This window comes from Pleurodeles waltl, chromosome 2_2 (assembly GCF_031143425.1).
Source record: "Pleurodeles waltl isolate 20211129_DDA chromosome 2_2, aPleWal1.hap1.20221129, whole genome shotgun sequence".
In the NCBI taxonomy this organism is placed as follows: Eukaryota; Metazoa; Chordata; class Amphibia; order Caudata; family Salamandridae; genus Pleurodeles; species Pleurodeles waltl.
In genome coordinates this window covers 803,957,787-804,246,144 of record NC_090439.1, presented here as the reverse complement: position 1 = coordinate 804,246,144, position 288,358 = coordinate 803,957,787, and the positions used below count along the sequence as shown (strand labels likewise).

General features: G+C 43.9%; 1 protein-coding gene across 1 annotated transcript; it reads right to left on the bottom strand.

Annotated features, from left to right (window-relative positions):
• Nucleotides 1-58,234: 58,234 nt before the first annotated feature.
• On the bottom strand, nucleotides 58,235-277,951 carry CA3 (carbonic anhydrase 3). Its single transcript, XM_069220431.1, has 7 exons — nucleotides 277,836-277,951; nucleotides 224,879-225,076; nucleotides 166,732-166,850; nucleotides 162,226-162,318; nucleotides 113,337-113,399; nucleotides 87,049-87,204; nucleotides 58,235-58,958 (listed from the first exon to the last, which is right to left on the bottom strand). Exons 1-7 carry the CDS (start codon nucleotides 277,873-277,875, stop codon nucleotides 58,839-58,841), a joined length of 789 nt encoding a protein of 262 aa, XP_069076532.1. The 5' UTR covers nucleotides 277,876-277,951; the 3' UTR covers nucleotides 58,235-58,838.
• Between the last annotated feature and the right edge of the window lie 10,407 nt (nucleotides 277,952-288,358).

Below are 288,358 nucleotides of genomic sequence, written 5' to 3'. Positions count from 1 at the left end.
AAAACATAAGTGGAAGAATATGCTGTTTGTCCCGGGAGTCCAGGCTCTTTGTGGATGGTCAAAAGGGCATATTAAGAAGCTTACCATGGCCCAAGTGGGTCAAAGTGGGAGCGTCCATCACAATAAAGTGCTTAGAGGTAGAGGCTGCAGCTTTACTGCTTTCGTAGCCTGTGGTGTTGAAGCAGCATAAATGCAGCAAACTGCATTGTTTTCCATCTTCTACTGAAAAGCAAATATTCTCTCATGTGTTGTTTTATCAGTTCTAATCAGTTTAACTGAAAACCACAACCCTTAATTACAACACACAGTAATAGTTTAAATAACATATTTTTATTTTTTAAACAAAATATGATCATCGTACCTGCAATGCTATAAGCCATAAAATTGTTGACATCACGATATGTAGGACATAATATTTGTGTCACAATATTTTTTACATGATACTTTGTCTGAACAATGTATAATGTCTCTACAATGAGCATTACTGTGCAATTCTTAGTAAAATTCAAAATATTCTTCATGAAATATGCTAACTTTTGTGATATTCTCATCTTTAGTCATCTCTTTTGCTTTGACATTTTCTTGACATGTGTCTTCTAAATGCCTTTTCCATGTTCACAATGTAAAATGTTTACTGTTCCTTTATATTACACCACATTTATTTTATCCCATCCAAAGAGCACCAATTACAAATGCAGTTCTCAGTTGATTATAGGGAGAGGAATCAAACACAATGGAGCACACATGAACAAAGCAGATAGCTCAACATTGCCTCAGCACCAAACATATATTTTAAAACATAGTCAATACTCATGTCAATACTCTCAACTCATCAAGTAGGTTACTGCACAGATGAGGACCTAAACAACATACACGATAGACCAGTATCATTTGATCTCGATTAGACTGGCACCATTTCCTAGAGGCACTTAAAATGATGTTCAGAGCTTTGAGGTTGGCCCTGACTTGCAGCCATAGAAAACTTCTCACACATTTGAAGACCAGTCACAATATCATTATACCGTGAGCATAATACAGCCTGTTGTCTCAGTACACATACAGGTTCTTCCAGATCTTCCTTATAAAACCTTGTGAGAAACTTACTTGGAAGTCAGGGGTGATAATGACCAAAAACCATTGCCTGTGTCTGTCAAAGCCCTACAACAATCTACGTATTTTGGCCTCAAAAAGGCAAATCTAAAAGCTCATCAAACTATCCTTGGCTTACCTACTAGTACTATCATGGTTAAGGCTTACTATTAGTGAGTTACTGGGATAAACAAGGGACAAACAAAAAAAAAGAAAGTGAGGATCTGACAAAAAAACACAAATCTAACATATAATACTTGGAGAAAAGTAATGCAGGATATGGGAAAACATAGGTTTAACCTCTTCAAATTATCCTGATGGTGATAACTGTTAACACAGGCATTTATGGACATTGACAGTTTCTGTTATGTAAGGGGGGAGCTTAAAATGACCACAAAGAGAATATGTCTCTCTATGGGTCTTTCCCTGTGATTGGAGCCAAAGTGTTCTTGCCTGTGAGTGGACACAGTGAGAGAGGGCTTGGAGATTTTCCACAGTCAAAAAATTACATTTGAACTTGTCTCTTTTATAATGTTCAAAGTATTTCATCAAAAAAAATCCCAGGGCATCTCTTGGAAATGGCTTGGTTGGATTGTCTGTTTGGTTTTCCCAGTGAAGAAAAGGAATATGAAAATGTTCATGTCCTACCTCATTGCTATATGTGTAGATGTTAATTACTCTGGTCTTCTTCTTTCTTCAGTGGGGGTGGACAAAAAAATTGAGGTCCAAAGCCTGAGTTAAAGATGGTGGGAATTCAAGGTGGGGAGGTTTGTGAAGATTCAAAATGCTTGGATTAGGCCATGGTATGGGGAAATAAGATGAAGTTTGTCTCTTTTATAGTTCAATGCATGCACCTCACACTCAGCCTTCTAATATATTTAAGTCATTTATTTTTCAGGCGTGCTTATCAGTGTTCACTGGATAGGCACAGTCCACATTTTTGATGACTGATTCTGAAAATCATTCACTGATCTTTAGGTAAAAACTACTGACACTTAAAGTGCACAGCCATGCAAAAGGCAAAGCGACTCAAATTCTAGATGTAGCTACTGTTCGTGCAAGTGTTCTGCATATTTGGAACTTCACCAGCAGGTAGACATAGCAAGAACCAGGTGGATCATTTCCCTAGGTCCACGAGTCTGTAAAGGAGGTACCTTCTCCACACCTTGACAACAAGTTAAGTCTAACAGAGGCTCAAGGGCTCTGGGTCTTGAAGAATGTCTTCAAGATGAAAAACTACGGTTATAGCAGTTGTTCCCAGTTAGACACTATGGGCCAGATGTAGGAAAAATCCAATTTGCGAGTTGCAAATTGCGAGTCATTCCGACTCGCAATTTGCAACTTGCAAATTGGTATGCAGAACGGTGTCTCAGACACCGTCTGCAACTCGCTATGGGGTCGCAATGACCCACCTCATTAATATTAATGAGGTGGGTCGCTAATTGCGGCCCCATAGCGAGTCTAGGCACTCGCAAACATGGAGGCCTGCTGTAGTCAGCAGACCTCCATGTTCGTGACTGCTTTCAATAAAGCAGTTTTTTTTTTTAAGTGTAGCCCGTTTTCCTTAAAGGAAAACGAGCTGCACTTAAAAAAAACACGAAACCTTTAGTTTCGGGTTTTTTTCAGGGCAGGCAGTGGTCCCTTGGACCACTACCCGCCCTGAAACAATTTTTTGGGGTCCATTCACAAACTGGAAGGGGTCCCGTGGGGACCCCTTCCAATTTGCGAGTGGGTTACCATCCACTTGAAGTGGATGGTAACTGCGATACCTTTAGCGGTCGCAAATGGTATTGCATTCCACTCCGAATCGCAAATAGGAAGGGAACACCCCTTCCTATTTTCGATTCTGAAATGCATATTGCGAGTCGGTACCGCAATATGCAATATGCATTTCTGCATAGCAAAGAGGCATTTGCACCTCGCAAACGGCGTTTTTCGCCATTTGCGACGTGCAAATCCTTTGCTACATCTGGCCCTATGTGGAAAAACTGTATTTTTTCAGTGCACATTTTAAGGCTAAATTTACTAAATCATAAATTTTCTCTCACCTCTTCTATACTTTTTACTATAGACAGCCTCACCAAACTCTGCTGAGCTTTAGTGTCAGGTACACAAAATATAATTTCCTATATCCCTTGAATACAAATGTAAAAGAGTTTTTTCCTCAGGTATAGGAGCGCTACTGGTCTTTGTTCACTGCTTGCTTCAACTCTTGGTGGTGAGGCAGAACAAAGAAATGGTAATGAATGTTGATTTTTTAGACAGTGGGGTAGCTCTCATCCAAGAGCAAACGGTTCCTCACTTGGGTAATCAAAGGATAATGGCCTGCTCTAAGCTAGGACAAATTAGAATCTTTGCATGAAGGCCCAATAGCATATGTATGCCACTTATTCAAGTGAAATCTAGGCATGACTGTGTTGCCCGAGCTGACAGAAGGGAAGTCATATATCTGCTTTTGTTAGAGTGTGAAAATTACTAAGAAAATTGCGTGATTAACTGAAAGAAAAATATGCATTTAAAAGTGCAAGACTGAAATGAAAATGAGGCCCACGCTGATAATTGACACAGATATTTCGAAAATGAAAATAAATCACTGTCTAATTAAATGTATTTTATGTTTTTGTAACTGTGAGTAGTGAAAAATAATAATTACATTTGAGTTTAATGAAATGTTTCACACTGCACATTTTACTGTCTTTTTAAACAGGCCTATGTTAACCTAATTCAGATGGAATAATGTGATGTTTAGAAATTCTTGATGTGGATGGAAAGTCACTACCACTGTTCTGTCCCTGAAGCATCCTGGTGATGTGGAGGGAAATGTACTAATATTGAAACACTTGTTTAGTTCCTGCCAGATAGTATTCCACAGAAAACAATGGCTTTCAATAGTTTTATGTAGTTTGAAACATATTTTTTCTGCAACGGAAACTGGTGATGGCAGTGAAAGGAACTGAACCAATGAGGGAGAAAAGAACACAAGAAGTGTAACATGGAAAAACGTGCGTTAGTTTTAATGGGTTCTGTCCAAAAACCACCCTGTAGTCTAAACCAATGGCAGAGTATCAAGTTACTTTTTGGGACTTTAATATTGTGATGTAAGCTCAGACTTTGTAATGATTTAGCTTTTTCCTTTGTTGTGATCAGTCTCATGCAGAATTCATCCCTGCTGATTAGAGTGCATTTCTTCCCTGTTTCCAGCTGTGTTCAGATGTGCTTTTATTTCTGTTAGTGTAATAATGTGCTATGTGCCACTTATACAGTAGTTCAGATGCACTAAGGCCAAATATTACTGAACTGTTCCCATATATGTCACTGTCCACTGAAGCTGACCATGAAGATGCTCAACTGATAAAGACTTTGCTGCCTGCTGAACCTGTTAAGGAGAGATATAACATAGTTTGTGCATTTGTCTTTCTTGCAGGTTTTCATATTTTTCTCTTCTAGAAACCCAACTGCTATTATTGCTAGCGCCATAGATAGATGTTTTCCAAATTAGTTTTTGTCTTCTTTTTCTTTTTGCATGAAGTCCAACATGCTTAATCTAATTAGGGTAATAGTCAGAATGTCATATTCTGAATTTGGCTGTTCAAAATAACTGATTGTGAATAATACATCTGTGTTAACTCAATGTATTCAATCTTAACTGTGCATCTGATATTGCTGTTATTCTGTATGGTGATTCTTGAGTGCCTAATGATTTATATTCTGCCAAAGCTGAAATTCTTTACAAGGTTTGGTCAACCTGCGTTTTTAATGTATCTTTATAACTTGGTTTTGCATTTGATTTACGTGATCATAGCATTGTTAATCTAAAGGGCAATAAATGTTTGAACTTTACTAAACTGGTGTGGTGATTTTTGGCTAAATAGGTAATTACTGACTCTAATGTTGATTAGTGATGGTATTTTTTGGTTTTGTTTATTGTTGACTTTGTTTTGTTCAGAGCCAAACACTCACATCTAACTGAGTCCAAAGGTTCATTCGACCTCCTGAGGGTAGATGGTCGGTTACGCTAACGTGTCCCCTTATAAAACAAATTATCAAAACAAATATAAGGTAGGACGTGCCCACGCTCTCTAGAGTAATAATACAATTTAGAATGATATTTGTCAGAATAAAACCACTTGTATATACCCTTGAACTTTCAGGTAAACTGGGTGAGTCACCAATGGTATCACAAAAATACATATAGTTTTGTACCCAGATGTTACATGGTCATAGGCCTATAAGTATTAAGGTCCCTATTTATAAAAAAAAGATCTCCTGTGTGTTACCAAAGAGTTACAGCATGATAACGCTGTTGGACATTCCAATGCTAAATGCATGTCAAACTTCTCTTACAAGTATAGGAAGAATGGATTGGAAAAGAGGCAGCTCTCGGAAGATCCAACTTGGATTTAGGCGAGGGTAGTCAACAGTGGATGGATGCCTAATAGTGATATTGCTGGCAGAGGATTAGACTATCTAAAGAAATCAGCCTCTCTATGCCTCATTTATAGATTTATTAGTAGTGTTTGATACCATTACTCGGGCCTACCTCTGGCAAAACAATGTGGTGAATTAGAAGATACCTCCAAGCTTATTGAAACTAATAATGCAACTCCACGATTCAGCCTGGACCAGAATTGGCTTGAAGAGTAATTACGCATTATCTAGGAAAGTATACACACCAAATGGTTTAAGGCAAGGGTGTATTTGAGTTCTGCTCCATTTTTCTATATACATAGAAGAAGAAGAAGATGCACCTAAAACTTTTAGGTTGGCCCATTAATTTCCACTGAAAATAGGAAGTGAGCCCATGTCATCATTGCTCTATCGGGATGACACAGTAGTACTAAATCATACCCCTGTTGTCCTTCAGAGGCAATGAAATGCATTTGCAGCCTATTTTGCTGCAAATTATTTGATTTATAATGTTTCTAAAACAAAAATAATTGTATTATCTAATAAAACTATTCAGAAAATTTACCAGAAGTGGTGGTTTAATGGAGTGCAACAGGAAGTAGTAAAAGAGTACAGCTGTCTTATCCTCCTCTGTAAATGCTGTAATAGCTTCATGGATTGTGAATCTCCATTAAATAATTGAAAGGTTGGGCACATCATTAACAAGAAATAAGAAACATAGGCCCTGATTTATACTTATGGTGCAAAACTACACCAACGCAGTTTTACTCCAAAAAGTTTGTCATCGGCTTGCACCATTCATGAGCACCAGTCGGGCACCATATTTATGGAATGCTGCAAGCTGGTTCAAAGGGAAGGCTAGCGTAAAAAAAAAAAAATGTTAGCAGGGTGGGGCAGGCAGTATGGAAGAAGGGGGTTTTGCACCAAAAAATGACGTTAGGCAGGTTAGAGTAAAAAAAAAAAAATCTAACCAGCCTAGCATCATTTTCTGATGCAAAACCATCCATACCACATGACTCCTGTCTTAGAAAAGACAGGAGTCATGCCCACCACCCCAATGGCCAGCATAGGGGACCAGGGTCCCCTGGGTATGGCCATTGGACCCAGTGCCATGTCGGGGGCCCACTTCAGGGCCTCCAATGGCACTTAAAAAGATATGTATATACTTACCTGTAATTACCTATACTTACCTGAGATGGGGTCTCCCATCATCTGCTGTCCCTCTGTTGTGGGTGGGGGTGTACCTAGGGCCTGAGGAGGACACCTATGGCCTTGACAAAGGCGTTAAATATTGGTGCAAAGCATGTGCGTGATTCTAGCACGGGGGATAAATATGGTGCTAAAGCCATAGAGTCTCTCTTTGCACTGGAACACCTACTTTGCATCTCATTGATGCAGAGTAGGTTTCCACGTCCAAAAAATGACTTTAGCTCCATAAATTTGGCCCTAGACCCGTCTAGCGCCAAAGTATAAATATGGAGTTAGTTTTGCACTGCATTTGTGTAAAAAAATGACGCGAATTTGGAGCAAAAAAAACAGAAATATGCCCCATAGTTTGTAACCCAATGTCCCACTGGAAAAATATGATAAAACTCCTGGTTAAAAAAAAATATAAAATGTGATTTAGAAGACGAGAGAAAAAGAAGTCATCTTGTGCATTTACTGCTCACAGAGTGCAGAGATGGTTTACAATCAAATTTAAGTGATATAAAAACCACCCATATTAGAAGGTGGCTACTGAAGGTCAATCTTGGGTAAGTGCTCACTCTCATAAAATGGTAGAAGGATAATTAGGACGGTATTTATACGACCCTTTACCACTTTTGTAGATACTGCTTCTTGACATTGTCTCACCTACTAATTTCCTGCACTGTCTTTGCTATGGAGAGGCAAAAACTTCCACTTCCAGGCTTTAGAGATATAAAGATTTGTTTCTTGCAGGACTTAATGAAATCTATTCAGAACTGTGATAACATGAGACTATATTACAGTGTGAGAATATTTTTTAGCTACCCTGTCGAATAGTTTATAGTATCGACTAGTCTTTAGAGGTCATGTAATATTAAGATTTATATAACCAGCTGCTAAAAGGGCATGTTGCATTTCGTTACTATTTATACTTTTCTTCGTTTCGCCCTAGGGTTCGGTATAGTATTTTAGCTTCTCCTCATTTGACAAGTGTGAAGCTGTTTTTGCCTATATGTTTCTTTCACTGCCGAATGAAATGTAAAAAGCACCATTGTCCTCTGCAGACTATAGAGAATCAGAACCAGTGCTTAATTTGAGCCGGTGGTTTCCGACGCGGAACACTAGCACTTATTTTTGAGGGCCGGCACCTATTTTTCTGCCTCAAGCATTTACTGCGAGCAAAAGACACATATGGGAAAGAGGGAGGAAGAGAAAAGCAAAAAAGCGTCACAAAGGGAGAAAGAGAAAGCTGCGACAGTGAGCTGAAGGGACAGGGAGTGGCTGTAAATGGATTAAAGACGCCCGAGATGCCTTTAGGATTACACTGCCCAAGTATTTTGCACATTTCATTGCAGCAACCGCGTACTTACAAGGAGAGCTTTGGGCACCTGCTGTTTTTATTTACAAATTAAGCACTGATTAGAACCGTGCATTTCGAAGCATTACTTTTTTGAGCAAATACATTTATTTTCGTGATATGCTCTGGTGTATAATTGTCTTCCTGTTTCGCATTTCACTAACAATTGCATATTTATTATGTACTTCCGTGTAGGCAAACAGGCATTAGGATATTTTCCTATTAGTTTCGTTTTTATAAGGAAGCGATTGTTATTCTGCTTTTAAAGGCGTAATCACGTTACATTGAAATGAATTAATGGCTGTCCAATGTGTAAGGCTTTGCCCAAGAGCAGGTGAGAGATCCTTACATAGCATTTGCTATGATATACTTGTAAGTACTGAGGCAGCAAGACAGAGTCAAACCTCTGTGATCAACAGTAGATCCTTCATAATGCGCCCGTTTAGCTTTATTCTGTATTGATTCCTTCTTGATTCCATAGCAGAAAGACACTAAAAAAGGGTAGAGTAATGATCGGAAGTAACGTTTTTGCCATCATTGTATGAACAAACCTACAGCAGCTTCTTGATTGGCCGAACACAGGTGCTAAGTGCCAATGGATCGAAATGTAAGTTGGTTGCTGATATCTGTCTTTATGAACCTCTGCACAAACTGGCCAAGTCTTACAACCTATCTCAAGATCTGTTGTGCCTAAGAATCCCTTAAATCTAACAAAATTACATTCAACAAATATACAGACGTTGCAAAGGCAAATAGGTCATCTTAGACCATTGTAAAAGCTGAGTTGTTTCTATACCAAGGTCTCAAAATAAGCTGGATGGTGGTTCCAACATGTCCGTCTCGTCAATTAAATGCTATTAACTAACAGCTGACAATCTTTCCAGAAACTTGGCGTCTCAAAATAATTCTGCAATGGGGTACATTTAAAAAAACACTAAATAGTATTTCAAAATTCCTGGTTTTGATTTCTTTGCATGATGAAGGTGGAAAGGTGCGAGTCACGACAAATGAGACATGAATTGTCAAGCCTTTCAGTTGACCAGCAATGGTATTTGGCTATTAATGTCACACAGGAGCCCGCAGATAGAATAGGGAGGTCCATATTTAAAGTGCTCCATTGCAAGTACCCTCTGCACCATACTGAAGATTCACCAGCCTCGCTTAGAGTCAGGTGGACCTTCAGTAAGTCACCAGTGTGACTGCTCTGTCTCTCCCACCAACATACAACTCCAACAGCCTGACAGAGTAAGGGCTGTCAGAGGTTTTGCAATTTGTCTACATGCCCTACTTAGAGTGGGTGGACAATTGTAAGTCTTCACTGGCTGTCACCTCCAGGTAAAATCTGTCATTAAGGGGCAGGAAAAATTGAAAAATGACCCCCACACCATCAGAGACAACTCCCATGGTGAACGGATCATTGCTTATTTATTTCTAAAAAGAAAACTCATGCTTTGGGATTTTGTTTTTGAAAATAAAATACATGTTGAAAGTTTGACATACAGCTCCATCATTTTGAAGGAACGAGCTGTCAAACTTTCAATGCATTTACAGAAAACACTTTGACAGCGGTTCCTGGAATTGCAAGAGAAGTTGGCTGGGCTGGTGGACATCTCTAAATTTGGCAGGCAGAATAGTCAGTCATTCAAACACTTTTTTCAGTCAATTTTGACCATAAAAGGACATGAAAATACCGACATGATAAAACATTAAAAACATCTAAATGAAACACAAATAAAAATTAATTTAATTACATATATACAGGTATTTCAAAAAGTATAGTACTGCACAGTCTGGGTTCAAAACACCTCTACGAGGATATGGGCACTGAATGAACTGGGGGACTCCCTCAACATAAATCTACTCTCACCATGGTGGAAGTAAAGTACTCCACGATGGCCACAGTACATATTCCATCTGCCAAAGTCTAAATGAAGCCCTAATTTAGACTTTGGCCTAGGTCTATGCAAGCAGAGTAGCCTCTGTCATCAACACACTGAAGGCCTGCCTGACTTTAAATGAGGTGGACCTTTGACAGAGAGTATCTCTCCACAAAACTCTAAGGGCCAGATTTACAAGAAAGTGGCATAGCGTGGCACTGCACCAAAATTGGCAATGCTGCACTGCATCACTTCAGAAACACAGGGTTGCCCCGTATTTATGAAAATACGATGCACACCTGTTTCCCATAGCTCTGGCGCTAAATGTAGCTGCCTAGTGGCAATGCAGGTGCCTTTGCACCATAGTGCAAGGATGCCTGCATTGCAGGGGATGATTGTTTATGTGCAGGAAGGGACACCTTCTTGCACATAAACAATCATTAATGCAGAATGCAGCAAACAGAGAAAAAACAAAAATGAGGAAAAATAAAAGTATTTCTCCTCGTTGCATCGTTCTAATGCCACCTTTGGGGTGGCATTAGGTTTTGGCGCTGTCTCAGGTTTACGAATCCCTTGTAAATCTGGGGCAGTGCCAAATGCAATCGGTGTTGCAGTGGAACACCCTCAGCTACACCCTTTGCATGCACCTCTGCCACAGAAAACTGCATCGGTGGGCCCCATATTTACAAGGCGACGTTAAGCCAAGCATGACTTCACGCCGCTGTGTAAATACGGAAAATGGCACAGCACCACCAGAGTTTCGCTAAAAGTGATTTTCCAGTAGCAGTAGAGGATTGTAAATAAGCCCCTAAATCAGGCCCTACATTACTTTGATTGAAGAATTCTAACAAGTATGTGAACAGTATGTTTCTAGGGTGGTGCATCACACAGAAGAAGACTTGGTGGATGAAGTTAACTCCATGAAAAAGTCAAATATAGATAATACTTTCATACATGTTTGGAAAAGACAGATGTTCTTTAGAAACTGACCTACTAAGGAGCATGCTGAACTCTCAGTGTTAATGTTTTACTGTTCCTAAGTTTCTATTTTTTCATTTCTGAGTTTTGGCATAAGCACAGAACCCTCTCTGTTAGTCTGATATTTAGTCATTTATCATAACATCATCACTTTTCTAAAGTAAAGGATTTTATGAAACAGATCAGCTGTTGCATTGACCTTTTCCTCAGTGCCTTTATCAGTTGCCTTTGTACAGTGTGCAAACAAGAACACCTGTTTATCCCATCTCCATTCTATACACAAGATTTGAATGACTTTCTTACCAATCATTTTAAAGGGACCACGTGAAAAAGGTGTCAGCCTCTCACCTGCTTGCCATTTCAAGAATAATAGATGTTATCAGGCGAGTTAAAGAAATATGGAGAAAACAAACATTCAAATTTTGCTGCATCATTATTTGCCTAGTAGCATGAAACACATAACCACCCTATTGGGTGCTTCTCATTCCAAGGTGATAACTACAATCCGCAGAGGCATAGTACGTGAGAAAAAAGTGCAGGACAATGTGCCATTTTATTTAAGCTCCATAAAGCAGAAATGCTGCTTGTGAACAACATGTTCAAGATTACAATCGTTTTTTTTTTTAATTTAAAGAAATAATAAACAAACCAGCAACTGGTAGATATTCTAACAATAAACAGGATATATTTTGCCCACATCTAAATCTAATTTTGAACAAGCAACAGTTTGTTTGTTTTACTTTGTTAAAATATAGCAGTTATGTGTTTGTGAAGCAGATAACTTCTGATTGTCTCCAAAGTTCTGAACTCTTGTTTTTCGTTGTTCTCTTATTTCTTCGCAGAGGACACAGTACATGTTTTGTCTTTGGGATTATATGTTGATCTGCAACTTGGTTTTCTAACATTGGTTATTTATGGAGACAATTAAATGCCTATGGTAATGCCTATGTGAGGTACAATTCCTTTGATGTAACCAAGCATCAATAGCATATAGTGACTGAACTACTGAATAACTGAATTTTATACATGAGCCCGTGAGAACCACTGTATCTTGAAAAAAATATTCACTCAGGGTAGCACAGTCATATGGATTACTCATGTTATAAGATATAAAAAAGAGAAGCAAGCATAAAGAAGTTTTTGATTTCATACAAATTCCTAACACTTCTTGAGAGGTTTCTTTGAAAAATGTTATGCAATAAATAAAAAGTATCTTCTGCAACTGCCTATTTGTCGGTTGAGACAAGAGAAGGAAACAGGTAGCTTGGTTGAAGTTCAAGAAATATATTTTATAAGACTTAAGGATATATGGAATTATTGACTGTTTTTTCACCAAGGATTTCTGAGGAACATCAAACTGCGAGAGCAAAGCTCAAATTGCCTTTGATGTCACTCAGAACACTGTGGTGAAAAATATCCGTAATTCACTTTTCAGTCTTCTGACCCTTTCTTTCAACTGCTACACAGGGACGGAGATGTAACTGGGGAGCTATGCATAGGACCTTCCTCCTGTTTGAGATGCAAAAATAAAATACCTGGTCTTCTGTCATCTACCCTTACCATCATCTTTGTCTTCCTTACTGTTTCCCACCGAAAGTTGTACTCTCTACTCTCCATCTGAGCAAAGAGCCAGCAATGCACTGACAGGCTGTCAGAGAGCCCTGTGAAAGAAGCCTGGACTTCATTCATGATGTAGCAAGAGTGAGAAACAATGTCTGTGCCCCACTTTTGTTATGCCACAGCAGTGAATAACCAGATTTAGAATCTGGGACTCATGTCAGTGGAGCTCAGTGTGAGCCGTACATGACAATATGTTTTTGGCAGAATAATGAACTGTTTCAAGTGGTTTCTGTGTTGTCCCGTAGGGTAATCTTTCCCAGGCTCAGCAAGCAATAGAGTGCCATACGTAGTTGCAAGAATGTAGGAGAGATGATATTATGCAGTTCATGGATTGCTAAAACAATGGGGCTCATATTTACTGAGGCTTTGCATTGTCCTTGCATCACATAAGATTATGCAAGGATAACGCAAAGGCTACTGTAAAATTTACAAAGCCACAAAAGGGGAAATTTGTGATGCCTTGTGTGGCTTTGCAGCTTGTGCTGCATTACATTACTTTTGTAACTGGTAGGTGTAATTCATAGGTGCAGTATGGGTGTGTTCCAGTGCAACCATCCACGAATTTGACGCAATTTCAGATTTACAAAGTTTTGTAAACATAGGAAGCTTCAAATTGGTATGTCTCCCAGGCGATGGCGAAACAAAAAGAAAAATCCTTTTTCTTCTCAGTTAGTTTCTTCTTGTATGCATGATGCTTAATGCTTAATGCACCATGTATAGGACAAAATGTGCCTAAGGATTGTTTTTGTGCAAGAAGGTATACTTTCCTGAACAAAAACAATCCTTAAAAGCATTCTGCTTATAACATAGACGCCCTTGCCTGGCACGCAAATAACATGGATGGGAATTTTAGCTCACTATTCACCACAAAAGGTTGCTCCACTTTTGGTTGCATCCTAGTGGTTAGAGGGAAATTACCCTCTTCTCTGCGGTTCTCCATCCAAACAGGGAGACTATAGTTGTCATTAACACACTGCTGTGCAATGATGTGCTGGCTTCGAAGGGTGCTTTCTAGTGACTCTGAACAGATGGTAAATGGCACTGGAAGTAGCGCAGTTGTGAGGTACATTTTACAAGGAGCCAGACCAGAGGACAACTTGGCATTCTTTATTATGACCATTTAAAAAATGCATTTAAGAAATTTTAAAACCATTAATAGATCATGCCACAGAAGCATGTTTGATCTTGGGACTTCAATGAGAACTTTGTGGGTAAGTATTACAAATACGATCAAGAGCTCTACTCACCCAGCTCGAATAGATCCCCACCTTTCACTTGGCAGAGCTTCGTAGGGAAACTAAACCATGGCTATTTATCTCTTAATCTTAGCGATAATCATACAGAGTAAGCTCATAATAGATAGCAGTTTAGTAAATGGCTGTAGGAGATGCATTTCTTTGTTGTCATGTATGGCTCTCATAGAGTGCCTTTATCGTTTTTTTCATGTTCTGAAAAGCATAACTCCTTGCTCTGACATCACAACAGTTGATAACATAACTGGTTAGCAACTGTTGTAATGTCATAAAGGCCTTCCAGACAAGGTGACAAGGATCCCTGAGAGCCTGTTAGTGCAGCAATGCTTGTCTGCATTGACTGAAAGCAGTAAACTGAAAGCACAGCTGCAGGAGAGGGAAGGAAGACTGGGAAGGTAGTGGGTTTTGGTTAAGGATAGCAGGTAAGATATTTATTTTTCACATTTGCGTCAGGGAGTAGAGGGCATTTTATGTATCGCTCTCCCATTATTTTCTGCCCCAGAATAGTAGTTGAAGACAGGCGCAGATGATTTTTGGGGCCATACATAACATAAAATTATAGATGGAAAAAAGTGAATTACGGGATGTTTTTCACCTTGGGGTTCTGAGTGACATCACAGACAACTCAAGCTTCGCTCTTGTTGTTAATATGACATTACTCAGATCTCCCATGTGAAAAACATCCATGTAATTCACTGTTACCCATCTATATTTCTATAGGTACTGCTACAAAAGGGCAGTGGGAAAGTTATTGATTAGAAAATGTTTGCTACAGAGGAGAGTGAAGAGAAGTGTTGTGTTAGTGAGGCAAACTAGATGAACAGTAAATAGTTCTGAATGATATTGAAAGGCAGGGGTTGGAATGGGTACTAGTTAGACTCATGAATAGGAAGATTATGTGATGGTCACCTTAAGTGATGTCTTAAGGTAAGCTATTATGCTACATATTGTGAGTGAAACAAATGTTGCTTGAACTAAGCATTCTATTCTCCAAGAGTACGCCATTAGTGTTTCACTTGGCCTCACTATTTCCACAGACAGTGGCAATACTTGCAAAATAATTTCCTAACTGTCTTTGAGTCACACAGTCCCATAAGAATTGTTGTGATAAATTGTAATTGTTAGTAGTGTTTTGCAGTAGTAGATTTGCAGTTAGTAAGTCAGCAAGGTAGTAAGCATTTTTAAAGTTGAAAAAGTTTTCATCTGAAAAGCAAGCATCATGTCTCCTTGGACCAGCAATATCTGGATTGCACATTGTGCATTAGGGTAAGACTGATTTCTATAAAGGTAGCCCCCATTTGTGATGGCACAGGTGGGATAGAAATTATGGTATTCTTAGTGATTTAAAAGCACAGTATGTCACATTTTCTTTCCATCTTTGATTTGTCTGTTGAGTCTCCATTAGTAACTCTAGAGCAGGGGTTTTCAACCTTTCCTCTTGTGAGAGCTACCGTTGATCAATAAAAACTATCATGGTATACCACCCAAAGAAGGAATACAATAGATGTATACACAGTGCAAAATAACTTAAACACTGCCCCAGGAGTTTTCCAATCCAGATACAGAGAGCATGCAGCATTATTTCCACAGGGCTGTATCACAAAAGGTTTACATTTGGGTTCCATCCAGATCAGTTTTGTTCCCTTGCTCTTTAGACTGCAAAAGAGAAAAAGAGAAAGAAAGGAAGACAGAATATGAGAGAGAAAAGAAGAGATATAGAAAAGACAAAGAGAGAAATAGACAGGGAAAGCAAGCAATGACAACACAAGAGAGGAAGACACAAGAAAAGGAAAGGAAAATTACGAGCAAGGCAAAGAAAGACAGGGCATGAAAGGGAAAAAAGAAAAGAGAGAATGAATGAGAAAAAAATAAAAGAATAAACAGAGAAGAGAGCAGTAGAAAGAAAGCCAGTGATGGAAGAAAGAGAGACATTAAGTAGCAAATGCAAGAGAAAATAAATAGCGAACAGTAAAAGGAGAGCAAGAAATAAAGAATTACAAAGGAAATAGCAGAAAAAAAGATCACAATAAAGAAAGAGGAAGGAAAGTAAGCTGAAGAAAAATGAGAAAAGGATGGAATGTAAGCAAAAGAAAAATGAGAGCAAAAATAAGAAGAAACAGTAAAATGAAGAAGAAAAAATAAAATAAGAAAAAACAATCGAGAGACATGGAGAAAAGAACTATAGTGGAGAAAGAAAGGAGAAAAAGAAAGGAAAAAGTACAATAAGTAAGTTTACAAGAAAACGATCATGACAGAAAGAATAACACAGAAGAGGAAAGATGATCAGAGAAAATAGAGAAGATCAAATGAAAGAAGGAGGAGAAGGGAAGAAGAGAAGAAAAGGCAGACAAAAAACAAGTAGAGAAAGAAAGAAATAGGACTGAAGAAGGGATGTAGATAGGAATTAAGAAAGAGGGCTGGAAGGAAACAAATTAAGAAAAGTGAAAGTCAGGAAGAGAACTTAAAAGAAAGAAGATAAAATAAGTTGACTATGAAAGAAGGAGAGACAAAAGGAAAGACACTGAGAAAAAGAGAAGAAATAAGGAGAATGAAAGGAGAAGAATGAAAAAGGTAAGAAAGAAACAAAGAAAGAGAAAGGGGAGTTAGAGGAGAAGGAAAAGGTAGGAAAGAGAAAAAAAAAGAATAGCAAAAATAGCAGGAATACAATAAAGATGAAGAACAAACTAAAAATGAATGTACAACAGAAGGAGGGAAAGAAAAAGAAGTAGGGAAAAAGTGTGAAAAGATAGGAAGAAAGAAGTAAAAAGAAAGAGAGAAAGCAAGAAAGAAGGGATACATGAAATCAAGATAAGAGAGAACAACATGAAAGCAAGAAAAAAGAAAGAGAAGAAGGAGAGGCAAGAAAAAAATTCATCTTCTTAGAAATAAAATGCATACCATTATCCGTTAAAATTTCCTTTGGTGGGCCATCTATCTGAAACAATTTCTCTAAAAATGTGATGACCGGATGTGTGTCATTTACTCTGATGAAAGCAAAATATAACAAAAAAAAAAAAAATTGTCCACTGTAGCAATTAAATACATGTTTTCAATGCCTATTTTATTCCAAGATCCATTAGGCTATTCGACAGGACACAACGTACTGGTGTTCACCTTCCAATGCTTATCAGAACATAAACATTCAGGACATTTATCAATGTAAGCTCTTACTTGACCATCGATTCCAGGGCACCAATGATTATGTTTAATTTTCTTAGCAGTAGGTGTAATGTCCAAATGTCCTTGGCAAGCTATTGAAATTCTTTTTTCCCACATAACTCCACTGGAAGGACAAATGCTTCCTGTCTCAAAACAAGGTTATTAACCAATGACAATTCTGAAGTGATTTGTGCAAATGGTCACAATTCCAAACTCAGACTCCTATCACAAGGCCAGCCTTTTAAGAGATATATTTTATTCATTTGAAGAAAACATATTTAGCAGAATTCTCTTGCCTCTCAACTTCTGTAATGTTGAAATGTTCCCTAGCATCAGACACAGTCAACACACATTCATATTCTTCAATATATCCTGAATCTCTTTCATCAATTTCCAATGGAATGAGCGAAAGACAATCTGCCTTTACATTTTTCCTCCTGGCACATATTGTGTGCCAAAATTTAATTCGAGCATCCTTGAGAAGAGCCTGACCAACCTGGAAGATGCTTTTTTAGAACAGCTTTCTCCCAACATATAAATTAATGGTTTGTGATCAGTAACCAAATCAAACCTAGTTCCCCACACGTACATTTTGAACTTTTTTGGTAGTCCAAGAGCAAGTCAGTGCTTCTCTTTCTGTTGTACTATATATTTTCTCAGTCATATTCAACTCTCTTGATGCAAAAGCACTAGTGTTTTCTTGCCAATCCACAATCTGACATAAGACGGCACCAAGTCCAATAGAACTTGCATCTACAGTGATCACACGTTAGTCAGCACTTCTGAAATGTTTGATGGATGGAGCATTTACTATCAAGCTTTTAATTTTATCAAATGCTTGTTTTTCTTCATCTGCCCATACAAACATAGCAGTTTTCTTTAACAATGCTCTGCTCTTAGAGTTTGTACTACTAAGGCATACCCCTGGACAATTCTCGAACAGTATTCACTTTGTACACGAAATGCCATGGGCACATCTTTGTCCTTAGGAACATGGGCATCAGATATCGCTTTCACTAAGGAAGCCTTAGGTTTGATACCCTGATTAGAGATGTTATGACTCAAATAATCAACCTGATTGGCAAGAAAGGAACATTTTCCTTTGTTGACAGTAATTCCATGTTTTTTCCAATTTACTCAAAACAAAATTTAGACGTTCAAAATGGTGTTCTAAATTCTCAGTATGATTCAGAATATCATCCTGAAATGCTTAAATATGACTTTCACCACCAAACATTTTGTCCAGTAACCGCTGGAAAATAGTGAATGCAAAACCAGATGGCATCTGCAAATGCATGAATGCTCCAAATGAAGTTATGAAAGTTATTAAAGGTTGAGTATCTTTAGAAAGAGGTACCTGATGATATGTTGACTCTAGACGTAGGGTAGAAAAATATCTACTAGAACCTACCTTAGCCAAGATGTCATGAATCCTCGGTAGAGGATGGCAGTCAATAAGTATATTATAATTCTGTATTCTGAGGTCTGCACACAGGTGTATGTCGCCTGAGTTTTTACAGGAAATAACAGACAACTCTACAGGTGTTATGATGCCTTGATTACACACATAATCTAACCATTTTTTAGGATCTTCCTTAACTAAAAGAGTCACTGACCTGACTTTCTGAATATTAGCAGTGGCACCATCTTTCAATCTGATTTTGTGTTCAAAACCTAAAATTAATCTAACACCATCTTTAAACACTTGATCATATTTGTTAGTCAAAGAATCAATCTTCTCATTGCCACTTTCTACATGGGTATAATCAACTGACAGAATAAGAGCATATGCAACAACAACTGGTTTTTCATGCCCCTTTGCTTCCCTTATGAGCAGTGTGAACGTGAGCAAACCAAGGCTTCTATGGACATATCCCAAGACTCATCTCCTGATGGTGCTGTTGCAAAAGGCAAGTTGTCAAAGACTTTTTGATCTGTCTCTCCTAAATGGTTGAATAATAATGCTGTGCAATGAGCAGTGCTGTATCTTGAAGCATCTATCACAAATAAATAGCTTTCAAAAACTCTGTGCGCCATTTGTTCCATGGCATAGTAGGTCTTCCAGGATTTCGTAAAATTGGAGGAGGATTTACCACATTACTAGACATTGCCATGGGAATGTTTTCGCAACAATATAACTGAAAAATAATAATACGATAAAGAATATACCTATTAAAAGTAGTAATACCAGATTAATGCCACCAAGAATGTTACTGAATGTTCTGACAAAGGATATATCGGTTAGGTGTGCCTATCACCGTAGATAATATAAAAATAGGCAAAATCGCTTACCCTTATTAAGGTGTGCCTGTCACCGTGCAGTTAAATGATGAAAGGACTTTCCGGAAATGTATAATGGCATGCCTGTCACCGAGTAAACAAGCGATTAAATTAATCCTTGCTGGTGTGCCTGTCACCATGTGAACAGGCAATGTTTCAAAGAAGTAACCGCAGTACGGTAAAGTCTATGCCATGCAGATAATACTGTGTAATTGTAAAGATCCCAATATGAACCAACATCAAAAAAGGACCTTTCTAAGGACAGTAGGCCTTCTTCTGAAGATGTGAGGAAGTCAAATAGCGGACTACGTGTTTTCGAAAATGGGTAGGGCTTGACTGTGCTGATACAGAAACTCACGCAGCATGGAAGATCTGATGAGGGAAAGCTCGCTCAGAAAATGTAGGGAAGCACACTTGCTCAAATAATGAATGTTGTTGTAAACTTTTCAACAGTGCACACAGCTGAAGTTCCAATGCAGAAGGAAAGCCGAAAACTAAAAATTTATTGGGGTAATAATTTGACAGAAGTAAGTTAGTCACTCACCAGGGCCCCAAATAAATACGAGAAATAAAGCCAAAAAATAGAAAAAAGGAAATACTCAATGCAATTCCAAAGATGCGAAGATGATAATAAATCACAAAGGGTCTTCAGGCGGTGGGTTCAGAAAAAATTCCACAAGCCATTGTTGCCAAATTGTTGTTGTATATAACGAAGAAAAGAAACTTGAAGCTTGTGAGACGCTCAAATAACTGAACTGCTTATTCTTCAATAAGAACCCACGGCCAGCACTCCATCATCTCAAATTACGCCATCTACATTCTACGTTGTAGAACAACAATATGACATAGTAGCATTCTTAACTTATAACATGAAGTACTCTACCGATATAACAGAAAGGAAGGATAAAAGGAATAAAGAATTTTTCGTAAGACAGTAGGTTGCATCATCCTTCACTTTCAGATTTTGAGCTCTTACAGTCATAGGTTGTAACCAGAATTAAACAAAACTTAGAAATTCACTAAAAAAACAAAGGTTACAGCAATGTTATAGTTAGGTTGCAAACTGTTATACACAAAACCTTAGAAATTCAGCAGTTATAGTTATACTTATCTCAAGAATTTATAACTCATGCCCTGAGGAAACTATAACTTGGGCCATCACATTGCGTTGCTAACTACCCCGCATGCTACATCAGTCGTGACATCTTCTGTGACATAATTGATAATATCACTGCAAATTTGTAATAAAATTATTGAACAGAACACTGTGCATGGCAGGCGCGAGTTATACCTGCTTATGTTAATCTTGTGCTATAAATCTTTAGTTATAGATTTTTATTAATTGTATCCCAAAATAAACTATTTTTAGTTTTTTGATATGTTTAATTCCTTGTACTTGACAACTTCTCTATGTGAAATCTGATTAAAAATAGATTGCATTCTTTTTTTAGTTATTTCAACATTTAGTAATCATTTTGTATTCTACATTTCTGTACAGTTATACTATTAATGTATTAGTTGAATACAGTATTTCTTGTTTTTTTGTAAATCTAATAAGAACATAATTACAGGTAGCCCAGCATAAAAGCACAGTAAAGTTTGCATTGTTTAGACATTAATTACCTTTTAATGTCCATAACTGATTTGATAAAATACTTCCTACTTTACAGTGTAGTGGTATATGGTGTTATTTTATGTGATGTGATGTTAGGTGTTGTGTGGTGCCATGTTATTTTTCCCTTATATATGTGAAAATTGTAAGTCACACCAGACCACTTAAAAGAATGAGGTAGAATGCTGAGTGTCTTTATTAGGTCACTGAATAGTATAATAACATACAATATATATTTTTATATATAGTTGAACGTATTCTTTATTGTACAAGGTCAAACACACAATCCCCCCCCCCAAATCTCTCTTTTAATTTTTGGGCTCTCGATTACCTTATTAAAGACTTTGGGCCTGATTTAGAGTTTGGTGGACAGGTTACTCTGTCACAACAGTGACTGATATCCTATCTGGCATTTTATGATATCCATAGGATATAATGTCATCGTAATACGGCAGACGGGCTATCCATCACGTTTGTGATGGAGTAACCACATCCGCCAAACTCTAAATCAGGCCCTTACATGGTTGTTAATTGGTGAATGTAATGTGGAGTGTTTACTGTGTGAATAAACAGTCTGTTTTAGAAAACTCGTACATTAATCAGTTTAAAATTTGTCACTTCTCAAAACATTTGTCTTTTAGAGCGTGAGGTAGCCTGGAGTCTGGTAATGCACAGACCAACATGACATCCAAGCTAAGAGCTACAATATTCCTGCTCACCTGTAGTTAATTTACAATAATAATGGATACAACTTTGTTATTCCATTATTGGAATTTTGCTATGGCACACTTCCTTTTCTAGCTGCTGTAGATCCTGTTTGTTTGCTGTCCATTTTATGCTATAGTAGTTTTTGGTTGTTTGCTACCAAAGACCCTGGCCTAAGATGATTTCACCATTAAATCCCCCTTGCCACCTCAGGAACTTATGGCTTCCTTCTGTAAAGAACTTATGGCCTCATTACGAGTTTGGCGGTCAGACCACAGGACTGCCATGTTGTCAGTCTTTCAGACTGCCCCATTACGAGTTATGCAGGCAGGACTGCCGACCCCCGCCAACTAAAAAAGGCAGACTGCCAGCAGCGTGGCGGCATGGAAATAGGTGGTCTGACCTCTAGCGCCAACATCACCGCGACAAACTACCAACCTTATTACAAGCACACAGACGCCGTGGCAGTTCTCAATGGCGGTCAGTCAATGGTGGCCCAAACCAAGGCGGCTCGCGGTTAGCAAAGTAATACACAATTGTACATTGGATGAATTTGAAAACAACAAAGCTGACACATATTGCCAAACTGGACACACCTGCAAAGGACACTATAAAACATACCCCTTCACAGACCACAATGCTTTGCATTATCAATGGTAAACACTGAAGTCAGAGCACCTTATTTCTAAAAACTGCATTGCTTAGGCACCCCTTTTTTCACCATCCGATAGAACACCCTGCACACACGTTTGTACATTCACACCCTTTTGCTTTTGCCCTGTTTAGTAATTAACTATCACTCGTAGTTTTTTTCCACCATGTAATGGTTAAAAAATCCCTGTTTTTCAGAAGATGAGTTAAGAGTCATGGTGGATGAAACCATATGAGTAGAGCCACAGTTTTTGGAGCACAAATCCAGCATACTCCACTCAGTAGGAAAATGGGAATGTGGGACATGATAGTTGACAGAGTTAAGGGTGGAGGCACCACCCTGCATACAAAGGAGGACATTAGGAAGAGATAGAATGACCTCAGGGGCAAGGTCCGTTCCCTGGTACCCAGGTACCAGCTGCAGGCCACCAAGACTGGATGTGGCCCTCCCAGTGTCCCATTAGATCTCTTTCCCTGGGAGAAGAAGGTCTTGGCCATCCTGCATCCTGAGGGCTTGACAAGAATACCTGGAGGAGTGGAGTCTGGTAAGTCACAACACAAAAAATGAAAATGCCACCCAAATGCAATATCATGCATGCACACCGCTCACCTTTTGCCTCATTTACAGTTACTCCATGCACCGGCCCAGTGGTCACCTTTCCAAAGACCTCTATTTGGCAACTCTCAAATAAAGTGTAGTCACCTGAGGAGATGACATTTTGTATAGTGTGTGTAGTACAGAGACTGCAACTCCCAGCAGGCACTGTTTCAATAAGTCGAAACACCAGACCAGTGTTCCCTTGTCCAAATAATCCTGTTTGATATCTATCAATTTAAGGGTACACATCAGGGGAGATAACATCTGGCAAGTGTGTGTCAAACATGCACTGACATGACTACAACTCCCAGGAGGCACTATTTCTGTAACTACAAACACTAGCACAGTGGTCACATGCTACAATACATCTGTTAGTGTACTCTCAATTGAAGTGTACTCACCTGGGGGAGAACATTGGTCAAGTGTGTGAAGTAGAAAGAGTGACCTGACTGAAACTCACAGGTGGCTCTGTTTCAGCAGCTCCAAACACCAGCCCAGTGGTCACATGACCCAAGACATCTGTTTCAAAATTATCAGTTGAAGTGGACTCACCTGGGGGTTTAACATTTGTATAGTGTGTGTAGTAGAGAGAGTGATCTGACTTCATCTCACAGGATGCCTTCTTACTGTAACTCCAACCAGACGCAGTGGGCACATACCCCAATGCATCTGTTTCACAATTATAAATTGAAGTGGGCACACCTGGAGGGATATCATTTGTACACTCTATGTAGTAGAGAGAGTGGAATGACTACAGCTCGCAGGGGGTACCTCCAAACACTATCCCAGTGTCCTCTTGTACAAAGAACTCTGTTTCTCAACTCCCAGATGAAGTTTACTCGCCTGATGGGAGAACATTGGTCAAGTGTTGGGAAGTAGATGGAATAACCTGACAGCAACTCACATGAGGCACTGTTTCTCTGCCTCCAAACACCAGAACAGTGGTGGAGGATACTATTTTTCAAATGTGGGAAGAAGAGGTAGTGGCATGACCAATAAGGCCGGAAAGCCCTGTGACTGTAAAACCATCCACCAGTCCAGTGTTCTGTTGTTAAAATGCCATTGTTTAGTAACTCTTAATTGAAGTGTACTCACCTGGGGGATACCATTTGTATAGTGTGTTTAGAAGAGAGAGTGACCGGACTGTAACTCCCAGTAGTCCCTGTATCTGTAACTCCAAACATTAACCCAGTGGTCACTTGGCCATATACCCTTGTTTGTCAACTCCCAAATGAAGTATACTCACCTGAGGGAACACCATTTATATAGTGTATGAGGTACAGGGGGAGAGATGACTGTTAAGGCCAGTATGCGTTGTTACTGTTACTGTATTCACCATTCCAGTTTCCTCTTCTCCAAACACTGCTGGTTGGTAACTCACACATGAAGTGTACTCACCTGGGGGGATAATATTTATATAGTGTGTGTAGTACGGGGAGTTACATGACTGCATCTCCCAGGAGGCTCTGTTACTGTCACTCCACGCACCAGTCCAGTGTTCTCTTCTCCAAATACTCTTGTTTGGGAACTCACAAATGAAGTGTAGTCACCAGGGGGAATAACATTTATCAAGTGTGTGAGGTAGAGGGAGCGGCGTGACTGCTAAGGCCAGGAGGCTCTGTTTCTGTAAATCCAAACACAAGCCTAGTGTTGACCCATGTTTGTTAACTCTCAATTGAAGTTTACTCACCTGAGAGGATAATATTTGTATAGTGATGGGAAGTAGAGGGAGTGACCTGAATGCAAAGCCCATAGGCCCTGTTTGTCTAACTCCAATCACAAGCCCAGTGTTCACTTGCCCAAATCCTTCTATTAGTGAACTCCCAAATGAAGTTTACTCACCTGGGAAGATAACATTGTCAAATGTGTGTAGTATAGAGAGAGACAACTGCAACTCCCATGAGGTACTGTTTCTTTAGCTCCAAACACCAGACCAGTGGTCACTTGTCCCAAGACCCTTGCGTGCTAACTCTCAATTGAAGTTTACACACCTGTAAGTGACCAATATAAAGATCATCATCTGTCTTCGTAGCTCCATATTGACCTCCCAACCCAAGATGAAACTATTGAGAATAGGAACAACACCTTACCCAGTGTGTATAGCAAGTATTCCTAAGGCTTCAAGATGCATCATCAGATTGGTAGCAGGAGCAGACACATTAACACTGCACTATGCACATGATGACTCCAGTCACATATACAACAAAGTCTTGAGTCTGCCTGCATCATGCTCAACTAGGCTTCAAAATGGTCCAAGTCATATCTTGCCAAGCCACTATTATGCCTGCACTGGTGGCAACATTTAAGTCCATCTTCCCAAGTGCTAATGAACTGCACATTTCAGAAGCTGCTTTAGTCAAAAAGATCATGGCATGGTCCACAAATGTCATGTCAATACAACCAATAACATGGGTATTTGCCACAATTGGATTAACTGCAACTTAAATTTGTACAAAGTCCATACTTACTGTAACCCTAAACTGTTGAAGATAGATGTCACAATACAACCAGTAACATTGTATGTTTCACATCAACAGGTTGAGCTACCACTGGGCACACAGAGGCCACAGAAGAGACTGCCACTACCCCACCGGATGAAGCCCTTGGTGAAGAAGTCACTCCTGGACGTGTGAATCCTGAGGTGCAGTGCAACATTTTGGACAATGAGATTCTAGGACCTAGTTGCAGAGGGCACTCTGTGTCAAGGGCATGGGAGGGATGCTGTGGCCCAGAGGGGTGAGGCCACTGGGAATGCTCCTGGCTGGGACACCATTAGCCATGTCTTGTGGGACTATCAACAGTCCCAAGGCATGATGGGCCAGGTCTTGACTGAGCTCAGGGAAATCAAGCAGCTATAGAGGGACTGACAATACCAACATGGCCCCCTAACAGGAATATTGTTGGACATTCACACAGTCCTGAGCAGGGCTTTTCAAAACCAATCTTCCCCTTCCTCTGGCTCATCATCACCAGGCGAATCAACATTGGTGCCAGCCACTAGAGGGAGGCCTTGTAAGAGGAAGAACCCGCCCCAGACACCCCTGCCTCTGTAGCAGCAGATCCGTCAGCCCCACTCGTGTGGGGGTATCCAGCAAAGCATCTAGGAGGCGCAGATGGCAAGACACCCACAACTGGCAGCAAGTGACCTCTTCCTAAAGGACCTACTTTGTGTGCCACACATTCACTCTGTTGACTGCCCTCACCCACCTACGATTTCCAAAGGGAGGAGTACTCTGGACTTTGGACTCCCGAAAATGTGTCATCTACTTCAATGATTTCCCTCACCATGAATGACCCCTTCACTTTCATTTTTGTTTCTTTCTGTCCAAATTTTAATTTCTGCATTAGCATTGGAATAAATTCACCCATCACAAACTCATTGCCTGCTGGCTTAATTTCCACATTTTGCTATGTAGAGATGTAAGACCATGTGAACCATATGGTGAAGACACAAGTTACTTGTGCAAGCAGGGATATGTTACAGGTACACAGTGTCCTGCTCAGGATCACAACCATTACACACATACACATTAGTACAAGTGTCTATTCAAACCATAAATTGTATCCCATGGTACAGCACACAGGTTGCCCATATGTCTGGACTTTTAGAAACAAGAATGTGTGGCTCATACTGAGTCAAAGTACATATTCCAAGGTACAGCCCCCAGACCACAGAAGGAAATGATTTGTCAGACATTGACCTATAGAATAGGCAAACATTAAGTGGATGGTATCACCAGCTTGAGCCTTATCACATACCACACTAAAGTAATGCAATGTCACATAATCTAAAAAACAGACAGATGGCAGTACAACAGTCCCTAATCATAGGTCCATCTTAATCCGAATCCCATTCATCTGGTGGTATGACACAAGCAGATGTCAGTGTTGTGGCACAGGCACTGTGGCCTGCAATGATGTAACACATCTACAGCTATATTCTGGTCATAAAAAAAGTGTGTAGCCAATGTGAAGGTGAAATTAATTGTTTGCAATCTATGACTACATCTCATACCAGCATGATGGCACACATGATGCAATCTGACGACCATAGCACACAAAACAATTCCAATGGGCACTTCTGACCTTCTACCCCAACACTGTGCAAGCTGTCTTGGCACAGGTCGCATACACCCAAACTCTGTGACCTACATTACCTGGAGCAATCCATGTCCACTTTGTATGCCAGAACAGCATCCTTACCTGCCAATGTCACAGCTTTGAAATGCCCACATGAGTATGTCATGGTGATGGGAACTGTAAAAATACAAAACAAGGAGTATAGGCTTGAAAGCATACCTATGACACAACTCACATAGCAAGCAACTGGAAAACAAAGTACATTGAAATCAAACTGACAAACAAAGCGAGTCAAAAGCTATCTCATCAAGCAACCTTTGGCTGAATATTGCAGAGTATCAACTCCCTAGATGTTTCGAAAACAATAAACCCCACACATTCTCACAACTACAGTTCATTGTACAGTCTCAGTCATTATATCACATGACATATTTACACTCATGAAAAGTAGTCGTTGAGATCTTCCCGCAAGTCACCTCCTTCCTCTCAACCACTGTCATCCTCACTTGGCATTTCAGGAGTCTCACCTGGTGGCACTGCAGGCTCCCCTTCCTCTGGGATGTGGGGATATTCCTCCGTAGGGCAATGCTGTGGAGGATGCAGTCGCCACAGGGATATGACACACTTTCTGGATATGCCGAGTCTCCTGTTAAAGAATGGGACATATGTGCAAGAATGAGTCACTCACTTACTGATTGGAGCACCTGACATTGCACACACACAATCAGGACAGATGCGACTTACCAACCAGCCTGGCCCTCTCTGGGTACATTTGTGACATCAGCTGGGGTATGGTGTTGTTCTGCATTATGGAGGAATCATGGACTAAACCCAGATAACAGGCAAAGACATGTGAAATGTAGAGATCCGCCAAACAGGCAACTTGCACGTTGATGGAATGATAGTTCTTTCTGATACGATATACTTGTTCATTGGCCTGCTGTGGGACCAAGCCAACACGTGTGCCATCAATGGCCCCCACTACATGTGGGAGGCAGGCAAAAACATCAAAGTCAGCCTTCACAGTGGCTAAATCCTCACATCGGGGAAACCTGACATACCTGTTAAAGTGCTTCAACATTGATAAGAGGACGTCCTTAAACACCAGACTGAACATAGGTTGGGACATACTAGCAGATAGGGCCACTGTATGTTGGAAGGACCCTGCGGCTAGAAAGTGCAATACTGACATGACTTGTACAAAGTGTGGTACGCTGGTTGGATAACTAATTGCTGGCATCATATGTGGCTCGAACTGATGACATAAGTCCACTATTGTTTGCCTATCCAGGCAGTAATACATGATTATGTAGGATTGCTCCATTGTCTGAAGGTCTTGCAGTGGACGGTAGACAGGCGGTTGCTACATCCTCCCTCTCCCTGCATACCTATGTGTGAAAAGACATGATTTGTAACATTAGTCAGTGTGTTCACAGCAACATACATGATGCATGCCAATGATATCATGTGACAAAGCATTTCTGACTGTATAGACATGGTACCCAGTACACATTATAGGTGGCAACTACACAAGGGTCACATGTGACCCCCATGGTTTTCAACACATGTGTCCACAACATTGATTTTGAACAAAATCAAAGATGCGTAACACAATTGCCCCTCAAAACATCACTGTGTATTCTGGCTACCAAATATGACTGTTAGCGGAGGTGGACTGTACACTGCTGTTAAATACCATCTGTGCCTTGCAACATACTAAAATGGTGTTTGAGTAGAAGGACCTACATGATAAGTATGCTCGTGAGGTAACAAAACATGTTTCATAGGTGTGAAGCAGTTTATAAAGCCCAATACAGCATTTCAGGCTGCCAAAATGGCGGATGCCTGACATACTCCACTGGACATTAGGAACTGCCTGCAACCGCCAGCTGAATTCATCATGATAGTTGGTGGTTGCAAATGTGGCAGGTACAGCCATAGGCTAATGTTTCCAGTGGCAGTGGCTATGTCCACCGGCGGTGACGATCATATACGTGGCAGACATGACCACCATGTTGCGCAGATTTACTCACTTGACTTCTGACACTGCTGCCAGTAACACTTTGATGACCTGAACTGCTGTGTACTGCTTCTGGGAGCAACCATGCCAAATCCAGCAGGTGAGAGGGCCCCTGCCTTGTCTCCAGAGGAGGTGTAGAGGCTTGTTAATGAGGTCCTACCCCTGTATGAACAGCTCTATGGCTCACCAGAAGAGCAGGTAAGTACCTCATGTTCACAATTTTCTCTGTACTTCACCATCCTTTTTCTCTTCACAGACTACAATGTGCCCCGTGTGCCAGTTAGACTTTTGCAATCTGTGTGGCATCAATAGGCATCAAAGGATGTACAATGTGCAGGTATTGGTGGCTAGTACCATATGTTAAGTAAAGTCACTTTGTGTTTTGTGAGGTTTTTGGGGTCCTAGATCCTCATTGTGTTGGATGCACATAACTAGGTAAGGAGACTTTGCTCAGGGATATGGAACAACGGGGGTACATTTCATGGGGTGCCACAGACAGGAGTGTGTCACCATTGAATATTGGCACATAACATCACCCGTCATAGCATGCAACTTGGCATGTTCAACTTCAGTAGCAATGAGGGACATGACGGGTAGGCCTAGAGGTTTTACCCACAATGTGCATTTCCATGCCATTGATGTAGAATCATATAGCAAAGTGCTTAGCACATGTAAAATGGGGAAGGTTTGTAATCTGAGTGTTGGCATGCATCATGGAGTGACTTGCAGTTACGTTGGAATCACATGTGGTTGGGAACAAGCATTCATCCACAAACATCTGGGTTTGCATGACCAAAATGGAGACAATGATGAAGCTTCACACTGGGCAACATTTCAAGGGCCTTCTACAAGTACTTGCAAATCTCTGGGCCACTCCAACATCCTAAGGACTAATAGCATCCACTGATACACTCAGGGTATGTCATTGTAAGGGGTGACAGACATTAGCGGTGATTTCCCTGGGACTTGGTCATTCATTGTGTTTTGGATTTTATAGAGATATCTCTTTGTCATTTTGCATATTATGTACATTTCCATACCAAACGTGTTTGCATATCTGAGCTACATTAGTAGTACCTCCATGACTCCACTGGGTCAAATTTCACTTGGTGAAATGTGCATTGTGGATATGTTTCCAGTGTGACATCAGTATTTCCATGTCACCTTCTCCAGGCTATTGTACTGTTGTCAGCAACATGGCATGTTCTAGGAGTATCATTTCTTATTGTTTTGTTATTGTCTATGTGACAAATAGATGTGTGCATGACCTGGTGTGAGATCTGTTGGAATGGAGTTGCATTGGCCTACTATTGTATGACAAACAGGTAAGTGATGTATGCTCCATGAGCAATGCATTGAAGGTGATATGGTCTCCTGCTTGTTCAATGGCTACTGTGTTTGCACAACTTCAGCCATGCAAACGTAGTAGTCTGAGATCTTGATTTTCCTGTGGGCAACTGTTGACAGTTTAGATGACATGCATGCATATGGTATGGTATATGTAGGGGCCACTTAGGTGGAGTTTGTTGCTAGGGCCTACTTGACATAATGGCAATGTTTGCTAATCACCAATTTTGTTCAAGTGTGATCATGGATATGTGATGACCCTGTTTCTCTTTGTATTTGCAGCATCAGCCCAGGGAAGTGAGGAGACAGAGCACAGCCAAGTGGAAAAGTATCTGACCACGGGACCTCAGGTCAAGACCCCACCAACACAGAGGGACCCAGTGACCCAGAGGATGAGAGGAGTGCTCAGGGGGAGACCGGATCTACATCCTCGTCATCATTGGATTCTTCCTCCATTGCCCACTCCCTAGTGGTGACGGACGCATCGGGACATACTCTTGTACCATCTTTGTCCACAACTCCCAGTTATATTGCCACCTTCCCTGTTGCTCCTCAACCAGTTGGCCATGTTTACTCACTCAACAGGGTGGGCATCTGCTTTGCTGCAGGCACCTCTGCCCTAGCCTCTGTTACTCCTGCTGCCTTGAGTGAAGAGGCTATTGCCTTCCTGAGTAGTATCTCTAGGGGTCAGACTGCCATTGTGAATGCCATCCAGGGGTTGTATGCCCAATTGCAGCAGATGAATACATTCCTGGAAGGCATTCATAGTGCAGTGTCTGGCCTTTTAGACTCTGGCTTCCTCACTGACAGCAGCGAGCCACCCCCCACCTTCCGTCCCTCTGCTCCTCCCTCTTCCCAATCCAAATCTCCCATTCTCCTACCTATCCCTAGCACACAGACAGATCCGCAGACACCCACCTCAACACCCAAGAACAGCACACATAAACACAAACACTACAAAGCACAGCAGCACACACGCACTCAACAGACACCCACACACATATCAGCCACCACTTCCCCAGAGACCCCCACCACCCCCACAGTCCCACATACCACATCAAGCATACCCACCGGCACCACCACAATAGTCAGTGACACAGCCACTACATCCACCATACCGAAAGACACCACCCCAACAGAAGCACAGACATCTACCACATCCACCATACCTGCAGACACCACCTTAACAGACACACACACATCCACAACATCCAGCATACCTGCAGACACAACCGCAACAGACACACACATCCATCCACCACTCCATCACCCAGTACCTCCACCTACCAGTTCCCCAAGACATGCAAACACCCACACTCACACATGCAAGACACCACCCACACATAAGCATACCTCACACAAGAGCACTCCCAAGACATCCACACCACACAGCAGACAACCACTCCCTCGACCTCCAAATCCCCACCCCTTCTGCTGACTGTACACATGCTCCCAAGAAACATTTTGTGTTTGAGCTTGCCCTTTCCCCTGTTCCCTCCACCTGCCATCCCAAACTCAAGATGCCTCGATCTACTTCCAACCTATCACTTCCACCTCCAAGTCCTCCCTGTCACACCTGCCCCCCCTGCAAATACCCATACCTCTCCCCCCAAGAAGAAGCCCACCCCTCCAAAGGAGCAGTTCACCACTCCCAAGCCCACCCAAACCAAGTATGCCCCCCCCCAGGGTGATCCCTGAGGTACCTGCCTGCCTACTTCATGCCCCTTCATATGGAGGTTCCCTGGCAATAATAGGAGTCAATTGTTGGCACAATACTGTGCTATGATAACTATTAAATGGACTGACCAATGGCTTTGAACAGTTTACATTTGGTTTAAAATAAACCCAAACATTTGTCTTTTCTTAAGCACACATTTGTCCCCCAATTCCTTTTCTACCTTTATGTTGTTCATGATTAATTTGTGTTGTCTGTCTACAGTTGCTGATCCATTTGCGTTTGTTATCTAATATAACTATATTATATCTGACTTTGTGTGCATTCCTGGTGTCACCCAAGACAAATGTACTGTTGACTGAATGGATATGTGGCTGTAAATGCAATTGTGCGTATCATAGCATTGTGTTCTGTTTGGTATGGTAAGTATTTCAGTTTCTGTTCTCTAATTTGAGCATGTATGGTGTTAGAGTTGTCCCCCTGATATGGATTGTAGATTTGTCTCATGTGTGGCAGCTTGAGTTTTCTTAGTGCAGACATGGAGAGTGTTAAATTGTGCTACCTATGTTTGCATTTGACTGTGCATGTGTCCATTTAGCTGTGTGTACCTTGCAGCTTCTTCATGTAGATATATATCCCATGAAGTTGGAATTGTATTTCCCTTGTTGACTTGCACTTCAACATTGTTCAGATTGCCATGCTACTTGACTCTAGTATTATTTGTTTCTGAGATACATACAGGGCCAGTTCCTGTGCAAATGTTGTTTTAGGGGTGTGTGTAAAGTGAAATGTGTCCCAGTGGAGCACCCCTGAGTGTGCCTGATGCCCGCATCCCTATTGTTCAAGTATTGTTTGCATAGAGAGATTGGGATATTTGTCCCTATGACAATTGTGCATTCTGTTGTCTTTCCTTTGTGTTGCAATATGGGTGATGTGTGTGTCCATTGCAGGGCTGTTTAATGAGAGTGGTGTTTGTGTTCCAAGAAGCATTCCTGCATATGTGTGTTGAATGTGATGGCAGTCCATGGCATGTGTTCAATGTGAGTGTGTGAGTTGTATTTGTAGATGTGATGTTGCTGTGTTGTTGGTATTGTGTGACACAAGTTGTGTACACTTCACTGTCCCTGTACATGGGATGAGCTTATGCCTGTTTTTCTGTATTGTTGTGGTGCAGTGTGAGTGACCTACCCAAAGGTAGAGTTTTGTGATTGTGATTGTGTCCTTATTTATGAATGATTCAGTACCGCGGCACAATGTTGTGTACTTGATGCCTGCAGTGTGACCCCATCTCATGTGGATGATGGTGCAACAATCTGTTGTTGAGAGTAATGACACAGGTAGGTGTGAGTACTTATGTCTGGTTGCGTCACATTGGTGTGGATTTTGTGCACCTTTGATGATCAGCAGCAACAACAGGACGTGTGTGATGGGCTCCATAGCAGCACAAGACATGTGCAGTTGAGTGTCTCCATTTGTAGTGTCCGTTTCCGCCTGCTGAGATGCGGTGGTTGGACCACCACGGTCATATTGGTGGTAATGAGCCTGGTGAAAACACTGTCTCTGCTAGCCTGTTTGTGCCGGCTCATGATTGTGGCAGTCTGCACTGCCTGGCAGTTCTCCATAGACCCACTTGATTTGTAATATGGTGGTCTGACCGCCAACCCAATGCCAGTCAGACCACCACTGCTCCCATGGCAGTCCACGGACCGCCAAACACGTAATGAGGTCCTTTGTTTTTAATTGAAAATGTAAAAGGTAAAACTAATGTGAGTACAGCATTTTTCTTCAAAGGTGGATTTATACATTAGCTCGGAACCTGAGGAACTGTTTATACATTTTGGGTCATATTAAGAAAAGTGGCGCTGCGTACTTTTCTTGTACCTCTTAGCGCCACAATGTTTGCGCCATATTTAAAATATGGCTCACCATGGCGGTAGTTAGGGGACTAGCTTCATAAGGTTTTACGCTAGTCCAGAGCTTTGCAGGATTAGCATAAAAAATGTTGATGCTAATCCTGCAAAGCCTATTGAGGCCCATTGTAATCAGTGGTGTGCCTCCTATTAATGCCTGCTCTGAGCAGGCGTTAAAAGTGCAGTAAAAAATGACACAAAGAAATTACTTAGATTTTTTTGCACCATTTTCTGGCCCCCCCTAATAGGGGAACGCCCCTTTTGCATACATTATGGTTGGCACAGGCATTATGTAGTGCAAAGGGTTACAAAGTGGCACAATGCATGCATTGCACTTCTTTGTAACTATGGAGCAGGGATTTTAGCCTTGTTGGGCCACATTAACGTAAATAAAAAATGACCGGGGATCATAAAAATACCCTTTCACATCTTTGTTTATACCTCAAGACTGTGCATCTTCATTACATTTCTACTCTGTAAACAATTGAAAAATCAAAAGCTTAGCTACTTTTTATTTAAGCTGACAGGACACTTATCCCTCATTATGACTTTGCCCGCCATTCGATGGCCTTGCGGTCAGCAGACTGCCATATTACGAGTGGTGGCTCCTCACCACCAGTTTTGAGGCGGGGAGCAGCTATCATTCGTTCTGGCGGTCGGTGGTGCAGAGACTTTTCCCTCGCCAGCACCACCACACCAGCAGGACTCCGCCGGCTGTATTACGAGCCATAATACAGCTCGGCGGTGTCCTGCTGGCGTTCTGGTGGTGGAGAGGGAAGACCGCCAGGACCCATACCCTCCTGGACATCCTCCTGATGGAAGAGGTAAGTGGGCATCCGAAAGGGAGGGGGAGGAGGGTCTGTGGTGTGTTTGGGTGCATGTGTGTGTGTGTTTGAGGACGGGGCACGGGGTGCTGAATGCGTGCATGTCTGCAAGTGTATGTCCATGTGTGTGTGCGTGTATGTGCGTGTATATGGGGTGTCTGTATTGATGAATGTGAGTGAGTGTGTGTGTCTGAGTGCATGTATGCTTATGCTGAATGGGTGTGTATGTGAATGCATGTGTGCCTGAAGGGGTGGGGGGTGTCTGTGAGTGTATGGATGGGTGGGGGGATGTGTGCATGTTTGTGTGTGCCGGCGACAGGAATGAAGATTCCTGTTGCTGGGTGCATGACCGCCAGGCTTTTCATGGCGGGGTGACCGCCACAGAAAGCCTGGCAGTGTGCAACCTTATAATCCGGACGGCAGCCTGAGGCCTGCTGCCAGATTGGAGGAGGTCACCGCCGGCCACGGCTTTAGCCAAACCCCACAGCTCGTAATACGGCAGTCTTCACCGGCAGCTCTGCAGCGGTGAAACCGCCAAGGCGAGTCTGTCGGTCTCAAGACCACCAGACTCGTAATGAGGGCCTTTGTTTATAACTGATGTGTTTGATTTTATATATTTCAGATGAAAAGGTGACTTGAAAGTAAAAACAGGCTCCTGGAGTGTAGGAACAGGTCACTGGAGGTTTATGTTAATGTAAATAGCAGCAACACATCAATCTACCTTATTCAGTCTTTTGAGGGATTAACTTTCTAAAGTTTGTTACTTTTTCTCCATGAAGAATCCTGGCAAGGAGCAGTTTATTCGATTATTTCATGTTACCTACTTAGCATTGTTTCTAGAGACTCTTGTTTGTTCTTAGTGCCAGATTGTGTTGTATTAAGATTAGCTATACAATTCAACATATTGACCCTCATTATGACATTGGTGGTAAATCCCACTTACCGCCATGCTGACTGCCGCCAACATATCGCCACCGCCGCGGATATCCGCTTACCATATTATGACACCCACATACCAATCCGTCACTATACAGCCACACATACAAGTCCGCCAGCCCATAGGTCAGTGATAAACTGGCAGTACCAAAACCCACACTGTTACGCCAACAGAACAACGCCCAGAACATTATGACCCACAAATCACCACGGCGGACATCCAATGGCGGTAAACCATTGGCGGTACATACCGCTGTGCTCAAAATACACACACACAAACAAAAAAACACCACATTGGTCAATTTAAACCATACACACCTGACACAAACATACATACCACACCTACACACCCACACCACTATAAAACACACACCCACACTACCCACAACCCCTTACGACTACAAATAATTGCCAGCAGAGAGAGACAGCAAGAGCACTCATACAACCAGAGCCACATACCACCATCACCTACACACCACCCACGCACCTTACATCACACACCCCAACACATCACCCTACACACCCTCACCCACACCACTCACACTATACTCATGGCACCACAACAACACCCCAGAATCTCTGAGGAGGAGTTAAGGGTCATGGTGGAGGAAATCATCCGGGTAGAGCCACAGCTATTTGGATCACAGGTGCAGCAGATATCCATTGCTAGGAAGATGGAGCTATGGCGGAGGATCGTGGACAGGGTCAACACCGTGGGACAGCACCCTAGAACAAGGGATGACATCAGGAAGAGGTAGAACAACTTACCGGGGAAGGTGCGTTCCATTACAGCAAGACACCAACTCGCTGTACAGAGGACTGGCGGTGGATCCCCATCTCCTCCCCCACAACTAACAACATGGGAGGAGCAAGTCTTGGCAATCATGCATCATGAGGGCCTGGCAGGACTTGACTCTGGTAAGTCAACTCTATACTACTATCAACCCCCTACCTGCATGCCATCACATACCCCCACCTTCACCCTCACTCCCATCACTCTACCACCTCCCACATACCCCACTATCACAACTCACTCATCCCAATGCTAAGACCTGCATGCACCACCAATGCATGGTCACCACTCACAGAGCTGCATGAACACCTATCACCACAGCATGCACACTAGAGAGAATCACCTAGCCCACCAAATAACAACTCACACAAGGCAAAGCTGCCAGGGCCATAACAACCATAGAGAGCAGCACACCCATGCACAAGATGTCACATGAAGAAACAATAACACTGCATTTACATCCCCACAGGTAACCCAGCCAATGTCACAGGCAAAGAGGTGGCAGCAACATCCAGTCCCCCACAGAAGAGGCCCACAGTGATGACAGCAGCTCCGGTCGCCTGGATCTGGATGACTAACCCGGCCCATCAGGGACCTCTGGACAGTTGGTTACCCAGGCACACTCTCACACCACCACAGAGACTCCCCCCTCAGGAAACACCACCACAGGACCCACCCAGTGGGCCCATACCTCTGTCCCCATGACACATCAATCAGCAGTGTGTCCACCACTATAGGTACCCAAGAGCACCCCACAAACACAGGACGATCAGGGACCTGGGGTCAGTGGCACTGGGCACACAGTTCAGGGGACAGAGGCACAGGACAACAGGGAAGCTAGGAGGACTGCTGTGCGACGGGGAGGACAGGCCCAGGGAACCGACCCTCCAAGAGGCACTCACCACGATCCTGGGAGCATATCAACATTTCCAGGATACACTGGGCCAGATCATGGACAAGATGCAGGAGAACATGAGGCTGCAGGAGGAACAATACCTGGGGATCAGGGTGGACCTGAAAGTCATTAACACCACCCTGGTCTCCATTGCAGGGGTGCTGGCAGACATGGCCAACAGTATGAGGAAGACAGTGGCACACCACCGGGCCCCTGACACTAGCCAGACTACTGAACAGCCCTCCACCTACGCTGCCGCTAGTGGACAGGAGGCTCCGCCATAGGACCAACAGGCCATAGCACCCCTCCCCCTGCAGAAGGAGAACCACCCCGCAAACGTTCCCTGCGATCCAGGCAGAAGCCAGAGACTATTGCCAAGACCCTGCCAGGAAATAAGACTCTCCTGATTGTCACCCTTCTGTCCCACTCTGTCACCCTGTCCACCTTGAACTGCCATTGCTCCCCTTCCTATGCCTTCTTGGGCACTGCACCTGTGAAACAAATAGACTAGACTCTAACCTGGACTTTTCTCCATCATCACCCCAGTCCATTGCACTACCCCCTCTTCTTCAGAGCACTGCAATAAACACACTGTGATAAAATAAATAAGTATGGTGTTTGTCAAATGATTTCAAAATGTATTAATTTAACCAGGTTCAAACATTGCAATTCAACTTTACAGTAATGTTTACATAGGAAAGACCTGTAGTTGGCTGCACTGTACACACCAGGAACACCAGTGGGGCACCAACATCTGCAAAAAGAGGTGCCAAAGGGTACAGTGAGTGGGCATAGAAGTAGGAATTTACAGCCTGCCAGTGATAATGTCACAAATCAAACTGTCAATTATATGTGAAATAACACTGTCTTATCTGTGTGTCATTGGAAGTATTGACGAATGACTGCACTTCTGTTGTCCTCATCCTCATCCTCTGCCTCCTCATCTTTACTGTCCACAGGGCCCACTGCTGCCACACGGCCATCTCCAGCCTCCTCCTTCTCCTGCAGAAAAAGCACATGGCATCGCAAGGCAAGGTTGTGCAACATACAGCATGCCACGATGATCTGGCAGACCTTCTTAGGTGAGTAGCACAGGGATCCACCTGTGAGATGGAGGCACCGAAACCTGGCCTTCAGGAGGCTGAAGGTCCTTTCTATAATCCTTCTTGTACGCCCATGTGCCTCATTGTAACATTCGCTCTGCCCTTGTCCTGGCATTCCTCACAGGGGTCAGTAGCTATGAGAGGTTGGAGTAACCAGAGTCACCTGCAAATATCGAGGGACAACTGTTAGCAACACACTCACCCTTAGGGCCCACACCATACCCATACACCAACATCCACTGTGTGGGAACCAGGGCTTACCTATTAGCCACACCCTGTGCCTCTGGAGGTGGGTCATCACATTTGGGATGATGCTATTCCTCAGGAGAAAAGCATCATGCACAGACCCAGGATACTTAGCATTGACGTGGGAGATGTACTGGTCCGCCAGGCACCCCATCTGGACATTCATGGAGTGAAAACTCTTTCGAGTTCTGAACACCTGTTCATTTCGCCGGGGGGGACAAATGCAATATGTGTTCCACCTATTGCCCAATGATGTTGGGGATATGTCTCATTGCATAGAAGTTACCTTTCAATGTGGCCAAATCCTCCACCTAAGGGAAAACGATGTAGCTGCACATGTGTTTAATCAGGGCAGCCAACACTCTGGTCAGCACTATTGAGAACATTGGCTGTGACATTCCTGCTGCCAAGCCCACTGTCACTTGGAAAGACCCAGTTGCCAGGAAATGGAGCACAGATAGCACTTGCACAAGAGGGGAGATCTCGGTGTGGTGACGGATAGCAGATATCAGGTCAGGCTCCAATTGGGCACATAGCTCAGTGATTGTGGCACTGTCAAGGCTATAGGTGAGGATAATGTGCCTGTCCTCCATTGTTGCCAAGTCCATCAGGGGTCTGTACACAGGGGGATGTATCCATCTCCCATTCATCTGCAGCGGTTGCACTCTATGGGGCAAAAGAGTGAGCAGACCGTCATTATCTGTACATTCTAACCACTATAGTTCATTACATATTGTGATTGTATCATTAATGTGGTGGGATATGTCCAAAATGTGAATTTGTGTACTGTGATGCAGTTAGGATCCATGGCCTGCACCCCCCTGAAATGGCGTCCGCCTGTCCTGTATGCAGGGATGGGTGTAAATGAGGTAATTCCGCTGACGTTGTGTGCCGTTACAGGAGGTGGTTGAGAACCGCTTTGCAACTCCTCGTTGGTTATTATTGGGCCCTATGGGGTACAGTGGCCAATGGTGATGTACGCCGGCGGTGACGGTAGGCACCGACGTGGATGTAACCTCCATTTTCTATCTGTTCACTCCCTTACTACCTGACCTTCAACAGGAGAGGACTACACTGCATGTGCTGCTGTGACCTGTGTCTGGAACCTACCATAGCTCGTGTTACTAGGGAAAGGGCCTCTGCCTTCACCTCTTCAGAGTTGGAGTGACTGGTGGATGGGGCCCTACCCCAGTGCCGACTGCTGTATGGGCTTCCAGACCAACAGGTGAGTACACTGTGAGTACGATGCATGGGGCGTGAATGCATGGAGTGCTCTGTGTGAAGGCCTTATGTAGGGAGGGTTGATGGATGGTCCCTGGGCAGCGTAAATCATGTGTGCTGGGCCATGTCTGTGCCAATGGGGATGGGAAGGGGCATGGTGGGCCATAAGTGTAACAGGCAGGACGGTCGGACTAATACCTTTCGCTGTGTGTATTTCCCTGCAGGCCAGCGCCCATCAGAAGAAGGGTATATGGCGTGCCATCGCCAAGGATGTGCAGACTCTGGGGGTCTACGGCAGGCGGAGCACCCACTGTCGGAAAAGGTGGGAGGACCTGAGATGCTGGGCATGGAAGACGGCGGAGGCCCAGTCGGGGATGGCCTCCCGACGAGGAAGGAGTGCCCGTCGAACCCTGACCCCCCTGATGGCCCGCATACTGGCAATGGCCTAGATGGGTGCTTGGGGCACCACAGCAGCAACAAGGGGTCGAGTACAGTGCCCATCATTACGACTTACGCCTGGTGGGGTGGTACCGGGGTGGGTGGTGTGGGCCCTGTGGCTGCCCCTAGGCCAGGCCTGGCACTGAAGAGTAGGTCCCATGTTGGGCAGGGTTCTGATGTGAAAGTCCTCCAACCGAGCTAGTAGGCATCCACTACTGGGCAGGGGTCTGTGGGTCTCAGGTATGCTGCAATTTGCCTTAGGTGTCCCTATCCATGGGCTGGTGACTAGCATTGTGACTGGTAGTGCATTGCCTAATGCACTACCAGTCACTACCAGACACTGTATGCCACCAAACCCTCCGTGCACGCCTTTTCAATGTCGGAATTAGCCACAAAGCCCTGGACTGGCTCACCTCCTACCTCGCCGAAAGAACCCAAAGAGTCTGCCTTCCTCCTTTCCGGTCTACAGCCACCAAGATCATATGTGGGGTCCCCCAAGGATCCTCCCTCAGCCTCACCCTCTTCAGCATCTACATGGCTCCTCTCGCCAACCACCTCCGCCCCCACGGCATCACCATCATTTCATAAGCTGACGACACCCAGCTCATCATCTCTGTCACTAGGAACCCAGCTACCGCCAAGAATAACCTGCACGCCGAACTCCTCGACATCGCCAACTGGATGACAGCAAGCCACCTCAAATTGAACTCACACAAAACAGAGATCATCATCTTCAGCCCCAACAAGGCAGCATGGAATGACTCTTGGTGGCCCACCACCCTCGGACCACCCCCAACACCCTCAACCCACGCACGCAAACTTGGCATCATACTGGACTTGTCTCTCTACATGACCCAGCAAATCAACACCATATCATCCTCCTGCTTCAACACCCTTTGCATGCTACGCAAGACTTACAAATGGATTCCTTTAGAAACTAGAACAGTCACCCACGCCCTCATAAGCAGCAGACTGGACTACTGCAACGGCCTCTACGCAGGGACCACAGCCAAGCTTCAAAGAAAACTCCAGCGAATACAGAACATAGCTGCAAGTCTCATACTCAACCTCCCTTGCCACAAACACATATCCACCCACTTCAAATCCCTACACTAGCTGCCCATCAACAAAAGGATCATTTTCAAAATCATTGTCCATGCTCACAAAGCCCTCCACGACACTGGCCCGGCCTACCTCAACTAACAGGTCAACTTCCACATACCAACTCGACAGCTCCGCTCCACCTACCTCATCCTCGCTACAGTCCCCCACATCCAATGCACCACCTCCGGCGGCAGATCCTTCTCCCACCTTGCCGCCAAAACCTGGAACTCCCTCCCCACCAACCTACGCAAGACCCAGGACCTCCTAAGCTTCAGAAAGAACCTAAAAATATGGCTTTTCGTGCAGTAACCGCGCCCCCCCACCCCTCACCAGCACCTTGAGACCTTCCCGGGTGAGTAGTGCGCTTAAGAAATTTATTTGATTGCTTGATTGATTGAGGGCTGTTCCCTGTGTGTGAGTGTGTTTTGTACGCCAATGGTGGTGTTGGTGCCGCCACTGACCAAGTGTATCCTTTGTCTCTTCCCCACCTTTTATTTTTGTCACCCTGTCCTTATGTGCATTAGCATCATCTGGCAGAGGAGCAGGGGCACCGGTGATGGAGGGAGCTGCATCCCGCAGGACCCAATCCACCGACGGTGAGGGCACCAGTGGGACGAAGCGCGAGGGGAGCACCACAGCGGAGACTGGAGGGGATAGTTCAGACATGGATATCTCCTCCGATGGAAGCTCCTTGGTGGTGGCGGACACCTCTGTGCCCACCCCATCTACAGGTACAGCTGCCCACCCCCGTACCAGCACCGCCCTACCAGGAGCCCCTCAGCGAGTTTCCCGTGCCCGCTCACCCAGGATGGTGGGCATCTCCTTTGCCCCAGGCACCTCAGGCCTTGCCCCAGTTAGCCCTGCTGCCCTGAGTGAGGAGGCTATTGACCTCCTGCGAACCATCTCTGTTGAGCAGTCAACCATTGTGAATGCTATCCAGGGGCTGGCAGCCCAAATGCAACAGACCAATGCATTTCTGGAGGGCATTCACACTGGTTTGGCGGCCCAACAGAGATCAATCCATGCTCTGGCCTCCTCTCTGATGGCAGCCATTGTCCCAGTTTCCATCCTCCCCCTCCAACTTACTCTTCCCAATCCCATTCCCCTCAACCCCAACCTACCCCAAGCACACAGTCAGACGAGCAGGCACCCAGGACAACACACAAGAGCGGACATGGCAAACACAAGCACCACACTTCATCCCACAGACACTCACACAAACACCATCCAGAAGCAGACATACCAACATCCACTGCCTCCACTGTGGCCCCCTCCTCTCACACCTGCATGCACTACATCCTCATCCACTGCCACCATCACCAGCACACCTATCAGAGCACACCCCTCACTGGCAGTCACTACCCCCACATCCATGCACATGTCCCCTGTGTCCTATCCCACTGTGTCTGTGTCTGTGCCCCCTCCTCCCAAAGTACACAAATGCTAGCACTCAGACATCCATCTCACAACAGCATCCATCCCATGTATCTGTACCCAGACACAGCAGACTGACACCTCCTACAACCACTCTCTCTTCCTTCACTCCAAAACCATCTCCCTATTCCCACCCCAATGTCCCTAAGAAGCTTTTCCTCTCCACCCTTGAACTCTTCCCTACCCCTCCTTCACGTCAGGCCAGGGTGGTCAAAACCCAGGCAAGCACCTCAGCCACCCAGTCCACAGGCACAGTAGTGTCCCCAGCAACTCCAGATGGGAAAGACTCCCGGACACCAGCCAGCCAGACGGAAAGGGTGCCTGCCCCAGGTGCTTCAAGGAAGGGCAAGGAGCCAGCCCCACCCGCAGGAAGGAAGGGCAAGGGGCTGCAACAGCAGGCTGTAGAGACAAGGGGCCTGGTGCTGGGACTCAGTGGGAGCCACCACCACCAACCATGGTGGTGCAGCTGTCCAAGGGTGCAGGGGATGGGCTGGAGCCTCCCCCCACCACCACCAGCTACACCATCAGCTCCAGCAGCAGCACAACCACCAGCAGCAGCAGTCCCAGTGGGCAGCCGTCCGAGGCCACAGGGGATGGGCTGGAGCCTCCCCTCACCACCACCAGCTCCACCAGCAGCACCGCCACCAGCAGCAGAAGCCCCAGTAGCCAGCCGTCCAAGGCTGCAGGGGATGGGCTGGAGCCTCCCCCACCACTACCAGCAGCAGCACCACCACTGCCACCACTGAACAGCCGTCACCGCTGGTGGACAGTGTGTAGTCCTGCATCCATGGACTGTTGTGCGGCTTGGCGCCACCAAATCCAGTGGGTATGACACCCAGCTGAGAGACTGTGACCTTGCACTCCCCAAGATCTGCATCACAGGGCACGATGCCCCCTCCAGAACCAGTGGAGAAGCCATTCATTCACAGCATCCTCCCCAGGATGAAGATCTCAGGGCACATGCCCCCTCCAGAACCAGTGGAGAAGCAATACACTCACCCCATCCTCCCCAGGATGAAGATCTCAGGGCACAATTCTCACTCCAGAATCAGTGGAGAAGCCATCCACTCACCCCATCCTACCCAGGATGAAGATCTCAGGGCACGATGCCCTCTCCAGAACCAGTGTATAAGCCACCCACTCACCCCATCCTCCCCAGGATGAGGATTTCAGGGCACAATGCACCCTCCAGAACCAGTGGGTAAGTCACCCACTTGAGAGACTGTAGCCTTGCACTCCCCAGGACAGAGCATAGGGCATGTTGCCGCCTCCAGAGCATGTGGGCAAGTCACCCACTTGAGAGACTATGGCCTTGCACTCCCCAGGACAGGGAAATGGGCATGTTGCCCCCTCCAGAACCAGTGGGCAAGTCACCCACTTGAGTGACTGTGGCCTTGCACTCCCCAGGACAGAGCACGGGCATGTTGTCCCTGCCAGGACCAGTGGTGTTGTACCATCTTCTGGCTGAGGTGCCCCCCATTCCCCGTCCCCCTGAGGTGCCTGGCTATTTTCAACCTGATGCCCCTGCAGTGTTCTCTCTGTGTTGTTGCAGGAGTGAGGTGGGGCCTTGTGTGTATGGTGTTGGGGGTGGGGGTTTTGCATGTTGCGTGTGTGTGTCACTCTCTTTTTTCTCCCCCGTCCCCTGTGTGCTAGGTGGCAGTACTCACCATGGTTGTCTTCGCCGTTGTTGGTGTTCGTAGTGGAGCAGCACGTACATGAGCATGGGGAAGACATGCAACTCGGGCACCATGGCGGCGTGGTTGTTTCGTGAATCTCCAATGGTGAGTCGTTTCCCATCTGTGCAGTGTTTCCGCCAGGCTTTTGATATTGTTGGTACTGCCCCGGAAAAGGTGGCTGTTTCCTGCTCATAATACAGTGGGCGGAACATTGTCTTCCACCTGGCTGTAGGTGGTTACCGCCGTGGTGCCTGTTGATTCTGCCCTGGCGGTCGGTGTGTTAAAGTGGCTGTCTGTCTGAGCTGTTTCCGCCATGGTCATAATTTCGCATTTATTACCACGGCCTGTTGGCAGCATTACTGCCACTTTATCACCGACCGCCAGGGTTGCAATGAGGGCCATAATGTGAAATGAGCTCTGGCTATATGCAAGGCTATTTTTCTTTTTTTTTATTTCTTGACATTGCAGCTTACAGTGTCAATTTATTATAAGTACTACAATTGCTGAGCCTTTATTAGTTTTCATTTAATGAAAATATGCCACCTAAATATGGTCACATCGTCTGCTGATAGTAAAGCTATTTCACCAGACCCTACCAAAGAGAACAAATTGGCTCACCCCAACCCACACCCAAACTAAATCCAAGGTGGATGTATCAAAAAGGCTTTTTTTGTTTGCAAAATTCCTGATGAAATACATGCTACTCAAAGCAACACTGACTCCCTAAGTAGTGTTATTAGGAGAGTCCATAGTAAGATAATGTCACTTTTTTTCTAGCTCAATTCACTCCCATGAAAAAACGCATCTTTGCCTATAGAAGACAAATAAACAATATAACGTTGGGATTGTAATGTATCTGAGCAATTCTAGGTGCATAATTGTGGCATATACATTGTATTTTACTACCTAATTTTCTAGGGAAAGTTAAACATTTAGCTCTCCACCATTCACAATTGTCTGAAATTCTGGTGTGGATACATATTGAAGAGCTTTAAAAAATGTTTGGCAATTGGATCTTGAGGAACACGTGATGGATAACTTTTGATCTAAAATGTTGCTTTCGAATTTTACCTTTTCATTTGGTACTAGTGCTACCTATTCACAGCACATAATACTTCTCAGGAAATATTAGACCCCACTGTAAGTATTCCTATTGTTGAAAATCTGCCTTTTCTGCTTGGTCACCCCTGATTTTTCTCCTTTTTCTGGAAACTATTTTTGCTGGCTTTAAAACTTTATGCACTTTACCCTTGCTACCCATACGCAAAGTGCCTTACATCCGCTTTAAATATGGTTACATTGACTTATTCATGATTGGCATTTTTAACGTGCCTTGAAGTCCCCTTATCTGCTGAATAAAAATCTACCCTTAGTCTGGAAATTAAATGCACTTGTGAACGGCAGAACTTATTGTACCATCCATTACAGCAGCAGTGCAAACATGGCTATTGTCCTACCCTGTGTAGTCTGACTGCTGCAGTGTAAAACCTACAGTTCAGCCTGTAAAGATAACCCTTTTGGCAGATAAAGACCTGCCTTTTAAATATTAGTAAGCCATCCCTATTTATGTCTTGTAGCTTACAAGGTGGGGTTCATGGTATTTAAAAGTGGGACACAGAAAATTAATGTTTCCATGTCCCCACAGTGACAGCGCAGAAAAAGATATTTGATGGTGATTTAATAATCAGATTATTTACTTCACTATCAATAAATATTAAGAAAACATAACTTTTGAAAACGTATACTTTAGATAACTGCATTCAGATGAATAATTAGCTTTAGCCTCTGTCTTCAGTCTTGAATGAGGTGTGACCAAGTTGTGAAATTCTTCCTAAGAGTTACAAAATAGGTTGACCTGAATGGGAAGGGATGACTTATTTGAGCTCAGCAGGATATTCAGTGTGGAGGCTTATGAACAGCAAAGTGAGAAAACAGGATGCCAGGACAAATTTAGCGTATCCTTTGTCTGGATGCTGTAGAAGTCTGCCTTTGCCCTACCAGACTTTTGTCTCCTAGTTTGTTGTGAGTATAGGGCCTTCTTCAAACGGAAATTTAGTATTATGCGTGGGAGGACTGTTATGTGGGTACTGTAGTTCAATATTGTAGTTTAAGTATAGAATGTGGGAAACATCCTTAACTACATTTACCACGCAAGCATAACAACACTTGCCAAAACAATGACTGCATTTTTCTGTGCCTTAACCATGCATGTGAAAACTATGTATATGTGTGGTTAATCCACAGAAAAAGACACACAGTTCGGGAGAGGACGTGGTGAGATAAGGGGGGTTCGTTTTTATAGGTTGGTGGATTAAAGGCTTGGAGGTCTTTTGGGCTTTTTTTGTATGGTGTGGGGTTGGAAGGCTTAGGGTAAGTTTAGTTTTTAGGGCTTATCGAGTAGTTTGTTTTTTGGGGGTGGAGGGGTCGGGTAGTTTTTTTAGGGCTTCAGATGGGTTCGTTTTTTAGGGACAGAGGAAGGTTTAAGGAAGGGCTGAGGAGAGAAGGAAGGATCGGGAGAGAATGCAGTGAGATAAGTGGGGTTGGATTTAGTGCTTAGGGCGGGTGGGAGTTTGGGGTAGTTTATTTTTTAGGGGTCGGGTTAGGGTAGTTTTTTTAGGGCTTAGGGTGGGTGGGGGTTGGGCTAGTTTAGTTATTAGGGGCGGGGTGGGCGGGTCAGGGTAGTTTTATTTTTCAGGGCTTAGGGTGGGTGGGGTGCTCAGGATAGTTTACTTATGAGTGGTGAGGGAAGGTTTTAGGGTTCAGGGCAGGTGGGGGTTTTGGGGTGGTTTACTTTTTAGGGACAGGGGTCGGTGGGTCGTCTAGTATTTTCTTTTTTAGGGATTATGGTGGCTGTGATTCAGAGTAGTTTAGTTATTGGGGTGGGGAAGGTTTTAGGGCTCATGGCAGGGGGGGTATCGAGGTAGTTTTGTTTTTAGGGGCAGGAAGGGGGTTGGGGTCGTTTTTTCAGGGCTTAGGGTGGGTGTGGGGTCAGCATAGTTTAGTTATTAGGGGTGGGGAAAGGTTTTAGGGCTCAGGGCAGGTCGGGGGAGTTTAGTTTTTAGGGGCAGGGGTGTTTTTTTTTTTTAGGGCTTAGGGTGGATGGGGGCTAGGGTAGTTTAGTTATTGAAGTGGGAGTAGTTTTGGGCCTCAGGGCAGGTGGGGGAGTTGTATGACAAAACCATGCATGCCGTTTCCACATATGCCTTTACTAGGCATGCTTTTACAACGAAATTTGTTGTAAAGGCATGCTTCGAAATGACGCTGTTGTGGTTCTGACCGCATTGTTAAGGCATGCGTTGTTCCTGCATGCGTGGTTCTGTCATACAATCATAGAATTTAGGTATGTCACATATATGTCATAACTAGCAATCCTAGAATATATTTGTGCACTAGCACAGTTTGGAGTCTTGTGTGCTGGAATGCAGTCGTGGGTCCTGTTTTTGGAATAAAGCAGACTTTTAGAAGTTACAAGAAAATTCCTGTGTCTTTCTTCATGCCTCCTTACAACATAATTTTGCCGACTTGTGAAATTTAAACTCTTGGACCCACCGACTTTGTTTACTCTGTTACCATACGTCGGATCAGTTTATGGAATTAAGAGGATGTTCAACTCTACTATGTGGTGAGCGGTGTTCAACTTTACTATCGAAGGTGAGCGGAAGTGTACGTTTTCCTGATTATTGACTACCATTGGTTTCAAAGCATTATATGAATGCATTGTAATTGCTGACTGCCATTCGCTGATACATGCGCTCTTACTGTATATCCAAGCCATTAAAGTTACTGTCACTTCACATGCTCCATTGTTCTGCTTCGCTCCCTCCACCTACTTCTAAGAGCATTGTTCAAATGTTACCATGTGCCTCACAGGCTCGTTTGTTCCGCTTCACACTCTCCAGTTACTGATACAGCACGCTCCTCTTCGTTATGCATGATGACTCGTTACTCCTCTTGATGACAACACGTCACATACATTTTGAATGCAAGCCCTATCTACTGCAAAAATTGATGTAATCATGCTTCCTGGCAGCCATAATTGAACTTTGGGATCTCCTCCATTCTCACCGGTGTACATCATTTCCTACTCACAGTGATGTGCACAATGTATTTTCTGTTTCCTCAAAGACATGCACATCGTTGTTTGTTCTTCAGCGCCTGCTACCATGGTGACAGGCACACCTATTAGTTTCCAAATCATGGTGATGTGCACACATTTTTTGGTTTCCGCAAAGACATGCTCATCATAGTTTGTGATTCAACGCCTGTTATAACAGTGACAGGCACACCAACTTTTACGATCAGCATTATTCTTAATCTATTTATAAATGTTTTAGTTGTGATGTTATAGCCCATGTTTCTCTTTTGTTTTATACTGATATATTTATATATATATATATATATATATACATATATACATTGTGTAAATGTGAAAAGGTGCCGAGGTGACTAAATCATGCTTTTAAAGCACTTTGAAAGCACTTCCAGAAGCGCTGGAAGTCATGTCACCTGCTAGCACCAGCCAGCGCTTGTGGGAACACGCTAGAGTACACAAAATCAATGAGGACCATGACAAGGAGAATGATGCCATTAATTTACACTTTCTGTTACAGCTTCCAAACTACTTCAAGATCTAGTCTCATCAGCCCTTGTTGTGTGAGTTTCTGCGAGCCCTGAAGAAGTCTGTAAGGACAAAACGCGTTGGCTATGGCTAGTCTGATCACCATTTGAATCTACATATGGACAATTATATAATGGATCAATAAAGGCAGTTCTTTTATGAAGATTTGACTGGTGGAATATTATGATACATGGCATCCCATGAGGATATGTGATACACAATATTTATTTTCCTAATAACACTGGATATATTTGTGTGCTGAGTCTCGTGTTCATATATATATATATATATATATATATATATATATATATATATATTCTTGATATTTATATTTACCTTAGCCATATCTCAAGCTGTTGTGCAACCTCCACTTTTTCTGCTGAAACCAGGAAGACCTTCCATTTCATGAAAAAAATTGTTAAGAATTTTCAAAAAATATTTAGTGAACATTGATGCCTTAAAGTATAATGTTATTTGTCGTGCAGCACTATTATTCACTCACTTAGGGGAGGCTGGTCAAGAGGTATTTGACAATTTGCCACCTATACCAGCACCATCAGGAGATGAATATTGGAATGTATATTTAGATGCAACAACACGTAGGGGAACACAATATCCAGATGAACCGTCTGTTATGCTAGAAAGGCATAATTTCTTTAAAAAAAAACAATTAATGGATGAAACTGTTGAAGATTACCTGGCAGTGTTAAGAGAATGTGCTGCCAAATGTGAATTTGGAGCAAATTTAGATATATATTTACGTGATCAGTTGATTTTCAATTGCTCTAACAAATAAGATTACGGAGCGTATAGTGACTTGTAAAAATCCCTCTTTAGGTGAAGTCATAGAGTGTAGAGTACTGACTTATTTCATCCAAAAGTTTGATAGAGGATCATAACAATGGTGTGCAAGTTGCTGCTGTGAGTGATGTTAATGAAATTGAAATTCATGGTATTTCTAACAAAGATAGAGGAAAGAAAAGTTTGGAAAATAAATCATTAAGTTATTGCTATAGATGTGGATCAAAACGTCATACGGGTAATAGCTTATCATGCCAAGCCCATGGATAAAAATGCAACCATTGTGAGAAAGTAGGCCATTTCAAGATGTTTGCAGATCATTTAAAACAAAACCTAAAGTGTCTCTAATAGAAATACCGGAGGATAACTTGTGCCACAATTTGAATAATGTTCTGTTAATGGTGGACATTGATATGGCAAATATTTCAACAAAAAAAGCACAAAGGCCCTCTATGTGAAGTTAATATTGGTACAGCCAATTTGGCAAATGGCGGGCGCTGGTGCTCCTACTACCATACTATTGGACATCACTTTTGAGAAGTTGTGGTCAAGAAAGTTGTTACAAAAGACAGATTTTTATCCCAAAGCCTTTGGCAATCATTATATCATTATGAAAGGGTATTTTTGGGATGTTTTAGATTTCAAGGGTAGAAGTATATTTACAAAGATTTATGTTGCTGAAAAAGAAAGAGATATCATGAGTTGGCAAGATCAGGAAAAACTTGGTATTATTTTGAAGGCTGGTCACGATAAACCCATAGTTCTAAGAGATGTTCCGAATTTACTATAATGGAATCATGTGAAGAAATGTAGATGGTGTTATAGAAAGTTTGTTAAAAAACTATGGCAAAGTCTTAATAATAGATATTGGTCTAGTGAGGGAGTTTGAGCGCAAGATAAAATTAAAAAACAATGCTAAACCTATTACACAGAAAGCTAGACCTGTACTACTCTCTGTTAGACAAGATTTAAAAAATGTGCTTGACAATTTGTGTAAATATCATTATAGGATATCATTACTCCTGTAGAGTCTTCGTTTCAGTAATTGCTATAAAAAAAAATCATGAGACATACGTTTGTGTGCCGATTTTCGTGCACTTAATCATAACATAGTAGTTGATTGTCATCCTTTGCAGAGGGTTCATGATATGCTGGCAAACTTAGGGGTTAGTAGACATTTCTCTGCCATAGATCTGTGGTCAGCATATCACCAGATTCCTTTAGCTAGAGTCACAACCTTTAGCAACAATCATTTCACCATTTGGGGCATAGATGTAACTGCAGATGCCATTCGGCTTAGCATCTGCAGCCAGTGCCTTCCAAAGGTTTATGGATGCAATGTTTCATGGAGAACACAGTGCCCAAGCTTTCTAGGATGATATTCTTGTTTCTGCTAAGAATTTGGAACAGCATTGCAAACTATTAGAATTAGTACTGGAAATAATTGGACATAACATTTCATGCAATGTATAAAACCAAAGTTATCTCTCATGAAAGCAGTAACAGAAACACCAGTTCCTAAAGACAAAGATTCTCTTATTGTGTTTCTTGGTTTGAGTATTGTTCTAGATTCGTACAGGGATATGGTTGGTGGTGCAGCCATTAAGAGCATTGTTGAAGAAAAATGCCAAATATACATGGGCTGAGGAAGAACAACTAGCCTTTAACAAAGTAAAGGGCGTAATGGTGAGTGCTCCTGCTATTAAGCTGCTCACACATGGAGTAAAAAGTGTAATGATGGTGGATGTCAGTTTTTTGGGTCTTGGCACTGTATTGTGTCAGTTTTTGAATGGTTAAGAATGTACTGTCTCGCTTTTGCATCAAGAAGGTTAAACTCGGTTGAAAAAAAGTATAGCACTATAGAGCGGGAAACCCTTGGTTGTTCATGTGCAGCAGAAGAAACATTTAAAATGTACATTTGGGGTACCAGATTTGACTTATATACAGATCACAAACCGTTGATCTACATGTTGGGTGATAGTTGTTCCAACAAGGCATCTTCCAGGTTGAGTAGAATAATGGCAACATTGCAGGAATTTAATTTTAATATAAAGTACACCCTAGGTGGTTAGAATATTAGAGCAGATTGTTTGTTGTGGTTGCCTGTAGTTGATGATGAAACATCAGGCATAGTATGGATGATGAATGTGTAATGACTGTTTTGGATGCAACTGAATGTTTCAAAATAACAGAGAAGGAGTGAAATTAAAATTGTGCAAATGATGAGTGTTTGAGTAAAGTCAAGGAATATCTTATATTGGGTTGGTCTTGTGACAGAAGTATAAATAATGAATTGGTGTAATTTGATCAAGTCACACCAGAGTTATCAGAAGCTAATGACATAATCATGAGGCAGAATGTTTTTGTGTCACCCGTTCGACTATGTGACAGAGTTATCTCATTGGCACACCGAGGGCATTTACAAATTTCAGCTATGGTGATAAATTTAAAGCAACATTATTGGTGGCCAGGATAGATAGTCAAGTTAAGAAATAGGTTGATAAATTCACAGAGTGTTTATGCTCAAATAAACATTGGAAAGTAAATACATGTCTGTTATGTCCCAGTGAATAGCCTAATAAACCATGGGAGAAAATAGCCATTGATTTCATGGGACCATTCAACATTCTGCGGAATGAATGCAGATATCTCATTGTAGACAGAGATTATTTCTCCAAATTGTTGTATTATGCATTTGTCAAAAGGCTGGCACATGTACTGTGATTATGTCTGGATTGGTTGATTCAGGTGAAGGGTCCTCTAAGGAAATTGTAATGAATAACAGGACACACTTTGTGCCAGATTTACTAGAAAATGACGGTGCACGGCGCTGCGCCAAATTTGGCAGCGTCATGCACCGTCCTTTTCACAATGCAGGGATGCACCATATTTAATAGAATAAGGTGCACCCCTGTGTTTCCCCCTGCGCCAGTGCAAAATTTTCTGCCATGTGACAACGCAGCCACTCTTGCACCGTAGTGCAAGGATGGCTGCTTTAAGTGAGAGATTGTTTTTGTGCAGGAAGGAACACCTTCCTGCACAAAAACTATCTTAATTGGCGATTTGCTCTTTGTGTGTGCTGCAAAATGCAGTACACATAGAAAGAGCAAAAAACGAGGAGAAATGAAAGCATTTCTCCTCGTTGTGCCACTCTAACGCCACCAGATTTTGGAGCTGCCTCAAGTTTCCGAAAACTCATGAAACTGAGGGACCGTCAAAATGGAATGGGTTTTGCTGTGGCACGCCCACAGCAACACCCATTGCACACCCCTTCCACGCAAAGTGCTGTGTGTGAAGGGGCCATGTTTACAAAAAATGTGGTTTGACGGCACAGGGCATAGCGCCACCAGAGTGTCATGAAAAGTGACGATCTGGTGGCGCTAGGGGCTCTAAAATATGCCCCTTTGTAACTGAAGAAATGGCAGAATTTCTTAAAAGGCATTTGGTAAAACAATTTAGAGTGCCACGTTACAGTCCTTCAAATGGTCTCGTTGAGAGAGCTAGGGGATTACTGAAAAGAGTGCGGACAGCTGTCACCAATAATTTAGATGTGTCTAAGTATTTAGAACAGAAAGTGTGGAGTTACAATATCACCCCTCACAGTACTACAGGCATTGCACCTTTTGTTCTTTTGAGGGGTAAACAACCACTTTCTACTATGAATCCTACATGGCTTGAAGGAAAATTTGGAGAGTGTACATGTGAGAAAGAAACAGAACACTAGCAAACACCATTTTAATAAGACTAAGAATGCGAAGGAACTTGTGCTGAAACCTGGTGAATGGGTTTTGGTTGGAAAACCTGTGAGAGTAAACAAGGGTGAATCAAGGTTTACTGTTTCTACCAAAGTTAAGAGAGTGTGTAGTTGAGCTGTCTTGGTTAAGAACTAGGGATAGTGTAATAAGAATGCTATTGTTAAGATTACTAATGAACAAGCCAACATCACCAAAAAACAATTGTGTAATAAGAGCAGTGGTATCGCAGATGCCAATAAAGCAGACTGGTATCATCTTGGTGTGTTATCGGACGTTGGTTTGAGACAAAATTAAATAGAGAGAGCAGCTACTAATGAGGACTATGTTGAAGTTGAAATTACAGGGAGTCATGATACGGCAACCTTTTTAGAAGAATTAGAACTACTCTAGTTAAATGTAAAGATTATGTTAGATTATACATATATATATATATATATATATTTATATATATATATATATATGTATATATAAATATATATATTTATTTTAGTTTTGCTGTTATATGGGTACTGTAGTTCAATATTGCAGTTCAAGTATAGAATTTAAGTATGTCACATATGTGTCATAAATAGCAATTCTAGAATTGTACTCTAGCACAGTTTGGAGTCTTGTGTCCTGGAGTGCAGTCGTGGGTCCTGTTTTTTAAATAAACAAGACTTTTAGAAGTCACACAAAATTCCTGTTTGTTTCTTCATACTACCTTACTGATTATCGTAGTGCACTCCCCTACACACTCATAATCCTCAGAGTCCATGTTCAGTGTGGCTGAAGAATTCTGCAATTTTGAATATGCCCTGACAGGTGGCATTTTGAGCAAAATAGGAACTACTGAATAGATGGGTAGAGTTGACCTGGGAACGTTTACGCTATTAGTGAGGAGGTGGCCAGGAGTTATTTCAAGCACTACCTAGTGGCAGGCATAAGTGCGACATCTCAAACCACCCCATACGAACAGTTTCAGGGCCTGCAGAAGATCAGAAGTGAACTGGGCCTGCTGTCTGTGACCTTAGGGGACTAAACTTGCTCCTGCCTTAACCCATAACAAGGAAATGGACTTCAAACTGCATTTTACTGGCTTCCTGTGTTGCTACAGAGATTCAGCAACCAGAAAGAGGCCTTTCTCTTGTGTGTCCAGCTCACCATTGGCAGCTGGTCTTGGACTGGCCTTTGCTGTTGGCCTCTGTTTGCTACTGCAAGAACCTGTAAGTGCCCTCCTCTGAGGTACTGGGGGCTTTAGAAGTGTACTCCTGTTGTTGTTTGGGACCCAGAAGGCATTTTGGAAACTTTCAAAAACTTGCACTCCAGAGCCAATTCATGAAAAACTGTGAAAAGTATTCTATCAGCAGTCCCACAGTGCTGGGCCACATTTCAGCTTTGTCCGTCGTGGAGATCTCCACACCCCTGAAGAAGCTACAAAAAAACATTATGAGTTACAGGGCTCTCTTGCAGTCAGCATCATATTGTACTGACTTTATCACTGTTTTGGTACTGCATAAATACTTTACAGATTTTCCTAAGTTAAAACAGGCGGTGTTGTGCCATATTTACCAGGGGCACTGAACACAGGTTAATTTACTACATTAAGGGATCACTCTGACAACAGTTGTGATTGTTCCTTGAGGTGGACATTTGCCCAACCCAAGTAGTAATCCAAATTCTTACACCTATTGTGGCTGATTGATAACAACAGGTGAGAAGAAGACATTTAGTTCTAAAATGTGTGATTATAAAGCCACTTAAAAGTCTAAATTCAACTATATGCTCTTCAGGACGCCAATTGTGAATAGACTCTGTCCACTATAGGAATTGCTAATGAATTTCTGTCATTTTAATACAAACTATTTGTAATATCAGGAAGAATTCCAAATAGTATAATTGAGATGTTTTTAGTGTCATTTAATTTGCCTTCTATTTCCGAAGAAGACAAACATTTACTTGACAATGTTGTGCTTGCAATTAACTCTCTCAAATCTGGAATTTTAAAAAGGTTTTTATTTGAAATGTTTTCTCATTGCCATTATTCTTGTTTACTCAATTTCAAAGTAACATTCTTATGTCCCGTTATTTTACTGATGCATTAGTATTCTTTTTATTATGGATAAAGACCATACAATTATAATCCACTCTTTGTATTTTATTAAATAATCAGGATTTCAAGATATACGTAGCTATTGTAGCTCAAACTGGTACAATAGGATCCAATATACATTCCCATCAATTCGATTTTTGAGAGTGAGCTTTTCTTGCATGGCACAAAACGGATGTGTTATGTGTTATCCTTTGCATGTGCCTATACATCACCTTTGGGTCTTTTTGTCCTTTTCCTGAAATAGCATTCAAGAAAGTTTATTGAGATATCTTATTCAAAACTGTGCCATAGTTTGAATTTTGCCATATAACTCATCTGTGGTAACCGCCTACTATTACGCTGCAACAACAGCCACAGACTACTTCGGTGGAATTACTTCTAATTGCTGTAATCTATTCGGAATATCAGATAGATACCTATTATCACAACTAGTTTTTTACTTTCCTTGTAATCTTTATTTCATTTCATCCATAATGGTATTATCTAATGATAATACATGTATTATGGTATGGGAAACTGTATTAAAGGTTTCTGCTTAAGCAGATAATGTTCTATTACTTATAGCAAATCAGGCAGGTGTACACTACCAAAAATGTTGCATTTTGATTGTCTTGTAGCAGGTTGCTATCTCTTTGGGTAATTCATTAGTACTACCTGAGACAAGTCTGACAGTAACAGCCCACATATCACTATGCCGTCTTGCCATTGCAGCTTCCTGTAAACACCACAGTTCTAATATAGAACTAAAATGTTCACAGCACTCACAGATTGTGCTTGCACTGGGAGGAGATTTTAGAATCCTTCACTATACTGCGCCTGGGTAGCATACATAAAAAGGGTTCTAATTTTGGTTACTACAAGTTCCTAAAATGAATGAGTCCCCAAAAATATTCCTTCTACTCATTCCTTTCACTTTGTTTGCATTATAATTATAAAGTGTTCCAATTTTTGTGTAATCGCTGACAGTAACTACATTTTAAAAACGTACTACTAATTCTTACAGTTCTGCCTTAACATAAGTTCAAGTTTAAAGTGTTTTATGATGCTGGTATATTTAACTCACAATAACAATGTTTTTGAAGGCAGTACACAATTATGCAGGGGGCTGCAACTACTGACAGAAGGAAATGGGGAATAAGTAAAGAGAACAATTAAATGCCCAAAAAGCAACTTATTTGAAAGTTCACCCTACCAGTAATAGCACAAATTTATTCAATTTACGAGATCAGTCTGCAAGTAGTTTTCATAGGAAAGGCTTTAAACTAAACATCTCCCATTCAGCAACATGGCATCCAGGTTGCACTGAATATAGAAGGTCAGCACTCTAGTTGTTCATTAGTGAAGCAACAGTAGACCACTATGGAATCATCTTGCAAACTGCTGCTCTCTTGAAAGTACATCTGTCACTCAGTGTACCAGACTTCTTTCTGATAACGATGAGGAAGATATTTGAGAATTTATAGGAAATGTCTCATCTTTGTACTGTTCCACAGTACTAATCATATTTTCCATGAAAAAATGAAGGCCAACAGGCTGAAGTCTCCCCCAAAGAAATAACATCATTCTATGGCTTTTGTTCCTGCAACATAGTGTTCAGTTGTGCAACACACTTTTATCATGCATACAGATTGATTGCGCTTTAGTTGTAGAAATGTGTGGTTTAGCTGATGTAGAACACTGAAAAATACTTTAGCAACACAAAAGGATGATGGAACGAATGCTGAACAATGCAAACATTCACCCCCGGTCACGGATCTAGGTTTAATCCATCGTTCTTTTGCTCACCATGCCACCCCAGTTTGGACCCAGCCAAATGCAAATCAGTCTTGACCCTGTTCCTCACAGGAACAGTCCAGCCCGAACTGCTGGGCCAGGTCCTCCCTTGACTAGAAACAAGCATTCTGGGACCGGTTTCAGGGTATCACCCTTCATCAGCCAGGCTAGCTTGAATTCAGTGGCACAGTGAGCACGGGACCCACATCTGGGCATACCCTTCCCACTTAGGGCAACTTTAGCAACACACAATAATGATGGACAATGGATTAAACCCAGATCTGTGACTGGGGGTGAGTGTTTGAAATGTTTCAACACTCCGTCCATCATCCTTTTGTGTTGCAAACACTGAGGAATAAACTAATAAACTGATAACCAGCTGCACTTATTGGAAGTTTTGAGTTCCTAAGTATAGCAGACATTTTCCTTTCCTTCTTGTTACTTTTAAGTAGTAATGTCTCTTTCAACAAGACCCTAATAGGGAAACTAGAGATAGGTTTTCACAATTATTGAAGACTTCCATAAAATTTAATTGTATCAAATTTAAAGGTACATGCCACCTACAGAATTGCAAAGCACCATCCTTTGATCACACCTCCAGTAATTAAGAGAGATTCTGAGCTGTGGCTTCAAGGCCCAGGCAAAAACACATAAATAAATATCTTCAGCAAGAACCTAGCTTAAAGAAAAATATTTAAAAGGATGTAAATGCCAGCACTGAATGAAACAACAGGAACACTTTTAATATTTTCAAAAACATGGGCTGATTAAATAGTGAAAGATATATATTATGACATCCATGAATGTCTTACATTTTTTTCTATATAGTGACAGCAATATCAATATTCCAGAACAATAATATAAATTGTGTAGCATTCCTTTGCTAGCTGTTGTTTTCAAATGTCTCTAGACATTTATTTCCACTCTAGCACATGCTCTGGATTGCAATTTATTCCATGGTTTAGTGTGACTACATTTCTACCACCTACAATTCAAAACATAATTCTACAGGTTATGAAATACACAGCTTTCCATAAGTTTACATTCCTTTATCTTGAAAGCTCCTTCGTAAATTTACCAGTATGAGCATGAGGCAAGGCAAGCTGTATATAAAATTAAGCATGACATTTTCAATGGGGTATCGTGCCTTTGATTCTATGTCTCCTTTAATCTGAGAATGTTGTAGCCTAGCTCCCTGGATTACATGGAGTCTGTGAGGCCAGACACATGTTACTGAATGTCCAGCAAAGCAAGATTCTCTTGTGATTGACATTGACTACTTCAAAAAGTTTAATACAGGAACAGTGTACTTTAACTGAACTAATCCTAATCAAAGGATGCCCTCACTTCGCGGCCCTTCAAGGGTTGTGTCGGGCGAAAGTTGTCCACCATGTGACATGGTGATTCATCCTCAGCACTGGCATAAAGGCTGCGTAGCTTCTCCATCTGCAGAAACAAAGATAATATCATTGTACAATAGTATGGAAAATAAATATTTCACAAGAACTCTTTTAAAGAAATACAGAGAAAAGAATCATGAATAATACACCTGGGGGCCTAATACAAAAAGGGTACACAGTCTATGCTTGCACTATGACACACCTTTAAAAAGGTGTGCCGGGTGGAACAAGGAGAGTGCACTCTATTACAGATAATGAGCTGCCCCCGCAAATGGACAGCAGTCCTAGGGGCAGTGCATTTGTGAAATTCAGAGCAGATCTTCGAAGCAGCCGGTCAGTCTTTCACAGTTCAGGTGTAATAAAAGACTGCTTTACAAAAGGACAGGAACCCCTGCAGATAAGTGATGTGAGTGATTGCACCCACCTGCAGGGGTAGGTCAAGGGTGTCATGGGTCCCATTTGTCACTATGAGAAACTGGCCTTGGGGGAACTATGATGTGTGGCACCTATTACTGGGCTCTCTGACAGACTCTTTGTCCCTTGTATCCATAATATGGAAAAGGCGAAGAGGCAAAGTGTTTTCCTCATTTGCCTTGGGCCATACTCCCTTGCAAATTAGGGAACACATCCTTAGGATTATGCCTATAGTAAATGTGTGCTGGCACAATATGTGTTACAGAATGGGCTGCACAAGCATATGTTCTCTTCTGAAATACCAGACTGTCCCAGGGGCACACAAGGAGGGCACACACACACCTGTTGCGCTCTTGGAGTACTATGTTTAATACATTCTGCGGTATTCTCTTCCAAAGTCTGCTCACTTAGAACATCAACATGGAGTTAACAACTCTCCAAATACTCTTTTTTAGGGGTGTGGAATTTAATAAAATATCTACTTGTCCATGGGACAGGTTGCTTCTTAAATCTACTTGTCCTGTAAAAAAAATCTACATGTCCCTTTGGTGCAGTGTAGTGCGGCAACACATTATAGCAGGAATCTCATTATGAAAGAGCTCTGATAATAGCCTCTCTGATTATGCCAGGGCTACTATCATAGTATGGCTTGAATACTGCAATAGCAATCCCTTCTATAGCAATTTCCTTATGTTGCCACCTTTTTTCAGATCTACATACTGGGGATGGAGGAAGCAGTAAGCAGGGCTGGAATGCCTTTGAGTGTGCAAACCTACTAACTTGCATGTTTTAAGGATTTTCACCAGCCCTTCTTTAATATTTTCCAATAATGAGAAAGGTTGGAAATTTACTCCTGACATTGGCAGAAGTAGAATATCTTCCAGGGTTGGGAACTAAGTGGTTGGAGGGAAAGTGAACTTGTAAATGCTCAACAGATTTTTACATGAGCAAATCCACACATACATATTTGCTCGTGCTAAAATACAGTTCACAAATATTTTCTAGGAGTATGATTACTTCTGTAAGTTCTTGTGAATTCATGAAAGCCACTATTTCAAAGACATGTACCATGGGCGCACTTTTGTGACTTTGTTTAAGAATTAGGTCACTAATTAGGTCTGACATTAACAAAGACATTTTGGGGGTCATTCTAACTCTGACGGGCGGCGGAGGCCGCCCACCAGAGTTCCCCCCTCCAGAACACCGCTCCGCGGTCAGAAGACCGCCGAGGTGATTCTGGGTTTCCCACTGGGCTGGCGGGCGACCGCCAAAAGGCCGCCCGCCAGCCCAGTGGGAAACACCCCTCCATGAGGATGCCGGCTCCGAATGGAGCCGGCGGAGTGGAGGATGTGCGACGGGGACAGTTGCACCCGTCGCAAATTTCAGTGTCTGCTCAGCAGACACTGAAATTCTTTGTGGGGCCCTCTTACGGGGGCCCCTGCAGTGCCCATGCCATTGGCATGGGCACTGCAGGGGCCCCCAGGGGCCCCACGACACCCCATACCGCCATCCTGTTCCTGGCGGGCGAACCGCCAGGAACAGGATGGCGGTATGGGGTGTCCGAATCCCCATGGCGGCGCAGCAAGCTGCGCTGCCATGGAGGATTCTGCAGGACAGCGGAAAACCGGCGGGAGACCGCCGGTTTTCCTGTTCTGACCGCGGCCATACCGCCGCAGTCAGAATGTCCTGCGGAGCACCGCCAGCCTGTTGGCGGTGCTCCCGCCGACCCTGGCCCCGGCGGTCACGGACCGAATCACCCCCTTTGTTTTTATTAAAGTTCTATTTCTCGCTCTATCTGTCGGTCGGCTTTACTGTGGGTGATCTCATTCTGCTCTTCCACAAGGAGCATATTGGCACACAAAGTAGTTTTGTTCAGTGTCAGGAACTACTGTGGCAATCAGTGGCATAATGAAACTGGAGGGGGCCCGCCTGCAAAGGACATGGCGGGGCCCCTCCTCCAGACTCACTCAGGGCATGTGCTGTGCTTAGGAAGCCCCTTTGGAGGGGGGCTGCGGGCCTTTGTTACGCCACTGGTGGCAATGTGTGCTTTTTGGCATTTTTTTTTCTTTTTTCCAGTGTTTTTTGCAACGGTGAGGGCCTGGCAGCTCCCACAACAATAAGGCGTTACAAAAGCTATGTCAAAACAAGACACGCAAAACCAAAAGACTCTCAAAAAATGTTGGATCGGTTGGCTTTGCCAGTGCTTGTTTATTTTCATGCTTCCCATAATCTTGTTGAAAATGGTTGCATTGATTTTCCATTAGGAATATTTTTTGGAAATATTAGCATGCATCAACACATTTTACTAAAATAGCACCTAAAATTTAATGGCAGCGAAACTTTTTTTAATACTTGTATTTTTTAATGAACATTTTTATTTTTTTTAAAGCAGAGTCAGCACTCTTGCTTACAAGCTTCTGCAAACATTTGCATCTAATCACAGAGCATTCTTGGAGGTTATACTTAGCTTCATATTGTTAAACTTTTCAAACATGTGTTTATACTTTTTTTTTTTTCTGGAACCACTGTCAGAAGTGCAGTGTGACCTTAAAATGTTTATTTACAGCGCCCACCCTAATAATGAAGTCTTTTCATTAATGAACCATAAATACAAGTTCAAACAGCATTAATGAATGGACAAACATATTATCTCAACTACAGACAGTTCCCTTCCTTGTAAACTGACAGCCAAAGGGTTTGTGGTGCAGGGGGTCGGACCTACTTGTCCCAAGAACAAAATAAACATGAAAACTTGTTGCCCTTGAGCCCAAACACTATGTGTCAGATGATAGGACTTCCACATCCCTGTTTTTATATGCAGATGGAGGGCATTGTTGTGAAGACTACAGCCTGCACTCTGTACGAGTGAGATCTACAAATGATTGCTCTTCTGTGGTAGACACAATGAGGGCTCTGAGACTATCTACACAAACTCTAAGGTCATGTCAGGACTGTAACCTAGCAGGTGGGTTAACTAAAGGTACATCCTTCATCCTGACTCTTTTACACACATGCCTGTTTGTTCCCCTACTTACCAATTGTCCCTCACATGACAATTGCTGAACGCTTTATGGAATCAAATGGAAATAATTTGTGTTTTTGATATGGTGTTTGTGCATGTTTTTGTGAGAACAATATTGGGATAAGTACAGTGACACACGTACAGTGGTGCACAATAATGTAAAAGATCAATAGTTGGATTTACATCAAGCACTGCAGTAATACAAATAGGGGAAACTGCTGTATGATCTAGAACCTATACATTTAAACCAGTTATTCAAAATGCACATCCAAACAGAGATCCACGGACGTACCACTTTGCTACTGTGTTAATATGGTGGAAATAAGTGGTGTCATGGCTGGTGGCGTGACCAAAATCACAAGGAACTGATCTAGCTCTTTGCACTAGAACGAGATGGAACCATAAACAAGATGGAAATCCCGAAAAGGGAATTAGTGTAGTTTAACACACTTTCTTCATGCTTCACACAGCTAATAATTACAGCAGAGTGGAAACGGGGGGCCAGATCAGAAAACATATTTCTGCGCTCTCATATCCTTGGCAAAGCAGTGAAAACACTTTTTATTACTGTATTATAAAAGTAGGTTTCTGGAGGTAGTAATGTGCGATAAGAACGTTTGTACTTGTTTGATGTGAGGCTTTTTTTGTGGCATGATATGTTGTACTGTGGCTGTGTTTTTGCATTCTATTTTTATTGTTTTGTGCCCTGTTATGTTTTCATTATGAAGTTATGTTGCTTTGTGTAAGTTACTGTGCTCTGTTCAGTTGTATACTTTAGATAAGTCAGCAAGAAAATGCTCCTACATTTACAGTCAAAAACAACACATGACTTTAAAGTTCTCATGACCAGGGGGGCATGTCCAAGGTGGCATCCGAGTGAAGGTGAATTTGTGGAGCTCTGGTGCCAGCGATCTACATCGGGGTGGATGCTGCGATCCACAGGCCTCGCACAGAGTGGACCCATGCTGGCCATCGCTACTCTTCTGATGGCCTGCGGTGGTGAGGTAGGACAGATGGCCTTGCAGCCAAGATGGCAACTGCCCAGGGCCCAGCACAGAAGGGATGAATGAGCTTCCTGAAGCTGCCTTTACTGCCTAGCTGCAATGTCCTGGGTATTACAGTGTGAGACCCCCTCTGTGGCACAGTGAGGGGTGTGATTTTGACAGACTGGGTGCTTGGAGAGGCCAATTGATTGGCAGCCTTGGGGCAACACCGGACTAGCCCTTGCTCCTTTGGCCATGCTTTGACTGCTTGGGCAAGGCCTTGGGCTCCCTACTGGGGCTGGTGGCCCGCAGTGTAATAGCAACCCAGCACAGGACACTGGACTGTTCCCTCCTGCCTCCTCGTACAGGACTAAGGGCCTGATTTAGAAGGACATTATGGGAATAGATTACAGTGGACGTGCTATTCATCACTGTTGTGATGGAGTAACCTATCCACTCAGATCTAAATAAGGCCTTTAGTTGGAGCCTACACCTTGGTAGCCATCACCAGGCCTTGAAGCCTACAGTTGCCATCGTGGGTGGACCCCGAGGGACACTGGTGAATCGAGGGCCTGAAGTGGCCCCATAGGGGCACATGGCGGTGGAACAGAAGTCAGAGTACGGAGCCATGCATGTTACAGTGAGTACAACTCTCCTCTGGTGCTGGCAGAAACATGCTCTCCAAGATTGGTGAAGCTATATCCCAACCATATTCTGGAAGTGAATGGTGTGACAATGTGTTGGGGCCTGCTGGGACATGGATAGATATGGGATATGGCCTTGAAGATTACTGAGGCTTGATAGAGTATGCAGAGAGTGCTGCACAGCCACAATCTAGCAGTGTATAGCGCATTAAGGGGCCCTCCATCTTGCCTGTGCATTGTCCTCAGGGGCCTCAGCTGTGACTTTTGGGGCCAACTGGGAGCTTGTTTCTTAGACCCACCACTAACTGTTTGGGCTCTCCAGCAAGACACCCTCCAATCTGCACCTGTAGGCAACCTCAGGCATCTTGTGCAACATGCACACAAAGAGGTCTGCAGATTGAACACAGTGATGCAATAGCGATTCTCAAGTTCCCAGTGAGGGTGATACAACTTGAGAGGGGCATCGCTTTGGGCAGGCCTTCCTGCTCCAGAGATGCGGCTCTCAGCGCTTCCACCACCCTTTTGGGGTATCACCTCAGAGGGAAACTAGTAAAGGGATATGTCTTCCTTTCTGGGGTGGTCTGCACATCTGTCTATGGAAACCATACCACAGATACTGCCTTCCTGGAAAAAACCTGCGATTCCCATAAAGAAGATCTGGATGATCATCACTGTGAGCTTATCAAGTTCAAAGACAAGAAAACTGAGCTTTACTACCAACTGGAAGATCTTGCAAATAGATCCCGGCATTTCAATGTCCTCATCCAGGGAAGGGAGTCCATCTGCAGGCAGGCTCTGTGAAGCTGGAAGAATATGTCACCGGCTTGTGGCCCTAGAGCTCGCTGACCAAGACATGTTCTTGACCGTAAACACAGAGCAGGATGCCCAGCATGCTCTCCTGGTCAGCCACAGGACATACTTACCTGCCTCCATTACTATCGACAGAAAGAGGTCTTCATGTCTGTAGTACAAGACAAAAACACTATTGACTTTGAAGGCACAAAGGAATGTCTATACCAGGATCTCTCCCCTATAACATTACAACACCGTAGAACTCTTCGGCCTCTGAATGACTTCTTTTGCAAGAAAGAGATAAAATATAGGTGGGAACATTCCTTTCAGCTTCATTTTGTTTGGAAGTCAGCTCATTCCTCAACATGGGCGCTTTTCAGTCTCAATTGAAATGCCCCACCTGGGCACATCACTTCTCATGACTGGCAAAAGAACAAGTTTGTAAACCCTTCAAGACAGAAAGTTGCAAAGAAAGGGCTACACTGTCAACTACAGCATCAAGACATTGCGTCCGAACTGAACAATGAATAAGGACAGGCTGGACAACTTACCCATGACTATTGAACAGGAATGCCCATAATCTGGCGGCGGGGCTCCCCTGCCACACCTAACTGGAGAAATTAAATGACTTAAATTACTTTTTTTCCGATGACATGGACCCCCAGATTTTGGTTCCTCATGTTCCCAGGAGAGGTTCTCCCCCTCCTTCTCAGCTCGATAACAAATGCATATGCATCCATACGTCAAGCTGTCACATAGGCTCTCATTATCCTAATGTGGCTGCTGGATTCAGGTGGCAGAATCACCTGAATTGTGGGGAACTAAGTCCAATCTCACACCATGTGACATCTGTCAGCCTAATCTGGTTTTCTGGCTAACCAGCAGCACCTCATCTCTGCCCAATAGCAGGAATAACTGTGGCAACCGGGCACATGACAGAAATGACTCCTCAGGGAAATTGTGGTGGATCAGATCTCATTCTTTTCTCTTAGTCACATTAGCCTCACATATGCAAACACAGAGGCAGAGAATGGTTCAATAAGGTTGATTGAATTAGCTGCTTCTTAGACTAAAATGGCATGAATTACAATAACTAGGATGATAAAACACGCTAGAAGCAAACTAGTGAAAAGAAGAGTGAAACACGGAAAGTCCCACCATACTGTCCTAGGAGCAATGTATGTAGTTCCTACCCAAGCTATGTTAGAGCACAGTGTCATAAACCCTAATCTGCCCTTCAGGTTCCCCCCTGGGAAGACATCATCCCCTATACCTGAGCAAGGAAGCCTGTTGTCTCGAAAGACACCATCCCCATGTAGGCCAGGGATCCGGTAGTCTAAGCAAGAAGCTGTAGTAAAGGCAATCAGCATGCAGTCGTGGTCATCTGGCTGGAATTTCCCTCTAGCGTGTATGGGACAGAGAAGTGTTTTTATAATAAAGCAGCTGATATTCTGAGAAAATGTCTCCACGTAAGTAAGTGTATGTTTCTGTGAATGTTGAAGACACAGCGTAACACTTTGCCAGTAACTCTATCTGGCTGCAGCCTTGAGGAAAGAACAAAGTGAAAAGAATGTCTGGTTAGAAACACAATGCTTTCCTAGGCAAAAGAACAACTAGAGAAAGGAAATAAAACAGCATTGCAAATGTGGCCCATGCTAGAAAAGTAAAATGAAGCTGAATAAAATGTAACTGGGCTAAAGTGCACAAAGTTTCTAAAATAACATGTCTAAAAACATGGCTAAAAACAGCTATACTACAAAGCGACACAGCATAGACGAGCCTATGGGAGATGCCTGCTTGAAGCCTGGTCCTCAGTGATCACTGTGGCTCGACAATACCCTACCACACATGGGTAAAATACTTAGCCTGAACGTTCGAGGTCTCAATGCCCCAGCAAAAAGCCTTGCATTTCTCTGCTTCCTTATGGATGCTAAACGCAATATCTGCCTTATAGAAGAAACACACCTTACTCCAGTTGGCTGGAAGCGCCTGTGCTCTTGATGTTTCAGGCACCAGTACTTCTCTTCCGGACAGGGAAAGAGGGCCTGGGTAGCAGTGCTGCTAACTACACATTTTTCAGTGAGGGTATTAGAGACACACACAAAGATATCGGGTAGACTCCTATCCCTACGAATAGACATGAGGGGGTACAACTTTACACTCACAAAGTTTTATGCCCTGAATGACCACCAAAAAACATTCCTCAGGGATGCAAAAGGCCAAGTGCTGGCCACTCCAGAAACAGACATCATCATGAGAGGACTTCAGCATCATCCCAGATGTACACCTGGACTGATCCACCCAGAGGGTGAGGCAAACGGGTGCTCCCAACCCGGCATGCAGACAGTGGTTGGCAGCCATGGGGTTGGCGACATATTGGTAAAACAGCACCTGAACACAAAAGATGACACCTTTTTTCTGCTGCACACCAGACATATGCCAAATTTGTTTTGGTGGTTTCTAACCTCCCCACGCCACACCCCTGCAACTGCAGTGGTAGATATTGAGGTCACTGCTCTCTCTGACTATTCACCTGTAAATCCCATGTGTTCCCTACAAATCTCTACACGCTAAGTTGCACTTGGCACCTTAAACCCCAAGCTCATTGTTTACAAGACCACAGTTGCCAACATGACGGCCACCATCAACTCCTTTTTAGCCACCAATGACACACCAAACACACCCATTGCCTTGCTGTGTGTCACTTTAAAGGCATTTGTATGGGGCCAGTTTATAGCCATAGCAGTCTGACTTAAAAGGACAGAAAAGATACAAGATCTCAGCTGGAGGATAAGATAAGGGAAATGGAGGAGACATACAAACACACAGACTCATTTGCAACATAGCATCAACTTAGGACAGCCTGTAAACAGCTCAAGACCCACGATATGGATAGAGCAGAATATGCACTCTTATGCATGAATCAGATATATTATAAGAGAGGGAATAAGGCGGTTTCTTTTTAGCACTCTACCTCCACTCTCAAGCTGTCCAACAGAGAGAAGCTGAGATTGTGGGGCTGAATGCTATCAAAGTAGCTCAGGATGAACACATCATCCAGGAATTTGAACACATCTACACCGAGTTATACACAGCAGATGCTTTAGATTTGGGGGATACTCAATCATGCCTGGTGCAGATCCCTTTGGCCTGCATCCCTCAAGATGACACTTCAAAACTGGATATGGATAATGCCCACCTTGACGTAATTATGGCTATACAATGCCTGCAACCGGGCAAAGCTCCCGGGCAAGATGGCTATACGTATGACTTCTGTAAGACTTGTATAAAACATTTGTGAATTTATTAGCTCCCAACCTGGCAAGCCTTTATAACTCTTTTAGCAGTATGGGCACTCTAACTGATACAATGTACCTAGCATCCAGCACGGTCATCCCTTAACTGGCAAGGACCCTGTGCACTGCTTATCCTACTTTCCTATTTCATTGTTTAACATGGATGCCACAATATTTACTAGCATTTTGACGCATCACCTCACCCCATACATGCAGGGCCTGGTGGACACTGACCAGACCAGGTTAATACGCAAAAGGGGTTGTAGTGTGGCTTAGTAAACCTATAATAATGCAAGTTCCCGTAAATCACTGCCTTGTGTTACTCTGCATTGGGAAGACATTCCATGGGTGGATCATGGGCATTCCCATGCATCCACCTGTGGATTCTGATGCACTGCTAAATTTCCAAAGACAGGTAAACGTGGGAATGCATCAAAATGCTACACCTTCCCAAGTGAGGTGTAATGAGGAGAAATATTTTAATTTCTCCTTGTTATTTATCTTTCCACCTGTGCTGCATATTTAAAAATAATAAAATGTCTGTAAGGATTGTTATTGTGCTGGAAGGTTGCCCTTTGTGCACTAATCCACCAGTCCTACCTATAACCCAGCCACCCTTGCACCATGGCACAAGGGTGCCTGCGTTGGCTGCTTGCGTTGGCGCTAGGCAACACTCTATGCACCAGAGCAGGGACAGAACAGAAATGCATCCTATCGTAATAGATGTGGCACATTTTTACTCTCTCCCTGCCCCACAGCGTAGCAGCAAGTTGTCTTGCTGTGTTGCAAGAATGCTTAGGAAATATGCCCCTTAGTGTCCAAAACTCTGGAATGATCAACAGCTCTCAGGACTTTGGACCACCTGTGCACGCTTGTTGACAGCTGGCATACAAATACTTTTAATTATCTGCTTAGCATGATGGATAGTTGGTGTTTGAAAAGTAAGGATCTTTCCAGTGCATGACTTTCCTAGTTTCTTCTGCAGGTCAAGATGAAAGAGATCAATTTGAATTAAGGTAATATGACAGCTCTCATAATAAATTAACTCCAAATCAAGCAAGATGCTTAAGCCATGGCCTCTATGCATTGACTCTACTTCTCTCCCTTCTCCAAAAAGGTTTATTTCACAACAGTTCTTACTGCCGGTTGAGAGTTCACTGCTTACACACTGGCATATAATCTGCTTCAGAAGGCTAGTAAGGGAATATTTGAGAATACTTTAAGAAGAGCTTTAAAGATCTAGTTTTTCTAAAAAAATATAATGCAAATGTAAGCATTTTCTGGCACAGCTTAACATCTAATAGGTGGGAAGACGGGGGTGTGCTGGTGGCAAGCCCCCAAGGTTTCCCCGCATTTGAAGATACACTCATGGTATGCCAGACATTTTCTCTGGGGGTCATAACTGGGCACCACCAAGTACTCAAAAAATGATCAGGCTAGACTACCATAGTATCCAAGGCTGCAGGAACTGAGGGGCATATTCATGGGTTTGTGTCACAGAGCTGTGTAGCAGATTACCTTGCTGTGCTGCCCTGCGTCACAGGGAAAAGGCAGGAATGTGCCATATCTATGGCATACAGCGTATTCCTGCCCTTTCCCCTGCCACTGGTGCCATTTTTGCAGCCTAGCGCTGATGCAGGCACCCTGGCACCATGGTGCCAGGGTGCCTGCATCGCATGTAGGATTGTTTTTGTGCAGGAAGGGACATCTTCCTACACAAAAACAATACTGGGAAACAATTTTCCTCTTTCTATGCAGAATGCAGCAGGCATAGAAAGAGGAAAAAACAAGGAGAAATAGCAATATTTCTCCTTGTTGAGCCACTCTTGGGGAGGCGTAAGGTTTTGGTGCATCCCCAGGTTTACAAGGTCTTGTAGATCTGGGGATGCGGCAAAATCCATGGATGTTGTGTGGAAACACCCATCGCAACACTCATGGAATGCCTCCCTTGCTCAGAGTGAGGCCATGCAGCAATTTGCACTGCCTTGCCTTGCTTCCTGTTTATTGGACCATTCAAAACCATGCCAGGCCATGCAAAGTGGCTTTGTGTGGCCTCATAAATAGGATTTAGTGGTTTGCACCACCATTGCATCACAAAAAGTGACACAACAGCTGAGCAAGGGCTTCATGAATATGGCCCTGGGTTGTAATCGAAAGTAAACTAGCCTTGCTGAGCATCTTATTGCTCCAGGTAGGCATGAACTAGCAGTCAAGACTACCTCAAGTGTGTAGGCAATGCATAATTTGTGCCGGTGGTTGCCAGTCGACTACAGCGTCACTTATCTTTGGGAACCAGGACTGTTTTAGTCCCTCTGATGTGCAGTGGTCTGCAGATCCTGTGAAATATTTCCTTTGGTGGCTGTCTGTCTTCTAGGTTTACCAAGGCATTTCTGCCTCAGTACTTACCAATGACTGGTAGCCTAAGGTGGGCCCTCCATGTAATGGCCTCTCTGAGTGCTTAAAGGATGCCTGCACAATGTTGCTTCCTAGCAATGGATGCCCTTCAGGTGAAATTGCTGTAGGATTTCCATAGAAGCTTTAAAATATCCCTAGTCATACAACATGTTAATTTCTTCCCTAGGAATGGTTGAAAGCTGGAGCTCAGGCTCCAAGAACATTGCAGTCTGCCAAGAACTCTGGTATTTAATGTGCAGCCTCACTGCGTCCAAGAGTTCCCTCTATGTCAGTGCAAAGTTGTGCTTAGCATGTCAGAGCCAGCCTCAGTGGAGGTGACTGCCCCCAACGTGTGCACTTCCTGCCTCCCCTCCAAGCATCTGAGGAAAACCAGGCCATCAGTAGTGTTACCAATAAAAGCACCAACAGGATGCTCACCTCCAATGAGATGGGAAGCAATAACTGTAAGAGGAGGGATGGAAAGTCTGCCAGACCCTGTTAAGGAGTCAACCATTTTTGCTTTGGGGAAATGTGATTGAGAGTTTGAGAGCTGGGGTGTGGTGAGGTTTTATGATACAGAGGCAAATATCAATGTGCCATGCAGTAAGAGACTTCGGTAGGTTAATGCACCTTCTTTTAGCTTTTACAGGTGGTTCTCCTGTACTCCAATATTTCCTTCTGCATTACTCTAACAGTACCTTCTTCTCAGACCATCAACTACAACTTCCATTATTGGAACCCTAATCCTACACTTGACCCCATCCCTTACCTAAACCATAACTCTTGATCCATTCTTAAAAGTGTATCTTATTCCATCTCTAACCATAACTCAATTTCAGACACCTTTCCCTAACAACATTCCTAACTGTAACCCTACCATAAGCCCTAAAGATAATACACTATAATTTAAGGGCCACATGTACAAAAATAAGGTTGCACAACTCACAAATTGCAAGATTTAGTGACTCACAATTTGCGAATTTCAAAACCTGATGTACAGCAGTGTCTCAGACACTGTTTGTGATTTGCAAATGGGTCGCAAGGGACCTGCTCATTAATATTCATGAGGCAGGTCACAATTTGTGACCCATTTGGGATTGGCCACAATCACAGGGATGGTGGCTTCTAGGCTTTTAAAATAAAGCATTTTTTTAAATGCAGCCCTCTGAAAAACCGAATGCATTACCCAAAACAAAATAAACATTTACTTTTCATTTTTTTAGAGTAGGCAGTGGTCTGGGAGACCACTACCTGCTCAGAAAAAATAATGGCACCCCCCATTCACAAAGGGGAAGGGATCCCTGCAGGACCCCTTCCCTTTTGCGAGTGGGTTATCACCAATTTGAAATTGGTGGTAACTGCGATTGTTTTGCCACCTCATTCCCGGTCGCAAAGCAATCATACATCCCCCTGCAAGTCGCTATTAGGAAGGGACACCATTGGCACACCCCTTCCTAATAGCGAGTCACAAACCCATTTTGTGATCCGTAATAGATTACCAAATTGCTAAATAGGGCTTTGTACAAAGGAAAATAGTTTTTTTCATTGCAAATGGCCTAATTCTGCGTATCGGGCCATTTGCGACCAAACAAAGGCTACGTACATGGGGTCCTAAATCCTTTGCTCATTACTAACTTTTGCAGCCATTCTAAATCAAACCCTATAACTTTACCCAAACCATAACTCATTCACCTTAGCTTATATCAGCCCTCACACCATATCTGACTCCACTCCAACCCTATTTACCAAACCTAACCCTAAAACTCCCCCAACACCGGGGTCTCTATTAACTAAGAGTGAAAAACAAATGTTTTGGTGGGAGATAGAAACTAAGATAGAAACTATGAAGTCTAATGCTGGCAGCTTTGTTAAAGCAACCGCAGGTATATCACTGCTTTGTCACTGAAGCACATATCATATTTTAAGCTTATACTAGATCAGCATCAAACCATTCAATTTTCTGTCTTCTAGTGCAATTCATGTGGAAGGGCCATTATCAGGAGAAAGAACAGATAAAATGTGTGATCTATCTATGAAAAGAAGATACTGATAAATATTTAAACAAATGGTTGACATTAAACCAAGCTATTAGGTAGACAAATCAGAGAGACCAGAAAGCAAAAATCTACAAATTTGGGAAATAAGAGAGAGAAATGGTAGCTTTTGTGTCAGAGAACTAAAATGAGTTAAACAGTAGAAGCCTTGAAGGATACATTATCCTAATTCCATCATACAGTAAAGTGGGAAAGTGGAGGGGTCACTGTCTACTACATAGTTCTGCACAAATGTGGAAACTGATACTGAGTGTTTTGCCCAACAGATGGCACACAAGCAACCATGATCCCATCCTGAACCCACAGGATAGGTGAGTTCAGGATTAAAACAATGCTTCAAAGTAACTGAAGGCGGCTAGGAGAGAAGGGTGGGAGCAATGGTTGATGTAAACACAAGCGTAGGCAGTAGTCTATTGCCAGATGTAAGAAGGCATAAGTTCCAAGAGACAGAACAGCAACTCCCTCTCCAACCCTGATGTGCTGCTGCAATCCAGTTTTTTCATGAAGCCCTATGTGCCAGGTCTAAACACTATGGGGGTCATTCCGACCTTGGCGGGCGGCTACCGCTGCCCGCCAGGCGGTAACCTCTGTGCGGCCGCCAATGTGGCCGCACTCACGTGGCCCCCATTATGACATTCCCGCTGGGCCGGCGGGAATGAGGCCGCAACATAGGAGCCGGCTCCTAATGGAGCCGGCGGTGCTGCGGCCGTGCGACGCGTACAGTTGCAGCCGTCGCACTTTTCACTGTCTGCTATGCTGGCCGGGGCCCTGTTAGTGGGCCCCTGCACTGCCCATGCCAGTGGCATGGGCAGTGCAGGGGCCCCCAGGGGCCCCAGGACACCCCTTACTGCCAGCCTCTTCCTGGCGGTGCAAACCGCCAGAAACAGGCTGGCGGTAGGGGGGGGGTCGTAATCCCTAGGGCAGCGCTGCAAGCAGTGCTGCCCTGGCGGATTCCATCCGCCGGGGCCATTGTGACCGTAAACCGCCGGCCCCGGCGGTGCGACCACGGCGCTACCGCCACGGTCAAAATACGCCGGGAGGCACCGCCAGCCTGTTGGCGGTGCTCCCGTCGTTTTGGCCCTGCGGTTATAATACCGCCAGGGTCATAATGACCACCTATGTGGCTTGGCAATATGCTTTGAAAATAATTCTGTTTTTTTTAACAATGTACTGATGATCAATCATTTGCCATGTTATATGTAAGTGCTGCATGTGCGACAAAGTAGGGGGAGAGCTCAGAAACTACTAAAAATGATTTCAAATGTATTGATATAAGAACATAACTGAGACTATTCACTAAGGTAATGCACACTTCAAAGAGTAATTTGCATGTGTAAGCTTACTCTTACACCTTTAAGTAACTTTACTACTTCTGGCTATTCACAAAATCCAAGTGTAAAGTCACTTTAAAGTGTAGACACACACATCCTTACTCCTGAAAAAGGGAGTAGAGCAAATAATATATATATATATTTTTTTAAATAGATAAAGTAAATATACGTTTTCAAGAATATTAAAACAATATATATTTATTAATTCTTTACACATTTTTAATAACCTTTTTTTAATTTAAAAATGAATGTAACATGAACTTTTGGAGAAATATTATTAAATCAGTTTTAATTATTTCTATACATCACTTTTAATAATTATTAGTGCATAATAAAAATGTATTGTTTTTCTTGAGGTTGGTATCTATAATTGAATTTATACTTCAGGAAAAGAAAATGATGATGCAATTCAATATATTTTTAGATTTAATTCACAATTAATGGATTTTGCTGTACATTTAAAACAAATATATAAATTGAATTTATAATAATACCTGACATAAAATATTTTTGCTACCTTTGGGCTTAATTGTGTTTAGTTTTCCCCATGCATTACCACTGATCTGAGGAGAAAAGAGGAGCATAAAAATAAAAAATGCTACAGCATTATGAACTTACTTTTGAATTAAGTATTTAATTAGTATGAATACATTACATTGAAAATAATTTTCTAAGTTTAAAAAAGTAAATTACTCATTAAAAAGAATTAAATGTGATATAGAGACAATTAAAAGTAATTTATTTACAATGCATTAATTTTTAATTTCAAAAAGGTTTAATTAAATATTTTATAATTAAATAATAAATATCTAATTTTTAAATTTTGATGTATTTTTATTTATATTTTAACTATGTTAAACAATTTAATTTATTTTCACATCATTTACTGTGGCATTTTATTTTAAGTCCCTAGGTTTTGTTATGTTTTGTTACTGAGATTTCTAAAGCGTACAACACCAAACAGTCTTGTGGCGCTAGGTAACTGCCTCGGCAAAAGTCAGGGTACTAACTAATAAGATCTTCAACTTTTATCTGAACTTTCCATAATTTGAGATGGTCTTAAATTCCAAAGACAAGAAGTTCCAGACACGGGGGCAGTGACTGAGAACCTGACTCCACTAGTACTATTCCAATTAAATTGAGGAACTGCCAAATAATGTAAATAAGTAGATCGAAGATTACTGGTGGAGGAGGTCCTACCTCCATCATCTGCTATGGGAGGATGTGGCAGTGTCAGTGGTTGGCCATGTGTGGTGCTCGACTTACGTCAGCTCTAAGCTGATGTAATTTACTACTGTTTTGGGTCAATTTTTGACTGTAGTAACCTTAGAAGTGAGGTTTGTGAATAGCACTGTGCTTCCTCTTGTGAGTGCACATGCCTACCTAAACCATACTCTTCCCTAAACCCCTCCTTATTCTTCTCTCGTCCACTACACTTGAGTCTTAAATAGTCCCCATTTTTCAATCACTCCCCTATGTCCCGCCCACAGTCACTACTAAATTGTATACTTACATGTGAGAAAACTGCAGTTGGGGTAGCAATGTTCAAGCAGAAGAGGGTAGAAGTGGAGGCATGACCACACACGTTTTGCAGTACTGCACAGTGTACTACAAAGTGCAGTTTTTGAGTAGGCCCCTTAGTATAGAGATCACCATGTTGCCAAGATCACCATAATGCAAGGGGTAGCCACCCTCAGTTCTGGAATAACCATGGTTATGCCAGATATGTGCCCTGTGTGCCAGGGAAGAACTAGATGCACTCAAATGCTAGAGACTGTCAACTAAGAGAAACACTGTCTGTCAGTGAGGGCCCCCAAACAGGCACTTTAAAGCACACAGAAACACACATGCATGTGCAACAGCACACATGCATAAACCTCACATACAGTTTCATACTCAACTCATATCCTTACATTCCAACTTCCTGCAGATACACCCTCAAAGCAGTCCAAATGCTCCTGACATTGTTATTTCCTTGCCCACTCATTCAGTTTATGTTTACCTGTGCTCAGAAATCAAACCTTCTTTCCACTTGTTCTGCTTGAATGTGAGCACTGCTCATTTCTAAGTCTCCACTGCCCTGGGATCCTCACTCAAAAGCAACCTATTAGCAAATCTGAGCTAGTGTCTGCTTACAAGCTATTCAATGGCGACCACTATTTTAATCTACTTTATTGCTTAGACCATTAAAACTCTACAGATACTGAAGCGGAGTGTATATTTGTCAGCCATCATTTTGTTTACTGATCAAAAAATAAATATGGAATAACACCAATATAATAAGAAAAATTTAAAGAAATAACAAAGGTAGAAATACATACCACAGCTCCATATAGCCACATGTCAGACTATACAACATCCTCAAACTCAATCTTCAACAGGCCAAAAATTCAACAAAAATAATGCCCCACCCTAATCCACCATACCTAACACCACATTACCTGTCATAAAGCCTGCTCTATACACTACAGACCACAAACCACCAAACACTATCCCATTCCTTACAACACACTGCCTCACGCCAACCAGTGCATACCACATTGTTCATTAGCATCACATTTTTTAGACCATACCACCATATGCCCTGAGACGTTATACACACATGCTACATCATGCCTCACCACAACAAACTGTTGCACCCTGGCCCACTTCATGTTATGTATGTGACCATCTAAACTAAATACCTCCTATATATCTCACCAACCAACCTAACAGCATCACACTCACTACACTACACTATTCCATATCACTTGCACACTATAATACCATACAGCACCACAAATCTACTATCCCCGTACCACACCTTGAAAGTTCACCAATTATCACACCAATTGAAATTACCATATTACAATGCTTTCTACCCCACCTGACTATTTCAGAAGCACACACCACTTTAAAATACCTTTCAATGAAATTTGAGCAACTTACAAAACCTCAGCACCCCACAACTCACACAAGAGTGTACTTAATTTCATGCAATATTCTACAACACATTTCGCCACCGACTAAGAGAAACAAATTACTTCTCACCAAGCCACACCTCTCTGCTCCTTATCTAAGAATATATTATATCAGAAGTAAACAATTTAAGATAGCACATCGAGCTTCCATTCAGCACAAGTCATGAAAATGTGCAACCCTCACATCACACCCTACTATCATACAGCAGCCACATCAAACTGAGCAAAAACCTTACTGTTACTTCTGATCACTGCTTTACCATGCAAAGTTTCATCTACATGCCCAATATTCCACAACACATTTAAGCACATAGCTCCATAGCACATCACCCACACCTCACAACACCACATAATATACCACAGTACCAAATCCAAATCTCCCTACATCACACATTAGCCTACTATTCTATGCCACTTCATTCATGATCACTCAGTACCATTCAATAGCACAACCTGCCATACTACCATAAGCTTTACGGTGCATCATTGCAATTAGCATCAAAACCACAGTACACAAAACTCCATACCACTAAAGTTCGCAAAATGCTACAATACTTCAGCCAATGGAAGAGAACAACTTCTGAGACCAAATTTCAGTGCACAACACTAACCACAACACTAACCCACCACCAGAAAACACATTTCACAATGTAATATTATAACATAAGATGCTGTACAACTCCATTCCAAACAGCAATATAACCAGTCAGCAGCATCACACCCTATACTCCCAGTACAACATCAAACTGCACCATCACTCACTATTAAACCACACCTCCATGTACTCTCTTACAATGTACCTCAGCACACCTCTATATTTCAACCCATATAATATACCATCTCATCGTACCACTCTGATCCATAAAATTCGAACCCTAAACATACCTTTAGTTTGCCCCTTCTCTACCATCATACAATCCAATACAAACTGCATTACGTGTTACTGTGCCAGCACAATACCCTATGCCTACCATATTGCACAATTCAATCCACACTGTACTCACAAGATCTCTCTAAACCAAACCACAAGTGTTAATTTTAGTTCATACACTAGGACCCCCAACAGCAAAACCATGAGAATGGCTTACACACCTAGTGACACCAACACATACTTCTATTGAGAACACCGGAAATTTACATGAACACTAACAGGCACACACTCCACATCAGGTACTAACACATTGGCAAATCACCCATCCCTCATATACAGACATGAGTATGGAGTGGGAACAAAGGTGTGCAACACTAGCCCACTCCACAAAAAATATATTTCTCTGCAACAATCCACATCCAGGATTTGCAGCCAGGGGGACTGAATCATATTGGAATGAATATGAAAACCAAACAAAAACTATGAAGCACAAATAATGTTCAGTATTTACATACTAAAAATCAAGAGAAATACTCTCGGAATTAAACAACACAATTATAAATGCATTGAGAACCATACAAGAACCACACAGCTCCATGTGATGGATTACCAGAATGTCATCATCAGAATTTTATCTGTCCTAAATACTGTTTACAAAAATATTACCACACTGGAATTGATTAAAGAATCCCTACTCCCTGTGGGATGGTATTTTTGTACACAATATTTAGGACCAAATATTCATGTCCAACAATATTTTTGTAATTTGTAAGCTGGTGGCCACACTGTTGAATGTGGGGGTGATGAGAATCAAGGCTGCATAGTCTTGATTCCACCTCATGCCTGTCTCATCCACCACCAGACACTCCCTGCCCATTTATCTTACTCTTTCAGGTTCTTTTTCATTCCTGCTTTCCTTTTCCATCATTATGTTGCCATCTTTCTCTTCCTCCTTTCCTCCTTTTGTGTTTTTCTATCTCTTGCCCTGGATCAAAGTCATTGAGGGTAAATCAGTGCCAGTCCCCATAAATGAGTGCCAATAGGCCACACCTGCACCCATTAGCTAGAGTTAAGTGCTGGGTAGTTCTGTGACAATTAAGTAGGGCTGCTCAACCACAAACAGCGTTATCTATAATCTAGAGCCACAAACGCATTAGATGAATCAGATCAATCTCACCAATGAGAAAACAGAACAGATAGCCAAATTCAGCACTGGGACTATTGCCATTAGGATGGCTACACAACACCCACAATCTGTACAGCTAATTTACAAACATGCAATAGGATTTATCTAGTGTAAACTCACAAAAAGCTTAGTTGGGGGCAGATCCCTAAAGTGCCAAACTACACTGTCAGAGTTGACAGATTTAGTGGAAAATATTAAGACTTAAACACTCAATGTGATGCACACTGTAAGGACAGCCCATAATTCATATCACTCCTACAAAGGTTTGGCTGGCAAGTCATAAGCCTCTCAACCCTCCTCTCCCTGACACACACTCACACACACACACACACACACACATGCACACACACAACATAACACAGCTATAATTATGAGGACTCGCCTTTGACCACAATGAAGTGTGTATTTGCTATCCTAACCCCATATGCACATAGATAGTAGTTAAAGTTATAAAGCAGACTAAGACAAATATATCTGAACTTTTACTTTTCTGATGCACTCTCTCAAAACTACCTAAACATACTAAAGGGTCTGGTCCTCCTAACACAAGGGTCCTCACAAGGGTAATGTTTGTCTTGGTCCGACAGGGTTTACCCACACTATAAGAACCAATCCGGTCCCAGAGCATGAGTTATACACACACACACAGAGCACCATTCCACTGTAAGCCCTCACCTTCCAAATAATACAAACTGACTGGGGTTGTGAGTTTTAATATCATATCATAGAACATATCAATCATTGACAATGCCAAAAGCTCTTGCTATATTATAAGTGATTGTGATCTTAATTAATTGGCTCATTTTTGTGTGTGACTATGGGGAGAAGTGAGTGGCTGAATGTGGAAATGACTCAATGGTTGGATAGTTTAATGCGTGCATGGATGGATTAATATTTGACTAGGTACTCGGATAAGTTTAGGGTAAGTGAGCTTATAGATAGATGAATGCTTAACTGAGTGCATTAATAGATTGCAATGTGAATTAGTCAATGCATAAATAGATTAACAAGAGCATGGATGGATGGAGACAGGTTACAACAAACTTTACAGGCTACAGCCTCCGACAATGGTAGCCTTTTTGTTAGAACAATGCAAAGAATTGCCAAACCTATGCCAGTGTATGCATTACACCACTGCTCACCACAATGGTGCAGATTCTTTCTATCTAATGTAAATATATAAATACTAATGTCATACCAGCGCAAGCATTATGTGAAATGATTGCACATTGTTTTAAGAGTACCAATAGTTTGTCACAAATTACCACCAATATGCCAGTGCAGATATGTAGGAGTGGGCACCGGCATGGCATAGATGATTATCACATACCAATAATAAAAACAATTATGCGTTTTATGATTTGCCCCGTCATTAATGCATGTTCAGATTTCCATCATTACTTATTAATAGTATTTCCAGGTTTAGATTTTCCCTATTAGTTAGCATTTCTGAGCGCCAGTTCAAAATTGACCCGTTACTTAGCAATCCCTAGAACTTGTTCATTTAGTCACTTTGAATTATTCTTCAGATTTGCACTCATAAATCTTGAGTGCCTAGTCAAATTAGCACCATGACCTATAACACCTGGGAGCCTGGACACAGCAGCACCATCAGTCATTAAACTTTCGCATGCCTTGGAAGAGGTGACGTCGTCCAAGGCAGCGGTTCCCGTGTGCCTTGGACGAGGTGACCTCGTCCAAGGCACGGGAACTGGGGGAGCGCGCTCACCCCATGTGCACCCCACCCAGCCCCCAAGGCGGGGATGGAAGGGGAAGCCCTTCCCCTTCCACCCCTCCACCCCCCTGTGACGTCAGCGTGAGAGCGCGCGCTGATTTGTCACAGGGACCCCCCCATCGCGCTCAGCGCGATCGAAAGAGACTCTTTCGATCACGTGGGGGAGGCCTGGAGAGACTTCAAAGGGAAGGAAATGTATTTCCTTCCCTTTGAAGTCTCTCCAAGCGTTTCAAAAGCCGGATTGCTTGCGATCCGGCTTTTGAAACGCCCACTAGACACCAGGGATGTTTTTTTTTTTTAAATGGACATAAGGGAGCGACCCCTTGGGCAAGGGTCGCTCCCGGGGGGGCATTTTTTGGGAAGGCCTTTTCTGCCCCCCCCTGGGGGCAGATCGGCCTATTATTAAACCTCTAGGCACGAGGGATAATTATTTTTGTTTTTTGTTTACTTTGTTGTTTTAGGTGTGGGGAGCGACCTCTTAGGCAAGGGTCGCTCCCCTAGGGGGCAAAATATATTTAGGCCATTTCTGCCCCCCTTGGTAGCAGATTGGCCTATTTTGATGAGGCCAATCTGCCCCCAAGGGGGACAGAAACCACTAGACAACAGGGATTTTTTTTTTTATGTGAATTTCACGCAAGGGGAGCGACCCCTTAGGCAAGGGTCGCTCCCATGGGGGAGGAATTATTTTAGGCCATTTCTGCCCCCCTGGGGGGTAGATCAGCCTATTGTTATTAGGCCGATCTGCCCCCAGGGGGGGCAGAAACCTCTAGGCGCCAGGGCAAATTTTTGTTTTGTGTTTTTTTTGTTTATTTGTTTTTTTAGAGATGGGGAGCGACCCATTAGGCAAGGGTCGCTCCCCTGGGGGGAAAATTGTATTTAGACCATTTCTGCCCCTTGGGGGCAGATTGGCCAATTTTAGGTCAATCTGCTCCCAAGGGGGCAGAAACCTCTAGACACCGGGGATTTTTTTTTGGCGCCAATGTCACGCAGGGGGAGCGACCCCATAGGCAAGGGTCGCTCCTGGGGGGTGGGGGGGGCGGCAAATGTATTTTAGGCCATTTATGCCCCCCCTGGGGGGCAGAAACCTCTAGGCGGCAGGGCAATTTTTGTTTTGTGTTTTTTTTTGTTTATTTGTTTTTTTAGAGATGGGGAGCGACCCATTAGGCAAGGGTCGCTCCCCTGGGGGGCAAATTGTATTTAGACCATTTCTGCCCCCCTTGGTGGCAGAATTGTCGATTTTAGGTCAATCTGCCCCCAAGGGGGCAGAAACCACTGGGCACTGGGGATTTTTTTTTTGGCGCCAATGTCACGCAGGGGGAGCGACCCCGTAGGCAAGGGTCGCTCCTGGTGGGGGGGGGGGGGGTTGGGGGGCTGAGCTAGAGGGCAAAATCTACAGGTAGGCACTTTACAAAAAACACCTCTGTTTTCTTTAAAAAAAATTGATGTGTCCACGTTGTGTTTTGGGGCATTTCCTGTCACGGGCGCTAGGCCTACCCACACAAGTGAGGTATCATTTTTACCGGGAGACTTCGGGGAACGCTGGGTGGAAGGAAATGTGTGGCTCCTCTCAGATTCCAGAACTTTCTGTCACCGAAATGTGAGGAAAACTTGTTTTTTTAGCCAAATTTTGAGGTTTGCAAAGGATTCTGGGTAACTGAACCTGGTCAGAGCCCCACAAGTCACCCCATCTTGGATTCCCCTAGGTCTCTAGTTTTCAAAAATGCACAGGTTTGGTAGGTTTCCCTAGGTGCTGGCTGAACTAGAAGCCAAAATCTAAAGGTAGGCACTTTGCAAAAAACACCTCTGTTTTCTTTCAAAAAATGTGATGTGTCCACGTTGCGGTTTGGGGCATTTCCTGTCGCGGGCGCTAGGCCTACCCACACAAGTGAGGTATAATTTTTATCGGGAGACTTGGGGGAACGCTGGGTGGAAGGAAATTTGTGGCTCCTCTCTGATTCCAGAACTTTCTGTCACCAAAATGTGAGGAAAATGTGTTTTTTTAGCCAAATTTTGAGGTTTGCGAAGGATTCTGGGTAACAGAACCTGGTCAGAGCCCCACAAGTCACCCCATCTTGGATTCCCATAGGTCTCTAGTTTTCAAACATGCACAGGTTTGGTAGTTTTCCCTAGGTGCCGGCTGAGCTAGAGGCCACAATCTACAGGTAGGCACTTTGCAAAAAACACCTCTGTTTTCTTTAAAAAAATGTGATGTGTTCATGTTGCGTTTTGGGGCATTTCCTGTTGCGGGCGCTAGGCCCACCCACACAAACAAGGTATCATTTTTATCAGGAGACTTGGGGGAACGCTGGGTGGAAGGAAATTTGGGGCTCCTCTCTGATTCCAGAAATTTCTGTCACCAAAATGTGAGGAAAACGTGTTTTTTTAGCCAAATTTTGAGGTTTGCAAAGGATTCTGGGTAACAGAACCTGGTCAGAGCCCCACAAGTCACCCCATCTTGGATTCCCCTAGGTCTCTAGTTTTCAAAAATGCACTGGTTTGGTAGGTTTCCCTAGGTGCCGGCTGAGCTCAAGGCCAAAATCTACAGGTAGGCACTTTCCAAAAAACACCTCTGTTTTCTTTAAAAAAATGTGATGTGTCCACGTTGCGTTTTGGGGCATTTCCTGTCGCGGGCGCTAGGCCTACCCACACAAGTGAGGTATCCTTTTTATCAGGAGACTTGGGGGAACGCTGGGTGGAAGGAAATTTTTGGCTCCTCTCTGATTCCAGAACTTTCTGTCACCAAAATTTGAGGAAAATGTGTTTTTTTGGCCAAAGTTTGAGGTTTGCAAAGGATTCTGGGTAACAGAACCTGGTCAGAGCCCCACAAGTCACCCCATCTTGGATTCCCCTAGGTCTCCAGTTTTACAAAATGCACAGGTTTGGTAGGTTTCCCTAGGTGCCGGCTGAGCTAGAGGCCAAAATCTACAGGTAGGCACTTTGCAAAAAACACCTCTGTTTTCTTTCAAAAAATGTGATGTGTCCACGTTGTATTTTGGGGCGTTTCCTGTCACGGGCGCTAGGCCTACCCACACAAGTGAGGTATCATTTTTATCGGGAGACTTGGGGGAACATAGATTAGCAAAACAAGTGTTATTGCCCCTTGTCTTTCTCTACATTTTTTCTTTCCAAATATAAGAGAGTGTGTAAAAAAGACATCTGTTTGAGAAATGCCCTGTAATTCACATGCTAGTATGGTCACCCCGGAATTCAGAGATGTGCAAATAACCACTGCTCCTCAACACCTTATCTTGTGCCCATTTTGGAAATACAAAGGTTTTCTTGATAGCTATTTTTCACTCTTTATATTTCAGCAAATGAATTGCTGTATACCCGGTATAGAATGAAAACGCAGAGCAGGGTGCAGCTCATTTATTGGCTCTGGGTACCTAGGGTTCTTGATGAACCTACAAGCCCATATATCCCTGCAACCAGAGGAGTCCAGCAGACGTAACGGTATATTGCTTTAGAAAATCTGACATTTCAGGAAAAAGTTACAGAGAAAAACGTAGAGAAAATTTGATGTTTTTTTCACCTCAATTTCAATATTTTTCTTTTTCAGTTGTTATTTTCTGTAGGGAACCCTTGTAGGATCTAAACAAATGACCCCTTTCTGAATTCAGAATTTTGTCTACTTTTTAGAAATGTTTAGGTTTCTGGGATCCAGCATTGGTTTCATGCCCATTTCTGTCACTGACTGGAAGGAGGCTGAAAGCGCAAAAAATAGTAAAAATGGGGTATGTCCCAGTAAAATGCCAAAATTGTGTTGCAAAATTGGGTTTTCTGATTCAAGTCTACCTGTTCCTGAAAGCTAGGTAGATGGTGGTTTTAGCACCGCAAACCCTTTGTTGATGTAATTTTCAGGGAAAAAACCACAAGGCTTCTTCTGCAGCCCTTTTTTCGCATTTATTTTAGGCTAATTTCTTGGTCTCCTTCAGGGGAACCCACAAAGTCTGGGTACCTCTAGAATCCCTAGGATGTTGAAAAAAAAAGGACGCAAATTTGGCTTGGCTAGCTTATGTGGACAAAAAGCTATGAGGGCCTAAGCGCGAACTGCCCCAAATAGCCAAAAAAAGGCCTGGCACAGGAGGGGGAAAAGGCCTGGCAACGAAGGGGTTAATCTTAGCGCATGTTTTGATTTTGATCTTCTTTCAATATTCATCAGTGCAGGTTGAAATTTTCACCAACACTAACTATTCTCAGTACATATTTATACCAACACTCATTGAGACTGCCACATTCCATTTGTAAGTTTATCAACAAATAATCACATTTGGTAACATTACAATAAGCCATTTTCATATGTAAATGACTTGAGATGATTTAGATTCTGGTGGAACAGTACATCCCGCATTAAATGGAAGCTGTACTGTTTCCATAGGTTCGTCTTTCTCCCGCACCCATTAGAGGTCAGGAAAACACAGGATTTTTGGTGGTAGTGCTTCAGCATCTTCTTCCATTGGCAACCTTTCAGCTGATGTCTTGCCAGTCAAAGGACAGTGAGGTGGTAACACAACAGCTTTCCTCATCCAGCAGGGATTTCTCGATCTGCTTCTTCCTCCTTATTTTGCCAACTGCTGAAGGACGTAGTACCAAAAGTAATTACAGGATGTCCCTCTGAGATGAGCAGAAAGGGAGCGGTGCTTCAGATCATGACCAGAGATCCCGCTGGAGTTAGCAGAAAGTTTACAGAGCCTTAGGTCATTTCTAAAGAGGACTTTCAAGTAAAAAGAGAGCATGCCCCACAGGAGCTCAGTGTTAGTGGGCTTTCTGAGTTCAGGGGAATGTAGGTAGTACTGCAGTGATCAATAGATTTCCCTCTGAAGTGATGACAAAGGATGTAGTAACTCAGGCTGAGGTATCATTACTAGGTTCCCTCTGAATTCAACAGAAAGAGTGCAACGCCTCGGGTTGTTCATAGATGTCACTCTACAGGAAGGTGTAGTACCATGATATGGTACAAGTAGTCTTGTGCCCTCAGACGCTCTCTGGATTCTGTGTAAGGTAAAATATAAATGCGCTTTCTTTTTGTCTCTCATATTTTAAAGACAGACCTGAGTTTAGAAGCCAATCTTGCGAGAAAAATAAGTTTTGCATTCTACGTTCAATGTCCAGTTCCGCAATGGCCCTACTTGACGGAATGGATTGTGGAGGTGGCACGGAGAAGGAGCATAATGAGCTCCTGGGACAGATCTACTTAAGAAGTTGGACCTGATTGACCACCAGCTGCTGCCAAGTGTGTCTCGGAACGTGTTTCATGTCATTTGTACAAGCATGTACCTTTGAACCCTCTGGTTTACACGGAGGCGCATGAAAGAACACATGTAGACACACAGATGCTTTATCCTATATAGCATTGGGACAAGCTACTTAACTGTGTCTTATCTTGTGGAAGTCTTGGTGGCACACCCTCGAGCTTATGGCTGTATTGTTGATTTGCATTGTTTTATTTGTATTTATTTATTTATAAAATCAAACAAAATTCTCCTAGAATAAAATAAGAATCTGGGGCTCTTGGAAGGAGTTGTCAGAAATGGAATGATCACTCCTCTATGCTGTTATAATAATGTCTGCATGTGCATAAAAAGCCTGGGGCATTGGTTTATTTACCATACTTCATATATTGAACTTGAAAAGTGAGGGTTCAATGTGATTCACTAACTAATAGTTGTGGACGTACCTGATTATTACATCATGTCGATCAGGAATTACACAAAATAATTAATGTACACAGAGGATGCCAATGAGAGTTATATGTTGTATTATGCTTGTGTGAAGCACTCAATATAAAACAATGTAAAAATAGTCGAATATCACACACAAATGTAGAGGTGACGTCAATGTTTGTGAATAGGACTTTATAATACTACAATTCCAGGGATAGCTAATCAAAATCATTGAAGGGACAAGTACGCCTAAAATGGGGGACATGATGGTAACTTTTAAGAAAAGGCATAGGGGAAGGAATAGATTAGAAAATAGCTGTCAGTGAAAGAATAATGAAGAGACGAGGGCAAGAGGAGGTTAGGTTTAGGATTGTAGAAAAGGACTACAGGGATGTTCCCTGTATTGAGAAGAATAAAAAGTTAAATCGGCTTTCATAAAAAAGGTCGAGATTATTGAAGAATCTAATACAAGTAGACTCAGAAATTAATCACTTTAAAATTAATCTCTAAATGGTGTTTTATCCTGAAAACCACATGGAATCAATATTGTGGCAAATGAAGAGAAAGTGGAGATTGGAAACCATAAAAATTGTCACTTTCTATCCAGCCCCAGAACTCTATCATGGATAGTTGTTTTTAAACACTAAAACCAGCAACAGCAGTATCCCTCCAATACGTACGTGATTAAACATGGAGCCTGATGAAGTATTATTATACTCTACAAACAAGTCATCGTTTAAAAGTGGTGAACAGAAACAAGGGGCACTCCAGAAAGTAAACAGGCGCTTTACCTGCTCAGGGCTGACAGTAATGGGCTCCCGCAGCAGGATCCAGGTCACACATTCTTCACAGGGCGGAGTAGTGAAGGAGCCTTGGTAGGTCCAATAATCCAGAGAGGATGGGAACAGACCGGAAGGTTCAAAGTCAGTGAAGTGAGCTTTCTTGCCCTTCAATATAAATAGCAGACAGTAACCTTTTGGAAAGAGCAGCTGACTATGAATACAATAGCAACATTTAGTTTGAATTGACACACCATGGGTCTCTAAATCATGGGCTTCTCTTTTTTTAACATGTGACAAAAATTAGCAAGAAACTCAAGAGATACAAAATAGCAATTTCTGTGGCACAGGAACAATAGATGTGTGCATCATCGATAATTTTAAACCAGGGTGGGTAAAAATTCAATGGAGTGTCTGCTGAAAAGTGACATCTTGTATAAACATTACCTGTCAGCGCCTGTATATCTGATACAGCTGTAATGTGTGTTTCCCGTTAAGCCCCTTCTCAGCTCATTCTGAAAACCTACTTGACATCGCTAGTATCCTCATTTGCTCAGATTAGCCATCTCCTGATTCTGTAAAACCAACAGTCTATTTTGTGCACCACATCTTAATGTAGAACAAATTACCAGACATTATGTGGAAACGTGATAAGTAAAGAAGAGCAAGCTGGATCACTTAGTGGCAAATGAGTACCATGAGTTTAAGTTTGCCTGCCATTTAAAATCTTTCAGGTGTTTTTCTTTTAGAAGATATTCAATTTGAACATACTAATTATTTTCACACGTATTGTTGGACTTCTTTTTATCGGCTCTCTGATTTCATGATGGTCTAAGGCTGTTGGAAGTAAAGTCTTATGATGTGCTCAGTGAGTTAAAAGGTATTATTATCAGCTCTCATGGGCTTCTCTTTTTTTTAAATCTGTGACAATAATTGGCAAGAAACTCAGGGGATACAAAATAGCAATTTCTGTGGCACAGGAACAATAGATGTGTGCATCATCAATAATTTTAAACTAGGGTGGGTAAAAATTGAATGGAGTGCCTCCTGGAAAAGAGACATCTTGTATGAACATTACCTGACAGCTCCTGTATACATGCTACAGCTGATTCAGATGTAATGTGTGTTTCTGTTAAGGCTCCTTCTCAGCTCATTCTGAAAACCTACTTGACACCTCTAGTACCCCTATTTTCTCAGATGAGCCATCTCCTGAGTCTTTAGAACCAACTATTTTGTGCACCATACCTTAATGTACAACAAATTACCAGGCATTATGTGGAAACGTACTAAGTAAATAAGAGCAAGCTGTATCACTTAGTGGCGAATGAGTACCCTATGCCTAAGTTTGCCTGCCATTTAAAATCTTTCAGGTGTTTTTCTTTTTGAAGATATTCAATTTGAACGTACTAATTATTTTACACGTATTGTGGGACTTCTTTTTATCAATTCTCTGATTTCATGATGGTCTAAGACTGTTGAAAGTAAAGTCCTATGATGTGCTCAGTGGGTTAAAAGGTATTATTACGATGAAATAATGTAAATGGGCAGACTATACCACAGGTGTCTCGGGGGGTGGTAAACCAACACACCTCTTGCTGAGCTGGTCACAGACCAGACTGAATAAAGTTTAGTTGAAAGAGCAGTTGACTTCTCTTCTGCTAGGGCCCCTGTTTTATGCATATCTTATAATAATAAGAAAGAGAAAAACCTCCAAGGTCTACGAGATTCTCCTGCACATTTTCACATATAAGAACTCTTGTTTTAATTTGTCTAGCTCCATTTTTCACTCTACAAATTGAAAAGTACCTCTTGCGACTCTAAGCAGTCATCAACATTTCTCAACAAAAGGTCTGCAATAAGAAATAAAGGATGGTCATTAAAAGATGTTACCCTGAACATCACAGGAAATCTCATGAGGAAATGGATCCAAATCATTGTGGATATAAGGAAAGCACTTATGGCTTCAGTTGTGATACATGAAAAGTTGGATGAATCTTCCAAGAGCTAAACAGAAAGATTCTAAATGCTACACAATTGATCAACTTAACAACAACACAAGTACCAAAATAACGAGGACAAAACCGAACAGGAATATTATGAATGGGCAGGAACTTGGAAGGTAAACAAACCTTAAATCCTAGCTCATAATTAGGAGTTGGTCTTCTAGTTTTATTAATTCTGGCCTCATGATAGTCTTGGAATCTTTAAGGTTCTTAGAAAACAATTGTCGTTCCAATTTTAATCTTTCAAGAAAAGCACTAGAGGTCTGGAAAGAGGCATTGTTAGCAATGAATGTGGATGAGCATTTGGTGCAAGAAGTGTTTTAGGAGAACTCCAATAGTTGAAACTCTGCCCAATTCAGCTATTACTCAAGGCTTAGGTTTACTCTTTGTGCCTGCCTAATGGGCTGTGGATGAAACCCTTAGGTAAGTGCTTATTGAATTCCTAAAGAGGAGCAAGTGAGTCACCAAAATCATGAATTGTATCACAAGCCCTGTCAGAAATGATGGTATTAAGTAGCCCAGTAACTGAAATATATCATGTACGTTAGGAATACTTTTGCCATTATGTTGCCAGACTGAAGACTATTAAATACAGAAAAGTGTGCTATCTAAAAAAAACAAAAAACTGTGGCCATAACTATTTGGGAGCCCACTGAAGGTGGAAAGTCAGCAATAAAATCAATAGAAGTGTTATGCCATGGAAGAAGAGATACAAACAGTGGCTGGAGGTAACCAAAAGGTTTGTCGTTTACTGCTTTAACCTAAACACAAATATGCCGGACATTACATACAGAGCTACATCTTGGCGAACAGCAGGTCACCAGAAAGACTTTGATGCAAGATCAAAAGCTGAACTCAAGCCTCAAAGCCCTGCCACAGTGGAGTCATGGCACAATTTTAAAACTTCTTTCCTTAGCCACTTGGTTGGAATTATTATGGCCTGTTGAACAAAGTAGATTCTGGTGACGGGTGAAGGGAAACTAGATCTCATGGTATCCAGCTCCTTTTGAGAAAGCTGAGCATGGGAATCCCTTACTTGTTATAAAGAAGGTTTATGTTAAACCTATACCTCTACCTGGGAGCAGGATCCAGATCATCAGTTATTACACTTCATCTAGCGAGAACATCTACCAGAATATTCTGGGAATCAGGAGTGTGGGTTATAGAAGAATCACATTAGGATGAAAAATATGTCCAATGGCTTGTCTGTTTTTCCTACACTACATGTTTTGGAGAAATTGTAAATTTCTGTGGTCAATGCGGACTTCAAGGGTTTCCACTGAGCTCATCAAAAGATGCCACTATTTAAGACAAACATGTTTTAGGACCCAAAGTTCTCATTCCAGGACTGAATACTTACACTCACAGGAGTTCAACACATGGGACAAATAAAACAGGAGATGTTCAAGATGATCTTCTTCCTGGAGATGAAGTAAATAAAACAGCCCCCAATAGCTCAATCTGAGGCATCAGTCTTTATTATAAATGTGCATGTAGGGTGTAGATCCTTTAGAACGGGTGCTTGAGTAAACAGTTGTTTGGGAGCCAAAAAACGCTCCAAGTTTTTCGGTAGTCCAGATATTGTTTCTTCATTGTGGTTGAAATATTGCAGGTCTTGGATGCATAGTTCTTTATAATCTGTCTATAGAACTTTGTTAGATCTAGAAAGTTGTGGGTCTCCTTGACAGAAGTTAGAACTTGTCATTCCAGGATTGCTGAGACCTGAAGTGAATCTATAGATGGGTCTTGCTCTGGAAAACAATATACCAAGTACTCAACCTTTTTCCTCTCTGGTTTTCTGGTTTGCAATTGAACATGCTTCCAATACTTACACAAGGTGGAACAGAAAATTAGAATGTAATTTGGGACTGCAACCACATCTTAGTATGTTCTCGATAATGGATATGTGGGCTCCACTTTGGCACAAAAAACAAAGATGTTCATGCAGGAGAGGAAGACTGGACAACCAGTGCATTCTGAAGATTTTCTTCCAAACACTGTTTCAGTACCTCCTTGTCTTGCAGGGACAAGGATTAAATCCTTCCAAAGGGCATCACAGTATTAGGAAAAGTGGGAATATAGCAATACAAATCTTTGTGTCAAGGTTGAGAAACAACAAAAGGGTTCTTGATATGGACTAATGACAAAGGATGTTTGGGCTTTGGCAGAAGCAGACTTAGGCCCTCATTATGACATTGATGGTAAGTCCTGCTTACCACCATGCTGACTGCCGCTAACATACCGCCGGTGCAGCAGATTACCGCTACCCATATTATGACACACACATACCAATCCATCACTATACAGCCACACACACAAGTCCGCCAGCCCAAAGGTCAGTGATAAATTGGCAGTACCAAACCCCACACCATTACGCCAACAGAACAACGCCCCCCACATTATAACCCACGAATCACCGCAGTGGACATTCAGTGGCGCTAAACCATTGACGGTACATACCATTGCGCTCAAAATACACAAACTCAAACAAAACAACACTACATTGGAAAATTCTAACTACACACACCTGAAACACATACACACACCACACCCACACCTCTATAAAAAACACACACACACATACTACCCACAACCCTTTATGACAAAAAAAATGCCAAATGAGAGAGACAGACCAAGAGCACCCACAGAACCAGAGCCACATAACACCATCACCCATACACCATCCACACACCTTACAGCACACACCCCAACACATCACCGCACACACCCTCACACACACCACTCACACTACACCCATGGCACCACAAAGACACCCCAGGTTCTCAGAGGAGGAACTAAGGGTCATGGTGGAGGAAATCATCAAGGTAGAGCCACAGCTATTTGGATCACAGGTGCAGCAGACATCCATTGCTAGGAAGATGGAGTTATGGTGGAAAATCGTGGACAGGGTCAACACCGTGGGACAGCACCCAAGAACAAGGGATGACATCAGGAAGAGGTGGAACGATCTACGGGGGAAGGTGCGTTCCGTGGTAGCAAGACACCAAATAGCAGGACAGAGGACTGGCGGTGGACCCCCACCTCCTCCCCCACAACTAACAACATGGGAGCAGCAAGTCTTGGCAATCATGCATCCTTAGGGCCTGGCAGGAGAAGAAGGAGGACTGAACTCTGGTAAGTCAACTCTTTACTACTTTCACCCCCCCTACCAACATGCCATCACATACCCCCACCCCTACCCTCACCCCATGACTCCACCTCCTCATATACAACCCACCATCACAACCCACCCATCCCAATACCAAGCCCTGCACGTAACACCAATGCACGGACCCCCATCACAGACCTGCATGGACACCCATCACTAAAGCATGCACACTAGAGAAAATCACCTACCCCACAAAATGACTACTCACACAAGTCAAAGCTGCCAGGGCAATCACAACCATAGAGGGCAACACACCCATGCACAAGATGTCACAAGCAGAAACAATAACACTGCATTTATATCCCCACAGGTCCCCCGCCCAACATCATCGGAGAGGAGGTGCCAGAAACACCCAATCTCCCCACAGAAGAGGCCCACAGTGATGACAGCAGCTCTGGACACCTGGATCTGGATGGCCAACCTGGCCCATCAGGGAACTCCGGACAGTCGGTTACCTAGCCACAATCCCATACCACCACAGAGCCTCCCCCTCAGTAAACACCAGCACAGCACCCACTCAGCGGGCCCATACCTCTGTCCCCAGGACTTGTCAGTCAGCAGTGTGTCCACCACTACAGGGTCCCCGAGACACCCCACAAACACAGGACAATCAGGGACCTGGGGTCAGTGGCAGTGGGCACACGGTTCAGGGGACAGAGGCACAGGACAACAGGGAAGCTGGGAGGACTGCTGTGCGACAGGGGGAGGACAGGCCCAGGGAACCGACTCTCCAGGGATCCTGGGAGCATACTACCATTCCCAGGAGACGATGGGCCAGATACTGGACAAGTTGCAGGAGACCCAGCGGCTGAAGAGGGGACAGTACTTGGGGATCAGGGAGGACCTGAAGGACATCAACAGTACCCTGGTCACACTATTGCAGGTGTGCTGGCAGACATGGCCAACACCATGAGGGAGCCAGTGGCACATCACCGGGCCCCGGACAGTAGCCACACTGATGAACAGCCCTCCACCTCCGCTGCCGCGAGTGGACAGCAGGCCCCACCACAGGAACAACAGGCCACCAGTACCCCTCCCCCTGCAGAAGGAGAACCACCCCGCAAACGGTCCCTGCGATCCAGGCAGAAGCCAGAGAACATTGCCAAGACCCCCGCCAGGAAATAGGACTCCCCTGATTGTCACCCTTGTGTCCCACTCTGTCCCCCTGTCCACCTTGAACTGCCATTGCTCCACTTCCTATGCCCTCTTGGACAATGCACCTGTGATACAAATAGACTGGACTCTATCCTGGACTTTCCTCCGCCATCACCCCATCCCATTGCACATACCCCTCTAGTTATTGGCACTTAAATAAGCACTATTCAAAAAATACAAGTATGGAGTCTGGCAAATGATTGAACTATGTATTCGTTTAACAAGTTTTAAACACTGCATTACAACTGTACATGAATGTATACTTAGGAATGAACTGTAGTAAGCTGCAGTCAACACACCAGGAGCCAGAGTGGGGCACAGCTATCTGAAAAGAGAGATGCCGAAGGGTACAGCAAGTGGCCATAGAATTGGGAGAATCTGCCTGTCATGTACAATGTCCAACACAAAACTGTAAATGTAAATTGAAGTTACAGTGTGTTACCTGTGTGTCACTGGAAGTACTGTTGTATTATTTTTGTTCTGTTGTCCTCATCCTCATCGTCTGCCTCCTCTTCACTGTCCACAGGGTCCACTGCTGCCACACACCTATCTCCAGCCTCATCCTCCTGCAGAAAAGGCACCTGGCATCTCAAGGCAAGGTTATGCAACATGCAGCATGACACCATTATCTAGCAGACCTTCTTGGGTAAGTAGCACAGGGATCCACCGGTTAGATGGAGGCAACAAAACCTGGCCTTCAGGAGGCCAAAGGCCCTCTCGATAATCCTTCTTGTCTGCCCATGTGCCTCATTGTAACGTTCCTCTGTCCTTGTCCGGGCATTCCTCACTGGGGTCAGTAGCCATGAGAGGTTGGGGTAACCAGAGTCACCTGCAAATATTGAGGTACAACTGTTAGACACACCCTAACCCTTATGGCCAACGCCATACCCATACACCAACATCCACTGGGTGGAAACCAGGGCTCACCTATTAGCCACACCTGGTGCCTCTGGAGTTGAGCTGCTGCTATTCTGCAGGATAAAGGCATCATGCACAGACCCAGGGTACTTTGCACTGATATGGGAGATGTATTGGTCCGCCAGGCACAACATCTGCACATTCATGGAGTGAAAGCTCTTTCGATTTCTGCACACCTGTTCATTTCTCCCGGGGTGGGGGGGACAAAAGCAATATGTGTACCATCAATAGCCCCAATTATGTTGGGGATATGTCCCATTGCATAGACGTCAGCTTTCACTGTGGCCAAATCCTCCACCTGGGGGAAGAAGATGTAGCTGTGCATGTGTTTCATCAGGGCAGCCAACACTCTGGTCAGCACTATTGAGAACATTGGCTGTGACATTCCTGGTGCCAAGCCCACTGTCACTAGGAAGGAGCCAGTTGCCAAGAAATGGAGCACAGATAGGACTTGTACAAGAGGGGGATCCTGGTGGGGTGACGGATAGCAGATATCAGGCCAGGCTCCAATTGGGCACACAGCTCTGTGATTGTGGCCCTGTCCAGTCTATAGGTGAGGATAATGTGCCTGTCCTCCATTGTTGCAAAGTCCACCAGGGGTCTGTACAGGGGGATGTCTATATCTCCTATTTATCCGCAGCGGTTGTAATCTAGGGGGCAAAACGGGGAGCAGCTGGTCAGTATTCCACATTTGCAAACACTACACTGCATTGCATGTTGTGACAGTAACAAAATACTGTTGGATAGGCCCAAATGGTGCATATGTGTACTGTGACAAAGTTAGGTGCCATGGCCTGCCCTCCCTGAAATGGCATCCGCCTGTCCTGTGTGGATATACATGTGGAAATGAGGTAATTCCATTGACGTTGTGCGCCGTTGCGTGAGGCGGTCGAGTACCGCCGTACAACTCCTCATTGGTTGTCATTAGGCCCTATGGGTTACAGTGGCCAATGGTGATGGAAGCCGGCGGTGACGGTACGTACTGCCGCGGATGTGACTGCCATTTTCTATCTGTTTACTCTCTTGCAACCTGACCTTTAACAGGACAGGATCTACACTGCTGTGACCTGTGTCTGGAACTGACCATGGCTCATGTCACTAGGGAAAGAGCCCCTGCGTTCACCGCTGCTGAGTTGGAGAGACTGGTGGATGGGGTCTTACCCCAGTACCGAATGCTGTATGGTCCTCCAGACCAACAGGTGAGTACACTGTGAGCACAATGCATGGGGCATGAATGCATGGAATACAGTGTGTGAGGGCTTCATGTAAGGGGGGGTTGGTGGAAGGGTCCTGGGCAGCGTTCTGCATGTTTGGTGGGCACTGTCTGTGCATAAGGGGATGTTAGGGCTATGGTGGGACATGAGTGTAACAGGCTGGGTGGTCTGAATGATACCTTTTTCTATGTGTATTTTTCTGCAGGTCAGCACCCATCAGAAAAAGGGTCTATGGTGTGCCATCGCCAAGGACGTGTGGACCCTGGGGCTCTATGGCAGATGGAGCACCCATTGTTGCAAACAGTGGGAGGACCTGAGATGCTGGGCAAGGAAGACGGCGGAGGCCCAGCTGCCAATGAGGAAGGGGTGCCTGTCGAACCCTGCCCCCGATGCCCCGCATACTGGCGGCGGCCTATTCAGAGCTGGATGGGTGCTTGAGGGCATCACAGCAGCCACAAGGGGGTGAGTACACAATATACTACTTGCGCGTGGTGGGGTGGTCTCTGGGTGGGAGATGTGGGCCTGTGAGTGCCCCGAGGCCAGGCCTCGTTGGGCAGGGTATGATGTAGGCTATGATGTAAACCCCCTCCTACCAAGCTAGTAGGCATCCACTACTGGGCAGGGGTCTGTGGGTCTCAGGTATGCTGCTATTGGTGTTAGGTATTCCTGTCCATGGCCTGGTTACTAGCATTGTGACCTGTAGTGTATTGGCTAGTGCGTAGGGCTGTTCCCTGTGTGTGTGTGAAGTGTACGCCAATGGTGGTGTTGGAGCAGCCATTGACCAAGTGTAACCTTTGTCTCTTTCCCACCCTTTTTGTTTTTTCACCCTGTCCTTATGTGATTTAGCATAATCTGGTGGTAGAGCAAAGGCACCGACGGAGGGAGCTGCATCCCACATTGCCCTGGAGGCCAAATCCACAGATGGTGAGGGCACCAGTGGGACGGAGGGTGAGGGGAGCACCACGGTGGAGACAAGGGGGGACAATTCAGACAGTGATACCTCCTCCAATGAAAGCTCTCTGGTGGTGGTCAACAGCCATCTACCTCACAATAGGATCCAGCCCATGCGCCTGCACCCACACACAGCAGACAGACACCGCCAACAACCACTTCCTCTTCCTCCACTCCCAACCTTCAGCCTCTTCCCACCCCAGTGTCCCTAAGAAGCTTTTCCTCTCCACCGTTGACCTCTTCCGTCCCCCCCGTCCTTCACATCGGGCCAGGGTGGTCAGAACCCAGGCGAGCACCTCAGCCACCCAATCCAAAGCCACAGTAGTGTCCAAAGCTACTGCAGGTGGGAGAGGATCCCGGGAACAAGCCAGCAGCACTGAAAGTGTGCCTGCACCAGGTGCATCAAGGTAGGGCAAGGAGGCACCCCCAGCTGCGAAAGGGAAGGGAAAGGAGGCACCACCAGCTGTGAAAAAGAAGGGCAAAGAAGCAACACCAGCTGCAAAAGGTAAGGGCATGGAGGCACCACTAGCTGCGAAAGGGAAGGGCAAGGGGCTTGCACCAGCAGGCAGGAATGATAGGAGGCCTGGTGCTGAGACTTATTCGGAGCCCCCACCACCAACCATCGCGGTTCAGCCGTCCGAGACTGCAGGGGAAGGGCTGGAGCCTCCCCCAACAACTGCCAGCACCGCCACCAGCACCGCCAGCAACCACTGCCAGCAGCAGCAACAGCAGCCCCAGTGGGCAGCCGTCCAAGGCTGCAGGGGAAGTGCTGGAGCCTCCCCCCACCACTGCCAGCACTGCCAGCAGCACCACTGCCAGCAGCAGCAGCCCCAGTGGGCAGCTGTCCGAGGCTGCATGGGATGGCCGGGAGCCTCCCCCCACCACCGCCAGCCCCGACATCAGCCCCCCCACTGCCACCACTGAGCAGCCATCACCACCGGAGAACAGTGTGTAGTCCTGCCTCCATGGGCTGTAGTGCGTCCAGGACCATGCAAATCCTGTAGGTGTGACACCCAGGTGAGTGACTGTGACCTCGCACTCCCCAAGATCTGCATCACAGGGCACAATGCCCCCTCCAGATCCAGTGGAAGAAGCCATCTACTCACCTCACCCCATCCTTCCCAGGATGAAGCACTCTGGGCACATGGCCCCCTCCAGAACCAGTGGAAGAAGCCATCCACTCACCCCATCCTTCCCAGGATGAAGCCACTCACCCCATCCTTCCCAGGATGAAGCACACTGGGCACAATGCCCCCTCCAGAACCAGTGGAAGAAGTAATCCACTCACCCCATCCTTCCCAGGATGAAGCACACTGGGCACAAGCGCCCCTCCAGAACCAGTGAAGAAGCCATCTGTGAAGAAGAGGATTTCCAGATCCGTCAAGATTTATGTAGGTTCTTTATTGAAGCATCCTATCCATCAGCAGCCCTGTACATCCATCTCTCCACTCTCTTCCAGCCAACTCCTACATTCCACATTCTACAATGAGGTCATATGTGACCTCAGCCTGAGACAAAGCATTATCAACACTCCGCTCCTGCTGAGATTACATAAGCCATCTTCCACACACCTTCTCTCTTTAGATTAGACCAAAAATTGAAACTAATAAAGCAATACATAAGGACATGAGAAAATGCAAAAGTACAAAAGAGAATAACTTACATGATTTCACAACATTTGTTTCCTTTTAGATATCACAACTCTTTTAAGATTCCACACTCTTCCATCCTTAATTTTGACAGCATTCCTGAAAAGTTTGATAACTTCAAAAGGTCCTAAAAACTTGCTTCCACTTTTACACATAGTCGGTTTTCTAACTAGAATTTGATCTCCAACTTTCACATCAATGCATAGTGTGCTTTTCTTGTCATCAAAATATTCCTTTCTTTTTTGTATGCGTATCTTTTCATACTCATTCTCATGTCACACCTAGAGGCACTATCACTTTTACCCCAACACACCCACGCAGGTGACAGAAGAATGTTAGCTTTACGACCTCTGAAGAGTTCGAACTGAACCTTCCCCGTAGTAGAATGTGGTGTAACCCTGTAAGCATGGAGGAACCTTTTAAGACCATCTTTCCAGTTCCTATTAGACGCAACTTCTAACTGTATACACTCCTTCACACACCTGTTAAATCTCTCCACTGTACCATTCCCTTCGGGATGATACGGTGAACATCTTTTATGCTTAATGCTTCTGAAGGAATTCTTCCATTTCGCCCAAAACAAACTGTGGTCCATTGTCCATCACAATAGTATTCGGCAAACCCTCACAACCAAAAATATCCTTGAAGAATTCAATTATCCTTTTGGTTTCAATGGAGCTGCAAATTCCTACTTCTGCCCACCTAGAAAACTGATCAATCAAAACTAAAATGTAGTTAGAACCACCTTTTCCATACACAGGTCCTACAATATCCGCAGCCACTATTTCCCAAGGTTTGTGCGGCATGTCCCTAGCACACATAGGCGGCACCCTAGTTTTGTAAACCTTATCACTGTTGCAACAGTCTGGGCACTCCCTTACCATCCTCTCAACCATCAAATCCATTCCTGGCCACCTATAATTAAGACAAATCCTAGCTTTCGTCCTACTCATACCTTGGTGCCCTTCATGACCTAACTCTAAAAAAAAAATCCTCAAAACCACTGGAACTACTAATTTTGAACCACGTAAAAGGATGCCATCTCCACCGACAACTCATCCTTCACTTTCCAGAAACCACACAAATTCTTATCCTGTTTTGCATTACATTTCCATCCAATTCTGAGTTCCTCACACACATGTTGTAATACACTATCCTCAGCTACCAGCTACACTGCACACACTTATACCATTTTTCTCTTGCTTCTCAGAAAATTCTTCTACCTCTGAACTTAATCTGGATAGGCAATCTGCAACTTTATTGTTAGGCCCTGGGACATAATGCACGGTAAAACTGTAATCTTGTAGACTAATAACCCATCTACTAATTCTTCCAGAAATCATATCCAGACCCTTCCTCATAAACACTTCCACCAAAGGTTTGTGATCTGTAAAGATTTTAAACTCTCTTCCCCACACAAAGTTCCTGAGTTTGTAAATCACCCAATAAACACTCAGAGCCTCTTTCTCTGTTGTAGAGTAGTTGACTTCTGGTCCGCGCAGCGTCCTGGAACAATACACTATGGGCTTAAGGTCACCATCACCCATTTCCTGTAACAACACTGCCCCCAGTCCTCTCACACAGGCATCAGTCATAATCACACACTTCTTGTCAGGGTCAAACGATTTTAGAGTCCCAATTGTTGACAACTCCTTCTTGATATTCTCAAACTCTCTCACACACTCATCGTCCCCCAAGAACTCAGCATTTTTCTTCAAGAGTTTACGCATGCAAACAGTCTTGGATGCTAAATTCGGTAAAAAATTTAGCATGGAATTCTATCATCCCAAGAAAAGATAACAACTCATCCTTTTTCTCTGGGACACGCAGGTTCAAAATATTGCTAACCAGTTCCTTTCTAGGGCATAATCCTTCTGCTGTGATTTTGTGTCCAAGATACTCAACTTCAGTTTTCCCAAAAGGACACTTCTTTAACTTGAGAGTCAAACCATGGTCTCTAAGAATACCCAGAACCTTCCAAACTCTCAAATTATGTTCATCCAATGTTCCGCCATGTATCAAGATATCATCTTGGAAGCACTTCACTCCAGGTTCGGAGCCAAACAGATTGTACATTAACCGTTGGAAAACTGCAGCAGTTGATACTAAACCAAAAGGCATCCTTATGAATCTGAAAGTGCCAAACGGTGTAATGAAAGTAGTGTAGTCATGTGAATCCGCATGCAATTTAACCTGATGGTACGCAGAGGTCAGATCAAATTTGCTAAAATATTTAGATCCGGATAGCATCGTGAACATTTCTCAGATGTTTGGCAAAGGAAACTGATCACTGACCACACATCTGTTGAGGTTCCTCAGATCAATGCACAGCCTTAACTCTCCATATTGTTTCCTTGCAACGACAATCAGTTAAACCAATTCAGAGGACTCTACCGGCTCAATAATTCCCTCTTCACATAGCCTTTTTATTTCTCTATCCACATCATCTTTTAATGAAATAGGCACAGGGCGCACCTTAGCAGCCACCGGAACTGAGCCTTCTTTTAACCTTATCTGATGGGTATACTTTTTAAGACAGCTTAATTTCTCTCTAAAAACGTCCTTGTACTCTTCAACAAAATCCAGTAAGGACTCCTCCTTCTGCACAGCAAGTTCACACACACCATGCAAAGTGTTAACATACTCATCCTTGATCATGACAGGGGCAGGAGAGTTTGGATCCAGAATAACTCTCAAACCCTTCTGATGTGGCCAACTCAGAACACTGTCCCCTTTAACAGGAACATACATTTTCCCACAGATAGTCTTGGACTTGAAGGCAATCTCCGCTTCAAAATATCCTCTCAGATCAATGACCTGTCCTCCATAACCCCCCGGAATATCATCCGGGTCTTTCAATTCCACCTTGTGACTCAGTTGTTCATCAAAAACTTCATTGGAGATCAATGTCAACCATGCTCCTGAGTCAAATAACATTTCACTTGTTACACCTAAAATGGTGACATCTTTTGGATGTTTCTTCCTTTCAGTACCCATGGAGACTGACAATATGCAGTCCTCGACTACTTTCACTGACGTCTGGCTCCTTTGCAATTTACAGCACTTGCCCAAATGACCTTTCTTGTTGCATAATCTACAGGTTGAGTTTATCGCTGGACATTTCCTGTAAGATGCATAGTGGCCAATGTTCACACAGCGAAAACACTTTGCATTCCCTGAACCTGTTCCCTTCTCCTTGATCCACTTTATCATCCTCTTTGTCGTTACTATTTCCTTTCACACCAGATTGGTACTTTTTCATAGTGATTTTATTCACTCCTATATTTTTTCCCTTTTCAAGTTCCTCGACACAAGCTAAGGTGTGCTCTACACTCTTGGCTAGGATGATAACCTCATGCAACGATGGATCATCTTTGCTCCATAACTATTGTCTGACCTTGTCACTAGCACACCTTAACATAAATTGATCACGGATCCTTTCATCAATAGTGCTCCCAAACGTACACGTAGCTGCTAGTTTCCTAAGGGCAGTAATGTACTCTTCAATGCTTTCGCCTGGTCTTTGCTCGCTCATACCAAAATGATAGCGTTCTAGGATAGTACTAATCTTGGGTAAATAATGTAAATCAAGTTTTTTTAAGCACATCTCGAATTCATTTAGATCTGTAGCTTCATCTCTCAGGGTCCGGTAGATTCTCAAAAATTTCCTGTCCCTCACAACCCAAACAATGCATAAGAGGAGCTGTTTTCCTCTCATTGGACAAATTTGAACCACAGACCCTGGAATAATGGAGAAATGTTTTTTTCCATTTAGACCATTTTAATGGTGGTTCGCCGGGCATGGTCAAGAAGAAAGGAGGTGGTGGAATATTCTGTATTATTAGAGTTTTTATAAACACTAATATTAGAAGATACTTTCTTAATACTGTTTTTATTCCCCAAATTTTTCACCAAGAATTTCTTCTCATATGTTCAGGCTTCAGACGTTAGAAACAATAAACCTTCTTGAGGGCTGAGATAACAAAAGGATGATGTCCAGAAAACAATATGGCTTAAATACTTGTTTAGAGTATGTGGAACATAATTCCTTATGAGAAGCACTTAGGGGGTCATTCTGACCCTGGCCGTCCAAGACCGCCAGGGCCACGGATGACTGAAGCACCGCCAACAGGCTGGCGGTGCTTCATAGCTCATTCCGACCGCGGCTGTAAAGCCGCGGTCGGAAAACCGGGTCCGGCGGTTTTCCCGCCGGATTTCCCCCGGCTGGGCGAATCCTCCATGGTGGTGCTGCAAGCAGCGCCGCCATGGGGATTCTGACCCCCTTCCCGCCAGCCTGTTTCTGGCGGTTTTTACCGCCAGGAACAGGCTGGCGGGAACCAGTGTCCTGGGGCCCCTGGGGGGCCCTGCACTCCCCATGCCACTGGCATGGGCAGTGCAGGGGCCCCCTAACAGGGCCCCAGCCTGCTTTTCACTGTCTGCCTAGCAGACAGTGAAAAGCGCGACGGGTGCAACTGCACCCGTCGCACACCTGCAACACCGCCGGCTCCATTCGGAGCAGGCTTCTGTGTTGCAGGCCCCTTTCCCGCTGGGCCGGCGGGCGCTACCTTAGGTAGCACCCGCCGGCCCAACGGGAAAGTTAGAATGGCCCCAGCGGTCTTTTGACTGCGGGGCGGCCAAATGGCGGTTCCCTCCAGGCGGGTGGCAACCGCCGCCCGCCGGGGTCAGAATGACCCCCTTAATGTCCTTATAATTCCAAATACAAAAGGGCTGTTTTCTAAAGAAAATACCCTTTGTTTTCTGCTCTAAGATGCAAAGACTGGCTTGCCTTAGTCCTCGCAAACCGCGCGGTGAAGCAGAGAAGCCGCAGGGCAGCGCGGTACAAAACCGAAGCCACAGGGAAACGTGGTGCAACACCGGTGCTGCACCTGTTTTCAACTCGCGCGTTGGTCCAGCGCGAGTCCTGTACCTGTAACTCGCGCGTTGGTGCAGCGCGAGTGCTGGATGAGCGCGAGATGCAGAGAGCCTTCCCTATGGCATGCGGAGCCAGCGGCATAGAGAACGCACTGGGAAGAGAGTGAGGAAGGTGAACGGTTGAGGCAGGTAGGAGAAATTTAAATAGAAACAGCGAGTAAATGTGCCAATATGAAAGTAAAGTACCTTGATAAAAATTACGATCCGATGAGATGAGATGAAGCAGGCACAGAAAAGTTTACGGATGAAGATTCCTTAATAAAGATCCAATGAAAATTTTCAAAAGATCTTGATTGCCAAAGTACTTAGACCCAAACAAGAAACTTCCTGAGATAACAGTCTATGTTAGGATGCTCCAAGGACCCTCGTCGCCAGTGTGAAGAAGAGGATTTCCAGATCCGTCAAGATTTATGTAGGTTCTTTATTGAAGCATCCTATCCATCAGCAGCCCTGTACATCCAGCTCTCCACTCTTTTCCAGCCAACTCCCACATTCCACATTCTACAATGAGGTCATATGTGACCTCAGCCTGAGACAAAGCATTATCAACACTCCGCTCCTGCTGAGATTACATAAGCCATCTAACTCACCATCCACTAGAGAGACTGTGGCCTTGCACCCCCCAGGACCAAGCATGGGGCATGTTGCCCCCTCCAGGACCAGTGGCGGTGTACCATCTTCCAGCTGAGGTGCCTCCCCATTCCCTGTCCCCCGGAGGTGCCTGTGTATTTTCGACCTGATGCACCTGCAGTGTTCACTCCGTGTTGTTGCAGGAGTGAGGTGGGGCCTTGGCCTATGCGTTGTGGCTCTGTGGCCCAAGGACATTGAGGACTGGATAGTGTCCCTTTATTTGTAAATATGTATATACATTTGAATATTGATCACTTATTCATGTTCCTAATTCGTATTACACTCACTTTCTTCAAATAATTTTGTCCTTGCATTATTCCTGAGGGGTACAGCGTGGATATGGAATGTTACTGCATCTGGTTGTGTGTATGGTGTTCGGGCTGGGGGTGTTGCGTGTGTGTCACTCTCTTTTTCCTTCCCCCTCCCTTGTGTGCTAGGCGGCAGCACTCACCATGGTTGTCTTCACCGGAGTTGATGTTCGTAATGCAGGAAAAGGTAGACAAGCATGGGGAAAATGTGCAGCTCGGGCTCCATGGAGTTGTGTTTGTTAACTGAGTCTCCAGAGGTGAGTCCTTTGACTTCTGTGTTCTGTTTCCAGAGTGCTTTTGATGTCGTTGGTACCGCCCCAGAAAAGGTGGCGGATAGGCCTGTCTTAATACAGTGGGTGGTACATTGTCTTCCGCCTGGCTGTTGGGGGTTACCGCTGTGGTGCTTGTGGTTACCGCCATGGCGGTTGGTGTGTTAAAGTGGCTGTCTGTCTGAGTGGTTTCCACCGTGGTCATAATTCTATTTTTGTTACCGCCGGCCTGTTGGCGGTATTACCACCACTTTATCACCGACCACCAGGGTTGTAATGAGGGCCTTAGGTTCTGCTGATTCTTGCTCAATAGTTCAACCGCTTTTATAAAGATAGTTGTGTGTACAAAACTGAGAGGGCAGAGAGAGAGTCCAAGTCTCCCAATTGATGTTCGAGTTAATGGCGCTCCAAACAAGGAAAGCCCAATATTATGGTATAGTTAGGTGAAGCTATTAGATCAAAAGCTGCCAGCTCCTTATGAGTCTTCTCTCCATAACCTTGTGTTAAATTAGTAAAACATGAGCTAAGGGGCTGGAGGAAGAAGTAGCCTCTGGAGTTCTAGCTAGTTCTTCTTCCAGTTCACCCTTCAGCCCTCTCTCAAACAAAGTTATCTAAGTGTGCTCCACCTAAGTGGTTTCGACTGTCAGTTCTCGAAAACAGGTGATAAATGTGAGAACGTCTGAGTTTCTTTGGCATGTTGCACAAGGCTGCCTCTGCAGAGGCTTCGAGGTTTGGCTTTCCGAACACTCTCCACAATTTCTTCAAAATGTTGGAGTCATTATTTAAAATAGAGTCTTCAGTGGAAACCAAAGGAGGGGCCCAGACTAAAGCGGCCCACAAAAAGAGGGATCACTGGAAAACTTTGTGTCTGAAGAACTAATAATAGGAATATCTCCAGCTTTAGACAGGGCTGTTTGACGAACAACAGCATTGTTGGTTCCTAATTGGTCTAGTTGTAAAGTTTGTTGCTGAAAAAGAGTTGCTGAATCCATCAAATCAGCAATTGGTGGTGTTGCAACATGTTCAAAGCCGGATGCTAAGTTAACTATTGGAGCTGGAACTTGTGCCATCCAAAATATGAGCCACTGTTTCCTGAAGTCACAATGTAATTGCTGAAGTGGAACACTTGATAAACTAGGGCACACACGAAGGTGGCACTTTCTCCAGAGGAAAAAGCTATAGTCAATAACAACAACCTTGCAGGCTGAGGAACTCCAGGAGGCAGAATGGAGTAATCCAGGATGCTGGAAAAAATATTGCTCAAGAAGTCACCTCAAAGCTCTAGGAAACAGGGACCAAGTGTCAGGAGCAAAGAACTGCTGATAGAACACACCTGCATTGCATCTCACCATCCAACCAAATTGGATCTCTTCAAGGGCATAGCTTATCAATGATATTCCCGGGTTATAAATCTCAAATTTTTCAACTAAAAAGATGTGGGCCAGAGGATGAATAACTGAGATGACCAATGTTCGGGATGGACGGATGCGTTGAGAGAGTAGGGTCAGTACCGATTTGCATTAGGTGGGCTTCTGGGACTATTTTAGAGTTTGGTGGGCAGGTTACACTATTGTAACAATGAGGGAATATCCTGCCTTGCAAACTCAAGGTCTGTCTGCCTTATTTTGCATCATGCAGGCCACAAGTTTTACACGTACTCTGCCTACGTAAAACTTTCTTCAACTGCCCAACAGAGTAGGTGTCATCAGAGGTAAGCCATCTGCCCATTTGCCCTATTTAGATTGGATGGCTGGGTGGCTTTTTTCACTGTCCCTCGCACCAGGTATGTCTTGGCAGTTAAAGACAATTAAAAAAAAAAAATGGCCACAACACCATAGGAGTAAATTCCGTGGTCTGGGCGGTCATTAGTTTTTTAACTTTCGAAAATCAACTACCAACTTAGGACTTTGTTCATGAAAAATAAAAAAACTTTGGAAAACTTTGATGGCTAGCCATTATGTTTGATGGAGCTGTCTATCAAACTTTTCCTATTTAACGTTGTTTCCTGATAATGTATAGAGATGTTCACGGGCTGGCGGACATCTCCAAATTTGGAGGACAGAGTAAAGGAAGTTTGGTGAAAATAAAATTCTCTGTCACCCTGTCTGCCTTTAGTATGTCTGCTGCACTCAACATCAGGCCCTCTATCTAGAGTGACACAGTAGGTAGGTGACACAATAGGTGAAAACGATGATTTGGAATGCTACCCAATGGATTGACTGTGGCTAACAGGCATTCGTCCAATGAACTTTTGGACATTTTAGTGTCAACAGTATGCCTGGAAACCTTAGAATAAAGCAGCTTTTCAAGCCTACTACTGCCAATGTTTTTTAATTATAAAATGTAGTAAATTTGCATCCATTCAAGGAGTACTTCTATGGGTGCAAATGTTACACTGGTCACTATATATATTTAAGTTCCTGATCCAAAATAAAACAAGTTTAAAATTCTTAGTAAAATCAGGACACCAAGAAAACCCAAAACACATATAGCAGACACAATTCAGGGCCCCAGACCGATCTACCAAGCCAAGAATGCATTTACTTGGGGGTAGTCACAACCCAAAAACCCCACTAGAGCTGTGCCCCTGTGTCCCTCGTGAATGAAGTAAATAGGAAGACAGAAATGATGAAGCGCCACTCATGACAATATTCATGCTGGATTGGGTACCCAACAGAAACAGAATGGAGAAACAGCTAAATTGGAAACAAAGAGAAAAGAAAAGGAAAGAAAAGGAAAAGGAAAGAGAAGAAAAGAACTGGACTGCCTGACAACTCCCTTTAATGCCCACATACAAACCCTCAGACAAGTGATTGCCCTTCCGCAGTCAGGCCCCTAGGGACAAAGCTAGCAGCAACAGTATGGTGATGGAAAGCTCCAGCAAATCTAACCCCAAGTGAGTGTAGGGATAGCATTTCAACCCACTGTTTTCATACTACTACATTACTCAAAACAGAGGCCCAACGAATGCAAATCAGTACAAACTCTGTATATCTTGGGAACAGTCTATCATGAAAATTGATTGTTTCCCACTTCCACAGTGCAGCATTTTTGTAGCTGGGAAATTTGAGATTTCCTTCCCCTCTTCTCCCCCCAAATCTCAATGGCTATGCTTAGCCCCTGCACACCTACATAAGCCTCAAACGCAACATTAACCTAATTATCCAGCTTGAAGCTCCTGCCATGTTTTTCAGTAAATTTACCACACTGCAGGTTACGCCTAGGGTAGTAACCTTTGGATATTTGCAGCAGCCTGATACTAGAAAAGTATTCCTGTTTCTCTGCATCTTTCATCCTCATTGCTGGGATTGTCCAAGGAATGTATGGCATTTTTTACCTAAACAGGTGTCACGTTTAATCTGGGAGTCCTTCCTTTTTTGTCTTTGTAGTTCCTAGAATAGTTTAACAGTGGGGTGTTTTGGTGGGGTCACTGACTAAATGTATCACTTGTTTTTTATGTCACAGGGTAAGGGTTGTGCCTATCAAACGTATGAGCTAAATTAAGAAAAATCAAATACATTTGTCAAGTAAATTTGCAACTTTGGGGCCTCCTTCCACCAAGTTATGATCATGAATTATTAGAGCAAATGGTTTCTATAATATTTGGAAATCTGCAAATGTTGACCTTTTTTTAACTTGATTTCTTCTGGATCCTTCCATCAATTGCATTGCCCGTCCTTGGTCAGTGCATGAGTGCTCAAGGTTTGCAAATGCAGATGGAGTGACTTATGATAGATATTTTATTCGGCGATTCTCGCCATTAAAAGTCATAAAAAACAAACAAATACATACATAAATTAAAAATCATTATGGAAGAGAATAAAAATCCATGACGTACTAAAATGGGATAAAATAGATTAAACGTAGTAAAAGATAAAATTACATTAAAAAATGAGCCAAAAAAGTTTAAACCAAATAAAAGAGTGGCTACCTATAATGTGCATTACAGTGTCTCCGTTGAACTGCTCTTTGCCTAATGCTCCACATTGCCATAACAAATCTTGGCATCACGAAAACAACTTATTGCCTGGAGTCATATTGCAAAATTCGTAAGGCTTGTTTAAATTCTCTTCTCCCAAAAATACGACAGAGGGGGGCAACCCATTTCATCCTAATGCTATGGTAGGGCAGCAGACTAAAACATGTTCAATGGTTTCCTACCATGAGTTGCAAAATAATCACTGTCCATTTGTCTGGTTAGCCACCTGGCAGAATACGATGGAAGGGGAAGGCTCCCATACCTAAAATGGAGATAAAGCTTTCCTGAAATACTAGGCTCTATTTCGTTCATAAAATACTCTAGTGCAAAATCAACTTTGTGCATAAGAAAGGCCTCCGTCTTTGAGCCCAAATTGGGCCAACTATACAGTAAGCCCTTTTGGTATGACCAATATGCCCTCTTGACTTGCTGTTTAGGGATCGTACATGCCTCTTAAAGAGTTGTCCACAAGCGCTAAAGACCAATAGTCATTAGTATGGTCCTCACATACTTAACCCACAGGAGGTTGCACGTCCCTGTCAGGCACAACAGTTCTGACAATCCCTGTTGGTAAGGGCTGAACTCAAGGAATGGCCAAATCTTCCTCCATAACAAAAGGGGTAGTAGCCTTGCTATGTCAGAGATACTTTCAGCTCCAAATCCATCCGCAAGGGAAGCAATGTGTACTTATTGGCAGGCCAACCAGTTGGTCGCAAAAAGCGGTTCTCTCTGGCACTCAAGGTAGGTACCTCGATGGGCCCCCAAAGTTCAACTCCATACAAGATCCCAAAACCTGGTGGTTATCGACATGCAGGGCAGGAGAAATGGGATGATATGGATATGCCCTGAGCGTCTTCAACAGTCCCCCTGAGCTTTTATCCAATTTTAATCCACAGCTAGCTATGTGGGGCTGCCATCTGTGGAGCTCATTCAGAACTATACCCAAATATTCAAAAGTGTTGACTTGTTCTTGAGTGCTTTCCCTAAGTATTGGATTTGGAAAGGTGGAATGGCAAGGGCTAAAGACCATATACTTAGTTTTTGCAAGGATAATATCTAAACTTTTTGCTCTGCAGAAATTATCAATATATATATATTTTGCAAGCCCATGAGAGATTTAGAAAGGAGCAACATATCGTCTGCGAACAGGCGGAGTGAGTCTGACTCACTATGATCTACATACTTTACTAACTCATTTATGAACAAAGAAAATAGCGTGGGTGCAAGGACGCTTCCATACCTGACCACCCGGTTTACCGGGAAACGGTTAGTTAGCTCTCCCATCTGCCCATATCTTACTTGGCGAAGTTGTTATCATAAAGCCTTATGATCATATTCATAAGATAGAGCGGGACCCCCATATCTGCCCAGGTTTGCTACAACTTCAATAGAAGAACAAGGTCAAATGTAGACCTGAGGGCAACAAACACAATATAGAGTCTCCCACCCCCCATCTGTACTGTCTTCAAATATAATAAATAGAGGCAGAAGACCTGGTCCAATGTACTAGTGCGTTCTCTGAAACCTGCTTGTAGTGGGGTCAATATTTATGAGGTGGGCATTAAGTCTTGAAGTTTGCTCATTATGAGCCTAGAGAAGAGTTTCTGGGCGCTATTGATTAAGCTTATCTGCCTGTAGTTAGAAGGGAGATCTCTGGACCCCTCCTTAAAAAACAAATTAGTGACAATCTCAGTTACAGTCCAGGTTGATGGAATAGGGGCCCCTTTCAGTATGGCATTGAAGAGGATGGTAAAATAGGGGGTCCATATTTCAATTTCATCCAAGAAGATGCCCCCAGGAATCTTATCAAGCCGAGGGGCTTTACGTTGCACAGTCTTGTTAATGACTAGTGTTATTTCCTCAAGACCAAAACTAATATTCTCCTGCGGGCAACTTATCAGAGCAGGCAATCTAATAGTTGGCTGAAGTCCATCATGGCTAACCAGAGCCACATCACAGATGTCTAACTCGGGGTGTTTGGGCTGTTCCTATAAGGAGTACAAGTTAGAAAAAAATGCAACCCATTCCGTCATTGTAACTTGATTTTCAACAGGAATACACCCATCATGGGAATCAGTTGCAATGATCCACCAAAATGAGCGTGAATCTTTTCTCTTGGCTGCTGCAAGGAGGCCCTCCCATTTCTTTATTTACCACTCTCTCTTGGCAGCCCGTATAGCAACTTTATATGCCCTTGTGGTTGCTTGAATTGCTAGTCTATCGCTCAATTTGATTGCAGCCATTAACGCCCTCTGAGCCGCACTGCCACTTGCTTAGTACCATGTAGGAGAACTGGGCCTTTTTAGCTGAATGGCTAGCTTCTATTAAAAAATGACACCAATTAGGCATGAATATAGCTGAAGTTAGGCAGGGTCACTCTCTGATCCTTGGGTAGGTTTACTAATAAAGGAGCTCTCTAATCACCTCAGTAACTGCTTTATAGACTTCAGCGATCGATTCCCTGGAATGCAAAAGCGCACATCATCTTACCCTTTGTCTATTTTGGCCCATAGTTAACCTTTTGTCAAAGTGCTCATTAGCATCTGACTGTGCAGTTAAGATTAGGCTCCTTAATTCTAGCGAAAGCACGTTATGGTTGCTATCCTGAGGGGATAAGAATCCATATCAATTATCATAGGCCAGAGCTGAAGGTCAAGTAGGAAATAGTCAATAAGACTTGTGGATTGAGGTCTATTGAAGGTGTGTTTGCCTTTTTTATCTGACCTTGACCTGCTTCCATGCTTTCAATCCTCCATTCAATACTAAGGAATTAAATTGGACGGCCAGTGGGGTCCATTTTTAAGGGGGGGATAGTTAACTTAGGGATGTGTCACAGTTGGTCTTCTTCACTTGAATAAAATTCTCCATGTGCGTCCAAAGGCTCAAACTAACAATTAAAATCTCCCCCTACAATCTTAAGAGTTTCACCCAGAAGATCGGCCAAATAGGCAGATAACATTTGGATTATTCCAGACTCAGGTTTACTTGCAGTTGGCCTACAATAAACATTATAAATGAAACATGTAGCCACACCAGAAGAATTTAAAGTGATACACAACATGTCTGGGGAATCTAGCATAATTTCCATAAAGCTACACATCAAGGTGGTTTCACACTTTTTCCCTAGCAAACACATAAGAAGGTGGCGACCCTGCCCACAAATGGGGGTGCTGGCACTGTCAACAACATAAAGTGCAACAGGCACAGTCCTGTCCAATCCATCATCCGTAGATAGGTCAGGCCCTCCCCCACTCCTGTCTATAAGGGCGTTGGACACAGATCATCTTAGGGAAATAAAAACCCATGTCTGGACAATAGGGGTAAAAAATGATCAAACTCAGGAGGGCAGGTGCACAACCAAGTGAGCTGGCAGTCTTGCAATGATTAATCATCCCACCAGAATCGTCTTCAGCACAAACAACCTCTTTTTCAGAGACTTAATTATCTTCCAGACCAAGGACCTGCGCTTGGTGAGGAGGCAGCCACAAAACTCTGGAATCCTCAGAACAATTATAAAATAGGAGGCGCCCTCCACGGTCCCCTCCTCTGCCCCTCCTCAGGACAACAGAATCTTAAAATGCGTGGCCCCACCCAAGAGGTCAAGAAATTACCTCCAACAGTCCTTACAACTATGAGGGTGCAAAAATGGATGCCAAGGGGGTGCCAAACCCACCTCTGATACAAACTCTAGAACAGCCCTGCTTTTCACCCGACAGTTTGATTAGGCAAGTCTAATTAAGCAGGTGGTACAGGCAGTACATTTGATGCAGTTAATGCAATTAGCGCAAGTAGTGCAGGTAGTGCAAGTAAAACAGGTAGTCAATGCCATAGAAAAAGCCATGGGCAAGGGACCATCGGGCCACACAAATAACAAGCAAACAGGAGTACACTTAACAACAAACAGATGGTAAACAGCAACATACAGCAGCAGCAACATAGGTGGACCACTTACCTTCCCCCCAGACTTGCTTGGGCCACAGGCCTCCACCCACACAGCTAAAGTCAAAAACTTGTCAAAGCAGCATACCATAGCAAGGCACACCAAGGCAAACCGCCAGCTCCTGCTGCTTCTACTGCTGTCCAACCTCCATCCCACTGCCATTCCCCCACCACTTTGCTGCCCTGTCACACACCCCTGCTTGTCCATCTCCATGAGCAGGCTGAAGACAGTGGCAGCTGGCAGACAGGGCAACAGACAGAGTCAGTAGCAGCCGCAATGCATTCTATTGTCACGGTTGTGCCTGCCACGTTCACCGCAGTGCCTCCTGTAGTGGTCCTCAACCCAGGCCAAGCACAATACATCATGGCTGGAGGTGATAAAAGCAGCAGTGGCAAGAAGCTGGGACAGGGTAAAGATGAAGCGGTGTGTGGCCAAACGAAGCAAAATGAAGCTGCCTCAGAGACCCCGTTGTCCATGGCTTTCCAGGCAACACTCCCAGCATGTGAATCGTGCGGGCGGATACAAGCACGGCATCAGGGGGAATGGCAAAAAATTACTAGCCAATAGTATGGAGTGATTTAACTGTCTGGCAACTTACCTAGCTTTTTATTAATGGCGAGCGCACAGTGCTCCGTCCCTCTTCTAATCTCTCTTTAGGGGGATTTTAACCATGCCCATGTTACGTCAGTCACTTTCATTGGTTCATGGGCTTTCCTTTTATAATCCGCTTGTTTCATTTGTAAAAGGCGTGCATACGTTATACCGGTGTTTAGCCTTCCTTGAGAGCACAGTAAACTTCTGGAAACATACGAGACTCCATGCTTTCCGTATAGTTTCTAGACTACTTTTTCTCTTTATTTCGCAGCGCGATCGCACTCGTATTTTTTTTTTTTTCATTTAATATGGCAAGAAAAGTTCGGTTAGGAGTTTACAACGCTAATAGCTCTTACTCGACGTAATGCGATGCCTGTTGCAGTGGAAATGTTTGTTTCCTCTAGCTTCAACCTGTTACTGCACAAGTAATGCATGCAGGGAGGAGGTTTGCATGCGTGATGCGGCTGAAAGCACATTTTATCCTCGAGATTCATTCTCATTTTTCACAAAGGTGAAGTACTCTTTCTAAGTGTAAATCAATTAGGAAGCACCATGTTTTATTGCGGATGTGGTATAAAGGGCTTCTTACCTTTGTCTTCACACAGTCCGTGGCTTCCAGTACTAACTTCATTTGTGGCTTGGCCTTTCCAATCTACAAGGGAGAGCTCAGTTTTAGACACATGAAATGGTATGGTGAAGACAAAGAGCTTGTCCCCGGCATCATTTTTGTTATTAGGAATCGGAAGAAAATCAAACTGAAAAAGCCGCACATTTCAAATTGTGAAGAGCATGCTCTAAATCTGATAGTCATAGATATATATTAAATTAGAAAGTGGGGTAATAAAAGTGTTAGGTGCACATGCAATGTTCCAAAGGACAGCCATTAAGGTTTCATAATAAAACATAAGAGTTACATTTAATTGTCTTTCCTCTTTTGCTTTCATGGATCGCTGATCAGGAAAAAATGTTATATGGAACATGTGTATTCATTTTTTGTTTTCCCTTGTGTACTGATACTTATTGAAAGGTCCTGTCAGCTATTCATCTTGGAGCAATACTCGCGCTGACGGACCTGCGCTGACTTCCAGTGGAATGAATGACATAATTCAACGTTCGGGGCCTGATGTTTGCAAGAAATCCTGGCAGGATTAAATCACTGTTCCGTGAAGACAGCCACCCGGCCAAAGAGTGTTGCCGTTATTAATACCATAACCACTAAATAGTGCTGCCTGAAACAAAACAGAAGAGACATATCTCTTTTCTTCATTGCCAGCATCTGAGCTATACAGCTACCACTTATGGTAAAAAATGCACTGGAGGCCACATTTACAGATGCTTTTCTGTGTGTTGTGCCTAGCTATATACTTTTATTCTAATTCTACTCCACCGCTTTTTTGATCTGTTATATGAATTTGCCTTAATGCTGGCGGTCTACCATCCACAGAACTAAAAGGCTTGTCTGTCTTGCACTGCCGAAGGACATTATTCGAAGGAACTCAACTGCGTCCATTAGGAAGTTATCTGAACATCCCGATAAGCACCTTAATCAGCACTCTTTCAATGGGTGAGACAAACGAATTTCAGTTTACAACAACACCTGGCTTTAGACTAATCTAGCGCAAATCATCATTTATAACATGGTATCACTGCATCTCTGCCCTTCCAACCTATTCTGAACAACTTACATCTAGCTTTAAAAGATATTTTCACGAACATTAACAACCTTAAACCCTCAAAATCATCTGTAGAACCAAGATCATTAAACTGTGCCAGTCACCCATCACTACAATCATCAGAAGTCTGATCATTGACTTTGGCATCTGGGATGACAAGCCCCGGCAACTACAGTAAGTCATCATAAACATACTATTAAAAAAACAAGCAGTGTTCCACCTGTCCTGACAAATTACAGCCCAACCTCAGGCCTACTCGCTGCAGCACAAAAGTTTTGAACCAATGGCTAATTTCAAATTGTCTTCCAACATGGAATCAAAAAACATCCTCTTGGATTTTCAATTAGTTTCAAACTGCACATTAGGACTGAGGAAACATAATTAAACTTTAGAAATCTATTGCATGTGGCACGACAACTGAAACATCACTTTAAATTAATCCTTCTCAAACTCTTTGCAACCTTTGATACAGTAGACTACGATATCCATCCCTCTCGTTTGGAGACTACCTGTACAATCAAGGTTCAGCAATGCACTAGGAGGGTCAAAGGAGAGTTTAGAGGGCAACACACTTGTCTCCTCTTTTGTATCAATATTCTGTCCGCTAGTCTTGAGTTCAGGACTACACCCGATCAACAGGGATTGAGACGATGGTGGACACTTCTCCACCTCCTAGAGCACTAGTGGTACTTTTTTTTAATTCATTTCGTTTTTCATTTTTGATACTTCATATCAGTAGTTGGCAGAGTAACTACAATATGGTCCTGGAGAATGCCTCTACAAACAAGCGAATAGACAGAACCCTGTTGACCCCGTACCAATAATTGGGCTGAAGGTTTCTCTCCCATCTCAGTTTTCAGACTATCACTTATGAACAGAAAAATAAAACATCTATGAATATCCACCAAGAGGTAGTTTTGTTCATAATCACTTCATGACCGTTCTCTGTGCCACCTACCAAAACCAGTAGCACACAAAGGCACCTCTTTGGACCACCCATTTAAGTGCTCCTCTCCACACTGGGCAAGGTCGAGGCCCACACCACGAGCTGCTGCAAATATTCTGAGGAGGAACCCTAGGATGAAGAATACCACCTGACAGTGGGTGAGGGTGTTCGCTCGTAACAAATAAATGCATTGAGAGTTATCAAGGTAGCTAGGCTAAAAATTATTGTGGCACAATTGGCCTATCCCTAAACGATGGGCACTGATGTGTTCTGTTAAACAAGGTTCAGCACACTGTGGGCCTCATTTACAAGAATCTGATGCATTGGCCCCAATGTTTCAGATTTCTTGCGCTGCTCAACGATTCGTTAACTACATGATTGATGCACTGTATTTACTATACAGAACTCCATGGTGCACATTTTCATAAATGCGTCACAAATTTTCACTCATCTGTGGCGCTGAACTGATGCACTGCTGGACTAGCGTAAAAAAATGATGGTACTCCAGCAATGCGAGGATGGCTCCCACAGAGAAAAGCCCAGGATTAGTTTAATGACTTCTCTGAGCAGGTGTTAAAATTCTGGATGTTGAGAGCGTGGTCTGGCCGTGGAGAGAAATAGCTGCCTCAATTGGGAGCTCTGCACGCCGGATTGACCGGGGGGAACAGAGGGGCCACTGATCACCAGGAGTGTTTCCCCTGCCTCGCGTTATCCGCCCTGAACGGGTGGCGGGTGTTTTTGGACCCACTAAACAACCACGTGGAGCAGAGGGGCTGACAGAGCACCGTGGCCCTCTACCACGCGAGGCACAGCGGCCTTGCTAACTCATGCGGGAGGAGCGCGACATAGGTGGGGCCACTGGGGCGGATCACGCCCAGCTGCGGACTGGCAGACCAGCCCACCCACGCATGCCGAACCCCTGGGGCACCACTTATGCTCCCCCAAGCTCCAGCAGAAGTTAGTGGCCAGAGAACGGGTCGGAGGGGACTGACTGCCTTCTCTCCCCCTCCTCCTGGGCAGATTCACGGCTACTAGTAGCGAGCGGCCGCATTTACCGGCCCGCCGGAGGGTGACCTTCGAACGTGAGGAGTTCCCAATGCACTAGCAGGTGTGCACTCCTACAGCGCATTACTTCTACTGCGCAACCCATCATTGTTTGGACCCATAGACGACCTATATCTCACAGCTGGTTGCCCCAGGGGCCGCTGGGCCCGGAAGAAGAGCCTTTGTTGGGAAGCTGCTGGCAGAGTTTCCGTGGTGGAATTGTAGGGCTGGCTCTAGTCATGCAGAATTACTGGCCTGCGCCGCAACAGCTTTGGGCTCACAACCCCATCTCCATACTGGGAAACTTTTCTGGAGGCGTGGTCTGACACCCGCATAAGAAGAGCACCGCCCACCTGCGCGACCGGCTGGCACCTACTGCAGGACCATCTAGCACCGATGAGACATACTACACACAGTATGCAATGGAGTCACATACTATGGTTGGGCCGCCGATCAAGATACACTTAGCCTTAAAACCCAGTGAACTGGTCAGGCTGTATATGCTAATTGCCACTGGACCTGCACAACCACCAGGTCCCCCAGAGCACACTGAGGGGTCCTAGTACCGGACCTTCCGCAATGAGGGGACACCTACTGATCCTACGCTACTGTATCATCTCCCTGTAGTCAGGAAGATACTCCGGAGCTCCTTAGAACCCCCCTTCCCGGGCAGCGATGCCCAATGGCAAATCGTCAGGCAAAGACTCCCGCCAACTGCTGTTCTCAGAAGCTATTGCGCAGCCTAAACCCATGGCGTTGCTGAAGATCGCCCCTTGCTCTGCGACCCCGCCGGCCGACCCCCGCTCGGCTGATGCCATGGAACGTATACTCCAGGAAATTACTACTGGGGGACGCCTCTTGGAAGCAATTGACTCGAAGATCTCGGTCCTCTCTATGGCTTCCACCTCCATATGGGCCGACATAGCTTGCTTCCAAGTTACGGTCACAGACTTGGACCGTCACCTCACGACCGGTGAGGACCGTCGTGCAATGCTGCCGAAACGGGACACAGAGCTGCAGTTCCTTCGTACAAAGATCACGGACTTGGAGGACAGGAGTCGGAGGGACAATGTCCGTTTTTTTGGCATGCCGGAACAAAAGGAAGGCTCAGATGTCAAAGCTTTTCTCAAAGACTTCTTTCCTGAACTCACAGGCCTCCTCTTTTCCCCGCCGTTGGAATTTAAAGGGGCCCACAGCATTTTTGGCCCTAAGACCACAAATGAGGAACATGAACATCAAATTTGGCCTCTTTGAGACTACTCGTATGTGGATCACACAGGATGGTAAATTCAGAGACTTTTGTCATAACTAGAGTTGATGGCTCTGCTGTTATTGTTCTTATTGTTCCTGCTGATATTGTTCTTACCTATGCTTACATGGCTGTTACAACACGTGATCCATTGGACATACTCTGCATTTTCTGTGAACTGTCATTGTACGGGGTTCCGTGGGTATTGCATATGCCTTATGTGTTTCTGGTTAAAGGTAGCCCCGAGATCTTTTGGAACTGTTGTTAGGAATATGATGGAAGGCCTAGACTCCTTTTATCGGTTGCATTCCGATAAGGCTCATCCACCTGTTATGCTTGTCTATAACTCCTCCCTGTCGTAGACCACTTGAGAGCATCTCGCGGAGATCAGACCAGGAGTTCTCCTGTCCTCACACCCCCATATTCTGTATTCTGGAATGGGCCCGGGCGTCCCCCTGTGTCTCTCCCCACCTCCTCCACCCTAGGACCTCAATGTGTCTACCCTCTGCACCCCATATGTCGACCCCGGCCTGAAGCAATGCCCATACCTACTCCCTCCAGTGGTGTTCCCAGTACAGGCTATCCGTTTGGACACAGGGACCTCATAGGTCTCTTATCGGTAATTCTGGCCCCCGGTGCGATAGACGCCTCGTCCCTCCATACCCGCAACATATTGAGACATGCCCATTCCAGGAGCTTCCCTGGCTCTCTTCCCACTTCCCCTCCTGCTCCCCGATGACCTAAACCCCCGTATCCTCTGCAATGTTCTGAACATCCCGCCTTACACTGATTCCCACTGGCTGTTTGTCGCCGGCCTCTCTGGGCTCCCCCCCCACTTTGCGCTCATCTGGCGCGCGGGACATGCTTAGTGCTTACCTCGGCTTCCATTAGACCCCAACTACATATATCATCTCTTGCATCTATTTCCTTTTATCCCCCCTTTCCTTTCCTTTCCACCCTACCCTACTTAGGCCCTCATTATGAACACGGTGGTCCCGAAAGCGCTGATGGCAGTGGCGGTAAAAACCGCCAACATAGGAGCAGTCTGGACCGCCAAATAATGAACCAATCGAAACACAGGCCTCCAGAAAACCACCCACCGCCAGTAGAGGAGTGCAGACGACGACCACAGAGTCTGCCCACAGGCCGACAGAAAGGCCCAACCCGCCCATCAAATTATGAACCACTAGTCTGCCGCCAGTTCCGAGGCAGGAACCACCGCCACGCAAGTCCAGGCGGAAATTAACCAAATCCAATTAAACACTCACCAGAGGCCCACACAACGCGCCGAAGCAGACATGGATAGAGGATAGAGAGCTGTAGATCATGCCAGCCCTGCTCCTTGCCATATATCTCCACGACCGAGACCACCGAAGAAGATGACGACGGTAAGTACCACAACCTACGAAACAAGGGAGGAAAGGGCACAGTTACATACCCACCCAATCCACCCACCCAGCAAAGCCTCCCTAACCCTTCACAGCAGCACAACCCATACACCCCACAGCAAGAGGTACTTACCTGACACAAGGCAAATCCAACTTGACCATAGTACATACAAATGCCCCACACCCACAAACAATGAAACGAAAGACCAGGGTTCAACAGTGTGCCGCCAAAACACAGGCCACACAAAAATATTTATTACAGCTCACAGAGCCAACTATTTCCAACAAGGCCAATGGCCAGTCCGTATCGCAAGAAGTCCCATGGGCCACAATGGGCCCAACCTGACTCCCAAAAGTGCACGGTACTCCACCTAATGGGGCAACAAAGGGGCATCCAGGCACCTCACGGAACGGGGGCAGGAGGTGGTGGAGGTGGAGATTTGCGACGGGTTTAGGGCTTGCACTTGCGTTTGGAAGGTGGAGGGGGTGTGGGTTTGTCTTTTGTAGGTGGGGGAGAGTTTCAAGCGGGTGGAGCCAGATGGACTTAACTCTGCACTGGGCTTTTTCTTCTCTGGGGAAGGGGAACGGGAATCTGAGGGCAGACAGGGGTGGGCTGTGAAGTGGAAGGAGTGGAAAGGGCAAGGAGGTGTGCACGCTTAGGGACAAGACAGGGTGGGCCAATGGGTTGGGAGAAGAAATGTTTTTTTGGAGCAATTGGGGTGGTCCTGGATGAGGGCATGGGAGTGGAGGCAGAGAGTGTGGACGTATGTGGTGTAGGGGTGCGTGTAGTGGGTGCAGGTGACTAGACAGTATGCTGAGGTGTGGTGGATGTGTGATGGGTGGGTGTCTTGGTGCGTTTGTGTGTTTTTGGAGGAGGGGGGTGGACACGGTGGGAGAAGACAGACTGCCAGTGTAAATGGATGTATGTTGTGTGGGTGTCTGCAAGTCTGGTGAGTGTGCTGCATGTGTCAACTACAGTAGTTGTGGTGAGTGCAGGTGTGGTGTCTGGGGTGAATGAATGGATGTCTGCTATTGTGGTGAGTGCAGTAAGAGGATCAGCAACAGTGACTGAAGGTGCAGTGCATTAGGGTGTGCATGTAGAGGGGACAGACAGGGAGGCGGAAGAGGTGGGCACACTGGGGGAAGTGGATGTTGCTGTATGTGCATGTGTATGTTGGCTGTGTGAATGCTTTTGGTGGGAGGTGTGGTGCTTGTGTTTAGAAGTGTGCTTCTTGTGTGTTGAGATGCTTGACTGAGTGTCAGATTGTGTGCTTTGGATGGGTGAAGGGAATGGGGTGCTGGAAGGGGTTGAGGGGGTTGGAGGGGGGACGGAATGACCAGGGAAACTGGCTGCCGTCCAAGAGGAGGCCAGAGCCCGAAAAGATTTCTATAGGCTAGACACGGCACGGTGAATGCCATCCAGATAGGCATTGGTCTGCTGCATCTCTGATGCTAGCCCCTGGATGGCATTGACGATGGTTGTCTCCCCTACAGAGATGGTTCTCAGGAGGTCAACAACCACCTCTGTGAGGGCAGCAGAGCTGACTGGGGCAGGGGAGGAAGTGCCTGGGGCGAAGGAGACGCCCACCTTTCTGGGTGAGCGGGCACAGGCAACTCTGTGGGGAGCAGAAGGGAGGGCGGTGATGGAATGGGGGGTGGCGGAAGATGTCACTGTAGTGGTGTGGCCACTAGAGTCTGCCACCGCCGAGAAGCCCCCATCGCAGGAGTTAACGGAGTCACTACCTCCAGTGGTAGTTGCCTCCCCTGCGTTGTATGACTCTGCCTCCGCGGATCCATGGGCTGCCGCGTACCCACTTGCCGGTGCCTCAGCTCCCTCGTCAGATGTTGCTGATGTACAAAAACAACACAAGAGAACAGGGATGGGGAGAAAAAACAGGAGAGTCACTTGTAAGTAGCTGAATGGAGGTACATTGTGGCCAGACATACACCCACCCAGAAGACTCCCCCAACAGGCAGCACCATTCACTATGCCAATGGCCATGACCCTGACCCTGACTACTGACCAGAAACCTGCTCTACACCCATCCCCTGAACTACCTAAGGACCCGACATGTGGGAGCCCTGACCAAGACACCCCTACACCCTGCGGGGGCCATCATGTAGATGGACAACAGTCAGAGTCCCTGCCTCTAAGCAGCATGAACCCTAATGCACACACAGACATCCATCCAGGCTTAAGATTGTGACATGAGTAGTCACCCCCTTGTGACTGCTGTGCAGACTTCAAGCGCCCATCAAGGGTCTGGGTACGCTACCGCCAGGATGCGTTGCATGAGGGGGGTCAGTGCCCGACGGGCACCCCTTCCACGTTGGGAGGACTTCCCCAGCTGGGCCTCACAGATTTTCCACACCCAGCGCCTCAGGTCCTCCCACCTCTTCCTGCGGTGGGTGCTCCGCCGGTTGTCGACCCCCAGGGTCCGCACGTCCTTGGTGATGGCATGCCAAAGTGCCCTCTTCTGGTGGGCGCTGACCTAAAAGGGTGACACAGAAATGGTACACAGAGGTCAGGTACTTGCAAAATAGGTACAGCTGGCTATTCGTCCACTATGGGACGGACAGTACTGTCAGACTTACAGGACATATGTACGCAGCATGCCATGAACCATGGCCCATGCAGGCTCAGGGGTGCACACATATGTCCTTATAACACCATCCATTACACCCAAACAGTGCACCCCAAACCTCGACTCACCTTTACTTCTGGCCGTCCGTTGAGCTTGGTGTACAGGGGCAGGACCCTGTGTACTAGCCTCTCCAGTTCCTCCTGGGTGAAGGCTGGGGCCCTTTCCCCTGCAACACGAGCCACTTTCATGACCAGAGGCAGGACACAGCAATACACACAGTGGAGTACCTGTTCGCACAAGATCAGGGAGTCAAGTGAAGTGTAGATGACGAAATTGCGTACGTACCACAGTGGTGTGCACTGTCACCGCAGGCGGCGATCATGATACGCCAGGATTCCCCATTGACATCCATGTTAACCAATGACGGTGCAAACGGCGGTAAATACCGCCTTACGCTGTTACGTCAACAGCTAGCGGTATGAGGTAACTTCCACAACGACAGGCCTGGATTACAGGGGGCAGACATTTTGGCATTAACTACGCATTTATAAAAAATAATTGTGCACAATGCAGGCCCTATTTTCCACACAAAGCACCTATGCATGTGACCATTTAAAAAAAAAACACACACATGAAAAACACTGTTCCCTCATTGAGGTGTAGACGAAGATCTGTCAAGAACATGTTACTGTTGAGTTCCTACAATCAAGTATGCAGTGCACAATTAATGACAATGTGTGCCTATGTGTGTGTGTTCCTCACACTTGTTTGATATCCCTCATAGGTACCAACCCTTGTTGCAAGGAAGGGCACCATCGGTGTACAGACCACTTGTGGATATGCCAACCATGGTGGGGCATCAGATCATAATCAATTACAGACTCACCCGTGCAACAATTCTTGAACTTTGTGCATTACTGGATCCTGCACTAACTCTGGGTAATCGTAATCAGCATGCCATCCCTACTGAAGTGCAGGTGCTCTCCGCACTCCATTTCCTGGCCACGGGCTCATTTCAAGTGACAGTGGGCATGGGTGCTGGAATTTCACAGCCAATGTTCAGCATGGTACTGACAAGATTTCTAAATGCATTTGTACGACACCTGCAGTCCTATGTGAGGTTTCCCCAAAGTACTGACCTCCCTGCCATCAAGTCGGACTTCTACGCCTTTGCCAACATACCCCATGTGATAGGTGCTATCGATGGCACCCACATACCGATCATACCCCCAAGAGTCAGTGAACAGGTGTACACAAACAGAAAGAACTTTCATTCCATGAACAGCCAATTTGTATATACTGCAGATCAGTACATCTCACATGTGAATGACATGTTTCCAGGTTCAGTCCATGATTCCTTTGTGCTGAGGAAAAGTAGTGTGCCACAGAAGATGGAACAACTCCAAGAGGACAGAGGGTGGACCATAGGTAAGTGTTTCTGTCACTAACTGACACCTAGCAGACAGACAGGCTGTCTGACTAAGAGCCTTGGCAATTACTACTCTGTATTGCACCTATTTCTAGGTGATTCTGGCTATCCAAACTTGCGTTGGCTCCTGACACCAGTGAGGAATCCTGGGACGGATGCAGAGAGGAATTACAATGAGGCCCGTGGACGTACTAGGAGGGTGATAGAGCGAACAATAGGTCTCCTGAAGGCTAGATTTCATTGTCTACATATCTCTGGGGGTTCCCTGGCCTATGGGCCTGAAAAGGTGTGTAGAATAGTGGTGGCCTGCTGCGTGCTGCACAACGTGGCAGTGAGGAATTCTATCCCCCTCTTGGAGTTGGAGGGTGCTGTATGTCCTGACCAGCTACCTCTGAGAGGTGAGGAGAGTAATGGTGATGATGAGGAAGGGGAAGATGTCAATTCCAGGACCTAACTGATACAACTCTACTTCCAGTAACTATGTGGGTCTAAGGGCTGACATTGGGGTTTGTGACACATATTGTCAGTGTGGTTTGTCATCTAGGGGGGTTTTGAATATTCTATTTAAAACTGGATCCAGGTCTGCATGGTACAGAATACAATTTATTGCATTTAGTCTGGGGGCACATTTAGGCACACAGGAGTCCTTTCATGCACCGCATTGACAATAAAATGGTTATCGCCAGTTGCATCCATACTTCACTTTGTTCACATTTTATGACAGGGGACAGTGTTACAGTTGTGATATGTGTTTTATTGGTGGCAGGGAGCGAATAGTGCAATTTACGGTGATGGCAAGTGGTCATGGGTGGTTGTCCTCAATGCCAACATGGTGGCAGCCTTGTTGGTAGTATTGATGGGTCCATCAATTCTTACATTAGTTCATATTGCTTCTTAGCACTGTGTGGTGGTTGATTGAGTGGGATGGTTACTGTGCAGATTGTTGCTGAGTTACTTCTTGAAGGGGGCCTTGTTTCTTGCTGGGGTTCCTGTGCCATATCTTGGCCTGAGGGTACATTTGGGTGCCTGCTGTTGACCTTGAGAGGATGACATGGTTGGCCCTTGGGTTTCCTCTGAGGATAGTTCCTGGAATGTTGCTGATGATGGTGTAATTGTCCCGTCTGTGTCCGGTGCTGTAGTGGTGGCCTCCAGTCCTGTGTGGGTCTCAGACTGGGTTTGTACCAGCTGCAGCAGTGCTCCTGCTATGCTGGCCATTGTGGCGTTGTGCTGTTTCCACTGCTCCATGGCCTTTTGGTGGTGTTCCTGCTGCATCCTCTGAATGTGCTCCAGGGTGGATACTATCTGTGCCAACCTGTCATGGGTATGCTGGTAGGCCCCCAATACCTCTGATATCACGTCCTGGGCTGCTGCATCCATCCTGTGGCCTCTCCCCTGGCCCACTGATGCCCTAGCACTTGCTCTAGCCCCCTGTGCCTGTGTCCCCTGCACAGGTCTGGCGGTACCCCTTGTACTGGGGCCCTCGCCTTCTTGCATGTTGGGAGGGTGAGACTGTGGCCTCTGTACCTCTGTTCCACCAGTCTGTGGCCTGGATACACTGGTGTTGAGACGCTTTCCCTGGGCTGCTGTTCTTGACTGGGTGGTAGGGGTGTCAGTGGTATCCTGGGTGGGGATGCTGCATGATGACAGTCCAGGACTGTGTGAGGGGCCTGCCTGCTCATCAGTGTCCAGGGATCCTTCCCCAGTGTCCTGTGAGGTGCCTTGGTCTCCATGGGGGGCACTGGCACTCCTTGTCCTGTCCGTGAGGGTGGCATGGATGGTGGTGCCTGTTGGGGGACATAGTCATGTCTGTTACAAATGCATGAATGGTTGGGGTGCACAAGACTGGGCTATTGTGTGCTGGTGTAACTTTTAGTGGCCATCCAGGGTGCCTTTGTGAGGTTTTCACTGCATTTTGCTTAGGGTGTGGGGTTGCATTGGGGAGGTGTAGTTCCATTGTGAATCCTTGCAGGGGTAGGTGGCTGTGCACAGGGGGAGGGATGTGGGCCTGTTAGTGGGTTTGTGGTCATGCAGGGGTGGTGGGTTCAGTGGCTGTTGCCTGGGTGGTGTATTGGTCCTGGTGGGTGTGGGTGGGGTGGGGTGGTGCATGCATTACAGGTATGGTGTATATGGGGTAAATGTAGAAAACTTACCTGAATCCATTCCTCCAATGAGTCCAGTGAGTCCCTCAGGGTGCAAGATGGCCAGTACCTTTTCCTCCCAGTCAGTGTATTTGGGTGGTTTTGGTGGCGGTCCTCCCCCAGTCTTCTGGAATGCAATGTGGTGCCTGGATGCCATGGCCCTGTCCTTCCCCCGCAGGTCGTTCCATCTCTTCCAGATGTTGTCCCTGGTGTGTGGATGGTGTCCTACTGCATTGACCCTGTTGACAATTGTCTGCCATAGCTCTATCTTCCTTGCAAGGGGATTTGCTGCACCTGAGCCTCGAATATTCGTGGCTCCACCTTCAGGATCTCATCCACCATGGTCCTTAGCTCCCTTTCTGTGAAGCGTGGATGTTTGGGGGTGACATGGTGAGTGTGGTGAATGGTGTCCGGCCTGGAAATGCGGTGAGGGTGCTCTTCTGTGTGTCGGTGTGCGTCTCTTGTATTGTGGCGTTCGGTGTCTGCTTCTGGTGCTCTCTGTCATCTTTGGCCTGGTTTCATTGCAAAGAATTGTGGGGTGTGTCTCTGAATGTTTTATGGGGTTATGGATTTGTGTCAGGTGTGTGGGTTTCAAGCTTATCCAATGTGTGCACTTCTTGCTGTTAAGTCCACTTGCCGCCCGTGGCGGTCGGCACTGCCAATGGTCGTCCAGTCTCGACTGTCCACCAAGGTGATTTGTGCATCATTATTCGAAGGGAGGGATGTGGGTGTGCTCGGCGGTGGCGGTGTGGGGAGGTCCAGCATTTTTGCCGACAAGGTCATGGCGGTGACTGGTGGTCTGGTGATATTTGGCAGGGTTGGGATTTTGGTTCATTATTTGGCGGGTTTCTATTCACCGCCAATGGCGGTCTTCTGTTCACCGCCGCCACGGCGGTCGGCGGAGTTTACCGCCGTGTTCATAATGACCGCCTTAGTCTTCTACTCTACTCTCCTTTATTCTATTCTATTCTATTCTGATTTTGCCTTTCCCTATTCTATCTCCGTTGTGCATTCTTAACTGTCTCTCCCTCCTTGCCTTCTTGACTGGCTCACTTGCCCTACTCCTTTTCACTGACCAAGGGGCCCCACCAAATCCCCCCCTCCCGTTGCTCTCCCCCTGAATTGTCTTTAATATAGTGCCTCTCCTTTTTGGGATACTAGAATAGAGGGGACCAAACGTCCACAAGGACCTGTCAGACTCGGCTTTAGTATGGGGACGGTCCTTTCATGGAACGTCCATGGCCTGATGCACTACATCAAGAGACAAAAAGTCTTATCCTACTTATGGTCCAGGAGAGCAGACAATTATCTTACAAGAAACGCACCTCTCCGCCTCGGAATCGGAGAAACTGCGCAGAGATTGGGCAGGTAAAGTGCTCTTTGGTGGAGCTCCATCCGTACACTCAGAAGCGCACGGTTCAGGGAGAAAATGTGGGGTGGCTATTTTCATCCATCTAACCTTACAATTCAGACTCCTCAAAGCGTGGTCTGACCCAGAAGGACAATATGTCTTCGCCAAGCTCAAATTGGGCACCTACACAATCTGTGTAGGCGCTATCTATGCCCCTACGAGCTCCAAACGCCTTTTCTTCCTCTCTCTCAATCGGTTGCTGACAGAGATCGGAGTTTCCCAATACTTACTTGGTGGGGATTGGAACCTAGCGTGAGACGCTGTCTTAGATCGTATGGGCAGCCTTGATGTAGGTAATAACGCAGATCGGGCACTCTTTGGGGACGTCCTCTCGGATCATGGGCTGATGGATCATTGGCGCCTTTCCCACCCATTAGACCCTGAATACACTTATGTCTCACCAGTCCATGGGACCCAACCCAGACTGGATTATTTCCTTACCACCCACGGACTGCTTCATATGATCAGGGAGTCCCAGATCTTACCGGCCGTGTTGTCAAACCACTCCCCGGTCATGCTGGCTCTTGAGCTGGGATTGGCGTCACCGGGGCGCAAGCCATGGCGTCTACAGGCGACCAGATACCAAACGCCAAGCGGGAAGGAACATCTCTGTTCCCATGTCGCTACCTACCTGCTCAATAACAAGGGCTCGGTCTCCTCCCTGCAATTGTTATAGGCTGTGGCAAAGGCAACGATAAGGGGCCAACTCATGAGGGACGCTGCCATCGCCAGTGCCCAGAGGTGTGCCAAACAGCAGGCTCTGGAAGACTGTATAGTCCAGACTACGCGCAAAGATACCTCAGTCCCCTCCATTTTCACCCGACGTTGCCTGGAACAGGCCAAAATTGAACTAAATGCTCTCTTCACCTCACAAGCAGAATACACGTTGCAGCGGTCGAAGGGTTGCCATTACGAGCATGGAGAGAAGGCAGGGCGTTTATTGGCTGCTCAACTCCGCTAAAGGGAAGCGTCAATGGCCATTGCGGCCTTACGTAGCCCTGATGGCATGATTATCATACATCCCCAGGCGATAGCGGATGAGTTTGGTCGCTTTTATCAGACCCTCTATACTCCCAAAACTGTAGAAAACCATGATAAACTGGCCACATTCTTTGAGAAGGCACGTATACCTAGCCTCTCGGAAGCAGGTAGGGTTCTCTTAGAGGGGGACATCAGCAAGGAAGAGATCGCCCAAGCTATAGCTAAACTCCCTTATCATGAGGCCCCTGGGGAAGATGGGTTCTCAGCAGAATTCTATAAATGGACGAGAGCAGACACAGTGGATTCTCTATGCGAGGCATTCCGCGAGGCGGATCAAACAGGATCCTTGAACCCTCTCTCCAACAAAGCTTCCATAGCAGTCTTACCCAACCCAGGGAAGGACCCTCTCCTTTGTGGCAGTTACCGCCCCATCTCCCTCCTTAACGGGGACGTCAAAATACTGGCAGGAATCCTGTTGGCGCTCCTCAAGAAGGTCATCCCATCTCTCATTCACTACACGCAAGTGGGTTTCGTCCCTGGTCGCTCCTCTAGAAACCATCTACGAACCCTGCTACATGCCCTCTGAAAAGCACGGGACTCCTGGGAAGAGGCCTTTGCCCTCTCCCAAGATGCCAAGAAGGCATTTGATAGAATAGAATGGTGGTACCTCTTCAAAACTTTAAAGCGGTTTGAGCTTGGAGCCAGTTTTATTAATAAGGTTCACCTATTATACGGCTCACCGACAGCAAAGGTGAATTGCAGGGGGTTTCTGTCCAACGTCTTCTCCATCAGGAGAGGGACCCTACAAGGCTGCCCCTTATCGCCGTTACTATTTCTATTAGCCGTAGAACCCTTAGCGGCAATGATTCGAAGATCAAGCCTCATTTCCGGAGTACCCCACCCTGGTGGTAGCTCCACCATCTACCTGTACGCCGACGATATCTTACTAACTCTTTCAGACCCAGCTAAGTCCCTACCAGCACTTCGAACCATTTTAGCTGACTTTGAGACACTCTTGGGCTACAAGATAAACTGGGATGAAAGCGAAGCACTGCCTCTATCCCCAGTGACAGTAAGCTTGACTGTACAGGACTTCCCGGTTAAGTGGAAGCAGTCATGTCTTCATTATCTGGGCATCTATATCAATAGAGGCTTGGAACATATGGTGGCAGACAACTTAGATCTGCCACTTGCCAGCACAAAAAGGGACTTCGACAAATGGTCACACCTTGGTCTCTCCATGTAGGGTAGAGCGCAGGCATTACGCATGATGACCCTACCAAGGTTCTTGTATGTTCTTGGAATGTTGCCTTTACAGATACCCTTAACTCTCCTCAGAGAGGTGGACCGTCGCATACGAGCCTTTGTTTGGGGGTCTATGCGTCCTCGGTTACCCAGGGCCACATTACTAGCCTGGCGTGAGCTCAATGGGCTAGGTCTACCTTTGCTGGAACATTATGCCCTTGAGCTGCATCTATCGCAACTCGCTTTTCTTCTACCGGGAGTTCAAGACCCGCCGATTTGGGTGGAGGTAGAACAAACACTCTTGCGCTCCCTACTGGGTCTCAGTGTGCTTTACAGCACAGGGGATACCCTAACTAGGCGTATCAATCCTATGATCCAAGCCATGCGGAACTCCTGGAGACAGGCGCATCGCTTGCTGGGAGTGGATCCCTTGATACATGAACGTGCTCCGCTTTGGGGTAATGCTGGATTCACAATAGGGAGAATGCTATTGATTGGGAGGAGTGGCGATCAAGAGGCCTCCTACATATTTATCAATACCTAGCCAATGGCCAACTGAAAGCGTTTACGGATCTGTGGAAGGAATTTGATCTACCTGCCCATCACTCGTGGCATTTCTTACAACTCCAGCATTGCCTCCGACACCGCATGGGGGCACGTCCCTTGCAGCTTTCCCGTTCCCCAGTACTCAACTACTTAGAAACATGGGGTCTTATTCGAGGAGTTGTTTTTGGCATACATGCCCTGCTGAACCGCCAGTTGTTTTCCCTCCCCTCTAGTTCTCTCTAAGCTAAATGACAGGTGCAACTACAGATAGAATACGAGATGGAGGATTGGGCTGACCTGATTGAGGCGAGGGATCGTGGGACACAGGAAGCTCACTTGAAATTCAGTCTTTTCAAGACACTGCACAAATGGTACTGGACTCCCCAGAAGCTGCGGTCTGCAGTAATACTGCCTCATGCCTCCTGCTGGTGCTGTCTCCACCCTCGCTGTGACCTACTTCATATCCTACACGATTGCCCATCCATCCAACTTTACTGGCAGTCAGTGGGGTACACCCTCAGAGAAACTCTACCCCTGCTGTCCTCTCCTACTCCCTCCCTCCTATTACTACATGATATAAGTGACTTGCAAGGTCTCCTCCTCCCACAACTACACCTACTACACACAGCATTGGCAATGGCCAAATTGTGTATTCTGAGACACTGGCGCGCAGCAACAGCCCCTACCCATGATGAATGGATCACAGCAATGCACCAAGCCGCTTCCCATGAACGAGTTATTTACAGTCTCCAGGACAGGATGGACACATTCCTCCGGACTTGGGCCCCTTTCCTCTCTATACCGGGGGATTGAATGCTTATATAGTTCCCTGATCAAGGTCACACTATGGCTATCCTCATGCATAGTGTCCCCACACACATGCAATACCCATATCCTCTCTTGTCCATAACTGCATTCATGACCACGTTCACGATCAATTCTACATACTCGTTGGAGGAGCTTCCCTCCACTTCCTCCCTCCCCCATACTTTTGTCCTTCCACCCATGTTGAAACACTCTTCCCCTCGGTCATACCCGATCGCGATTATGCCAGCACCTATGTTGCTTGCTATCATCTCTGTTCTTGGCTCTCCCCTCCCTTTCCTTCTACCTCCCTCCATCGTCGCTCATCTCCATGTCCTCCTCATAAACATAAGCATGGTTCTTAACATTGCCGTCACTGTCTTCGTCTTTATAGTTAGTATCTACCCTCCCTCTCCTTTCTTGGATCCACCCTGGCTTACTATCATACTAGATGTCCCCCTCCACCTTCCTCCCCGCCCCCTCTCTCTTCCTTTCTTCTACTCATATCCTGTTGGCTATTACTTCTCCTATTCCCTTATTCACTTATTTACATTCCCTTTATCTCATTCTGGTTCTCATTACCCACCTCTGGTCTCTACCTCTCGCGGTCTCAATGCCTTGCGTCACTCTTTTATATGCATGCACTATTACTCTCCACCTTCTCTTTCTCCCATCCGGCGAATCCAGGTACACAGGAGTGGCTGAGAACCGTATCTATCCATCACCTTGCCTTGGATTTGCCCCTACTACCTCAACATCGCCAATAATTCGTGGAGTCCCGGTTTGGGTAAGTGGAAGGCAGGTTGGTCAAGTTCCCTGCAAGTCTTCTTATAGTCTCTCATCCAACTTTGCCTCTATGTGGGGGTGCCTGGCAGCAGACAAGCAATGATACACCCAACAGCATTTGATGTTCTACCAGGTTCTTCGACATGACACAAGGCATGTAATGTATTCCTGACCATTCCTACTCGCCATTGTATCCAAGAATCCAAGTATGTCTGTGTAGATATGTCTGTATCGCCAGGATTGTATATTTCGATGCATGATATGGCTGTATGTAATGTTTCCTTGATTTCTTGAATAAAGAATTACAACACATTTTTTTCTGAATGTTGTAAATTTCACTGCATCAGTTCTGTGTGGCTTTTCCCGAGGAAATGTCTGACTTGCATACATTATACCTGAAGACGGTATAATGTGATGCAGGGTTTTAAAACTGATGCATTTTGCCCACTGCGTCCATTTTTAAATGTGGAGCAGTGTAAAGCACTGCGTGCGGAAAAATGATATAATGGTGGCGCAAAGGCCTTGTAACTGAAGCTCTGTGTTTTATTTATTTCTCATCACACCCAGCAAGTGAAACTAAGTTCCTTCTTTCCAATAGCTTTAATATCACTTCTTGTGTGTCCCAAGGATTCTCTCTCCCTATCACTACATTTATTAATTACACACACATCAACTCTTTCTGCTATCTTAAGTAACCATAATATCCTAAACTATTGATACTCAGAGCCATGTAAAAATACTGAAGTATGAGGGTGCCAGAATGTGTAAGTCAAAACTGGCTTCCCCTCAAAGGATCAAAAACTGAAATCCTGCCACTGGGTTCCAGTGACCTTAAATTCCTTTGATATGACTCATGGGCACCCCCCACCACACACTGTTAATCTTTGGGGATCGTGTTGAATTGGTGGGCCAGGTCCGGGGGGCACACCCATATATAAAGACAAATAAAAGAGGGAGGTGTATGGGACCCTCCTATTGAATCTCTTATGAGGCTCGGTGACCTCCATCTTATAGTGAGTGTTATCTGGTTAGCGAGCTGAAAAGAGTGTGTAACGAGGTTCACTATTTATAATAATTTGGAGGTTGTGGATAAATTATAAATAAAAGTTATAACTATAGCTGTAGAATTTTTTGTTTATGTAGTTTCAACTTAGGTTGTATAGGGAAAATACATTTTCCTAACTATAACAAAGCTGTAATCATTGTTTTTTTCATTGAATTTCATTTTTTTTTCAGTTTTTAATAAAATTGTGTTACAAATTGTAGAGTCCAGTGTCACAAGTGAAGAGTTGTTATGTGGCTTGTCATACAATACAGCGGAGGAGAGTGCTGTAAAGACTTTTAGCATAGAGTGGATTAATATAGATTGGAATAGAGTGGAGTAGAGTAGAGTGTAATAGCGTATCATACAGTGTAGTAAAGTGTTATATAGTGTAGTGGCATGATATCTCATATCGTGGAGTCACGTCTCGTAGACTGGAGCATTGAGTTGGACAGTGCAATGGCATGTCGAACAGTACAGTAAGGTGTTGCAGACTATCGAAGAGTAGAGTGGAGTGTTTTAGAGTGGAGTAGAGCGAAGGAAAGCGTCAGGGGGGAATATCATCCCCAAGGAGTGTTGTGGAGTACAGTGGAGGAGTGTGTTGTATTGTGGAATGCAGTGTCATGTAGTGGAGTGGCGTATTGTAGAGAAAAGTAGAGTCACTTGTCGTTGAGTGTCATACAGTGTAGTACAGTGACCTAGGGCCTTATTGCGAGTGTGGTGGTCTATAGACTGCAACACTCGGGGTGGCGGTCTGGACGACCGCCAATGCGGCAGTCCGACTGCCACATTACAACCCTGCAGTCGGACCACCTGGGAAACGCCAGCTCTGCCAGGATCTTGAATCCTGGCCCTCTTGCAGTGGTGGAGGTCCTAATCAGCCAGGGCAGCGCTGCCTTGGAGATTGTGACCTTGTTCTCCGCCAGCGGTTTCATGGCGGTAGCACTGCCATGAAAGAGCTGGTGGAGAACAGGTGCAGGGGGCCACAGGTGGGCCCCTGCACTGCCCATGCACTTGGCATGGGCTATGCAGGGCCCCCCCCTACTTTGCAGACAGTGAACATTGTGAGGGTGCTGGTGCACCCTACTGGCTATAGCATTGCCACCGCCTCAATTACGAGCCGGGGACAATGCTGTAGCCTGTTCCCACTAGGCCAGCAGGCAGAAACTTAGGTTTCTGCCTGCCAACCTAGCAGGAAACCCATAGTAGCTCCAGCGGACAGGTCACCGCATAGGTGTCGGCCACCCTGTCGGGAGTTTGGCGGGAGGAGTTTTTCGTCTGCCAAACTCAGAATGGGGCCCGTGGAGTGGATGGAAATAGTATGGAGTGGGATAGAGTGTAATACTGCATTGTAGAGGGAGTTTCATACCATACAGTGTAATAGAGTGTCTGACAGTGGAGCGGTATAGAGCAGAATATAGTACAGTGGTGTAGAGTGGGATAAAGTGTAGTTGAGATAAGTATGGTAGTGAACATTGGAGTGGGATAGTGTAGAGTGGAGTAAAGTGTCATTGAGTGCATGGCGTGACATACACTATAGTGGTGTGGAGGGCAGTCGAGTGGCTTAGCACATAGTCAAGTAAAGTAAATAAACTGGAGTACCGTGTTGTACAGTACAGTATAGTGGAGTGTCATACATTATTGGAAAAGGATGTAACCTACAGTAGAGTGGAGTGGTATACAGTCTAGTTGATTTTTGTAGGGTGGAGTGGTGTATAGTACAGTGCTGTGGAGTGTGGTAGAGTAGATTGGCATACAGTGGAGTAGTGGAGTAGAGCGGTGGCATATAAAAAGTTGCATACAGTGTTGCGTAGTGGACTACAGCATCATAGAGCTGAGTAGAGTAGAGTGTTGTTCAGTGGCATACAGAATATTACAGTGTGGAGCAGTGGAGTGAAGGGGTGTAGACAGGAGTAAAGTATCATAGAGTGGGATACAGTGTAGCAAAGTGTGGGTGAAACAGTAGTGCTGAGTACAGTGGATTGTTGTATAGCAGAGTAGAGTAAGGTAAAGTCTCATACAGTGGAGTAAAGTTGAGTGGAGTGGTGTAATGTATGTGGGGTAATGTAGTGTGGGGTAAAGTACAATGGAATGTATTGGTGTGTTGCAGAGTAGAGTGGCATGGAGTAGAGTGTACTGGTGTAGCGTAAATAGTAAACTGTTATAAATTGGAGTGAGGTCTCGTACAGTAGAGTGGAGTGCTGTGTCATATAGAAAAGTGGCGCATAGTGTGATAGAGTGTTGTACATTGGAGTATACGGGCATAGAGTGGTGTATAGAGTTGGACAGTGGAGTGTACAGGGATAGAGTGGAGTACACCTGAGGCTCACCAATAGGTGGTATCAGGGTGCTGTCTCCCTCATAGATCATCCATCTCCTCCAAATACTTCCACAATATCTTGCAGGTATTACAGGAAAGCAAATCATCTTACCCATCGTTTGTTTTCATGCAAAAAGCTGCAACATAATATTAGCACCAGAGGGAGCTCTATTGTGCCCATTGATGTGGTGCATACATGAGGGCTTTGGCTCTTACAGCCTGGCCTCACACATTCACATTCCATAGCTGACATGCTTCACAGACTTTGGGCTGTGCAGCACGTCAGCTAATGAAGCTTTGGCGGGGCTTGTCTGTCATATGCTCATATGCACTACCAGAAGCCAAGCTCGTGGAGGGTCAACCTCTGACACTATCCTGGCTTCTGATCAGGCAGAGAGTATATGAATAAAACAAATTGGAAACTTTTGTGTTAGCTTCCAGGTCACCTTTCTTTAGTGGGCATCTTCCAAAGCAGGAAGTGTGAAAATCAAGATTTTCAAGCCAAGCAGGAGTTGCAGCTTGCAGTGTGTCAGATGAGGTAAGTTCCAATTCTACAATGTGTGGGCTTCTGGATGTGTGCCTGCGAGTGTTTCTGTGTGTATATATAAGTGTATATATATAGGTATACATGTGAACGTGGTGTGATTCTGAGAGTATGCCTGTGAGTGAATTTACAAGTCTTTAGTATATGCACTGTTAATAAAAGAAAAACAAACATGAGTGCTTTTTTATTCAACGAGCCCTGAAAATGTTTGCTCTGTAAGTCATACAACAAAGCATCACTTTAATGTGATAAAGTGTCCTCAAAATTCAAAATAGTGTATTTCTTTAACATGTGGAGGTTTGTCATTATTAATACACAAGGGCAACACAAGCCCTTAGTAAATCTGTGTCTAAGTGATTTGCCCAGACACAGAGCCAATGCTGAGACTCGAACCTGGTTCTACACCACATCCTGGGCAGAGGGAGAGCGGCAGGCAGAATCCACTTGAAAGCTCGGCTTCTCATGGGCTCTAGATTTCAACAGGACCTAAAGTTAAGCCACAGCCAGGCTACAGCTTTCAGTAGAGATATATATTTTATTTGTCATCGCTATTAACTTCTTCTTGCAATCCAACACCCACACACCACACAAACCCATTTGTTTCAACCAGGAGAGGAGTCAACCAGTCTTTCCACTTTCTAATCCTGCATGGTGCCATGATAACCATATAGATGCAATAACGAAACCTGTGCTTCAGCTTTTATTGTTCGTATGGTTGAATAGCAAGAGCGTCTGAAAGAAACAGGGCATAGATCTAAGTTTGTTTGTAGCTGGGTGACCACTATTTCTGTCATCACGCACAGCCTCTTGAGCAGTAATATGTATTTTGAGGATGTTTGTGAACCCTGAGTGTCTTGCAACAGTAGGTGAAAATGTATTCCACTACTGACTGTTGATTACTATTATTGTATTTTGTTTTATTGATGAAATGGGACTGTTAACTTTCCTTCAGTTGATTTTTACATGCATTTGTTTTACTGTTGACTTCAAGGTGTGCTTCTAGGAGTGCCAGCTCCAGCAGGGCTGGCTAAGCCCATCCAAATGCTTTCATACATATGACTCAGATTCATATTTTGAAGAAGCAAGATGGAGAAATGTGTCTTTTAATACATTATGGGTCTTGTGATATGGTGTAGCCATTTTTTACTCCCTGTATTACATACAGCTCTCTCCCTAGTTTTTAAGGGACATTTTAATGAGAAACCTACTATTTTGCCACCATTTTTTCACAGTTATTTTGGGGAAGCTGAGCTCTAACATAATGGCAGGAGGTAGCACTTGCCTGGCAGACCATAAAAACCATTGAGATATTTCATTCAGCACCTTTGGATTTTTAGCCAATGTATATAAAAACTGTACAGTAAAATACTTCATTTGGCCATATATTTTCAAAATGTTCTTGCAGTATAGAAACTCCCCCCCCGAACCCTGTCAGCCTTGCTACGATTCCAGGTACATATGTACACCCCACTGCTTTCAAAGTTCACCAGCCTCTACTGGTGGAGTAGAGTGTCACAGAGTGCCATAAAGTGTGGTAGACTTTTATAGAGTAGAGTCATATAGAATAGAAGAGAGATTCAAACAATAGAGTGGCATAGAGTGGAGCGGTGTACACTGTAGTTGCATACAGTGTATTACTGTTAAGTGGAGTAGCACACAGTAGAATATCGTACATTGGCATACAGTATAGTGAAGTGTGGAAGAGTGGAGTGAAATTGAGTGGAATAGCATAGAGTGGAGTAGGGTAAAGTGGATTAGTGTAGAGTGGGGTGGCATACATTGAAGTGGCATACTGTAGAGTCGAGGAAACTTATAAATTGAAGTGGCATCTCATACAGTAGAGTGGAGTGCTGTGTCATACAGTGTTGGAAACGTTTGAAGTGGAAGAGAGTGTTGTACAAAAGAGTGAATGACCATAGAGTGGAGTGCAAACTTAGACAGTGGAGTGTACGGGGATAGAGTGGAGTGGGGACTTGTACAGTGGCGCAGTGTATTAAAGTTTTGTAGAGTGGAGGAGAGTACACTGCACTGACGTAGAGTGGAATAGCATACGGTGGAATGCCATATGTGGAATAGTGCAGAGTGGAGTAACGTTGACTGGTGGCATACAGTGGAGTGGCATAGAGTGTAATAGCAAATAGTGTAGAAGCGTACAGGAGAGCAGCATATAGTGAAGTGGTGTATTGTCGGTGGGGTAGAGAGTAATAGCACGCTCTGGAGTAGCATACTGTGGAGTGGGGTAGAGTGGAATCCCATACAGTACAGAGGCAAAGAATGAAGTTGCGTACACTGTCATAGCGTAGAGTGGAGCAGCATACAGTGAAATAGCGTTGAATTGAGTTCAGTGGAGTGGCATAGAGTAGAATAGCATAGAGTGGAATAGAGTAGAGTAGAACAGAGTAGAGTGAAGTGGCATAAAGTCAAGTGGTGTAGACTGGAGTTGTGTACAGTGGAGTGGGGTAGAGTGTAATATAATATAGCGGAGTGGTGTAGAGGGGGTGGCATCCAATGGACTAGTGTAGAATGGCATCCAAACAAATAGCGTGGAATGAAGTGGCATAGAGTGGAGTGCCATACACTGGAGTGGCGTAGAGTGGAGTAGCTTACAGTTGAGTGGCATACAGTCAAATAGCGTACAGTGGAGTGTTGTAGAGTAGAGTGCCGTACAGTGAAATAAAGTTGATTAAAGTGGCATACAGTAGAATGGCACAGAATGGATTAGCGTGTACTGAAGTAGAGTCCAGCGCATTGGTGTACAGTGGAGTGATGTAGATGAGAGAGACATAGAGTGGAGGTGCGTACAGTGTAAGAGAGTAGAGTGTAGTAGCGTACAGTGGCATTGAGTACAGTTCAATAGAGAAGAGTGGAGTGGCATAGATTGGAGTCTTATACAGTGGAGAAGTGTAGAGTGGAGTGGCATACGGTGGAATAGCGTATAGTAGAGTAGCTACAATGGTGTGGCATATGGATGTATGTGAAATTTGGCAGCAATCTAGATTATAGTGTGAAGAGTAACACAAAACAGCGAATTGTGCTGCCTTGCGTTTCTCCAGATTTACCAATCAACGAAGGGCCATGCATGATGGCCTTCCATTGCTTTGTAAGTCTTAAGTTAGGTAATGCATTACCCATACAACACCATGTGTGACGCAAAGGTGCGGTAACACAGTAATACAGCTAGGCCTTAGTTATTTTGGGATATGGTATACCATGATAACTTCGCAATATGCTGTGGAACATGGCAATGACAAGCCAGTATAAAATTGGGTAATGGCTGTTTTTAGAGAATGAAAAGGCAGCCATATTGTTTTTTACCACACTTTGCCTGTGCTCAGTGTTAGGGCCTTAGATATAGGTAAGTAGTAGGTCTCTACCTATTACCACTTTATTAAAGTGGAAATAGGCAGGGAAATTTACTTTTAAATAAGGTTACAGCAATATACTGCAGAACTTTCACAAAATTTTGTGGAATTCAGCTAAAGTATGGTGGTAACATATATTACTAAGTTTAAATGGCATATAACTTTAAAAAGTACTTACTCGACTTAACTGCAGTAACCACAAAACATCATCTCTGCACCATAGTGTATAATCCTGCCAAATTTCATGTATATCCTTTCAGCCATTTTTGCGCTATATAAAATACAATAGCCTATAGAAAATGTATTGGTGGAAAAACGTTTTTTGGGACCACCTTTTTTGTTTGAACTCCCTTAACGATCTACCACGAAAATTTACATCATATCAAGGTGTGGAAACTGCTATAGGTCTGGAAAGTTTTGTGATGATTCGTCAAATGGGTGGAAAGTTATTAGGGAACTAGCAGAGGAATTACTATCTTTGGGAATGCTAAATATAACTACAGAGTGACAATTAGATTTAAACTGATTTCTTTCATTTTATCTATTGTATTTCTTAGGCATTTGTTTATTAGTTTACATAATCATGTGACAATAAATATGTCTTTCAGTTGTTCATGTACTAATTCTGAAACTTTACGTATGCAGTCTAGTTTATTTTTTGGGCTTCCTTGCTATGTTTAGTAAGATTATGCTACATATTAAGCCCACAGTGAATAAAAGCCAATCATTGTTGTTATAAAAACTAAGATTATTATTATGAATATTATTATTTATTTCCATAACAGCTAATTATCATGTCCTCCATATAGTAGCCTGTGTAGCTCACTGCTAGGTCACTGTTCCATTTTGCTGTACACGATTACATAAGGAAAATGGCTTTTGTTTGATTGTTGGGCACAGTTTTATTTTGTGAGCCAGAGAGCATGCAAAGCAAACTTATGCAGATCAAGTTATGGTCTGTTATGTATTTGTTTATACGTTTCCATGAGCATGTGACCATAAATGGGTTGTTCAGTTGTTCATGTAGTAAATCTGAAACTTTACATATGCAGTCTACCTTATTTTTTGAACTTCCTTGCTACTTTTGGTAGTATTGTGCCACAAGATATCAATAACATGTTGGCAGTTATAACTTCATAACCACTTCAGAACATCACTTGCAATAGCAAAAAGAATCATCTACATTGTCTGATGTACACTGCTGTGAAATTTAATTACAAGCTGTTTAGCTGTTTGCCCTATCTTGAAATAAAAATGTCTGTGTAAATTGGATTTCAAGCATGTTTTGAGCAGGGGCGGATCCTCCATTAGAGCGGAGGAGTGCCCCCCCCCCCAACAGCAGTGGCAGTTTTAAAACTGTTAAAAGAAAAGGATAATAAACAGAGTGGGCTGGCCATGGGGGTGACGAGCAGTGAGTGTACAGCACTCCCCTTCAGAGCGCATGTATGAATGGCCAGCCGTCTCGGGCCGGCCAAACATACATGCGCAGTAGGCTTCACAGGCTCCCAGTCTGCCTGGGAGCACCCTCGCTGGGCTCTCCCAGCCAATGCTGATGCTGTTTTGAGCAGCATCAGGATTGGACGCAGGGCAGGCGGGGAGCTGAGCCTGCAGCAAGACGGAGGAGAGGAGCAGTGTGACGAGGAGCGAGGTAAGTGTTGTTTTTTTAACTAACTTATTTTAATGTTTAAATCCCCTCCCCCGCGTGCCACCCTGCCCCTTCCACACACCCCGAGCCACTCCTGGTTGTGAGAGCTCCCTTTGTTCTTTGCACCTCCCTGAACAAATGCCACAAAACTTAAAATCCTTTGACACTGTAACAGGTGCAATAGCTCTGCAAAGTTTTGCCTGGATTCGTCAAACAGGTGCAAAGTTATTAAGGGTCGAAAGTCCAAGAAATCCCTATCTCTGGTAATCCTAACTATAAATACATTATGTTGTTATAGTTAGGGTTACCAGAGATAGGGATCAGTGATGTCATAAATTATGTCGTAGAACATGTTATCAGTGATGTAATATGTGAGGTCATAAGCAGTTCATGGTGGGGGCACAAGTTATAGCTAACCCTGATAACTATAACTCGTGAATTTCTGTGTTTTTATGAGTTCAAAATGTTAATGTTGTACCTGAGATATTCACCTAACTATAATGTTGCATAGATCTGTGTTTTTATCAGTGAATTTCTAATGTTTATCAGTGAATTTCTAATGTGTTTTTCAAACAAAAACACATCTTTTTATTACACCTTACTATAACATTACTGTAATCTTTGTTTGTTTCCAATGAATTTCTGTTTTATTTTAATGCAAAGTACTTTTTTATTACCCAATGTAAAGGCAAAGTGGCGAAACCCCACAGGCTGCCAACTCCACACTGTGCATGGCTTTTGGCCCTGCACAGCAGGGAAATGACAACAGGGCTTGGTCAGAAGCCAGGCCCTGTAGTCAACCCACTTGGAGGCAGCCAGCCCTTCTGCAGGCAGCCAACTCATACTGCACATTGCCTTCCATCACATGCAGCATGGGGTTAATCACAGGGACTGGCTTGCAGCCAGACCCTGCATCCAACTCCCCAGACATCCACCCGGAGGCAGACAACCCCACACTGTGCACAGTCTTTGGTTGTGTGTGGCATGGGGATTAGCTGCAGGGCCTGTCTTGCAGCCAGACCCTGCTTCCAACTCCCAGCGGAGCCAACCCAATGCTATTCACAGCCTATGGCCATGCACTTTGGTGGGGTTGGCCACAAGGACAGGGTTGCTTCCAGGCCCCTTGGCCAAACCCCCAGCAGGCTGCTAACTCCACTCCACACACAGCATTTGGTGTGCATAGCGTAGGGTTTGCCTTCGGGCCCAGGGGACCCCATCCCCTGGGGCCCACATATATATATTTAGTTGAGGGGGCATACAACCCCCTCCCTGACCCGTACTGGGAAGGAGGGTATGCAGTCCCCCCTTTCAAGCCTTTCTTGGCCCCAGGGACCCCACCTCCCGGAACCAAAATCTAAGGGCATGGGAGTGTGCAGCCTCCCTCCCCAAACCTTAATAGGCCCCGGGGATCCCACCCCCAAGGACCAAACAAATAGAAAGTGGATGGGGTCATGAGAACACCTCCCTGACCCTTCATAGGCCCCAGGGACCTGTTTTCTGTATAAAAGGGAAGGGAGGCTGCACAGCCCCCCTCTCTGGGCCTTATCAGGTCCCAGGTACTACAACCCCCAAGACCAAAAGCTGTTATAAAGGGAACGGGTGTGTAGGGGCACCCTCCCTGAGACTTTGTGGGCCCCAGAGACCCCCATCCCCTTGGATTTACTCATTAATAAAGAGCGGGGCATGCCGGTCCCTCCTTGGGCCTGAAATGTAAATGAAAGGGGGGTTCATGCAGCCTCCCTCCCCAATCCTTTATAGGCCCCATGAACCTCATCCCCCGGAGTTGCAACTAATTTGAAAGGGGAGGGGCCCAACATGTTTAAAAAGGGCATGTGGCCCCCATCCCTGAGCCGTATTCTGCCCTGGAGACCCAGCCTTGGGGTCTACAATTTAAATTGGTGGGTACCCCTGTGCCCACAGGAGGCACCCACCACGCAAAAGTTGGGGGCAAGCCCCAGTGCCCTGACAGCCCCATTCGGCTCCCCCACATGATACGGCAGTCAGAATTGCGTCTGCCTGGAGGGAGGCGGGAGCAATATGTTGTTCTGTGTCCCTGACCACGTCAAGTCTGGCACATGAAACAGATCTCAAGTCTGCTCCAAGCCAGTGGGAGCATTTTTAAAAGCTCCCACCACCAGACTTTGTGTTTGCTCCTGTTTGGCAGGAGATTTGAAAATGCTCCAGCCAGTTGGGAGCAAATACACATTTCCCTGCCTCCCCCTTGCAGGAAGGGAAACCATTTTCTCTCAGGAGTGGTCTCATCGAGAAACAGTAAAAGAGCTGACCTTAGGTGATTTAAATGCTCCCTTTAAACTTCAATGATGGCCCTGGGGGGTGGGATCCTCAGGACCTTTTTAAGGCTTGGGCAGAGGGGTGCAACCCCATCCCCATAGTAAACACATAGAGCCCCTGGGGATGTGGTCCGCAGGGCTGAATACGCTCAGGGAGGGGGGCCATGCACCGCTTCCCCTTAAAAATAGTTTGCGGCCCGAAGGATGGGGGTCCTAAATGAGCTTGGGAGTGGGGCCCTCCTCACATCTTCTCTAGCATATATATAGATATATATATATGTATATCATAAAATAGCAGTCGCCATTTTTTTGCCACAATAACGCTGGATTACCGCAGGATTGGAGCAAACATTTCCAATTCTTTTGGGCCATGGAGCGGTCCTGCTGGGTCCCCCTAATGAGGCCTAAGTGGGCAGGGTACCCCTATCCTGCCCTCTTGTATTATATTTTTTTAGTCCTATAATGGCTGCCAGCAAATCTGTTCTCATGTTGCTGGCAGGGAATTAGAGCGCTCGTTCCCGAAGGAGTCTGACTCCCATCAAAGAGAGATTGCTTAGGGGGAAAAAGCTCCCTGGGTCAATCAGAATGCTCTGTTTTTAAATTGGTGTTCTTAGAGGAGGCCCGTGGACCCAGCGATCCTTATAGAAAAATATTTTTGTACCTTTATTTTTAAAAAGGTACGAAACCAATTATACCAAATCACAAAAAGCCTTCTTTCAGGACCAAGATCTAGTTTCCTGCCAAATTTGGTGCAATTCTGTTCAGCAGTTTTTGCAGTAGCACCGTCTAAAAAGGATTATGGAAAATGCATGGGTAATTTGAGTTTTGGTACTCCCTTTCATCTTGTCCCTCACTTGAAGAATCACCCAGAAACGTTCCATGCATAAAAAAGAAAAAATTTTCGAAAAGTTTATGGAGATTCATCAAACAGTACGAAAGCTTGCTACACAAAAAAAATGCATTTCCTGTGGAAGCGCTGCCCTAACTATAACTACCCAATGGCAGCCCCCAATGGGTAGTATATACATATATATATATATATATATATATATATATATATATATATATATATACATTTACATACTTTTTTCCATACTTTGCTCAAATAACAGAAACAGCCTCTAGCTCAGGCCATTTATTCATTTAAGGCAGGAACAAATCGAATGCTATCATGGCAGGAACAAATCCAATACTTCATTTTTTCCTGATGCTTTCTCCACCTACAGGTGAGTGTGAGGCAAACCGACTAAGCTGTTGCACATTACTAATTATATTTACTCCTCCCCTCTAGTGGGCTCCCAAGTGGGCTTCCAATACTAGTGCATGCTGGATTTTGTAGTGCCTCAAAAATGATTTTTATCCTTCAGTGGGTTTATTTACAGCAGTTCTCCTCTCCCTCCAGTGGGCTTTAAAATATTGTGCAGGAAGTCTTTAGCACAGCCTGAGTGCTCTGTTGTGGCTTGTTACATTCTAAGCCCACTGGCCCATCTGCGTTCTTACTGGTGGTGCAGGCTCCACGGTAGGTCTGCTGTTTTACATTTCTCCATACTTTGCCACAAAAACAGAAATGCACTCTCGTTCAGGCCATTTATTCATTTAAGGCAGGAACAAATCCAATACTTTCATGGCACTTAATTTGTTTTTCCTGCTGCTTTCTCCACCTAACGCTTGCTATTCCCAATGACAAACGAGCACCAGCACTCTCTGGATCATAAAAATGTGGTTTTATGTGCAGTTGTTTTGCGTAAAAATAATTACAGGCTTGACGCATTTTGGCCAACTGTGCAACCTTTTTCAAAACCGGCAAAATCAGAAACTCAATTAATTATATTAAGCAGCCGTGTCTCAGCATGATGACGAATTGCCTGACTCACGCCTGACTAATATGCATAGAAAATGTAAAAGTCCATGCTAAACCCAGTAGTTTTATTATACACAGTAGAATGTAATTCATAGCAACTGTATATCACTAAAATACATACAGTGTTTGACATCACCCTTCAATGCAAAATAAAATAAAAAAAATAAAAATTTAATAGCACAATACTGTCTTGTATTCTGGGCACAGCGTTGAGCACAAAATACCTGAGTTCACTCTCCCCTTAACGCCTTGAGACCCTTAGGGGTGAGTAATTACGCTTTATAAACCCTGATTTGATTTTTATTTGACTCTCTCGTCTATCATGGAATTCCTCAAAATGTCAGGCTTCAGGTTAATTTGGATCCCTATTTCTGATCGCTGTAATATGCTGCAGGATGCGGAGATGTACTTCCAGCATTGTGCCCCCTACATGTAACTTCAGACAGGGGCATCTGAGGACATAAATTGCAAATTCAGTTTTACAATGCAAACGTTTGCTGATACATTTGGGGTGCTCCGATAATGGTGATGACACATAGGATTTGTTGACTCCTAAGGTACAAGCCTTACACTTGTGACATTTCTTAAATCCCGGGCTATGTGAAAACCAAGTCTCCTTTCCTATGTACTCTGGACTGCTCACTACAAGGTCCTTCCTCATGAACTTGGCTTTATGAAAAGTAACTAATGTCCTATCAGGCATAGTGTCTCCAATCACCAGATCATTCTTATTCAAATGCCAATTTCTGTTTAGGATGGCTTTCATCTGGGCAAGTTGCAAATTATAACCCATGATCATCCGAAGCGGTTGACTGTCTACTCTGTATCCCTTCTTCCAAAAAGAAGTTCCTCCCTAGATTTCTGCCTGGCTTTAACTCTTCCTCCTTTGATTACTGCTCCACTGTAGCCTCTCTGAACAAATCTACTAGCCAGCTCATCTTGAGCAATCTTAAATTGCTCCGTATTGCTTCAATTCCTGCGCATTCGCAGGTTCTCGGCATATGGAATGCTGTGTTTCAATTTCTTCGGATGAAAACTGCTTGCGTGTAGTAAAATATTGCCCACTGTAGCTTTGCAGTAGGTTTTGGTGCGAATTCTGCCCTGCGACACAAATATCATGAGGTCTATAAAACATACCATTTCCTTGCTTACATGGGCAGTAAAGTGGAGATTAAAATTATTGTGATTGATATGCTCTGCGGAGCAGTGAGCTGATTGTTCAGTCCCCTTCCATATGAGAAAAATGACATTGATGAAGCGCGTCCATAAGACAATGTTGTCTGCACTCTCATGTTCATACTCAATTGCGAGCGCCTGCTCCTCTTGCCAGCCCACATGCAAATTAGCATAGCTGGGGGAGAAACATGTGCCCATCGCTGTGCCTCTCAACTGCTTATAAACCTTTTTCCAGAACACAAAAAAGTTGTTCTCAAGGCACCAATGTGCCATCTATAACACCATCTGGGTATGCTTATACAAAGAGATGTCTCTGGTACTCCAAAAAATCTGCAATGCCCTCAGACCCATCCTCATGCTTAATGCTGGTGTATAAAGAAGTCACATCAAGAGTCATCAGCACAAAATCATCCTCCCACCCGATGTCATACACTCTCCTCAGGAAGTCTGCTGTGTCTTGTATATAGGAGGGCAAGTTTCTCACATAAGGCTGTAAGAAGTAATCAATAAACTTTGAAGTGTGTGTTAAAAAACCCCACCTTATGCAGAGATGGTAGGAAACCCTGGGGGATTAGTTTAGTTCTTATGGACTTTCGGGATAAGATAGAAAATTGGCAGAATGGGGTGGTCAGTTCTCAAAATTGATACTCTTCTTGGGTGATCAAACCCGACCCCCTTCAATTCCCAAGTTCCAACAAAAAAGCTGGGTAGACACTCCTCACTACCCCATAAACTATTATGCAGTAACAACTTTCATCACCAAACTGTCTTGATGCTTCTTCAACATACATTTGTAGCAGCCAGAGGACTACCCCCCCTTGTCCGCCTGCTGAATTACCACATCCTTCCTTTTCTTCAATTTAATCATCAATTGCTTACACTTAAGCACATCTTGTCTTCACCTTCCATTCCACTGCTTGTCCACTTGATTCTGCAGACATTTGAGTTGCCTTGACACCACCTTCGAGAACACATCAATAGAATCTTTAGGCAGTGTCGAAGTAAAAGTGGATCTCGGCTTGAACTGAGTAGTTGGGCTTTCATACACATCCAGTCCCTGTTGTTGGAATAAACGTTCATCTGAGAAGGACTCCTCTCCCTCATTGGTCCTCTCTAAATCTGGCAATTATTTTAATAAAGGAATGTCCAATATCAATATATTGACTTTTCGACCCTGCGAATGACACAACACTCTCTGCATTTGCACAGATTTCATTGCATGAAATTTCCTTAATGTAATTTTCCTCACAAACTTGAACAAATCAGTCTGTGTTTGACAATAGTTCAAATGGGCTGTTGGCCAATACAGAGATTTGTCAAACAGTACAAAAGTTTGCAACAGAAAAAATGCATTTCCTATGGAAGCGCTGACCTAACTATAAGTACCCAATGGCAGCCCCCACTGGGTAATATCTGCATATATCTATATATATATCTATAAATAAATATCTCCCTCTCCTCTCTATATATATAAAACCACCACTGTATAGTTATAGGTAGAATTCCCAGGGATAGAAATTCCTTGGATTTTTGATGATTAATAACTTTGCTCCTGTTTGGCGAATCAACAGATACAGAGAAAAAAGAGGGCTCCCAAAAAAGCGTTTTGGTACCTATTCTTTTGCCATATACTTGAATGAAATTTGGCAGGCATATAGATTATGATGTGATGATGATCCTTTTGGCTAGTACAGGTAAGCATTTATTAACTTATAAGGTATTTTACCTTGGTGATATCTGCTGTTGTGGTATTTTGCAAAAGTATCACGGTTCCCAGTAATGTCAAGGCATTATGTGAATGGCTAATGACTGCCTTTACAAAACTTAAAGGCAGCCATGTTGTTTTGAGGCCACTTTCCCTGTGCTGGGTTAGGGGCTTAGATATATGTAAGTAGTGGGTTTCGTAATTTTCCCCTACCGATTACCACTACTTACAGTGGTATTAGGTAGGAAAACAATTATATACAGTTTCAAAACATTTTAAAGATATTTCACTGAGTTTCATGGTGCTACCAAGAAGGTACAGTAAAGTGTAGAAAATAATATATGTAAAAAAAAAACAAGAATTGCACTTTATTTCACAAAAATAGTGCACCACAGGGTATTTTTATTTTTTACATATTTAATTCTTTATTTTAAAAAAAAGTGCACGTAATATTGCGAAAATACCAAGAAATTACAGTGCATCTTAAAAACAAATAAAAAAGGGTAAATTTCTTAGAAACCTTCCTAGGGAGTAACGCTGTATGCTGTAGCTTTATTAATTTTTTGGGAAAAATATAAATTAATTTCCCTACCTGTTAACACTTCAATAAAGTGGTAATAGGTAGGGAATAATAATAAATCCTATTACTTACCTATAATTAGGGCTCTAACCCAGGATACAGGTAAAATCTATTAAAAAAATGCGTATATTTTAATAATTTTGTAAAGGCAGCTAATTATATACTGCCTTGTCATCGGCATATACCATGATATACCTCTAAGTTACTGCAGCATATAATGGTACAATATATAACTAAGGTCCAGAGGTATTATTGTATTGTGCCACCTCTGTGTCATCAATGATCTTGCATGGGCAGCGCAATACGTAAGTCACATTTACAAAGTAACACAAGGTCACCATGGTTGGCCCTGTGTTGCATGGTAAATCTGAAGGCGGCGCAAATCTCTTTCTTGAGTTAATTGTACACCATATTGTACATTCCTCACAAATTAAGGGGTACACCAGTATGCCACTTCACTCTACCCCACTCCATTCAACACCAATTCACTCTATGCCACTCCAGTCTACGATTCTTCTTTCTACACCACTCCACTGTATGCTAACTCATTTGATGCCTCTCTACTCTACTGTATTCTACTGTATGCCACTCCGCTGTATGCCACTCCACTCCACAATAAACCATTGTATGCAACTCCATGTAAGCTACTCCACTCTATGTCACTCCACTGTACACCCCTCTACTGTACTTTATTCCCTTCTACACCACTTTACTCTAAGCCACTCCACTCTATGACACTCCACTGTACGCCATTACACTCCACGCCACTCTACTTTATGTCACTACTGTATGATTTTGGACTGTATGCCACTCCACTCTGTGCCACTTCACTCTGTTACACTCCACTGTACCCCACTCCACTCTATGCCACTCCACTGTATGCTATTCCACTCCACTATATTCTAATACACTCAACACCACTCCACAGTATGCCACTTTGCTCTACACCACTCCACTCTACAATATCCCACTGTACACCACTCCCCTGTACATCATTCCACATCATTTTACTTCATTCATACACTAATACACTGTATGCCAATCCACTCTATGCTATTCCACTGTATACAACTCCACTCTACTCTACTCCACTCCATGTTATTCTATACTATTCCACTTTACCTCACTCCAGTGTACTTCAATACACTGTACACTACTCCACTCTATGCTGTTCCACTCTACGCCACTTTGCTGTATGCCACTCCACTCTCCACTACTCCACTGTATGCCAGTCCACTTAACACCAGTTCACTGTACCCTATTTCACTGTATCTCACTCCACTGTTCGTGTATCCACTCCACAGCACTCCACTGTATGCTCTTCAACACTACCCCACTCCACTGAATGCCACTCCACTCTAGGGCACTACACTATACGCTACTGCACTGCCACTTCACTGTATGCCACTACACTATACCCTACTCCACTGTACGCTATGCCACTGGAGTCAACTAAACTCTATGTCAGTCCACTATGTACTATTCCAATCTGTCCCACTCCACTGCATGCCATTCCAGTCTACCCCACTCCACAGTATGCCACTACACGCCACCCTACTCCACTGTACATTACTCCCACTTTATGCTATATGGCAATTCCCTCTACGCCACTCCATTCAATGCTATTCCACGATATGCAACTCCACTATACGGTACTTAACTGTACACCACTCCACTGTACGCCACTCCACTGCATGCTATTCCTTTGGATGCCACTTCAATATATGCCACTTCACTCTACACTATTCCACTGTATGCCACTTCCCTGCATGCCACTCCACTATCAGGTATTCCAGTGTACCCCACTCCACTCTATATCACCCCACTCTAAACCACTCCACTTTACGCCACAGCTCTTTGGGCCTCATTACGACCCTGGCGGCCGGCGGTAAGCTGGCGGTAACACCGCCAACAAGCTGGCGGTGTTCCACCAGCTTTTATGACCGTGGCGCAATAGCCACGGCCATACTGCCAGCCCCTCCACTATACCGCCAGGCTCCCGCCCGGCGGTCATAATCCCCAGGGCAGCGTTGCAAACACCGCTGACCTGGGGATTATGAGTCCCCAACCGCCAGCCTGGCCACAGCCATGGAAAGGCTGGCGGTAAGGGGGACTTGGGGTGCCCCTGGGGGCCCCTGTACTGCCCATGCACTTGGCATGGGCAGTGCAGGGCCCCCCAGGCATAGCCCCGTCACGCATTTTACTGTCCGAATTTTGGGCAGTGAAATGCGCGATGGGTGCTACTGCACCCGCTGCACACCAACATTGCCGCCGACTCTAATATGAGCCAGCAGCAATGTTGATGTGACTTTTCCGCTGGGCCAGCAGACGGTAACACTGTTAGCGTCCGCTGGCCCTGAGGAAAAGTCAAAATGGGGAGCCAGAAATACCGCCAGCACTGGCGGTATTCTGGCACCCGCAGCCAGCCAAGGTTGTAATGAAGGCCTTAATCTAATCACACTGTATGCCATGATACTCTATGATACAACAGTCTACAGCACAGTGCTGTATTACACGGCACTCTACACCACTTCAGTCTATCCCCTTCGTGTCTACTCAGCTCTAAGAGCCTCTACTCCACTGTGTGACCCTCTATGTCCCTACACTCTACTAAACTCTATTCCACTCTATACTATTTCCGTATACAACTTTGTACTCCAGTCTGTCACTATACAACACTGTAGTCCACTGTATGCCACTATACCAGACTGTACTCCACTCTACGACACTCTATACAACACCCTCTATGCCTCTCCACAAGAATTCACTGTACTCTGCTCTATAACATTCTCCTCCACTATTCTCAACACTACTCCACTACTCCATTCAATGCTGCTCCACTCAATGACAATGTATGCCACTCAACTCTAAAGCACTCTATGCCACTCCACTGTACCAAATTCTGCCACACTTGACTCTACCATACCTCACTCAACTCTACAACACTGTACTTCACTTTATGCCACTCCACTCTGTGACAGATTCACACATTCTCTGATGCAAAATACAACACCACTAAACAGCACATTACTCCACTCTATAACACTTTACTCCACTCTATACTAATCCACTACACTGTACTCCACTCCAAGGTATTGTACTTTACGCTATGCCATTCCACTCAACTCTACAACAGTACAACAGTTTACCTCACTCTATGCCACTGCACGACACTCCAATGTATGCTGGTCCACTCAACAGCACAACTCTACTCTAATAAAATGCACTCTACTGCACTCTACTACACTCTATGCAACAGTACTACACTCTATCACTCTATGCCCCTACACTTAACTATACAGCACTCTACTCCACTCTATGCCAGTGTATGAAACCAAACTGTACTCTACTCTAAGGCACACTGCACAACTACCTCTATGCCACTCCACCCAATATTACTCCATTTTACTCTATGACACACTACTCAATTCTACTCCACTGTACTTCACTACTTGGCTGTACACCTCTCCACTCTACATGACTCTATGCTGCTCAACTCTGCAACACTTGATACCACTACACTCTATGACACTGTTCTTCACACCACAACACTCTACTCTACTCTGTGCCATTCCACTATACTCTACTATATGACACTTTTCACCAGTCTATGACACACCTCTCCACTCCGCTGTAGAACACTGCGCTCCACTCTATGACACTCTTTGACACTTTACTACACTGTTTGAAATTATAGGTCACGCTACTCCACTCCACACCACTCTGCTGTACAACATAACACTCCACTGTATTGCAGTTCATTCCACTCTATCAACGTACAGTTTACTCCACTCTATCAACATCCTGTGATTCTGGGCAAATCACTTAATCTCCCCATGCCCACTGACAGCGCCTTGAGACCCTCACGGGCAATAAACTGCGCTATATAAGTCTACATTTCTTCTTCCTCTTTCTTCTATGTAACTCAAATGCATTCCACTCCACTGTACTCCACTTCACAGCCCACTCTATGCCACTGTTTGACACTCTACTTTATGCTGGTCCTCTGTACGACACCCTACTATACTCTAGGCATTCCACTCTTCAAGACTCTTCTACACTCTACGCCACTATATGACACTTTACTCCACTCTATGCTCATCCATTCCACAACACTGCACTGCACTGTATAACACTCTAGCACACGCCACTCCACTCCTCTCTACAACCTGCATCTCCACTATATGACACAGCATTCCATTCTATGACACTCTCCTACACTGTATGACACTGTACCACTGTCTACTGTATGACACACCACTCTATTACACTCTACTGTACGACACTACACTGTATGATACTCTCCACCACTCCACCACTGCACTCCACAACACTGAACTGTACAACACATCAGTGAACTGTGCTACACTCTACACAACTAAATTGTACAACACTTTTCACTACTCTATGCCACTATTTGACTCTGTACTCAATGACACTCCACAACACTCCACGGCACTGCAGTTGACAACAATCCATTGGATGACACTTAACTGTACCTTACAGCACACCACTTCAATGTACAATATACCACTCAACTCTACAATACTTCACTTCAATATATGACCACCACGCCACTCAACTGTATAATACTTTACTCCACTATGCACAATGCCACTCCACGCTTTTGACTCTACAGCTCGATACTTCATGACACTAAACTATACAACACTGTCCTTCACTATACTTTATGACGGTGTACTCCAGTAAATGCACTCAACACTGCGATTTGAAACATGTTTTTAATAACAAATGTGATCCATTTACATTCAATAAAAAAGCCAAAGGTTAAGGATAAGTTATAGTTAGGAAATCTTTATTTATTCTTTCTATACAAACCCCCCTTAAATTATACAAACCTTAGAAATTCTAAACTTACAGTTATAACTTAAAATGTTAATTGGCGCACCATCTTCAATTTATTACACGTCGCGCACCTCCGTTCACAGACTTGCCATCTCACTCGGCACACTACATTAACTATAACTCGCCCCTTCTCCATGCATTCTTTATACCCTTGCATATTACATGACAGAGCATGTGAAATTATAGCATTGAAGAATGCATTTATGACATCTGAAATTACATAATTTCACAGAAAACACTGCATGATAGAGTGACAAGTTTTAGTTAAGTGTGCGATTTGCAAGTAAATTGAAGGTGGTACGAAAATTAGAAATGTAATTTACAACTATAAGTTTAGAATTACTAATGTTTGTATAATTTAAGTTGGCTTTGAATAGAAAGAATAAAGTTTTCTTAGCATAACTTATCCTAAACCTTTGTTTTTTTCATTACAAATATAGGCCATTTGCACTCCACCCACTTATGAGCTACGGGGTCTATTCTCACTCCATCATTAGATATAAAGGAAACTGTATGTGCAATCAAGAGAACCATCATTAGAAAGGCCGCTGGACCCGACGGGGCCCTGAGGGACCTATTCCATGATGATCTATAGAATTAGGCCACCTATTAGGCCTTGATCAGGGTGTGTGGTTAGTTGAGTTTTCTGGTCTGCACTGTCAATAAACACTGGGTGATTATTTACCTTGCTGCCCTGTTCATTTTGGAGTGTGCGCTGCTGGCTGCGGAGACTCTGGGATATATACATCTATCTCTCGCTCCCTCTGTCTCTCTCACTCTCTCTATCTATCTCTCTCTCTCTCTATATATATATATATATATATATATATATATATATATATATATATATATATATATACACATATACACTCCTCTCTGAGTGTACAACCTCTTCCACCAGCCTTCTAATGCTTGGTGACATTCATTATGTACATTCTATTCCTCAAAGTTGATAAATGCACTCTATATTGCCAAAATAGTGCTGATAGTTTGTATATATTATCCACATGTATCACCGCTCTAATTCCCCTGGCTTTACTGAAATCAGATACCTCCTACTTGCAAGCCCTGTTATTGGCTTCTGGTTCACTGCACCCCTCAAAACACTTCTAGAAAGTCCACCAAACATGCTTTAACATGCTGCTTTGTTAACATTTCAGCATGTAACCAGGTTTCCATTCTTTGATTGACCTCCCCCACCCTTCAGAGTGGGGTACCCTGAAAGGGGGTATAAAGAAGTGGTAAGCCACGGACCATTGGTACTTTCAAGCCCAGCCTAATATGCACCATCAGCTACAGCCACAGATCTTAATCAATCTCTACATGACTTGCCAGGGTTTAACCCCCCCCTTGATGCTCTGAACTCTTCATCCTAGTGAAGCCAAGCCTGCCCTACAACTATCATCTGAGCTGTCAGTCTGACACCTACCATTAAATGTACTAAGATAGGATCGCAAAAAGAGGTTGTGAATTGCACACCAAAGTTTTGAGAATCCTATGGGTTTTTGCAAACCAACCTATGTACTGATAGGTCACTTCACAAAATACAGAATCACAGTAGTTTGCAATTCGACCTACCTCATGAATAATAATGAGGAAGGTCACAAATTGCAACCTACTAATATTAACTACCATCAAAGAGATGGTAGTCTACTGGGGTCAACAGACCACTATGTCAGTCATTGCTTTTGCATAAAGGATTCTGTTTTTTTGTAAATGCAGCCCACTTTCCCTAAAGGAATATAGGATGGTGTAAAAATAATGTTTTTTAAAACTATTTTTTAAATGTAAGCACTGCCTAATCCAGAAATATGTTTTTTGACCATTCAAAAAAGAGAAGGGGCACATTTGGGACTACTTTCAATTTGCAAATGGGTTACTACTACCTTTGAGTAGTGAGTAGTCAGATTTCAGTCACAAAACATTCATACATGCCATAAAGAATCACTATTTGTAAGGGATGCCCTATAAACCCCCCCGTTCAAATAGCAATTCATAATGGTTTCCTAAATCCATTTAGTGACTCAGTAACATGTTACTGAATCAAAATGAATTTAGTACATTTAAAAAACACATTTTTGCCACAAACCCATCCATTGAATGAGTTGCATGGTTTGCAAACAGAAAATGTAATCATACATCTGGCCCTGGGTACTTGACCAGGGCTATGCTGCTTTCTGGATTCTTTTCACAAAATATACTGGTGTAAATAGTGAGTGCTTCTGGTCACAGGTCAATATTTGTAGGCACCATTAGTCATCTAGAAAGCTCTCTTCATCTCCTATTGATCCCCCCTTTCATTTTGTCTCCGTATGGAGAAACTTAAATATGCCCGCAAATTCACTCACCCATATTTTCTCTTCCATAGTTAGTATTAAGTGGCTGATTACGAGGATGGGGTAGAGAGGAACTCTAACCCCCAGTAGCCCTTGCAGAGGCTGAGCACTTTCCGAGTGCCCGGCAGTGCCATAAACTACTGCACTGCACCCACGGCATGGGACGCTACTTACGAGGAGGGGGTGGAGAGGGACTCCAACCCCCAAGCACCAAAGGGTTAGCACTACCCAGTCCACCAGGCACAAGGTGTCATCAAAGGGGGGAGAGTTAGCCCTTGTGTCTGACCACGGCCTCTCGATCGACCAGTTGAAAGATATGATTTATACTGCCCTAGATTTAAAATTGAAACCACTGGTTGAGCGCTTGGTACTAATGGAACTAGAACTTAAAAAGGTTGGAACTGTGAGGTGTGAGAACTTGTGAATTATCTTCCTCTGTGAAATTACCTGGATCTAAGAATTCAGAGCAGAGGGCAGTTATGGAGCCCCAGGCAGCTTGTCTGACCAGCACTGTCGATCGGCCCTCTGGGCATTCCCAACTGAGATTGGAGAGCAGGACTTTTAGTGCTAATAATGGGTCCACTAACTGGGTTCTGCAACGAGGGGTCCGGAAGTAGCTCCAGCAAGCCGTTTGGTGGACTCAGGGAATACAACCACTATGCCTGGAAAATCTGATGTCAGACCCCATATTCCACCAGAATGCACCCCATATATTATTGTTCTTGAGAAAGTTCCATATCTTCCTGTAGCAAAGCAGGAGCCGCACGCTTCACTTTTAAAAAAAGTTGCCTATTGGTTGCAGGAACATTCTGGCTGGACTTATGATCTTACTGGGGAAATCATTTCCACTTGCAGGGTCTATTGGGTAGGCCCTTCTCGAAAAATGTCACAGGGCGACTGTATTATTGTGAATTTTAAAGCACCTAGCCTTGTTCGAACCCTACTACATCTGCTCAGGCAATCTTGTCATGGTAAGGGGGGCATTAGAGCCCTTTCCCTAGGCTATTTTTACCTACCAGTAGTATTGGGTGCAGGCGCTGTTAAACAGCCTGCCCAGCAGAGTACTGTACAAGAACGGGGTGAAAGTAATGTTAACTTCCAAATTCTTACTCTCAAGCGATTTTCTGCTCTTGCTTCTTTAGACCAGTTGGATTGACTATGTCCTCTCAGGCCTCATCCAGGTAATAGAAGTAACCATTGATCTTTGGACTTGAACTTGACGTTCCCCCTGCATATGAGATTAGCTTGCTAGTAAATGTAGAGTGAATGAATGCCCCTTTTTCAGCAACGGCTACGTCTAAATTAGATTTTAATTTAATTTCATTGAATTTCATGGAATGTTGGATAATAAGGATTGGATCTCCTTTAATGGAAAGCAAGATGTCTGTTTGTTCCAAGAAACCTAGGCCGTAAATAAGGTTCTTGTCAGCGGATTTAATACTTATAGTGTAAAGACAACTCCTTCTAGGAGAACAGGGTGGCGATGAGGTGTCTTATGATCTTGGTAAATAATAATATTGCTTGTGTACAAGAACCACTCCTGATAGATTCGCCTAATCTAATGGGTATGAAGTTAAAGTTTCCTAGGGGCTTGTCATTAGTTTTATTGAATGTATATGCTTATTCTATATCAGCAAGGTGCGAGTCGCCAGTCCTAAGTATGTTACACAATCTAGTGGGGAGCTATAAACAGGATTCCAAGGTAATAGTGGCTGATATCAATACTTCATTTGAGCCTTGTAGCACACTCAGGCCCAGATTTATGATGGTCTAGCGCCATTCCAATGACACATTAGTGTCATTTTTATGATGATAATGTGGTGGTGGAAGGGCAAAAACTCTGCACCATATTTACAAAGTGGTGCAATGCTTGCATTGCGACACTTTGTAACCCCTTGCACCACATTATGCCTGCACAAGGCATGATTTATGCAAGGGGGGCTTTCTGGTGCTAGGGGGAGCATAACAACGGCACAAAGGAATCTATGAGATTCCTTTGTGCCATTTTTATCAGAAGTTTCTAACTCCTACTAGGAGCAGGCATTAAAAAGAGGCTCCCACTGGTTACAATGGGCCTCTGGGTTCTTTGCAGAATTAGTGTCATATTGTTTTACGCTAATCCTGCAAAGCACCAGACTAGTGTAAAAAAATATGACGCTAGCCCCCCTGACTGCCGCCATGGTAAATCCAGCACACACATGGTGCCATTTAGGGGGGCACTAAGGGGCGCAAGAAAAGTAGCGCTGCACTAGGGGGAGCACCACTTTTCATAAATCTGCCCCCAATCTGGTAACCGACCAAGAGGATGAGCACTGGGGTGTCCCATATGTGTCAGGCAACCCGCAGAGCCAATACAATAAGGCAGGCCTGCAAGCAGCCTCGTTGGTGGTTGCACATGGATTGCTCACCTGCAATGAAAGAACCTGTTCACATTCCAACAGAGCATTTGCATTAAAAAGAGGCTGGTAGAAGAGTGCAATTGATTATGTGTTGGTGAATGTCCGGTTGTGGCCGGACCTTAGTGACATGAAGGTGACTGTTACCGATCATAATGCCTTGGTTACTTCTTCAGGGGGGAAACAATTCTACAGGACAACCTGTTTGGATTTTGCAGCATTTCCGGAACCTATTGTGACTTACAACTGTCGTAGAGTTGAGTGGCCTAGAGTTGCAGCAGATGAGGAACAGCATGCAGAGATTTATCAACTCTTTGTTCGATTCATGTTGGAATTTGAAGGAACTTCTGTGGATCCTGACCTCATGTTAAGTACCCAAACAATATTCTTCGATAAAGTTAAAGCTGTTTTTTATAGGGACTGGCAGGGCAGACCTAGTTTGGTCGGGAAAGCCCCCGAATGGTTTACCCAGGATTGTAAGCGTGCTAAACTATTACTAAAGAAAGCAGTGAGGGAGTGTGAATGGGAAGATATCAAATGTGCCAGACATAAAAGGGCGCTTAAAGCGGCAAGGAAAAAATGAGATGAAGATAAATGGCAAGAATTGTTACAGTCTCTTAAAGTGAGAGATAATCGCACCTTCTGGTCACTAGTTGCAGCTGTGACTAGACGTCATGGTAATCTCAGGTGTTCTTACATCTACCAAGGTAGTGGGAGGATCATTTTGGCACTTTATACTCTGTGAGTAGTAATCATGAGAAATCCCTAGCAGGGGGTACAGGAGATGGATATTGGTAAAATTAGCTCGGTGCTTGGTGCACGTGCTTCACTTTCTTTTTGCTTGTAGTACACCCTTACTGCAATAGATAGCTTGAAACCCCTAAAAGCCCCTGGCCCGGATTGTGTCCCAGGGGAATTATATAAACTGGAACCCCGGTTATGGGCCTTGTGTATAAATACTTTGTCAAGTAAGATAGCCAGTGGGGTAAGATGCCTGACACCTCGAAAGGGGCTGAAATGATTCCAGTTTTTTTAAAAAGGGTTGCGAGTTGTCCTGCCAATTAACAGTCCATTAGCTTATTGTATAATCTCAACAAAAAACATTTTGAGACAAGTGCTTGACGAATTACTTGTGTGGGTAGCTAGTGAGGACTACTTTCGCCCCTCCAGGCGGGATTTTGGGCAAAGATTACTACTATTGATCAGGTACTTAGGTTTTCTGTCCTATATTGGAAGCAGGTTCTTTTGCGCCAGCAGAAGTTATATGTAGCTTTTGTTGATCTTTGAGTTGCTTTTGACCTGATTCTTCGTGACAATTTGTGGAGGGTATTGAGGAACATGGGCGTCCCTAGTAAACTTATGGATATCCTGGTTAGATTGCATCACAAGAACTATGCTCATGTACATTGGGGGGAACATGGGAATTGACGTCCAGAATTCCAATTGGCCGCAGAGTGTGCCAAGGTTGTGTGCTCATCCCCACACTCTTCTCCCTCTATATGAACGATGTAACTCAGATCCTCTGGCAGTGTTTTAATGATACACCCTCCAAGAATGGTGAAGAAGTCCCAGTTCTTCTCTTTGCAGATGGTTCTTTGTTAATCCCTAAATCACCAATGGGTCTTCAAATTCTGTTGACTACGTTTATGACATTTTGTGAAGAAAGAGGTCTAGAGATAAACTGCTCAAAAATAAAATATGTGGTTTTTGGCAATTGCTTCACTAGAACTAAGTGTGTCAAGGTGGGCAACGAAATTCTCGACAGGGTGTTTGGTTTCGACTACTTAGGAATTACCCTGTCGAACAAGTTCAAGTGGGATCCTCAAATCTTAAAGAGTTCCCTGTTTCTGCTGAACATGTCTAATTAAATTTTACGGTTTTCGTGACCGACCTCTACTCGATCAATCTCATCTGCCCTTGAGGCCTACTGTGCTAAGGCCCTGAATGCTGCTATTTACAGTGCTGAAATCTGGGGGTATACTAACACATATAGATTAGCAGTGTCCGAAAACATTTTATTAAAGCTCTAGTGGCTGTTCCAGCCAGTACACCGCTTATTCCTTGCGTTATGACCTAGGCATCAATGGGATGTCTGATCATGCTCAGCTGAAACCCCTTCTTTATTGGGTTCGCATCTGGTCTACTCCTGAATTCACTGCATACAGAGATTGCTTAAGTGATTTAATAAGCTTGGACAGTGCCCTAAAAGTACCCTGGCTGAGGTTTATATATGCCTGGTGTAAGAGACTGACTCTTGATGCACTCTGGGAGAACTCCGATCGAATCCGCATGGTGGATAAACAGGCTGTAAAGTTGGCATTTTGGGGCTACATCAACAACCCAGGGCCAACTTAGGTCACTTAACAGAAAAGTTTCTTGGGGTTAAATCATCGCCGATGTTTGAGTATTTTCTAGACACTTTAACTCCCACATTGGCCAAAAGCCTCTATTTGCAATTTAGATATGGCTGCCTCTCATTGAATACTTTTCACAGCATATGGCACGAAGGATGCATACCTGCCTCATGCCCTATTTGTGAATCTGCTCCTGAGACAGTGAATCAGATCATTGTTTGTCCAGGCTATTGAGGAATAAGGTTCTGTTCGCTTTGGCCAATTTGTCTATCTTTATGGGTTGGGGATTACCAAGTGGCGATGCTCCTATTCAGAACAAACACCGCAGAACCCATTGTGTACTCAGTGAGCTGCTTCCTTCTTAGTACCTGGTACAAGCAAGCTAAGTTTTTAGTCTTGAGTCAACACGATTAATTACACCCGAGGCATTCACCCGACCGTAAAGTGAGAAATATGTATTGAGAAACTGTCAGGTGAGAAGAGTCCCTATGAAGCGGGGATACTCTTAGACTTAACTGGTTCACCAGGAACTTCAGGTTTTTATCTGATTTTATCATAATTTATCAGTTGTCCTGATTGGTTAACTTAGCTGGGCCAGAATTTAGGCACGTGAGTGCTTTAGGAAGTGGCAAGGGTCACGTGATTACACATCAAAAACCCTGTTAATGTCGTTTTAGCTATACAGGTGAGATTAAATTGAAGATTAAAGTAAGGAATGAGTGTTTTTCTTAGGGAATCAAGTTGGTGTTTAATTATTTTATCATAATGTGTTTAGCCAGTGTTTTATCTTATTTTTTTATCTTCATTGGGTGATAAAAATATATTTACTCATTGGTCTTATTGAATTTTAATATTTTGAAAGACTATATTTATTGATTTTAACTGTTTTTATGTGCTTTTATGGACATATGTGCTGAAACAAAGATCACATTTAAGTGGCTGCCCAATGGAGCCACAATTCCTATGTAGGGCAGCTTCTTATCACTCGTGTGTACCAGCTCTTTGTCATGGTCGTATTCCTGCTACTCGTCCCCAAGCTTATGCTTCTCCTCATGCTTGCTTCCTTACCACTGCATTCTATCCTTTTCCCTTGCTTCTGAGTACTCTCATTCTTAACTCCCCCTCACCAATCATCATTGTCTCTTTCTTTATGTCCATCTGCACCCTACAGTGGCTGCACACAAGCCATCTTCCCTGCCTCAGCTTGACTTCTTTAAACAATTGTCCTATGACTAATGCACACCATCAGAAACTGGTTAAAATGGAATTTGCATCCAAAATTCCTCTGTTCAGCCAATCCCCTAACCTGCCCCTCAAGATCTCCCCCCTTTTCTGCCCATACCACTTCTGTCCTTTAACTCCCACCATTCCATGTCGTACTCATGTTCAGCATTAATCCCATGCTTGTCTGAGATACCAACTTCATCAGTATGTTCTTTTCTCTGGCTCTTCTGCTGTTTGTTGCCCAACCATGCAACAACTGTCTCTCATTTCTTAGGAGCAAAGCCCTTCCCCATTTTAGGCATTTGCTCATTGTTCTCCTCTCAGCTGTGCCCTGCTGCTGGTCCTGAAGCTCTCTCCTGGTCTTCGCAACTGACACCACTACTTTAGAGGCCTCTGTCCTGACTGTGTGTAAGGGATCATCCCCAATTCCAGAGCACTAGAGCTCCCCCCTCTCCAGGCTATCCTCCCTTGATCAGTCTAACACCAGTTCCTCATCCACTTTCATTGTGCAGCCCATTGACTGTCCTGTGGTCACTCTCACAGAGCTAAGCCTGCATCGCTGCCAGCCTCTAAGGTTTTTGCATGCCATCAGAGTCTACAACTATCTGATGCATTCAACAATCTGGGAATGTCCCTCTTTTATCGAGCTATTACCACCACCATGTTCTTTCATTCACACACAGAATACTTATATTCATGCCATCTGTGTGGGGTTCAGAGCACGACGCAGCAGTCGCATAGGTGTCATCTCATAAGTTTCACTCCTTGCTCTGCCTTCCATAATGACTCTCATCCCTAGAGGGTGGCAACCTCCACTCAGCGTGGGGGGCGTTAAGTCCTACTGAAACATCAGACAGCTTAAGCAAAAGAAAAATCACACCTTCAATATGAAGAGAAATATAAGAAAAAAGAAAAGGCACTTAACACATTAGCAGCGTCTTAGTGAATTAATGAAATGTGAGGTCACTTATGTAGGGAGAATTCACGCAGATTTAACTGAATGCTCACAGAAAGCTAAAGGTTCAGTAAAGAGCGCATCTGAATGAAGAAAGCGAAGCACCAGGCTTGGAAAAAGGAGTGGCTGAATGGAGAGACAATGATATTGGGTCCAAAGAAGAGTGTGGCTGAATGTAGAAAAGAGGGCACTGGGTTTAGTATGATGAAGTTAGTAGATGACTGTAGAAAGGGAGCTCGGAGTTCTTAGAGGGCTGAATGCAGAAAGTGCAGCATTAGGTTTACAAAAAAGTGAAACTGAATACAGAAAGAGGGACTCTGGGGTTAAAGAAGAATGTGGCTGAATGTAGACAGGCAGGCACTGGTTTGGGACAAGTGTAGCTGCATTCAGAAAGGTAGGCACTTGGTTTAGAGCACAGTGTGCATGAATACAGAAAGTGGGACACTAGATGTAGAGAGGATTGTGGCTTAGTGCAGAAAGGAGTCACAGGGTTTAAAGGACAGTGTGGCTGAATGCAGATAATGGGGAACTTGATTTAGAGATGAGAACAGTTAATGTCTGTGTGGTGTGAAAAGAAGCTGCCTTACTTCACCTACCTTCATAAAAATGGCTACAATGGCAACACCGTCTGGATTCTTGAGTGCTTCTGTAAAGCTACTGTATTTTGTATTCCAGTGAATCAGATGTATCTGCACAAAATTAAAAGGGGTCAGAGAGCATGACAACCTTATGTCCTCAAATTATAGCACAGCAAACAAATATGTGATCCCAGAAGTTAAACTATGATGTTCGTTTATTGTCTGTTTTTTATATAAAAAGGGGATCCTTAGAAATATCTGTCTTCTAGCAGACACAATGAGCACCCATAGATGTCAAGACATGTTTTTATACAACATAAAATGTCTACAAATAGCAGCTCACACTTTTATTCAGAGGTCCCCATGGTGTGTTATTGTTTCTGCAGTTTACAGGTCATAAGTGAGTGAATACAATCATACTGTTCCTAAAGGACAGTTACTAGACTCCTGATATGATAGCAGTTGTGGCTCCTCCGTATTAGCGGAGGAGCGTCGCCCCCCCCGCTCAAAGTCAGTCAGTGAAAAATAAAATTATAGTAAAGCAATTTGTATTATTATTTTATCACTGTCTGACTGAGCCATGGAACCTATGGTGGGGTGGGACTGTGCCATGGCATGGAGGAGGAGTGGTGGGCACTGTAAGTGTGCATGTTGGTTTCACGGGCCATCTTAGGACGGCCAAACAGACATGTGCACCAACATTTCTCCAACCCAGAGCTGGGTGGAGAAATGGCACAGGCTCCCTGTGTCCCTGAGCGAGTGTCAGGCCAGCCTACTCAGGTCAATCCCGGAGCTTCTTTCATGCTTTGTATAGCATGAGACCAGTGTCTGGATTTGGAGCCTGTACTTTGTTCCCCGAGTGACTGCCAGGAGGAGAGGAGCACTGAGGTGGCTGGCAGCGGGACGGGGGGGACGGATATGTTTTTCAAATTATTATTATTCCTCTAACACCTGCCCCCCACCCCTTTAAATTGGCGGCAGCCGCCACTGCATGATAGATATCCCTCAGTCCCCACTCTGGTCTGAAACGTCCATTAAATATATTCCACTTTATGGTCTTTCGAGATGAACATCAGAAGTAAAGCCGGACATTTATGCTAGAGCATTTTCAGAGATCAGGTGAAACTGGTACTCTTGACATGCACAGAACATAATATCCCACCTAACCTGTATTGCTTCTATTACAGATTTACTTTGGTGTAGTATAACAAAAACTGATTCTGGCAAATGAGACCATTAAAATGACATATTGTATTTACTACTTATTATTATTTTATTCATGTTTGATTACTCTTTCTTTTCTTTTTGCTCAAAAGGGAAGTTATGTTTAAGTGCAGTAGGTTCACACAACAACTTATTTTATATTTTTTTAAGAAACCTGCAAATATAATGTGTGGCCATGACCATTAGTAATACATTTCCTATGCATTGATCCTCAGATGAACCCGCTGGTCGACCGTAGTAGATTTTAATTAAAGCTTGGTCCTGAAGAAGGTGGATTCAGAATTATTTTGTCACATTGGTACAATGCATCAACTATTTTAATGTGTGATTCCAGCCTACAACGCCAGAACGGTTTAGAAGATGAAGATCCATCTCCGTTCTGCTCTCTGGTGTATGCTGGTTGTTGCTAGGCATGGTGAGAATGGTGGTAGAGTGAATGTATGAGATTGTGTTTTTAGGAGAGAGAGAGTGAATTGGTGAATGGGGGGAACCAATAGTGTATGTAGTAATGCTGTGACACATTGTATTGTTGATGTTTCAATGGAACATGCCTGAAATATTATATGCTCACAAAATTGGGAATTGGAGTACTCTAGTGATGTTTTGAGATAAAAAAGCATTAAATATGTATAAAACAATGATGGTGAAGTACTAATTAAATTTGCAATCTTAATGCTCTTGATTGCCAGAATCACTTTTTGTCATACCACAGCTAACAACAAATATGTCATAGAAGCAATACAGGTCAGATGGGATATTATGAATAGTGCATGTCTTCAGTTTACCTCTGATCCCAGGCTTCAAAATTAATAAGATAGGGAACCCCAGTTTCTTTGTGAAGCTGGTGCTATTGCAGTGCACCTTTGGGAGTTTCTCTCACATGTTGTGGCATGCTAGATTGTATTCGTCAGTGGAGAAATAACGCTAGAAAACCATACTCATTACCTTAGAATATCCTGTTGCATATAATCCATAGGGCCAACCAATCCTACCTAGGCAGTCACAACTAAACTAAAACACACATCATTCACAAAGTTTTTATGTACCACACTCTGCACTATCACCGTCATATCAACAAGATCATGCAGTGCTAGAAATCTTATCCACTGGCATCTCTTTTGGACTATTGAATGCAAAGGCATCTTTAATGCTACGCTGGTGTGTTAAAGAATCTTACATAACAATATATGAGGTTTCTGGTGAGTCAGTTGATATTGAGAAAGCCTAACCAACGCAGTAATTTGGCCAACTTTTTTAAATTTTATTCCTGCATCTCCTTTGGATGCCCCTCCAATGGGCAGCATATCTTCCTTGCAGTTCACCCTAACATTAAGAATATACTACATCTATTTACCATTATGGAGAATAATAATTCAAAAAATATCACAACTGAGAATATCACTACATTGAATAGGGTAAGTACAAAGGTACTTGTAAGAATTAGAGCAAGGGGTATAGTTATGTTTAGTATAAGGATTAAAGTCAGTGAAAGCGTTAGATTTAGGTAGGGACCAGTGGCGGCTCCTCCGCAATGGCAGAGGAGCGTAGCCCCCTCGCCAGCAGCAGAAGCTGCAAACCTTTTACAGTGAAAGGATAATAACCTATGTTTATTATCCTTTCGTTGTGAAAGGGTCGGGCCATAGGGGTGACGAGCAGTGAGGGGAGTGCACAGAGCACTCCCCTCAGTGTGCATCTACATTTGGCCGGCCATCTCGGGCCAGCCAAACACACATGCGCACAGGGCTCTCTCAAGCCCGGCACTGTGTTGCCGGGCTGGAGAGAGCAGGCTCAGGCTCCCAGTCTGCTAGGGAGCGCCCTGACTGAGTGCTCCCAACCAATCCTAACACTATATTTATATATTTTAATTTATTATTATACCCCCGCATCCTCCCACGCGCTGCCCTTCCCCCTTTAACTCTGGTGAGCCGTGACTGGTAGGAACTATGGTTAGGTATGGCAGCCACTGACAAGGAAAATGCTGAAAGGCCCCCACACTGAGGGAGGACAATCCCTGCATGTCGGGCCATATATTTTATGTTCAGTGAAACAAATGTGCACTTTGTGAGTTTATTTTTTCTATATAAAAAGGTTTCCCAAACTGACACTGTCACTATGAGTACCTTTACAGCAAAGAGATTTCTGCAATATAGGCGGAGCTCTCTAGATAGGGTAAATGGTCCTTCACCTGAGGGATCATCACCTCTAATCCACTGCCAGACTGGCAGATCTTTCGCCAGCATCTAAATGAGGCCCTAAATGTCTGAGTATGGGGTGAGGGTACATTTCAATCTATGCAACAACAAGAATTTGTGCAGTTATTAGAATTATGACTGATAATGAATACTTGTGACACCTGTAGTTTGGCTCTGAGATACTGCGTCAGGAAAAATCTGGTGAAATACATTGAGGAAAAATGCCCATAAAAAGTAAAACATGATGCACTGAATACAGAATCTCCAAATAATGAGTAATTCCCGGGAGCATACATGTATAATAGAAGTACTTCCCGCACCAAGTAAATACTTCACCATGGGCTAATGAGGCTTACCAGCTCAGGTAAATACCTTCCAGGTTGTGCGGAACGTGCCATGTTTAATGTGCCAGTTCAGCAAAGTATTTTATTTTTCAAAAACAAACTGCCAAAAAATAGAAACGACCCTGATGCTCTGGGAGCTTTCACTCAGCAAGCAGAAGTCACTTCTTTTGATCTGCATTCCAGACCTCTAGGCTTTCCCTGTCAGTCCGGAAAAGGAAAATTGCAGGACAGAATGACCAATTTAAATGGGGTGGATGCTTGTTATATTTTGTTCAATGGCCAAGTGGCAGACAGGCCATCAGACAAAGATTTGTACCGGTGGAGCCAGAGGAGGCTCCACCTTTGGATACCTGGTGCTGCTCCGACTCTACTTAGAGTAGAAGAACAGCAAGTTTGAAAGATGTAACAGCTTCCACCTTTTGGCTGGAAGTCCTGCATTGTCCAAATTCTAAATTTGCCCCATAGTGCCTGATTTTGAGTGTGTAGGTGTTTAATGCTATCAATATTGCATCTAATAAAATCAGACAAGGTGTTTGAAATGTATTGTTTGCGATAAGTAGTTTAGATCCCAACACATTACACTAAAATGCAGATTTCGGTGCTTATCGCTACATTCAGCTGTGAAACAGGTATAAAAGAGGTGAAGCCTTTGCTGAGCCAGTATTAAAGTGCGTTAAAATGACAAAATATCAGCATAATGCTGCCACACAATATGCTGTATTATTGTTTAAAACTGAATAATTTCCTATTCAATAAACACCTACCTCGCCTGAGTACCTCATTCCATCCACCACATGTTCGGATCCTTGTTCATCACAAGAGCCCCAGTGAAATTGACATTGCCGCAACCTGTAGACTCCTTTGAGTGGGCCTCCCTTGATCACTGCATGTCAAACAACATAAATAGTATATCCATTAATTTCTAAATATACCTTTTGAGTACTTTACAGGGTATCATGAGAGATCCATATGGAATGCTTATTTGTGCAATTACCAGTGCAAGTAGTTTCTTTCTAGACCCCAAAAATGACTGGAACCAGCCACTCTTGTTAGAGGACTATATTTCGCTACAGCCAGACGTAAATCAATTTAATCACAATTAATGTAATTTACAGTATGGACCAGAATATAAACCCCAATGGGGCTATTGGTGAAGAAAAAAATATATGCAATAGTTCAGGTAATTTCACACTTTAGCAGCTGTTTACACAAAGGGTATGGAAGCTAACAGATATTCGAGAGTGATCAAGAGCGTGGTGGGATGACGCAAGGCTTACCCTGCTAGGAGAAGCTTCAGGAAGAAGAACATTTTAAGTTTGTGGTGTTAAGGGATATTGACTGAGAGTATTTTGAATAACACCATGTGCCACAATCTTTCCCAGAAATTCTACGGGGCTAACCCATAGTCGACATTATAAAGAGCAGGTTATACCTAGCATGTTTTGAGCTTTGTTATCGATGTAATGAACTTTATAATACAGCATTTGATTATCTGTGCTAAAGCATTTTGTAAGATATTCTATTAACCATCATCCATGCTCAGTGTTCCTTAAGCATTAAAACAATGACAACCATTAAAAGCCTAATGTGCATCATATTATAACATTTTCCATTCCTTCTATTTTCTTGGCTGAAACATACTATCCACTGTACAGTGATATTTAGGTCCTATCACCTTTTGATTAGTTATTCCCACATCATGATATAGAAGCTTGGCAATGCCAATAGGTATGGTCGAAATACGTTGCACTTTAGTCTCTCATCGCATGCCACTCACCCAGCACTCATATGGACAGGGTCTTAACTCTGGGGTACTGGGGAAAAAGATCAAGAACCAAGAAACAGCATCTGCCTGATATGGCATAATGAAACATGAGCGCGACCAAATATGCTTGAGAAGAAGAACGAAACATGTTAGAAGGCACGAAGGGCTAAAGCCGAGATCTGAGATACTAAAGACAAGTGCCAGCAAGTGCTTTGTGTCCCAATCAATGTGTTTTAAACACCTGTTTTTTTCACTGGTAGCCTCTGGAGGAAGTCCAAGTGGATTTTAGTAGGCTAAAGAGAATTAAGTAACAGGTATGTCAATGGCATTTTGCACATTATGAAGCCGGCATATAAGATGTTTACATAAGCAAAGCAAGATTGCAGTTCTGTAATCGAAACAGAATGAGATAGCTGTCTGGAGCACCATCCTTGCCCCTTCAACTCAGAGGCAACAGCTGCTGTTATCCTTGCCTTGTAATACAAGCCCTACACCCTATATCAAAATTTCAACCATCCTACATCCTAACTCTAGTCATCCAACAAAACCTTAACACTAATCATATTTCATTTCTTTGTCTTTATTGGCTTTGCTATATGTGATTTTCGGGAAAGATATTTTCTATGGAGATAAGGGGAGGGTGGCTGACCCCACATCAGTACACACACTTTGGGTTATCATTCCCAGATGAAGTTACTTTGGAGCATGCGCTGCTTTATTGCAATTGGAAAATAATCCTTTTCACCATTGCAGCCCTGTTGAAGTCACGTTTTACAGTGACTGTGGCAAAACACGTATTGCTTGGGCTGGAATATGAGTGTTTGAAGCAATCAATAAGGAAGAACCAAAAATGTCATCAACATGACTTTGTTTGGTTGAGCAATTGGTGTGCTGGCTACTGGAGTAAAGACATTTCTAAGCTTCAGATTAGAAACTGAAAAACATAGCTGTACCTAACGGCTTCCATTTTCAGCAGTCCTATTGGGACTGCTGTCACCTTTTTTCACAGGTTCTGTGGAAGCAGAGATTTTAGTGATAAAAATATAGATTTGATAATGTACCCATTTTATACACTAATGTGTGGTTTAACTTTGATGAATCAATGTAGTAATGAAAACGAGTGTTTTATGAAATGGCCACCATCTTATGTAGGCTTGTGTTAACTTAGCATGAATAGAATTATTTTCATTTATTCTGCACATATTTTCTTTAATGTGTTTCTTAATAAAATAAATGTTTTAACAGTGACATGTACAGGACTAAAACATAAGCTTATACAAGGTTGTTGGATGATGTAATTAATTAAATGTTTCAACTCTTGTCTGAAGTCTTAATATTCTCATTGTTAGAGAAATATTACTAATGTGTGTTTTCCTTGAGGGTGGCAATGAATGAAACAATATTAAATCGCATATCCTGAGCACGAGTTCTTGATGAGGGGGAAACAAAGGATCCACAGAAGAGATGGAAGAGAAGGAAGTCTAGGATACAAATGTATTAGTTTAGGGATTCGACAACCAATGAAATTACGAATGATGTTTAAATGTATAATTGTTAGATGTCTGTTTTTATTCTAATTGGTCATACGTTGCTCACCATATGTTTTGTCCAATCATTTTCATTTGTCAGTTTTAATTTCATGTTTGGTTACCACTTCTTGAGTTCAGAGCAGTCATCTTTGGGAGGTCGGAGAGAGCTATTCTTGCTTCTCTGAGAGTCATTCTTACTAAGAGTCAGAGAGAGTCTTTTGGGTTGATTTTGGGTTTATCACTATGACAGATCTTTTGGGAGTTTATGTTCCAAATGCTTTAATGGTTTAGTGTAGCCTATGGTCCAAAATCTAAACCATTACCCTGTCCCATCCTGTATCCTATATTCCGATGCTGATTACTGAAGGTGTCCCTATGATGAAGCAGACAAACTTGATGATTTTGTAGTGCATTTGGTAATGTATAATTCGTACTTGTTATATGTTTTTGTTTTTCAGGTACCAGCTGCAACTCACTATTTCCAACTGCTGCTAGAGATTTTTGATATATCCCAAGCTAGATGTTTTTCTAAATTTGTGTTACTAAAACTTTTACATGAAGCCCAACATGTTAATGCTAATTAGTGGTTTTATTGGTTAGCGAAGGAAATGTTTTCTTCATATGCTCTTGAATTGCTATTGATGTTTTATCAATTGTTCTAATGTATTTGATTACTTTAGCATAGATCTTGGTGCTATTTGCTCTGATTAAACTCAGATATATGAGGCATTCTAATCAGTCTTTGTTGACTGTATATGTATCATTTGTGCTTGAGAATTATTTTTGTAACTTTAGAGTTAATATAGGGAAATAAAATTGTTCACCTTTTTACTAATCTTGGTGTGGGAATTGAAGTATGAGGTTGTATATTGTATTGATTTTATCTTGTTGTGATGATTATGGCATCATACATTTGACATCCCATCTATACAATGTCGGTTCAGTCCAATCGACCTGATGCGTGAAACCTACTATCTGATCTCAGGTAATAGCTTAGAGAGATCATAACAGCAGCTATTACACCCCAGTGCTACTGGGATATCAAATTACATGTAATCATTAAACAAATATTGTGCTTCAGTGCTGAAGAAATTACACTGTAGTTGTCAGTCGTGTTACAGAGGAATGTTTTTTTTATGACGGGCCATGCTGTCAACAAAGTCACCCAGTGGTGCAATCTAAAGTAATGGGTCCCACCTGCACGAGACTCCCATATCTCACAGATTTACATTGTAATTTAGCTGAATAGGGGATACATGGATACAGGGGCCTACATAATGACCCTGCACTGACCTACAAGGAATCATCAAAGTATGAAGGCAGGGGGAGAGCCGCGTACTCTTTTTGATCGACTCCAGCTGCAGGTCTGAGGGAGCGGGGGTCCCTGCGCTCTCTTTACAGCATTTGCATATAGAATGAGGATGCTTTTATTCTTAAACCTATTCTTGAATGACAGGAAATTAAAACAGAGCCTCTAGATTAAGGGCCTACATTCTGCCATCATTGAGATGATGTGTTGGACAGCCCTCACTGATTGCACATTAGAGCAGGTCACAAAAAAGGGAACAGCAGTGAGTGACATCATGCGGCATGACTGAAAACAAGGCATAGCCATGGATTTTTCGTAGACAAGACCGGAAACGCTTCCGGGGAAGCTGTGTAGTATTTAATACTCATGGCATGCTTCTAAATAATGTAATTTCCTTTTAAAATTAATAACCAGATATATAGTATGTTTTTGATTTCCTTCGAACAGCATCTCTGCTATAGTTTTTTAGGTTTGGCATGCATGGCACTGGTGCTATTCATAGCAAACATATTGTGTTCTAAACTCAGGTTAAGGAGATTTGGGTCAGCCTCCATTGGCCTCATTTGCATTGGATTCTTTAGGTATTGGTTTGCAATATAACCAAGCACATATTGGATTAGGCCAAATTAGCATTTTTATGTCACAGTGTTACTAAAGGATATTTAGGCGTGTCCTTCTGCCTCTATTTGAAGGCTTGTTGGACTATTTTACAGGTTTTCGAGTGGTCCAGTAGCACAGAGGATCAAGGCCTGATTAAAGCATTTGAAAGATGGATGCTACAGAAGAAGAAAGGAAACTTTTGTATTTACTTGCTTCCCAGTACAGAAACAAGCAATTCAAAGCTAACATGCAGTATTTACATTTAATCTTTTGGCTTTAGTTCACACATAGAGATGATCAAGCCTGCAGGATTTCCATAAGCACTATGAAAAAGGACCTCTTTTGGCATGGCAGCCCCCCCTTTTTTCCTGGAAAAAGATATGGTTTCAAACTGTAAGTGCACTGGGCCCCTACTAAACAGGTTCCCAGGGCCAGATCACTTCCCCCAAATTGTACTATGTATTAGCACTTCAGCCACCCTTTAAAGTCCCTAGTAAATGGTACCCCTGGTCTCTAAGTCATAGGTAATGAGATCCTCCCCCTCCAGCTGCAGCACCAATTGTGCCACTCTGAGCGGCTCCACACCAGCCTCATGCAGATTGCCACTGCAAGTGCATGACAAGGTCTATTTAAAGGTTTTCAACTTGACATGGCACTCACCAAAAGTGCCCTGTCCACTTACACTGTCTACACTATAGGTAAGGCACCCCTCTGGCAGGCCTTAGAGCCCTAAGGCAAGGTGCACTATAATGCAGTTGAGGGCATATGCTTGCATGATAAAATATGCCCCTACTGAGTCTTTACAAAACCTTAAGACATAGGAAGTGCTCAGGGAAGCCATAGCAAATACATGTGCTGGACACTGGTCATTAGGAGTTCCCCAGCTACATGATGGCCTTTCTGAATACTGGGTTGTTTGGTATCAAACAACTCAGAATAATAAACCCACACTGATGCCAGTGGTGGATTTATTTAAACATGTACCCAGAGGGCACCTTAGAGGTGCCCCCTGCAAAACCTAACAGCCCTGGCATGGTTGCTGACTGGTTTGTACCAGCCTGCCACCACCAGACAGGAATCTGGACTCCTGGTGTGTGAGACACTGCTCTAAGGAACCAGAACACAAACCTTTCCCTGGGTTGAGGTGTTACACCACCTCCTCCATGCAGGCACCCATGCCCAGTGGTCAACTACAAAGGCTTTACTGACTTTCAAATCTGGCCTCTGACTCTGCTGCTAGCAGCAGATATCCGCACAATTGTTCTACTCCACTTTGAGTGGAAAACGTAGTCAGAATAGGAGGAGTGGCCTCCCTCAGCCAGCACCACCCCCAGGTGTGGCAGGCGAGATGACCAACCTATTTAATTTTCCTCCATCTTGGATGGTAGGAAAATAGCCAGTCAGGGTTAGGGATGTGACCTCTCCCCACAGGAAGTGGTTACACAGTGTGTGTAGCCACCCTAAGGTAAGTGGCACCTTATGGTATTTAGTGGGCACCCCCTAGACCTGCAGATCAGATTTGATGGACACAAGAAGGCCAGCCACAAAGAAGACCAAAGGCTCCAGAAAAGAAGTCCTGCTGCAAGAGGAAAAAGGCTCCAAACTCTGCCTACTGCACCCAGGACTCAACAATCGCCATTGAGGGGTGACTGGACATCAGCTAGGCTCTAAGAAACCCCAGAGGACCTCCAGCCTTCTGAAAATTACCAAGTCCCTCCCTCCAGAGTGAAGGAATCACACCCTGCACCTTGCAGGCAAGAAACCAGTGAAGTCCAATTCACTAACTGGCCACTGATTAATGAACCGAACCCAGCAGCCAGACCCAATTCCACACAACAGACTCAGAGAACAAACCCTGCCAGTGTGCCACATTTGGAGGCACTGCAGCCTCCAGTGGCCAAGACGTCCCATAACCCAGGATACTGGATCCCCAACAGCAGACACCCAGAAGAAAAGTCTACTCCAGTCTTTCCAAGGACCAGAAGCAAGCACCAGTTGAGGGACATCAGGACACATAAGAACCACCCGCTAGAGTGGCCCTGCTCACTTGCAATCCACCCTCAAAATGATCTGCACTAAGCTCCAAAGACGCCTTGAGGCACAACCCTTGATTGACCTATCTGCACTACACCCGGCCTCCTTGGGCCCCTACATCAGAAAAAACAGCTGTGCTCCAGGGGACCCTAACTCCTTGTGGCCTCTATACTCCAAGGGGACCCACCGGACTTACCTTGAAGTCCACCTGTGCAGTGTGATTCCAAGTGGTCCCCTTCTTCATTCAGCACCAGCTCCATGATTTTCAGCTGCTGCTCCCGCTTGAATCAGGAACTGCCTGAACATCTACAGCTGGCTCACAGGACATCTCAATGTCTTCGACCTAAAGACAGAAGGTCACACTTGTGAGAGCATTGCCTGATTTTGTAAGCATTTTACAAGATTTCTTCCATTGATTCCCATGGTGCATAATTACGCACAAAAATACTATTTTTGCTAAACTTTGAAAAATTATAACTTAAAAAGTACTTACCCAATTGTGATGATTGTGGTCTTAAACATTTTATAAAAATGTGAAGTATTTTTATGACTTGGTTTTGAGTGATTCTTTGGAGTCTGTGTCCACATTTATTGATACTGTGTGCACAGCAAATGCTTAGCACATCTCCAAGATAAGCCTAACTGCTCGTCCACACTACCACAAAAACAGAGCATTAGGTGGTCTGCTTTTTACCTCTGGATACTAAAGTGGGGTTGCTTGGACTCTCTGCACAGTGCATGTCTTTTTTTGTACACTATATAGATGTCGGAAAGTGGATTATTGGTAATTGCAGGTCAGTCAAGTCTCAATAAATTAATCCCTGCGCAACCCTTGGTAGCTTGGCAATGAGTGACAAAGCTTAATTTAGGAGACAGGTTTGTAAAACATTTAAAAATCACAAAACAGTAAATAAGCAGAATACAAAACACAATAAAAATTCAACACTAACCTATAAAAATGGGTTATATTTTTATCTTTCAAATGGCACGAACATTATTAAAATTAGATTAGGGGAACCGGAGCTATGAATTTTTAAAGAATAAATGTTTTTTAGCGCATAGAAACTAAACGCGCCAATTTGGTAATTTGGTCGCACTAGACAAGGACAAAGTCAAAGTTTGAGGCCGACTGTGATGGAGCCCTGCCTGGCTGCAGCAACCAGGAGCCCTCGGTCAAAAGTTTACCATCAGACTTATCCCCAGATTTATACTCTGGTTGCGCTGAATTAGCGTTATTTTTTAATGCTAATTCAGCGCAAACCTAACTCCATATTTATATTTTGACGCTAGACTAGTCTAACGTGAAAATATTGGAGTTAAAGTCATTTTTTGGGATGTGTGAACCCACCTTGCGTCAATGAGATGCAGGGTGGGCGTTCCCTTCCAAAAAATTACTCCAAGGCCCTAGGGCCTTATTTATCCTCCCATGCAACAGGAGGGATGTGGGCCTAAATAAGGGCACTACGCCTGCTAAGCGCCATTATTTAATGCCTGGGTCAGGGCAGGCGTTAGGGGATCTGTGGACTCATTTCCATAGTAAAACACCATTGAAAGAGCCCACAGGTGTACTCCCCAAGCCCCAGGAACACCCCACCCACACCAGAGGGACACCACAGGATGGGGGAACCTCATCCCAGGTAAATAGGGTAAGTAGGGGTAAGTATTTTAATTTTTTTATCAAAATGTCATTGAAATGGGCCCCCCTACATGGCATCGGATGCAATGGCCATGCACAGGGAACCCTTGTCCCGTGTGCTGGTTATTGGGGTGGTGAGGATGACTCCTGTCTTTTATAAGACAGGAGTCATGTGGTATGGATGGTTTTGTGTCAAGAAATTACACTAGGCTGGTTAGAGTAATTTTATTTTACTCTAACCGCCACCCTTTTTTTTTTACTCTAACATCCACCATTTTTTGGTGCAAAACCCTCTACTCCCATACCGCCACCCCCACCCGGCTAACATATATATATTTTTTACGCTAGCCCACCCTTTGCACCGGTTTGCGCCATTTCATTAACATGGCACAAGGCTGGTGCCCTGGAATGGCGCAAGCCGGCGCTATACATTTTGACGCCAAACTGTGCAAACGCAGTTTTGCATCAAAAAGTATAAATATGGGCATTAGTCTTTTTTTTTCTTCAGTGGGACGAAGTCACCAATCCGATCCAACCTCCCTGGATCCCCCTTCGGATATGCATCGCAGGAGACATCGGTGAAGAATTCTACCTTCGGACTTAGACAATTTTTCAGGACGGAAATCTTCATCCAGGTCGAAGTTGAATTTCGATCTGACGTCCATGGAGCCCTCCTCGGATATGCTGTGTGGGAAGTCCCGGTCAACTTTTTACATTCGGACTTTGCCACTTTTTTGGAGCTTTTTCCTTCCGACGGTGGTCAACCCTCCATAGCAAGCTGATTTCAATGTGAGGTCCTCAAATTGCCTTTCCAGGAGCCCCCAGTGAAATCCTGGAAGTCTGGGGCTCCGGTGTTTTCCAGTAGGATGAACCGGTAAGTCAGGCCAGGTCACGGTTGAGGTAAGCCAGTTCTTCAAACTTCTGGATCTTCTTCCAGAAGGTCTTAGAAGGTCCTTTACGAGTCCACAAGTCACCCCAAAGTTCCAGAAGCTCTGAGTTGCCCCTTGAGGATTAGGACTCCAACTTCCAGAATGCACCTGGCTCAAACTCCAAAATGCAGCTGGTTAGCTTCTCCAGGATTTGGTACAGGGGATTCTGGTTAGCTATTTTTCACCTGTAGCAAGCAGGGAGTCTCTTCTTTAACCAGCTGAAGCCAGGCAAAGTCATTTAGGTGGTGAAGCCCAAGTGAGCAGCTATTGTAGTCCTTCAGAGTGCAATGTCCAGGTGCAGGTCAGGGGTCTAGCAGGGCAATCCTTTTTCTTCTTGTCTTGTTCCTGGGAGGGATCTGAGGTGTGGGTGCAGCTCTGGCAAATTTATCCTTGCTCCTGTATTAAAAAGTAGGGGGGCAACTGTCCAATCACAGGCATGCCACCACCTTCTTGGATGACCACCTCTTGGGAAGTGTGGCAAAAATCAATCCCAGGGAGCAACATTCCTTAAAAATCCAAAATGGCAGAAACTGAATTTTTCAGGTTAAGGCCCTCATTATGACATTATCGGTAAATGCAGCTTACCGCCATGGTGACGGCTGCCAGCCTACAGCCCCGGTGGCGATTAACCGCTCACCATATAATGACACACCCAACAATCCAACAGAAAACTGCCACCTTCACAAATCTGCCTGCCCAGAGGTTAGTGCAAACGCCCATACCGTTCCGCCAACAAAACAACGCCCATCACATTATGACCCACGAATCACCACAGCAGACATTCAACGGCGGTAAACCATTGGCGGTACATACCGCTGCACTCAGAATGGACACCCACATACAAAAACACTACATTGGCCAATACCAGAAACAGACATCTGACATTCATACACACACCACACCCAATCACCCACACCACTATAAAACACACACCCACATTACCCACAACCCTTTACGAATACAAATCATTGCCACAAGACTGACACCAAGACCACTGCAAAAAACTAGACACCCACCACTTACACCCAAACATCCCTCATGCACCATACATCAGACATTACTCAACACACACCATACAACACCCATTTCCCCACAAAGGCACCCCCGTTTCACTGATGAGGAGTTAAGGGTCATGGTGGAGGAAATTGTTTGTCATGGTAGAGCCACAGCTCTTTGGAGCACAGGTACAGCAGAAATCCATTGCAAAGAAGATGGAGTTATGGTGGAGAATCGTGGACAGGCTGAACTCCGTGGGACAGCACCCAAGAACAAGGGGCGACATCAGGAAGAGGTGGAACGACCTACAGTGGAAGGTACGTTCCATAGCAGTAAGGCACCAGCTTGCCATAGAGAGGACTGGCGGTGGACCCTCACCTCCTCCCCCACAGTTCACAGCATGGAAGGAGCAAGTCTTGTCATTACTGCATCCTGAGGGACTCACTGGAGTAGCCGAAGGACTGGACACTGGTAAGTCAACAATTCCCACTTATCGCCTCCTATACCTGCATGTCATCTCACACCCTCACCCTCACTCCCATCACTCCACTCCATCCCAAATACTGCACCTATACATATGACTAACCACAATGCCAAGCCCTGCATGCTCTACCAATGCATGGACAGCCCTCCCAGCCCTGCATGGACACCCATAACCAAAGCATGCCCAGCACAGGGAACAATCCCACAATACATCACCATACACAAGCAAAATGTAGCAGGGCAACACCAACGATAGAGGGAAAGCCAGGGATGTACAATATGTCAGACACATGAATCATAATATATCACTTACATCCCCACAGGTACTCCAGCCAATGTCAGCAGAGAGGAGGTGCCACAACTATCCAGTCCCCCAACAGAAAATGCCCTCAGCGATGACAGTAACTCTGGACTTCAGGATCTGGATGACCTATCTGACCCATCAGGGACCACTGGACAGCCGGTCACCCAGGCCGACTCACAGTCCACCACAAAGCCTCTCCCTTCAGTATCCAACACCACAGCACCCACCCAGCATACCCATACCTCTGTCCCCAGGACAAGTCAATCAGCAGTGTGCCCACCTGTACAGGGACCCCAGGCCACACACCATATCCAAGACAATCAGGGACCTGGGGTCAGTGGCTACACCGTTCAGGGGACAGAGGCACAAGCCAACAGGGACACTGGGAAGCCTGCTGTGTGCCAGAGGGAAGGCAGGACCATGGAACTGACTCTCCAGGAGACACTCTACGAGATCCTAGGAGCCTACCAACAGACCCAGGACAGGATGGGCAAGATCCTTGACAACGTGCAGGAGAACAGGCGGCTGCAGGAAGGACAGTATCAGGGGATCAGGGAGGACTTGCCATTACCACAACCCTGATCTCCATAGCAGGGGTGCTGGCAGGCATGACCAACATTATGAGGGAGGCAACAGCACACCAGCGGGCCCCTACCACTAGCAAGTCCATTGACCAGCCCTCTACTGCCCTCCACGTCCGTTGCAGCTAGTGGACAGGAGGCCCCACCACAGGAGCCACAGGCCACCAGCACCCCTCTCCCTGCAGAAGATGAACCCCCCATAAACATTCCCTGCAACCCAGACAGAAGCCAGAGACACTTGCCAAGACCCCTGCCAGGAAATAAGACTTACATGATTGTCCCCCTTATGTCCCACTCAGTCACATTGTCCACTTTGAACTGTTGTTGCCCCCCTTCCTATGGCCCCTTGGACACTGCACCTGTGCTACAAAAAGACTGGAACAATACTCTGGACTGTCCTCCATCATCACTCCATTCCATTGGACGTTCCCCTCAATTTCTTAGCACTACAATAAACACCCTTGAACACAACTTGACTACTAGTATTTTATGGATTGGAAATGTGTATTTATGGAAAAAGTCACATCTTGTGCAAATGTACTGTACACTGTGAGAGCATAGAAATAATGACCTGTAGCTGTCTGTAGTCAGCACATTAGTGCACAGTTGTTATATCACCAACATCTGTAAAATAACAAACCATAGGTAACAGTAAGTTGAGATGCAAAGGAAGTTAATGCCATCATGCTACTGCCACACATAATACACCAATAGTCATAGGAATGTGCAGTTGCACTGTCTCACCTGTGTGTCATTGAAAGTACTGTCAGCTACCTGACTTTCTGTTGTCCTCATCCTAAGCCTCTTCATCCTCACTGTCCTCATGGTCTACTGCTGCCACAGGGGCATCTCCAGTCTCCTCCTCCTGCAGAAGAGGCACATGGCGTCTGAGGGCCAGGTTGTGCAACATGCAGCATGCCACTACTATCTGGCAGACCTTTTCGGGTGAGTCTCAGATGGAGGCACCTGAACCCGGCCTTTAGGAGGCCGAAGGTTCTCTCGATGACCCGTCTGGTTGGCCCATGTGCCTCATTATACTGTTCCTCAGCCTCTGTCCTAGCATTCCTCACAGGGGCTTGCAGCCACAATAGGTTTGGGTAGCCAGAGTCACATGCAAGTATTGAGGTACAACATTTAGCCTACACTAACATACAGTGGATGGGGACCAAGGCTCACCTATTAGCCACACCCTGTGCCTCTAGTTGGGCCATCACATTTGAGATGCTGCTATTCCTCAGAACAAAGGCATCATGCACCAACCCAGGATACTTAGCATTGACGTGGGAGATGTACTGGTCCACCAGGCACCAGGATAATGCCTCCACTAAGATGTTGATATCACATATGAATGCTTGTGACCTAGTACAGTTAATTCAGGGACCTACTCACAATAAAGGACACACACTCGATCTGGTTTTCTCTAACGTACCACGTTTAGAATTCATATCTTCACTCCCGCTGGCATGGTCAGACCATTACCTGGTAGAGCTAGAACTATCCATTGCACAGCATAAGTTCTTTAACACAGCTGCCTCTTCATGTAGAAGAAAGTGGCATAAGCTAAAAGCCACCGAGTGGATTAACGCACTCGAAAAAAAGAGGCCAGGACATATAAATATAAACAATATATCAGACTTCACGCAATCCATGAATAAATGGATAGAGGATAGTCTGGATGAAACTATACCCTTCTCCCACACCAAAAATATATTCCGAAAGAAATCGGCACCCTGGTTTAATGATAGCCTCTTGGAGAAGAAAAGAGGCTGCAGGAAACTAGAAAGGAAATGGAGATATACCCAGGATGACTCCGTCAAAAAGGAGTATAAGATTATGATTCGAGATTACCATTCAGAAATTAGGAAAACACAGGCGGCATACTACGCTGGAAAAATTGAGGCAGCAGCTAACTCTCCTAAAGAGATATTTAATGCCTTAAAAGACCTCATTAACCCCACTGAGGAAGTAGAAAGCAGGGATTTTCCACAGCAACATGTAGAGGATCTGGCAAGCTTCTTTTTAAGCAAAATTCAGAATATTTATGAAACAATATCCCAATTCCCAAAGTAAAGAGCAGGAGATAGGGCATCAGGAGGGGCAGGAGGATATCCTCCTAACAAATTTTACGCCCATTAGTCTGGATATAGTGGTAAAATCACTGAACTCAACGAAATCAGGATCTCCGTTGGATCCTGCGCCCCCCCAGATCTTAACTATGGGATTACCAGTCTTAGGCCCATTAATTACCAAACTTATTAACACCTCATTAGTCTCTGGTATGGTACCAGACTCATGGAAACAAGCAATTGTGAAACCTTTTCTAAAAAAAACCAATTTAGATTCTAAACTATTGATTAACTATAGACCAATCTCACTGCTACCCCTAATGGCTAAACTTACGGAGAAGCAGGTACATAGCCAGTTGTCTACGCTTTTGGAAGAAGGAAAACTCCTACATCCCACTCAGATGGGTTTCAGGCCTAAGCATGGAACAGAAACCGCACTGATTGCCATTACGGAGGAAGCAAAAAAAAGGATGGATAACGGAATTGAAACCGCGATCATCCTTTTAGATCTGAGCGCGGCATTCGATACAGTTGATCTAAACATCCTCGCAGCCAGACTGCGGGGATGTGGAATCGCTGGCAATGCACTAGAATGGATCCGCTCATATGTACATGGTAGATCCTTTCAGGTACTGGATAGATCTTACATCTCTAAGCGTACCTTTAGTACTTGCGGTGTTCCTCAAGGGTCGGCTTTGAGCCCGTTACTTTTTAATGTTTATATGCGGCCTTTGGCAGGGATCGTGGAACCATTTGGAGTAAAATTGGTCTCATATGCAGACGATACCCAATTAGTGGTTTCCTTCTCGAAAGCGCGACCAGACCTGGGTACGGCACTAGGACCATGCCTGAAAGCAGTGGCTACCTGGATGTCGGGAAGTAAAATGAAGCTTAACAACGAAAAAACAGAGGTGCTGTTCTTTGGGAAAAATAGGCCCCTAGCTATTTCTAGCCGACTAGACGGAGCCTCCACTCTGCCTCCTCCTGAAAGCCTTATCAAAAGCTTGGGCGTCTGGCTGGATCCCCTATTATCAATGGCTCAACATGCCAATAGAATAGCAGGAACCTCATTTGCCCTGCTCAGGGTGCTGACTAGAAGATTGGTCATTCAGGCGCTGATAGGTTCTCGAATTGACTATGGCAACGCCTTGTTTATAGGATCACCTAAATTTGTTATCCAAAGACTACAAAGAGTACAGAATGCTGCGGCACGCCTACTCTTAAACATCCCCAATACTCTATACGAGCAGGAATCGTATCCTTACACTGGCTCCCTGTTGAAGAGAGGATTCAGTTCAAGGCCTTATGCCATATTCACAGGCCCTTTTTCAACAAGGGTCCTGAAATGCTTAAAACATTGGCACAGGTCTATATTCCAGCTAGGCCACTCAGATCCTCATCAGCTAACCTGATCATAGTACCGTCGGTGAAGAAATCAAGATGGGGAGGAAGATCACTGGCATATCAAGGTGCTGTGCTGTGGAATAACCTGCCTTTCAGTATAAGATCTAATTCTCAAGAAACTTCCTTTAGGAAGGACCTGAAGACCTGGTTATTTAAAATCTAAATTCTTCGACGAACATAAATAGTTCATCTCCGCCATGGCATTAGAAGCGCTACGAGGCCTTCGGGCAGTTAGGCGCTATATAAACACGCTTAACATAACCTAACATAACATAACATCTGCACATTCACTGAGTGGAAACTCTTGCGATTCCTGAACACCTGTTCATTCTGGCGTGGGGTGACAAACGCAATATGTGTACCATCAATCGCCCTAATGATATTGGGGATATGTCCCATTCCATAGAATCCGTCCTTCACAGTGGCCAATTCTTCCACCTGGGGGAAAAAAATGTAGCTGCACATGTGTTTTACCAGGGCAGACAACACTCTTGCCAGCACGATTGAGAACATTGGCTATGACATTCCTGCTGCCAAGCCCACTGTCACTTGGAAAAAAACGGTTGCCAAGAAATGGGGCACTGATAGCACTTGCACTGGAGGGGGGATCTCAGTTGGATGACGGATAGATGAGATCAGGTCAGGCTCCAGGTGGGCACACAACTCTGTGATTGTGGCCCTGTCCAGTCTATAGGTGAGTAAAATGTGCCTGTCCTCCAGTGTAGCTAAGTCCACAAAGGGTCTATACGCGGGGTATGTCTCCATCTCCTATTCATCCGCAGTGGAAGGTATCTAAGGGACACAAGAGTGAGTAGGCTGTCACAATTGGAACAATGGAACCACAACTGCAGTCTACTTGGTGCACTTATGTAATGGGTCGGTGTTAATGATGAGGTATGTGCCATGAAATGGCAGCTGCGTGTCCTTTATGTAGGGACAGGTGGAAGTGAGGTAATTCCGCTGACATTGGGTGTCGTGGCAGAAGGCGGTCTTGCACCACCGTGCATTTCCTCATTGGATAATATTGTGCTATATGGAGTACAGTGGCCATTGGGGATCTGCGCCGGCGATGACTGTGTACACCGCCGCGGACATAACCAACATTTTCTATCTGATTCCTCACTTGTTTCCTGACCTTCAACAGGAGAACACTTACACTGCGTGTGCTGCTGTGACCTGTGTCTGGAACCTACCATGGCCCATGTGACTGGGGAAAGGGCCACTGCCTTCACTTTGGAGGAGTTGGAGCGACTGGTGGATGTTGTCCTACCCCAGTACGGACTGCTGTATGGGCCTCCAGACCAACAGGTGAGCACACCATGGGCACGATGCATGTGGGAAGGCTGCATGAAGATGTGTGTGCAAGCATCGTGTCATGGGGTGGGGGGAATGTCTTCTGGTGGTATACATGGTGTTCGCCAGACAATGTGTGAGCCAATGGTGATGGAAACGGGTATGGTGAGCCATTTGTGTGACAGGTTGGACTGTTTGTTTAATGGTGTTCTCCTGTCTGTATTGCCTCTGCAGGTCAGCACCCATCAAAAGAAGGGATTATGGTGTGCCATTGCCAGGGACGTGTGGGCCATGGGGGTCTATGGCAGGTGGAGCACCCACTGTCGGAAACGGTGAGAGGACCTGAGACGCTGGGCACAGAAGACCGCGGAGACCCAGCTAGGGATGGCCTCCCAACGAAGAAGGGGTGCCCGTCGGAACCTGACCCCCCCCTGATGGCCCGCATACTGGCAGTGGTCAACCCTGAGCTGGATGGGCGCTTGAGGGAATCACAGCAGCCACAAGGGGGTGAGTACAGTGGGTATTATTACAAATTTTGGCTGGTGGGGTGGAATCCGGGTGGTGGATGTGAGTACGTGGGTGCCCGAAGGCCAGGCCAGACATTGCAGCGTGGGTCATGTCTAGGGTAATGGGTGTATATCAAATAGAGGTAACCTAGCTTGTTAGCAGTTCATTTCAGTCAGGGCATCGTGGGTCCCAGGAGGTGTGCCGTTGGCAGGGTGTGGCCCTCATCTTGCCTTAGCATCTAGCCATGTCACTGGCAGTGCAATGCACAGTGCTTAGGCCTGTTCCTTGTGTCTGACTGTGCTTTGTATGGTGTTGGTGCAGTCATTGACCCAGTGTTTCCTTTGTCTCTCTCCCTCCCTTTTTTGTTCTTTCATCCTGTCCTTGTGTGCATTAGCATCATCTGGCAGAGGAGCAGAGGCACTTGCGACAAAGGGAGCTTAATCCCACAGGACCCAGGAGGCAGAGTCCACCGACGCCGAGGGAACCAGTGGGACGGAGTGACCATCACAGTGGAGACAGGAGGTGACAAAGCAGACTCAGATACCTCCTCTGATGGAAGCTCCCTGGTGGTGACCTCTGTGACCACCCCAGCTGCAGGTACAGCCGCCACCCCTCGTACCAGCACCAGCCTCCCAGTAGCCCTACAGTGAGTTGCCCAGGCCCGCTCACCCAGGAGGGTAGCCATCTGCTTCTCCCCAGGCACCTCAGGCCCTGCCCCAGTGAGCCCTGCTGCCCTGAGTAAGGAGGCTATTGACCTCCTGAGATCCATCTCTGTAGGGTAATCAACCATTGTGAATGCCATCCAGGGGCTGGCATCCCAGATGCAGCAATGCAATGCATTCCTGTAGGGCATTCACAGTGGATTGGTGGCCCAACAGAGATCGATTCAGGCTCTGGCCTCCTCTCTGATGGCAGCCATTGTCTCTTTTTCTACCGTCCCCCCTCCAAGTACCACTTCCCAGTCCCATTCTCCTCAACCCCAACCCATCCCAGGCACACATACGGCCGAGCATGCAAACAAGACAACACCCAAGAGTGGCACAGGCAAACACAAGCACCACACTTCATCCCACAAGCACTCACACAAACAACATACAGTTGCAGACATAACAATATCCACTGCCTCTACTTTCTCCCCCTCTTCCTCCTCCACCTCCCTCCCAGACACATCCACACTCACACCTGCATGCACTACATCAACATCCACCACCAGCATCACCACACCAAGCAGCACACACACCTCACTAGCAGACACCTCCAAAACATCCATTCACCCATCCCCTTTGTCCTCTCCTATCCTGTTTGTCCCCCCTCCTAAAGGACACAAACGCAAGCACTCACACACCAAACAGCCATCCACCTCACATCAGCATACAGCAGATGCACTTGCACCCACATCCAGCAGACATACACCTCCTACAACCACTCCCTCAACCTCGACTACTCCATCCTCCCATCCCACCGTACCTAAGAAGTTTTTCCTTGCCCAACTTGACCTCTTTCCTCTACCTCCCCCTGTCCTGCCCGTAAGGGCAGGGTCCCAAAGACCCAGCAGAGCACCTCAGCCAAACAGTCCAGGGGACAGTGGTGACACCACCTAGTCGTGGTGAGAAGGATACCACACCTCCAGACAAGAAGGGGAAGGAGCCAGCACCTCCAGGCAAGAAGGGGAAGGAGCTTGCACCTCCAGGCAAGAAGGGGAAGGAGCCTGCACCGCCAGGCAAGGAGGGGAGGCAGCCTGCACCTGCAGACACGAAGGGGAAGAAGCCATCAACCCCTGCCAGGAAGGGTAAGGAACCCACGCCACATGTCATGGAGGTGATAAAGCCCTCTACTACAGTGGAGGTTGTCAGGGTGACACCTCCACCACCACCAGCGGTCACGGGCCCCCACCGCCAGTTGAGTAGGTGCAGCCATCCAGGAGGCACCTCCATCTACCACCACACTGCAGCCATCACCAACCGCGGAGGCTGCCCAGGAGGCACCTCCATCTCCCACCACAATACAGCCATCAACAACTGCAGAGGCTGCCCAGGAGGCACCTCCATCTGCCATCACACTGCAGCCATGACCAACTGCAGAGGCTGCCCAGGAGGCACCTCCATCTCCCACCGCACTGCAGTCATCACCAACTGCAGAGGCTTCCCAGGAGACACCTCCATCTGCCACCAACTTGCAGCCATCACCACCAGCGGACACCATGTAGGCCACCCTCCAGGGGCTGCTGTATGAGGGGCCCCCTCCAGAACCAGTGGGGAAGTTACCCACTCCAGAGACTGTGGCCTTGCACTCCCCAGCACAGAGTAATGGGCATGGAGCCCCCTCCAGAACCATTTGGAAAGTCACCCACTCCAGAGACTGTGGCCTTGCACTTCCCAGGACAGAGCAATGGGCATGTTGCCACCTCCAAAACCAGTGAGAAAGTTACCCACCTGAGAGACTGTGGCCTTGCACTCCCCAGGACAGAGCAATGGGCATGGAACCCCCTCCAGAACCAGTGAGAAAGTTACACACCTGAGAGACTGTGGCCTTGCACTCCCCAGGACAGAGCAATGGGCATGGAGCCCCGTCCAGAACTAGTGGGAAAGTCACCCACCTGAGAGGCTGTGTCCCTGCACTCCCCAGGACAGAGAAATGGGCATGTTGCCCCCTCCAGAACCAGTGGGAAAGTCACCCACCTGAGAGACTGTGGCCTTGCACTCCCCAGGCAAATCAATGGGCATTTAGCCCCCTCCAGAACCAGTTGGAAAGTCACCCACCTTTGAGACTGTGGCCTTGCACTCCCCAGGATAGAGCAATGTGCATGTTGCCCCCTCCAAAACCAGTGGGAAAGTCACCCACCTGAGAGACTGTGGCCTTGCACTCCCCAGGCCAGAGCAATCGGCATGGAGCCCCCTCCAGGACCAGTGGGAAAGTCACTCACCTGAGAGACTGTGGCCTTTCACTCCCCAGGACAGAGCAATGGGCATGGAGCCTCATCCAGAACCAGTGGGCTTGTTCCCGACTCCAGCTGAAGTGCCCCCCTCTCCCTGAGGTGCCTGCCCACTTGAAAACTGATGCCCCTGCAGAGTTCTATCCGAATGAGTTCAGGGTTTGAGTTGGGCCTTGGACTGTTCCCTATGGCCATGTGGTCCCTTTGTACATTGGACTGGGCAGTGTGCCTTTGTGTACATGTGTACATATCTGTTTCACAGATAATTCGATAGTTTATTAGCTGTTGATATGAATACAATCACTTTCGTGCACTCCTGTTGTCCTTGCATTATTCTGCCGTGTATAGGGTGCAAATTGTTTTTCGTGTACAGCTGGGTGTGTGTATGGTGTGTGTGTGTCTGGTGTGTGTTGTGCATGTGTATCACTTTCATTTTCCTCCCTCCCTCCCTTGTGTACTAGGGGGCTGTACCCACTGTCATTGTCTTTGTCGGCGTTGGTGTTCCAGTTGGAGCATAACAAAGAAGATCATCGGGAAAACCTGCAGTTCGGGTTCCATGGCGGCGTTGCTCTTCCCTGTGTCTCCGATGGTGAGTCTTGTCTCTTCAGTGATGTGTTGCCATTGGTAAAGGTGGCGGTTTGCAGTGTCATAATATGGTGTGCAGTACTTTGTCTACCATCTGGCTTGTTGCCGGCTACCGCAGTGGTGAGTGTTGTTTCCGCCCTGGAGGTTTGTGTGGTACATTGGCTGTCTATGGGAGTTATCACCGCCATGGTAATAATTTGGCGGTAGTTACCGCCAGCTTGTTTATGGTATTACCACCACTTTATCACTCTCCATCAGGGTCATAATGAGGGCCTAGGTCTGGCTGAGTCCACCCAGTGGTGTGGCTAAAAATCATTAACACACCCCTCCCCTAATCTAAACAAGTGTTAGCACCTGGTTGTCTGGGTTTGCAGGAAATGGGAGGTCCTGGGCTGTTCGAAATTACCTTCCCTCCTTTGCACACCAGTTTGGCTGCTCTCCCCCATCCTGTTTCACCATCTGCTGAGGTGGATCTCCTCCCCCAGGCTCTTCCTTTGTATTCACCCCAGGCCACTTTAGACATCAAGGCAGGCTGGCCAATCAAAGAAAGGCACTACAGAGCTGAAGTTGGCAACTTTCAGGTAGAGTTCTAAAACTCTTTCCCTGAACTAGTCATCTTAATACTAACAATGGCAAGTTGTTGCATTTATTATAACAATCAGTTTGATACCAAACGTGAAATATCTAGCTTCTATATATTAGGGACCTATACGTAGGTTGATACTGGCAATTAAAATTAGCCTAATTTGCAGAGTTATTTTAATCAGAGTACAGGGCCTGGGACTGTTTAGCAGTGCCCAAGGCACCATCAGAGTCAAGATAACACCACCAAAAGGTGAAAAATGGGGCCAAAAAGTTAGGGGACTTTTGCAATCATCCAAGTTTTCTCACAATAAAGAGCCAGCCTCCTACAGGCACTGTATTTAAAAACTAATTCTATAGACATGGTGATCTAGGGAACTTTCAAGTGTTCAGGTGGAAAACAAATAACATTTTTATAAAGGTGTTGCATTGTTTCTATGTAATTGCCAGTGAGAATGCCATTGGATGATCCCTGGCAGCCAATGCTGAGAGTGAACAATGGCTTTCATTGGTAAGGTGCGATAAAAGAAGGTCAGTGTAATTGTCAATCATAGGGACTGGGAGTTTATATACTAAGTTGCAATATGCAAGCCTGTGAAGCAGGGGGTGCAGCATTAAACAACCAGAATCCCACTAACGAGACAAGAATGGTTCACAACCTGTCCCACAGCATCTCTTCACGGCTCCTTGGATCTGAATGATAACACAGAGAGGCATATGGTGCACTGGGCATGGCAGAAGCAAAAAAAAGCAAGTTGTTTCTCCTTAGTATTTTACAACTGGTTAATTGCTAATTTTACCCCGGTCCTAGAATGTTTATGGAAAATGCTTGACAAGTGGCCAAGGATAGGTTATTTCAGGAGCAAAGCATGGAAGTCTGTTCCAACTATCCATGCATAGTAGCTGGCAAGACCAATTGGTTAGCTGGATAGAAAGGTCTACTGGCTGTGAAATGAGATTCTTTTTTGAAAGTTCATGTATTCCATTGTAAGGAAGAAGGAAATCTGTGACTGGAATCCAGAATCAGCCAGGCAAATATGCTCAAACCAACTAATTCTGGAAGAGGTCATGAGTGAACTAGAGACATGGGATCATTGTTAGGGTCGGAATGGCCTATCGGGCATTTAATGGAGTGTCCAAAGGCCTGGTCCCACAGATTAGTGTATGGGCGGTTTTTTGGCTGTTTGTGGGCCTGTTTAATGGTCAGCTGGTCTGTTTTTACAGTTGATTTCCCTGATATTAAAACAGACATTGCCTGCAGCAAGCATGCAGCCTTGCACACCTTGCAAAACACCTATAAATCTGCCCCAATTGTACAAACAGGGCTACTTTTTACCTTTCTAATTCATTGATGGGGGCCCCTTGTACTTTGGGGTCAGGCCTATTTTCTAGTCAAGAAAAGGGGCAATCTTGTAATCATGGGTATATACTATATAGTATATACTGAGTAAAGATCTTCAACATGATACCTGTTGACCTTCCAGACCTGTTTTCTGTCACAGTCCGACCCTGATCATAGTTGAGTCTTGGTAGTCCATCCTGCTCTGAAAGCAGGCCCCTGACATCCTACCAAGGAAATGCCAGACTAGCAGAATGTTCAGTACAGCACAAGAGGAAGGAGCAGACTAACAGACTTTGCTTCTATGGTTGTATAGGCATCTTGTCATTCCACATAACAACAGCAGGAACAAACAAGCCTTTTCAGAAAATGCTGGTGAGTGCCTTATGTGACTTTCATTTAAGCTCCTGGCCTAGGAAAGGTATGTGATTTAGTGGTTTTGGCAATGACGGCAGAATGAGAGGATATGCTTAATCACTGGAAATTATCGGGCATTTCCCAAGTGATCCAGTTACCATATGCACTAAAATATTGAGTAGTTACGGCTAATTCAATCTGCAGCACAGCTATATAAGCAAAGCCACTAGCCTACACTACCCAATCCTGCAGTGATTTAATCACCTTGATATTAAAAAACATGTTTGAGTTTACTGTACTTGACTGCTGTTGTTGCCATCTAGCCTCTAGGAAATTAAGCTGGATTGTAATATATTGTATTGTGAAATGTAGAGTGCCCTATATATGTTCTGTTTTTAGTAAGATATTGTTTATTGAATTATAATAACTCCTGTGGAGGAGTGTTAATACAGGTCAGTGAACACCAATAGTAATTCAAAGAGAGAATAACAATGTCAATAAATCAATGTCCAGAGAAATATTTATTTTTAGATGAAAGAGAAGTATTTTATTTTTAATTCTGCACATTCAGTGTAATATTACGACATACATAAACAATAACACATTTTCCCTTGAGATCAGGGTCTAGTGTTTCACTAGCAAATTCCTGTCTTACTGCTCTTCATAATATGGTAGGGGTTATTCCACATTTACGGGTGGTCTCATCTACGGAATGCTCACTAGTGAGCTTAACTCAAGAGTCCTCTCCTACTCTTCAAAGAATACTCAAAAGTGTTTTGGTGCCGCAGCACCACCAGCAGTAAGTTCCCTCAGGGCCCTACATGCTTGTATCCAGTCTTACCCACTCCAGCAGCAAGGCAGCTTGCAGTGTCTCCGTAGGTGCCCTGACCGGGGGCACTGACGCTGATCCATTCCTGGTGGAAGAGTTTGCTGCAGGTGGGAGGTGTGCCGTGCCGGCCAAATGGGCTCTCTCTCCTGAGCTTACACGGCTTGCTCCATCAGAAATTAGGATGCTGCGGATCTTCTCCTGCACGGTCTGATGTTCCTCAACAGGGTAGTTGGATTGGCTCCCAATGGTCCCAGCAGAGGTCCCATAGAAATTGTGATGCACTTACCGCATCCTCCTTTGGTCATGGGGGCATTCAGGCACAATCCTTAACGCTCAGCAGTAACCCACGGGTCACCAACTTTCATTCCTTGGGAGACATAAGCTAGAATCTGCAAATGTGCAACAGTTACAGATACATGTGCATCAAAAGGTTAATACAGGACTTCCAGACCTACTCTTTATGATTCCCTCATCAGCCCCATCTCCTTCCTGAGTCGTGTACAGGCCCTTTCCTTATAGTCTCTCACTGAATCTTTTGAAGTGTACATGGGAAATCTCTCACTCCTCTCCTCCAATGTGTCCCACATAGCTCACAGGAATGCGGCAATCCACAAATCTGTCCGTGGGATTCCTCTACTTCTCAAGTCTTCGGCAGACAAGCCTGGGCTTCCCAAAATGAAACCCAGAGCCCTCCATAAAATGTATCATTGCAGACACCTTCACTCAGTGTACATACACATCACATATATGGTCTAGTACTTTCACTTCCATGTATTGTGCCGGCCTAGGCGCACATACACTCAGCGCACACAATCACTCTGTGAGCACTGGTGTTAGCAATAGGGTTTCTGGTTGGCAGAAATATGCACCCTGTCTATGCAGGAACCACAATCTTAGTCAGGGTAAGTCACCAACACAGGCAATGTGTTAAGTATTTGTGCAACACTTCAAACAGTAAAGCAGTGAAAACATCAGAAAAGATACCACATCTGGTTTGAAAAATAGAGCTTAATTTAATGAACAAAACAAGAGCAAAACGAGAAAAAGCCCAATATATAGAACTTGACACATATTTAAAAAATAAATAAACTGAAATGTAGTGCTCAAAAGCATAAAGCGGCGACTGGCGCTATCCGATCGCTCCGGACTGGGTCAAATCTGAAAGTTCAGGCCGACCGAGATGGAGCGTGAATCAAATACAAGGACCAGCTTTGGCACTCTGAAAATGTACCTTGTTTGCGTCAAGTCGAGGAAGATGTGAGGAGCAAAGGAGGCAATGCATCATCGTCAATCTATGGGATGGAGGCGATGTGTTGGCTCTGAGCCACACAAAGTTGGAGATGCATTGGAAATGGAGGCGATGCCTCACGCAGTTGGTGATGCGTTGCACTTGATCCTTTCAGCAGCATCGACGTGTCTGCGTCGATGGAGATGCGCAGGTTCTGAGTGGCGCAATGTCATCAATGAAAGGATTCTGGTTAAAGTAACACTTTATACCCACTTCCAAGGACCCAGGACTGTATTGGTACCACTTGGCAGGGCACGACTTGCAGATGGCAGAGTTCATGTGCTGTAGCCGGAAATGTTGAAGTCTTTTGTGTCTATGAGACTTCAGAAAACAGGAGGCCAGTCAGGTGGCCCTTGGAGTCACTCTGGTGTTGTCTTCAAATGATGTGCATCCAGTACTTCTGGCCCAGGTAAGGAAGGCAGCAAACAGCAGGTCAGCAGAACAAGAAAGCTGTTGTTCCAGTGCAGCGGTTCAGCAGAGGAGCAATCATTGTAGCACAGCAGCCCTTCTTCCTGGAAGAGTATCCACAGGTCCAGAAGTGCACTGAGTTGGTAGGGTCAGGTGTCCAGTTCTTATACCCAGTGGTGTTTTTGAAGTGGGGGAGAATTCAAAGAAGGGCTTTAAAGTGCACAGAGGTCCTCTCTTCCTGACTTGGCTCCGGACTCACTATAGGGGGTTAAGCAGTCCTTTGTGTGGGAGAGGAAACTGCTTATTCAGGTATAAATGTGAGGCTGTGCCCAGCTCTTCTCTCCCATCCTGTCCAGGATGGCCCATCAGGATGTGGATTGCCTATCACCCACACCTAAGCTCACTATGGGGGTTATTCTAACTTTGGAGGAGGTGTTAATCCGTCCCAAAAGTGACGGAAAAGTGACAGATTTACCACCAGCCGTATTACGAGTCCATTATATCCTATGGAACTCGTAATACGGCTGGTGGTATATCCGTCACTTTACCGTCACTTTTGGGACGGATTAACACTCCTCCAAAGTTAGAATACCCCCCTATGTGTGTTGTTGCCTGGAGGGAATGCACAAAGCTCAGAGGTCACCGACCCCAGATGTGTATTTTAGACACACAGGGCTAAAGGCAGGAAAATGCCAACGTTCTAAAAGTGTCATGTTCAAATTGTAACAATAAATCTGACTTTACCTTTAAAGATGATTTACCATTACAATTCCATGGGTATTAAACATGACAGATCTATCCCATCCCAGTCAGGAATTGCAGCTTAGTAAATGCAATAAGGAATCCCCAACGCTATCCTATGCGAGGGGTAGGCCTCATGGTAGTGAAAAATGAATTTGAGAGTTTTTCACTACCAGGACCTGAAAGCCTAAAAGTATATGTCCTGTATTTTATGTACTCAGCTCCCTGTCCTTTGAGCTACTTAAGGCCTATCTTAGAGGTGACTTACATGGAATAAAAGGGGAGTTTAAGGCTTGGAAAGGGGGTTTAAATGCCAAGTCAACACTGCATGCAGGATGTAATGGCAAGCCTGGGACATGTGTTATTTAAGGGGGTGGCATAAGCAGTGCTGCAGGTCCACTGGCAGCATTTAATGTACAAACCCTGGGCACATGTAGTGCACTTTACTAAGGATTCACAAGTAAATTAAGTATGTCAATTAGGTATATACCAATCAAACAATGAGTAAGGGAGAACACACTTTAGCGTAGGCTATCAGTGGTAAAGTGCATAGTGTCCTAAGACCAACAAAACAAAGTCAGCAAGCAGGCAAAAGGTTTGGGGGAAGACCACCCTAAGGCTGATAGGTCTGACAACTGGCACTACTATGTCCTTTCTGTATTGTTCCATGGTGGGCTGTTTGCAAACACATACTCTGAAAGCACACACACTCACCATGCATGCGCTGCATAACACTTCACTCTCCATATATTGTACTTCTGACAAGCACATACACCCAGAACATGCTTTCCATGCACACACTCTACACAGCCCTACATCTATCATGTAGTGTATTCCTCACAGGTACAGGCCCTATCCAGGCACACATACAACCAGCACAGAGTCACCACTCCTACACTAAATAGCATTTTCCATCTAACTGATGTAGGCCAAGGGTGAGTTAAGCACACAGCAGCAGAACTTAAAAAAGGTGAGTAAGCCTGTAGGCCGGACTCCAGTAGCACAGGTTAGAAAGGACCTGCTCATTCCTACTGATCATTACACAGTATGGAGCCACCACTGGGCTAGTGCTGCTTAACTCTTGGTGAAGACAGTATCCTACCTCCACTATGGGGGTAGTGCTCTGGGCACCCCTCTTGCTCCAACAAGACTGCAGTCTGTGAGACGGGTCTATGTCATGGCACACTCTTATGATCCATCTTGGCCAGGACTACCAAAATCAACATTAGGGATCTAGACAACCGTACAGTTGGGCACTCAGGGCAGGGGTACATGTCCTTTACCATGCAAAGGACTTTTCCGTCCCTACAGTTACAATATTTAGGACGCTAAATATCACACTGGTCCTAATTTATTTAATCTTCTAAATAATATCCTGATTAACATTTGCACTTGAAAATATTTGTCCTGATAAGGGCAAAACATGGTTTATCAGTTTCTGATACATCAGTTCCAAGGTATGCAAGATGTTGGAGACTGTGAGATTCATTTGCACCCATGCGATTTGGTACCAGACCATTGACAGAGTACAGAGTACTTTCTGCCTCTGCTTTTCACAAGTCAGTTTTCCACAATTCAGTGACTTGCCTTACATAATTAATTGTTCCTTGGAGTTTTCACCTGGTAATTCTGGATACTATTTGCTCCCACGCCTCAATATCATGCTGAGTGGGTATAATTTGTTTCCTTGGAACTGTTATTCCAGAATCTTAAGCCTCCCTATGCAGGAACCATAATCTTAGTGAGGGTAAATATTTTTATTATGGAAGGTCAAAATGCCATCAACAGTTTGCTGTCTGGAAAGGATTTCTCTCATTATTTGAATTTTGTGTAAGGATAATCACATACTTATATCCACTTGGATCCATTATCTGCACATGCTGTGAAATTACTCTGTTCTTTTTTCTGTTTCTTTTTACTTTTTGATCACTATATTGCGCAGCCCACACAATTTTTTTGAGCACTGTGTTTGTACACCTGAATTTCTGTATATACCTATGCTGCAATTGACTACATAAAAAGTACAAAGATCAGGGGCCCAGCTTCAAGTGGTACAGCTTGTGTAATTCACAATGTGTGGTGGGCACAACTACAACATCTCCTTGAGCCCTCTGAGGGCACCTACTAACATAGGTGCTCAAAGTAAGGCTGTGAGGGATGCTACCGCACACCCAAAATAACCATGCTGGAGTTCCGAAGGTGAACAAGCATTTGGCTTTAAATGCTGTTTTTATCTTGTCAAATTTGCTGTGTGTTCAAAGGAATAGGTCAAAGGTCAGTCTACTCTTCTGATAAATTCCTGCTTATTCTTTTAACTGCGAAACTAGAATTTACTTTTTCTTCTCTTACTGCAGAGTGTGAGGATGTTGTAAACTTGACTATTTTACAATCTTGGTGGTGTGGAAGGAAAGGTTGCAGGATGTTGTTTCCTTCTAACACAGCACATTTCACTATCTCTAAATGAAATGTACGAATATTTCAAAATTAAACAGTTAGGAAAGCACTAATGAAGCACTTTTTGTCTATTTCTGAAGTATGATGGAAACATAGATTTCAGTGGGATTAAAACAAATCAAGACACTTTACTTGGTGATACGTAAATGACAAATATTCATGAAACCCAATTTCCACATACTATCATTTGTGCACTACATAGTTTTAACAGTAAAACTGTATTTCTGTGCAAATCTAGTGGTCATTTCAATAGAAAATGTTCAATCTAAATGACAGTGTGCTACTAAACCATGCTTTAATAATACATTTGCAACAGTGTGCTTCTAATTGCAGCACCAGGGTACACATAACACATCCTTACCACTCTCCCGCTAATGGAAAATTAATATTTGTGACACTTGTTCTTAATTTGATGCTTGGACTCCTCAGAATCCCTTTGTGTTTAGTGATGTAACTATGATGACAGCCCTCCCATTCTGAAAATCATCCCGGCATCACTGCCTACTAGGACCACAGGAGTTCCTGCATCACTGGGAGCTTGCAGTAAGATAATTTCCTCAGCTACAGCAGTCAGACTCCGAGCAGCAAAATCAATAGAAGCATTTGTAGGGGTGCTGCAAAAGCATAATTGCTTGAGCACTGAAAGGGGTGTGTAGTGCGCATGCTCACTTTGGTGAATGCTGAGTACCCCATTCAGCCCTGGCTTCCTGTCACCAGCAGTAGTCAAGGAAGTTATGTCCATGCTATTGCAAGATTTCTAAAGACAAGACAGTCACAGTAATAACTGCGGCTGTGGAGGGCAGATGATGGCAGTTAGTAAAAGAACATTGACTTACTTAGGAGAGGTACTGGAACTTTGAAAATTAATTGTTTGTTTCATTTTATGTAACAGAAATTCAAACATAACTTTAGACAACTTCTTACGGTCACTAATGCACCATTCTTCTTTCGTAAAACCATAAGCACCAACAGTACCCCTTTTGAGGCCTGTGGAATCGGGGCAGAATCTCAGAAAACAAGATGTTGGTTCCCCGAGCGAGATATTGAGAGAGTGGGACTCAAGTAACTGTTAAACACAGTACTGTAGTAGAGGTGAACAAGTCAACAAATTAACAAGGAGAGCCAAGCCAAGGGTTTATCAGAGCCTTTCTTGGCTTTAAGAGGTTAGGCACGACCTGAGCCATGAGAACATTTGGTATGGCAGTCATGCAACAAATGTTATGTAAAAATATGGTAACATGTCTTTAAAATTCAAAAAAGTATATTTCTTTATTAAGCATTTCACTATAGTATAACACATTATATCACTGCAGTGAGAGGTATTTATTAAAAATGATACTTTTTAAACTTGAACTTGGAAACATTCATGCTCCCACCCCAAAGACAATTCCATTAATGAACTAGGAGGCAGGACAGTTGTTATGTGTACCCTATATCTGTGATGTACACTTAGGCCCTCATTCTGATTCTGGCGGGCGGCGGAGGCCGCCCGCCAGAATTCAGCCCTCCATAATACCGCTCCGCGGTCAAAAGACCGCGGAGGGTATTATGAGTTTTTCCCTGGGCTGGCGGGCGGTCTCCAAAAGACCGCCCGCCAGCCCAGGGAAAAACTCCCTTCCCGCGAGGATGCCGGCTCGTAATCGAGCCGGCGGAGTGGGAAGGTGCGACGGGTGCTACTGCACCCGTCGCGTATTTCACTGTCTGCTATGCAGACAGTGAAATACTAGCGGGGCCCTCTTACGGGGGCCCCTGCAGTGCCCATGCCATTGGCATGGGCACTGCAGGGGCCCCCAGGGGCCCCACGACAATCCTTACCGCCATCCTGTTCCTGGCGGGCGAGCCGCCAGGAACAGGATGGCGGTAAGGATTGTCAGAATCCCCTCGGCGGCGCAGCGAGCTGCGCCGCCTTGGAGGATTCTTAGGGGCAGTGGAAAACCGGCAGGAGACCGCCGGTTTTCCCTTTCTGACCGCGGCCAAAGCGCCGCGGTCAGAATGCCCAAGGGAGCACCGCCGGCCTGTCGGCGGTGCTCCCGCCCCCGTTGGCCCTGGCGGTTCTCTACCGCCAGGGTCATAATGAGGCCCTTAGTTTGTATGGAGCAATATTATAGTCAAGTAAATCATACACAAGAGGGATTTTTGTACAGCACACATCCTCCTGTATTTCAAGGCTTTCTCATATGCAATAATGAAAAAATTAGGAGGCACAATAAAATGTAATAAAATAACTTGCTAGGATCACTCGATTGGGTCAAATGGCCAAGGTGGAATTGATTCCAGGTTTTCTGCTTTTACATTGTGCAATTCAGCCACTAGATTGGTAACCCTTTCTCCCTCCTCTTTGACATCAAGGATTCATGCTTTGTCTTTCATTCTTGGTGCATGAGGTTAGAGCGTAGGTAGCAGGCAGGAGCCACATGAAAGCTAGGCTCATTTTGGGCTAGGGGCTTAAGAGTATCTCAAGCTGAGTCAAAGCCTAGCATCCAACTTGAGCCTTCAGTGGCTAACCCACCTCTTAACTTTACTCAGGGTATTCTGTGCCTGAAATAAGCTTAGATGTTGATGCCTGTGTGATACCTTAACTTGCACTGCTGTTGACCGTCCTGTACATGTGGTGTGTGTGAGGGAAATTTACACTGCTGCCAAATGCTGCACATTGTGCGTGTGTGTTTACACACAGGCTTGGAGTGGTGCAGATGCTGTCCATGTTCTGTGCATTCAAGGGAAACTTGCATTGTTTTTGTTCCATATCTTTGAAGGAAGCTTGTAGTGGTCCTGCTGTATTATGCTTAGGTCTACGTCTCTGAAGCAAGATTGCACTGACCTTGTAGTTCACACATCTTTAAGGTCTTTGAGGTAAGCTTGCATTGGCCCTGCAGTGCCACACTTTTTCCGTGTCTTTGAATGAAGCTTACATTGACCCACAGAACAACATTAGTTCCATGTCTTTGAAGGAAGCTTACAGTGACTGGCGTTATTGTAGCACACTTGTACCATGTCTATGAAGAAAGCTTGCACTGGCTGGCACTGCAGTACAACACTTGCTTTATGTATTTGAAGGAAACATTTACTTGTCTTACAGTTCCACATCTGTTCCATGTCTTTGAAGGAAGATTACACTAGCCCTGCAGTGCCACACTAGTTTCTTGTCTTTGAATGAAGCTTGCACTGGCTCTGCAGTACCACATTAGTTCCATATCTTTAAAGGAAGCTTACACTGACTGCAGTAGCACACTTGTTCCATGCCTCTGAAGGAAACTTGCACAGGCTGGCACTACAATACTACACTTTCTCCTTGTCTTTGAAGGAAACTTGCACTAGTCATGCAGTACCACACTCTTCCATATCTTTAAAGGAAGCATGGACTGGCCTTCAGTTGCATACGAGTTCCATTTCTTAGAATGAAACCTGCACTGACCATGTAGTACCACATTAGTTCCATGTCTTTGAAGGAATCTTACACTGACTGGCCCTGCAGCAGCACACTGTTTCCATGTCTTTGAAGAAAGCTTTAACTGACTGGCAGTCAGTACCACACTTGTTCCACGTCTTTGAAGGAAACTTGCACTTGTCCTGCAGTACCATACTTCTTCCATGTCTTTCTTGGAAGATTGTAATGCTGCTGACTAGTGCTGCATGTTTTATGATGTGGGCCAAGGACCAACTGCTCTCCTGATCCCTGTGCTCTACCTATCTCTGTGTGTTTTAAGTCTGGCTAAAAGATTATTTAAGCTGTCTCACCAGCCTCATTTTTTCCCAGAAATAATATATAATCTGTGTGAGAAATTGGGTTGTTGGCTGAATAGGGGTGACCTCTGTTCAGACAATAGCCACATTCCCTGCCAGGGTGAACCACAAAAGTCACTAAATTACCCTGTGCTTAACCCTCTGATAGTTTGGCACAAAAGCAGTCAGTCTTAACTTAGAGGCAATTTGTAAAGTATTTAAGGAGTGCTCAAGCAGCAATAAAATAAAAACACAACACAACCAAAATGCCATAGCAATTTAAAAAAATAGTCTAACTTTGAATACATTATTTGACACCAAAATGACAAAAATCTGATCAGTAGGACCAGAGTTATGAATTTTTTAATTTTAAAGTAAAGACTGGTGCCTAAAAGATCAAAGTGCAAACGCAGACACCTAGTCGCATGGGAGGGGTCAACATTGAAGAATACTTGAACTCTGAAAAGGAATGTTCTGAGAAGGGAAAGGTCCGTGATGCAAGGCAGTGGATGAGGAGGGAGCGTCATGGTCAAGGAGCCACTGGACTAAGTCGCGGTGAAGATTTCTAAGTTTGGACTTAGTATATTTTTGGGAAGTTGAAAACTTCCAGCTTGATAAGATAGAGGCTGTAGCTAATTTGTTTTCCAGGAGGCCAGATACTTTTTTTCTGAAGAACAGCCAAATAGGACTTTCTGCTGCATAGAAGAATTTAGTAGGAGCTGCCTCAAAGTCAGCCCAAGCGGTGATGCACCTTGGGTGGATAAACAAGCAAGTTGGTCTTTGTGTTCTCTTGGTCGTCAATGCAGATTTTTTTTTCCAAGTTTTGGATTTAAATTTTGGCTAGTTGGACAACTTTAGCACTACCACCAAGGGTCCAGGACTAGAGAGGCACACTTGGGGGTTAGGACTCACTTAGAATTGGACCAGCTGCTGGTTCAGGATGGATTGAGCCGTATCTGTTCCAGAGGCTCATATTAAAAGCCCAACCTACTAGCCCTTAGAGTCACTCTGGTAGGCGTGGGTTCAGGTGTAGAAGACTCAAGCCGCAGGGCAGGCCTCTGAGGGCACAAGGCATGCTCCCGGCAACAAAGCTGTCCTTCCAGGTGAAGCAAAGCAGTCTTGTGGAGTATAAAGCAGGGCTCAGCAGCAGGCAGTCTTCTGAGACTCCTTTCTTAGGTCCAGAAAGTGAACTGAAGAGTGGGTCTGAGGGGCCTATTTGTATACCTTGTGAACTTTCTAGATGGTTCTCTTTGAACTGCTTGAAGTTTCTTACTTCCCCTGCCCTGTCTGCATGAACAATGCAGGGATGGCCAGCCCTTAGTGTAAAGGCAGAGCCCAGCCTATTCATTTGCAAGTGTGGCTGTGCCCAACTCCGCCATCCTGCCAGTTGAAGGCCCATTCAGGCGCACTTAATCTATTGCATAGTTGTCTGGGAGGAATAAACAAAGTCCCACAGCCAACTACACTCAGTCACGTGACCTAGGACCTGCTGCAAGCACCAACTAGCCAGGGCATAAAAATACCAACTTTCAAAAAGTGGCATTTTCAAAACTGTAACTTTAAATGTGACATTACCATTAAAGAGGATTTTAGTTATAATTTCCTAGACATCAAATATGAAATGTTTGCTTGTTCTGAATCAAAAGTTAGCACTTATTAAATGTAATAAGGTAATCCACTGGAGTATAATGGGAGAAGAAGGCCTTGCAGTATTAAAAATTGAATTTAGGAGATTTTCACTACTAGGACATGTAAAACTTGATGGTACATGCCATTTTCTTAAGTACAATGTGCCCTGCCTCATGGGCTACCTAGGGCCTACCTTAGAGGACAAAATGTAATCAAAGGGTGATTTAAGGCTTGGCAAAGGGGGTTATATTGCCAGGTGTAAGCTAATTTTACCATGTTCAAAGGAGAGAGCACGAGCACTTTAGCACTGGTTAGCAGTTGTAAAGTGTACAGAGTCCTAAGGTCAACAAAACAAATTTCAGCAAAAAGTAGAAGGTAAAGGGAAAATGTTTGGGGGTGACCCTGCAGAAAGGCCCAAATCCAACAATCTTGCTTAGAGAAAATGTCACACTTTGGCTCAGCCCTTTAGTAAAGCATACATAAAGTTGGGCAGTGGGTCAGTCCTTGGTTTTGTTGTCAATGTTTGCCTCTACCTAATAGACACCCGCAAGTCTGTATGATGTCAGGTAGTCTGAGTAACAGTATTTTTCTTGCTTACTATGTGTTACTCTCATGCAGAGAAACCCAACATCAGAAAATGTTTCCTTTAGTTCATCCCCCAGTAAAACTTTATCCATGTACATGTGGCACATTAAAGGACCATGACATTACAGTGCCTTTATGAGTAAAAATACAAATGTTACATGTAAACTGTCTTCATGCAGTGTTAACCAAATACATTTATACCTTAGCATCTTAACAAATTATTTATTTTATAATCACTTTTCATTTACTGTGTTTAAGAGAACTGCATGTGTAAACTTACAGCTAAAATGTGCACGTCCTTTCTGTTATTCAGGCTGGAGGTAAGGCCTACACAATTCCTGTGTTTAATTTCGACATGAAGCTTGTTTTCTTTGTGCATTGTTTTTTTCCTCTGCAGGAGACAATACCAGTCTTCATTTAGTGAGAAGCACATATAGACAAGGAAGGGTGAGCTGGCTTGCCAAGGACGAGACCAGTAGGAAGGAGCTTTTGCAACAAACTCCCCTTTCAAATTCCTGATCATGGGTGTAATCCAAGGATGAGCAGATGCATTTAGAAGAGGATAAAAGTTAATTGCATGTAACTCACAAAGGTGTCTTGTCAGTGGAAATTTCCTTAGTTGTGATGTCAGCTACTAGAAGGTTCTGAGACTGATTAAAGTGTTGTGTAGGTAATCTGAGATTCAGGTTCCCATTTGCCCCTTGACTAGAGTGGACTCTTAAGGGTGAGACAGATCTCCTTTCCTTTGCAAGACTAAGTGGCTTTTTGCTACTCACATCTCTCAACAGAAGAGTTTTCTGTTATGCTAACGCTTTCCTCTGAATTCATCTTTTATTTATTAGAATAGCTAGGAATCTGAGTCTGGATTCAAAGCACCGTGTGCATGTCCTTATTTTCTGTGTTGTCGCTATTGAACTATTTGTCCTTTGTGTGTTAGTAAAATTTAATATTGTGCAACAATTTAATTCTCCTTTGGTGATTTTATATATATATATATATATATATCTGTATATTACTTATATAGATATATATCTATATATCTATCTATATATATATATATAGATAGATATATATAGATAGATATATATATATCTATATACATATCTATCTATATATATATATATATATATATATATATATATACATATATATAGCAAGTTCGCCACTGAGATTTAATGTGTAACCAAATGGGATATATTGTCCTTTAATAAAGTGAATGAATGTGTGTCTCCATGCCCCTGGGGACTCCTAAAAGGATTTGTCGGACCCAGAAAGAGAAAGAAAGGACACCACTGGATCAGATGGTAGGGGAGATAGGATGATTAGGTTCTCGAACTAAGGAGAGCTAGAACCCTTTTTCTAGACTAGTTAGTCCTAAGAGCCCAGCCGCTAAAGTCCATGTCCAAATTACGGAAGATCGCCAAAGCTGTGAAGATACGGAAGAGTGGTGTATTGGCAAAGGAGGTGTGATTATTAATAGGATTATGAATTGCAGTGGTTCCTACTAGGCCTGCAGTGTTTGTGAGTTCTGATGATGTCTTGTGGAGATGTTTGCTTGTTGTGTTAGTGTGATTTGTAAAAGATGTTGAAGAAGTTATTGGGTCCAACGTGGCCTAACATCCCTGGATATATTAAAAAGTGTAGAAAGCATGTTGATAAGTGGTGTCCATCGTGAGACATCATAGGTGGCACACTAAAGTCTTTGCGTAAATGTGAGATGATTGGTACAAGGAGAACTTAATGCACAGAGTGAACTGGTAATGATCTAGACGATACTCCGCTAGTAGACGTTTTAGTCAAAGTGAAAGGAAAATTCTTGTGTGATTGGAAACTGTTAATTTCTGGAGAAACAGGCAAATTGTTTTTGCGATTTCTTATTTCATTGTATGTGTGCAAGATTGATGAGAGTTGGTACATGCAGATTGTAAGGGAGGGGGAACTTCTGCGAGGAGTGAGACATGCTGGTATAGCTCGGTTAGTGTGTCGCTGCGCTGCTATTAGTTGAGAACATCATAAGGAACCATGCTGTGATTGGTAGTTGTTACGTAGCAATGGATTGTGGACACAACGCTGTTTTCGAGTTGAAATTCTATTGTAACTGTTGACATTTCATTGTGGAAAGATGAAATGTTTCAAAGGCATGCAAAATTTAGAGGAAATGTACACATACCTAGTAGAGAGGAAGAAGACACACCCCCGGAAAATACCCCAGGGCATTACATCGCAATCAATATAGGGCTCCAAATATGTGTGTGGCTTGGTCAACGGCACACGATCCTAGAAAATGAAGGTGCATTGAGGTTTCGACGTTATGGCACATTCAGTTTGAGAATTATTGAAATCTTGAGGAAGGTCTTGTACAAGATGCATCCAACTCCTATCCCTGCACAATATGAAGAGCTTAATGCTTTGGAATGTGCTGCACACAATAAGGAGCGAGAGGAGTATCAGGGCAGAGCTCAAAGAGCTGTCTGAACATATGCAGATGCGAGATGGGAAGCAGAAGAGAAAAGGTCTCCACCTTAGTCAAACCCATTCTAACATATATGAAAGAAGGGGTTAGACTATACCCAGCTTTAACCACTGACACAGCTGAGGGAGAAAGGGAGAAGAAATGCACTCAGAGGCAGAAGGATAAAATGAAAAAGGAACCTGATTGCATGAGTGTAGTCAGTGACAGTGACTCCGGAGATGGTCTTTTGGATGTATTACTTTTTGAACGTCCACCTCCATAAAATGAAGCTAGATGGGAGGTTGGAAATGGAATTGGTGGTGGTGTTGCAAGAACTGTGATTGCCACTGCCTCAGCAAATGGGACTTCTAGTTCTACGGGGAGTGTTCCCACTGGCAAACGATATGTGCTGGGAAATAATGAGCCAGAAAAAAGTGCCCAGGCTGATCCCATAAAAATGTTGTTGATGCTCTTACTGTTCTAGTTACTATTGATCCTGTGGTCCCTAGTTATAAGCTTGAAAGTTGAGGAAAATTATCTTACAATGTAGCTGTCCCAAAACAGTGGGTAAGCTGCAGTTCTCACCAGCCAAAATTTGAGGTAATTTGTTCCTTTAATTTCAACACACAGGTACCCAATGTGGGGCAAGTGCAGATTCAAAACTAAATGTTTCTGGGGGTACTTCTATAGGTACTTACCATAGAATTCCAACAACTGGAAATCCTGTCTGGGAACCACCTTTAAGCCCTACTAGTGGTACCCAGGGAAATAAAATATAATTAAAATACATGCAGTGACTCAAGTTATTAGTGCCAATGAAATGGATAAATAGGTAAGAGCTTTTATTGAGGGCACTCCCTCAAGAGAAAGTGTAAGTACAGAACCGAGGCAGGGAACAACTCTTTCATCACCTAGAGATCAATTAGTGTATATACTAAAACTCAAATTAGGACTGAATGAGATGATTAATGGCAATCTTGGTTCAGAACAATTAAATACCTATCATGAGAAGTAACTGGAGTTTATGTGTAAGGACATTACCAAGCATGTGGGTCAGGTCCATGACAAGCTAGTGGAATTAGCCCAAAGATATGCGGTGGATCTGAATAAAACAAAAGCTTTGCAAAGAAGCTATACAGGGTGTTTTAATGAAAATGGTATCATTGACATGAGAATTCTGAGAATAAAAACTCAGATTAGCGAACTGGTCCACAATATTCAGAAGTGGAATTAATCAGATAAATGGTAAGCTAAGTGGGAGAAAAAGAAAGGTATAAAGAAGCCCCCGAGAGAGCCGCCTCCTGCAGGAGCAGAGGGGGGCACTACTAACTTCCCTTTGAGGGAAGTGCCTGGTGGAGGTTATGTATATATCTTGGAGTAGAAATAATCTTGCAACATTTACCAAAGTTGAGAGAGAAGCCAGTGGAGTGATACAAACAAGTTGAGAGGTTTGAGAAAATATTGCAAGTGTTGTGGGTTGATCTGAATACATTGTTTGACATTCTTGTTCCAAGTGATTTGTGGACACAATGTAAGGTAGCTGTTCAGTGGCCGGAGGTAGAGCGAATGAGGAGCATCATAACAAAAGGCCCCTTGCCGCTAGTGATGAAAAAGTATCAACAGATAATGACGTTTTTGAAAGAGAAAGTACCACCTCAGGATATATATTGGGTCAAGATTGATAGAACAACTCAGGAACCTAAAGAGACAAAACATGCTTATTACAAAACACTGCTGCAGGCATTCAAGCTGTATAGTGGAATAGAGGCGCTTGAACCCAAAGACATGGGGCATTTTGTGTCTAGGTTTGTGATGGGATTGAAACCAGAGATCAGCATGATGATCCAGCAGCATTTGATTTGCTGGCAGAACAAGTTAGTTGATGAGATCCTACAGTATGCCAAATACTGCAGCGATGAGCTTGTAATAAAGCAGAAGAAGTTAACGGAAAAGCTCATGGTTGCTCAGATAAAAGCAGCTCAGAGAACCAGTCAGATTCAGCCAATCGCAAGTCATGTTGGTGCCATGAAAGGTGTATACAAGCAAGTGCCAAGTTCAATGTAAAGTAGAGGTCGAGGAATGCCTATTGATCCCAATATTGGAATGGATGTCAGTAGTCTGAAAAGGAAAACCCTTTGTCACATCTGTCACTGGATTGGCCTTTGGAAGCAGGAATGTCGTTTTAATCTGACTTATCAACTTCAAAGTTCAGGATTTGTTCCAGAACTGAATGCTAACACTGCACACATGCAAAATGCATTGAGGCACAGAAATGCCCCAAGCCTCAGAGATGCAGGTTCCACAACCTCCAATGCCACCACAGAATGCAATGGGTCCTTGATCCAAAGCCAATCAAGTTCTGAAAGTCAACATGAATAGGATTCAGGGAGGAAATCCTTTCCAACAATTTCCCCTATTTGAAACAAAAGAGGACTATATTTCTGATCAGTCAGCCTGATGATGCCTGACAGGGGAAGAAGACTTGATGCTTGGCGCAGCCTTATAAGTGGGCTAGAGTGGACATTTATAAACAGGAAGGTAGATGGCCAACTGGTGCTATTTTTGGTTGACACTGGTGCTACCGGTTATACCTTGAGAACAATAGAAGTCCCAAACCTACCCCTCTTGGGAAAATGAGTCCAAGTTGTAGGAGTAGCAAATAAGAAATTGATAACTCAGTAAACAGAGCCAGTTCTATTGAGAATAGGATCCTTTGAGGACAGACACAGATTTGTGGTGTGTGATTGTAGCCCAGTAAGTCTCTTGGGAAGAGATTTACTTTGTAAATTGAGTTGCATCATCTACTGTACACCACCAGATACAGATATGCAAACGCATGACGAAGATGCTGCCTTCAAATTGGCAAATGACGGGCCCTATTGTACAATATTCACCTTGTCGACATTTGATGATTTGCCCACAGATTTGAGACACACAGTCAGAATTGAAGTGTAGAATTCTTAAGGTAAAGATATCGGACTGATTAAAGGAGTTGAGCCTCCTCAAATAACAGTCAAACCCAATACTGGAATCTCCAAGAACACTACAATACAATCTGACACCTGAGATGATTGCAGGGATTCGTTCTGTAATTGAAGTCTATGATTCAGCAGGGAATCTTGAAGGAAATTATGGGCCTTTTAATTCCCCCTTCAGGGGATTGCAGAAGACGAATGGGAAGTGCATGATTGTACAGGATTGCATAAGGTGAACAATATAGTCATCCATTGTTTTCCCATGGTTCCAAATCCAGCTGCAATATTGTTTCAGATTCCATTTGATGCTGAGTGGTTCACAGTCAGTGGTTTGTGTCAAGCCTTCTTTTTGATACCTTTGCATGATGAAAGTCAAGTCCACTTCATATTTCGGTTCAGAAATCAGGTTTTGGCATGGTGTTGAGTCCCACAGAGGAATACTGACAGTCCTTTACCAATATTCAGCCATATTCTTGAGAAAAAATCTACAATCTTTGGTTATGCCTTGTAACTCAGTCAATGTATCAACAACCTACTGGTGGTGCTGAATACCCAGGAAGCACATAAGCAGAATACCATCGTCTGTTTAACCACCTGGCTAACAATGTGATATAAGGTGTTCCCAGGAAAGTTGAAATAGTGTCAGAAGGAAGTGCAATACCTTGGCCATCACATTGAGAAAGGAGTGAGGAAAGTGTCACCTGAGAGAATTTCAGCAATCTTGAAACTGAGTCCCCAGACAACACAAAAGGAAGTGAGGACGTTTAGTGGTATAGGTGGATTTTTATTACCATTGTGAAAAATGCCACTTTTAGAAAGTAGGCATTTTACTGTGCTTATGACCCTTGTGCTTTGCAGCCTGACTCCAATCCACTTCTGGGGTAAAGTGACAGCTGGACGTTGTGCATACTTTCCAAACAGCCAGCACACAGGGAGGGTGGAGGTGTAACAGAATTACATCTGCATAAGGAATGGTCCTCCTGGGCTGGGAGAGTAGGAGGCGGGGTGCAATACATCTGTATAGACTGTGTCCTGCCTTCACACAAAGGGCTTGTTTACCCCCAACTGATGTCTGGAACCAGGGCTGGCGTTGAAACGGGGTGTTGTGCACTTTAAAGATTCTTTTGAAGTGCCTCCCCAAGATCAAAGATGTTTTGACTATAAGTAAAGAGGTTGTACTCCATGTTTGTAGACACTGCGTGGACTTGTACCCAGATGGAACTGTCATGCTAAGAGGAATCACCTTATGGAGTGTCCTGCTGTTGTGCTGACCTGTGGCCTGCTAGGTCACAAGAAGGACTGCCACTTCACTTGAAGGACCCTGATGTGCTGGCCTGCTGCTAGTTTCCTGCTTATGCACTCCCCAGTTGCTCTCCTGGGACTTGTGGCCACCCAAAAATTGGTTGTGGGACTCCACGTCCAGCCATTTGTGTCACTGTGTTTTTACTAAGTGCTTAGGGAATGCTCCATTCTTCACTCCTACCAGAGCACTCCCCTCTCCAGCGCAGGGTGAGCGCTGTACAGTGAGGTCCAGCAGATGCCTTTATAGCTCATGGTGAGTGTTATTTTATAGGCATCCTTTGCCCCTGCACCAGTGCCTGGTCAAAACTTTAGGGATAGCGCCTGGAGAGCGCTGTTCACCACTTCGGGGGATTTCCTACACCCTTGGTGAGTGCTTGTTGCAGAGTGGCAGGAGACTTTTCCAGGCACGGGTCTGAATCAAGGGGAATCGTGTTGTGTGACATTGAAGGCAACTGGGTAAGGCCCCCTCTCTCTGCATATGGCATCCCCACCAAAGATCCCTTAAGTGAGGTCCCCGGACGCGAGAAATGTGGAAAGCGGGGCTCGCCAGTTACTGGGCTGAGGAGTGGACGCCGCTCGTGAGGGCCGTATCGGAGGCCCACTTTCCTCAGCATTAATCCTGGAACGTAATGGGGCTACAGATGAGACCCCACGGACCTGTGCACCTTCACAGATAGCTCATTATTTTCCTTAGGTACTGTGCCTCTTCCCCCTTTTTTTTGGCTACTGACCCTGGGAGACCGGGGAGAGGGGTCTAATTGGCTACAACACCTAATTGAGTGTAACTTCAGCCCCCACTTGTGGGGATGGGACCAGTGTGGCACCATCAGCCTGCACACTCACAGGCAGTTGTCCCCCAGGAGACCCATGAAACATGTTCACCTCTGCTGGTAAACCAAAGTACCGAAGCTAGCAGGAGTGGTTTTATCCTTACATGCTGTGATAAATTAGGCATTCAGGGGGATTACCATATTGACTGTGGTAGTGAAAGGTACTTCTGTGCCCTGTGTTTCATGCTTGATGACCGTAGAAAACTTAATAAAAGCATAGGTGAGCTACACCCTATAGTCTTATGGGGATATAATTCGGGACCCATGCAGATTACTGCAAACTGTAAGGGGTCATGGTTTGGCTGCTGCATTTTATGTTCTTATGTTATCACCTGTGCCATTTTCCTTGCTGTGGCAGGCTAAAGGATGCAATTTTAGTCCCAGCAAAGCATGTATGGTGCTTATGATACATGGTGATTTATGTATTCTTTGCTATAACCTAACTGCTGCATTTTATGACCTTAAGTTATGGTATATGTTGTTTTTTTCCTTGTGAGTATAACAAGTATATTTCAGGATCTGCCTTGTTTGCATGGGGAGGGTATTTTCGAGCGGCTGGGACACGAACCATAGGTACTCCTGCAGGGTATTTCCTTTGATGTGAGTGTGACTACAAGGGAAACCCTCCCTCGGAAAACTCCCAGACCAGAGGCAACCGCCTTCAGACACTGGGCCTACTACCAGAGAACAAAAAGTTCAGGTAGGCCCAACCTTTCCTTATGTGTTAAGCATGCTTTCATGCTTCTCCTCTTAGGGGATCCACGACCCTGACGAATGCCCCAGACCTTCCAGCTCCTAGGGAGGGAAGAAACATGTTGGTCCCTGTCTTTTAGACTCCGTGAGTCATCAATCTCAACTGAGTCCCTAGTATAGTTTTTAACCTTCCCTGCATACACCTACATTAAATTTATAATCGTAATAAGTGACTTGTACGGTAATTTTATTATCTTTCCACACGTCATCTGGATCCCTGAAATTATCCAGTCAGATTTCAATCTCAGCACTCCCTCAGTGGTTCTTTTAAACAACGAGGTTTAGTCTGCCCATGTAGTATCATCTTACCTGGGTGGGGCTAGGTGGTCAAATGATGAAGCAAGGCACTATAATGTGTGTGAGACCACCTAGTCAGTAAAGGGAACTCCCTCCTATAAAACACAGCCCCGCCCACATCCACTGCCTTTCTTTTTCTTTATCTGGAAACTACGCGCCTAGCTAGCGTGCCCTGAACTAGACTTAACAGTTGAGTTCTTCCCAAATTCACATCCCACACTTTTTAGTGATGTAATGACTGTTTAGTCTAATCGGGAGCACGTGTGGGGTCTAACCACTCCTGAGACTCTCTTTTTATGTTGTAATGAGGGTATTTTCATGACGTGCAATGTGGAAATGTTTCTGGTATTTGCACTTATTGTGATGTTTGACTTTTGCCTAGTTGGCAAGGTAACAACTGTTTTATGTTGTTGGTCTATGATTTAGAAATAATATATATTGTATTTTTGCATAATATTGTGTGAAGTCTCTTTTGTGGTGTATATTTATGTCACTTGTGTTTCTGTGTTGTGCAACCGCTTTACACATTGTCTATGGAGTCAGCCTGTCTGCTCTGCCCAAGCTTCCAAGGGGGTGAGCAGGGGTTATCTCTACCCTGACTAGAGTGGTGGGTTCTGCCTGGCTTAGATGCCTACCCTAGCCAACCAGGAACCCCATTTCTAACACAGATATAGGTACACAGTAGGTATATTATTGTTAATTCTCCTCACTGTACTAGTAGTGTTATTAGTAGGAGTGTTTTCCCCTAACCCATCTGTAGACAATCCATCTATCCTTGGTGCTCCCCAGTCCACATCGAATCCTAGAAATGGCAAATTTTATAATTTTGATGAGAAAGCCTCACACTTAGGTGCATCTAGAGGAGATTATTCTGCAAATGTTTATTTTGGTTATTATATGAATGTGCTGACATGATGAAGGCAAGGGATTGTTATGTATGTACACAATTGCCTGCATATGTGTCAGAAGGTATCACTTATCATCATATTTCTGTGACTTATGGGATTTCATGTAGTTTTTTAATGAATCTGTTTTATGGGACAGCACATTATCTATATTATTTTTCAAAAATATGATTTAATTATTTCAGAGATCCCTATAATTGATCATTTGAATAGACATCCAGCTCCCTTAGAGCTGAAAATACTTGCAAGGTTCTTTAAACCTGTTACAGCATTAGACACAGCTTATTCACACAGACACAATCTAACATGTATTTTGTCAGAGGTTGAGAAGAAGTTCCTAACATTGGTCAAGAACTGAAGAAAGGAATTAGAAGCTAGCTCAAAATTGAACGAGAACTTTCAAAGTCAGAATAAATAGACTAAGAAAGAGATTGAACATCAGTGAGCTGGAAATGTAGCTGCCTTAGCATTAGACTGGAAACATAAGGGAAAATTGTGTATTTGGATGGAAGGATCTGATACAGACAATGTATTGGTGGGAAAGAGTGAATCTGACCATACCTTTGGAGGACCAAGGAAATTTCAAGTTATATTTGGATGGAGAAGATGCTGTCAGTCCTAGAGTTTATTTCATTTGTGGAGAGCTTGCTTATTTAAAATTACCCAATGGATGGTATGGCATGTGGTATTTAGGTGTAGTATTTCTTAAGAGTTTTCATGTAGAACACCTTGATAATCCTGTTTGGATCAAAGGTTCTAGATCTAAAAGTGGAGCTAGTGCTGGAGAAGTGGTGGGTGACATATTTGGTGCCTTGATTCCATCTGTGGTAGTGATCTTGAATGATTTGAAAGTTAGAAAGCTGCCTACCATAGTGGACAAATTGGTAACTACTACAGCAGGAGCCTTGTTGGTCGTAAATTCTGACATGGTAGCAATAAGATCTATAGTTTTGCAAAATAGAGTTGGGTTGCTTTCTTTTTGCATTATTTTTCTTTCCTCTGCAGGTGACGGTGTGAGTCTTTATTTCATGAGAGGCACACTGTTAAATATAGAAAGTGTGAAATGGGTTGCCAAGGACGTGAACCTGTAGCAAGGAGCTGTAAGAACAAACTCCCTTTTTGAATTTCTGAGCATGGGTGTACTCCAAGGTCAAGCAGATGTGTTCAGAAGATGATAAAAAATAATTGAATACAATTCACAGTGGTGTCTTGTCAGTGGAAATTTCTTTGGTTGTGATGTCAGCCACTGGAAGGTACTGAGGTTGATTAAAGTATTGTTTAGTTAGTCTAAGATTCAGATTCCCATTTTCCCCTTGACTAGAGTGGACCCTTAAGGGAGAGACTGATATCCTTTCCTTCGTTAGACTAAGTGACTTTATGCTACTCATATCTCTCAACAGAACTTCTACCAAAGTTTTCTGTGATGCTGATGCTCCCCTCTGAATTCATCTTTAGTTTATTAGAATAGTTAGGAACGCAGATTCAATGTTTAGGCAGGAAATTCTGTGTCTGGATTCAAAGCACTGTGTGCCTTTCCTTATTTTCTGTATTATTGCTATTACTGGTCCTTTGTATGTTAGGGAAATTAAATATTGTGAGAAGATTTAATTCTCCTTTGGTGATTCTATACTTATAAAGCATGTTTCTGAGATTCATTTATGAAAGCTTGGCTTTGAGTCTGCAAGAAATCCCTTTCTAAATTTAAAGTTCACGTCTGAGATTTAACATGTAACCAAATAGGATACACTGTTCTTTAGTAAAGGGAATGCCTGTATTTCTCTTTACCCTCTGGATTCATAAAACAATTTGTTGAACCCAGAAAGAGAAAGACTGGAAGCCGTTGGATCAGCATCATTGTTGAAAGCTTCAAAACCATGCTGTCATCTTGAAATTATATTCTGCACACTCTTTCATGTTTCCTGTTCGAAGATGGCAGACTAGTGCAAAGCTTTACTTTTTAATTCATTTATTAAAGCATTTGCAATCGATGTTTAGGTGCCTTATTTTTTTTCTTTTTTTTTTCTCTTTATTTACTTTGACATATGTTTGCACTGCAAAGGAAACTACCACCTTGTTGTTTAGAAGGCAAATTGGAACTTTTTGACATTTGCCAACAAGACTCTTCCCCACAAAGATTAGACACATATAGTCTGCAGTGCTGGTCCAGACATAGCTGGTGGGAGATTAGATAACCTCAGTTGATATTCAGGCTTCAGTGTAGCTTACTTCAACAGCTTCAAATTGCACTGGCAGACCAATTCACCAGATACTTAAACTGTGCCTCCTATACCACCGTTTCTCCCAACTCTGCTCCTACACAGTAAGTGGTGTACCTGTTTGTGAGCATTGTGCAGGAAAACTACTATGTTTTGTGAGTGCATTTATGAGGAGGGTGCCTGTATGAATGCTTGAATAACATTGTCTTTTGGGAGTGAGGTTATGGGACCTACATGTTGGAAACTGTGCCTGTGTGAGAGCAGAGGGCCAGATTTACAAGGCCCTTCGCCCCTTAGCACCACATTTGCGCAAAATGTTTGCCGCAAATGTGACGATAACGGGTCACCACCATAGCACCATATTTTGCATAAACCCTTTGCGCAACATCATGCATGATATATCCATGATGTATGTAAAGGAGGCGTTCCCTTGTTAGAGGGTCACTAAAAATGGGGCAATGGAATCTACAAGATTCCATTGCACCATTTCTAGTGTCATTTTGAAAGCCTTCTTAAAGCAGGCATTAAAATAAGTCTCCCATTGATTTCAATAAGCCTCTTAACACTATACTATATTATACTGGATTAGAGTCATTTGTTTTACTCTAATCCAGTTTAGTTTTACAATAGCATCAAAAAATGACCATGTTGTGCAGTATTGTAAATACGGCGTTATCATGGTGGCGTTAGGGGACGCAAGGGGGGCTGCAAGAAAATTGGTGCATCACTAGTGAAGCGCCACTTTCTTGTAAATATGGCCCAGAGTGAGGTGTGTGTTGTGTGAGTGCAGCATGAGGAATGTGTCTCTGTGAGGGCAGCAGTGTGAGTGAGGTGTCCCTGCATGTTATGTTTTTGTGTGTATGCATCATATAAGAGCCAAACCTATTTGCTTCAGAAATGCTTTTTTGGGTTAAGAATTTGATTTGAAAAAAATGCACTGCAGGGAGTGGAAATACAATCGTGTTTGTATGAGAATGGTAGTGAGTTTTAAGAGGAATATGCAGACTATGTTGAAGGAGGTGAGGATTGTTGGGGGCAGCTGAAAGACTAAAATATCACCCTAGTGTAAGAGCGCAGTTACTTTGCTTGCACTAGGGCACAGGCAAACTAACCACACCACTGACAAAGATTTATTTCTGATGAAATTTGGTCTTATTGGCTCTTGTTGACTTGGTGTGCATGACAATACATTTTTCCAGTATTGTATAATTGTTGATGCATTTCCTTGAAGTGATACCTAGTTGGACATTGTTGCATGCATATACTTAAAACCCTGATCCTAATGGGTCTATGGGTATCTCCTGTTGTGTGTATTGACTGGCCATAAGCACGACTCTTTCCTGCTGCATTAGGCACGGTTTTATCCTGCTACTGGCCCTAAGAACGGCTCGTTCCAGATGCTGGTCTATGCACGGCTCGGTCCTGTCTTGCTGTAAGAAGTCTATTAAACATTCCCTCATTAATTCGGGTGTATGAACCTCTCCTTACTTCTCTTTAAGAGTCCGGAGTCCGGATTTCCAGCAAAAAGAATACTTCTTATGTGGAGCACTTCACCGTAAGTTAACATAATAAAATAGGACTGGCTGTTCCCTGCAGTATGGTCCGGGCCCTTCCTCTGAGGAATAATTGAGCCTACCAGGCACAACAAATGGTGGTATTATGGTTACAAAGGTCTCCTGGGTCATTCCATTAGAGTTCAGTGGACCTTAATGTGTGGATTAATGCAGAACACCTCATCGGATAGATCTGCAGTTATGGAAGAATCCACATCTGTTTATTTGACCTTTTGCTTTGACCTTCTTTCTTGACACTATTTATGGTTGCCTTCCTAATAAGGCAGGAACTGGTATGTGAGGCTGCCTACCCTACAGCTTTGGAGTAGTCTTAGATACTAGGACAAAAGAATGCTAGTGATCTGTCTTCCGTCACGGCATAACCCCCTGAACAAGAAATAATGCACTGCAGGATGGTCGAATGAAGCCTCTAACACATTATGGTGCCATCACAAAGGCTTGGCGCGCTATACAAGAGCCAGTTACATAACATGACGTACCATAATGCGTTGGCATTTATCATAAGGTCTAGGGTGGCTGGAGCCATGCCAGCTTTTCTGAATAATCACTGACTATGTAGTATGTATGCATATTTATTTTAGATATATAACCTGATAACTGTGGACCGCACTAAACACCACAGGCTAATTCTTGCCCTTTATAACTACAAAATGAAATCTAGTTTTGATCACTTTTTCTTTACACCACCCTCCGCATAATATTTTTCTGGGAACAGATCACACCAAGAATGTTATCATTAGATGAAATCATAATCTGAGTTATTTTTTGCAAGGAGCAAAACACTTTACATCAGAGTTTCACAAACTGTGGGTCCACCGAACCGATGTTTGGTGGGTTGATGGGTCTGGAAAAGTGAGAGCAAAAATCTCTTTACATTTTGTGTTTATCTTGTCACATTTGCTAGTGCTGAGATCAAAAGTCAGGCTATGACTTCTAGGAAATTGCTGATTTTTATTTTAACACTGGGTTGGTGTTTACTTTTCTTTCTCTGACTGCAAAGAAGAGGAGTTCTTAAAGTGAATTATTTGACAATCTTGCTGGGGTACAGGGATTGTGAGAGGAAAGCCTGTAGAAAGTTGTTCTTTTTCAACACACAACAAAATGTACATACCTATAAATTAAAAGCATGCATTAAGCAGTTGAGAAAGCAAAAATTCAGCGCATTTTTTTATTTCTGAAGTGTGCTGGAAACTGGGATTTTAATAAGATCAAAACAAATCAAGACATTTCACTTGGTGATTCACAAATTATATCTATTCACATAATTCCGATTTCCACACTATCATTTGAGTGCTAAATCATTTTTCAGTAAAACGGTATGTCTGTGGAAACCTAGTGGCAATGGCAATGGAAAACGTGCTGTCTGTAAATGACAGTGCTACTACATGATGCTTTAGTTACATTGAACCAACCGCTCCTCTTCTTCTGCATTAGAGGTAGGAAGGTTGCAAAACTTAGCCGTTCTAAAAAAGTGGTTCTAAAATGTTTGGGAACCACTGTGCTACATACATTTTAGTTTTTTTGTATATGATTTAGCACTTGGAACCTGAGTAGACGGATGCATTTTCATTGGTAAAGGGTGAACATGTTTTACCTGAGTAAACATCTTTTTATTTACTCCTTGTATTATGTTTGTTGGTGTGGTACATATGCAGCAGTGTATCTTAACCATTACAGTTCATGCACTAAGCACTATACTGAGGGTGTCAAGGTATCACACCCTTTACATTTTACACTGTGGGGCTGAATGTAGCTTATGCCTTCAGTTTGCCTAGTTGGATATCTACTAAGGTGACACCCTCACTCCAGGTCATAATGGATGCTGCTTTTAATACTGAACTTCTCAGCCACGAATCATTCATTATAAGTGTGTTAGTTTAATTAGTTAAATTGAGGCAACAAATTCTACAAAATTCAGAATCCATTAGGCTGTTGCACAAAAGTCCAAGACGGGGAAACAATGTCTGTTGTTCCTGGAGATATGTGGGCACCCTAGTATCTACGTTTCTTAGAAGTTCATTAATTTCTTTCATTACAAGGTTGGCAAGTTTGTTATTGCAAATCACAGGGTGCTCAGTGCACCTCACAAACAATTTCCCACCCCATATACTTTTAGTTGCAAAACATTCTTTGTTTATTTAAACTGCAACAGTGAATGCACACAGGAAACAGAATCTGCTGGGCACAACCTACGTTTTTCCAGCCATAAAAAGGGGGCATTTTATGTTACCTACAATTTGCATAAAGTATAAGAACTATTTTTTGATTTATACTTTTGGGTGGTTTAACTAGATGATACACACCATGAAACAATGGTTCCATCAGAGATAGCCTTAAACCTAAACTCCCCTGGAAGAATAAAACAACTCTGAGAGATCAAATACACACACAGTTATATGTGTATCTTCTTAACTGTTTACTAAAATACAGAATGAATGACATATGTGCTACAAAAAAATGGTACAGTGCGGATGACTCATGACATGGTGTGCACGTGATATTAATAGAGAATTAAACACTGTCAACTGCTCAGTAATACAGCTTTAATCATACAGAATCTTTATGCTGAGTGTACTGTGAATGAATCCAAAATTCATGCCAGTCATATGTTTAAGGCATTGAGGTTTTAACTCCCTCCAGGCACTTCATTTGGGTCTTAATCAGGACAACAGTGGCGGCTGCTAAGATTTGAAAATGGTGGGGCGTAAAATGAAGCCATACATTTTCCATTAGTTATCAAGCATGAGTAAGCATAGGCTAAAGATGCATGCAGGCTGTAAAGTTTGCGCAAATCATAAAAGTACCCAGCACCAAGCATCTTTGACCTCTTCTATTGTTTTCTGTTATTTAAATTGGTGATTTTAGTCAGCACCAGTGGTACCAGAATAGTCCTGTACAGGCCTCCCTGCACGTGCTTGGTGCTGGGTACTTTTATGACATCTTCCATGGGTCAGACAGATCAACAGGACAAAAAAGTGTAATATAGCTAGCCCTTTTAAAATTATTCCCAAAGGAAACAACATTTTGCACGCATATGTGACTTGTTTAGCCCAGTTCATCTAATTGGCTCTTTAAAGCGATGTGGTGAAAGAATTACAAATCATGTAATTCGAAAACACACACACAGCCATTGAACATTTCTTCAGGGCAGTGCCATTAATCTTTTAAAATGCAATAGAAAAGCTTGACAGGCCCAAATATATTGACTTTGAGACAAGCATAAAGATACAGCAGTCAAAAGGTTTCAGGTCATTCTGGAGGCACTCAGACAATTATAACCCTTCTCTTGTGGGATGGTGTTTTTTTCTAATTATTGAAATCTATTTCACTGGCGGAATGGTGGAAACAGGAAATAAATGCCAGCATCCACGACCATGGGAGAGGAGAAAATACTCAGCACATAATGGAATGCGCATATATGGGCGCTCCAAACTGAAAGTACATGCCAGACGCTGCTGATATAATTGTGCCAGAGCATCCTGTCTACTGACACAGCAAGATAATAAGTTGTATTTGTATAGCGCTTACTACCCCTGATGAGGCATCGTATGAGGCTGTCTGGAAATTCTGAGCGGTGCTGGACTAGCTGCTCTGTATTCAGAGAGATCGTGGGGATAACTAGCCACATATTCACACTTTTCTGGTGAAAATAACCAGTGCCAGGGAATAAATAAAAAGATGAAGTCCTCCTGCTTTGGGGCTCGCTTGATGTGCAAAATAAATGTGTATTGCCCTTTTATCTTCCCATCTCTGAGCTCGCTCTGCTATAAAAAAGGATCATTAGACAAACCTCTCTGACCTTTTTCAGTGCACCTCCTCTCAGCGACGTGCAGTGACACAGGAACCTCAACAGTTTGTCTTCAAAACTCGCAAACTGCGCAGATTCCAGGGCTCGGCTTGCCGCCTTCGGCCTCTAACCCCACCCCCTCACAACTGGTCACAGGGTGGGGAGGGGTTAGTAAGGCTTGATGATCCAGGCACCCTGTGACAAACAGGAAAAGTGCGGGGTGGCTTTGCTGAAGTGCCTGATGGACACGATGCCCCTAGAGCTGTAGGGCTTCAGTCAAAAACGACCAGGGACAAACTTTCCAATCATGTCATCAGTGGGTGGAGCTTAGCGCAGGAGGCAATGATTTTGCCGAGCTGATTACCTCACAGCCTACAGGGCTGTGAACTTATCAGCCGGCAAATAGTATTCGCTGCAAGCCTCACTGACACAGCTGCGAAGGTGCAGGAGAGGCCTGCTAGATCAGTGTTCGACTGACAGTGAGTTATTTCAAGCACTGCCCTAAAGCACACCTTTTGTTTCAGAACCGATAAAGTAGATTTAAATTTTTTTTCTTCAGTAAAGAAAAATCTGTTTTGCAGAACAGAATAAAGGGGGCAGAGCCCCAGCGCCCATGTGGGGAAACCGCCACTGCAGGACAAAGGAATGGTAACAACCACAGCAGCAAATCAACTACTTCTGCACGAGGTCCCACAGAGTCAGGACTCAAACAGCACTCAGATTGGAAAAGATCCAGTCCTGTAAGACTTGTGCCATCAAATGATTGGGGTAAAACCAGCTATTCGTGCAGCAGTATGTGCAGTTCCTGTGTACCGATGCAACTCCCTTGCAAGTAGTCGAATTGTTACCCTCACAGGGGTTTCACATCTTTATTGTATGCTGTCACAGAAGTTCCAAGATTATGTTACTCAGTATATCTGAAGCATTTACTGTCTATGTTATTTTAGTAGGTGGTTGGAGAATCATTGTGAACAGAAGATGTGTTTCTGAGGGTCATTTAGAACCTGACAGGCATTCTCCTAGGGTATCAAGTCAAGGGAGGCCCACCCCTCTGCCTTTCCAGCAAAGAACTGCCTGCCATACTGAGAGATCCTCACATGCCTGGCGGGGATTGTCTCAAAGAAAGTGATTTTACTGTTGAATCTGAAGCACGTTTGTCAAAACTGAATTCTGAACGGGCTGCAATGTTGTTGTATTTCTTTGTTACTGAAACAAACCTCTAAATAGCAGGGGGGTTTCTAAAATATAACATAGCAATAACCCTTGCATGTAGGAAGTAAGAGAGAAAAAGAAACACTACAAATTGAGTCTCTGAAGGCTACTAATACCCTTGCAGTTTCTGTGCAGCCCCTGTCAATCCTCTTCAACCTACCTTCCCCAAGGATATATTTGAGACTTATTTTTTGAACAGGAATGTTTTCAGGTGGCTGACCATTAGAAAGCAGCAGGCAGTATCCACCATTTGTCCCACAGTGTCACACAGCCAAAGAACTGGGATATATGTGATTCAACGTCAAAAGTATGAGAGTATGAAAGAGGATCTGGTGAATGTCTTTGGACAGGGGCCTTCTCAGAACCATTTGAATCTTAAGGAGACAACATAAAAATCACACAAGACATCAAAGGTCTGGATTCATGGTGCGGCTGATGCAGTTGTTCAGAAGATTTAGTAATTTTTGATTGTACCAGCATAGACATTTGGTGGGACTTAATAGCACTGGAGTAGTATAATCAGGAAAATTGTCTTCTAGCTAACGCAGCTAAAACAAGTATCATCCTGTCTGGGCATGAATGTCTAAAGCCAGGCTCTTGAATGTGAACAGAAGTATTGTGGTGCGATCAGTTGGCTACAATTATTTGAGATCTTGCTTTTAGGGGAGAAGAGTAAAATCACACACAACAGTGCTTGTTTTGTGTGTGGGCTCAAATTTTAATTCTGCTTCCTTATCTCTGTCTTCACTATGCAGAATTTCACTGCGCCCCCTTTTTTTCTGGCATTACCTGGAGATCCTCCTATTAAATGGCAGAAGTGGAAGAAAGTTTTTGAAAGATATGCCACGGTTTGTGGTGCATCACTAAGTGTTGAAAGAAAAACTGCTTTACTTTTACATTGTCTAGGTTCAGAGGGACAGGAAGTATTCGACAATCTTCCGGATATAATTGATGAAAATCTGAATGAATATGAAACTTGCATAGAGAAATTAGATAGACGTTATATTTCCAAAGTAAGTACCAAACTTGAAAGATATCACTTTGGGAGGAGAAACCAAGAGGAGAATGAAACTGTGGAGAGCTATGTTATAGAGCTAAGAAAATTAGCTTTGTCTTGCAAGTTTGGACCTTTGTCAGAGGAAAGGATCAGAGACCAATTTATGTTAGGCTGTAACATAGAAGAAATAAGAGAAGAAATTTGGCAGAAAGATGATCCTTCACTAGATGAAGTGTTAGTCCTGGCAAAAAAAGTTTAACACTCTCATTTGTGTGGAAACGATCAACAAGGAGGAAAGAAATGATGACACTGTGCAAGTGATTAAGAATTTTACGGGAAAAAAAGGAAACCCAGAAACGTACAAAAAGGAAGAAAAAAAGTACTTTTCAAGGGAAGTGTTTTTATTGTAACAAAAATGGCCATATGGCCATCGACAAAAACTGTCCGGCTATTAAAGTGACATGTAATTTGTGTAAAAAGAAAGGCCATTACTCCAGTGTGTGTAGGACAAAAAATGGAAAAGGAAATGTTTTTAAAGTTAGAAATGATTTGGATACCAATGATGCGGATGACTTTGAGTGTGGCCAAACAGTTCTTCAAGTTGGAGGAGAAAGAAGCAAAGGTCCCATTGATAAAGTCATGGTAGATGGGGAAGAAACCAGGGTGTTATTTGATTCTGGAGCAAAGATTACGGGTTTTTCAAAGGAATTTTATATGGGAAAACTAAAGAACAAAGTAAAGTTGTTTAAACCAGATATCACACCTTATGCCTATGGGGGTGAACCCATCAAGCTACATGGGTACTTTTGGGACTTGCTTGAGTTTAAACATAACTTTACAAATGCAAAAATTTACGCCTCCAAGAAAGGTGACAGTGTGCTCAGTTGGTTCCATCAGAAAGATTTGGGGGTAATTCTTGAGGCTAATAGTGATCCACCTGTGAAGATGAAGGATCAAGTTATGATTAATACGATTGTGGACTAGGGAGTGTCAGTCAATCAACAATCCATGAATAAAGATGAATTTGTTTTGAGATTCAAATCAAAAGCTCCTTTGGTTTTTCAAGAAAAATTGGGGTGTCTCTGACATTATGTTCACCATATTCGTCTGAAAGAAGGGCAAAGCCCATTTGCAGCAAAGTTCGGAGTGTACCTGTGGCATTGCGTAAAGAAATGAAATTGGAACTGGAAAGACTGCAAAAAGAAGGGATTATTGAAGAAGTTGAAGGAACCGAATGATTGCCACCAGTTGTCGCAGCCAGAAAGGCGAATGGGAGTCCACGCCTGTGTGTGGACTTAAGAGAACTGAATAAGAATGTGATTGTGGATAAGTATCCAATACCTAATATTTAAGACATGTTGTTGTTACTACAAGGTGCAAAAGTATTTTCTGCTATAGATTTAACATCACCATACCAGCAAATTAGGTTAACTGAAGAATCTAAAGACCTCACTGCATTCATCACGCCATTTGGAACATTTAGGTACACCAGACTGCCGTTTGGATTATTATCCGCAGCCTTGGTGTTTCAACGGGTTCTGGAAAAGGTCTTAAAGGATGTTGAGGGAGTAACGATTTATCAAGACAATATTTTTGTTTTTAGGAAAGATTATATTGAGCATGAAGAAAGGGTCATTAGAGTGTTGGAGAGGCTGCAAGAACATGGGTTGACTATCAAGATGGAGGAGTGTAAGTTTTGTAGGAACTCCATAGAATATTTGGGACATACGATCACTGGTGATGGTATATTCCCGAACAAGGAATTAGTAGATGCCATTGAGAATTTACAGTCACCATCTAATAAGGAAGAACTGATGATTTTTTTTGGTATGGCTGAGTATTATGGTAAATTTGTGAAGGGTTTGACAGAAATGTGTGTGAATATGAAAAGATTGTTACGGAAAGGGGTGGAGTTCTTATGGAGTAAGGAGTGTGAAAGAGAATTTGGAGAGATAAAAGAGAGATTGGTTAATGCTCCCAAGTTAAGAAATTTTAACCCCAATATGCCTTTGGTCTTAATTACGGAAGCTAGTGCAAAAGGTTTAGGAGCTGTGTTACTACAGGGTGATCATAAGGACGAACAGGTGGTCTTGTTTTTGTCACGAGCATTAAAGGATGTTGAATTGAACTCTTCAGTTATTGAGAAAGAGACGCTTGCAGTGCACTGTGCCGTGAGGAAGCTTAAGAATTTGTTGTGGGGAAGTAAATTTGAGGAAAGGACTGATCATAAGCCACTTTGTGAAATTTATTTTAAAAAAGGGGTGGATGCGATATCTAGAAGAATCATGAAATGGGTGGTGTCACTGCAAGATTAAGATTTTGAAATTAAGTACATTCATGGAGCACAAAACAAGGTGGCTGACACGTTATCAAGACTAGTGCAGGCAGGCGAGTCGGAAGAAGAAAATTAAGTAGATTTGGATGCCGAAGTGGTATGTGAGATTGAGGAAAATGGGTTTGATGGAAGTGTTTTGACGAAGGAAAGATAGCGGGATGGCACAATGATGGAGGTACTATTTCTAATAAAGAAAGGTTGGAAAAACAGGAATGAGAGGAGTTTAGAAACTCAAAAGTTTTGGCATGTCAGAGATGAGTTGTCTAGTAAAGATGGGTTCTTGTTCAGAGGTACAAGATTGAATCCTCCTTCCACGTTGAGGCAGGAACTTGTTTCTCTTGCCCACTCAGGTCATCAAGGTATGTCAAAAACAAAAGGAAGATTGCGTTTGACGTATTGGTGGCCGGGCATGGACTGTCAGGTGGAAAGGTTGGTCAGAGAGTGTATGCAGTGTGTCATGAGTGAGAAAACTGTGAAACCCAGAGTTCAACCTATGGAGATAAGAGATCGCCCCACTCAGCCTTGGGAGGAGGTAGCTTTGGATATTTTAGGTCCTGTCCGTGGAGGCTGTGATATATATCTGTTGGTGCTGGTTGATCTGTTTTCCAGGTGGCCGGAAATTATGTTTACCAGGAACATTGAGACTAGACATATAATTGGTTTTCTGAAGGAAGTGTTTGGGAGAGAGGGTATTCCCAAGAGTATTCTCACTGATAATGGTGTACAGTTAGTGTCTAAGGAAATGGAGCAATTTTTGACAGACTGTTCCATACGACATAAGAAATGTGCACTATATCATCCCGAAACCAACGGCATGGTGGAAAGGTTTAATAGAGTGCTGAAGGAAACCATACCTTTGGCCAAAGGTAGTGGTCTGAACTGGAAGAAAGAGGTAATTAAAAGGGTTGAAGCATACAGAGTTTCACCTCACTCCACTACTGGGAAAACACCTTTTGAATTACTTAAAGCTAGGCACCCCAATAATTTTATATCACCGAGGTGGGTGAATGATATGGAATCAAGGACAGGTGTGTTAGTGTCAGATGGTTGTTGGAGGCAAAGTGAACGAGAGAAAATAGAAGCTCACAAGAAATATTTTGATCACAGGAAGTAATCACGGCTAACCAAAGTTGAAGTAGGAGATTGGGATCTAATCCGTAAACCTGTAAGCAAAGCGAGAAGTACAGAAAAGGTCAAACTTGTAAGAGTGGTGAAACTGTTCAACAATGCAGTAAGAACGGAAGATTCCAAGATGTGGAATCTAAATCGTGTGGTGGTACTCAAATGTAAAAACGCGTGGGATTAATTGTACTGTGAACATTTCTGCTAATGTAACAAATTGTTTAGTATTCTTGTATCCATTTTGTTAATTTTTTTTTGTTTTAGTTTCTTCTCTTTCTTTTGATTTATAAAGGGGGGAGGTGTGTAGTATGTATGTATATTGCAAGAACTTAGAATGGTAAGAGTAGAATACTAGAGCTGTATTGGAATGTTATGACGGTTGGTGATGAGGTCAGAGGAGTTGTGAAGAGCTGGCAGTTGGACGTGTTGGATGGAGTCTCTGAGTTGGAATAAACTACTACATTTATTTGGACTATGATCTTCATCTTCCTTTTTTATGGATACTTCACTTCAGGCCTCCTTGCACTTTGCTGCACTAGTGTCAAAAATTTTTACGCTAGTGCAGCAAAGCGCCACAAAAGTGTAAAAACTGTTGATGCTATAAGCCTAATGTTCGCCATGGTGCTCTCTATTGTGAATACGGCACATCCATGGTGTTGTTTGGTGGGACAGGGACGATGCAAGAAAACTTGCGCATCAAAATTGATGTTCTTTGTACTGAGGCTTGCTCTGCAGCTTGACTTGGCCTATTGTTCATTAGTTAGATCACTATTTGGATTATCGGACACCACAAGTCAAAGGCAGGTTATCCTTGAGTTTAATCTAAATAGGTAATTAATATAACTGAACGCCTGATTTTAAATCCTTCTTCCTGGGGAATAATGACCAGCTGATTTGATTAAGGGTAGGTTTTAGGATGCAATTCATTCACCATCAAATTAATTATCTGGAAGAGCTTTTGGGTGAGCAAGAGATGCAAACGGAATGTGCTCTAGACTACCCATACCAATTGTTTAAACACTCCCCTAAACAAAACTGGTGAATGTTACTCTCTCTCTCCATCGCTTTGCTTCTTTCTCTCAAACTCATTTCATTTTTCAAATGTTTGCCACAAGTCACCATCATTGAGTGAATTGTGATGTTTGGGTGGGTTTGGAGTATTTCTAAAATAGTTGCTTTGTTAAACTCACCACTGCCCCATGGGTTTTGCCACAGATTAAAGTTGTGACCCTCCTTGTGCATACATAATAATGGAAAGTAAGTAACCTGATTTGTCTGTCGAATCGTCAAACAACACCCTGCAGGTGGTTCCTATGTTCAGCATGGTGAGTGAAGAGCCAGGGTCATAGGTGGCGCTCCAGGGCTTCAGTGAAGAATCATGCTTGATATATCTGGTGTGCAGTTCAATCGGAGACTGGCAGTCTCCTCTGGCCTTCGGGAAAAACTCATCCCAAATATCAGGTCCTGTAAATAGAACAGAAAATGCTGTTATTTTTGTAAATAAGTAATATCTATGTCTCTTTCTGTGTTTCAAACTATAGTATGAGCTGTTGTTCACAATTGGCAATAGTTTGAAATAAGGCAATTTTCAAACATGTACCTTCCGAACACCTGGACATGAAATAAATAGAGATGGATATAAGCAATATAACTTTCGGCTTTGGCTCGGTCGGGTTCCTTCATGTTTAGTAGGGCTGTCAACAAGTGGACTCTATGAGGGCGGAATAACATCATTGATGAGAGTTCTCTAATTATACTTTCTCCCCATTCGCGTCGTAACCGCTCAATGCTCGAATACCAGTGATTTCTAGATACTGTAGAGTGATATTAGTTGGTCGGGAGTTCTGAAGGTGGAAGGTTTTCAGTAAAGTACATTTTTCTGTTAAAAGAATTAAAAAGTCTGGGATGTATTTGAGGGTTATGCAAGGGTTCAATCAGTTCATTTGATGGGTGGACCACTGCAGTTTCCAAGACCCAGGCCACATGTCTACATGGAGAATAGACAAAATGAAAGGTCAGATTTGCATTCCACCATATTACAAGTGCATTATAGTCAATGATACTCGCAGTACAGTTGACGGTACACCTGCCCCATTTTCATGGAGAACCCTGCCAGCCAACTATAAATGAGGCCCATAATATCTTCTTGTAAGGTCGAAATTAGGAGAAATCACAGACATTTTGTAGCAGCTGAAATGATGCATAAAGTGAATTTTGGCTAAGTCATGGCACCTACTAACAAGGTACTCAGTAATGTATCCATCAATGGCACAACAGGTGCAGTGCATCGGGCCCAGGAATCTTTGAGCCCATTGAACTCCTACAAGCATTGAAGGTGAGGGTGTTTTCCTTGCTTCAACCATAGCACCCTTGATACTCCACAAAACGGACTTGGGAGAGAATAGGTATTAGAAGCAGGAACACAGGTCGCACAAATGCACCACTTTGATTAGTGGGAAATGCAGTCATAAGGATCAAAGATCTCACTGGTTATGGGCCAGGGTTTCATGTGACATTGGAGACTCAAAGAAAGAAGGCAGCTGGAAGGAAGGAGTTGACATCATAGAACCATTTTAATAAGGCATTTCTTTTAGAGCCAAAGACAGCTAAATGGCATTCAAGTCCTCATGGGTTGAAAACATTGATGCAGATTCTGGAGCTGTTCAGGCAGCTAGTAAAACAGGACATAATAGTATCCATATCATAACCGAGTCTGGGGTTGAAAATCAGTGATAAAAGAGGACTGTGCTACATAATAAAATTCATGAATATGATGGGAGCTTGTCTAACAGTGCAGGGACTAAACATGTTTGGGAAAGACGACCCCAGGCAGGAAAGGTTTGTGCAACCTTCAGAAAGATCATGAACCAACTGAAAAAAGCTGATGGACTCCACTACAATAGTATGAATTTGAGATGATAAAAGCTCATGATCCCCGGTGATGTAAAAGGATCAGGAACAAATTAGGACCTATGTCAGCCTTGGCCAAAATACCATTGCAAATTACAAAAGGGGGAATTTATGTCTTATGAACTGGAATTCAACTTTGCTGGTAAGTCAAATACATTGTGGAATTTTCAATGCTTCCGTTAAAATGGTTACTTTTCCTTGGGGGGTCTTTGTTGAGCCTTCACATTAGAACTATTGTTGAATCTTGTGGTCAGAATACAGCACACATAGAAAAAGCAAAAACGAGGAGGAATAAAAGTATTCCTCCACATTCTGCCATGCTAAAAGTTTTTTGCGCTGCCACAGATTTACACCGTCTTGTAAATCTGTGGCAGCGTCAAAAGAAATGGTCGCGGAGGAACGCCCACAGCAACACCCATTGCACACCCCTCTGATGCAGAAAACTGCATTGGAGAGGCCAGCATTTCCAAGGTGGCATTAAGCTACAAACAGTGGCTTAGCGCAGCCTTATAAATATGGTGCACTGCACAGTGCGCTGGAGCGTCACAAAAAGTGACACCCCGGTGGCGCTGGGGCCTTGTAAATCTGGCCTAAAGCCTTTTAATTAGCTTTAAAGTGAAATATCTGTTTACTGCGGTTTTGGGATGCACGTGAGAAATCTATGGGTGATGCAGGAATCTGCTGCTTCTCATTTGCAGGCAGAGACTATCTTATCAATTCCAGAAGTTATTTTTTAAATAACAATCCTATGATGTAATTCATTTGTTTTCCTGTATTTATTCATATTATATTGATCCATGAGACATAAGAATATGAGTATATTTTTATTGTGCATTAACATCATCTACACTGCAGCATGTGAGCTTTAGCAATAATGAAAAAAGGATTCTACAAAGGATCAATGGATATGTGCAGAAATAAAAAATGCTGTGCTCTGAGCAGGCATTACCAGTGCAGAAAAACATCGTGCAAAGAAATCTCTTAGATTTCTTTGTGTAATTTTTCGGCCCCCCTAACGAGGGAATGCCCCTTTGCATACATTATGCCTGACTAGGCATAATGTAGCACAAAGAGTTACAAAGTGGCACAATGCATGCACTGCTTCACTTTGTAAATATGGAGTGGTGTTTTTAAACATCTAACCCCACAATAGCATAAAAAAATAAAGCAAATGTGTTGTTACAATGGCGCTAGGCCCTCTTAAATCTGGGCCTTAGTGACTTCAGTGGAGCTGTTGCAAGGGAAGATTGTCTCTGCTGACAGTAAACAGATCTCCGCTGGCCTGCCGCAATTCTCTACAAATGGCAGGCTGTACTCTGCCAGGACCGCAGACTGCATCTCCCACTGACTTGGGGAGCAGAGTAGAGCCTGTAACACTTTAAATGGGGCCATTAGTGTAATACAGTTCAGTTTGAAAATATATTCAGGTTTGGTGACGATTCTATGACTGTACAGGTAGATTAAGCTAACCTACAACAAAATAGAAACCATATGGCTACATAATTATGAAATTAATGAAACATACAAAACAAATTACTCACTTATTGCTAAAAAAAAACATGGATCAAACAATATGAATGAATGAATGAATGAGTGTATGAAACCTGTCACTTCTGGGTAATTGTAAAATGTAACTGAGCATAAAGCTTCACAACCCCAGGGGAAGTTAAAGCTTCTTATGGTAACATAATGTATATGCAAGATATCAGTAGGCAAACAAAGTGTATCCCATGGATGGTATGGTATTCTGTAGCCCAATATTGTGCAAGGTATGTGGAATTCAATACGAAAATGCTGCCAATATTTTGTCATCTTTAGGAGCCATGGTTGATGTCAACTTTTGGTTCTGACATTGTGATGCAGTTGTTGTACTGAGACCCTAGAGGTACTATCAGGACTAAATAGCTGTAATCAACTAAGAATACTAGAGATGTGAAGGGTTATATTGTTGAAACAACGAGTGCTTCAACCACCCATGCCTCAACAACGAGGTCAGAACAACAACCTTGTTGTCATCTCTAATGCCTTTACTGCGAATGCCTTAACAACGATTTTTCGTTGTAAAGGCATTCCTGGTAAAGGCATTTGTGATCAGCATGCACGGTTCCAGCATGCATCCACCCTGGCCCCCCACTCCTAAAAATCACCGCGACGCTCCCACCCCCCCACAACCACCCCAACCCACACCCCCAAAATTACCACAACCCCAACCCTCCCCTAAAACCTAAAGCACCCCAACCCCCAACCCACCCCTAAAACCTAAACCCTGACCCCCTCCCCACCCCAAACCCTAATCACCCCGAGTCCCCCACCCCACCCCCAAAAACTACAAAAATCGCGAGTCCCCACCCCGCCCCTAAAACCTAAAGCACCCCAAACCCCCAACCCACCCCTAAAACCTAAACCCTGACCCCCCACCCCCACCCCTAAACCGTAATCACCCCGAGCCCCCACCCCACCCCAAAAAAAACAGCCCCTGTCCCAGCCCAACTTACCTCCTCCTTGACTGCGTTGACTCCCTTCTTCTGTGCCTTAACCACACATGTACGTGGTTCACACATGCGTGGTTAAGGCCCTAAAACAAGGAAGTCATGAAAAAAGAAAGCGTTGTTTCGCTTTCGTTTTCCACGACTTCGTGGTTTAGGACTCGTTGTTCCGGGTGTTTCCCACGTGAAGCAATGTGAACCCTGCCATCAGAAGGAACACTGAAAGCAAGCAACAGAATCCTTAACAGGCAAGCACTTCTGTATCCACTGTCACCTTCTGCTCTTACCCTATCTGCATAGTAACAGCCCTCCTCTTAAATTATCATTGCTGACTTGTACACATACACTATGTAATTTAGAGATTAATTCAGACTGTGCAACAGTCCATTGCTGATTGTGTCACAGTTAAAAATCGTGCTCCACTTTTTTAATAGTTATTTTATATCTTATTTTTGTAAAACACTACAGGTTACCTTACAAGTACTTTAGAGCACTAGAGGGGTGACACTACTGTTTGATGAATAGAAGGGGACCTGAGTCCAAGCGGAGGTGTGGGTCCTGGTTCTATGTTCCTCGATCATAGCCCCTACTTGTAAGGAGTTAAATTAAAAACAGGAGATGTCTAAAAAAAACAAAGGCCCAGATTGTAAAAGGTGTCATGCAGAGCAGTGCACCACAGCAGCTAAAAATGGTGTGCTGCCTGACAAGAAGAGCAAAAAACGACAGGTAGGGACAAATTTAATCCTGAATTAAATCAACAGTCATGAATTCTGTTAATCCTGAGTTTAATTTCTTTCTCTTATTTATTTAAAAAAATTATGTAGTAAAAAAGGAACTGTGGTTGTGTAATCCAAAACCTAATACACATTACATCAAATACTAAGCTATTATTTACAATACTCTCAAGTCAAACACAATAAAACACACAGTGAAAAAAACCTACACAAAGTCATACCCTACACATTTAAATAGTGGTCACTATTATACAACTCCCAATGTGATCCACTTCTATTAACTAAGGCAATGGGCTTTTCATGCACTTAACTATCACCGCATTGTGTATTTCTTTCACACAAGCGTGAACTAGTGCATTTTTAAATTTTTACAATATAGTCCATTTGTTCGGCGAACCCAATGCACTTGTAAGGAGAATGAAGTCAACGCGTTTCGGCCTGCTGATTTAGGGCCTCATCAGGACTGGATAAGGGCACAAGTGATTTTGTGAAAAAAGCCCGGAGACGCCCATTAGTTATCTCTCGTTCTAGAGCGGTGGGACAAGCTATTATTGCTTATATTTGGCCAAAGAAACCATCGAGGCTCATAAAGCCCACCGGCTACGGAGTGTGCTGGTATCGCTTAGTTCTTCGACAATACTGTCTCGGAGCGCGTCTTCCGCGTCTGGAAGTTGCTAAGCAACGTAACGCGTTGACTTCATTCTCCTTACAAGTGCATTGGGTTCGCCGAACAAATGGACTATATTGTAAAAATTTAAAAATGCACTAGTTCACGCTTGTGTGAAAGAAATACACAATGCGGTGATAGTTAAGTGCATGAAAAGCCCATTGCCTTAGTTAATAGAAGTGGATCACATTGGGAGTTGTATAATAGTGACCACTATTTAAATGTGTAGGGTATGACTTTGTGTAGGTTTTTTTCACTGTGTGTTTTATTGTGTTTGACTTGAGAGTATTGTAAATAATAGCTTAGTATTTGATGTAATGTGTATTAGGTTTTGGATTACACAACCACAGTTCCTTTTTTACTACATAATTTTTTGAAATAAATAAGAGAAAGAAATTAAACTCAGGATTAACAGAATTAAAGACTGTTGATTTAATTCAGGATTAAATTTGTCCCTACCTGTCGTTTTCTCTTTTTTGATGTTGTATTAACCCTAGAAAGGGTAGGGTGATAGGGTTCCCCCTGTTTTTTTGCAGCCTGACAAGAAGAGAGCAGGAGAGCACCATGTTCACATAGGAATGTCACTCCTCCTAGAACCAGTGCTGATTTCGGCTGCTGTGCACCACACACACACCTAAGCGCCATAGTGCTAGGGTGTGTAAGTGAGTCTAGCATAGGTTTTGTACAAGAAGGGTACAGCTCCTGTACAAAATACTACGTCTAGACAAGTGGAAATTATTTTCCTAATGCCTACTTTTCATTTTTTTGTCAACACCCTTTCTTCAGATTTTTCAGTATAGGGATTAGCCCCAAAAAGCATGGGTGGTAGTACAGGTATGCCCATGTACCACCCATGTATCGCCCCATTGACGCAAAGTAATGCCAATAAGCATTTCGCGCTGCTTTGCGTTACTTTGCCATACAAACCAATGCAAATACCAATCCTCAAAAAAGTTTAACATCAGTTTAGCATTAAAAAAACAATGCTAAACTGACGCTAAATCTTTGAGAATTTGGGCCAAAGTTTTGCCTGTCTAAGAGTTTTCTAAATCATGGATGGGTGGATTCAGTGTCAAGAAGGGCATTTCACATTCTGGCACCCTGTACTCCTAGGAAGCGTTAGTGGCTCAGGCGGGTAGACAGTCATTCAGCATTTCAATACTGGCTGGTCTGGAGCACAATAGTGTTAAGTGAAGAATATTAAGCATGCAATTATAAAATTATAAAAATGTATTCTAACATAAAATTGAATGTTACATTAATACGCCCAATGCTCTGAGGTGAGGCCAAATGAATGGTACAGTATATGTAACAACGGAAAAAACTGTATTGTCCTACAAAAAGACAAAGTACAACAAAAATAGGGCCAGATTTACAAGGATTATGCACTGCCAATGTGCCACATTTTTTGACAAAACTGCCAACAAATTGCGCGTGTATCATAATAATGGCACAAATACCTAATAGCTCTAATATCTGAAAGCCTGGTCAGAACAGGTGCTAAAATGGTGGAAAGGCACAGATATGTAAGGAAAATACACAGTAAGGACTTTGACAACCACCAGGGCAACATGGACCAGTTACTGTTCCAGCTGATCATGCGGAGAAAAAGGGAGCGACAACGCCAAGCTCTGCCACCATCACCTCAGCAGCCTCCAGCTCCACTACAATAACCACAAAGGCAGCACAGGAGGAGAGAGAGCACATTTATAGACTACGCACATCCATCCTTGGCCAAAAAGAGGAGACTGTCATCAGGTACTACCGGCTGAAGCCAAGGTCCATTGTGCAGCTGCTTCATGACATCGCACCATCAATTACACCCAGGATGCATAGGTCTACCAATATACTACTTATGACCAAGCTCCTGGCGGTGCTGCACATGCTGGCCTCTGGCTCTTTCCAGTCAACTGTGGCAGAAATGGGGGGATTATCCCAGCCCTCCCTCTCAGCCTTACTATCTACTGTTTTGAATGCCATTATCTGTCTCACTCCTTGCCACATCACCTTCCCAAAAACCCAGCAACTGCAGCAGGATACCAAACAGGGATTTTAAGCAGAGGCTGGGTTCCCACATGTGTTAGGTGCCATGGACTGCATGCATGTCCCTCTCGCCCCTCCTGCCTAAGCTGAATACCCGTACAGAAACGGGAAGCACATGCATTCCATCAATGTGCAGGCCATTGTTGACCATTGCAGACTATTCATCAATGTTTTGGCAAAGTTTCCAGGAAGTGTGCATGATGCCTAAATCTTCTAGCATTCCACCATCAGCCAACACTTCCAGGATGGACTATATGGCAATGGCCTACTCGTAGGTAAGCAAACAGCAATAATCTAACACATAAAACCCACAAGACACATGGGGCAAACAATACACACACAACACTCCCAAGACATGGATAGGGACACATGGATCAACGATCAGCAACACATGCAACATGTAGCACTGCTAACATCCAATCCACATCTCCAACACACAGGGAACACTTTACAAGCCCCTAGTGCCACTGGAGTATCATGTCTAATGATGCTCCCATTTAGAAGTGCCTGCCCTGCATTTACAAGGTGGTGTTCAGCAACTCTTTTGTGTCTCAATGCCGCAGTGTCAATATTGCCTTTTCACATGGTTCACTGAGTGTGGAAGGGCCTTACATTGGGTCATGATTTGGGTATGCCATCATATCACACATTGCATATTGGCTCACATATACAGCAATATGTACACCTGCACCAGCACCAAAAAGTAAGCAAACCATAGGGATGCAATCACCATTGTCCAACAAGGAGAATTACTTAAAATTGCAATTGTTTTTGAACTCCCAATGTGTAAAGCAGTCCACAGCACACCAAGAAATAACAATTTGTCAACATTGATATGTCAGGTGAAGAAAATGACACCTTCTTGCACATAAGTACTCACCCCTGCAATGCAGCCATTATAACCAAGGTGCTATGGTGCCTATGTGGCAACTTGGCAGCTGAGTAAGTGGCAGTGAAGTGGGTGAAGACAGAAATGCACCATATCTAGTAGTCATGGGATACTGCTAGTATGTTCCAATGGTGCAGGGTGGTACAGCAAGACAGTTCCTGTCCTATCCTGTGCCAAAGGAGCTAACATAATATCCACATACATGCCAATACATCCCAAGCTACTATGTCACATTTTGACACACATGCATGTGAGTCAGAAAATATGGTAAGTAGCCAGTTGTGCAAGAGAGGAGTAACATGATGGGGGGGATTTACAGACTGCATACAGGGCACAACAGCTGTCTCGTGGTAGAGAGCACACACAAAAGGTGCATAATCACACAACATGGCTCTTTGGCAGGTCACATGTGCCAAGAAATGACTTCCACATTCTTTGACTTCATACACATCCTGCATGGGTGAACTGTCATGCCATTCAAATAACACATTCACAATGCCCCTGAGGCTGCACACTTGACAAGAAGGAGTGTCACAACCCACCAATATAATCATGTATGCAAACAGGAACTCACACAACGCAAGAAGAAAGTCAGAGTCACTAATTCATTTACCTATACTGTGCCTGGCCAGTGAAAAAGAAACACAAGGGCAAGTCTAACCCTGTCTCTCCTCTTCCATTGCTGCTGACCAGGAATATGGCATTCAGCCGTGGATGATGACCCCAATTGGTAACCCAATAACAGACCAGGAGAAGGCATACAATGAGGCACACAAAAAGTCCAGGAATGTGGTAGAGGGGACATTTGGCATCCTTTAGGCCTGCTTCAGATGCCTTGAGTCTTCTTGTGGCAAACTGTTGTATTCACGACCACTAGTGTGCAAATTAATACTGGTCTGTGCTATATTGCACAACATTTGTGTGAGGACCAATGTCCCCTTAAAGGATCAGGAGGAGGACCCCAGGGAGGAAGATGAGGACAGTGATGCGCTACCACATGAAAGAGGACTGGTTAACACTGCTGTTGGGGCTCGCAGAAGGGCAAATATAGTCCACATTTATTCATGAATTTTGTAAACAATTACCCATTTTGCACCACTGCTGTAAATAAATCAAATATTCACACAACTGTCTTGGAGTATTTTTTACATTAGGATGCAACAGCAAATCACCCACGACTCTTAAACCATGACGAGTCCACCAAGGTTTGTAGACAAGGATTCACACACTCTAGAATTCCCAACAAACACACTAAATGCACTGATGAAGGAACATGCAAGTGAAATGTATGGATTGCCAGTTGCACATAGATATCGCACATCTTTGTCAGATTGAAACATGACAGCAGGCAAAATTAATATTGAATTGATGAATGCCATCCATATGTTATGCATTGGTAGGGCAGCAGTAGGCAGTGCAAGCATCAGTGGGTCACTGTGAGCTATGTGACAAATCAATGTCTGACTGGCATTACCACGGGGAAAAGATACCAACACACCCCTCAGTGGCACTCACATGTATGACAACTAGTGAGGGAAATACAGAGGACACACCACCTTCCTGTCTAGGTCTTTCACACTCAAATCATTTGTCATCTTGCATGTATGTCAAACTATGACATATCGTGTCTCAGCACCTAGGTAATATGCACGTGGCAATCAGGACACAGACATAGGTGGTCATTATGAACACAGCGGTAACAACCCCCGTGTTCATGCTGGCGCTCAAAACACTGACTGCCAGCGACCACGGAACCCCGCTGGCCAAATAATGAACATTTCTGTGGGCCGGCGGACGGAAACATTGTTTCCGCCCGCCGGTTCACAGAAAGGCCCGGCAGGGACATTGACTGCGGCTCACATGGAGCCACCATCAATGCATCTGTGCGGCAGGTGCAGCTGTGCCCGTCGCGCAGATCACTACCCGAAAATCAGGCAGTGACCTGCGCGACGGGGCACTGCACCGGGGCCCCTGCACTGCCCATGCAAAGTGCATGGGCAGTGCAGGGGCCCCCAGGGGTAACCTAGGGCACACCCCCCGCCAGCCTTTCCCTGGCAGGTGAACCCACCAGGGAAAGGCTGGCGGAAATGGAAACGTTATCCGAAGGGTAGCGCGGCTACCCTGTCGGATAGTGTTTCCACTCACCGCCAGGCTACCTGACGGCGGAAGCATGGTGGTGGGTGAGGGCTGCCAATGGCGGCCCTCGATGTGTTCAGTATGTGGCGAGTTGGCCTGCCATGCCGGCTGGCGGTTTCAGCAGCCAATGCCAGCAGGGTGGGCCAACCCACCATGTTCGTAATGAGGGCCATAGCACCACAGGCATGTTGTATTCATACTTGTTAGAACAAATCATACAGGTAACCCACATTCATTGTGTATATGACAAAGGATGTTGGCTGCAGCTGTGTGGGAGTACATATGTGAAACACACATTTTGATGGACTGCAGAAACACTCCTGTACTCAACTGGCCCAACCACTTTGTGGAGGCCACTGACAGACTGCACAAGATTAGGAAGATGAGGAGAAAATAAAATATCTGGAAACAGTGGCAGCTAAGTGCAACTGAAGCCAACAGTACACAAGGTAGCTGCAATGTGTGGGAATCACTACATGGTGTCCTAATTTGGTTCCTAACACTGTGGTCATGTAAGGCCACACATAAGCTTATACAATGTGAAGGGTACATTCCATCACACTCATAGTCCGCAAGTCCCCAAGTGTGCTAGCCCAGCACTTACAAGTATGAGTGAGGCATGTTGGAACTGACACTCTTTGTACCCCAGGTTTGCAAACATGTCCCAATGTTAACAAATGCAATTTAAAAAAAACAGAAGTAATACATGTAAACCAAATATCACAGTGTTATGTAAGTCTCTAGTAGATAATAGACCAAGGCTAACACCAATTGACCTGTAAGACCCTAGTAGATAATAAGGCAGGGGAGTGTAGCCAAACATTTGTGTTGCAGAACTTTAGTGTGCACTTTTGTGTAGCCTGCAATCTTGATATGACACCAACCCTGCCATACGGAGTGTGTAAAAAAGGAGTCTGTCAAAGTGTATGTGGAAGGATCCTGCATTGTGTGTATCATAGCTTTGTACATGGGCAACTGCAAGGATGGATCATGGGGCCTAGTGTATGGGGAAGCCACCTCTGCACACGTAGGTGCAGTAGAGATGTTTCAACATAGGACAACATGACATGTACCACTATGAGCAAGGAGAGTGCTCGGAAGGACTGCCTTGACCCATTAATCAGTACAAGGGTTGTAGAAGGGATATCCCAGAACACACCACTTTAGTTGGCAGAATATTTAGGTACATGAAGATCATATCCCACTCCAATCATGTCATGTCAATAATAAAGCAAACCATTAGAAATGCATGTCCACCACATTCCAAGGCATGGTCCTAGCACAACACGAGCACACTCCTACAGTCGTGCATGACAGCCTGCACTCTGTACTTTAGGATGTTGCACATAATCTATGACATGTTGTCAAGTCTACATGTAAATATGCAGACCACATTGTATGTCAAGTCCATGCCATCCCTGTGGGTGATATGGGCATTGGAAAGAGCTGGCAACACAAAGATAGCACCCAAAGCAAGTATCTGTAGTTTACATGTAAAAAAATATTAAACAAATGTTGCCTTAGCATTTACATATTGTTGTTATGCATGCACCATCACCCCTGTAAGCAGTTAACACATACATTGAACACATGTGTACAGAGCAGTATGTGCCATTCGAACATTAATAAGCAGGACAAAAATCCACATGACTGGAAAAATGTTGACTTGTACAACATGACACCATATATCTTCAAAAACACATTACATACATTTCTACCGAAAAAAGATACACAGTTCAAATGTGTTTTTTTTTTAACCCATTGCACAAAAAAATAAGACGAATACCATGCAATGCAAATGAACTTCCTTATGGTTTACTATCGTGGCAACATGGGAAATTGACGCCTCAGAGTGTAGAGTCAAAAAATCCACACATTGCAGAAAACATGCAGCATATGCACAGGAAGTGAGGTAATGGACCTGCCATCCTGCAAACCTGGAACTGCAAAGTTATTTTCACTTTCCTTTTTAACTCACAGCCTTTTTGTCTGTCTTGGAGGGAGGTTGTGTTGTTTGGAGCAGAGATTTGGAGTACTGCTGGAGTGGTGTGCTGTGCTGTATTGTGTCCCCATCCTGTCTATTGTGTATTTGGTGACTAAAAGTTGTTTAGTGTACTGTTTTGTGATTGTATTGTGGGGTGTTTGTATTTGGGGTAGTTGTTAGTTGGGTCAGCTGGGGTTAGGGCAGGGTTTGTTTTTTATGGGACTTGAAAGTACTGTGGGATTGTTGAATGTCGGGGATTGGTAGGTCCCATCATTTTGGAGAAGATAAGGTGGGGGGATTTAGCTGGTTGGTCCTGCACTACCTCCCCCACATGGTGGTCCATGGTGGCAGTGTGATACAGGGGTACAGGACTGGGGCAAGAAGTCTGCGTTGGGGCAAGGTCCTGTCCCATATGAACAGGATATTTAAGGTGGAGAGGACCGTCCGGCAACTTAAACATCATTAGGCAGACCTGATTGCACGTGAGCGGGACCTGCTGGTCTTCCTTTGGATTATGGTTGGTGGAACAGTTGGTGAGTATAAAACGTTTGTGGGTAACTCCTGTTGTGTAAATTCTAATGCATGCCTGTTAGACATAGGCCAACATTTACAAAATGAAGTACCAGGACAGGCTAATGGGTGGGGTTATTTGGAAAATATGCAACCATGAAAAGGTCAGTGAAGTACCATACTGTAGGCAAATAGCACCTTCTTCACCTTATCCACAGTATAGTTATGTATGAACATTATGGGACAAGTATAATGTGCAGCAATGTTGGAACAACTGTGTCATGGATTTAAAGATATGTCCTTGACAACTAAGGGATTGACAGATGTCTTATGTTGCATTGTCATTGCTAGACTTCTAATCCTTGGTGTGGTCTCCCTTAACTTTTTGCCTCTGTTTCTCGGGTTGTTGATGTATGCTGGACTCTAATTGTGCTGTTTTTGTTACTCTGGGCACTTTACCACTGCTAACCAGTGCTAAAGTGCAAGTGCTCCTTTACAAACTGTGCATGTAATTGGCTTATCCATGGTTGGCATTTTGATTTATTAGTAAGTCCCTAGTACAGTGTTCTAGAGGTGCCCAGGGCCTGTACATCAAATGCTACATGGGGGCCTGCAGCACTGGTTGTGCCACCCATATAAGTAGCTCTGTAATCATGTCTCAGACCTGCCACTACAGTGTCTGTGTGTGCAGTTTTTAACTGTAAATTCGACTTGGCAAGTGCACCCACTTGCCAGGCCTAAACCTTCCCTTTTCTTACATGTAAGGCACCCCTAAGATAGGCCCTAGGTAGCCCCAAGGGCAGGGTGCAGTGTATGGTTAAGGTAGGACATATAGTAATGTGTTTTATATGTCCTGACAGTGAAATATTGTTAAATTCATTTTTTTCACTTTTGCAAGGCTTGTCCCTCTCATAGGTTAACGTGGGTCCTACCTTTAAATCTGATTAAAGTGTAGATTCCCTTTGGGAGCGGATGTACATGTGGAGTTTGGGGTCTCTGAGCTCACAATTTAAAAATACATCTTTTAGTAAGGTTGATTTTAAGATTGTGTGTTTGATAATGCCACTTTTAGAAAGTGAGCATTTTCTTGCTTATACCATTTCTATGACTCTGCCTGTTTGTGGATTCCCTGTCTTGGTCAGTTTGACAGTTTGGCTGGTTGCACCTCACACTAGACAGTGACACGAAGGGAGCTGGGGTGTAGTCTGCATTTCCTGATGAGCCATCTGTGCTAGGAGGGAGGGGAGGAGTGGTCACTCACACCTGAAAGGGCTTTGCCTGTCCTCACACAATGCAGTCTCCAACCCCCTGGCGAGTGTCTGGTGCCTGGCCTGGGCAAGGCAGGATTTCACATTCAAGAGAGATTTTGCTTTGAAGTAGGCCTACTTCAAAGGAGAAAATTGGCATAAGAAGGGCACCCAAAACCACAGACTTTAGAACTTTTCTGGAAACCAAGAAGAACCTCTGCCTGGAGAAGAGCTGAAGAGCTGAGGGAGAAGAGCTGCCCTGCCCGTGACTGTGCTTTGTGGAGCTATCCTGCAGTTGCTTCTTCTGCCAGAGTAAGAGGGCAAAGAATGGACTTTGTGTGCCTTTCATCTTGTTAAGATCTCCAAGGGCTTGATTTAGAGCTTGCCTCCTGTTGTTTGAAGTCTCAGGGACAGCAAAGACTTCCCTCTGCCAGCACCTGGAGTTTCTGGAGAGACTCCTACTCTGCCATGTGGTGTCCATCCAGTTCCTGGGACCCTGAAAGGAGAAGCTGGCAGCCTAAGAGAAAGAAATCCACGCACAGAACGTGTGTGGGGAAAAGATAGACACAACTCCGATTCGCGGCTGAAAAATCGATGCGCCGCTGGCTTCGCGGCTAAAAATCGATGCTTGCCTGCAACGCAACCAAGAGCTGGAGAAACGACACGCAGTATCGCTGACGGAGGCTGGTAGATTGCAACCCGGATCATCGTGCGGCTGGATTTCCGATGCAAGTACTGCTGGGCGTGCAAAAACAACGCAAAGCCTGCCTGGACCTGAGAGTACTGACCAGAACGACGCATCGCTCTCCTGCGGAGAGAAAAAACGACGCGCCCGACCCGATGAAAGGAGAAACGATGCAAGGTCTTGCTCGCTCATGAGTGAAATCAACGCATCGTAACCCCTTTTTGACGCATTCTCGCCCATGCAGTTTATTTTTGATACTCCCAAGGTACATTTTCACGCTAACAGTGTTAGTGTGTGTTTAAAACGACATGAAGACTCTTTTTGCTTTTTAATTGATAACTTGACTTGTGTATTGTGGATTTTTGTCGTTTTGGTCTTGTATTGTTTAGATAAATATTTTCTATTTTGCAAAACCTGTGTTGTGTCATTTTGTAGTGGTTTTCATTAAGTTACTGTCTGTGTTGGTACAAATACTTTACACCTAGCACTCTAAAGTTAAGCCTACTGCTCGTGCCAAGCTACCAAGTGGGTAAGCAGGGGTTAGCCGAGGGTGATTATCTTTTACCCTGCCTAGAGTGAGGGTCCTTGCTTGACCAGGGGGGTAACCTGACTGCCAATGAAAGACCGCATTTCTGACAGTCATGTACTTGTGATGATGGAATTGTGGCAGGAGTAAAGGAAATCATGCCTGATTGTGTACCTTGAGTCACGTATGTGCTGAGTGACATGACGAATGTCTGTTATTGTAAAAAGATGCACATTGGGACATTTGCAACATGTGAACAATGCGGCTGAGACAAATATGTATTCTGCCTACACATATGCTTAAATGTAAAGCAGAGTTGCCAATGTATGTCACAAAAACATCTCAATTGGCCTTTTTGAGTCACCACTAACCTAAGTCCCCTTTGTACATTAGGAAAATCTGTGTGATGTGCAATATGTGCCCATGCTGCTCATTTGTCAACATTCACAATGCAGTGTCACATGTTTTCTCTTGCAGGTGGTCCTCTTCCATATACCATTGGAGAGGACTCCACTTTTGCTGACCCCGAATCTGCAAGTAAGTGTCAATCTGTGTTGAAAGTATGGTGTGTGATGTGGTATGGTTATCTGTGATGCCATTTACCAATTCCATGTATGCCATTACAGTCCTCATATGCATAACATGGATGTGGACTGATTTGTTGCACAAGTGTTTTAGATGTGATTCCCTAGTACACAATACACTGGTTTCAACATATACAGGAAGGGTCTTGAAAATATTTGTCATTGTATAGGTGTTCCAAAAATAGTGTTGACTGTTAGGAAGTGAGCTTGAAGTTGAGAATCAGACATACGTGTGGACTTTGTGAATATGTTTGCTAAATATGTGACTGCACTGTGTGCCCCAAGTGGCACGTCAACGTTGTTCATGGTGAGATATTCCACCATGTGATATCTTGACCGTGACTATGGTTTCACAGACTAACATTAGGAGTCTAAAGATGCATTAGAGGCTCTTATTATTCTGAAAGGGACACCTTCCTGCAGATAAAGCAACCATTACCTGCGACATGCCACACAGTGCAGCATGGTGCTAGAATGCCTGCATTGGGACTGAGCTGTAGATCATACACATGAGTAACTGCAAGCACACACTTTGACTTTGCTCTTTTCTATATGTCCCTACCTTGCTCTTTAGGAATGACACACCTCAGTGTAGTAACTTCACTTGTAGAAATGCACAGCTCTATTTCTATGTACATAGGCTCCTCAGTGTTTTTGCATCACATAATACATTCTGTTCACATAGTTTCAACCTCCGACACAGATGTGACACAGATCATGTATAAAGTGCATTTATTTACATGTGCTATTGTGAAATTATGATTCAGTACATTGCACAGGTGACAGACCTATGAGAGTTCCCAATTCATTGGATGCCCAAAAGATTACGGAGGTAGGGGAACATGTCTTAAGACATGTGTAGGAGAGGAGTGCTTCAGTCAGGATGTGATCACATTGCCAGTATGTAGGATGAGGCACATTGACTGTCCATAGGTCTGATCAGTCAACAGTGGGAGAAACTGCCCATGTGCCACAGACTGTAGCTACCGGGCTGTTTTACGTGCAAAAGATGTTTCTTCATCATCTGATGTGTGTGGTGCCTCCTGTGCAAGAGATTGTGCTTATGTTGAAGTTGGGGGAGTCACACACACATCAGGGGCAGAAGAAGTGGACTTGTAGGTCCAAGCAGCTCTCATCTGTGGCAAGATGTGAGGCATCCCCGCAGCAAGGAGGAGCTGCTGTTTTTTCAACACAGCAGCAATGTCACAGCATTTTTCCAAGCCTGTTGGCAACCTCACTGGCGTCACTTTGGTAGGGCATTTGTTTGTGCCTCTGCCTCATGACGCCTGTGATTTTGGCCAGGGACTGCTTCACTCCATTCAGCAGGGAGTGGGTGCCTCTGATGGCAGCAGTGTTGTCCTTTTTGGGACTGAGGCACCTCTGTATATGGTCTCCATCCCCACCCACACATGTTGTGCTAGCTCCTGCTGGACTCCTACTTTGTACTGTGAGTAAATTGCATTAGTGCCCTTTCCCAGTGTAATGGGCAGGCCTTCCCCAGCCCTTGGTGCAACCCATGTGCAATCTGCCTGGTACATGCTGCCTATTGTGAGTTAGACATTGCTAGATGGAAGAGTTGACACAGTGAAGTGAGTAGTGAAGCGGTCTGTGCATATAGCGGGGTTTCAGTGGACATTACCTGTGTTTTGTGTTAAGCCATTGGTGTGCCCCCATGGAACCCATTAGCATGCATACAGTGCCTACAATATGCCTCCCCCTTATGCCATTTGTGAGTTACAACATTGCCCCTGTTGCTACTTATTCTGTTTGTTGTTGCTCTGCAATTGCTGCACTGTCCTGTCCCTGGACTCCCTCGACCAGCTCATCTGGGATGGCCGCTTCCACCATCTCCTCCAGCTCATCCAGCTGCTCCTGGGGTGCAGAGCTTCCACCTCCTGTCTGCAGTGCTTCCTTTCAGTTGGTGGCCAGTTGCTCTTTAGGTCTGCACTTGTAATCGTGCCAGCGCTTCTTAAGATCCTCCACTGTTCTTCTAACCTCAGCCACACTGTTGACTTTATCAACAATGGTCTGCCAAAGAGCCTCCTTCCTACCTAATGGCAACTTAGAGGTGACAAAGAGCTGGTGTTGGTGCTCTGTCACCTCTGTGATCAGTATGTTATTATCCCCCTGACTGAACCTACATGTCCTCTTCCTTTTCCCCTTCTCCTGTGACTCTGCATGGGCATCGTGGCTGGTTCCTGGCTCATTGGGGTCTCTCTGGGATCTCTCCTATACAGTATTCACAATTTTGTCGCTTTGCATGCTTATTTTTGTGTTTTTGTGCAATTCTTCTGGATGCTATTAGCCGAAATGTGTTGTAATTATGATTCACGTCAGGTAATATGCAGCAAAACAGGTTAGCACCACTTTTTATGCAACCTTCATCACATTCAATAAGCCACTACAGGGAGAAAATACTGCAGTCATTTAAAATCGCCACCGGAAAGTCATGAATATGGAGTCAAAACCAAGACTTGGATGTCATTAGATATTCAGACAAGTCATAAAAGAAAGTCAAACGGTCCATGTCATAATTAATCCACCATCAAGCAATAGACCTCAAAAAATGTAAATGGTGGAGATTGTTTTACATATAAAGTGGAAAATGAAAACAAAGGGGCATATTTACAAGCCCAAAGGGCCACCAGAACGTCACTTTTTGTGACGCTCCGGTAGCGCTGTCCACTGCGCCGTATTTACAAGGTGCTGATAAGCCACTTTTTGTGACAATGCCACCTTGTTAATATAGCCCCTTCACACGCAGCGCTTTGCCCAGTAGGGGCGTGCAATGGGTGTTGCTGTGGGCGTTCCACATCAACACCCGTTGCATTTTGACTGTGCCCCAGAGTCACAGGAAATTGCAAATCCATGCCAGCGCCAAAATGTAACATCACCCCAGGGGTGGGTTTAGCATGGGGCAATAAGGAGAAATGCTTTTATTTCTCCTAGTTTTTTGCTCTTTTTATGCCTGCTACAAAGAGTAAATCACCATTGAAGATTGTTGTTGTGCAGGAAGGTGTCCCTTCCTGCACAAAAACAATGTCCCCTTCAACACAGCCATCCTTGCACTGTGGCTGCACTCAGCAGCTATTTTAGCGATGGCGCAGGGGGAACACAGGGATTCACTGTATCTTTTTCAATACAGTGCATCCCTGCGTTTCAGAACTGACGCAGCATGGTGCTGCTAATTTTGGTGTCGTGGCACGCCTGTTCTTTGTAAATATGCTCCATAGTCTATAAGTCGTAGTTAATGATTCCACAAAGCGTTATCATGCTCACTGTACCAAAATTCTGAGCAAGGTTCATCTGTACTGCAACAGGTTTAAATATACTCGCACCAACAACCAAGTTCAAACAGAATAAGTCAGGATTAATATATTCGGATTGCTCGGAGTAATTACCTTGTATACACTTAGTAGTCCAGAGTGTAGTCTGTTGTAGCCAAAGTTCAAATTTAAATTGTAACCTATTAATCACTGACCACTATTATTGGGAAATGTGAAGGTATTTTATTTCCACTGCTACCTTTGGGTTGGGATAGTTTATTAAACATTTCAAGGTGGGGGCTACAGGAACCACTGTGCGCTGGTATTCCAGGGTTCTGCCCCTGTAGTCTTTATGGATAGTGCAGAGAATGTTGGATTTGATACTGGTTTCTGAAGGAATCCAGTGAAGTGATTTAACAACTGGCATGATGTGGTTAAGTTTTAGACATTTATAGGGGCAATATGACTCCAGTATACCGCCACATTATGACATTGGTGGGTTGGATGCAGCCAACCCGCCAATTTACCATTCCGACCACCATGGCGGTAGCAGCCACCAGGCCGGAGATAAGAATCTCCTGCCCGGGGGCCGCTATTGTACCGCCGGCGGCATCATGACCTTCCCTACCACCATGGTTTTTGTGGTATTTGCAATACCACGAAAACCATGGCGGTAGGCCCTTCCAGTGACAGGGAATTCCTTCCCTGTCACTGGTAGGAGGCTCACGCAGCCTCCAACACTTCCCAGATGCCCACCACCCCTCCTCCATCCACGCCCCCCCGTTCTGATCCCCTACACCCCCCCCATTCACACTCGCAGACATGCATCACGCATACTCACACTCACTCACACAGGCATACACGCATTCATTCATGCATGCATCCATTCATTATTGCACACATCCGTACACACATTCACACTGACATGCAGACACGCATTCACATTTCCATTCATACACGCATTCTCACACATGCATGCACCCATGCAAGCAACACTACACACACATTCGCATTCATGCACACACTCACACATTCATGCACACAACCCCCCACACACACACACAACACCCCTCCTCCACTCCCCTATCAGAAACCCAACTTACCTGCATCCAGGGGGTCTTCCAGCAGGCAACGGGATGGGGCGCTGCTACCGCCAGCAGCGCCCACCAGCAGAACACCACCGGGCCATATTATTTTTCATAATATGGCTGGCGGCGGTCTACTGGCGTAGCGCTGCTGATGGTAGCAGCTCCACCTTAACACCATCCGCCAGTATGACCACATCTGGATTTCCGCCCTTCTTGTGGCGGAAATCTGGCTGTGGTCATAATTTGGCATACGGATGTTAGCCGCAGCGATGGTCTTTTGGCAGCCGTCATCACGGCGGTAGGTGGAATTTACCGCTATTGTCTTAATAAGGGCCTTAGTTACAGGGTTGGTGCCTAGTAATTTAGCCTGCCAATGGTTTCTTAGGAAGACCAGTGCAGGGAACATTGCAGTAGTCCACTTCTTGTTAGTTCTACCCCATGACTGGCTAGGCAGAGAGGAAGGACTTTGTAAAGTAAACATAGCTGGAAATTGATGCCCCTGATCACAGTGTTAACTGAGGGATGCAAAAAAAGTTCTGAGTCAAAGATTCTCCCCTGGATCCTGGATTTGTGTGTCATTCATGGAGGGATTTATAGACATAGGGACCAGTCAAAGGGTGATGAATTGGGCTTAACTTACCCCACAACTAAGATCTCAGGCCCGTATTTATACTTTTTTAGCGCCGCATTTGCGTCATTTTTTGACGCAAAAACGGCGCAAGCTTGCAAAATACCATTGTATTTTGTAGGTTTGCGCCGTTTTGCGTCAAAAAGCGCCGCAATAAATACGGGCCTCAGTTTTATGTCAACTAATGAAGAGGTAACGTGTGTAGATTTTGAAAAGCAGAAACAAAAGGGAAGATCAGTGGAGGAGGTCAATGGGCCCTTGGCTCTCTTAGTTGCTCTGTTGTAGACCTTGCTGTCTATCTTGCTTTTTTTCTGTTTCAAGCTTATGCTGAATGAGAAGCCTTTTGCGCACCTTGAATTACACAATTTTTATACATGAAGGAAGGAAAGAACACAATACAAAGTATGAAGGAAGACTAAAAGTCATAGGGAAAAAAAAGAGAGATAATATCAAATATAATAGCATGAACAGATACCTCTTATAAAAGTCAAAGGATATACTGATTATTCTAAAGGAGTAAAAAGAGAATATAAAATTAATAATGAAATATGATTATTGAGAATTAAGGTATCAGCATCAAGGCAGGATTGTATGTAAGTAATGAACTATACCAAAAATTCCAATACATGGAAGAAGTGGACTATTTTGAGCAATTACATTTGTAAAGAATCCTCTAAAAAGATAACAGCGCACTCCTGTTTATTATCAACCTGCAAGTTCTGATGTATGCTAAACTATAAATAAAGAAAGATAAATAATTGAAGGATGAAAAAATTGTTAGTAATACTGTGTTAGTATGAACCTTTGTAATGTATACATCGTGACTGAGGGAAATGATGAGTAGTAAAATAGATAAAGCGCTGCTGCCTCAGGCTCAGCAATCTTAGGCTCGCAATACAGGAGACCATTCTCCCAATAGATGCCAGGTCTTTAGCCTGTTGCCTAAGACCCATGAGAGTAGGGCATAGCTTCTGCTCCACACAGAATTCCTCCCTGGTGAGAGCCCCTTCTTGCTGCCAATGGGTCAGCTCAGGTAAGTCCCCCACTTCGGCCATTTGTCCCCTATAAGTTCTGGGGCATCCCCCTCGAGGCCAGCCTCCTCCCGGACATGGGGAACTTTAGGGACGGGTTTCCCATGCCCCATGCCCTTTCTCTTGGCATGCATCTGGGCCACTGTTTCAGGCGCCAGGTCCTTTTGATCACCCTGACTGGTTGCCATACACTGTGTGGTCATCTGCCCACTCTGGCAACCCCAACATCTCCAGGTGCGACCTGAGTTCCAGCTCTGTCCACGCAGAATTCTCCAGTTCATTGCCCAGCAGGCAGCCAACAATAGATGTGGGACTCACAGTTGCCCTCAGGGAACCTGAGATGCCCCACTCAAAGGAAACCTGTGCCACTCTACATTGGTGCTCATAGTTGTCCACTGCAACTGCTTGGTGAAGCACACCAGGGACTATCTGTTTCTCAGACACCAGGTGACCCCGGACCGTGCTCACACTGGCTCCAGTATCTCTGAAAGCCTCTGCCCATTGATGGCCACCCACTGCTCTTACTTTTTAGTGTTATCAGGCATTAGATTTCTCTGGAACACCTCACTATCCCCTAGTGAGAAAAGGGTCATCTCAGCTGGTTCCATACACCCACCTGGGCCAACTCCTACCCAGGCACTACACTGATGGCTGTGTCCACTTGGGACATTTGGAATCCCCCTTCATGTGGCCCACCTGGTCACATGCAAAACATTTGCAGGGTCCCATCTCTGCAGGCTTTCCTGAGGAAAGCCATGGTTTCTTATCTCCTCAGGAATGGGAAAGTTTACCCAAGGTACTAGATTGGGGCTCTTATGAGAGCTCCTTTTATTTACCCTTGTCCCCCACTCTGTTGCTGGGGACCCTGCCCTTTGGCGTAGTATCCCCAATATCCCCCACGGCAGCTCGTGCACACTCAGCACATCTACCCTTAGATTTGGCTAAACGGTCTCCCCAATTGGATCCTCAGAATGCCCACTGGCATTTCTGACTGCTACCCTGGCCCTCAGCACACTTTGTAGCTCCTCCTTTTTGGTGAGGCCTCTAATTTGGACTTTGAGGTTCTTGCAAACAGACTTAGGTTCCTTCATGGTGTAGGCTTCCAACCTATCCTCCACACCAATTCAGTGATGTACTGATAATGCTGATGATCAAAACATGACATAGTAGGACTGAAGACAAAAAATTAGACCAAAGATGTCTGTGGTACATAGTGGTCTGAGATATAGTAGTGGTGTACACCAATCGCTGTAGGTCAAGTACAAACACAAATCCTATCCTCACCACTGACCACCAATGTTAGCTTTGGGAGTCTCTAGTTGGCAGTGGCTTGCACCCTGTCAAGTAGGGGAACCTTACTTTTAGTCAGGATATAGGAGTTACACACCTATAATAACCCCTGCTTATCGCCTTGGTAGTTTGTCACAAGCAGACAGGCTTATCTCATAGGCAATGTGTAAAGTGTTTGCGCATAACACACAGTAATACAGTGAAAACACTACAAATTGACTCCACACCAGTTTTAGGAAAATAGCTAATATTTATCCGTGTAAAACAAGACCGAAACTATAAACATCCAACATACAGTAATAAAGATATGAATTTTGTAAGAATCAGCTTAAAATACAGTTTCTTGAAGTCAATAGCTCCGTCTGCGGCTACCACAGCATCATGACCAACAAATCCAATATTTTGTGCTGACTGCGCAGTCGCAGACCAGCTATGGTGTTCGGAAGACCCGCAAACAGTACCTTGGGATTGCAGGGTGTCGTGTACCTTGTGATGAGATCCTAAGTTGTGGCACTGGCAGGCATCGGTTTCGGAGGTCAGTGAAGGAATCATTGGGCCCTTAAGGTCACATGCATTGCAGATCAAGCTCTGTGAGGGTGAAGTCCACAGACACAGTGCAGGCCGCAGCATTGTCGTTGGCATGGAGCGGCATCATCAGTGATAGCAGGGCTGTATTGTGAACCAAGGCAATGTGATGTGCAGTGTCCGCAGGTCACTGGGCAAGCAGCTGCGAAGTGACAGTGTCAGGCAGTGTTGGTAAGACTAGGGTTGTGCTGTGAATCAGGGTGATTATCCATGCGGTGCCATCAGGTCACATTGCAGGCAGCGACATCATTGGCGGTGCTGTAGTTGTTTTTATTCTGATGCAGCACAAAATACACAGTTCCCAGTGCTGTTAGCTTGAAGTCTTTGATGTTCCTGAGTCTTCCAACAGGAGGCAAGCTCTACTTCAAACCCTTGGAGAAACTCAGGAAATAAGTTTCAGAAAGTTCAGTCCAGTCCTTTCACTGCCCAAGACAGAACCAGCAGACCAACACAGCAAAACACTCAGCAAAGTCAAAGTCCCTCTTGACAGCTTCTCCAGCTCTTCATCTTGGCAGGTTCCTTAGTCCAAAAGAGTTCTAAAGTTCTGTGGTCAGGGCCATATGAATTAAACTAGGTCTGGCCTTTGAAATAGGCAGTCCTTCCTCCTCACAAGTTCTGTCCTGACGCCCTCCAGGAGGGGGGGACTTCTTTGTGCAGGACAGGTCCAGCCCTATTCAGGTGCAAGTGTCAGCTCCTCCCACCACGCTAGCCCAGGAAGACCCATCAGGCTATGCAAGGCACACCTAAGCTCCTTTTGTGTGATTGTCTGGAGTGTATGCAGGAGGCCCCAGCTGTCAGCTACACAAAGATGGATTCTACAGGCAGGCACAGTATAGTTAAGCAAGAAAATGCCCACTTTCTAAAAGTGGCATTTTCAAACCCACAATTTCAAAAACATCTTCACTAAAAGATGTATTTTACAATTGTGAGTTCAGAGATCCCAAATTCCCATGGGAATCTGCACTTGAAAGGTGTTTTCCAGGTAGACCCCATGTTAACTTATGGAAGAGAGAGCCTTTCAATAGTGAAAAACAAAATGCACAGTATTTCATTAACAGGACTTGTGGAAACACACCACTACAATTCCTACACTGCACCCTGCCCATGGGGCTGCCCGGGCCTACCTTAGGGGTGACCTAGATGCAATAAAAGGGAAGGCCTGGCAAGTGGGTGCACTTGCCAAGTCGATATGGCAGTTTAAAACTGCATGCACAGACACTGCAGTGGCAGGTCTGAGACACCTTTTGAAGGCTACTTGTGTGGGTGGCACAACCACTGCTTCAGTCCCTCAAGTAGCATTTGACTTACAGGCCCTGGGCACAAATGGTGCACTATACTAGGGACTTACTAGCAAATCAAATTGCCATTCAGGGATAACCAATCAAAATTATAATTTACACCGGGGGGTCACTTGCACTTTAGCACTGGTCAGCAGTGGTAAAGTGCACAGAGATGAGAAACCAACAAAAATGAAGTCCAGCATATCATAAAAGCAGAAGGTCAGAAATCAAAAAGAAAGGGGAAACACGCCAAAAGATGACAGGTTAAAGTGTACAGTGAAGTGCCCTGATGGCCACCTCATTCCTCCCAAATAATAATAAAATGTCAAAAAATATAACAGGGAAAACAAAAACTATCAGGACATTAAGTAAACCCATCAGTTTCAGAGTTAATTACCAGGAGTGGACAATTAGACAGAAATTGCCAGTTGAAAAGGACATCCTCACTCAAATTCATAAAGTACTCTTATGGTGAGTAGGGGCACAATCACTGATGCAAAGATCCATGATGTTTGACACCATACATGACAAAATGATGCTCCTATAGCTCACAGTTTGTTCATCTCAATGAAGCTTCTGATGGTGTTTTTTATGGTTGTTGTCCAACTGATCAAGCTGTGCCTTTGCTTGCTGGAGGAGTGACCGCTGGCTGCACATTGTGAGGCCCGTAGGCAGGGCTGCATCAGTAGTTGGCAGCAATCTCTCACGCCACAATTAAATGGCTCGGGAGGGTCGTGCCCAAGCACCTCTGCCTGAAGAATTTATTTCCTTATTCAGTGTAAAAAAGCAACAGTGACAGGAGGGATCCTAGCCATTTTGTCCCACTCTAAGGTACAACAGTGCTGGATACAGATGGCCTTGAAGTGGCCAATCATCAGGCCTTAATAATTTGAGTGTGTTGGTGATGGGCCTTGTTCTTGCTGCAGAGGGTCAGAGAGGTGGGGCAGAATCTTGGCCACATCATGCTCTTCTGGCAATAGCATGGGAGGCAGAGTAGCAGTTATTTGTGATGAGAGCAGGGCCGGCTTTAGGGTGGTGCAACTGGTGCGGCTGTCTCTTAAAATGCTCTACTCCTGGTTTGCTGTCTTGTGGTATTCGAAAATACGGTCAAGAAGACCAAGGGCCTCATTACGAGTGTGGCTGTTCAAGTACCACATTACGACCGTTGCGGGCGGACCTGCCTAAAGACCGCCGTCCCCACTAGGAACATTATTTCTGATGTGGTGACGGCTGTTGGGTTTGTACTCAGCTAAAGTGGCGCTGAACTCAGCGCCGCTTGGCAGATTACAATCTCACTAACTGCCAGCCTTTCCATGGCATTTGTACTGCCATGGAAAGGCTGGTAGTAAGCCAGTGCTGGGGGCCCCCCTGCACATCATTGTCAGATTCAGAACTGTCTGCTTTGCAGACTGTGCGCATTCCAAGGGTACTGGGGTGCTACGGTATTGGCCTGGGCTCCCTGAAGGGAGTCAAGACAAATATCGCACCACTGTTCCCGTTGGTCAGGCTGGCAGAAACACGTATTACAATGTTCCTGCTGGTCAGCCAGGTGGGAACATTTTAATATGCTCAGAGGGGATGACACCACCATGGCAGTGGCAAACTCCTCCTGTGTTTGGCAGTCACACGGTGGGACAGCCAAGCTCATAATTAGGGCCCAAGTACCCCAACCAGAAGTAGGAAAAATGTCACAGAGACACCAAAGTGGATTCATTCTTTTCCCTTTCTTTGTCTGGGGTTTACAACTAATGGATTTGTTTTCTTAGCTGTGATGGGCATGGGGCTTCTTACAAGGCTCCTAATGTGGTTTGGTGACTCGGGACCGGGTGAGAAAATGTAGAGAATTGTCTTATCTTAGAGTTTTTCTGGAAGTACAATTTAAACAAGCTCTTGTGTTGATGGGGCTCTTTTATTTCAGATGATTTAGAAAATTCCTAAAAATCAAACTTGGTGGCTGGGAAAGCAATGGCTGCTAATGCCATACCATAGAATATGGAGTCTGAAGTGAGGAACCTTTAAGCAAGAAATGCAATAAAAATCATTGAATCTGCCATTTTTAAACATGTCAGCCCTGTGAGTCAAAATGGATACAGAGAATAAACAGAAACTACGGTGACACAAGTACATAAGCACATTGGTCTGGAGCACAGGAAACCTGTTAATTAGTTCAGTGAAAAGCATATTTATGAGAGAGAAACCTGGAAGATGGTAACTCTTCTATGAAAGAGTGTTTGTGTGCCACTGCTCATTGTTGTAATGAAGCTTTTAGGTAACAAATCACTATTTTTGGAAGACAAAATATTTCTCATTTTGTTGTAAGTGTGTATGAGAAAGAAGATTATTAGTTAGGTGAATGGTAGTCCACCACACATAATAATGTCACTATTCTTGTCAGTATCAGGAGAGGTTTCAGTACTTTAAACTTCAGATCACCCCCTAGGAGCTATGGTACACATCAGATAGGCTTAACTTAAGAAAATGTGTGAAGCATTAAGACGTACCTAAACAATTACAAAGCCAAAACACAATACAATAAAAATCTCATTTCAGTTTATTTTTAAATAGAAAACAATTTAGTGTAAAAATGAAATCAAAACAACAAAAATCCAATAAGGGAAACCAGAGGCATGAATTAAAAAAAAAGTGCTAAAAAAGCATTTTTAGCGTAAAATGTGGTCAGGGGTTTTGCTTGACCTGCATATATGCGTAATTTATGACCAACCACAATGGAGTGTTGGTCAGACGTTTCACTTTCTGATTTAGTCTCAGAAATGAAAGTCAAATATCCTCTACAGGCAAGGGAGCAGGCTGTGGCAAGGTAGGCTTTATAAGGCTGGATAGTTGCCAAACCACGTCCCACTAAATCAGTAGACTTTTGCAAAGTCTTCATTCCGTTCCTCAAATAAGAAGATGTACAACAAAACACCACATGAGACAAAAATGCTGCAAGCACAGGCCAGATGTAATGAAACAAAAAGAAAAACATCAACTAAAGAAGACCAACTTTAAAACCACACTTTAACTCCTTCTGTCAACCACCAGTAAATATGAATGGAAAATGAACGTAGGAAGGCACAGTCCAAGAGGCTGCACTACAAATATCGAAGATGGAGAAGACTAGGCTTCAGCCCAAAAGGCGAACATTCCTCTTATATACGTCCCCTAAATAGACAGAGTCTATATAGCCAACCTATAGGCAGCATGGTCTGTAGAAATTATGAATTTGACTCACATGCTCAGAGAAAACACCAAAAGCCTAATATCATTAACAAATAGGCAGTGACAGCAGTAAAAATTGGCCATCCTAACCACAGAGGCAGAAATCATATTGTAAACATCAGGAGCGTGAAGAACTCTTTTTTTCTCAAGACTCACTTGGGGGAGAAAAACAATTTGTTGGTCTACATACTGCTGTGAGTGAACTTTAGAAAAAAGTTAAGGACCCAACATGAGAACCACCTCAGGTAAGGAGGAAGATAAGCAAAGACTCAAGCTCCCCAACCACTTGGCTGAAGTGATGGCCATGAAAACTACTTTGAAAGACAAGAACTTCAAGAAGTCCTGACAAGAGTTAAAAAAACTGAAGTTGCAGTGCTCTACAAACCAGTGGTAGCTCAAATGGGGCAGAGGTCTATCCAGAGACTAACCATTGGGGAGATACAGAAGATAGGTTCCAGTTCGTTCAAACTACCATTATTGTCCACAAAGGCTGGCCCCTAAAAGCCAGAAGATAGATGGGATAAAGATAGCCAATTGAAAATGTAAAACCTGGGCTCTCACAAAAATCCAGGTTCATGCTTTCTTCCCCTTATACCACATCTAAATAGAGATCCAATAGTGATCATAGACCTTCAACGTTGTTTATCTGCAATATTTTTAGATCTTAGTAGCCATTTTACTAGAAAACTGCATGCATTGCAGCCTTTCAAAAGTCCAGCTGTCAAGCAGAACCTCAGAAGTGTGGAAAATGGGAGAAGTGGCATACTTAAAGGGGAGAGAACAAGCAAGATAGCCCATTCCCTCAACATTGACATCTGCCTGAAAAAAGAGAACCAGTATACACTCAGTCAGAAAGAAGTAATCACCAACACCTTTATTCTCATCCATCAGATACAACAGAGGAGCCAGTGGATCAGGGAAATTGCGGAAAAGCATAAAAAAGGCCCATCAGCCATTGACAGGAAAGAGCAGCAACTGCCTACACTGTAGATCTTGAAATCGGTAGAAGTACAGAGGAAGGAAGGCATTGCACTGGGAGGCAATTTATTCCATGATCAGATAGCAAAACTGTATGCTTAATACAGAGGCAATCTAGGGAGAACCACAAAAGTTCTAAGAAGAGGGAAGTTTTCTGTTGAGGGCATCCACATGACTGTGTCCAGACTGATGATATGTATGGCTGAAAGACACATGACATGAAACATGACATGGGCCTGACCATTGGCCAATCATAAAGATAAGATAGAGAACATTCTTTTATCTGGTGCAACTCTGATGGTTGATATATTCCTTGGTAATCACATTGCTTGCTTCTATCAGAAGAGTTGAGTCTAGCAGATGGGGCTAAACTTCTGTAAGACTCTAAGTCCTGCCGGGCTTTTCCTAAGAACAAAGATCTTGGCCAGAAAGAGGACCACAGGCCGCTGGCATCTCATATGAAGGTAATTTGCAGCTGAACACCTTTCATCAATCATATCACCATTGAAGGGGAGTACCCTGAAATGATACTGACAATTCTGGACAGCAAACCAAAGAAAACTCTGGCCTTGATCCCAAATTTGGAGCAGGGAAATAAGCTTCCTGAAGATCCATAGATGGAAGGAATCCTCTTTAGATATTAGCAAGACATTTTTCTGTGGTGTGTGCATCCTGAAATTAATTATGGGGATGAAGTAATTGGGAGTTTTGAAGTTTTAGTCAACAGATGACTATACCCACAGAAAGGCTTCCAATGTGCATAGAATACACATCCCCAATGATGTGTGAGTGTATGATGTTAGCAGATACATGTGCTTGTGCATGCCAGCACCTTTAGTGATACACAGCAGAAGAGGATGAGGAGGCAGAAGTAGACTGATTTCCCTAAGAAAAACTTAAGTTGATGTAGACTTCATTCAATGGAGAAAGAAGAATGACAGTATAATGTGGTTGTGCTCGAGCATTTTCTAATTGTCAAAAGCAGTACCTGGAAGGGAACTGAGCAAGACCTGGGATGCTTGGAAAGATGTAGTGTGGAAGAACCACAGTTGATCATTATGAAGGAACAGGGAGAATACATTTATAAATTTGTTAGACATTTGAACTACTAAGCATAAATTATATCCTCCCCTTCAACCTGAGGAAATGTTTGCTAAACACCAAAGAGAAAGATCATAAGGAGGTAGACTGCTCAGCTTCTGCAGAGAAGAATCAAGTGGAGGAGTCACCAGTTTCAGTGAGAGGGGAAGGAGAGCAGGAGCATTCCCAACAGAGACAAGTCTTAAAAATACACATCAGCATCCAATGCCCACCTTGTAATGGGAACATGCTGGGACTATAAATTGGTGAACTACTCTCAGATTTATGCCATGTGTGGACCATATATACCAGTGGTTCCCATCCCGTTTTCAGGGGACCACTGGGGGTATGTGACTGTTTAGAAAATTAAATAATATTAATAGATTAATAAAGTGTACATAAATAAAGTTGCTAAATGTACAATTGAACATTTTAAAACATAGTTTAAATGTCAAGGATTTGGAATTGGAAGCTAAAAATGAAATTAGTATCCTCAAATTGATTTGTGGGAGCATTGGCAGTACAGGTAAATCAAACAGAATATAGCATGTGGCTTCAATTAAACTTAGAAAAGGTCCAACACTGACTAAAATGTTTATTTTATTTGCTTGCACATTAAACAAAATGTGTTAGTTGTGTATGTGTTTGATGAAATGTGTGTTTCTATATTTTTTGTGTATTGTTTTGAAGTTCAAATCATTGACAATGCTTAGGCCTGGGTCCGAGATTCCCAGTAATGACTCAGTGGGGGGTCCCTGGATTTCAATAATGATTCAGTGGGGGTCCCCTGGTTCCAGTAATGATAAAGTGGGGGTCCACAGATGTCAAAAGGTTGGGAACCACTGTTATATACCATTGATAGGGCCTGGGGCCCAATCTTTTCATCTGGGCTCGAATAAATCTTTTCATCTCTGCTCCGAGGGGTGAAGAGATAATTTTACCAAATCATTCTAATCAATTTCAGTGTAATTCAATAGTCACACATTAAACCTCAGAGTCCAAATTAAAGTTTCAAAAGGCTTTATTACAGACTTGAAGCCAAAGTTACATAGGTGAGTCTCAAAACCAAAGTATAGATATACAAAATCATCAATGGAGAATAACGGCATCACACAATATTAAATTGAATCAATATATAAAAGACCAAGACTTCAAGAGCAGCAATTCAGAAAATCAGGAAAGTATGTGGTGTCTGGATTAGAAAATTAAGTTCTCTTGCCTAACCATTGAATCTAGCTCCTAAACTATTCTAATACTAAAGAAATATAAGAAAAAGTTTAGCAAACAGAACGGAACTCTAGTAGAAAATTCTGTCTAAGAGAGGTGCAGTGGCATAAAGCCACATAGAAAATATGAGGCCTGTACCTCAAAAGATCCGCTCTAAGCAAAGGGCAGAGAGAGAGTCTGAATCTCTCACCAGCTAAACCACACTTAAATCTTAGTTTTTCCAGGTTTAATGAGATCATGACAAAAGCTCACATTTGAAAAGCAAAGCTGCAAGTCAATTATAATTAACAATTCAGTCTTTTGAAGCCTTCGACACCCGACCTTGATACACCCACGCATTCAGGAATCTTAAAAGCTATAGCTGCCAGTGCCAAGATACTCTCTTCGTCCTCCTTAACTCTTGTGTATAACAAGCTCCTTGTTAATTTCAGCACCTGGAGCTTTGGAAAAACAAGCTTTCACGTTGAAGGATAGAACATACAAAAGAATGTGGCCTTCACTCCGACCAACTAAAAAGAACACAAATATACTTTTAATTCAAATATGTTTTAAATGTCTAACTTGTTGAATATAACATGATTATGAGGAATAATATTTCTAAAATACTATAATATTGATATTCTTGCAAATGAGTATTAATGTGTCTTACAAAAACATTACATTTCATTGTGCACTATTACTAACATCTTTCAGTGCAACACATTTAACAAATTTGTTTTTCATGTTACAGAAAGAAAAATAACCACCGCTCCTTTTTATGTTTTAGGAAGCATAATGGCGCAGCCAGGTTATGCTCCTACAACCCTCCCTCTGATGACGTGTAACATCACCAAAAACCCTCTTCATTCTTAAATGAGACTCTCTAAAACCAGTTATTTTGAACAGCTTTCATCTGGATTATTCCAAACGCTTCATGTCATCATAATATTTACACTGACTATCCTCCAACTCAACCTCTTCTCTCTTTCTGCTTTGCTGAATCCTCATTCCTCGGAAATTTTTATATTCAACAAACATAACTATTCCCACTAAGGAAATAATCAATAATGGTCACAACACAAACCCTTCAATACCACTTTCCAAGTTTCCAAACCATCTACCTATAGCAGAAAATCAATTTCCAATTGCCTCCCATGCACCGGTCACTGCCAAATCCTTTTTTAACCCTAAAATATTCTGGATATACTTCTGCAAATCCTTACTTTTATCCAGAATAAAGGTACAACATTGCAGGACCTTAAGCATCTGATAGACTCCTCCCTCTTTTGTGAGCAACATGTCTAACACAAGACGTTTTGGTAAAACAGTTGATCTGATAGCTATCATCTCAGAATTTATGACCAGTAACTCCCCAACATTACTAGTGGCTAGTTTTTCAGTACAGTAGACAGCTTTCTAATCTTCAAATCATTCAAAATCCCTTTCACAGATGGGATCAAAGTGCCAAAAATGTTTCCTATCACTTCTCCTGCACTTGCACTTTGGTTAGATCTAGAATCGTAAGTCCAAACAGGATCATTAAAATGCTCCACCTGATACATTTTGTGAAAAACAATCCCTAGTACCACATTCCATACCATCCTTTTAGCAATCTAACATAAGCATATTTTCCATAAACAACATAAACTCCACGGATAAGAGTGCCCTCTCCATCCAAATACAACTTATAGTTCCCTCCAACTTCAAAAGTGTGTTCACTCTTTCTCACAAACACATTATCAGTCTCAGATCTTTCCATTCAGATGGACAATGTTCCTTTGTGTTCCCAATGTAGAGCTAAAACAGCTAAGTTTACAGCAAACTGATGTTCCTTTGTCCGCCTATATTAACCCAGGAAATGCTCATCTAACTGTTGGCTAGCTTCCAACCCTCTTCTTCTGTCCTCTACTAAATTAAGGAATTTCTTCTCAACATCTGTTAATATAAAAGCAAAATTTTGTCGATGTGCATAAGCTGTGTCTAGAGTGGAAACAAGTTTGAAAAATCTTGCAATTATTTTTATTTCCAGGGGAGCTGGATGTCTGTTCAAATGGCCAGAAATAGGGAACTCTAAAAGAACTAATCGTAGTTTGAAAGATAATACTGATACTGTCCTGCCCCATAAAACAAACAACAAAAGACAACATGAAATCCCATAAATCACGGGAATATGATGATAGACAACGCCTCTTGAACCGGAAGCAGACAATTGAGTGCAAACATAGCAATCCCTCACTTCCATTATCTCTACATATTCATATAATAAGCAGAAATATATGTTTGCAGAATAATCTCTCCTAGATGCATCTAAGTGTAATGCTTTCATCTAACTTACTACCTTTTTTTAGGATTATTAATTTGGGTGTGATCACTAGACTATGGGGGTTACTACAACTTTGGAGGAGGTGTTAATCCGTCCCAAAAGTGACGGTAAAGTGACGGATATACCACCAGCTGTATTACAAGTCCATTATATCCTACGGAACTCGTAATACGGCTGGTGGTATATCCGTCACATTTGGGACACATTAACACCTCCTCCAAAGTTGTAATAACCCCCTGTATCTCCTCTTCTAAAGGACTGGTTGGGGAAAACACTGCTACTAGCAAATTTATAAGGATTATAAAGGAAATGAGCAATAAAGCACCTACTATGTATTTATATCTATTTCTCTTGTTTAGCTCCATTACATCTTCAGAATCAGATATATTATTAAGCAACTATGGCAGCAGCAAAATATTTCTTCTTTGATTTTACCAATGCAAGCAGCAAAAGAAAGTTCAAAAGTTCATTTATCAACAGTTTAAAATCTTTGTGAGACTTCCCTAGCCCTACTCCGTGTCCTTCTAAGTGACAACCCTCTTTCTTTTACTGGAGCCCAATCAATGTAAATGACTCTAATGTGCAGGCAAACTAAACTTATCGATGACAATGAATTGCATAATTGAAAAGGTAGACATTTTTTTTTTAATTAAACTTTAGAAAATTAGTTTTCATTTAATATATTTAAATCAATTAAAGATTACATTTGAAATTAAGTTAATAATGTTGTTGCATTGTTTGTTTATATTTAAAATAAAGATAGAAAACTAATGTGCAGAAATTCTTGACAAAAATATTTTAATCTTTTTTTTCCAAGGTAAATAAACTTTTTGACTTTTTCCAATAATAATTTGCCACATGAATACTCCTCATTTAGATTAAGAACTCCTTGTGGTCAAGAATTAGTTGACCTCCATTTAATTATATTTTATTCAAATGCAATCTTACATTATTTTTTTATTACAAAAGGATAAGATGTATTTATATTTTTAACCATTTTAAATAATTTTAAATAATTTAATTTGATTTTACATTAGTTCCTGTGGGTTTTATTTTACGTCCTTCTTCATTATTTTAATTGGAAAGGTGCTGTAGTATCAGTGATTGGCAATATGTGGTGCTGGACTTACTATTGTTTCTTTTTGGTAGTAGTAACTTGCACTCATATATTTAACTGTAAAACCTTTTTCAGGGGGTGGAGACATGAAAGTCTACACTTTTGACGACATTTACACTCAGATTTTCTAAAAAAACAAATGTAACAAAGTTACTCAAAAGTGTGAGAGTAAAGTTGCTCATGTAAATTAGTCACAAGTGTAAGTTACCTTGTGAATACACCCAAAAGTCCTTCAGATTCTATGAATGAAACTTTGAAGCCCATTTTTACTATTATTTAGCATTGGTGCTCATGCTCCTACTGCGCACAGCATGATGCAAAACAGAACAAACAGCAGTGCACATTAGCTTACAGGCAAACAATATATTTCACAATGACTAATTGATGTAAGGGCAGAGCAAAGCAGCTTTGCATGTGGAGCACCAGCAACCTTCATCATCTATGGAAATAGGGTGTGATAGGACCTAAACAGCGATCTAAACAGCACACTCTACAACAGGTTTTCCCGCAAGCCAAATCTTCCAAAAATAGCATGATGCTGATGTGACCAAAATCATGACGTCAAATGAAATCAGGCACAATCAAGAAATAAGCAGAAAATCTTGTGATATTCCTTGGTGTTTGATGTATAATTGTTATAAAAAATATGTATTTTACACAACTTACCCTTGGATGGTTGTCCTTTCATTGATATCTGGATTGGAAGGTGTAGGTTGAGTACAAATCTCTTGCAAGGCTGTGCTGCGTAATATTTGTGGCATATTGCACAAGGTGCTGTCCACAAGTCACCAAACAGTGGACCCTCCCCATCCATCAAGTGAGTTAAGGAATCAGGCAGCCCTGCCACCATCAAAAAAGCAGCCCAACCTCATGGCAATGCACGATCATTTCCTTGCTTTCTCAGCCTATAAAGGAAGTCAAGCGATCTGCATCAAAAATGGAAAGATCACCAAACGTACTGTTGGGACAAACTGCAGAGTGTCAACTTCTCAATCCAGAAATGGATCCTACCAGCCAGGGGATCAGCTAGTCCCAAACTTCGGTGGGTGGTGCTTCAAGCCACAGTGGTGTGGCTACCACTTCACACAACGTGAGCGGATGTGTCCTCAGAGCCAGTATGACATCACACATTGCCAAGAAATGCAGATCTGTATTTTCATGCTTCAGCACATCAATGTCCAATCTATTGGCTTTGCCAATAATTTCTACTCAGACACCAAGCAATTCTGGAGCTTCGAGAGTTCCACCAGACCTGTGACCATCAGATGTCAGCAAGATATTTGATACATAAAGAATTGTGTGCCTAAGTGAATTTCTAACACATTGAAAAGAAAACACCGAAGCCTTATTGAAAGGTGTATTTTCATACAAAAAGCAACATAAGACACATGAACAAAACTTTCAATAGAACAAGAAGATGTTTTTGGCGGATCTCCTAATAAACACAAGAAAGTGCCCCCACAGATATTAAGATGTAGACTATTAGGAACCATTTCAAGGGTGTGAAATGTGTACAGAGATAAAGCGATTTATATGGGGCTTCTATCAGAATGTTGTTAAACGAGGGGTTCACAAAGAGCTCAAAAGGAAGGGGCATTTACAGAGTGAAATACGGGGGATAACTAAACAATGTAAAACATGTACGTTTTTATATTTATGTAGAACAGACTTAGATGGGGAGCGCCAGAACATTGTCCATTTTGGGGAGTGAGACTGCATACGAGTGAGAGTTTGAATCTTTGAATTATCTAATTACACACAATTACACCATTATAGCAGATTAAGAGCCAAATTAGGAGTTCGGCGTACAGGAAAACCCGTCTGCCCGCTAGGCTGACTGGTGGAAACTGAGCCAAGTGCATGGGCAGTGCAGGGGTACCCTTGTGGCCCCCTGCACCTGTTCTCCGGTAGCCTTTTCATGGCAGTAAAACCGCCCTGAAAAGGATGGTGGAGAACCAGGTCATAATCAGCAAGATGTTGCTGCATGCAGTGCCGCCCTAGCTGATTCCTACCTCTGCCACCGTCAGCCCATCGGGATCACTGATCCAGGTGGAGACGGCTGTACCTTGGAGGTCTGACCGGCAGGCTTTTAATGTGGTGGTTGGTCCGCTACAGCAGCGGAGGTACTGAACGCCACCACGTGGCTGGAGGTCTCATGACTGCCAGCCTCGTAATGAGGCCCTAGGTGGTTTGCCCAGAGCTGCACCATTTCCAGTATAGTGCTACTGTGGATTCAAAATGTGGTCTTCAGATTGACTTAGATACTACACCACATCTTCTTCCTTAGCTGATATAAAAAGTATTCAGAAAAAGGTTAAATATTGAAAATGCTCCAAAAGTTTACCTTACCAATCCTTTTCTTCTTCACTGATACTTTCCCATTGGAATCATGCTGTGTTCCCCATGCTGTCCAGTGAGTAGACTGACTACAAATTATTGTGGTATCTAGTATCTAGTTACTATATGGGTGTTGTACCTTGATTATGTTACCTCTCATTTGACGTTCAGGTTTGTCTATATGCATATGTACTACAGGTTAAAATGGAACATGATATACAATATTAATATTTAATATATATTAATATGTATGTATTTAGTGGCAATGTCATGGTTTATTGTTAGTGATGCATCTCTATTGTACCTATCAAAGTGGAACAGAGATCATGGTCAAGATGATAAGTTTTTTCGCTGAAGCGTTTTCTATCATTTAAAATATTATAAATTATGAATCTTTTTTCAGTATTTGGCCTTGTGTTCCTTTCTTCAAATGCCCATGTGCTGCTGTGATACAAAAGTACCAAGATTGAAAATTACAACTATAAAGCCAGTGACTGTTCTGAGCTACAGGTTGAATACTTTTCAAAAAATGCAAACACACGCCTACACCAAACTTGCAGTCAGTCAAATTTTATTTTTCTCTAAATGAAATGGGGTTAGCTAAAGATGCCAAAATGTAAATGTCCACATGCTGCACCAAAAAAGCATAATAGTAAATAATGTTGTCTTTATGAAGAATGTGAAGCTGTGAAAAATGAAAATAGAATACATCTTATTACGATGAGCATCAACAGCACAAGACACTGCTGCAGGCCTAGATTGGTAGATGTGAGGATAATCAGAAGGAGACCTGGGCAGAGACCTATGTGTGTGAGAAGGTGTAAACTCACCCATGGACCTGCTGCCCCCTCACACTGGGATGCTGTAGCTCCAGCTGGTGGACAACACCTGCAACACCAGCAAGTGCGGAGCTCATGTCTTACAGCTGAACAGATGCCTGGTGATCTCTTGCAGGAAGATGCAAGCAATAGCTAGCAGTCTAGGGAAGTGGTTACACCTTTGACCTTTTGCCTTCTGATGGAACTATGATTGGAGCTTGAGGCTTCTGAAGGAATCCCTCCATCTGTACCCGTGAAGTTGACCTGCTCTCACAGACGTTGTGCTTGATACATCCATCCACTCAATTTGGAGTTTGTCTGTTGCAACCAAGCCAGGAGAGGTGATAGGAGAAGGATCAACAGATGGATCAGAAGTGTATGACAACATTGTTCATGAAGGCACTAAGAAGCAGGACACTGCCATTTACAGCAGTACTCAAGGTGACAGCTGCAGGAACTGACAGTATATGATAGCAGCAGCACTCACTTGCAGTCAAATGAGCACAGATTAGAGGAGGGGTGGTAGTGCCTTATGGGAGTTCTTGTCATTGTGTACAAGAATTCAAACTTTTGTCATGAGCCGGAGAACAGGCGTCGAAACCAGAAAAAAACAGGACCCCTACAAAGTCAGATGAGTTCTAGATTTGACTCTAATTATTATCCCAAGGAGGGCAGGGCATAATTCAGTGGTACATCAGATAAACTGAGTCCATCCACTATTTTCACAGGTTGGACTCTGTCCACCCTGCCAAAAAGCTGGGCCCTGATTAAATATGCTGAACTGGTCCAGGTGTAATTTTCAGACATTGAGACACATTCAGCAGCGCCTGCCATTGCCTGCGTTGAGGGTACTTCGTTATTTTAAATTCCAGCTTGCCCAAAACAAAGGCAGAATTTAAGTTTAAGTTTAAGGGGCTATCGGGCCTAATTTTGTTTGAGTATCCTGGATGAGAGCTATCTGGAGCATCACACCTAGATGCAAATACAATGGAGGGGAAACAAAGGCACACAGCTTGTTATCAATTCACAGGTACTTAAGAGAGACGTGGTTTTGACTTTGTTCAGTCCCTGTATATATAAGAGATATGCCTGCACTGTAAGAATGTCAAGTGTGATGGTCTGTCCCAATATTTACGAAAATAACAATGTAAATACCACTATTATGTATTATTTCATATACAGCCCTACTCATTCTAATACAGGGTGTTAGAGCTCTTTACATCACACGTACAAAATACATTGACAATACATCATGCATGCATGTAAATCAATGTACAGGATGTGCTACATAAGACAGTGAAGGTTACAAGGTGTAGAAGTTGCATGCCCTTCATAGCTCACTGTGCTGCATTAGATGGATTACAATTTATGAACTGCATGTAACAAAAGATTTCTGTGTTAAAAGCAGAAACCCACTTACCTATCTATGTAAAATAAAAATCTTCTATTTTCATGTTGCATGATCTGCTTTACAGAAGACACATTAACCCGCTATGCTACTTTGATTTGCAACTGGAAGTAGACAAAACATGGATTTTACCAGCAAATGCAATAACCTCCAGAGTTATCTTACCAATATTATTACACCCTGAGATTTACTGGGCACGTAAATACAGGTAGGCAAGCTCACAAATTAACAGGGAGAGCAGAGCTGAGCCAAGTGCCTGGATTGGCTATTCAAACCCTTGCATTATATGATCTCTGAAAATGTATAATATGTAAAACAACAAACATTGCTTAAAATATGATACAGTCTGTTATAATATGGCACATTATGGCACTGCTCTACAAGTACTTTCTAAAAGTTCATGTAAACCCTGTTCTTGGCCCCCATTATTAGAGAGCAACATTATAGTCTATTAAATCAAACACAACAGGTTTTTGTACAACTAGTAATCTGAAGTTGCATATTTGAAAGGGCTTTCTTACCAGATAATGAAGAAAAAGGCATTTTGGTGAAATAAAACAAATGCCTAGGATCACACTAAGATTAAGTGAGTATGATGTGATTTATTCAGGTTTTCTGGTTTGACTTTGCACAAATCAGCCTGTAGATGGGTATATTTTTGTCTTTCCTTATGTTCATGCTTCATTTTTACATTTTTGCGCATTTTTATGACCAATTACATTGCACAAAGTCCTAATCATTATTTATAGGCATGGGGAGATTAAGTGACTTGCCTAGACTCACGGGATGTAGAGCAAATCCAAGACACAAACCTGCTTTCTTAGCTCCAGAGTCAGGGCTCTTGCCGCAATGCCACATATTAGGTTCAGTGAGGGTGGCAAGCAGAAGCCACATGGAAGTTTTGCCTTTTATGGGCTTGGGGTTCCAACAGGACTTTAAGCTGAGCCAAGCTTCAGCCTCAAGCTTGGCTTGAGCTTTCAGTGGCTCACCCACCTCTAACACAATGATCTCCACAGCAGGTGTCTTAATCACATAGAGTATTTTAAAATGCAGAGTTTGCAACCAATTAAAAATAACAGATATACTGCCACATTTTCTTTGTCGCCAATTTCTTTGTGGCGGAGTTCTAAAAAAATAAATGCATAGGTTGAGGTCCAGATTTTGTGTTACGGTTGATTCACTTTTTTGACTCAACCCCGACACAAAATGTCTTTGTTAAATTTTGGATAGATTCAAATGTACTCATGATAGACCTGCTAAACATATGCATGAAGTGTTAAGATTTGATGTCACTTCTTATTATTTCACTTCCTGTTCGGTCCTGCTATGTGATGTCATGTGCCATGATGTCACTTTCACTTGCATAACTTGGTCAATACCCCCACTTCTTTTTTTAGGACTTACGCCCTGGTGCGGGGGTAGTGAAGCAGCAGTCTGCAGGAGGCTGGGGTTTGGGTGCTAAAGCAAATATATTTTGGCTGACCACAAGTGGTTCTTTAACAGGACCTGAAGGCTTATTCAGGTGATGCTACTAGCACCAGGGGACCAGGATATGGCTGTGCTACCCAGGCCTGTCTTCCAAAGGGTGCTAGGAGGGTCCAATTTTGGGTTGTCCTGGTATTGTTTAGGGCCTAACCCACTGGTTGGCCAAAGTGGGCTTCCTTGGTATGAGGGAGTGGCTGAGTTCACTACGTAGGGTCCCTAGTAGAAATCTGTTCAGACCAAATCACATTTTCATGGGGATGGTACTTGATGTGCCAGGCCTGTCGGTAACCATTATTCTGATTAATTTCAGACAGAAGATTTTATATCTAGCATTGTATTGATATGGATGTTTAATGTGCATGATATAAACACTTTGAGGTGTGTCGAAATCAAGAAATTATACTTCTGTGTAATTTGGAAAATAAATACAGCCTGATAATGTTTATTTCTCAAAAATATGTTTGGTAGGCTTAAGCTACTTCATTGCTTTGATGGCCGGGTGTAGGATGGGGCTGCTTTACTGTATTTACAAATGTCATCACCACTCAACCTTGGTGTTGGAAAATGGGTTATTGGTAAGGGCAGGTAGGTACCTACACCTAGCAACAAGCCACTAACCTCCACCTAGGTACAGTTAGGTCTCAGTAAATTAATCCCAGCTCAACCCTTGGTAGCTTGGCAACGAGCGTCAAGGCTTAACTTAGGAGACAAAGTGTAAAGCATTCAAATATCACAAAACAGTAATTAAATAAAACACAGGAAACAGTTTAAAAATCCAAAACCAATTTATAAAAATAGTTTATATTTTTATCTTTAAAATGACACAAAAACGAATAAAATTGGTTCAGGGGAACCGGAGATATGAATTTTTAAAGTATTATTATTTTTCTAGCGCTTAGAAACAAAAAGCGCCAATCGGGTCATCTGGTTGCACCAGGACCGGGGCAAAGTCAAAGTTTCAGGCCGACCGCGATGGAGCCCTGCTCGGCTACAAGTCGCGGGAGGCCTCGGTTAAAAAGTTACCTTCTGACTTAGGGGGTCATTCTGACCCTGGCGGCCGGTGACCGCCAGGGTCACCGACCACGGGAGCACCGCCAACAGGCTGGCGGCGCTCCCGAGGGCATTCTGACCGCGGCGGTTCAGCCGCGGCCAGAAAGGGTAAACCGGCGGTCTCCCGCCGGTTTACCACTGCCCTTGTGAATCCTCCATGGCTGCGGAGCGCGCTCCGCAGCCTTGGGGATTCTGACACCCCCTACCGCCATCCTGTTCCTGGCGGGTCTCCCGCCAGGAACAGGATGGCGGTAGGGGGTGCCGCGGGGCCCCTGGGGGCCCCTGCAGTGCCCATGCCCATGGCATGGGCACTGCAGGGGCCCCCGTAAGAGGGCCCCGCAAAGTATTTCAGTGTCTGCTAAGCAGACACTGAAATACGCGACGGGTGCAACTGCACCCGTCGCACCCCTGCAACTACGCCGGCTCAATTCTGAGCCGGCGTCCTCGTTGCAGGGGCATTTCCTCTGGGCCGGCGGGTGCTCTTTTGGAGAGCGCCCGCCGGCCCAGAGGAAATGTCTGAATGGCCGCTGCGGTCTTTTGACCGCGGTGCGGTCATTCAGCGGCGGTACCTTGGCGGACGGCCTCCGCCGTCCGCCAAGGTCAAAATTACCCCCTTAGTCTCTTTTTTGAAGTTTTTCTTCACCGGGACGAACCACGAAGTCAGGCCGGGTCGCGGTTGAGGCAAGCCGGCTAGAATTTCCGCGGCGGGTCGGTCCCTCTCTGGAGCTTTTTTCCAAAAATTCTCAAATCTTTTCCAAACTTCTGGGGCTTCACCCAGATGTTCTTTTAAGGTTCTTTTGGGGTCCACAGCTCACCCGAAGGGTCCAGAAGTTCTGTGATGGTCCTTGGGGGGTGCGGACTTCAACTCCCAGAATGCACCTGGCGCAAACTCCTTTTTGGCCACTGGGCAGTGGTCAGCTGGTCGCTGTCTTCAGGAGTTGGTGCAGGGGACTCTGGTTTAGCAATTTTTCACCTGTAGCAAACAGGGAGTCCCTCCTTGAACCAGTTGAAGCCAGGCAAAGTCCTTCTTGTGGTGAAGCCCAAGTGTGCAGCTGGTGCAGTCCTTCTGAGTGCAGGGTCCAGGTGCAGGCCAGGGGTCCAGCAGGGCAGTCCTTCTTCTCCTTAAGTTCTTTCTTCTTGAAATTTGGTGGGGATCTGAGGTGTGGGTGCAGGTCTGCCAGTTTTATCCTTGCTCCTGGGTGAAAAGCAGGGGGGCCCTGGTTCTCCAATCAGGTACAGGGTCGTCCCCCTGTGATGACCACTTCCTGGGAAGTGTGGCAAAAATCCATCCCAGAAGGCAACAGTCTCTAAAAATCCAACATGGATGAATCTGATTTTTGGAGGTTACATCTGGCTGAGCCCACCCACTGGTGTGGCTAAAAATCATAAACACACCCCTCTCCTGCCCTCTCCTAATCTAATCAAGGGGGCACCTAATTGTCTGGGGTTTCAGGATGTGGGGTGTTGCTGGGTGCTCCAAATGTCCTTCTCTGCCTTTGAAGACCAGTTTGGCCGCCCTCCCCCTTCCTGTCTCACCATCTGCTGAGGGGAGATTCTCTCCCCCAAGCACATTCCTTTGTGTGAAGCCAGGCCACTTCACACCTCATCAAGGCAGCCTGGCAGAAGCTGCTGCAGGCTGGCCAATCAGAGCACAGCAGCAAAAACAATGCGGAGCTGAAATTGGCAACTTTTTAGGTAAAGTCTAAACTTTTTACCTGAACAAGTTATATTAAATCCAACAACTGGAAGTTGTGGGATTTATTACAACAATTAATTTGATACCAAATTCTTGGTATGTAACATTTAAGGAGACTTTAAAATTTAAAATAAAGTCTGCCCATTCTAGCCTATGAAGGCCATTTACTTCAATGAGGGAAAAACGAATGTGGCTGTTTTTACCTCACCAGGGCTTATAAATCTATTTTTATAAAGTCCCTGCTTATAGTTACATGGCACCCAGCCCTAGGGGCACATAGGGCACACCTTAGGGGTGACTTATATGTAGAAATAAGGTAGTTTAAGACTTTGGAAGTACCTTTAATTCCAAAGTCGAATTTGCATATAACTTTAATTTAAAAGCAGCCAACAAGGCAGGCTTGCTTTTAAAATGACACTGGCACCTCAGCAGTGCACCTAGGTGTGCACCACCTATGCTGTGGTTCCTAAACCTACATGCCCTACCATATACTAGGGACTTATAGGTAGGTTAACTTAGCCAATTATAATTAGCCTAATTTGCATATCCATTTTACACAGAGCACAGGCCCTGGGACTGTTTAGCAGTACCCAGGGCACCATCAAAGTCAGGAAAACACCAGCAAAAAGAGGAAAATGGGGGCAAAAAGTTATGGGGCCTCTGCAATCAGCCCTGTTGTCTCACACAACCCCCCCCAGCCCACACGCCCAGGAGACTCAGCCCAACCCTGGGAGAGTCTTCCTGGCTTGTTAGGCGAGGAAGACAGTGAAGAAAACTGGCTGTCCCTTTGCAGGGCCTACTCTGCCTTATATCCTCCTGTCAGGGTCACTCCCTCAGGGTAGTGAACCCACCCCAACAGTGAAAGGACCCATCTCAAACTGAAACTTCCCTCTAGGGGGGTCTTCCTCCTCTCTCTCTGCTAACTTGGGTAGTGAGGTGCCCACCTCCCCTACTCCTAACTTTGCTAGGGCAACACCTAGCTTACCCAAAGAGGTCACCCAATACTTGAGCAACCCCACCATGACCAACAGGGTCAGGGGGCCTACTTTGCTATTGGCCCTGGGGTCTGCCTCCCAGGCCAAGTACATTGCTGCCAGAAAGGCTAGCACCCAGCAGAGGCTACTGACAGCTGTCAGTACCCAGAACCACACCCTAAGCTCTACACTGACAGGTGGCTGAGCTGCTTTAGGGGCATCTTTGGGGTCCTGGCACCCCTCTTGCTGTCTAGAGTGGGGGGCTACCACCTCCTGTGGCAGACACCCTCCTTCCACTCTCCCTTCTGTCAGTGCAGGGGCAACACCTTGCATCTGGACAGCTGCCTGACTACTCAGGACTTTCTTGGGGTCAGGTGAGGCCTCACCAGTGCCAACTCTGGGCTCCCCCCTTACTGGGGCAGAAGGCCCTTGGCTCCCTGGAACTCTCTTTAAGAGTGGCCTACCCTTCCTTTTCTTCTTTCCTTTTCTTGGGGACCCCTGTCTCCTAACTGTAGGGACTGACTCCCCAGGACTTTGGGTTGGGGGGGCGCCCTGGGCGACCGCCCCATCTGGGACCAGACCCACCTCTGGGAGGTCATTGCCCAGGATACAATCTAGGGGGAGGTCAGCACTGACTACCACCCTAAACCAGTCAAGGATACCCTCCCTCTCTAGGGGCACTATGGCTACAGGTTTGGAGGTGACCTCCCCTGTGGCTATCCTGACTTTCCTTGTCTCTCCTGGGACATACATGTTTGGGGTCACTAACCGGTCACTCACTATAGTGTGACTGGCACAGGTGTCTCTCAGGCCAGTGGTAGGGATCCCATTCACCTGAATGAGGTGGAAGTGCCTACTTCCACCCTCAGGGATCACCAGCTTACCATCTGGTCCTGTCTCCCAGCTTAATGCTAAGAGGACTTCATCATCTGAGGAATCCTCCTCCATGGCTACACTGGACAGCCCAATGCTAACCACCTTCTTTGGACAGGCTGCATCTCCTCTGAAGTGACCTGTCTGCTGACAGTCAAAGCAAGCCCTACTGTCCAAGAGTTTTTTTAACCCTGGGTCTAATTGTCTCTGCTGGTCAGAGTGGGAGTGGGATTTACTCTCCTCCTTCTTAGGGTTCTGGGGTACAGAGGGAGTCTCTGTGGTGGGCTTACCACATCCCTCCTTAGGTTTTTGGGGACCTGTCCCCCCCTTCTTGGAGTCTCCCCCCTGGGACTTGACAACCACCCTGGTTCTCAACCACTCATCAGCTGCCTCCCCTAGCTCTCTAGGGTTGGTCTGCTTAGAGTCCACTAGATGCTGGCGTAACCTTTCTTGGGTACAATTGGTCAAGATGTGCTCTCTCATGATCAGATTGTATAACCCCTCATAAGTATCTACTTTGTTACCAATAATCCAGCCCTCTAGTGCCTTTAGTGAAATGTCCACAAAGTCAACCCAAGACTGGGTACTGTCCTTCTGGGTGTCCCTGAACTTCATTCTATATTGCTCTGGGGTCAGACCAAACTTCTTGGCTAAGCACCTCTTCATACTAGGGTATGAATCTGCCTCCTCCCCCCTTAAGGTGAGAAGCCTATCCCTCCCTGAGTTGGGGACCAACTCCCACAAAAGGGAACCCCAGTATTGAGGCCTAACCCTTCTCATTTGGAGTGCCCTCTCAAAGGCCCCCAGCCACTTATCTATGTCATCCCCCTCTACATAAGCAGGAACTACCCCCTTGGGTAATCTGGGGCAAACTCCCCCACCCATGGACACCTCAGCTTCTTTATCGCTGCCTCCATCTCTTTTCTCTTTGTATGCCCACTTTTTCTTTTCTAGGGCCAGCTTCTCTGCTTCCAAAGCTATGTATGCTAGCTGGGCCTCCAGCTCTCTTTCTCTGATGGATGGGTTCTCTCCTCCTGAAAGGACCCCCTTCCCACCACTAGCTTTGGATCTGCCCCTAGTGACTGTATTTACTGAGGACTTAGAGCTTGCATCCTCCCTTCTTTCTCCCTCCTCTGGAGCTTCTTCTGACTCTACCTCTTGGGCCTCAGCCCATGCTGTCAGGGATGTGATCAGGATTTGCTTCCTGAGATCAGTGGTTGCAGGCAACCCTCTTTCAATACACAACCCCCTAAGCTGGACTACTGTCAGTGTGGGTAGGCTAGCCAGATCAAGCTCCATGGTTCCCTAGTTTTGTGTCAACAAAAACTTTTTGCAAAAATTGGAAACAAGAATTTAGAAAAATTACAAAAATTCAATAATTGAAATTAATCCAAATTAAAAATTAAAAACAATTTTTGCACTAGGACAATTTAAAGGATTTTTAATTTGTTTTACCTAAAACTGTAACGTAATATTGAACACAAGTACAGGATCCCGTCGCTGCTTCCAATTATGTTGGAAAATGGGTTATTGGTAAGGGCAGGTAGGTACCTACACCTAGCAACAAGCCACTAACCTCCACCTAGGTACAGTTAGGTCTCAGTAAATTAATCCCAGCTCAACCCTTGGTAGCTTGGCAACGAGCGTCAAGGCTTAACTTAGGAGACAAAGTGTAAAGCATTCAAATATCACAAAACAGTAATTAAATAAAACACAGGAAACAGTTTAAAAATCCAAAACCAATTTATAAAAATAGTTTATATTTTTATCTTTAAAATGACACAAAAACGAATAAAATAGGTTCAGGGGAACCGGAGATATGAATTTTTAAAGTATTATTATTTTTCTAGCGCTTAGAAACAAAAAGCGCCAATCGGGTCATCTGGTTGCACCAGGACCGGGGCAAAGTCAAAGTTTCAGGCCGACCGCGATGGAGCCCTGCTCGGCTACAAGTCGCGGGAGGCCTCGGTTAAAAAGTTACCTTCTGACTTAGTCTCTTTTTTGAAGTTTTTCTTCACCGGGACGAACCACGAAGTCAGGCCGGGTCGCGGTTGAGGCAAGCCGGCTAGAATTTCCGCGGCGGGTCGGTCCCTCTCTGGAGCTTTTTTCAAAAAATTCTCAAATCTTTTCCAAACTTCTGGGGCTTCACCCAGATGTTCTTTTAAGGTTCTTTTGGGGTCCACAGCTCACCCGAAGGGTCCAGAAGTTCTGTGATGGTCCTTGGGGGGTGCGGACTTCAACTCCCAGAATGCACCTGGCGCAAACTCCTTTTTGGCCACTGGGCAGTGGTCAGCTGGTCACTGTCTTCAGGAGTTGGTGCAGGGGACTCTGGTTTAGCAATTTTTCACCTGTAGCAAACAGGGAGTCCCTCCTTGAACCAGTTGAAGCCAGACAAAGTCCTTCTTGTGGTGAAGCCCAAGTGTGCAGCTGGTGCAGTCCTTCTGAGTGCAGGGTCCAGGTGCAGGCCAGGGGTCCAGCAGGGCAGTCCTTCTTCTCCTTAAGTTCTTTCTTCTTGAAATTTGGTGGGGATCTGAGGTGTGGATGCAGGTCTGCCAGTTTTATCCTTGCTCCTGGGTGAAAAGCAGGGGGGCCCTGGTTCTCCAATCAGGTACAGGGTCGTCCCCCTGTGATGACCACTTCCTGGGAAGTGTGGCAAAAATCCATCCCAGAAGGCAACAGTCTCTAAAAATCCAACATGGATGAATCTGATTTTTGGAGGTTACATCTGGCTGAGCCCACCCACTGGTGTGGCTAAAAATCATAAACACACCCCTCTCCTGCCCTCTCCTAATCTAATCAAGGGGGCACCTAATTGTCTGGGGTTGCAGGATGTGGGGGTGTTGCTGGGTGCTCCAAATGTCCTTCTCTGCCTTTGAAGACCAGTTTGGCAGCCCTCCCCCTTCCTGTCTCACCATCTGCTGAGGGGAGATTCTCTCCCCCAAGCACATTCCTTTGTGTGAAGCCAGGCCACTTCACACCTCATCAAGGCAGCCTGGCAGAAGCTGCTGCAGGCTGGCCAATCAGAGCACAGCAGCAAAAACAATGCAGAGCTGAAATTGGCAACTTTTTAGGTAAAGTCTAAACTTTTTACCTGAACAAGTTATATTAAATCCAACAACTGGAAGTTGTGGGATTTATTACAACAATTAATTTGATACCAAATTCTTGGTATGTAACATTTAAGGAGACTTTACAATTTAAAATAAAGTCTGCCCATTCTAGCCTATGAAGGCCATTTACTTCAATGAGGGAAAAACGAATTTGGCTGTTTTTACCTCACCAGGGCTTATAAATCTATTTTTATAAAGTCCCTGCTTATAGTTACATGGCACCCAGCCCTAGGGGCACATAGGGCACACCTTAGGGGTGACTTATATGTAAAAATAAGGTAGTTTAAGACTTTGGAAGTACCTTTAATTCCAAAGTCGAATTTGCATATAACTTTAATTTAAAAGCAGCCAACAAGGCAGGCTTTTTTTAAAATGACACTGGGCACCTCAGCAGTGCACCTAGGTGTGCACCACCTATGCTGTGGTTCCTAAACCTACATGCCCTACCATATACTAGGGACTTATAGGTAGGTTAACTTAGCCAATTATAATTAGCCTAATTTGCATATCCATTTTACACAGAGCACAGGCCCTGGGACTGGTTAGCAGTACCCAGGGCACCATCAAAGTCAGGAAAACACCAGCAAAAAGAGGAAAATGGGGGCAAAAAGTTATGGGGCCTCTGCAATCAGCCCTGTTTTCTCACACTTGGTGGGTCCTCCACCTATATAAAATGTGAACTCTTGTCTCTGGCATCAAGCTTGAGCTTTAAAATCCCCTGTTCAGGCAACCATTCAAAAAAGGAATGTAGACTGCGTCTTAGCAGAAAGTGCAATAAAATATGGGACTGCAGTTGCCATTTGAATTTGATGTTGGGGAGTAGAAGACAGGGTGGGCACTTGCTCATTGCAACATAGGATCAGGTTGAGGTACAAAAAGGTCCAAAGGTTGCACATCCAATTTGCATTTAAAAGGTGCCTTTGAAATGTGTCTGTCTTCAAGTTGGAATTGGGTACCCTTTTTCTCTGTGTTTTCCAACCACCAACTGCCACTCACAGAGATGGTAAGAAGGCCCAAAAGGTAAGCCACACAAGGGCAGAGTGGGACGGGGTACACCATGCTGCTGTCGCAGAAAGCTTTGGTGTGTACATTGCCAGTTGCTGTTCATGCACAGTACAATGCTGATCCACTCTGCCAGTCTACTAAATGTTCATCCAGGGCAAGAGGCTCACACAACGTTCTGTGAGAGGTCAGCACCCAGCAGCCCTAGGCAAGGTGCAGTGAAATATTGCACCTCACGTACATCCCTACTGTGGTACATGAGTTCCACCCTACCCAAACTAAGCTGCATAGTAAACAAGTGGTAGAGGAACACAGTGATGGGCTGCTCTCCTCTGCTGCCTGTTTACAGACTGTTAGAGTAACTGTGTGGCATAATAGGCAGAGAGGAAATGTGTACTCCGAGGCTGCCTGCTGGACCATTTAAAAATCCTTGCCCAAACTATTAACTGGTGGTGCCACCCACCATCAACCACTGAAACAAACTAACTGCCCAGAACTCCTATTTGCCAATATCACTGTGCACATTCTTAGTTTTTAGCTTGTATTTGAAATTTTCAGAAGCAAAACTACAAGAGCTCCCCTGAGAATGCAAGATGCTTTTGGTAAAACATTCTGGAGTGCCTAATTGACACTGTATTATTGAAACACCTTTAAAAAAAGTTAAAACAAAGTTCTCCCTTTTTTGCATTTATATAGTGCTTGCTACCACTTGTCATGGGTAACAAGCGCTACATAAATTCAATTACATAGAATACAATCAGGCCCTAGGACTTATGTGATAGAGCAGGTGCAGCATTTTTCACATAATTATGGCTCTCCTGCACTTGCTACATAATTCATCATCTGCTGCATAATCTGCAGATTTTACCCAAAAAATGTTTCTAGTACAAAAGTTATTAAATGCACAGCAACACAAGATCCTGTGCAGTGGAAGGCCCTTTGGAAAGGTTGATTGGTCACCTTTCTGTTGTTTATGGATTTGTTTGAGTGTTAAACTGGTACCTGTGCCCATACAGTGTTAACAAGTGTAAAAATGGAAAATATAGTGGACAGTATCAGAAAATGTGCTGCCTAATTTTTATTTTCTTGCCAAAAAATTTGGTCAACTCTGCTGCAAAGTTTGGCCCTCTCCTTTTGCATAATTCCAGAGACCCTGAAAGGAATCTGTCCTTTCTGCTTTCCTTACTAGGTACTTCTTAGGTTAACAGTGGGGTTGGGAACAGGGTAGAGATCCTTTCTAGCGCCGATGAAGCCTGATCATAGCAGTGTTAATGAGCCATCATTATGGCCCATATTTATACTTTTTGACGCAAAACTGCGCTAACGCAGTTTTGCGTCAAAAAAATTAGCGCCGGCTAACGCCATTCTGAAGCGCCATGCGGGCACCGTATTTATTGAATGACGTTAGCCGGCGTTAGCCACCGGCGCCGTCAGGTGTGCGTTAAAAAAAACGACGTACACCAGGCAGCGCCGGCATAGGGGAAAATGGAGCTTGGGCGTCAAGAAATGGGGCAAGTCAGGTTGAGGCAATTTTTGCACCTCAACCCGATTTGCGCCATTTTTTTTTCACTCCCAACCCCCATAGAAATGACTCCTGTCTTAGCAAAGACAGGAGTCATGCCCCCTTGCCCAATGGCCATGCCCAGGGGACTTCTGTCCCCTGGGCATGGTCATTGGGCATAGTGGCATGTAGGGGGTCACAAATCAGGCCCCCCTATGCCACAAAAAAAAAAAAAAAAAAACTTACCTGAACTTACCTTAATGTCCCAGGGATGGGTCCCTCCAGCCTTGGGTGTCCTCCTGGGGTGGGCAAGGGTGACAGGGGGGGGTCCCTGGGGGCATGGGAGGGCACCTCTGGGCTCCTTCAGAGGCCACAGGTCCCTTAACGCCTGCCTTTTGCAGGCGCTAAAAAACGGCGCAAAAGCGGCCGTACGTCATTTTTTTTGACCCGCCCACTCCCGTGCGTGATTTTTGCCCGGGAGTATAAATCCGACGCACATGCCTCGGAGTCGATTTTTTAGACGGGAACACCTACCTTGCATCTCATTAACGCAAAGTAGGTGTCCACGCAAAAAAATTACGCTAACTCCATGGACTTTGGCGCTAGACGCGTCTAACGCCAAAGTATAAATATGGAGTTAGTTTTGCGTCGAAATTGCATAAAAAAAAACGACGCAATTCCGGCGCAAACGGAGTATAAATATGCCCCTATATCTCCTTTAAAAGACTCTGGAATGCTAAAGTACAGGGACCTTCGCAGCCAGAGAGCCCCACCGTGGGATCCCTGAACTAGCATATTATAAATTACTGATGACCACGACCCCTTCCTAGAAGAGACTTTTTAGCAGCATGAGAAGCTGAACGTGTCTGTTTTAGAAAAGGTAAGGTTTTCTCCCACGCTCGCTTCCCAGACAGTGCTCTGCCCGGGCTTTCCCCGAGACAAGCACACACGGAGCTCCAGCCCCGCTACAGCGCACGAAGGGGAGCTGAAGATCTTCCAGCCCAGTGGGCATGCGCGCCTGCTAGCACCCCCCAGCAGAACGTATCCTCTCACTTCACTTTTACTAATTGCGCTCAGCTCTATAGACCCCTGGCCTTCACTGGAAGCTACTAAGGAGCTAAACTATATAGCAAGTATACTTGGCATACTTCAGAGCAATGAAACTCATAAGAAAGCTATTACCAACCTCTCTGACACGATGTAAAGGAATGTGCCACACATTCTGCTGCAGTCATCTCGGGAATGTAAGAAATATAATTACCAATGACCTATATGAGGGAATTCTATCTCAGAATCAAGGCACAACATGTGCTACGACATTTTCTCCGGAAAATTCCCACATTTTTACTTAAGAGCTTGTGAGGCCAGTAGTATCTATCAACAATAGAGATTCAAAGCACGTCATTCACGAATCCCCACTGAACTCCGCTGAATTCCCCACCAAGTGACTCTTCCCGCAGACCTGGCGTCCACTCACCATTGTGCCTGGAGTAGCCCCACTCGTGTCTCTGCGCCATCTCCTCTGCCTGTTCTCTTGCCCTTCGCGTGGAGTTTCTTTCCCTATATCTCGTTCGGTTGTGTAGAGCGTTGGGCTTTATCTGTGGTGTTTTATAGGTAGGCCACCGCCAGGTCCTTTAATACGGGAGGATCAGGAGGGCTCGGCGCCAGCAGCTAGCTGTCTGCAGCGTGGGGAGACTAGAAGTAATCCTCTTCATTGATCTTTTCATCTGCGCCTTTATTCCTCTCTCTGGTGGCACGGCTCCGCAGTTAGGTCATCCTGCCATACACAGCTCCGAGAGCCGGAACAACGCACATCACAGGCCTACCTTTGTAGGGCGCAGCTTTGGCGCAGCTCATGCTTGCCCTACAGGGGCGCAGACATACCCCTGCACAGAGGCACGTCAGAAATGGCTCGTATCTGCGCCTGCTATCAAAGGGAACACATGACACCCTCACACTGCACAGCCTTTTATGTTGACCCGTCTCACACCATCAATGCACCGTCAAAGTACAAACACAACATGCGCGCCGGAAAGTTTACAGCCAAAGAAACCGCACTTACTCTCGCATCTCAACTGGTGAGCTCCGTTTTACTTCTTCAAGCAGTATGTGTAGTTTAGGGTGCAACAAAGCTCTAGACAGATATGTTTATATATTTTTTAACACTGCAAATAGTAAGTGCATCTGGTTGTTGAAATGAGGAGACCTTCATCATTAAGGCCCAGCTGTTGGATATTAATATGATGATCATATTTATTTCCAACAGCTGTGTTCATATTATGATCTATAAAACAGCAGTCAAAAGAAGCCACGTGGTTAGCTGCCAATTCTTCTCACACAAAGTCCCTACAATTCTGCCCATCATTACAATAACTACGTGTATTTCAACATTTCGTCGATTTTCGCATCCATTTAAGTTGTTTCGATTTTCGCATCCAAATAGCTGCAAAGTCTCAAAGAAAACTTGCTGGCCACCACTCAAAGGAAATATTGTCAGATCAGAGAAAATATTGCCAGTTTGTGAGGAGGATACATTTTGCCACTGTGTAGAAACCAGAGCATCAGAAAACTGTAAAAAATACCAATAGCAGGCTTTATGCAAGACTTCACTTCTCTGTAAGATAAACTTCGCACATCAATATTACAAATTATGGCGGTCATTCTGACCCTGGCGGTCATGGACCGCGGGAGCACCGCCAACAGGCTGGTGGTGCTCCCAAGGGCATTCTGACCGTGGCGGTATGGCCGCGGTCAGAAACGGAAAACCGGCGGTCTCCCGCTGGTTTTCCGCTGCCCTGAGGAATCCTCCATGGCGGCGCAGCTTGCTGTGCCGCCATGGGGATTCCGACCCCCTCACCGCCATCCTGTTCCTGGCGGTTTTGACCGCCAGGAACAGGATGGCGGTGAGGGGTGTTGTGGGGGCCCAGGGGGCCCCTGCAGTGCCCATGCCAGTGGCATGGGCACTGCAGGGGCCCCCGTAAGAGGGCCCCTAAAAGATTTTCAGTGTCTGCCAGGCAGACACTGAAAATCGCGACGGGTGCTACTGCACCCGTCGCACCCTTCCAACTCCGCCGGATCCATTCGGAGCCGGCTTCCTCGTGGGAAGGGGTTTCCCGCTGGGCTGGCGGGCGGCCTTCTGGCGGTCACCCACCAGCCCAGCGGGAAACACAGAATAACCGCGGCGGTCTTCTGACCGCACAGCGGTACGCTGGCGGCTCCCACCGGCACCGCGGTTACCGCGGCCGGCGGGAGTCAGAATGACCCCCTATGTCTTGGACTTTACAAACATTCTTGTTATTGGTAGATATATTGAGCCGATCGAACCACGTACATTTTCGAAACAAATAACAAAGATGCAGCCAAGATTGAGAACATAATATATGCAAAACAAGTTGCATCTTCACCAATCGAAAGCAAAGTACAAAGTGCCTCATTTACGAGGCCTGTTGCGTGGGGTGCAGCAACTGCCTTGCTGCACCCCCTTGCACCAACGGGAAAGGACAGAAATGCACTGTATCCCAAGATACAGAGCATTTCTGTCCTCTCCCCCTGCACTGGTGTACAAATTGCTGCCTTGCCCCAATGCAGCCGCCCTTTCACCGTGGTGCAAGGATGCCTGGGTTGCATGGATGATTGCTTTTGTGCGGGAAACAACACCTTCCTGCACAAAAACAATCACAAGAGGTGTTTTCCTCTTTCTATGTGTGCTGCAGACATGGAAAGAAAAAGATGGGGAGAAATAAAGATATTTCTCCCCATTGCGCCACGCTTATGTCACCCCTGAGGTGGTATAGAGATATGACGCATTCCCAGACTTGTAAATCTGGCAATGTGCCAGATTCCTTTATGTTCCAAGGGTGTTGCTTGGGAACACTTCAAGCAACACCCAAGAAATGCCCAGTTTCACGCAGTGTTATGCGTGAAAGGGGCCCATATTTATAAGACCATGAAAAGCCATGCAAGGTGGATTTGCATGACCTTCTTTATATGGGCTCGCACAACGCGCCACCAGAGTATAAAGAAATGGGCGCTCCAGTGACAAAGTGTGCCGCAAGGGCCTCTTAAATGAAGCCGAGACCCAAAGTGAGAAAGCAGATTAGGGTTGCTAATTACATCTTTATAAATACCAATGAGAGATGCAGTCCAGTATTTGCCGCAATGTTTGTATGACCTTGCCCAATCCCAATAACAAGAGTTTGCCTGCGGATCACCTGTAAAAGTTGTGCAGCAGTTACCTCACCCAGCAATATTTCTGAGAGATTTCACAAGGAAATTTGCAAAAATCATCAGAAGAAAACAGATGAAGGAAAGCAAAAACATGTGTAAATCAATCTGGTAAACTCTGATATTTCATGTTAAGCTTCATTCCTAGGAGTGCAACTCAGAATGGGAGGTAATTACTGCACCAGCTAAATACACAATTCCGGTAGTTAAGAATTCCGCTCAACTCTGAATGAGCACCTATTGAGAAAAGTTCTTTAGGTCTGGCCTGCGACAGTGCATGGGAAGTCGCTTGCAAGACATTTTGTTTACTTACAGGAGACCTAGAGCCTACCCATTGATGACCATTGGTTGTCTTCATCGTCACTGTGATTTCCTTGCTCTCTTTCATCAGGGCATGCTGGCTTCCCTTCCTTTTCATGTGTTTATCCGTCTGGAACAAGAGAGGATTAATGACTTTTTTTTTAGTTTAATCAGCTTTATTATGCAAAATATGAAATTCAACCAATAGTCAACACCACAAAAAGCAATAAAACTACAAAGTTAATAAGCGATATACAAAATAAAAGCTGTTTACAATTTTATGATACAAAAGGACAAGGATGGGTATAAATGGAGAGAGGGAAATATAAGTCTATATTTGAAGATCAAGTAAGTAGATACAATAATATATAAGTATAATGAGAAAAACTAGAACCATGTTTTCTGAGAAAAGAAGCAGAGAAAAACAAATTACGGTGGTTTACAATTCTCAAACCTAATGGATTGACCATATTGCTTAACATTGTTGTTAAGAAAATTAATTAATATGGACCAATATCATTCTCTATTTACCAGAGGCCTACAAACAGAAGCAAAAATATTATCTAAGCGATGATAATGGCATACATTATTCCACAAAGCTGTAAAATATATTATAGAGGAGGATTTCCAGTTTAATGTAACTTGTTGAAAAGCTAAGGCCAACATAACATCAAATAATCCTTTTTCATGAGCCTGTAATTCAATTTTATCTGACAGGCTGCATACAAAAATGGAGATAACAGACGTAGAGCAATTTATTTAAAAATTTTGCTGTAAGTTGGGCCCCGACTTTCTACTAAAAAACAGCAGTAGGAGGGGCATAAAAAAAGAATATGGTGCAAATCCCCTGTTGAACAATGACATGATCAACAAGTAGGGCCAGACATATTACCAAATTTGGGCAGGGATGTTGGTGTATGATATAATCTATGATAAAAAAAACATAGATTGAGTGGGAGAGGCCGATCTTGATTTTTTTAAAGATTCTGGACCATATTCTGTTCCAGAAAAAAACAGTCCAAACACATCCCAAATCCACTTATCAAGTAAATTCTACTTTGGCTTTAGGGCGAGAGGAATCAGATGACTGAAATTATTTGTATATAAGAGAGGCTTTAGGATTCAAAGACAATAGACGTAAAAGTGAATCCGGGGGAGGGAGGGAATGAGATATGGAGTCTGATGGGAACGAACAGAAAATATCCAAAACTGCCTTCATAAGAATTGAAAATTTGTGCCAAAATGATCAAGAACTGTCAAAAATCACTTGAAATAAAGGAAAGGAAGAAGAATTGAGGCCCTCAAAAAGATCTTGAACCCAGATAATCCCCCTGCTTCATGAAGATTTCCAGTATAAGGGCCTATTATTTATAGTTATAAGCTTGTTATACCAAAGTAGGGATTGAAAAAAAGTGTCCCTAGATGAGATTTTTATTTGATAATAGGGACTCAATAAAAAGCAGTATGCTTAAAGAGCGGTGAAGATGTTATGTTATTTTTTTAAGAGAACACTATCCAATTGGCAGCTTGTTTCACAAAAAGATTTATGATAAATCTGAAAATCTGGGAAATTCACATCTCCATTATCCTTAGTTCTTTTAAGAAGTGAGAGGGGAAATTTGTGATTTTTTTTCTTATTCCAAAGGATAGAATTGAGTCAATTTTTTAAAAGTAAGTATCTGGTATAAGAACTGGGGTCATAGATAAAACATATAAAACAATGTGTATAATCATCATTTTTATGGAATCCATATGATCCCACCATGATAAACAAAGAGGATTCCAGGAGGACAGTAATTTATCTATTCTATTGAAACATGCCTTCATATTTATTTTAACAGACTCTAAAATGGAGTTAGTAAACCAAATGTATTTGATTTTAGAAATATTCCAATGAAACCAAGTGGAGTCAAAGTAATGCTTAGTGCAAAATGTAGTAAGGATCAGAATTTCTGTTTTCTCTGAATTAATTTTAGAACCAGAGATAGATGAAAAGTTTGAAAGCTCCTTAAATAAAGCAGGTATAGAGATATCAGGGTTAGAAAGAAAGAGAAGACTATCATCTGCATAGGCAGATAGTTTTAAATGTTTATCTCCATACTGAAAACCTGATATAAGAGTATTGTCACGTATATGAGAAAGGAAAGGTTCAAGGGCTAAAACAAATGAAAGAGGAGATAAGGGACAAACCTTGATGAACCCCTCGTTGCAGGGAAAAATTGTGAGATACACAAGCGTTAATTAGTACTGCAGCCTGAGGATCGGTGTAAAGCAAAGAAATAAGAAAGATCATCTTGGGTCCAAAACAATACCATTTCAATACTTTAAGTAAAAAAAGACCATTTTACTCTGCTGAAGGCCTTTTCAGCATCTATAGAAATAGCTGCAAGAGGATAGGAAAGAGAAGGGGCTTTATTTAATACATTAAAAAATAAACAAGAGTTATCTGAGGTTAGTCTGTCTTTAACAAAACCACATTGTTATTTTCCTACTAATTTGGGCAAAAAGGACTCAATTCGAAGAGTGAGTCATTTGGCAGATATTTTATAATCTACATTTACAAGAGATATAGGACGATAATTCTTGATTGTGCAGGATCTCGTCCATCTTTATGTATTAGACAGATAGTAGCCTCCTGGAAAGTACCACCAGCTTTGCCAGTAAGGAAGAAAAACTGAAAGAGATGTAGAAGCTTAGGCAGCAAAATATTGGAGAAATGTAGATACACTTCTACAGTAAACCCATCTAAGCCAGGAGTTTTCCCTTTATTCAGTGTGTTAAGTGTTTTGAGTAACTCTGTATCTGATAAATCAGATTCAAGAGGATCAAAACCCAGTAAAGACTGGGAAAGAGGTGAAACAGTTTTAAGATAAGAATCGATAGAAGCAGAATGAATTGGATGTTTCGTTGTATATACATTTTTGTACAATTTCATGAATTCAGCTAAAATGTCCCCATATTTAAATAATAGTTTTCCATCTGATGAATGAATGGATTTAATAAAAGAGCATTCTTTACAAATTTTCAAATGATTGGCTAAAAGTTTTCCTGATTTGTTTGTTACAACCACCATAATAACGGGCACTACTACGCAATAATATGGAGGAAGCTTGATCAGTTGATTTTTTTATTAAAAGCTAATTTGGCCTGAGCTAGTTCATGCAAAGAAAAATCTGAAGATGAGGAATAAAATTTATGTTCTAGACGTTTGATGTCAGATAATAGGAGTGCCTCTAGATGAGCAAACAATTTTTTTTTTTTAGAAACAAAATCTATAATAAAACCACGAGCTGAGGCTTAGAGGAATCTCATACCAATTGGGGAGTTGTGTTGGAAGTAGTACTGAATAAAAATAATTAATTAGTGAAAGAGACAAAGGAAGAGGAAAAGTTTGGATCTAACAGAAGTGCATTATTGAATCTTCACCTAGCTGATTTGGGATTTGATCGAACAAGATCTAAATTGGCAACAACTGGGGCATGGTCAGCTATGGCTATAGGTTCAATAGAGGCAGAGATAAGGTTCTGTGTTAGCAATTTACTAAGAAAGTTATGATCCAGGTGAGAAAGTGAACTATGTGGGGGGGGAATAAAAGGAATACTCTTGAGCAGTGGGATTACATAGGTGGTCATTTTGACATTGGCGGTAAAAAACGCCTACCGCCATGGTAACGGCCGCAAAATACCGCCACTGTGGCTACCATCCATCCGCCATATTATGAACACTGCCGGACTTCCGCCACAAGAAGGACGGAAATCCAGCAGTGTTCATGGTGGTGGACAGTGGTAAATTTGCACTGCTACCACCAGCACCGCCACACCAGTAGAACGCAGTAGCAGTGCCCCTTCCCATTCCCTGCCGGAAGACCTCCTCGACAAAGGTAGGTCAGGCTTCCTACAGGGTAGGGGAATGGGGGGTGGAGGGTGTTGTGTGTGTGTTTCTGAGTATGTGCATGAATGTGTGAGTGAGTGTGTGAATGCGTCTGTGTGTGTTGTGTTGTTTGCAACTATGCATGTATGAATGCATGTATGCCAGTGTGAGTGATTGGGTGTATGCCTGGTGCGTGTCTACAGATGTGTGCGTGTATTGGAGTGTGTGTGATGATTGGAGGGGGTGAGGGTGTGAGTGTTTGGATCGGGGTGGGGGTTGTATTTGGATCGGGGTGGGTGTGTGTGTGTTTGGATCAGGGTAGGGAGTAAGTGTGTGTATAGGGGGTACGGCTTTGGATAGAGGGGGGTGTCAGGTGTGTGTTGTGTGGGTGGAGGAGCCACCTACTGGTGACAGGGAAGGAATTCCCTGTCACCGGTAGAGCCTAACACCATGGTTTTCATGGCTTTGCTAATGTCATGAAAACTATTGTGGTAGGCAGGCTCATAATGCTGCTAATGGTACTGTGCGGCCACCAGGCTGGGTACTGACATCTCCGGCCCGACGGCTGATACTGCCATGGCAGTATGAGTGGAGAAGTGGCGGGTTGGCTTCTGCCAACCCGCAATTCTTATAATGTGGCGGTATGTACCACCAGCCTGATGGTGGTGCTATCGCCACATTAACACTCACCGCCGGGGTCATAATGACCCCCATAATCTCCATGCATCAACTAAAGAATTCTGGGAAATGGTGGCGTGGAATTGCTTATGGGATTTATTTGGAAGAAAATGAAATTTTGACTTCCGGTCAATAAAAGGGTCCATAATCTGATTACAGTTACCACCAAAAAAAAAAAAATCATCTTTATACTGCAAACATTTCTTAGTGATAGTAGGCCAAAACAAAAAATCCGGCTGAGTCGGACAATATACCTTAAGAACACTTAATGGAATATCATTAATAAGAAACTTTACAATTAGCCATCTACCTTTAGAATCATTTTCTTGAGACACAACGCAATTTAACCATTTGTGACAAAGAATAACTACTCCATTCTTCTTAGTAAAGGTAGGAGAGACAAAGACTGATCCCACCCAATTATATTTCAGTTTTAATGCCTCAACCTCATTAAGTTGAGTTTCTTGTAGAAATACTAAATCTGGGTTATAAGAGGCGAGATGAGATATTATTCACTGCCTTATTACAGGATTAACAAAACCTTCCACATTCCAAGATATCACCCCGAATATAACCAACAAGAAATAAATATAAAACTACAAAATCATTAATAATGCGTGACTTGTAAGTGACGACAACAAGACTTTCAGGTATAAGGAAAAGAAAAGCGAGAGAGAAAAACCCAGAAAAGAAAAAAGAAAAAGGAAGGAAAAAGGGGTAAGCAAGCAAGTGCACAAAAAGATGACAGTGCATGTCAGATGACGACTGATCAACGTACCTTAATAGGTTACAAGAAGAGAACAGGGAGTGGCAACACACAGGAGACAGCACGACCAACACGAAAGAGCGGGCCACACCAGAACTTCACATGAGAACAAACAGGAAACAGAGATATAGATGACTGCGATGATTCTGTGAATAGACTAAAGAAATATGGAATAAACTAGAAAAAAGCATTAATATATATTAATATATGCCATATGAATGAAAAGTAAAAACATTTGTATTGAATATTTAATTTATCCTGAAGAGGAGGAGCCAGCAACATCCATCAAATCCTTTCATGAGAATGAATACATTGTCTAAGGTCTGCAGGATCTTCAAAAGAGGATGTGTTATTCTGGAATGTAACTTTGAAAGTGCAAGGATGAAACAAATCATATCTTGCACACAGTGAACGTAATGCAGGACGAAGTTCAAGTAAGTCTTTTCTTCATTTAGCAGTAGCTGTAGACATATCCTGGGTAAAAGATAGTTTTGCACCAGACCGTATAAGTTATTTTTTATTTTGGCTGCATTTAAAACTTGTATAAGATCTGTGAACTTCATAAACAGAATAATTACACCTCAGGTTTTGTTGGCGCAGAAATAGAAGTAAGTCGGGTCCCAGTCTATGGGCTTGTTGGATAATTAAGGTAGAAGATGAAGGCAAATTCAAAGGTTTTGGTAGAAATGAAGTGAAGAAAGCAACTGTATTTCCACCCTCAATACCTTCTCGAAGACCATATAAACACAGGTTATTACACCTATTCCTGTTTTCAAGATCTTCAGCCTGTTACTTTAGCATTGAAACATCCTTTTCCATCGAAGCAATTTTAGAAGCGGACTCCTGTATGATGCTGACATTGTGTTCAACCAAGATTATTCTAAATTCCATAGAAGACCACTTATCATCGAGATTTTGAATGCAAGTGTTAGTTTCCTCAATAAATGGTCTCAAGGCTCTAATTTTCTCTATGACAGTATCCAGAGAAATAGGAGATACAGACTTCGGAGGGGAAGGAGGATACCACTTATGTATCTTATTTGCTGAAGATTATAAAGACGACTTCAAAGACAGAAGCCTAGATGACTCTGGATGAGGGGAACTAGATTGAGCCATGTCAACAGAGACATTGAAGCTTCCGTCAAAGGAAACATGAAAGGTTGATCCAAGACCAAGGTAGTCTTTGAAGTTTTAATAGACTGCAAATGTTTCCTGCTCTTTCCCATATGAGGCAAATTTGAAGAAATGTCTGAAGAAGATGATGCGAAAGATGAGCCAACAAGACCTCAGACTTAATACTAAGAAAATAATGACTGAAGTTCAACTAAAATATTCTCAAAACCTTCACAGAGTAATCCAGGAAGAGACAGAGTATAAAAAATCCAGTTTTCAAATAATTTCCAACAAAGAATGGAAGGGTTATAAAAACCGATGACAAACTTGAGCAAAATGACATTTCATGAGGTAATGAGAATTGAAATAACAGCGCACTGAAAAAAAAGGCAGCCATAATAATTTTAGTCAGCAAAACTGCATTTTTAAAAGCAAACAGTACCTTAAAAAGGTTTGTAATCACAAATATTAATTCCTGGCATTTGCTGCTATAAAAATGATGGTAGAAAGTGATCTCATAGTGAAATATGCAGTGTAAAAAACAGCTGCCGAAGCTCCGGTGCGGTGCAGAGCTTCACGGTCAGGCAGCCATCTTAGGTGGCATCCTAGCCACGCACTGAACAGATTAATGTCAATTTTTTTATTGGTGGCCTAGCCTTGTTTGCACATTTGATAAGAGGTACTTTTTTAACTTTAACCTATAGCTCTCCATGCCCAGCTTCAACATGTTTGACACCCCAGCCATCCACACTGGGCAGATGCCTGAGCCATGGAAGACCATGGCAGTGGAGCAACCCATCTCTCTCCACCACCTTTAAGCAGTTTTCACCAGAAAAGCACACATTATGTATTTTTTTCTCTTTAGAGCGTAATACTGCAGCTCTTCTGTGCTGCTACTACTGAGGAAAAGCCATCCGTCTTATGATAAAATGGCACTCCTATGTACTCGGCTTGGATTGGACGCATCATCCACACATAGGCGTGGGAACATTTTAAGTCATCTTTAACAAACGTTTATGTTGGTTTAGCATTGGTGATTTGTATGTGTC

Bases quoted from the DNA above. Each gene is read 5' to 3' on its own strand.
- CA3 (XM_069220431.1), bottom strand. From the start codon at position 277,875: ATGGCGCAGAGACACGAGTGGGGCTACTCCAGGCACAATG. The intron at 162,319-166,731 runs GTAGGTGTTTAT...AATTTTGTGCAG, and splicing joins GAATGAGGTACTCAGGCGAG to ATACATCTGATTCACTGGAA. The intron at 113,400-162,225 runs GTAGGTGAAGTA...TCTCCCTTGTAG, and splicing joins TTGTAGCCATTTTTATGAAG to ATTGGAAAGGCCAAGCCACA.